Source organism: Gymnogyps californianus, chromosome 27 (genome assembly GCF_018139145.2).
Source record: "Gymnogyps californianus isolate 813 chromosome 27, ASM1813914v2, whole genome shotgun sequence".
Classification (NCBI taxonomy): domain Eukaryota; kingdom Metazoa; phylum Chordata; class Aves; order Accipitriformes; family Cathartidae; genus Gymnogyps; species Gymnogyps californianus.
In genome coordinates this window covers 3,020,096-3,302,683 of record NC_059497.1, presented here as the reverse complement: position 1 = coordinate 3,302,683, position 282,588 = coordinate 3,020,096, and the positions used below count along the sequence as shown (strand labels likewise).

General features: G+C 51.0%; 7 protein-coding genes across 19 annotated transcripts; 3 read left to right on the top strand and 4 right to left on the bottom strand.

Annotated features, from left to right (window-relative positions):
• Positions 1 to 76,331: 76,331 nt before the first annotated feature.
• Positions 76,332 to 130,408, top strand: NFASC (neurofascin). Of its 9 annotated transcripts, XM_050911531.1 has the most exons (28): positions 76,332 to 76,474; positions 79,457 to 79,474; positions 80,398 to 80,503; positions 80,702 to 80,898; positions 81,260 to 81,382; positions 81,600 to 81,770; positions 89,817 to 89,928; positions 90,592 to 90,776; positions 91,185 to 91,316; positions 91,629 to 91,772; positions 92,174 to 92,285; positions 92,384 to 92,550; positions 93,135 to 93,282; positions 93,926 to 94,050; positions 94,970 to 95,005; positions 95,817 to 95,918; positions 96,030 to 96,227; positions 97,227 to 97,297; positions 97,927 to 98,149; positions 103,883 to 104,005; positions 104,652 to 104,825; positions 106,855 to 106,869; positions 113,875 to 114,096; positions 116,377 to 116,493; positions 118,428 to 118,583; positions 123,472 to 123,603; positions 124,187 to 124,256; positions 130,177 to 130,408. In XM_050911531.1, exons 1-28 carry the CDS (start codon positions 76,381 to 76,383, stop codon positions 130,406 to 130,408), a joined length of 3,705 nt encoding a protein of 1,234 aa, XP_050767488.1. In that variant the 5' UTR covers positions 76,332 to 76,380. The 9 variants fall into 9 exon arrangements, with proteins under 9 accessions (XP_050767488.1, XP_050767494.1, XP_050767489.1 ...); XM_050911537.1 differs by lacking the exons at positions 79,457 to 79,474; positions 94,970 to 95,005; positions 113,875 to 114,096; positions 116,377 to 116,493; positions 118,428 to 118,583 and adding exons at positions 84,719 to 84,769; positions 100,267 to 100,382; positions 101,665 to 101,869; positions 127,880 to 127,891; XM_050911532.1 differs by lacking the exons at positions 79,457 to 79,474; positions 113,875 to 114,096; positions 116,377 to 116,493; positions 118,428 to 118,583 and adding exons at positions 84,719 to 84,769; positions 100,267 to 100,382; positions 101,665 to 101,869.
• A 22,715-nt stretch (positions 130,409 to 153,123) lies between these two features.
• Positions 153,124 to 170,047, top strand: CNTN2 (contactin 2). The gene is given in 23 exon segments (XM_050911215.1): positions 153,124 to 153,178; positions 157,771 to 157,915; positions 158,198 to 158,373; positions 158,698 to 158,793; positions 159,120 to 159,329; positions 159,923 to 160,022; positions 160,290 to 160,465; positions 161,168 to 161,304; positions 161,842 to 161,971; positions 162,857 to 163,007; positions 163,290 to 163,342; positions 163,345 to 163,416; positions 163,789 to 163,964; positions 165,244 to 165,364; positions 165,652 to 165,810; positions 165,953 to 166,102; positions 166,852 to 166,922; positions 167,115 to 167,349; positions 167,791 to 167,906; positions 168,282 to 168,468; positions 168,834 to 168,946; positions 169,035 to 169,203; positions 169,938 to 170,047. Coding segments are annotated over 23 exon segments (3,108 nt in total).
• RBBP5 (RB binding protein 5, histone lysine methyltransferase complex subunit) lies at positions 157,443 to 198,793 on the bottom strand. Of its 5 annotated transcripts, none has more exons than XM_050911221.1 (14): positions 198,744 to 198,793; positions 198,534 to 198,559; positions 198,245 to 198,417; positions 197,707 to 197,847; positions 197,050 to 197,212; positions 196,477 to 196,586; positions 196,179 to 196,298; positions 195,734 to 195,887; positions 195,553 to 195,624; positions 194,834 to 194,951; positions 193,960 to 194,029; positions 193,617 to 193,846; positions 193,237 to 193,314; positions 157,443 to 157,708 (listed from the first exon to the last, which is right to left on the bottom strand). In XM_050911221.1, the coding sequence occupies exons 1-14, from the start codon at positions 198,760 to 198,762 to the stop codon at positions 157,701 to 157,703; spliced, it is 1,482 nt and encodes a 493-aa protein (XP_050767178.1). In that variant the 5' UTR covers positions 198,763 to 198,793; the 3' UTR covers positions 157,443 to 157,700. The 5 variants fall into 5 exon arrangements, with proteins under 5 accessions (XP_050767178.1, XP_050767174.1, XP_050767175.1 ...); XM_050911217.1 differs by lacking the exon at positions 157,443 to 157,708 and adding an exon at positions 187,875 to 189,739 and having other exon boundaries at positions 193,120 to 193,314; XM_050911218.1 differs by lacking the exon at positions 157,443 to 157,708 and adding an exon at positions 187,875 to 189,736 and having other exon boundaries at positions 193,120 to 193,314.
• On the bottom strand, positions 185,462 to 186,428 carry TMEM81 (transmembrane protein 81). The gene has a single exon (XM_050911222.1). The coding sequence runs from the start codon at positions 186,248 to 186,250 to the stop codon at positions 185,462 to 185,464; it is 789 nt and encodes a 262-aa protein (XP_050767179.1). The 5' UTR covers positions 186,251 to 186,428.
• Positions 198,794 to 201,667: 2,874 nt separating the features above from the next.
• On the bottom strand, positions 201,668 to 227,595 carry DSTYK (dual serine/threonine and tyrosine protein kinase). Its single transcript, XM_050911334.1, has 13 exons — positions 227,346 to 227,595; positions 219,288 to 219,673; positions 212,458 to 213,121; positions 209,688 to 209,962; positions 209,218 to 209,301; positions 207,865 to 208,041; positions 207,446 to 207,575; positions 207,036 to 207,192; positions 206,165 to 206,297; positions 205,863 to 205,976; positions 205,261 to 205,375; positions 203,999 to 204,133; positions 201,668 to 202,987 (listed from the first exon to the last, which is right to left on the bottom strand). Exons 1-13 carry the CDS (start codon positions 227,593 to 227,595, stop codon positions 202,800 to 202,802), a joined length of 2,808 nt encoding a protein of 935 aa, XP_050767291.1. The 3' UTR covers positions 201,668 to 202,799.
• A 1,195-nt stretch (positions 227,596 to 228,790) lies between these two features.
• Positions 228,791 to 255,601, top strand: TMCC2 (transmembrane and coiled-coil domain family 2). Its single transcript, XM_050911405.1, is given in 6 exon segments — positions 228,791 to 228,958; positions 237,265 to 237,540; positions 237,542 to 237,772; positions 253,108 to 254,042; positions 254,371 to 254,506; positions 255,098 to 255,601. Coding segments are annotated over 6 exon segments (2,058 nt in total). The 3' UTR covers positions 255,410 to 255,601.
• Positions 255,602 to 269,071: 13,470 nt separating this feature from the next.
• On the bottom strand, positions 269,072 to 280,552 carry NUAK2 (NUAK family kinase 2). Its single transcript, XM_050911394.1, has 8 exons — positions 280,402 to 280,552; positions 275,413 to 275,533; positions 273,795 to 273,946; positions 272,125 to 272,190; positions 270,948 to 271,067; positions 270,451 to 270,583; positions 269,974 to 270,374; positions 269,072 to 269,910 (listed from the first exon to the last, which is right to left on the bottom strand). Exons 1-8 carry the CDS (start codon positions 280,528 to 280,530, stop codon positions 269,242 to 269,244), a joined length of 1,791 nt encoding a protein of 596 aa, XP_050767351.1. The 5' UTR covers positions 280,531 to 280,552; the 3' UTR covers positions 269,072 to 269,241.
• Between the last annotated feature and the right edge of the window lie 2,036 nt (positions 280,553 to 282,588).

Below are 282,588 nucleotides of genomic sequence, written 5' to 3'. Positions count from 1 at the left end.
TGACACTGAAACACAGGCAGTGCTCGCTCCTCTGTCCCAACTCTGTCCCCAAACGTGGCCAAACGCTGAAGCATCCAAGGCTCAGAGACAAGCAGGATGGCAGGGGAAGGATAACGCTGCCATCTCTATGGCAATGAGATGCGGGGAGCCTGGCACACACCTCCCTGCCACCCATGGGAGAAGAGCATTAACTGGGGCGTTATCTCTCAGAGCCACTGTCCCTGCTGCCGGCGCTGCCAAGGGATTTAGCTCCGGCAGCCTCCGCTAATCTGGGCGGCTGGAGGGAGGTACGGGGCTCTGCTCTCCCCCTCCTTGCGCCTGGGCTGGAGCAAAAGCATCTTGCTCCGTCCTCAGCGCGGCTGCAAAGCCCCCTGCAAAGGAGGAGTTAACTGCAAAGCGTTTTTACGAGTGCTGGACTGGAGAAATCTCTGGACAGGTAATTGAGGACAGAGCTACTCCACGTGTTTCAAAGCCTCTCTGTTCCATGGCCAGCTGCTCTCCATGGGTGCCACTACCCTAATTGAGAAGGAAACGTTTAGTGGAGTGGATTGATTGGGAGGAAGGAGGGAGGGAGAGAGAAAATGCAGAGAGGACTTGGAACAAATGTACACACAGGAGAAAAAAAGGGCTCTGAAAATGGCGAGCGTGCAATGAGGAGAGCAAGGACTTCGGCTAGTCTAAGGCCCAAGAAATAGATGCAAATGGTTCCTTATGTGGAGGAAAACCAGCTGCCTCATGGTGAAAGCATTGGGCTGGATTCAGCAGATCTTGACTCAGCTTCTGGCTCTGCCACCGACTTCCTGACGTGACTTTGGACAAGGCACTGTTGGAACCAGGTATTTAACAGGTTTTCCCCAAAAGCCGAGTGCAAAATATAGCAGGATCCTAATTGCACTCATTTGTCAGGCATCGCTCTAGCGAAACAGATTCCCAGATGCTCTGGGTAGGAGCCCACGTCCCACTGACTGTGAGGCTGACGCTCTTCTGACAGTCCCCGGTGTTGACAACCTTAGGAAGAGCAGCAGGCAGAATCTGTTTCAAAGAGAGCACAAACTCACAAAAATAGATCCAATTTCTACATCTATATTTAACACTCTGTGTTCTCCTTGGAATGGACTCAGGCTACGGCAATTAACTAATGATGAGGATGATTAAGGATTGCTCTTGCACTTCACATATATAGCATCTCTCCCACTTCTTTTCTGAATAATAATTCCTTTCCTTTGCAATACCAGCAGAGCATTCCCAGGAAACCAAGAGGTAAAAGGCAAGGTAAATTAGAAAGGTGACCCACTAAATGGATCAGGGAAATGAATAAATCTGATGTTTACCTATCCCCAAACCAGGACGAGAAGATCAGTCCCAGCCAGGATTTCCCCACAGCTCTCAGGTGAGAGCGAACAGCTCCAGCACGGGCTGTGCAAGCACAGAAGTGTCTCTAGCTGCTAATGGAGCTTGAATAATAAACATCTGGGACTGCTCGTGGGGATGCATTCAGGCTCCTTCCTCAAGAGAGTGGGGCTTGCTCTGGGCTGTACTGGCTTTACGTGATCTCTTTTCTGGCAGAAAGCACTGATTTCCCATGCAAAGATGCCATTTTATTGCTGTAAGGGTGGCATGGAAGAAAGAAGGAGAAAAATAAAAAATCACCAGAATAAAAATAGATGTGAGATAAATAGGAGGAAGGAATCAGGCTAGCTATCGAAGCCACGCTTCTGCTACCCCGCTTGAAGGGCAGAGGAGTGAGCAGCCATTGCTCGCGTGGTGGCTGGAAAGCATGTGAGTGACCATCATTTCTGCGATCTGCTATTCTGCTAGACCTCCGCCCACCCCAGCCTATTCAGCTTCACTTCAGCAGTGAGAAATATTGTTCGTCTCCCTGAGAGTGAAAACAAACGGAGCATGAAATAAAAAAAAATCAACTAAAATAATTACAGGTTACAACAAATCAATTGGAACTGTGTAAATAGCCTTCAGGCAGGCGTAAGACACAATGTTCGTTGCTTAACATGCTCAGTGCTTGCTCGCTTCCCTGGATGCCTCGGCAGCCACCACGGCTCGGTGATGGGATGGACCGGAGGCGAGGGCTCCCGGACACCGCAAACCGTCATCCCCCCCAGTGCTCTGCCCTCCCATGCTCGGGTGGTGAGCGGGAGCTGGGACAAAAGGACCCAGCAGATCAACCCTGAGTCGTGCAGGCTGGAGGACGTCAGCCCATCGTGACCCCAGGCTCCTGCGGTGGGGAGTGCTCCTTGTGCAGGATCCCAGCCGGGTTTGCACCGCTCCTGCTAAAGCTCTGATGCAAAATCTTCCAGAAAGCAAACGTTGAAACCTGCCATCGCGAGAAGCCAGGGCTGCGGCTTCAGGTTTCACCATGAAGAAGCTGGGGAAGGTTGGGGGAAAGGGTCTGATGTTTGCTCCTGTATAATCCTGGGAAGCAGAGGAGGGGCCCTGGGTGCAGACTTTGGGCAGCAGCCTGCAGGAGACCGGGGTGCTCGAAGGATGCCCTGCCGTGCATTCATGAGTCTCTCGTAGCACAGCCTGTCTTTAGGTATTCAGGCAGCTAATTCTTAGAGACACACTGCTTGAAATGAGAGGGCAAAACCATCATAGTAGTGAAAATTTTATGGCTTGCAAGCCTCATTACAAAACATTTTGAGGAAACAGGACAGGAACAATTTTCTAGGGTGTTCCTTTTGCAACCAGAAACCCTCATGAATATCAGTGCTGCACATTAGCTGTCAGCAGCATCCAGGTGCCCCCCTGCCCTGCTGCACTGCAGCAGCCACGGAGGTGGATCCGATGGGGTTTCTGGTTGAATGTATGGTGCTGTAGACCCGTCCAGGGCAGGTTTCTGGAGCAGGAGCGTGGACAAGGGCACTGTCTGGTCTTCCCCTTGCAGCAACCGCTGCCTGGACTAGTGTGTTGCTGTGGGTCATCCATGGCTTGGTCCCTGCTAAATATCCTGGCAGATGACACACGTAGGGCTTATCAGGACCATCCCAGGTCCATCTCACTCTGCCTTTCACAGGATTGTCCCACCTCCAGTGGCTGCTGGCTGTCACCACCCTGGGGAGCCACCCCTGTGAGATGTGGGGTGGCAGCTCCTCCTTGAGCCCTGGGCCTCCGGTGGGACTGAGCTGCTTGATTCCCCTCAACCCTCTGGGAAACTTGGGGTCCCAGCAGCATTGGGACCCCCTGCCACAGTCCTGCATGTCCCCTGTGGAGGAGCAGCTGGGCACTGCCCCGTGGATGCCCTTGCTGCAGTGGTGGGACCTCCCTGCTCACTCGGTGTCCCCAACACTCTGCAGCTGATCTATGGCCACCGGAGACTCATTCCTGCTGATGGATCTCCTGCAGCTCCTGTGCATGCTTAACCAGATGCTAATTTAATGCTGCAGTCAACTGGCAGCATTAATGAGGATTAATGGGAGCTAATTCTGCAGAGCACTGCTTGTGAGGAGACAGCCCCGCACGTGCAACACTGCTCCGGGGTGTCGGGAAAGATCAGGACCCTTGGATGGGGCCCGTGAGGCTGCCCACCTTCCCTCCGCTCCTGTCTGCACAGGAGGTTCGGGGAGATGCTCCAGTTCAGTCACGAACCATAAGTGTAAGATGCAGGAACTTCATGGCTGGTGATGCTGGAGCACAGGCTGGATGACTGCAACAGCCTCTTTGGGCTGGAGCGTCGTGGGCACCGTATTGGATTTGTTAGGGCAAGGCTGGAACTGAGTAAACGCCAATAATTTTCTGGACAAATCTTGGCTTGAAACTTGCTTGTGAGCAGCTTATGAGTTTCCTGGCCAGATCTTCTTTTAAAAATCAATCGTGGAATAACTTCTGCACCAGCGGCTCAAACAGTGGCTAATGCACGAGCAGCAGACAGATTTTCAGTATGAACTGCCTCGGTGAGCTCTGGATCAGTTATTCCTCCTGTGCCTCTGCTCCCCAGCGGGATGGCTCTTTGAACGCTTGTGGTAGTGAGCTCTGAAGGCACTTTCTGGAAATATCTCTAAAAGTTGCTTTGAATTTGGCTGTTTGCTCAAACACACGTGCCAAGAAATTCGTTAGTAAACTATTAATGGAAAAGAACACAAAGTCTGAGCGCTTGTCAACGAGCTCACAAAGACGACACTTGGCAGTTGGCTGCTTTCAGCACGACTGACGTCCAACACCTGAAAAGTGTTGGAAATTCAACACGCAGCACCTGTGTGAGAGCTGCTCTGCAAATAAAACTGCTGAACGGGAGGGGCTGCTTCCCTTGAGTGCTGCTGCTGCTGAGCCTTTGGTGCCTTGATGCAGTGCTGGTGATGTGCTGGGGGTGGCATGTCCCTCCTCCTGAGTGTGCCATAGCTGATGGCAAAGCCTTGGTGCCAGCTAAGGTGGCCATGGCTGCTAGGAGATATGGCTATAACCAGAAACTCTTGGTGTTACTTGCTCCAGCTCTTGCAGAAGACTGAGGATGGGAGGTGCGGTGGTGATCCTGGGCTGCTCGCTGGGCTTGTGTGATAAGGTAAGGGAGGAAACCTTTTGGGTGGGAGGAAGGGGTGCAGTGCCATTGCCTATGCACAGGCAGGAGCTTTTGGGGAGGAGCAGCTCCCAAAGGGTTTATCTCCCTAGTGACCAGCTTGTGGTGAGTGGCTGGATTTGGGAGGGCACAGCAGCCATCAGGTACTGCTGAAATGGTTTAACCTGCTGAACCCTCCCCAAAATGGAAGGTGCTGACTGGCAGAGTTTGGTGTCATCGGGCCTGGCTTTGAGAGACTCCTAAGGAAAGTGGGGCAATGAGCAGATTATCATCCTGGTGGTTAAAAACAGCTAGTAAATCGATGCCCGCCTGGCAGTCCATTAGCCCAGCTGGGTTTTGGTGTGTGCCTCTGTAGTAGGTAGCCCTGGTTTCCTTGGCTCTGTCTGATCACTTGGTTAGAGCTGGTGGCTGACTGCGTGGGATGTCCTCGGTGGAGAAGGAAAGGACTGTACAGTCAGTTCTAGCTGGGAAATGTCACCCTCAGTGCCTGGAGATGTATATTCCTCCTTTCCTGGAAGGAATAACACAGAGCGGGGAGGGAGGCACTCAACGGGTGACACACAAGTGTTACTGAAGAAGTTGTAAATAATATTCCATGCTTGAATCCATTTGCAGTGCAAGGTGTCGGCTCTGTTGTCTGCGTTCATGCTATATAAATATTTATGGCTCCTAATGCAGAGGTTTGTCACATGTAATGGCGTGCGCTAACGTGATGTTGTCTATAGGTGACAAGCTGCACGGAAGGAAAGCAGCTAATGCTCTCCTCGGCTCCCAGGGAAAGTGCATTAGCAAACATGTAGCTAGAGGACCAGGGAACTGGGTGTGGAAGAGTGATTGCCTCCCCAATGTGATACTTAAAGATAAGAGAAGGGAAGCTCAGAAAATTAGTTTGGCCTTTCTGATGGCTCTAAGATTGGAGCTGATGTGAAATCCTCCCCATGAGCATCCCTCGCTGCAGGACCAGGGCAGCAGCAGTGAGCATGCCTGCCCTGTGAGTGGGAGGGAGATGCCCTGGGGCTGCTGCTCGGAGGCTCTCCACGCTTGTCCCCCAACAGCAGCTCTGGGCCACTGCTGGCTTGGTGGGAGCAGAAAGGTCTTCTGTCCAGAGCTGTTACCATCCAAGCCTGTGGAGGTATGGGGGGAGCTGAGGCTGCTGCACCCTGGTCCATGTTGGCATCTCAGAGGTGGGGGGGAAGGCAAGAGGGGCCAAGGTGGCCCTCCAGCTTTCCTCCTGCACATCGCCTGCACTAGCACTTGCAAGCCTGACCTGAGGGTTGGGGTGACACCCTCCACGGGAAGCACTGGGCTGCAGGTGCCCCTCTGCAATGAGGCTGAACCCCCGGACCACGCGGACATGTGAGCCATCGAAGGTGTTATTGTGCCATGCAATGGGGTGCAGCCCCCCTCACGCGTGCCACTTGTAACCTGCTAATAATAACCCTGTGCCTACTCCTCAACCACACAATTTTTTTTCTCTCTTCTATTGTTCTGTGTATTTCAGCTGCCGGAGGCTTTGAAACAGTCTCCCAGCCTCTCTGATAACATCACCATTGTTCTCCTCACCTACTGCCACTCCTCTGAGTCATTCTGCTATCTCAATGGTCTACTGAGATATCAGACGCAGCTCAGCCAATATCTGGCTGTTTGGTTGTTTTTTTGCATCTGCGATTCATCTTCAGAGAAGTTATGGGGCTGTGGGAAGGGAGGAAGACTAATAGGATTAATCATCTGAATTCATTATGCAAAAACTTGGTGCCCCGCCAGTCTTTCTCTTGAACAAATGGTCAATGCTTTTCTTTAATAGCATTAAGCAAAATTACAAATAACAATGTTGGTTAATCAATCTCAATAGGTTTCTCTGTATAAAGTTTTTTAACTGTCTCCTGGAAAAGACTATAGCAGCTGATGTTTTTCTTTTCCCAGTTTTTGGCATTAACTGGAATTGCTAGAGAGATCCTGGTTATTTTTGTCTCTTCTGAAGTCCTGGGCTGGATGAAGAGAGGCCTGCATACAGACCAAAAAGAAATAAATAAAAGGGACTCTGTAATGTGCTCATCTTAGCACCAAGCTTGTGCAAGCAGTGAGAACCAGGGCTTGGTAGAGCCCTGGAGCTGGGAAAGGCTGTGCACCAAAACCAAAGCTCCCCCAGCGTCCTTGGGCTGAGCTGGGCGGCACGGCCATGGTGGGCAACGGGCATTGCAGGGGCTCAGGCTTGCAGTGAACTAGCAGAGCTGGTGCCCAAGTAAATATAAAATTTTATAAGTAAATATCTATTTTAAATGCAGGCAGGCATATTTTTTTATGCTAGGCAACAATTTGGAGCCAAAGCAAGGCATGCTTTTGTCTTGTTTTTATTTCAGTATTGCTTTCTTGTGTGAGCATATGTATATATGTATTAATAGTGATGGTTTGCATACAGTGTATGGATGTATAAAAAAAAATGCTAACACATGACTATATATATGCATGTATCGTGTGTATAGCTATATACTGCATGCCACTGGGTTGATGCAGGTCTGTTTGACCCATTTGCCCCCCTGTGGATTTGCAGTGTGCCTGCCAGGGGAGTTAGCTTGATCTTTATCAGTAAGCCAGGCTGTGGAACGGGTGCTGCTGGATGTACCTGCGTGTATTGGGTGGTATATGAGTTCAGAGCATGCTCTTGTGCAGGGATTGAACACAGTCTGGTGCCTGTAGTAGCTGCCCTTCCTTCAGGTTATGTGTAAAAGATGGTTAAGCTCCAGCTGGGGTAAAATAGCTGAAATGATAAAAGGAGCAGCCCAAGCTGGCAGGGAAGAGAGATGTGTATGCAACAGGGTCCCAGGGCGGGCTGGGTGCTCCTTGGGTGGCACAGTCTGGGCGAGCACAGGGAGCCAGAAACGTCACAGGAGCAGGCAGTGAAGAAGGCAGAAAACCCAAAAGAGCAAAGGAAGCCCTGCTAACCCGGCCCCTGAGAAAGCTCTCCAGGGTGAGCGTTGGCTGGAATAAGAGATGTGGGAAACTGGGCTCTGAAGTGGCCTTGCATTGCTTGCTTCCTGCAGTCCTGGAGGAAGGACTTGAGTGATAAGCAGGTTTGCTTCAAAGAAATGCCCATTTACCACCTACTTCACATTCTCATGAGAACAACCGAAATGTACCTCTTGGGTCCAAAGTACTAATTATGTTTAAGGTCACTTCTAGCTTATTATGGATTTTTCTGGCTAAGGTATGAATATTCACATCAATATATATAGGTGAGTGTACTGAGCTGGGACATGACTATCCCCAGGCCTGGGTTTTTAAAGACATTTTTGACACCTTTATAATATACCAGGAGGAAATCATCTCAGTGATATATGCAGTGCTGGAAGGGAGAGGGCAAGCCAGCCCACCTGGGTTAGAGACCTACCCTGGGATGTGAGAAACCACACCATCTGCTTCCCTCCACTGACTGTATACAAAGCTGAGCGGAGAAGCTCTGAAGAGGGCTGGCTGCGGGAGAAGGATCCCACCAGCAGAGTCTAAGCGGATGTGCTGGTGGCTTGGAGGGCTTATGGATGACTAATGAACCTGCATGTGGTTGGTCTGGTGCAGGGATGCCTGAAGCCTGGTGTTCCCAGCAGGGATGCGCAAGCACTGGGAGCCTGGTGCATGACTGCAAGGGTACAGCCAACTGCAAAGGACCCGGCAGGCAGAGCCATTTCCATTAGAGAAGCTGAGAAAAGAAATCTAGCACTGAGCTTCCCTTGGTGCACCAGCTTCCTCCTCACCTAATCTAAAATTAACTTCACTGTTCAGCTGCATTTAAGCAAAACCAGTTGCCATGGCCACGCCAGGGGCTCCTAGATATAGCAAACGAGGTAATCAGTTAAAATGAATAGCCACAGAGCTGATGCTTGCTGTAGGTTACATGTGAAGTTCATTCACTTGTTAAACCTAATGGACTGTATTGCCTATGAATTGGAAATGTAAATTCTCTCTTTCGGTGGCTGGAGTTTGAATCAGGCTGGGAAAGCTGGAGGAAAATGTCAAATTAAAAGAGCTAGTGCTGTGGATAATGTGAGCCCATAACTGATCAGAGGGGATTTCTGTGTAGGTTCAAGCCTTAGGTTTGCTGCGAGGCATATAACTGAAAGCTGAGCCCCCTCGCTGCTTCTGAGAGGGACACTGATATTTATAGTACCTTATGCTTGCTTTGCTGGTGCTTATTAGCTCTGCTGTCCTGTTCTGAATAAAATAAGCTATCCAGTCCTGTTGGTTGTTCACATGGCTTTAGAAGAGGCAGGAAAAGAGCCCTGTTTCTATGGCATAGCCTGTGAGCCATCAAGAATCTCAAGACACAATGTGATGTGATAAATCAGCTGTAACAGGCACCTGTCTGTTCGTCACCTCCACGCAGTCAGACCTGGGGGGAGCACAAATGCTCCCCTGGGCTCGAGAATGATGCTGGGCATCATCCGCTGTGGGGATGCCAGGAGTGCTGAGTGCATGAAAAGGCTGCCAGCAAAGTAGGTGGGCTGTTACTATTTTAATAAGCTCAATCCTCAGGAATGGTCCAGACCTCCATTTTGTGTCTCAGATGAAACTTGGCGAGTGTCCTGCTCCAGAAGCTGTAAGCCAGGCCCTGCCTCTGTAAGGATGCAGGGAGCAGAGTCCCTGGCACGGCTTTCTGCAGCCTCAGCATGGCCCTCGGGGGTGACAGCCCCTTGCTGAGTCTGGAGCAAGGGACAGGATGACCTCTGTGGTCCTCCTGCTCTTGCTGCTGCCCGGGCCAGTCAGTGACTGGGGAGGGCTGCCTCAGGGGCTGCCTTGTTGGCTAAAGCAAGTAGTCCCTGGGCTTGAGATTCAAATTCCTGCCATACAAATCCGTCAGTGATACAAACCAGGGATGTTCTGCTCCCTTGATGGATGGGAGGCTGCTGTTGGATGCATGGGGGATAACCCAGGTCTGAATGTCTTGCAAAGGCCTGCGAGCAGCAGGGATGGAAGCATCAAAGCTGACTTTTGATGGGATCCCTGAGTAGATCAAGCCCAGCACAACTCCTTTGCTTACTAATCTGCACAATACAGACAGAAGTGCCCTGTACCTATCTTGCACTCTGTGCTTAGAGTTTGCTGTAAACCTGTCTTGAACCTACGCCATATAGTCTGAGCCCTGGGATTTCTGGAGGTTCACACTTGAATCTCTGTGTGTGCTCATTCTTAGCATCCTGCGCTCCCCAGGATTCCCTCTGAGGAGGCTGCAAACATGCAGGTAGGCACAACATCCTCTGCTTGCTCATGCTGCGTCTCTACTGAAGCATGGAGGAGGCTGAGTCATCTCCTGCCATCCTCCCCCTCACTCGCATGCCCCCTCCCACCTCCTGGAGATGAGTGGTTTGCAGTGCTGGTGAAAAGCTGGTCCAGGCACTGGAGTGGCTTTTGGGAAGTCTGGATTCAGGTCTCTTGCTCTGCTGTGCATTTCCTGTGCAGTGAAGTCACACTTTGCAATGCCTGTTCTAACCTTAAACTAAGGTGTCCATGTCTGCTGTCAGTATGTGACATTTCCAGTGTTGGTGTGTTGTATGTATTAAGTTAATCTCTCACTAATTCAGCTTCAACCAACCTACAAAACAAAACGGGCATTATTTTGTCTACTTTGGGCCTGTAGCAATTGGAAAATTTTACTCTCCTACTAGCCTGGGACTTTTGATGGGCATATAACACATCATTAGCCTTTTTTATTATCTTGAATCAGAACTGTAACAGGCACAGTAGTGATTTTGTGCAGAATGTCTGTATCTGTGTCCATATGGATAATTATGGACCCATATGGACATTATGGACTAGTTCATCACCTGGCATAAATCAGGGCCACCCCATTGTCTAACGTAGTTATAGTGATTTACATCAAGCCAGAATCCACTTCTAAATAAGCTTGTGACATTGAGTAATAAGCCTCATTGCAAATCTAGGAGAAATTAGCTTTGCTGTGACATATGGCACAACCTTCAGGTCCTAATTGTGCTGGCTCATGCATTCATTATATTACCAATTATTTATATGATGAGGCAAGATAGTGTGTTTATCAGTAATTTTCCTTTACCAACAGTTTATGATCGGCCGAGTAGCACCCATTGGAATACTCCGGGCAATTAGCCGCTCTGATGTGTGTGGTGTCATCAGATGTGTCGCATAATAAACAAAGAGAAAGATTTTTATGCGTTCAAAGGGGGCCCTGCTAGAGCTGCCAAGTCAAAAATACATCCTACATGTTGTGACCATAATTGCAGGAGGGTGTGTAATTTGTCATTTCTATGCCTTTGTCTGAGCCATTCTTGCACACAGATAGGAGAAGCACATTAACTACAGCCACAAAACTCTACAGCCTGAGAGTCTCAGATTTGTCTTCTGGTCAACAGGTTTAGAATTTGCTGCAGCAGCCAAAGCCATGGATCGGTCAAGCTCTGTATCTCCCTGCAGCACAAATGAATCGGTACATGGCACACAGGCACTAAGTCTTGCCCCCTCTGGAGAGGGCTTCATCCAGCACTGGGTGTTTGGTGCTGTATGTACCAGGTCTACTGGGCACAAACAGAGGTGCCCCCGTGGTTCCTCAGCTTTTGGGGGTGCCAGCAGGTCCATCACGCTCAGCATGTAAAATCCAGTTGCTCTTCTCTTGTGCAGTAGGTCTGACCTGGGGCCTCGGGGCTCCCTGGAGTGCTTCTGAGATGGGTAATCACCTCTGATGTAGCGAAGGGTCTCACCTAGGTGCCTCCTAGGGAGTTTAAAGGGGTATTATTTATAGATTTCCCTGTCTCCTGTAACTTGTGGAGAAGAAAGCATTGCTGACTGACATTGCTTCTTCCACTGAATCTAACGTATTCATCTGTCAGGATAAATGTGTATCTTCAGGTTCTGGTGAACATGCCGATGTTCCCATGCAAGGGTGTCTGTGCTACCTAGGCAGGGCGAGTGCAGGGAAACACAGACCTGTGTTATCTTGGTGTGCCCAGGGTCCTTGCTTATCTCTTGTGTTCCTTGTAATTTATCTGGTGAGGTGTCAGCTCTCTCCTGTTAGTGCTAATCAGCTGTTTCTGACTGCCCCAGCAAACTTATCAGATAATGGGGGCTGATAGGAGAAGGCAAGGTGGGAAATGAGTAAGTGTGGTATTTGGGAAGATGTTGTAATCCTGAGGCAAGGAGAGCTCTGGCTGCTGCCGCGTGGAGGGACTCGCTGTGCAGCCTGTGCTTGGGTCTTCTGGTGACAAAGGTGCTTTGTATTAAAGTGCTGCTGCCTGCCATGGCAAAGCATCGCTGCTGAAGGATGTAAGAGCTCGGCTCTGCCAGCAGCCAGCCATTAGTTAGATAAGTCACTGCTGCTGCCTCTGTCTCAACACTCACCCTCTTAGTCCTTCTCATCTTGAGGGCACGGCTCTGGGACACCCTCTCTGATCCTCTTGCCTCATACAGCTGCCTTCCCAACCCAGGGACTTGAAGTGTTGGCCATCTCCAAGCCTGGTGAGATAGTGGAGTCTTTAGTAGGGCAAGCAGATAAACTGTCATAGAGGGAAAGGGGAGTCTGTGTAACTGTGCTCAGGCTGCTGACAGCAACTGGGTTCAGCCAGAAAAATGCAAGATGTGCTGTGTTTTGCCCCACCATCTTAAGCAGCCGGTTGCCCCTATAGTGCAATAGCAAGGGGAGAGGTACTGGTTGATCTCCTGTCCAGATGGCAGGGCCCATTTCTTGGCAGCTTGTGCACTTAGAGGGGAGATCAGACCCACCCAGAATACCTCTTCAGCCCCACATTTATTTAGGCAAATTTCCCCTGGATGGTTGCGTGGTTTTCTTCAGTAAGTGGGAGGGAAGGCAGTAAAATGATGGCTGTATGCAGCTGTATCACGCATCGCTGCTTGGATGTCTGCTAGGAGGCATGTATCCCTGGTGAACAAAGCTCTCCTTACCAGGGTTTCAACATTATAGTGGCACTGTGGATTGTAAAACACAAATGCTTTGCACAGAGGAGTTTAATGGTCAGCTTCTGTTCAGTGTGATACTTGGAGGGCAAGACAGGCTTTTCTTTGTACTGGAGAATTGGATGCTTGAATTTTAAAGGAGAAACAGCAAAAAGAAAGACTTTCAGGTTCCTGCTTTTATGTAAATCATTGGGATCCAGAATTGTTAATACAAGGAAAAAGGAACAGGTTTTTTTCTGACTCTGTGGACCTGGGTGAGTCAGTTCACAGGGATTTTCCACTGAAGCTCCTTGTGGTGCCGGGCCATGTCTGGTGTGGGTTGGTGCTGAGCATTGGGTTTGGTCCATCCAACCCATCCGCACCTCCCTCCTCCCTCCCACCACCGCTACCCCGAGCTGCAGGGAGCCACTGCTGCCTTTCAAGGAATCACAGCTCCTGTCCTCTCCCACACAAGACTGAAAATTTAATTAATGCCTGTGAGGCACTCTGGAGGCTGGGCAAAGCTTGCAGCATTTGTGTTTATTCTTTTTGAGTAGGACTGGGTCCAAATGGAGTTTCCTGTCAATGAACTGGGCTTGCTCACAGGCTCTCCTTCTCTGCAGCAGTCCCTTCCTGAGAACTCTGCCTTCCTCACGCACAGCTTCTGCTTGCAAAAGACAGATCCATTCCCATGTCAACACCTGCTAGTGAAAATTGAGTATTTAATAACCTTGTTCTCCTAAGGAGCTCCTCCTCTGGGCCAGGCGGTTCAGCGGGGCAGGACAGGGCATGCCTGCTGAGATGCTCAAAGGCTGCTGTGCTGGCTCCAGCTAAGCAGTGTTTTCAGCTTCCCAAATGTGCCAGACCAGGGAGAAATTAAACCAGCTACCTGGGTAGCAGCCTGCTTGTGATAACAGCCATCTTCCTCCGAGATCTGTCCTGCCAGGAGCACCCGACACTAGAGCTAATTAGACTTTGTCAGGAGGCTCTGAGTTGAGATGCTGAACTGGGTCCCCAATCTGGAGTGCTGCTTTCACCCATGCAGGCTCCAAGCAGCACAGGCACCTGTAGCTGTATTTTCAGATGAAAGCCCAGCACAACGATGTACTGAAATATCACACAGGCACTCAGTTAAAACAGCTCGCAGAGCCTCACCTGGAGTAAAGCAGCTGCACTGTGCCATCCTACAACAGGCAAGAATTTATCCAGCATCTATATATAGTCCCAGCTCTGTAGTTTGTTTCCAGGCTGCATTAGTGAGGAAGACTTTTAAACATAATTGTTTCTTATTTTTGGTTCGTCTTTTTTCTGGCTGTGACACTGAAGTTTAACAGATCACTCCGATCAGCTTTGCTTTCTCTTTGAGTGACTTTGTGCTCATGTGTTTGATAACCTAGGGCAGAGTGCTTGAGTTCTTTGTAGCTCAGACCCAGTGGGCTCTGGGGACTTTGTGCCCGGTGCCTCTGACACTTGTGTGCACCCTTCTGTGGACTGGACCTGTTGGGACTCTGTTTTCAATTTGGTATCATTATTCTGCTCTGGTTTTATAGCTCAATCTGTGTATATGTATACTAAATTTTTTCTTCCCATGATAACTCATTGCAAAGTTTGCCGAGCCTGGGAACGCAGGCTGTTATTCAGAGGGAGGTTAAAGCTGTAGCCCAGGTACTTAGCAGCGAGCAATAACAAAAAGCCTCAGATGCAATTCTGTGGGAAGGCAGCACAGCAGGAGCGAGGGCTGACTCTCCCTGGGCTCCTCTGCTTCCATCAGCAGCCCCTCAGCTCATCAATGGGGCTGGGCACCAGAAGGAATTTTAATTAAAGATTTACTGAAAAGGGGGTCTGGGAGGGATGTGTGGAAGTTGTTATTGTTACACAGGGGCCTCTTTTCCTGCACAGGATAGATAACATTTAAAACACATCAGCATCAGGTTTAGCGGAGTGGGACTGACAATAGACAGCTTGAAGGCCTAACTGCATGTGCCAACGGTGGAATAGTCAGGGGATGTCTGGCTAGAGCTCTGCCTCCCTAAAACCTATGTGTGTCTGCCGATACCGCTGCCTGCCAGTGGGCAGGGGAGGGCAGAGCTCCCTCTGGCGCAGCCCAAGCCGGGGCTGGCAGGCGTTGTTTCCTCCGGCATCGCTGCGCTGCCGTTGCAGCCACGGGTTTGCTGCCTGTGAAGGGGGCATGAGCCCTGCTCCCCCTCCGCATAACCAGCACTGAGAAAAGGAGAGGGGAGTTCAGCTCCTTGCCTCTGCCCCAGGCTGCTGGTGTGACCTGGGGTCTGTGCCTTCAGCTCTTCCCGTACAAATTGGGCTGGATTTAGATGCAAGTCATAACATTAGTTTCGGCTTAGCCTAAAAACTTGAGATACAGGCAGTTGGTTAACTCTGGACTATGCTAAGGGACAGCAGCCTGAGCATCCTGACACTGCAACTGCCCGTGCTGTCCGTGGCAGCTCCCTGGCTCTGAGCACCAGGCTCCTCGTACCCCTGCGGTCTCTTTTTTTTTTACCCTGGCTTGTTGAGACACGCAGGGACGAACTCATTGTTTTAAAAAGTCATTGTGCTTCAGGTCGGGTGGGTTACTTGTAATTAAAGGGGTGTCTGCAAGCTGGCTGGCTGCCTGAGGGGCACTAAGAGCAGATCTCCTAAATCCAGCCTCAGCTCGCTGCTGCCTTTAAACCCCATCAAATGCTGCCTATCAGGGGACGTTTAAGGAAACCTTTTAGTCAATATTGCCTTGAGAAATTCTCTAGTTGAGAGCCTTAATGCCTTATCCACTGTGTGTGGTATAGGCCAACACAGACCGGGAGGCAGAAAGAAATCCTCAAATTCTTTCATCTTCTGGATGAGTAGTGGGGAGGATGAAAACCCAAACTGTGCTGCCAGCTGGAAAAGTAAATGACTTCTCCCTGGGGGAGAGAAGTAAGATTTTGAGTGCTGCTATTCTCCTTAACGTGCTCTGCTTTCCTGGTGAGAAGTGGATTGGCAGCAAGGAGGACCAGGGACCCTGAGCACTTTGTAACTAAAATTTGGATGGCGAGGAGGTGCGCTTGTGAGCGGAGGGTCGATGTGCGTGTCAGCATGTTCATGCTGTGGGCTTTTGTATGCGAGTCTTAATGCACATTCAGTGTACACGAGTACATATTCCTACTACGTGGCCGGGACCCAATGCCTGAAGCATTGCCTAAGAATGGTCTCAAACCCAAGTTGCTGAAAGAGATGACGGTGGGGCTGCTGTGCTGTCTAGCACACCAGGCTTCCTTGCAATATTTTTAGCCCCTGTTTGCTTTTCAGATCTCCTCCCATGAGCAGGTGGGTCCTCCAGCCTGCTTTCAGCCAAACTGCTGTTCTGCCAGAAACACGAGTGCGTGGGCCAAAAGCCCACAGCTGGCAGGAGCAGTGTCCGGAGGATGGAGAGACGATCCTGGGGGCATGCACTTCTTTTATGGGGAAGGAGGGAGAGGAAGGATTTGTCTGGCACTCCTTCCTGGCAATGGATATTCCCCTGGAGGGCTGCCTCGGAGCCCTAGGTGGGAATCCCTTCTTTAGCTGTTGATACGCAGAGCCATGCTGTGCATAAATAAGGGAGAACAAGTTGGCTTCTATTTTTATATAGACCTTTTATCTATCTGTCTTTCTCAACTGCCTTGGTCTTTTGTATTCCCTTTTTCTTCCCTATCCCTCCCCCTCTGCTCTGTCTTTTCTCCTTTCTATGTCTCCCCTTCATTTTTCTTCACTTTGCAGCATCGCACTAATTAAGTCTGCTAATTAGTTCATGTTTGTGCATACAGCAAATGAATATGCCATGCTATATGAGTGCTAAATATTAGACATTATGTTGTCACTTAAATCTCGGGCACAAGAAGCTGTCTATATGAATAGGTGTGAGTGTGTGCGTGATGTACATGAAGGTGTGGGTTGGTGCTGGGTGTGCAGCGTTGCAGCTGTGTGTAGGACCTGCAGTGGCTCTGCAATCCCTGTCCGGGTCAGCAGCATGTTGTGGGTCTGCTCTGGGCAATGTAAGTGAGTTCATTACACGTGGGAGCCTGTAAACTGCATGTATCTTATAAATACCATTAGGTACAAGCTCAGAGCTCATGTCTGAGTGCTGTCCAGGCATGGGTTTGGATGTATGCATGTAGGCACCTGTAGACAGGTCCTGAGAGATCTGGGGTGTGTGGGTGGGTTGGTGGTTGCTACCTTAAAAACCAGAAAAGCAGCAAAAGATTCAGTGTGGGCATTTCCACAATTTGATCAAAGTACCTGGGTCAGATGTATGTGTTTAGGAACAGGAGGCTTCCAACAGCACTTGCTTCCTGACTCAGTGCAAGAATGTGCTCTTAATCCTCGTCGGACAACTGCCTCAGAATCATTTTGTATATGGGACTGAGTATAGAATAAACCGGGTTATTATAAATAATGAGGCAGTTAGTTATGTATGTATGTTCTGTACAACTTGCTCAGCGTCTTTGCCATTGACGTGGGAATAAAGTATCCTCTCCTGCATGAATAGTAATTACCGCTAGCCTGGTCCCTCTCCCCGAGACCCTGTGTGCTCTGCAGCTCCCCGCACCTGCCTGGGGGAGGCATGAATTAATGCCATGCATAGAGCCAGTGGCTGTGACTGCCGGGCAATTTATTAGCAGCAGGAGCCGGGTTAGTCCCTCCCTGGTGTAAATCAGCAGCTTTCCATCAGCTTGGGCAGAGCACAGCTCTCCTCCCCATCTGAGATGTGCCTGTGGGTGCGGCTTTTTCCCCCCAGCCTTTGAAATGACCCTCAGTATTTTGCTCTGGGTTAAGCCCCTGCCTGATGCCGCCGAAGGACTGTGATCTCCTTTAGATTTCCTTCTGCCATTTGCTCACCATGCAAGATTCTTTTCTTTTCAGTAAAGAAACCTGTGCAAACAGGCGCCAAGTCCTCTAAGCAAATGGAGAAGCTGCCACTGTGTAAATCGTGTAGCAGTGGCTAAACCAAAGGGCTGATTCCTTTACCTGCTGCCCGAGTGTGAATCCGCTCACCAAGGGCTGCCACTGAACACAAACACCAAGATGTGAGCATTGCTCTGTACCCAGGGCAAGCTGTCCTCAGCATCCTGGTTGGTCCTAATCCCAATTATTTCTCTAACTGTGGAAACCCAATTATCTGTCTAGCTGCTGGGGTCAGAAGAAGAGGTAGTTAGGGTGATAAAACTTCCATTACCACATCCCCCAGGCTTTGCTCTATTATTTTCTTCCATTATGGCACACTGTCAGAACCTATTGCCTGAGAAAGCGTGTGGCCTGATCATCCCAAATGGTCCCTGCAGGATCAGGGCAGATTAACACTTGGTGAACTGGAGGGCATGTGTAGGGCTTGTTTGGGATGATTGCTTTGGTGGGTCTGTCCATCCAGAAACATCAGCCCCAGCTGATTCTCCATCTCCTGAGTATTGCAGCTTTCCCTGCTGAGCATACTAGGATGGTGAGGGCAAGGGCTGGGCTTTTGGGGGGCACCCTGTGCTCCCCCTTCCCCTCTGGACCCAGGGCTCAGAAGCTCTGCTGCCCATGTGGCTCCTGTTGAAGGCAGCCAAAGACACATGGACAACAGGGAGCTGGACACTGAAATTCCTACTGCTCTGCACTTTAAATGCTGGACAAAAGCCTGGAAGCGTCCTCCTAAACCTCCTCCCTGCACAAACCACCTGGGCAGCCCCATATCATCACTGGCACCGAGCCCCTTGGAGGTCCTTATTTTTGGCTGGTGCCAATTGGCACTGGTATACTGGAGGCAGAGCGGCGTGGTGAGGATCTGGCCTGTCGATCCCATGAATGTGCCCCATCCCGGGCTTACGGGCAGAGAGCAAACAGAGTGAAATTCAGCGAAGTGAGTTAATTTAAAAACTCGGCTGAAGGAGGTTATTTACATTCCCCAACCTGCTGTCTAGCTACCCACTGTCCTGATCAAAAATAAGCGTGGAGCAGCCTCTCTGGGAGTGTGTTCAAGACAAGATCACATCTGTCCCCTGCATTTCTTTTTTGTCTCTCACCAAGCTTCTCCAGATGGCTTCCCCTGAGGAAGGGGGGGAGCCCAGCTTTCCAATTAAGAACCAGGAGAACAGATGACTTGGCAGCACCACTGGAAATTGTTAGGACTTCCTCGCCTCCGAAAAAGCGAGCCCTGGAGCTGGATTGCACACACGGTGCCTGCCCTGTACAGCAGGATGCTCTGCAGAGGTCTAACATGGCCACGCTCATCAATAATGGATGCAAGGGGAAGGGAAAAGCCATGTGCAATGTTTTCAGCAGAGATTTGGAGTGCAGGAGGGAAGGTTGGAGTGCAGGAGTACTGTTACTGATGCACAGGGCTGCAGGAGAGGATTTCTGCATCATCGTATGGAGAGCAAAGTGGAGCCCAGAGAATGACCTGGGCAGGTTGCATGGGCAAGATCCCCAGGGTGAGTGCATGGTTTGAGGGCTTGGGTTTTCACTTTATACACACTGCTTTCCACAGCCTGAAAAAAATGAAAAGCCAGAAGCTGATTGACACCTGAAAAATGAAACATTTCATCTGGAAATTCAAACTTTTATTATTTTGTTTGTTCTAATGAAAAACAGGCTTTTTCTTTTTCCCAAGGAGGGCAAATTCCATGAAAATTTTCATTGAGTTGAAAGTCGAGATGGAAAACTTTAGATGAGCCTTATGGGAAAGTCCCCAGTGAGGTTTCAAAGGAAGCAAGGCAATTTAAAATTGAATCCAACCAGAGCCAGCGGAGAAAACTGAGTTGTAGTGGAAGTGATGTGCCCAGATCTTTGTGCCTTCACGGGGAAGCATGTGGAAGAGACAGCTGCAGAAAGGGAGATGCCTTCCCAGCTCTCCATCCTTTTGGTGCAGGGAGCTGAGAGGAGCTGTGCCGCATCCGACTCTCTCCTCCAGCTCAGGCTGTGAGCTTCCTTCCAGGAGAAACGCTTGTGTCACCAGACATACAAAATGTAAAAGCTGTGGGTGATGTTTGTGAGCACTGAAAGAGTCACTGAGTGGGGAGGAATGTCTTGTGGCCAAGAACATCCTTGTGCTGCAGGGAGCTGGACCCTAGGTTGGGTAATCTACTGTTTTTTTTTCCTTGAAGTCAGTGGGCTGGCAGTGACTTGCACAGCTCAGCCCCCGAGCTGAGAGCCAGGATAAACCCAACCTGATCACCTGCCAGCTTGCATGGTTGCTGGAAAACAAATGCTGCTGCTAACTGCAGATGCTGCTGCTTGGTGCTCACATCCATCCCAGGGTGGCTGGAGGTGTCTTTGGTCCCCCTGGAGCCAGTGGCTGAACTCTTCCCTATCTCTGGTGAAGCCAAGATGTATCCAGATTCAAATTTCCTGACCTGGGATCTCTTGTCAAAAGTCATCGAAATAATCAGAAAGCTGGAGAGTAGCACCAAGGGGGAAAAGGAGCATGGCAGTGAGAACATCAGCTGCCAGGGACTGCTCCTGCGGCAGCTGATGTGGGGCTGTCAGGTACTGTCAGTGTAATTATGGAAAATTGCTGCAGGATAAACATCACTGTGTTTGGAAGAGTAATTGTGCAGCAGCCTCGGGTTCCTTTTGGCGTGTCAGGTAGGCACCAATTTTAGCTCCTCACGCCTTGACAAGCTCAGATGCTCCGAGGGAGTGTGCTCTGTCCTCCCCTCTCTGCCTCCATCTCCAGTGACAGCCTGCGAGTGCATCCCTTCTCTGGCTTGTCCTTTCCTCGGGTGACCATAAAACACCATCCTAGTAAATGAGTGATATCCCAATGGGGCCAGAGTTTCCCTTTTCCTCCAGGGAAGGAGCAGATCAGTCTGCATGATACAAGAAGACCCAAGTCTGAGCCAAAAGCAGCCTTCATTTTGGCAGGAAAATGCAGTCTAGCGATTTTTTCATTTCATATTTTGCTTTTTTCTATACATTCTTGGTAGTAAATTGTGGTAAATAAAGAGCCTCTGTGTAATTGTAAACAACTTGCTGCTGTTTTGAGGACAAAGTCTGGCTAAGGCATTGGGCAGAGCCGCTGGAGACCCAGATTCGATGTATTGAGATGTTCCTTCTGCAACTAGCTCTAAAGTCCAATCTTGCCCCCTCTGGCATGTCCATCTGTAAAGAAGAGACAAATAGGAGTGGAGGAAATGCCACATAAAACAAGGATGTGGTGAGAATAAAATCCAACAAGTGTAAATCAAAAGTAATACCATAAATACAGGATTGCTGGCAGGCTACATGCACCACCGGGTAAGGAGCTGGACAAATTTCCAATGAAGAATGGGTGAAAAAGTTAGATTTGTCTGTGAAGGGTGTGTGTACCTGTGCCCTTGCTGGATCTCGCTCCGCAGCGCAGTGAGGTAGGGGGGCACTTTTGTTCTTGAGACACTGCAAACATATTTGGCTCTGGATGCTATGGGCATTCATAGGGTACCTGGTGTTTGTAGTGTCCAGAGTGACTGAGAAACACTCCCTGCTGCTGGGAGAGACTTAGAGCTGGGTTTAAACTCAGGTTTAGCTCCTGGTCTGCCTGAGACTCAGCATGTGACCACAGCTGAGTTAAGTGGCCCCTGGGCAAACCAGTACCTCCAGGGGAAGGGGAGTAGGGAAGACTTGAAAGAGCACTTAGACTAAGCGGATGGGTGTTTGTGTTTATGTGGAGACAGATAAATAGAAATACAGATGGATAGCCAAGCCATAAAATATCATAGGTAGATAATTACATGGTAGATAGGTGTGCCACAGAAGTATGATTGATAGCTGGATAGAGATGAGTAGATGGAGAAACGGGTGTGAAGAGATGGAAGGAGACTCTTCTTTTGAACGGAGTAATCTCTCGTCTGTGTAACTCATGACAAGAAAAACACTCAAGTCAACACACACCCACGTGTGTATACAGTTGGCAAATTTTGTAAAAACCTGTTAAAACCTCAGAATAACTTTATAAATAAAAACTTTGCTGTCTTGATGTTTAGCACTGAGGAAGAAAACAGGATTTGTGAAACCTACCTCCTTATGCAGCCGTTTACAAGGCAACAGGGACATGCCCAAGGCTTTTGCTTAACACAGTGCGGCTTGGGGATTGCATCGATGTGAGGTTCACCTAGGAAGGAGCCTGTCGCCATCACCCTCTCTGTGCAACCTCCGTTTTTGAGCTTGCATCCCACCGCCTGCAAACTGGTCCTTGCAGCTGAGGGGACAGGGATGGATGGTGCCTCAGCTGAAGGAGCCCTTGCAGTGCCCACCTCCCTGGCAGGTGGGTGCAGGGCTCCGGGGAGAGCGGGGCTCCTGGCACGGAGCTGAGCTGGGGGCTTATTGCTGGGTACAGCTAGAGGAATAACAGGTCTGGTTTATTCTGGCACAGTTAAGAGAAAATGGGCTGAAGAGAAAACTGAGAGTGCAATGTTTATGGACAAAATGCAATAGTACAACAAAAAAAAAAGTGTGATGCTGAGTGCTGTGCTCAGACCTCAGGAGAGGTCTCTTCTCCAGCAGCCAAGCTGCGGGCAGACCCCAGTCTCTTGAATCCTCCCTCAAGCACCAGCCCCAGGGACCCGTGCAGCAGAAGGGTGCCCTCCTGGGAGCAGCCCACCAGTCCCCGGTCCCCCTGAGATACCTGGCCGGTCTCTGGAGGGGGACCCAGGACTCTGCTGCCATCCGAGTGCACGTTGCTGCAAACAGTCCTGTGCTGGAGGGGAACGTGCAGGAGAGGAAGGAGACTCATCCTGGGAACCTGTCTATCGGGGAAACCCTATTATGTGTGCTATTGACAGAGATTAATTTATTGTTAGCGATCTCTCTGATTCCATTAAGGGAAATGCTAAGGCACCTAACAAATTTGCTGACCCGGTTCAGGCTGTTTGCTTGTCAGTCAAACTAATGCACCCTGGCACTTCCCAAGTTAATTTGCTGCCTAGGTTAGCCAGCCTTACAGCTATGACACCTTATAAATCATGTTTCTTAAAAACTAATGTTTGCATACACGTATTAGTAACATCACAAAAAAAATCTGCACACTCTCTGCAGTTCGGAGACTCCAAACGTGATGAGAAGCTTTAACAAAAAGCAAGTTTGAGAGAAGTGTCAGAGCTGTCCCCCTGTGCATCAGGGGACTCCAGCACACATCGCAGCGACAACCTCCGGTTAAATATTTGCACTGCCTGTGCACAGTTGGGGTCATCTCTATAAATTCCTTTAATCTCTTCACCTGTCTCTTTCTTTTATAAGATTGACTAAACATCTAGATCCTGAGCTGTAGCAGAAAGCAAGGAGGTGCCCACACTAAGTCTGTTGGGAGCAATTACTACAGATGAGTTTAGTCTTAATTTGTTGCGGGGGGGCAGGGAGGGGGGGAAGATCAAAAGGAAATTTTTCGTCCGCTGCAGGAAAAGCATATATAATGGCTGTGAACTGGGGGGGAAAGAGCTATTTTGGTGTTCGGATAAATCAGCTTTTTAAAGAGCAGTAACTGACAGAGCTGCAGATTGATCATTATTGCGATGGCAGGGCAGCAGGCTGGAGTAGCTTTGTGAGAGAGCAGTTGGAGGAGCGAGGATGCCAGCAGCTCGGTGTGCGGTTTTACACATTGCTTGCAGCAGCAGAGTTTTACAGCTGGTCCTGTGGCTGCATGGCTGGGCAGCATCGCTTCTGCATGGGCTTTGTACCATGGAAAAAAAATTCTCTGGAGACTGTAAGAGAGAATTTCATCAAAACTCTTTGCTCTCCTCCTCACACTGCTTTCATGTGTGATCTGCATCAAAGCATCCAAGAACTATTTGGAGCTCCACTAACTGTGGAGTGAGTTGTTTCCACCCAAAGCAGGAATCTACAGAGACCTGCTCCTCCTTACTGGCAAGCCCAACATGTCAGCCTCTCCCGGGAAGGGTGCGGGTGCTGCCTGCCGAGCTGGAGCCCACGCTGCCGTCCCCGGCAGAGACCCCTCTGCAGGGCTGCTCACCCCTGGAGAGCCGACGGTCAGCCCCTGTGCCTCTCATCTCCTATTTCTAGGAACAGAAAACTCACGCTCCCCTTCCCTTGCCCTAAGGGGATCCTCTGCTGATCCTGCATGCAGGAGTTGGAGCGGTTTATTTTCTGACTTTCCAGGAGCCTCTTGAACCCCGCGGTCTGGGTGCTGTTTCCTTCCTGGGTGCTGTTTCCTTCCTGGGTGCTGTTTCCTTCCTGGGTGCTGTTTCCTTCCTGGGTGCTGTTTCCTTCCTGGGGCAGCTGCAAGGCTTGTGAGTTGGGGGGTGCCTCAGCAGAAAACTTTGTAGTAAGCATCTCTGTCTGTGTATGTATATAGTGCAATGGAGGTTTAAAAGAATAATACCCTATAAAACATTGGCAGTATAAATTAGTCATTATTAAGATATGCCAATAGGATGAGTATTGGTTTTATATATTTATAATCAATAGGATGATTAGGTTTTATATGTTCAAAAAGACGGAAAAAAATGACTATTGCTATGTAAAGGATGTTATAACTTCCCTCCCCATGCCCCTTTCTGTGCTCAGCCCGAGCCGCTGGTCCCTGTGAGCTCCATGAGTGCCGTCCCCGCGAGGGCTGCACGGGCACAGGGGTGCACGCCGAAAAGAAAAGTGTGGATATTTGTTCCCTGTGGCTCCATCCGAGCAGCAGCAGCACTCCCAGCTCCGGCAGTGGGAAAGCCAGCGCTGCTGGGGCAGAGAGCTTGCACTGGTCTCAAGGATGCATGGGAGCAGGAGCTCTCGCTTCCAGATGACAAGCCTGTGCGGGTGACAAGGGAAGGTGGCATTTAATGACCCCAGTGCCCTACCCCAACTTTTTTCCCTAGTGCCTGAGCTCCCCAGGCTGGCTGAGCTGCCTACCCTTCCACCCCATCCATTACGCCCCACGGCAATGCCATGCAGACACCAGTACCAATTTACTTGATAAATTCTACTGCTTGTTATTTGAGGGATCGGACAAGCCTCGCGCTTTCGGGAGATTAATTTTTGATTTATTGTCGGCTACAATGATTTATTCTGATCCTTCCCCAGGGAAAAGACAGGGCTGTAAATATTTTAAATGCTGTTGGCTGGTGACAAGAAGCATTGCTGGATGGTAACAGGGTGGATGGGGGATTGAAATCATAGCAGCCTTTCTACTAAATTACTTAGAGGCAACTCCAAGTGTCTGCTGGTCTGTTTGAACGGAGGTAGAGGAAGAAGGAAAGAAACTCCGCCACATGTTAAATTGTTATCTTATTAACTGAGACGATGTTCTTGGCTTTCTCCATTTGCCCTCGGTGGTGGTGCTGCTGCTGATTGCAATGAATTGAATTTCAAAGCATGATACGGCCTCGCTAAGATCACGTTGTGCTCCCTAGTGAGAAATAGAGGCAACTAATAGGAACTGCATTTTAAAACAGGCCAAATAACCGAATGGGAACCCCCAGGCACAGGGCCGTTGGAGCCCTTCTGCTTCTGTCCGAGATCTCAAAGTGCTTTACAGCAGGAGGTGAGCATCCCACTGTCCCCGTCTCACTGGTGGGACAACTGCAGGCCAGAAAGGGCAATCCCAAGGTCACTTAATGAACCAGCAGCAGAGCTGGGAGAGGCCCTTGGGTCTCCTGAGATACTGGCCAGCGTCCTGGCCACTGGGTCCCACTGCTTCTCAGGAAAAGGCTCAGGAGTCCCAAAGGGGCTCGGTGTTTTTAACCACTAGGACAACTCTCCATTGCCAAGGAAATGCCCCAAAACTTCCTTACTTCACCCCGGCCTGAGCTGGACTTTGCTCTGACTCCAACTGTTGTGGCAGAAGCCCCCTGATGAAGGGGAGTGTGAGGGATCCCAGGGCGGTCTCAAGCAAAGGGAAGAGCCCATGGTGCTCCCTGCTCCTCCGAACGAGACGTCCCCGGTGGTGCTTTCTTGATGATGTGAGGAATCGGATCAAAGAGAAGCTAGATACAGCTCTTGGGGGAGAGCAAAACCACACAGCACCTCCTGCTAAGCTATGCAAAATATGCAAATAGGTTTCTTTTTTTAAAGATACATTTCATGCCCTTCTCCAAAAATTTGAGACAAGTGAAAGTATTCAGAACTCAGGTTTTCTTCAGGGTCCCTCTTTTTCTCTCCTTGCACACAAGGGTGATGCTCACGCACGTCAGTGCCGACGCTGGTGATGGCAGCCAGTTCCTTGCCGTGCTCTGATACAGGATGAGGTTTGTGTCATGTCTCTCTCAGTATCCCGGCATCCCAAACCAAAACCCTCCCATGACCCGCAGAGATGCATAATCTGTCCGGGGGTACAGCTGGAAATTGGATCGCATCCCTTTCTGTATTTTGAGAGATTTCCCATGGACTATCCTTTCTTCTCTGCCAAAGCCACTGTGCTCAGATCCATCAGCCCTGCTTGTTTGCAGAGCACTAATCAACAGCAGTTTTTTCGGAGCCCAGCTGTGTCGCATGCTTCCCCATAAACTTAATGGTGTGTGAAGAGGAAACACACACAGCGCTCGAGCAGGGCTTGGGGGTAACCTTCTGTTTTCGTGCCCTCAGTTCACTCCGCTGCTAATTCCTTCGCTTGTTTTCTATCGGTGCTTTGAGATCCTCAGCCCTCAAGAAAGGCAACTTTACCTGCGCACCTTCTTTTCCCCCAGCGTATCTGTGCTGCGATGCTGCTGATGGGTGGATACTCAGCTCCGGGATTTTCTTTCTCCTAGGAGGCCCTTCCACCTCTCTTCATTCATGAGCAAAGCCACCCCAAATCTCTTCTGGCTGGGTTGTTCCCAAGCTCCCTTTGCCACCTGCCGGCAAGAGGAGGCTGCCGGCCATCGGTGTGTGACACTTGCACGCATCAAGGTGACAACCATGCAGCAGTGCCACCCGCGCAGCATTTTACCTGCTCACACATCTCTCTGCAAGCAGCCAGCATGATGCCCAGGGTGGGCAGGGACCCCAGCCCCGGTAGCGGCATGCCTGTGGGGTGAGGAGGACACGGTGCCCACCAGCATCCCCACCTCCCAAAAATAATGCTCAAGAGGACGCTGGCCCCAGCCCCTGTTAGCAGAGCTGACATGCGAGGGTGCAGCATCACCCCGGCAGCTCCCAGCCCATCCAGTTCTGGCACCGCAGCGTGGAGAGGGCTCTGTGCCAGCAGCCGGAGCGGTGGCTCCCTTCCTTTGCTTCTCTTTTTTTTTTTCTTTTTTCTTTTTTTTTTTTTGCCTGAACAGCAAATAAAATCCTTTTCCTCCTGCTGCTAAATTGGAAAGAAAGGAAAAAAAAACAAAACAAAACAACACTCCCCTCCCCAACCTAACAATAAGTATCTTGGAGGAAAAAAAGAAAACTGGAGCATTGAAGATAAAAGAATGGCTGTTAAATGAAAATGTTGAGGCAGAAAGGCATTAGACAGCACGAGTAATTGTTAATTTGTACTCAGATTTAGTATGAAAGGGCTTTTATTACTTCAAATATGCATTTATTCTGGTTTTCCATTTGGAGCAGTAACACGCAGATGAGCTTTCAAACCCCCAAGGTATTGGGTAAAATAAAAAATAATAAATAAATCCTTTAATGGATTTTCAAGTCTCTAGTCCCAGCAACCATTTTTTTATTTTTTTGTTACTGTTTAGAGCGATATAGTGTGCAATTACAGCAGCGTGATGGGCGCACCGTTAATTGGCTGAGCTCCTTAGGGAAGGGAAAGCATCGCTGTCGGGGGCCGAGTCCTGGGGTCGCAGGGGGGCTCCCCGTGGGGGGCTCCTGGGCCTTTACTTGTTGTACAGGGAAACCAGAGACCACGCTGAAGAGCTGAGCTCTGCAGTTGCAGAAGCCCACCTTAGGAGACAGCCCCTGCCCTGGTGATCTCGTGCTACACACCCCAAAATTAGAAAAAAACCCCGATTATTTCTGCTCTGTCACAGGTGGGGAGCGTGGGAGTGAAAACCGTAACAACTTTGTGTTGGAGCAACAGGAGCCCCCAGCAATACCGAACCAAACCAGTAACCCCAGATCCCAGCCCGCTGTGACTCCGGGGCCATTGCTTCCCCGTCCACAGGTTTATTTTTGGCTCTGCTGCCCTCCCACCGACTGATGGGTCGAATCCCTGCCTGCGCCAGCGAAGGCAAGTGGGAGCCCTGGGTGCTCCCTGTGCTGTGGCCGAAGCGATGCTGGTGGGTGGCTGGCTGTGACTGAGGCGTCTGCCCCGGGCACCGAGGGCTGAGGTGCAAGGCGAGGGGGCTTTAGGAGAGTTTTCTGCCATGCGTGGATTCCCCCCCCCCGAAATATTCTGGTTTAAATGGGAATCGATTCAGGGAAGTCTGACAGACGAATGCTATAAACAAGATCAAATGAATTTATGACTGTTGTCCCTTCTAGCTTGATAATCAATGAACTGTCGGGGGAAAGATGCTGGAGTTGCAAAGCGCTGGGTCTATATCAGCAAAAGTAAAAGTCACATCAGGCACCGTCGGACGCTTGCAGTTGCTTTTGAGACACGTGTAGGCAGGAAAATTATTTGATTTACTGACTTCACCTGAAGCTAGCTAAATACTGGCACAACCGGCACACCACCTCCTGTTTGCGATCAGTGAGATTTACGCGCGGGTACTGGAACCCACGAGTAGCTGTTTTCCTGTGATATTTGCTTATGCTTTGCATCTTTTGCCAATTACTCGTGTTGCTTTAATACACATGTTCCCCACCTCCGTGTATGGGTAGCATCTCCTCGGTGGACACTCGTGCTGGGAAGCCCTGACCTGCCCGGGCAGGCACTGCTGCTCCCACACTGCCTGGGTTTGTTGCCTGTTGTCTGTGTAGGCTCAGCCGTTGCCACCTCGTTAATGATCTGTGTGTGTCCTGCAGCTTTATGATCTGTTATTCTCTCTGATGAACTCGGTTTTCTTACAAGTTTGTGGCAGAGGCTCCCAGCGGGTGGGTTTTACTGCCTGAATTGCAGGGTTGGGACAGCCTCATCTCGGTTTGGTCCATTAACAAGTAATCACTTTCTCTCCAGCCCAGATTCGGTTTGCGTTTGCTTCTCATCTCGTTTTCTTTAGTTCAGAGTGAGCTTTGAACTGTGTTGTGCAGTGTCGGGAATCCTGAATAAAAAAACCAGCCCGCCCCTCTCCAATCCCGTTGCTGGTTTGGTTTCTCTGAACTGAAGGGGATTCATCTCGTTCAGCCTCACGCAGCCCCGGGATGGGTGAGGGGGCGAGCAGAGGACTTGGTCTTTGGAAGATGCAAGCAGAGACACCTATTCCAGGATGGGCAGCTCTTTAGCACCATAAAGCCCAAGATGTAACGACTGAGGTGCTGGCGCAATGAAAAGCATTAGCACCCCAATCCTTTTCAGAGGTCCTACAAACTCCTTGATGCAAGAAACCCCCTGTTCCTCAGGATCACCCCAAGACACCCCTCACGCTCAGTTGGACCCCCCCATCTTTTAATTCACATTTACACCCACAGTGCTCAGTGTCTGCAGACGGGATACCAGAGTTAATATCCGCGCAGGCGATCAGACAACCAGAACTGTGCCTTCTGGCCTCGAAAGCCCATCAGTTAATCCCAGCCTTCATGCTTGCTCCGCACCGGAGCTTGGGGATCCTGGGAGAACCAGGGCTGCACAAGCTGGGCCCCCCCTCCCGGCCCCTCCGTGAGCATCCTTCCCTGCACCCGGCCAGCAGTAAACATGTCAGATGCACTAAGCTTGCAAGGATCGATTCCCTTCACAGGATCAACAAAGCAATTTACTGTCTAGGTCTTGTTCTGTTGTGAATAATAAGCAGCCATGGAAGCTTGGCCTGTGTAACACCTTGTGCGCTTGAAATTTGGAAACCATCAGGGACTGTAAAGGCAGGGAATGGAAAAACATGGAGGGGGAAAGGAAGGAGGGAAATTACAGGCACTGATTGTCAGCATCGTCTTCTCAGATACATAATCCATTAAGGGCTCTTCAGGTTCTGGAGTGCTGCAGGCAAACAGAGGGCGGTAATTCAGTGGAATGTGAAAGTGCCTCTGCAGCGGGGAAGAGGGCAGTGCGGGCAGTGCCGGCTCTGCCCGCTGGCTGCCTGCCACCTGCAACCAGCTCCGAGAGCACAGGTCACTGCTGGGGCTGTGGGCAGCCTGGGTTGCGCCAGCAGTTGGTCATCATCTTATTTTGTGTGGAACCTCTCTCCTTAAGAGTTTCCTTTTTAAATTAGTCCTCCTTTCCCGCCTGAGGGCACGCACAGCTTTGCAGGGCAGGGGATGCTGCACAGGGCAGGACATCTCCGTCCCTGCAGCTCTGCGGAACAAGGATGAACTCCCAAGGACAGATCTCTTGGGGCCCGCTCCAAAACCATCCTTCTCCATCGGTCCACCTGTGCCTGGAGGGTGCTTAGCTCTGGCCATCTCCCCATGCTTTCTCTCCATGCACAGCCCGGCTTCTGGTCACCGGGAAGTGTGTCATTCTCCACTGGACCCACCATCACCCTGCTAGACCCTCTAGCACTGCCTGTGCCGGTGGGCCCAGTGATGAAAATGCAAGAGCTGTATGAACACAGCATATGTGCTTCAGCAACAACCCGTGCAGAAGGCAGCTTTTGCCTGGTGCACCCAAAGCCTTGCAGATCCCCCCTCCCCAGGGGATACATCCAAAGCCAGGTGCTGGTGCTGCACACACAAGGTCCAGGCATGAAGACGTGTGACCTATGCCTATGGTGTGTGCTCTACCTAAGATCAGATGCAAAATCAGCTGCTGTTTTCACAAGGTCGCATGATTAAGCCAAAACTCGGAGAAGGAGTATGAGGAGGGACCCATGCACGTATCAAACCATGCACGTTCCCAGGGCCAGCCATACGAGCCCTGCCCGAAAGCCACAGGAGACGCACTCAGCTCTCTCTTTGACAGCAGTGTTTTGTCCCTTTTGCTCCCTGGAGTGTTTTCAGCATACCAACATCAGTCCATTAACATTGAACCCAGCCCTCCTTCCCCTTAGCAACAGCATCAATATTTATGATGTGTAGCTAATGCAGTCTACTTACATGATTTCTAGGGTTTCAGGTGGGAATTCTTTGTACAAAAGACCTCTGTTACCTTTCAGTCTAGGATGCTGCTGTTCACCTGCAGAACAAGCATTATGGATCTGCGACCCTTCTTTTACAAGCTATTTCATGCTGGAGACCCAGCCTGCAGCTGCTTCTCAATCACGGATAATTTAAGTGGGAATATAGATACCAGAAACCCACCTAATATTAATTGCTCTGCTTAGGCAGGTTTCTGTAAGTGTCTGAAAAGGATTGAGCCTATTGATTAATTAACCGATAACCTATATACAGGCTTCGGTGCAAACTCTGCAGCTGTGTGCTTGTGTCGCTCTGCTGCCTTCAGTCTCACAAAATGGTGAGCAAGTTGAGCACCCTCAGGGTTGGCTTTATTAGCCTCCTGCCTGAAGAGGCCATCTGAAAGACGGTGGAATGTCTGTACCAGGTCATAACAAAGAGCTTGGAGGTAGATCGGTGGTGATGGAGGGAGACTGATGTTGTGGATAAAAATTTGGTCTTTGACTATTGAATAGGGCTAATGTTACGGGGCTGATGAATGGTAGGTGTTAACAAATCCATCAGGGTTTGAAATGTTGTGGTGAGCAGCCCATGAAGCAGCTCGGAGGAGAGTGCTACCGGTGAGACAGCTCTCAGAGGCAGGGTGCTGGAATCCCTGTGTCCTGGATGGACTGCACCAGCTCCTGAGGGTGTAAGTACATGTAAGGACCTGCTATGTCTTCTCTGGGCTCTTCTCCCCACCCCACAAGTTGACGCCGGGACATGGCAGCTCTGTGCCGCTGGAGTTTCACACATCCTGCTGTTGTTCGGTGAGGCCTTGAGTTTTTTAAAGGGGGTGACTCTGAAAGGGCATTCATCCTCCCTGGCAGCAAAGGCGTTCTGCAGGGGGGATCTTTTTCAGCTCGCTGCCTGGCTAAGAAGGGCTGGGGGAAGTTGGTCTGGTTTTTTTTCTTTTTCATATAAATAGGATATTCAGTAAGAGTGGTGTTTTCAAGTCAAGCAAAAACATTGCTGAGTGTTGATCAAGTCCCACATGCTTTATTTTTGTTCAGACATGGCCATTTAAAGAAGGAAGCCAAATACTTTGTATGACCCAGTGCAATTACCATGCCTCCCTCCCTCCTTCCTTGCTTTTCCTGGAATTAACTGTTTGTGCAGCTTTTAACTTGGGCTTTCCCTCTTGTCCCTTGCTTCTGCTGTCTTCTCTGGACCCTTTAATTCATCTGTGGTTTATACAATCCCAGAGTTTCCCACCGATCCCCAGGAGAGAGATTGCTTTAGGACTGACGTGCGCCAGACGCAGTGCAACCAGCTGGACGTTTCCCCTCTTGGCACTAAAGCCCCACGGAAGGCATTAGGGACAAGGCAGCAGTTATCTGAGCGATGGCCCAAATGCTGAGAAATCCTTTACGGCTCCCAGCCCCAGGACTGGATGTTTCTGTCGGGGCACATCCTTCAGACTCAAAACTCCTCTCTGCTCCGGCGAAGCCGCTGCCCTTTTCTGTCTAGGGCATCTAGCAGCCAAAACCCAGAATGCTAGTTGTTAAAAACAGTTGACTGATGATTATGTTCCCTCTCTTTTAATTAAAAGCCTGGCATTTACAAATCAAAAATATCCACACCGGGATTTTTCCTGCCCTGGTATTTTAAATAATAATTGTTAATTGTTAATTATTAATTATTCATGATTAATGGATGTTTTGCACATCTAAATGTCTTCCTTCCAGACAACCCTGTAAAATCATTTGCTATAATTGTGAGAAATCTGCTAGGCTAGTGATAGCGGTGAAAGTTCTAGGTCCTTCTAGGGCTCCAGTGGAAATGCAGCAGATCTTGACTAATATATGGCCAAACTCGTTACTAGGGAGGGTGCCTTTGGTAGCTAACGGGTTTGCTCTTTGGATGTGCTCAGTTACATCTGCCTGCTGTAGCAGCTACAGGAAGCCCACTTTCTTCCTGCTGTCTGTAGGAGGCTGCCTGGATCACCCCCAGTGACAAAATTGCAAACCGAGGGGCTGCAGCCATCGCCTCCTGCACAGAGCAGTGGTGCGGGATGCCGGAGGTGGGGTCGAAGGCACGCAGTGACAGAAGGGAGAACTTAACCTTTGGAGTTTGAGACCAACATGTCCGAGTTAAGAGCCTAAAGTTCAGCTCTGAAACATTGACCCCAGCTCAAGGACTCGGTAGGTTGAAGTTCAAGAGTGCTTAGCGTGTAACAGTCCTCTTGACTTCACTCTACAAAGAGAACTACAGAGGAGTGGTTTGGTGACAGCCGCCACTGCTTGTCAGTCCCTCCAGCTCTAGGAACACATTGTCTTTGTCAGCTCGTTGGTTTCTTCTAGGTCACCTTTTCCTTCTAGGATTCACAGCCAAGTTTCAAGTTTGCCAAATGTTTGTGCAAACTCAGTAGAAAACAATGATCCAGTTTCACTGGGACTGGCTTCTAACATTTACCTCCACGGCAATTCAAAGCCTCGGGCAAACTGGCTGAGAGGCAGTACGATGCAGACTGCTGCACCTATGGAACGTACTTTCAGCCCAACCGAGCGGGCAAGATATTCTTGTGGGTTGTGTGCATCCTAAAGGCAGTGGTTTTCTTTGCTGCGGCTCACTTTCTGCAGGATTTCTCACCTAGATTTTTGCTCGAGTGGTTGCAAGATGTTCCAGTGCTGCACAACGTTCTGTTTGCTCCTTTCTCCTGTCAGCAAGCGTGCTGGCAGCAGAAATTGGTGTTTTGCTGCAATCTAGTGGTGTAGCACGTGGAACAGGTTCATGGTATTCACTTCAGGCTGAAGATAGGCTCCCAAGCAGGTTTTCCCAGGCTCTAACAGGTAGAGCCTGACTTCTGCAGGAGCTAAGATACTTGTGTGATATGTGCTCTGTACTAACAATTCCTTCATCAAATGAGAGAAAACAAAAGCAATGTACATTATTCTTCATATTAAGCAATAGAGAAGATGGATACTGCACAAGATAGATGATGCAGAAAGCTGTTTCAGGAAGCATAACCTTTTAAATTTGCCATCTGGAGAGTGCTGGAAATCTTTAGGTTTTATGATGGGGCAATGTTACTGACTTCTTGCATAATGAGCAGCTGACTCATTAGAAATCAAGGTGATAAAAGCACAGGCAAGCTGGCCTAGTCTTTTCCAGCTGAGCAAGCTCCTAATCCTCTGGCAGTAAATAAGTAAATGGAGGCACTCGGTGCCCCTCAAGTCAGTAGAAGTGCTTGCAGGGTGTGATGAGAGAGAGATGGAGATGTGCAGAGGAAAGGTAAAGAGTTTGGGTTTTGTAGGGTTTTTTTTCCCCCCTCCTTCACTTCCTCTCAACCCCTCCTTGGGGCCCTGAGGAGCTATAAGGGAATGACATAATTCAGCTTTCCTTTGAAAACATCTTCTTTGTTTTCATCTTCTTCCCATCCCCTCATGCAAAACAGGAGGCTTGAGAGGGCAAGTGCAGGTGAGCACAGGGATGCAATGCAAACCTGCCTGGCCCCAAAAGGTAACGTTCCCAGGGGAAGGCGAGGCAAAATGCTGGGCAAAGCTGCCTGGACTCTTGTATCTGTGACCATGAAATCTGTCTGGAAAGAGCAGTATCAGAGCAAAGCTGTGTTCGCTTTGAGCTGCTTAATATTTCATGGTAAGCTGGTGTTAGACACAACAGTCTCCAGGAATGCCTGGAGCCGTGCAACAGAGACGTCTCAGTGGCCTGGGTGGCTGCCTACCTGCCATCGGCCGCAGCGGGCTTGGCTCTCAGCTGTGCCAGCGCTCGTGTGATCCTCTCCGGGCTGGTAGCACCCCTGGGCCCCCGCAGCAGGCTCCCCACAGCCAGCATCCCACCGAGTGGTTCCCCAGACCAGGTCTGGAGTTGCAAGCCTGGGGCTGCAAACTGTGCAGAGGAATTTGACCCAGGTAGAGAGGGCGTTACTAGAGGCAATTTTTAGGGAAACAACTGTTTTCGGAGGCTGTTTTGCAAAAACTTCTTAGGGCAAGTTCAGTTGGTGTCCCTGCTGGTTCGGGAACAGAAATGTCAGTGTTTTGGTGTGGACCTACCTGATGACACGTCTCAGGATTTCACCCACCTCTGTTTTGGGGTGGCTGCAGCCTGGATTGTCATAACCAGGCAAATAAAGGTCTTTTTTCTGAATCTAAAAGTTGAAGGAAACCTTTCTTGGAATGAAGGCTGGAGCGTGCCTGGCTGACACCAAGTAAATCTCTCCATGGGGTGCAGAGCACTCACCTAGCTGACTGCAATTCTTTTCCTTCGCTTCTGTGCCTGTAATATGCACACAGAGAAAGCTTTACTCCCAGTGCCAAGGAGCTCATCCTCTTTGATGAGCATTTGTAGGGAAATGAAATAGCTGCTCTCCCAGTTTGCTGCAAACCACCTGCAGATTTTCCCAGCCCGCTGAGATTTGCAGGCGAGCACTGGGCGAGATTTACAACAGCCGCGGTACTACGACTGTGTGTAGTGTGGGTTGGGTTTTGCGCATGCTAAAAATAATCGCCCTTAGCAGGAAAATACCGGGTTGCTGTAGCAGCAGATGGCAGCACCGGATAACGAACGGCGGTGCCGGGCTGGGCTGAGCACTGCCCGGGCTGCCGGAGGGCTCCAAGCCTGGCTGGTCAGTCCTGGGCATCCACCACCAACCGCAGCCTTACGGGTGGTTTGGTAGCGGTAGGTGGTTTTTTGCATCCTTCTGCAGTTGCCGAGGTCTGGTATTGCTGGCAAGTGAGATCTGAGGCCTCCGGAGTTGGATGCTCAGGAACTGAAGGATCCCTTCCCCTTGTAAGTTGTTGGCTCCAAAGGAATAGAAGTCTGTGCTGCGTCGCGTGCTTGCGGTGGCTTAGCAAATACAGGATGAGTGTATTTAAATGCCAGTCTGGGTTTTAAATCCTCTACACCAATACTGACTAAAACTGCAGGTGCATTAACAAGGCAAGACACCTCTGCCAGTGCTCCTGTAGCTACAGATGGGAAGGGCCTCGCGTCCTGTGCTTTCAACTAGGGAAGCACGGACTGGCTGCAACAGCGCAATGATTTATGTCCTAGGGGCAAGTGAAGCTGCTGCTCCATTAAAACAAAGTGCCTGGGATGTGCATCCATCACTAGCTTTTCCTGAAAGGCTCAAGTGTCATAGCAGGATGCCCATGAATCCATCTTTCCAAGTGCAAATGCTTTAAGGCTAATCGATACTTTTTTCAAAGAGATTGGTTGGAGGAGAGGAGCTCATCTAATTTCTCCTCATTGCCCATTCCCTGGTTAACCATGTTAATTTGATTGCAGTGGATCTCTAGGGAGAAAGCAAAGGAAGGGACCCTCTATGAGCTCTTGAGTGAGGGCAAATATCCAGAGTGGATCTGGCAAGGAATCGGAGCCAAGGAGGGAGCACACACACCACTGCCGTGTCAGGAGTCAGCCCCTCACCTCCCGTGACTGGGCTCTGCCCTGCAGGAAGGTCTGGCTCAATAACCAATGCACATATGTCTGTCTCTGTTGGGATGGGATGTCCTCCTAGTTCAACCGCATGCTTACTGGGAAACACCAAGCACCTGGGCCTAGCTTCATGCTAATTTTAACGGTTAACTGTCACAAATGTATCTTGCAAGTACAGGGTGCAATTTCTATTGTGCTTCATCTCAAGTTGCCAATGGTTTGCAATAAACTATTTCTCTTGACCGTTTTGATCCTTGCTACACCAGATTTGGCTATCCCTAGGCAGAGACGCAGGCTAGGAGTCATGTCTCAGGTTCATTTCCCCCACATACACATGCTTGAACAATCTCCAAGCGTCAAAGCTCTGCTCGCTATTTCTTCCGGTACATCTCGCGGAGGTAGCTACAGAGAAGAGTAAGCAAATTTTTGTTCATAGCACAAACAGATCAGTGCTGTATGTTGCAAATCAGTGTTTGTGTGATGGAGGTAGGCAGTGTCCTCCTCCAGATGGGATTCTCTGCAAAGAGACTTCCAAAAGCAAGAAGGGATGTTTCAGTTCCTTGCCAGCAGGCTGTTTCGCGACCAACACCACTAACAGGAGAGAAGGGATAGACACTTTCAGGAACAAGAAGTGAATTTTGCAAGGTACTGAGCTGCTCATGAAGTACAGCGTGCCCTTGGATCCCTCTGGAATTAACAGTAATCAGCATCCTGGAGGAGCACTCAACACTGTTTAAGAGGGAGCTCTTGAGTGACTTTACATACTCCTGCCCTAAATCTAGCTGTGCAACGGGATCCCTGCAGAAATGGCAAAGCTTGATGAAGTCTAATGTTTCCAAAGGTGCTGAGCAGCTCCAGGGTAAGGGAGGTAAGCCTGTGCCTCAGTGACATTAATAGTGAAAGGTCCCCAGCTTTAGGCGCCTCGTTTCCTTGTGCTTTGCTGCTGATCCCTCTTTGCTCCCGTGTACGGTTTGGCTTTCACCCCTGTTTTCACCAGCACGCTGGCAGTTGGGGATGGGTGGCTGGAGCTCTGTTCAGCACTGGGTTCTGCTCTGTCTCAGCTATTCTTAATTGATTTATCTTCCTTCATTTATAGCAACTGGGCTGTTGTTGTCCTGCAGCACCTGCTCTCTGAGTCTGGTTTCGTGTTACTGCATCTACTACTCAATAGTAAAATTGCAGTCTACAGCTTCTTTTCCAGATCCCCTGAGGAAGGTTCTTTTCTCTGGTGGTCCAGCAGACCCTGCAGGACACACATTTAACTTCTGACACGTGAATTCTTCGCTGACTTTCATGGGATGGTGACACACGTAAATGCAAATGTATCTTTGGGGCTGAGCCAGGGATCTCAGTACTTTTTGTGATAAACCCCTAAAGGGCTTGAATATATGATGTGCGTCAGCACGTTCAATATATGTTGTCTAGAAGATAGTCTAAATCAATAAGGATCAGTGTGTTGCTTCTAGAGAAAGTATCTATATTAGTTTAAGTTTCACAACCTCAGCAGAATATTTGTAATGTAATAAAATGTATGGCGAGGGAAGCGGCAAATCTCGCTGTGAGTGTTTCCTAGATGGGGGAGGCTTTAATTAAACTGACATTTCTGATAACCAAGCCACCGAAGAGATGGCTGGGCTGTGATGTTGACAGAAGCCTCTGCTGGGTCACTCGGCAGGGGAGAGTGCCCGATTGCAGATAGCCGCCAGCTGACGTCTTACCCACAGCCAAGCTGTGATACTTCTGCTCCTCTTCAGCAACACCCTGCGTGGCAAAGATCCCCCCACGGGCGATCCCGCTGCTCGGGTGGGTGTGTGTGCAGAGAAGTGTGCCTTAACCCAGGGCTCCTCCGCAGCCCTTCATCTGGGTGGCTCCCAGCGCTCAGAAAAGACCTGTCCTTTTCCTGCCCGAAAAATGTTGAGATGGGCTTTAGAGTCTGGGACCCGCGTGGTTTGTAACCCCGGTTTGTGCTTTTAGGGGCTGCGGGAACTTTTGGGGGCCCCTCAGCCGGGAGCGCCGAGCCGGTGCCGGCCGGCAGCGCGCTAAGGGGCTACAGCTGCTAATTAACGGCGCCGCTAATGAATCCCTCCCCCTGCCTTGCACGCCCTCCCCGCCAGACCCTGCCTTCCTCCCGGCCTCCTCCCGGGGCGCGCTCACCCGCCCGCCCGGGAGCGCGCAGTGCGGCGCGGCCGCGCCCGGGAGCGCGCAGTGCGGCGCACCGAGCCCCGGTCTGCGGCGAGCCCCGGCGCTCCCGGATCAGGTAAGCGGGGCGGCGGGGGGTACCGGGCTGCGGGCGGCCCTTGGGGGGGGGATGCTCGGGTCGGTCTGGCCGCGGCAGCCCCGGGGCACGGCTGGGGGGGGCGTGGGTTGGCCCCGCACCCTTATCGCGGGCTTGGGACCCCACTGCCTGTGGGGTTCCCCCCCCCCCCCCCCTTTTTCCCTCCCGGAGCCGCATGCGGGGGGAGCTGGGTACCAGGGTTGGGCATGTGATGGGATTTTTGCTCTTACGTCATGACACCGTGTCTATGCGTGCGATAAAATCCTGATGTGTCAGTCCAGGGGGACGGGGTGCAGGAGGGGAAACGCAGCCCGGGTAGAGACCTTTGTGTGACAGGGCATGTTTCAGTCCCCGAAAGCTCCTGGGGAGGAAGGCTTGCTCTGCGGGGAGGCTGCACCCTGCTGCTTCCCTCTCGTGTTTGGGGGTGGATTCGTGTTCTCCCTCTGAAACATCCTGGGCTGGCAAAATACATCCACCGGCCTCGCCGGCGAGGCCTCTTTGAAACCACCTGGGTTGCGATGCTGCGTTCGATGGAGCTGGGCCTCGCCAGAGAGCAGCGGTTAGTGACTGCCGTATTTTCAATCTGCATGCTCTGGCTGTGCCCGCAGAGCAGCTCGCTGCTATCGATCAGGCTTCTGGAGGTGGGGAAAGTGCTGAATCATTTGTACTCCCAGCTGTACGGGTGGTTCAGCTGCTCCCGATCCCCGGCAAACGCTCAGAAATGGGCTGCGGAGACTGAAGGAAACTCTGCTGCGTGTGCGTGGCCGTGTCTGAGGTGGGAGTCCTGTGGGCCTGGAAGAGGTACTGTTTGGCTTGAGCACAGAGTAGTATCTTCTTCTGTGGCCTTAGTTGCTCCGTGGAGGACAGGGCACAGGGAAGATGCACGCTTGTACCTCGGTGAGGCCTCTGGGCTCGGTACTGTGGGGATGCAGGGGGGGCTTGGGGGGTCGAGGGAGGTTTTCCTTAGAAAATCCCGTCCCTTCTAAAACTGGGAAAGGCTTGTGGGGCTCGCTGCTTGGATGGGTTTTTCTTTTTCCTTTTGAAATACTGTCTTTGAGATTCTTTTTCAAGGTCAGGTCCTTGGAATAACATGTGGGCTATGGAGCACTTCTAAAGCCAAACGGGGATGCTGCTGTCTGCTTTTTGAGAGCGAGGCAGTGTAAAGGGGCAGGGGGACACGTATATTGCAGAAAAACTGGAATACTGAAATGCAGACCAGATGCCTGACTGTTTTAAGATGGATACTGTGGCGCTGTCAGTGTTTCCGGGGTGCTCCTATCAGATGCTGAGGACAAAAGCAAGAATCCAGTGACTTTTATTGCAGATGCCGGCTCCTTTATTGCTGACTGTGTTTCTGTAAAATATCTACCCTTTGGCAGAGAGCTAAATTGATCCTCAGCGTGACTGCTTTGTTTCCAGAAAACTTCTTTGCACGGCCTACCTTGCAAGATAACTGCTCAAATTCAGCATCGCGTTCTTTCTATTTAACGGCTTCAGGCTGGGCCCTTGCTGACTTTCCTTTTTTGTGTAGCTGTAATGCGAGTACAACATAAATAATGCATGGAGGTCTTCTCAGCTGACGGAGGATGGGCTCGAGTTGTTAAATTTGAAAATGGACTTTGTTTACAGGGGTTGAGACCTGGGGACTGGCTTTGTCTTGCTTGAGCTAGAGCTGTATGATAGTGCTGGCTATCATAATAACAAAGCTCCAACATCATCTTCAGCGTCTCGCTGGGGGTTACTGCAGGCCGCAGGGTTTCCCGAGTTGTGTTGCCTTGGCTGTGGCTAGGGATCTGATTTAAACTAAGTCAGTCAATCCAATCATCTCTTCTCCCAGCTAATGATTAAATGGAAAATATCCCAAGCTCTCAAATGGTATTAATTCATAATGAATTATTTGCCTAGCTGTGATCTAATTGTCTTCGTCTTCATGGGTCTTGTGTATAAAATCGATGCCGCTGCTGGCAAAGTGCCACCGCAAAGGCTTTCTGCAGTGCACAAGCATCAAAGATGGTCAAATACCTTTAACAATAACAGCAAGAAAGGAGGTCTCATTCTTCATATCTGCGTCCCTGCCAGCTGCCCGAGACCCTGCGAGGAGGTTACTCGCATGAGACCCCTGTGTGTAGGTCTTAGCATGGTTGTATCCCTTCTGTGAAGAAGGGCACCGAGAGTCTCATGGGCGAGCTGCTGGGTGCAGCCCGTGCATGGTGAGCGGGGAAGGTGTTGAGATCGGGTGTGAAGGGTAACGTGTCCATGTTGTGTGCTGGGGACTGAGTGGGAATAGAAACGAAAAGCTGTCAGTGCAGGCCCAGGCAGCTGTTGGCATTGCCTGCAACGATGAGGAAAGGAAGAATGGACATGGAGGCAAAGGGACCTTTGTTGGTGCTCGGTTCAGGCTCATGGGAAGCAGTAAAGAGATGGCTTTTAAAGTAGTTTAACTTTCCACTGAAATGATTTTTACTTCTGACGCTCTGTTTCAGGCCTGGTCGGGTGACCTAGCGTCCTTGGGAGAAGGCTTGCTGGGTGAATTATTCATAGGTACCAAGTACCTTGCCAGACTTGAAGCCTCTAGCCATTCCTGTCATCTGTTTAACCCCGCTTAGCAGAAATGTGGTAGTTATGGGGTGTCTCTAACAAAATATTGTCTGGATAAATGTCGGTGTTTCTAGAAAAGGAGCCTACCTGGGCAGAGCGAAGGCTTGTACAGGTTACTCAGAGCTTCAGAGTGCATTGGCTCCATCTTGTTCTTGGCGTGCTCTGGTAAGGAGACCACAAGTAAAAGGTTTGCACTTGAGATTGCTTAAGAACTCTGGGGAAATTAAACAGCCAGATTGCCAGGACACTTCTGTGGTTCTGATGTTATCTGCGAGCCTTCGGCAGGAGTTGCTGAATTTCTTCCTTCTCCATACAGAAGTAGTGTCTGTGTGTTGACTTTTATGGGGTTTTAATTTAGTTGTCTGTGCATCATCAGGGTCTCAAATCTCATCAGCACTTAACCTTATACGTAGATAAACCTGAACAGTAAGGCAGAGCTCCTTCATTTGTATTGTTACAGGACTTCAGGGAGATGTGAAATCGCCTGGTTTCTGCACAGTTGTGAAGCTCTGCTTGTTTAGGTGAAATCAGAATGCAGCTGAATAGTGAGGATTTAAATCCATTACAGTTGTTTACATTGAATGTCTCTGAGTCATGTATAGAAAATCAGTTTTTACTTGCATTTGAATAAAAGCAAAACCTGGGAGGAGACTTTTAAAAATCCAAGAAAGAAACCTAAACTCTGGTACTTCCCCTTTGAATCTTTATTGTTCCTTGGGTTTCGTTTGCCCTTACCAAAATATTCCCTTGTATCTTAAAACTGAGCAGGCAGCTGAAACCAAGGATTGTATTCAGTTACAGTTTTTGAAAGGCTCTAGCAAATCTTGTCAGAGAGGTCTAGCTTGTCTCCCTGCCCTGTGGGTAACTCCTTTCAAAAATCATTTTCTTTATTTTAAATGTTGTTGGATGACTTCTGTCTTTTTTTTTTTTTTTTTTTTTTTTTTTTTTCCCTCCTGCTGAAGCAGGTCATACCTTCATTCTTTTACCTTTGCTGTCCAGGATAATTGTTGCATAATTTTAGAGATCCAGCTCAGAATGAATTTGCTTGAAGTTGTTGTTATGCTAAATAATCCCCCTCCCCCCTTTTTTTTTTTAATCCAGATCTGAAAGAAACCGTGCTGTGTTATTATGGATTAAAATAGAGGAGGATTTAGACCTCAGGCCTGCTTATAGGGATCATCATTCTTAGTTAAAGAGATAGGAGGAGAAGGATTAACAACTGAACAGAGATGGTTTTGCTTGGCTAAACCAGGTAGAAGTTCCCAAGGATGCTATGCAGGGACAAGTCTTTGCCTTGCCTCTTAACTCCCCTCAGTTCAGAGTCCTTTGGATCTCATCCCATCCTCTTGCTGCTGGTGATAACCGGGTCCTATTCTTGTCACTGCAGGAATGCAGCTTGGAGAGAACAGCCCAAGGGCACAGGAGAGCAAAGCATCGTGCCCTGGCTGCAGGCAGAGCTGGACAAAAGACAGGGTACAGGCCTTGGGAACAGGGAATGGAGACTTTCCTTCAAAAAGCAGCATCTGGAAATGCTTTGCTAGCATCGCTGCCTCTGCTACTCAGTTAAGCCTAAACTGAGGGCTACTGGCTTCTGAGGCTGCCAGAGAAGCATCAGCACTGGAAAGAGGGTGCTTTGTACAGTCAAGGTTCAATCTAGCACAGTACTGAGCACCTTCCAGTCCCAGTGACTCCAGTGGAATCTGAGAGGGTTTGACAACTTCATATGTGAAGGCCTGTGCAGTCCGGGGTGGACCCACCTCCTGCCAAGCCCTGCTCCAGCGGGCACTGCTGTTCCTTGTCACAGGCAACAAATAATCCCGTGTTCAAAGCATGACAATAGGTATAGCTGATAAATACCTAGCACGGGCTGTCCTAGATGCTGCTTTCCCACCTTTGGAAGCAAACATTGATCCTTACAGATGGCTAGTTAAAGGGAGCATAACCTAGAGTCTTGGTGCAAGGTGAACCCGGAGGTTCATTTGAATTCCTGGCAGGTTTTGTACTGCTTTATGCCTCCTTGACAGTAGATTTTGCTGTCTCCCAGCATGGGGACTGATGGGTTCCTACAGACCTTCTAAGTCACAGCAAGCATGATACTGTCTCACTGTCAGCCTGCATATTATATTCCTCCTGAAATGCCCTGGCACAGATGGGCAGGGCTGGCAATTGCAGTATGAACTGTGAGGTGGATAGGACTCTCCTTGAATCCGCGGAAAATGTGGTGAAATCCCCTTTCTGCTAGGAAATGTTTACTCTTCCTAGTTATCCCATTACCCTCAAGAAGCTCCAAGTTAAAAGAAAATGCAGTGCCTCTAAAATGGAAGAGACCACCTAAGGCACTGACCTGTTGCTCATGTTTTTCATTTGTATTAAGTAGTCGCTCCTTGAGGAAGAAAAGTGGCTTCTGTGTTCTAGGTGTTACTCAGAGAGCAGTGCTCTTGAACAAGCATTCAGGCGCTCTGTTTAATTTGCTCGGTGTCCTGCATATGTTGGGTGCACAAGTAGGACATACACTCCCTGCTTTTTTAAGACTTTTCGTTCCATGGAAGACTCAGGGACGTGGTTTAGTGGTGGACTTGGCAGCGTTAGGTTTACAGTTGGACTCGACGATCTTAAAGATCTTTCCAACCTAAATGATTCTTTGCTTCTATGGCTCTAGGTATATTTATACCGAAGATGCAAACGAAACTGTAGCTGATGGTGTGTGTGAGCCTGAGAGGGTATCCCATCCCCACATGTCAACGAGAAAAGATGCTTAAGGGGTGATTTACTTGGAGTTAGCAAGGAAGAACGAAAATCACCACGGGTCAGGGAATTATAAGGACATGAGTGTCCGTGGGTGGGAGAAAGACCCGACCCGAGCTTCCCGCGGCCCCGTCCCGCGGGGCGCCCCGGCCGCTCTCCAGGGTGCTGAACCGCCGCCCGCCCGGGAGGCCGCGGCCCGGAGGACCCCCGCCCTGGGGGTGGAGGGGGGCTCTCCGGCTCCGCGTTAGTCCCTGCGTTGTTGATCTCCCTGTTGCTCCTTCTGTCCTTGGTAAGGACAAGGATAACAGGCACAGGTTGAAACAGGAGGATGCAAAGGGGGGGGGGGGAATCCCTCCCCCCACCCCCCCAGCATGGCTGTCAAGCAGTAGCATAGGTTACCCAGAAAGGCTGGATGGTCTCCACCCTTGTTGGACGGGTTTTTTAAAGACCCATCTGGATAAAGCCCTGAACAACCTGTGCTGACCTTATAGCTGATCCTGCTTTCAGCTGACGGTTGGACTAGCTGACCTACTGTGGTCCCTTCCAAACAGAATTGTTTTGTGATCCTGTTACCTTAAGGGTTTTCACCAGCAGGAAGCAAAACAATCTACTCCCTCTCTGCATCACTTTGAGAACCTTTTCTCATGGACAAGGATTGACTGCCCATCCTCATATCACTGTGAAGCAGCTTTTATTGGATATTCACAGCAGCTTTTACTGGATATTCACACAGCCTGGGGGCTAGGAGGGAGGGAAAGAAATTACAGCACTCCCTTCTCCCCCAACAAAGTGAAAAGGTGAAGGCCAGCCCTGACTCTTGACTTGCTCCTGGAAGCTTTACACATAGTCTGCTCAGTTAATGAGGAGCTGCCTGTGCTCTGGTGTGTGAGCGGTGGTAAATGTCACTCTTCCTCAAGCAATTTAGATGACTGGTACTTGGAGCCAGCCTGCGTCTTGTTCCACAGGCTCTTAACAGTTCTGCAGTAAGGTATGGTACCACCAGCCGCCTCGTGTTTAATTACACAGCCCTGTTTGTGATAGCTGGGAGAGTTACTAATATCCCTAACAGCACAGCATGGCTCTGCAGTTGATAAAGACACATCTGTATGCTGAGCTGTACCCTTATTGAGTTAAGGGCATAGAAAAAGCTCTCTTTCTTGCTGTCACTTAAATGGTGTCAGGATTCGTGAAATCTTGCTTTCAGATTCCTACCAGACCCAGCAACAAAGACTGCTTGTTGCAAGCTCATTGGCTTCTGTTCGAATCCCTGTGACGTGTTCACAGATGTGTGCAGACAAGTGGCAGGGAGGGGGGAATGAGAGAACTGGGGCTTTGTAGCCATGCACATGTGACAGCATGCATGGGACCCCTGAAGCTCCTCTCAGGCCAGCCCTCCTTTCATGATACATCTGGCATGCCCCAGACCATGTTTTGGCACTGTCGTTTTGAGCAGTCTGTCTGTAGTTGAATTGCAAGTCTTGCAGCATGTCTGGGGACTTAAATCTTGGCTTATTTTTACTTCTCCCACTGCAAATTCAAAAGAGCACAGCTAGGTAGGATTTGATGCCCTTTGCAGTGAAGCTATTTGTATGAGCGTGCACTGAGAACAACCTCTTAAAAACCATATCAAATCAACTTACTTAATAAATTGATAATCCTATTTCCTTTTTCCACTCTATCTAGTAAATTTGGATTCTAATGTAAAATGTCTTAAGGCTGAACTTTCTGTCATAACTAAATGCTCCTTCCCATATGCCCAGAAAAGCTGAAGTTAGGGTTAATTCATACATGTATTAGTTTATACAAAATACATGGGCTGCACTTGTTAGGAGACAAATATGTGTACAATAGAAGTGTCCTTCAAAATATTATGTTGCATGTCACAGCGTGACATCTCTTATTGACAGCTCTGGTATCCAGATGCCAAGGCCCACAGGGTTTTATTTTCCAGCAATATCAGCAGCTGGGTCCACGGCTATGTATTTTTGGTTGACCTCATCTGAATTCTCCTGGCCACGGTGACAGCCGCGAGGCTAATCTGGCTTGAGCCCAGTATAGCAGGCTTCTCTCTACTGTTGTATTTCATGGACTCCGGTTTCCTTGTCTGCCTTGCTACTCTAACCTTCCTCTCCAAATAGACCAACCTTTCTAGAGAGCCTTGGGTTTGGACTGGAGTGGGACTGGTTCCTGCGAGTGCCAGGAGATGAGCTGGGGAGCCTGTGCTTTCTAAATGTTCCTGGCAGGCTTTTTACCCAGGAGATCGCTGTGTTTGCTCAGCTGTAACGCTTCTTCCTTCCCCCTAACTTGCCTTGCAAGACAAACAAATGTGAATTATGTTTATGTCCATAAAATGGCCCTGGTCTATGACGCACGTTAGTATGTTTAAAAGACAACTTTATCACAATTAAGAGAGGAGTTAGGGGCTAGTATAAGAATAAATACATCTCTGATTGCAGAGCTTGGATCAAGTGCTGCAGAAACAGGTTAATTAAATCCAGTGGAGTGACTGGAATTGTCACTTCTGGGGAGGGATGGCACTTTTCTAGAACTGCATAAATGGGAAATTAATGCAGTGACTCTCAGCTCTCTCACTGGCATCCAGTTGTTCCCAAGCACCTCTTATCTTGGGAATTCACTTGCTGCTCTAGATGCTTCCCCAAGAGCAGGTTTATAATGGCAGTTATATAATACACAATAGCACGATCCTTTTGTGGAAATCAAACTCACTGTAACCCTGTGAGGTAGGGTTGGGGTGGGGAGGGAAGGACAGGAGTTCTTGGTTGAAGGGACCAGTCAAAGCAGGAGAGCCTGAGAATGAATTTTAAATAAGTGTATTGCCTCTTAGACGGAGCAAACATATAATTAACAATAAGATAACAGGGTGGCTCTACAAGGCAGCTAATTGCATTTTCAAATGTCAGCTTGTCAGCTCTTATTTAGTCTTCATTCAGTCTGGGCTTTGCTGGAGCAGTGTCTGGTTTTAAATGGCATTTCCCTCTCCTGGCACCACGGAAGGATTGTCTCCTTCCTTGTCCTCAGAAATCTCTGCTAGCCCAGCTCCTGATTTGCTTCACCTTAGACGTGGTCTCACTTGCTAGAACGCGATATTAGTCCACTGGGTTACACTAAAAAAAAATTAAATAAAAAAAAGTCTTTGCAGGGGTAGAAAACATAACACCACAAACAATAAGAGGCTGTCCTGCAGGTTGTAAGAGCTTGCAGTACGTCAGCTGCCTGAGAAAGTCTTGCAGGCACTTTCGTCTTGCTGCAAGTGATAAGATATTATCACGATGTGAGATGTCTGTGCAGCTGCCCTGCGCTCCACACCCTAGCTGGATCTAGGTGCGATCGATGGAGACAGCTCCGTAGGGACTGCTGTTATGTGGGCTTTATGACATAGGCTTCCGTTCGCTGATATCAAGGTGGGAACTGGCAACGTGTGGACAACCAGCAATTCCTCGGATGGGAAGAAAATCGTGTCACACTTGCAAGTTGCTGACTCCGCTGCTGGTAGATGGCTGAAAAGTTCTGTGCTCCACTGCTAGTCCTCTAAGTAACAGCACGTGCTTTTAAAACTACGTTAATTTAAGGTAAATGATGATGAAGTATTTTGAGCTGCTTTGTTGGAGCATTGTCATGCACCAGGATTGAACCAGCCAGGCAGGAACCCTTTGGAGAAAACCTCCTCCAGCAGAATGAGTGGATAAGAAGGAAAGGAGAAACTCTGACGTTCCCTGTAAGTTTTTGGTCTGTGGGTGCAGGATATCGTTCCAGATGTGAGGGTACATTAGCAGCCAAAACTCAGCCTCTGTGGAGAAGGCTGATGTGTGACCGCAGGCAGGAGCTGGGAAAGGAGCATGGGGATATCCCAGCTCCACAATCCCTCCAGGGAGGGTGAGGAGCCACCTCCCCGGCCCCTCGACAGCCTCCCTGTGCCAGGGAGCTAGCTTTGCTGCGTTTCTGGTTTCCATCAGTGGAACGGCTGTAGGAAGCTGTGCAGCAGGTTGCTGTCGTGGGAGGGTGTTTACCCTGCACTGACCAGCACGGCCGTATCATGGGCAGAGATTAGCATCACCCTCCTGTTTGAAGCAGACAGCGCATACACGGTGTCAGCTCCAGCCACGCGTCATAGCAGCATATAGTGAGCAGCAGCGTGTCACTTCCACTCAGCGCAGCCGGGGACAGTGGCCTCGCAGCTGACCAGCGAGTAACACCAGCGAGTAACGCCAGCGCCGGCCCCCCCTGCGCCTGCCTTAGTCTGTGATAAGTAGGGAAATGGCACTAATGAACTTTTCAGCGTCTAATCCCTGACATGCTTAGGCAGGGGTGGTACGACTTGACTTAAGGATGGCTTTGGACTGCCTGCGGTGGCAGAGAGCATCCGCGGAGCTGATGGTACCTACTTAAGGCTTGGAGGCTGGAAAGTGCTTTGCATTAATGTGTGTAGTCACGCCGGGGGTGGCTTGTCGGGGACGAGCGCTGCCCTCCCTGCCCCGCAGCTGGCCGTGGGCATACGAGAGCTGGGCTCCAGACACAGCCTGGCCGAGGGACGAGGTGGATCAACCGGCAGGAGAGCAGCGAAACTTTCGGTTCCTCTTAATCCCTCAAAATCAGACCTCCTCTGTGCGCTGCTCCCCGCTTTATTGCAGTGATAAACTCTGGGCACAGCCTCGGAGCAGCACGACGCAGGAGGGAAGGGGGTTGGTTATAAAGCACCAGTCCCAGCTCCATGCTCAGACCTCCAGGAGAGACTCGAGCTGGCCTCTGGTGTTCTGGAAACCCTCGTAGCTTCTGGCCCTGAGCACGGAGGTCGGGGTCACTGGGTAGTTGTGCCCCTTCCCAACCTCCCAGCCATCCCCAGCAGCGATGCCCCGTGAGACCCATCATCTCCAGCTCGCTGTAGGGGAGGATTTTGCCTGCATGACTCCTGTTGATGGAGCTGCAGGGTGAGAGTGCTGAGCCAACCGCAGGTGCCTGGTTTAACCTTCTTGTGGTCACAGTCTTGAAGATAAAACAACTGAAAAGGGAATTTTTCAAAGTTTTTGCTTTGCTTTCTCCACACTTCAAGGCCTAGTTCCACCCTCTGTTTGTTATTGCAAGATTGTTCCCTAAAATGCAGCTAAAAAGTTATTGAAAATATTCTGTAGGACAAAACCAGAAGTCCTTATTCTAATTCCAGCTCTGCTACCAGGAGGCTGTGACCCTGAACCAGCCATTTAGATACCCTGCCTCAGTTTCCCCTTAGGTAGATAAGGAGGATTGTCCACGTTGCAGGGAGTGGTATGTGTTTTCTCCTCATGTCAACCTTGAGGCCCTGGGTGAGCACCAAATATTTATCCTGTGGGCTGTCGAATACGTTAAATCACTGCCTTTGCCTGGTTCAAGTCAACATATGTCAATCAATTTGCAATAAATCCTGGTTCTCAATCAGAAGAAGCTCTTGCAAAATAAAATAGTGCAGGCAAACAGCAGGGATGTGGTACGTGCACGGCCATGGAAGTTACATGCCAGAAAGCAAAAAAAATGCTTCTCTACAATGGAAACGCAGTTTCTGCCTGATGCTGCCTATTGTCCGGTAAAAAGGGGTTTGTTGAGCTGCGCTGGCGACGCTCCTGGTATTGATTCTGAACAGATGCTGAGATGTGGGAAGGCAGATGGAGCCCCGCAGCGCAATTACCTCCCGCGACGGGGTGGGCAGCATCGGCCAGATGCCACGTGGGGTTGGTGCGAGGGTCCGGGTTCAGCCTGGGCTGCGGCGAGCCTTTCCCCGCGAGCCTGCGGTGGGAGAGGCTGCGGAGGGGGACGTGCCTTGGAGGTAACACAGTCCTGGTCTCGGGCAAGTGAATCTGACACCTGACTAAAATCCTAATTGTCCCGGTGCCGAGGGACCCCGCGCTGCTCGGAGCGATGTGTGCCACCGTCTTTCTATTTCTGAATCGCAATCTGTGACAAATCCATAGTTGTCTTCAGCATTGGGCTCTAGAGGGCAAAAGAAAGTCTTTTGGAGTTGGGTTGCCATCAGTGTGGGCTCGTGGCTAATTATAGCCCTGTGCGGTGGCTGTGGCTCCTGCAGAGAGAGGGAGGGAGCAGCGGGGACCCGAGCCCTCCCGGTATGACAGGGCTTCGTCCTGCTGCTCTGACCACATCCTTGGCATCTCTGTGCACATCTGGGCTGTGGCCAGTGGCTGAAACCCCATTCTCAGGTGCCTTTTGGGTGCAAAGGACCCAGAGGGTCCTGCCCTGCAGCCGGGCATCTGGATGGGAGCCGGGGGGTGTATGTGGGATGTGGTCAGAGGTTTTGTGATGAGTTTCTAAGCTAGAAAAGATGGTTGAAATGAGCATACAGCTACAGCTGGGATCCTGGTAGCAGAGTAGCAATGTTTCAAGAGCAAGTTAAGGATGCACTAAACTGTTAATTGGGACTTCTGGAGGGTTTTTAGAATACAGCCTCAAGTGTTAATCAGGCAGATAAAAGGCATCTTCCTCCTGGAGAGGAGCTGAGGCAGGAGAGGTGATTTGCCTTTAGACATGGATGTGAATTCCTGGATTTCACACTATATTCCTACCCCTTCCTCATATTTCCTTCTCACTCTGAGTTATGGCGGTCTGGAAGCTCGCAAGAGGAAGAGAAGCGATCCTGCGTGACAGCAACACGTCCTGCTGTCTGCATGGGCAACAGCTTGTCTGCAGTCCTGCCTTCCCCCCCCCCCCCCCAAAGAGGGGCAGCAAACGCGACAGCAATACTCAGAAACTGCACCAAGTACAAATACTAGAAGAAACCAATTGCTTTTCCTCTGCGTTTCCTTTGGGACAAAGGCAGAAGAGAAATATGGTTAGTGTATTCTGGCCAGAAACTTTGCAGGATTGTCAAACTCATTCGGTGTGACTGTGCAGGAAGTTTGCAGGGCTGATCAAGCAGAAGGCAGCACTATGTTCACTCTTGCATGCTGCCATTTCAAGGAACAAGAAGTGCATCTTCTTTAATAAATAGCTTTATGCTAAGTTAGAGTTGTTTCCTAGCTGCTGTCCTGGGCGCGTTTAGTCCCTGATAAAGCACCAAGCCTGAGCTGCAAAAGGAGCTCAGGATTTCCCTGCCATCACTGCTGACTTGCGGGCCTCCACCCCATGAAAAAACTCACTCCCTCCTCCCCAGCAGCTAATTATCCCTGAAACATGACCAGTCCTAAAAGCCTCTTCGGGCTTCTCTGGGGGGAAAGAAGAACCAGCTCCAGTGGACTCTTCTTGCTCAGTGTAAGCCTGTAAGCAATCAATGGGATTTCAAGGGTCCTGAAAAGAGAACATGGCTCACCTTCCCTGGAGAGCCTTTATTCATCCTCGTTATTCCCTATCTCCCAGGCCTGCAGCTTGTGCTGTCCCCAACTTAAAGCGATAGAGATATTGGACTGAGTTAATCCCCAGTGACTTCATTCATCTTCAAGCAGGGATGAATTTTTGCTGGCAACCAGCCCTGCTTCTGACCACCTGCCACTGCTTTCTGTGGCATGACTGAGGCCATCGCCTCCTGCCAGGCTTTGCATCTCTTCCTCCGCACCTCTGTAACGCGCGCGTCTGGGCTGTCCATCACTCGGCAGACAGCATCCGCTACGATGGGAAATTTTTCAGACTGCAGTGCTGGCAGTGTCCTGCTGCTGTCTGGAGTCGTGCGGAGAGCAGATCTCTCAGGCTGACTTTTGTACTGTGAGGATGATGGTGCTAATGTGCGCTATGCATCAGTTCGTCTCGTGGGAGTACGCTGTGTTGTAAAGGCCAGGATCGAGGGTTGTCAGCAAAGGTTTGGTGGCTCACTCGCTGGGGTCAGGGTAATGTCCTGGGGCATCACTGGGAGATGCCGCATGTATACTGCAGCCTCCGGCAATCGCAGCCCCATAGAGAGGTGCAGACAGAGCCAAACCCGCTCCGCTCCTGCGCGGGGAAATTAAGATGCTGTGGCCTCACCGGGCTGGGCACAATGGCAAGACCAGACCTAGCAATTCAGGGCGCCTGGCAAGATTTCGTGGCTCTGGGCACTGTTAAGTCTGACATCCTTGCAGGAGGACCAGTTCTGCAATGGTAAGCCCTTAAGGCAGCGTGAAATGAGGAGGGTCTAGGGCGAGCGGCACGGCCGGCCGTGGGAACGCGCCATCGTAGCCAGCCTTTTGCAGCGGCTGCTGTTGCCTCCCCTCCAGACGTGGCCGATCTGCCTCGTCCTCTGCCTCTGCGGACACAGAGCCCGGCTGAGCCGCCCGAGCGGCTGCTCGGCGCGGTGGGAGCGATGCTGGTTTCCACAGCCGTCTGCTCTGGTCGCTGTTTCTCAAGCGTAGCCCTGCATCACGTTTAGTCTCTTTGGTATCGTGATGGTTCAGCTGAGGTTCTTCATTAGGCAGTCTTTGCAGATTAAAAGTAATTCAGTTTTTAAACTCAAATCTTACTTATATCTCTTTAATGTTTGTTCTTCAAGAGGCTGGATCACGTTTTAATTTCACCGGATAGCAGGAAAGCATTGCCTGAATGCAGGGGAAAACAGAGAGAAGTAACTAATCAATTGGTAGGAATGTGGCTTATGGTTTCAAATCCCAAGGCTTGGTCCTGGTCTCGCTGTCCCATTGCATTGGACCCCTTATCCTTCTCCCTGCCAGCCCCACTCTGATTTTCTAGTGGTTTGAAATCTGTTTGGGCTTGCTGGCTTCCCCGTCGGGCATTGCCCAATCTCAATAATCCGGATCAGTAAGGCTGACTCTGTAATTATCTCTGCAGCTCCTCTGGGTTAATGAGAAATACAGACAGCGGAGTTGAACTGAAATCCGTTTGTGGTGGTTACGATGCCCTTTCGTGGGGGAGAAAGGATTTGGGGGGGTTTATGCAGAGTGAGGTGCCTTGTGTTTGTGATTAAATTAGCTGTCACAAATAACCTTCTGATCAGTTGTTTGAGGCTTAAAGTTATTAGAAGAGTAATTGCTACTAACGGGTAAGTTTTGCAGCACTGTGGGGAGGAATTGTGAGCTCTTGTTGGCAGAGATAAGAACATACCCCTTGGCATACAACATCCAGTGAGCATTAATACCAAACACTTGGGAGACAGGAGCCAGAAAACAAGGGCGATGTTGCTGTGTGTGCTCCGAAATATCAGGTTCTGGGTACATCTGAGCTGGGAGGAAGGTGCGTCCTTGGAGGGCACCTTGGGAAGCAGGAGAATTGAAGTGCTTACTCAAAAAGGTGTCATCCGAACTGTCCCCGGGGCCTAGACCTCTTGGCACCGAAGCACCTCCTCCGCTGGAGGATGGCCAAGACCACAAAGACTTCTCTACTCGCACCCGTTTAATCAGGAAAATGGAAATAGCATTTTAATAAGATGGTAATGAAGTTGTGGATCAGATTGGTCGATTCCTCATTTGAAGCTACAAAGGGGAGCTTTGTTTTTTCCTTGGGTTTATCACTTCTGTTCTTGCCTGATTAGTCATAATCTTCTGCTGTCCTTCACTGGGAAACTCCCTGTTTTATTCTCTGCAAAAGTCTATCCTTAAGTTTGTGTACGATCCTCCAGGGAAATCAGGCCACCTATATTTCATTTAGTGACTTCAAACAATTAACCTAACAAAGATTCCTCTCTCTCTCCCCTCCTTCCCCCATCTGTTTCCTAATTACCAGTGGAACTGGGATACATATGCAGACTGTGCCCATTTTTTAATTAAATCACCTCTCTTCAGTGTTTTGTGGTTGCCTCTTTAAAAGCTGTGTCTCGCTACTGGGAAAATAGTAAAATACAGGATGTACCACGAGGGTGAGTGAGCTTGAAAAGGGTCTGAGATTCAGATTTTGGAGATTTTTTTCACATCAGAGCTGGAATGCAGAATCACTTCAGTCCTCATGGATCAGAAAGCGTCTAGTCATCTGGAGGGAAAGGCTGAGTGACCCGGGACCCCGGAGGAGGTCTCACCCCGCTGCTCAGCCTGGAGCAGCTCTGGGATAAGCTGTCTTTGGGCCAGGGAAGCATTTTTGGGAGGAGACCAATCTCCTGTTTCTTTGTTCAAGAAGGAAAAATCCCCGTGTCCCTCTGTCCTTGCACAGGCTGTCCTGTCTGCCCCATCCCGCTTCCTTCGGAGGGCTCCGGGGGTGCCATGGCCAGTGCCGTGCCAGCGAGCTCTCCCTTCCTGCAAGCGCAGTGCTGTTAAAGGCTCTGTGTGATGATGGGGGGGCTGGTGCATCCATACTGGTGTTACTGGGAGAAGTGCCCTGCGATGAGGATTTGGGCATTAGCTCCCATACAGATCCCACTCGGTGCAGGGTTTGCTGGAGCCTTTGGCTCTCGTTGCAGAGCTGCAAACGACCGCGCGCTCTCCAGCTCCAGGACCCTGCTGGCATCGTCGCTCCCTTCTCCCCCCCGCTCTCTGCCCTCCTCCTGCCCACCCTCTGCCCTTTCCCTTGCCCTCTGTCTTACCCTGCCTTGCCCTCCCCTGTGCTCTGAGTCATCTTGTCTGCACCATGGGGGACACGACGAGGAAAACCTGTTCACGTCTGACTGCTCCGGCGCGTGGGAACGAGCCAAGACGCGTCTGCCTCTTCCCCCGCGCTGGGAGTCACCCCGCTTCTCAGCTGTGCCCGGGTACCTCTGCACCCCAGCAGCCACCCTCACGAGCGAGAGGGTTTCTTTCCTGGCAGCTAGAGTCTGGTTGGCAGAAAAGCATTTTAACTGTTAGAGATGCAGTTAATTATACGCAGGGCAGGACAGTTCAGGCTCCGCTGAAACCTGCTGGGAGGTCATTATCCTCTCCTTGGCTCTGAATGCCTTTGGTGTGCTGCGATGCTCCAGGAGTTAAACCCGCAGCTGATGCTGCTGGGCGCTGCATCTCGGGCGTGAGCCTTGCAAGGCTCGGGGAAGGTCCCGCCAGCGGCACCAGCAATGCAGTAAGTGATTCAGCAGAACGGTTGGAGCGAAGAGGGTTTGGGAGGAGGCAGCTGCTTTGCTCGCTTTGCTTGTACTCCGCTGCATTTGAGCCCTGCTTGTGTGTTGTTAGACCGTTGTGGTGGTAGAGGATGGATGCATCGCAGGCTGGTGGGTGTTTGGGGGTGGGGGGAAGGCCACGCACCTCCCGGCACGCAGCAGCTTGAGGTAGGACACCTTGCACCGGGCACAGAGTCTCAAGGACGGTTCGGGAGCAGGCAGGGTTTAAGAGATATTTGAGCTTGGTTTTGCAGTGTGCTTTGTGCTTTCTGCGTTGCAAGACCAGGATCTGGGAGCTCAAAGTGAATTTTCATTTATTTTTTTTTCCCACCCCAGCTGGTGGGAGGGCAGAAAAGCCCATGCTGTCCCAAGCGTGTCCTCTCAAACGCGGGCCAGCTGCCTCCTCGGCTTCTCTTGCTTGAACTGGAGGGGTTCACACTTCTCAGGCTTCATCTTGTGCCTTGCAATAAATAACATTCTCAGCAGAGTCTGTGAAGTCTGTGTTTGGGGCATAGCAGGACTGTGGCTACAGGGCAAAGGGGAAGGGGGCTTTAATTAAATCACTCTCTTGCACTTCAATTTGGTACCAGCAGAGTTGGTACCTGAGCAACCTGAGAGTCGCTCAAATGAGCGTGGTAGATGATGAGGCTCCCTGGGACTCTCCTCACCCTTCTGCACCTCTATTGCCTCAGTTTCCATAGCTGTTAAAATGGAGATGCTGCTGTTGGAGAGGGGAGAAATTGTGCTGAAATATTGGTGAAATAAGAAATCCCTGCCTAGGAAGCCTCCGTCCATGGGCTGGCTCCGGTGTCAGTGAGATCTCTGCTCTGCCTCTGTGGCAGCTTTGCTGCATGATGTGCGAGTCTGTCTCACCGCCGCGGACACCGCTGCCAGCGGGGCTGGAACAAAAGGAAGCTGCATCTGGGAACAAAACCCTGTCGTACTGGCGGCACTGGCACCCAGGACGCGGGGACAGGCCCTGGCTGGCACTCGAGCCCGCTCCCTGCTGGCTCGGGGACCGGCGGGGGACAGAGTGGGTAGTGTCCTGCACCACAGCTCCTGCATTATTCATGAAAGAAAATCCAGCAAGAGCAGGGAGGGAAGGGAGAAGAAAGTCAGAGTTATTAATAACGGCTATTGTGCCTTCTCCCCTTCACCGGCCCGCGGGGATGGGTGGGCTGGAGATAACACAGCCCTGTGTCGGTGAGGCAGGGGGAGGATGGGGAAAGGGTCTTGGGCAGCAGCCCAGTGATTTCTGGGCTCACCCCCGGGCAGGTTGGGTCCGCACCGGGGCCGGGGGATGCTGGCAGAGCCGCGGGGCTCGCAGCTCTCCGAGGGGCTTAGCACATCCTCCCCGGCACACAGAGACACTTTGTGTTTGGGATAGAGGAGCTGGAGAACCTTCACCCAAGCTCTGGAGGGGAAAAACTGTGTCTTAAATGGGAAAGGCAAAGGTAGGCGGCTCTCTGCCTTTGGCGCAACTTGTGAGGAGGTGGCGGTGGAGGTGATTTTCTGTAAAAGCCTTGGATGTTGAGACATTTGCAGTAGGATGGGCAGGAAAGTCTGTTACCCTGTCCTGCTTGAGGGCTGACCGGCGTGTCCCGAGGGCCTCCCAAGGGCACGGCCGGAATCACCTTGGGGGTGAGACCTGCCGGCAGCTCCGTCCGTGTGCGTCTGTCCTGCTGTGGCACGGTGTGCTGAGAATGGCCGCCTGCACCCGGACCCCCCCTTTGCTCTTCAATTGCCTCATTTTGCCATGGCTGGATGCTGCCTGGGGCAAGTTAATTGGGTTTTGATTTCTATTCTCGCAGTGTGTCTTTTGACTTTCTTGCTTTCTGTTCTTCTCCAAGTCAGGCAGGGATGACGTGTACATCTAACCCCTTAATTCCTGCTCTCGGGGCTGCTTGTCACCGAGACGGAGCTGAATAACGCTGCCGCTGTGCCTGGATGGAAACAGCCCGTTCCTCTGCAGGGGGGAGGCGGTGGTGTAAATACCAGCATTCATCAGAAACATATGTAGTTTTTTATTTAATTAGGATGGCTTCTCTTTTAATCCAGAGAGCTTTAGGACAAGATGTAAAAGTGCTATCCTGACTTCTTGGGTTACTAATAAGCTTTTTCTTGCAAAAGGAGTTGGTGGCTCTGCAGTAATCTGAGTGTAAGCTGATTGTAGCCTCCTGCTCCCTTGCACTGTGCTGTGGGTTTGTTTGGATCCAAGCTGGTGTGGGAAGGAGGTTATTCCAGAGCACCTATAGATTGCCCCCCTGGGCAGACATCAAGCAGTGGGAACAGACCACGAACCCCGGCGGGGTCTGCCTGTGCACCCCTGCACTGCGGGCAGCCCCAGGGGGGTGGCAGGAGGCATTAGAGCACCCTGCAGCCTCTGGGCATGAGGAAATGGAGATGATGGAGGTGAACTCCTTGGGGATGTGATTAGTGTCATCTTCCTCCCACAAACTGTGCTGGGCATTTTCATTACTATTTAATGGCAGGCTTTGTCTGTTCTGCTTTGCCCAAACCCTCCTTGCACTGAGACGCTTTGGCTCTTGAGGCCCTAGAAAGCTCCGTGCATGGAGGAGAGTGCAGCCCGCTGGGCTGGCTTCGTGCTTTGGAGGAATGCAAAAGGCATGTACGAGCTGGTGACCTGGAAATCTGCCTCCCTGCTCTCCTCCATCTGTCCAGGTGGACTTGTGAGCTGTGTGGTGCAAGGAGGATGTTGCATCTCCGTTGCCCCCAGCAACAGCCGGCACATCCCAGCACACAAATTCAGCCTTTCCCCCCAGCCCTGCCCGTGCTGCGAGGAGGAAAGCTGCTCTCTGAGCTGCTCCAGGTTTTGACACAGGCCGCATGGTCAGATGGTTTGGGTGTAATTGCAGCCGCGTTGCTCTGGAGATGCTGTGTCGAGTTATATACATCAGTTGTACCTGTCTGTTGCTGTAACTTGATCTGATTAAAATGAAAACCTCTCAAAAGGTTGACTGGGAAACTATCCTAAAAGCCCTGATAGCAACAACTGTGTTCCAGTGTTGCTGGTTTGTTTTCAGAATATGGTCCATCAGACATCTCTTAGGGGAGACTCTCATGGACCCAGAGTTGCCTGCAGGTCAGTCTCCCCTGCATGTAGCTCAAGTCTCAGCCTCTCTCCTGCCCATGAAGCATCTGAATTTAGGAAAGCAGAAACCCAAGTCTCTGGATAAGCTCAGTTTTGCTGCCTTTTGTGTTCCTCCTCCTGTTGCCCTGGCATCTTTCCTTCCATACCCATAATTGTGCGGTACAGTCCCAGTGTTGAAAGGCAGGTCAAAATTATACCCCTCCGGGCTCCACGCTGGGCTGCGGTGGTGGAGATGCAACAAGAGCCATTAGTCACCGTGTAATATCTAGCAGCCGGTTTGCTGGGAAGTGGTGAAAAGGGCGTAATGTGTGGCAAGCTCGCCTGCATCCCAGCAATGACCCGGCAGGATGGTATCAGCATCCCCAAATGGAGCAGGACCAGGCGTGTCTAGAGCCTGATGTGATGAGCTGATTGCACTGCCAGCACTCGGAGTATGGCAAGTACATTTCCATGTGTCTCTGTAGGAAGAATTTGCATAAAACTGTATGGAAAATAATTATCGTCAAATGGCTGAAATGAGGCTGTTGGATGGGTAATAGATTCCCGGGGTGCAGTGGGGACCCTGGGCAGTGCTGGCCCCTCTGCACGCACGCTCCTCCTGCCACGGCTCGAGCAAACCCTCTGCCTGCTCCGGAGGGAAGGGGAGAAGCGGTCCCTGAGCCGCAGGGGTAGCCAGCTGCAATTCCCAGTGGGAAATGCTTATTGAGCCATGGTGGGGTGGGAATGGTAAGGAGGTTTCTGGTTTCTCAACTGTCATGTAATTGTGGCAGAACATGGTCCTTTAATTGAATCAACTTCTTATGTATCCTGACTGGGTATTTTTCTTTTCCATGTCAGTTTATTTACTGCAGTAAGTAACGGGATTTCTCTGCCCCTCGCTGGCTAGACTGCATGTGGGCGCAGGAAAGGGCTAAGATGAAAATAAGCAAGCAAAAGGCTGTGGGTGTCTGGGGGCAGAGGGATGGGGAAAGGGGCGGCTCAGGGCTGCCCCTCTCCCCATAGCATTCCTGCATCCCTGCGAGTCTCTGTCCGCAGCCTGAAGTTGCCTTTTGGTGCAAGATCAGGTTTGGCATTTGGGGTAAAAAAAAAAAAATTAAAAAAAAAAAAAATCCAAATGGGGTCAGAAATCTCTGATGTGAGCAACTCGTGCTGGCTTAGGCTGCAATGGGAGCTGAACTAGGGGAGTAGGAGAGGGCGTCTGAAAGCAGTGATGGGGTGACTGGCCTCTCTGCTGACTGCTCAGAGACTCTCTTTGAGAAGGTTTTTCTTCTAATTAAGAACAACAACAACAAAAAAAGGCACTCAAACTGGTGCTTCAGAACTGACATCACAAGAAAGGGCTCTTTTCCTTTTTTAATATTAAATTAACAGCCTTTTGCCAAGGGGAACGGAGAGGAAAGTCCTCTGCCTGCCTGCTCCCAGGCAGGGCTGGGGGGGAGCACGCTTCACAGGGCTTGTTGTAGCTCTCACTCATTTCTCATGAATAATTTTTGAGCTGGGGAGCGAATTCCCCCCCTTTTTTCGCTCAGGCAGGCGTTTCTGCGCATGAACGCGGGTTGCTATGGCCACGCACAAGTGCTGCGCTCCCGGGGGGTGCGAGCGAGCGGCTGGGGAGAGCGCTGGGGGCTCGCCACCCCCCCAAAAGGGCTCTGACACCCTGCGAGGGTGTCTGCTGCTCCAAACCATCCTGCTCTGATCTTGATGTGTAATTCAGTGACACTCTAAAGCCTAAATGGCTTTCGTGCCTGCCTGCGTGCTCTCGGGCAGGGTTTGATCCTGCAGGCTTCATTCCTCCTTCATGGAAATCCTCATTTTTTTCCAAAACTCAAAGCTCGCCTCTCTTGCGTTCCTCGAGATTTTGATGGTGGAAACCTGTTAGTTGGGGTGGATGAGGGACTGATTTGATTTAATGCCACTGTAATTTAATCCTCTTCTCACAGCTGCAGAGAAAACACTGCAGGCAGGAGAGGCGAGGGCCCCGATTCCTGCCTCCGCCCTGCCTGCACCGGGCAGGGAGGATCCGGCTGCACCTTGCACGGGGGCTGTGGCGTTGGGTTTGCTCGTGTTTCCCGAAACTCTGCAGCTTTCTCAAGCGATGCAAAGCATACAAAGGGTTACAGATGCCTGCAGGTTTTGACCAGCTTTCTGAGCTATGAGCAAGGCTGGGAGGCAGATATTATGGGAATTGTATGCATGCCTGAGCAGGAGGGAGGCTCGGCTGCTTGGCATCCGCTTGTCACATGGTGCCTGTTTGGATGCCAGAGGAAGGATCCTGAGGTTGCCACCCAGAATAGATGCTTGTTCTTAAGCTAATTGCACCCTTTCAGTGATTCTCAAATAATAGAGTGCCAAACTTTCTCTGCTCTGAAAATTCCTGGAAAATGCCTGACACTTTTCATTATGCATTGGAAAGAACGCTTTAAGAGAGCTAACTAGCAAAATAAACAGCTGTTTGTAATTGTAAGATCAGAAAAAGGAGTGGTTTATGAGCAGTGAAAAAACATTTCTAGCTTTATCGAGCTGCTTCAGTGGGCTCGGTTCTGACAGGCTTGTGACTTCCCGAGTTACTTTGGGAAGCGCTTGCCAAATGAGAGCGGGCTGAGGTCCTCAGGGGAACGGGGTTTGGGCATCTTCCCACGTCCAAAACAGTACAGACCCGATTCCTCTGTCCGCGTTTGTAAAAGCAGTGTTTCAATCAAGTTTTTACAAATGCATTTCCTTCTCAGATGGCAATAAACACTCAGGAGCTGCCTTCCCAGCCCTGCCTGCTGTCCGGGCAGCAGTTGCCTTTGCAGCTGCCCACCTCCTCCTGCAGCCAGGCAGCAATGCTCTTCCTCTGACAAGAGCTCCTGGAAAATGCTGTCGCTGCCTTTATATATATATTCAGGCAAGAAAAAACAAGTGGTCCTGCTTGAGACCAAGCCAAAGCTCAGGAACAGAAGCCCCTTGGTACCTCCCGATGGGGATGGTGTCGCTTTACCATTTTGTAGTACCGAGCATGGGCTTGTCTGCAAACGAGCATGAAAATCCCATCCTTAAATTAGAGCATAACTCTTGAGCCAGGAGCCTGGTTGAATTGGGTATAAAGATGCAGCTGAGGGGATACGGGATCAGCCCAGAAGTGATCAGGCTTGTGGCTAGCTCTCCCTTTGTTCATACTGGTTTGAAATAAAGCTGCTCGTGTGATAAGTGCATTGCCTTGAAGTTCAGCTTGTTAGGAGTGAAACTAGCAGCAAGGCTGGAAGGCAAAACTGAACTCTCTCATGCTTGTTATGGCTTAAAAACAATTGAAGCTGGCTCTTCCCCTCTGTTCTTTGAGGGGGTTTAATAAATGAGCTGTGAAAATATCTCTGGGGAGAGATGATTTTTTTTAACGTAGCTATCTTTTAAGCGTATGCTTGCCTTATCAACATTTCTAACAAAGTCTTAAAGTGGAGAAATGTCTAAATGGGTTAGGCTCCTCAGTGCCGTTAGCTCTCAATGGGATTTGAGTGTGCAACTCTCTGGTAGCATGGAAGAAACCAGGCTTAACCTTCAAGCCTGGCAGCGACAAGCAGTGGTACCGGTTCGTACATTATGATACTGGCTCTTGAGGGCAAGCAAGAACCGCAGGCTGGGGACGTTGCAGTCAGCACTGCACTGACTATTGGAAAATTTGGAATCAGTGTATTGCTTCTTTTTTTTTTTTTTTCCCTTTTACAGTGATCCAGCTCCGCATGGTTCTCTGTGTGCAGAGAGAGATTTACTCTATTTTTTAAATCTAAGTTAGTGTGTAGCTTCCTTTGGATTCTGTTCCACTCTTAAAGCCACTACACAAAACCCAAGCTCGCGTCGTTCCTTCAGTGTAAGAATAATGTTGCTTGGAAAACGTCAGCAGTTTGTGCCAGGAAAAAAGGGAAAGAGACTCTTTCAAAAACCACGTGAAAAACATTTACTATTTTCCATATCGCTTTAGCCAACGTGGAACATGCTCTGCATTTCTATATATTATCTTCTGTCCTGGGGGAAGTCAAGGGAAGGAGCTTGGGAACATTTTTTTTGAAAAGCCCTGGGACCGGTCGTGCCCTGAGCCCAGTGCCTGGCTGAGCGCTGGTTCCTCCCGAGCCCTATTCAGGCAGCAGTGCAGGCAGTGCAGGCAGCCTGCCCAGCTGGAGCGTGGCCAGGGTGCCGGGGCCGGCAGCGCGGCTCGGGGATGGGAAGCATTGGGATGCTTTGGCCGAGCGGCGCTGAGCACCAGCCGTCCCGACGCTCCCGCCGCGGCTCCTGCCAGAGGTGATCTCGGGTGTTACTCAGTGGGATCGTTTCTCCTCTCCCCAAGTACTGTCAGGGGGAAAAGCATTTAAGTATTGACTAGAAAACCAAAGCCAGATTTCAGCTCAAACTTTGGCATACAGCAGTCAAGAAAATTGCTGATTCAGCCCTTAGTTGCCAATCCCTTCTTGTTACCCCTTGTTTCTGTCAGCTACAGTATTTTAATGGCTTTTACAAAGATATTTTGCATTTAACATTTGCAGCAGTTCACCACCATGGTGCAGAGCTCGGCTGCGTGAATTTGCGATGAGGTAGGAGACAGTGGAGTAGTTAAATATTGAAGTTTTCCTTTCCTTTGTTTTCTGCTTGTCTTTAAACTCCCTTATTTACCTAGTGAAGTTTTCCCTGCTTCCAGTCCTTGCCAGCGAGAGGAGATTTGTATTTGCAAGGGTTTGTAAGACACGGGTTTCATATCTTCCAGCCTGTGGGATGTTGGAAACAATAATGGTCCTTAGCTCATGCATCCCCTGGCTCAAACTGACCTCCCAACTAAATACTGCTTGTAGTCTCAGGATTGGTCTTGCACAGCCGGAGATCACAAAGCAACGGTTAGCCCTGCAGCTGGTTTATTTTTTTCTCCTATTACTTATATATCATTTATCGCTGACACCTACACTGTTCCTGTGCCCATCTGCGCCTTCTCAGGGCACGAACCGGTTGCTTTTGCCTTCCCATTTTCACAGCTAGTGCCAGAAACGCTGCCGGCTCGGCGTGGGCGTCGCGCCTGGTGCCAGTGACAGCAGATTTGCAGGGCAGCTCGGGAGCAGCGGCGCACGGAGCAGCTCCTCTCCAGCAAAGCTTGCGGGAGAAGCTCTGCGGGAGGATGCTGTGCGCAGCGCCGGGTGCAGCCTTGCTGCCTTTGCCGTCAGTTTGACTCTTTTAAAAGAAATACTAAGCACCAGCCTGGTCTTTCAATATGCATAGACTTCCCCCCCCCCCCCCCTTATTTTTGTTTTTTAAACACAGTAAACAAGTAATCCCTATCCTGCATCCTGTACTCAGTCCTGAAGGTTAAAAGCTGATTTTGTGCCAACTTCATTATGTAGAAGCCAAATGCTTCTACCAATTAACTTATTACTGTTTTGGAGGGGGCTCAAAAGGCAGATGGAGTGACTGTGCCGGCAATATTAATGACCGTGTTGCAAAGGGTGAGAATTTTATGCACAGTAATGTGAAAACTTGCGAAGGCATTGCTGAGAAATACCAGAGAATGGTGTTTCCCTTCTAGTTCCGAGCTCAGGGTAATAAATAACGTGTGATTTCACAGCATCTCTGCTATACCAGGCTAAAACGTGCTGTCTGTCGTCAAAGGCTGTCAATATTTCACGTCGGAGGACAGGCGGTGAGAACGGGGCCACCAAAACGTTACAGGCGGGTGGTGGGAGACACGCAGACCATTCACTTTGGGTCGCCAACTGCTTCTGTTGGGAAATAAGCTACTTTAAAATGTTGTTGGGGGGGTCTGCGGGAGGAAGGGGTAGTGAAGGCGCCCAGCCTGCCCAGGCCGGGGTGGTGGATGCATGGCAGGGGATGCAGCGGGAGCTGTGGGGCTGGCTTGATTTTACCTGCATAATTAATAAAGTCTGTGCATCAAAGTCTCCTGGCCAAATGTCTGTCCCATAAGATGAAAGCACCCTGCCAGGCCATTTTCACTAAACTTGAAGGAATTGAATGTCTCTAGCAGAGGCAAAGGGTTCCCCAGCTGAACTTGAAATGGGCCAACAGGCTGAGGAGTTATTGGCACCGACCCGCTGAAAGCCAGGCAGCGCGGGGAGGGTTTTTCCTTTGGAAAACTGGCTGAAAATGTGGATTTGTGATACTTGGTTTGCACTTCTTGGAAAATCATTACAAGACACGCTTTATGCCTCCAGAATAGTCCAGTAAAAGATAATTTTTTATGAAGATTTGTGAAGCTATGGCAGGTGGGCAGTCATGGAAAATCAGATTTCCCAGCCATGAGCTCAATTATACTGTAGTAATGTGACTTGTTAAGAGAGTGTAGAGGAGAGGTAATGATCTCCTTCCTGCGATTCCCCACGTGTAATTAGGGTCTCAGTGTGCACAGGGCAAGGAAAACCCGTTACGCAGCACTTTTGCAAAAGCAAATCCAGTGCTCCTGAGAGAGGCAGACTTCCAGATAGCCTTGTTGTTTGCATTTTTATATAAGGTTTACAAGAATTGCCCTATCTTTCTTGATCCCTTCCCATTTCTCCAAACTGTTCTGTGCTGTAGTCTCCTCTAAAGGTTGTACGTCAGATGGCTCAGGGATGAAATGTCAGATTCGCTGCTGCTTTGCTCCGTCACTGCTGTCGAAGCGCCTGGGGTTTGAAATTAAATGTCAAAGGCATTTTGCAGAACATGGGAACCAGATGTGCTCCAAGACTGTGTCTGGGAAGAGTGGAGCAGCTCAAATACCTACATTGACTCTTCTTGGGAGATTTATCTCTGGATTTGGGCTGATACCCAGTGTAAGGATGTGGTCCTGGCGAGCTGTGCTCCACGCAGCGGAGGCTGCCTGGTCTAAGGGTGGTGGATGGAGGACATGGTGTCTGGCCGCTGCCCGCACATCATGACTAGCTGTAAGGTGATACAACAGCTTGAGGGCTCTTGGCTCTGGGGAAGAGCTGGAGCCTGTAAATACAGCTCACTTACGGGATTAATCATCAGCAGGCATGTTCCTGCCTTGTCGGTGACACCCGTGTGTTTGATCCAGTTACAGACCGGAGGGAGATGGTGTCTGGGGACCTACGCTGGAGGTGGGGGCGGCTGGGGGGACACTGGTTGATGGGGTTGGGAGCATTGCCGAAAGCAGCCAAAAGGATGGGGGAGACTGTGAAGGAGGAGCAGAGCCTGCGTACCCAGGGAAACACCCGTGGGGCTGCAGCAGTTGGGTCCCCACAGACCTCAGCATCTCTGCTGGGTATGGCCAGCCCGTACCCTGTTGTGCTCCCGCGTGGTGTTCCCACTGGGAACGTGGCATTTCCAGCTTCTTGGAAGGTGCATTCCTGCGCGGGCGGGCGGCTGCACAGTCCCGCTTTGTTCTCCCAGCCCTCTGAGGAGGCGCAGAAGGACTTGCCCTGTGACGCTGCCGATCAGCTCCTCGGAGCTGGTCACAGCCCTCAGTGCCATTTCTGCCTCCTGTTCTCAGGAGCAAAACCCTCCTTGCTCCTCCTGGTAGCTCTTGTCCCAGCTCTTCTTCTGGGCTTACACTACCTCATGAAAATTAAAGCTTTTGTGCTCAAGTCCTTCTTCACCTTTGAATACTGTAATTTCCAGTGGGGAATGTTCAGCACTTGAACAATTGCACCCATTCAGTGCATCCTGAGGGGCACCCACAACTGTGAGCAGGTCTGAAAGAGCTTCAGAGCTGCACGGCTTCAGGACGGCTGCCCTAGAGCGGCTACTTCTACTTTTCAGCCCTAAACCCCAGAAGTATTCACCTTCCTTCTGGTTGTGCTACTGAAACAATTGTATTTCCCTGATGGAGGGAGTGTTCGGCTTAATAAAATCAAGGGTAGTCTGTACTAATGCAATTGTTTTCTTTTCCATCTGCTAAATAAAAAATCTTGGTGAATTGTTTTGAAGGGAAAACCCATGGAATAAACAGTCTCTGTTTGCAGAGGTGCAGGCAGGACCAGGGCTCTCAGGTCCTTCTGCCGCCGTGTTTGCCTGGGGATGCTCCTGTGCTGCTCCGCTGGCTCACCCTTGTCTCCGGGTTCAGTGCTGCCCCTGCCTGGCCACTGAAACCGGGGCATTGGGGACATCGGCTCTGGGCAGGGACACAGTAGCTGTCATCGATGCTGGGGACCACTCTGGGCTGTGGTACGGACCCTGCTGAGGCTGAAAGCAAGCTTTCCTCCTAGTCAAAGGACTCATCAGGGCACTGGGGGTGCTTAGAGGGCAATGGAAGGGTTAATGGCTTTTTCCCAGGCTCTTTAGTGGTCACAAGTGACCAGGACCTCAGTAATGTGAGACAGAAACACAAATACTCCAATTCATTTAGTTACTGAAGTGGCTTCCTAGTGTAGGAGCAGCCAAGAGCCTTTTAACCCCTGGGCACCCGCACGCTGCAGGTCAGGCCCTTTTGCTTCATGAATGTTTTCCCTCTGGCAAAGGGAAAACCCTTCTTGCGGTGTCAGGGCGTGCGCATCTGCGACAACGTGCACCATGTCCCTGGACGCAGCTGAACAAGGCAGCTTGCCCTGCCTGGCACCGCGCGTGGGAGAACGTAGGCAGCTCGCGTGGCACGTACCAAAGAGGGGCTTTGGTGGCACAACTGAGTAAGTCACCATTTAGTTATGACTTGAGGATGTGAGAGTTGCTCTGGGAAAGCCCTTGGCATGGGAAGGGGAGAGGCTGGGCAGGGGCAGGGCAGCTCCCCGAGCTCGCGGGACCCTTCTCCTTGCGGGACCCTTCTCCTTGCGGGACCCTTCTCCTTGCGGACCCTTCTCCTTGCGGGGCCTCTGTGTGACCAAACGCAGGCTCAACGTCTTGCTGACCTTTTGAGCTTTTTAACTGAATGAAAGCACAGAGGGAGGGGACCTTGCCTAGGCAGCGTGTCCCCTGCCATGTCTTGCAGTCTCGTCCGGCCACGGGGATTGACTGCGGCCAGCAGCATCCGTCCGTGGGAGGCTCGGCCAGTCCACAGCTATTGAACTCTCACTGCAGTCTTGTCCGGAGTGTTACTGAAATGTGAGCTGAGACACAGCTCCTGCCTGGGTCACCGTTACTTGCTGTCATGAACAAGAAGCAGCCGCAGGAGGAAATTGCTGCTGAGATAAGTTGCGCCTGATGCTCTTTGCAGGGTGGAGAGCTGGGGGCTGCCTTGCAGAGCCGGGTCTGTGGTGCAAGGCACGGGGGTCAGTGCTGGCTCGCTCCCATGTCCGATGGCTCCTCGGGCGGTGGGAGGTCAGCACTGGGGTGCTCTGCCCGAAGTGGCTCTGCCCGTTGCCACAGCCACCCCCCTGAGCATCTCGAGGCACATCACCAGTGCGGACGTGGTGCAGGTTATGGCCAGTGTACAAGCAGGGAAACAAGGGTTGGTGCCCTTAATGAATTCAAGCCAGCCCATCTCCTGGCCCCGTGCAACGACAGAAGTACATATTCTTGCCTCTCGCTGGGTGTTGCATCCACCGTCTTTACCAGAGAGCCTGCTGCAAACCCCCAGGTCTGCGTGCTCCTCCTCGGGGTCGTGCCCCGCAGAGGGAAGCGGAGCAGACTCGTGTGGGAGCCAGAAGGGAAAAGGCAGCTTTTCCAAAGCGATTGCTGTACGAACTGTCCTACAGCTGCTGTTTATAGCTATTGCTCTGCGTGATTAGCCGTTGGCTAATCACCAGGGGCCAGATGCTGCCGTCCCTGGGAGGGGTGGCTGAGGGACACAGCGGGGGCAGACATTAACCACTCGCAGGCTGGGCGTCCCTCCTTGCTGTTAGCTCTGTCGTGCTTCCCCCGGGCAGCGTGGGATGGAAGGCCTTGGCAAGCAGCTTTGCTGTGAGGGTGGGGGACTGGTACCCTGTTGTCTCCATCTCTCCTGATACTGCTGGGTGGGGGGGTGGGTTGGCAGCGCTGCCGTTGGGGTTGGGTTTGCACATGGTTGCTGCTCCATCAGGAACTGGACAAGATGCCCAGAGTGTTCCTCACAGGCACCACCCGGCAGCCACTTCGGGTCTGGCTGTTGGGACTCCTGCTTCGGTGTAGAAATGGTGATTGAGACGCTCCTGGGCCAGCCCCAGTGTCACCTGCTGCCAGGTGAAGTGCTCACAGGCAGGGTCCCGTGCAGCACTAAAATGGGTGTCATCAGTGTGTCCTGTGCCCTAAAACTGTCCCTTAAAGCTTCTCATTGAGAAACTTTCCCACCTGTATTTTTTCCTTTTTAATCCGTATTTTTCACACCAGTTCCCTTCCTTGTCCCTCTTAAACAACGCAACATCCTAATGAAGTAAATGACTGTGTATTTTTCCAACTAGGTTGCAATATAAGGAGAGCTGTTAAGTTTTTTTTTCCCCAAAATAACAAGTGAAAATGATTGCTTTTTCATCTTAGCTGTAACCCACCTTGTGTTCCTTAAATGTCACGTCATGCCCAAGATGCAGCCCGTGCAGAAACGATGCTCTGGAGCCCCTTTGTCTCTACGAAGGATAACTCCAATGAATCATTTATTTTCTTACTCACTTCTCACTCTTGCTGATGAAAGGAAAAGATGCAGAAACAAGCGGCTCCCCGGGAGGGCGGGAAGCTGATTAGCGGGGCCGGTGTGACCCGGTGCCCCGCGGGTCCCCGGAGTGGCCCCAGCAGCCTGCGGATCAGCTGTCACGGGGCCAATTCCCAGCTGCCGCGGGGGCATGGCACGGGCTTGTGGGTGATGTGCCGGCTGGCGAAGGCCACGTCGTCGTCTTCCATGGAAAGTTTCGTGCTTTTCCTTTTTTTTTTTTTTTTCTTTCTCCTTACTGTGACCAGTTTGTAAAGGTTAAATGGTATTTTCTGATTAAACTGAGTACTCCGGTGATCTCAGCTCATTTCCCACTCATGCCATATCTTTTGTGTGACCTTGGGGTAACACTTAACCTCTCCGGACTAGAGTTCCTCTCTGTAATAGAATGACAGTATTTCCTTACATTACCAGAAGGACAGGATTATAAATTAATTCACGTTTATGTAATGCTGAGATATGACCGTGATAGATTAAGAGTCTGTCCCTGGAGTTACGCGTGCTCTCAGTAGTGATACGCAGCTCTACAAGGGGAATGAATTACCTCCTGAAAGCGTAACCACTGTCTGCACTCAAAAGCTGCAAAATGCAGCCACAGCTCTGAATAGCAGCAAGTGCAATTATCCCCTTCCTCCTGCGTTTTTTAAATATTTCTGAAATCGGAGCCTGGGTGCAGCTGGTCCCGACTCGAGAGTGCTGCAGGAGGAAGGTCGGGTGAGCTCTGGCTGGCTGATAGCTATGGAGACAAGCTAAAGTATAAATCTCCTTACTGCCGGCATCAGCTCTAAAGTTCAGGGGATTGACGGATTCGTTCCCACTTCCCACGTGTTGCCCTATGCGGAGTCGGAGGGATGCTGCCGCGGCTCCTCCTGGCATGTGCTGGTGGGTGACTTTAGGAAGCCATCCTTGTGCCTGGTGGTATCACGGCGCTTTCTCTCAATGTTTGTTTGTTTGCTCGGTTCTTTTAAAATGCAGACAGCCTGCAGGGCTCGGGATTGAAAATTCACCCACGTGCGAGGCAGGAGAGTTACAGGGAGTGAAAGGAAAATGCAGCATATGGCAAAAATCCCGTGGAGGAGTGAGACAAGAAAGCAGGGGCTGTGAGAAATGGCCTGTGCGTGCGTTCCTTAAAGACGCGTTTCTTAAAGATGTACTGAAAACGTAATGGGAGGAGTACACGCGCAGTTATCCCGAACAAATGGGTCTGCCTGGAGTTTTTACGGAGGATTGGCAGTGATGGTGTCGATAGTGCCCGTCTCTGCAAACCTCTGCTGCTGCTGCAGGTTGTGTTTTGAGAAATGTCCTTTGTTCAGAGGACAGGAGCAAAGATGTGTTTGGGGATTCCTTTGGGGTTACAGTGGGTATAGAAAATGATCGTCGATAGACACTGGGCCATCAATAATCTTAGCCTAGGACCTGTTTCCCATGACAAGCCTGACTTCTTGCCTGTGATTAGAGGGTACATCTGAAGTGTTAGTTGCTGAAAGGACAGGAATGATTATTTTTTTTTAAGGGGGAGCAGACGAAATGCAAATGAATTTGCTGGTGTTTGCTCTGACAGTTGTTTCGCAGAACAATTGTGAAAGCCGTACCCAACCTCAGGAACAGACACAAAGCGCTTCTCTCTCCTCCAAACGGAGGCAAGCGGGAAGCGCTGCCCTCCCCACGCGCTGCTGGCTGTCTCCAGGAAAGGGCACAGTCTATCCCTCGGGATGGAAATGCCAAATGATCATGTCTTGCCTTTGTGATCATTTCTTTGCTTCTTCACGATCGCTTTCTTTCCTTCTTTCCACTGACTTCTGCGCTATAATGCAACGTTTCCTTTGAATGGCTTCTTATGCTTGTTGCAGGGATGCGGCTGTACGTACATCATTTACTGGTGGGGAAAGGAAAAGGTGTGTGGATGTGTCTGTCCATATTACACAGGTTTCATGGTGGGTCCCGGCTCCCTGCATGATTCCTGATGGGGATTCACCCGCGTGAAGCAGTTTCTCTGATGGGGTGTCTGGGTTGGCTGGCACCCACGTGGTGGCTTTTACCTGGTGTGACAGAAGGTCCCGTCACTGCTAAACAAAAGAAGGGGTGTAGATTTATGGCCGGGAAGCCAGCAACCTGGAAACCCATCTGATGTGTTACGTATGGGGGGGAAGGCCATGGAGAACCTGAACGGAGCAGGAGCAAAATGAAGCCTTTAGTCACTGTTAGGGAATCACATACATATATTCTCTCTAAATCAATGTTTTTCATTATGTGAAACCAAAAGGGTTTTCTCTTTGTGGAAACATTGCTCTGTGCTATTCAATCAGTATTAATTAAGCGGCTGAAATGCATTAAATGGTGCTGTAGGAATCTTCTTGGGAACACTAGCTGCTCGAGTTTTACTGTTCCTCTTACAACCGTAAATAAGGATAAATGCCTAATTGCTACTGAAAGCGTCCTGCTGGACCTAATGAGCTGATTAAAAACAATCCTTCATTGTGGAATTATTTAATTTTATTTAACTTCAACCAGAGAGTCCCCTTGCTTACTGTTTCTGTGTCTGCTCTACAGCCCCCCGTCTGCCTTGGAGAGTTCATGCCCACGGTCGTTTTGCAGGAGTGGGGCTACAGGGAAGGGATTTGTTTCCATAGTTATTCCGGAAGGTCTCATTTCATTAAGCTGTTGAGAAGACAATGAATTTCAGCCCTTCCCCAGTTTTATTTGTGCAGCCGGGGGAAGTCCTCGGGCTCCGCTCAGCGTGCCCAGCTTCCCCAGGGCAGGGTGAAGGGCAGCGGGGCTGGGGCAGGACATCCCGTGTCTTGCGGTTTGCAAGGATGTGGTTTTGGGAATTATGACAAAGAGCCAAGTTTTGGCCAAATCAGCCTAGGGGGGGATCAGGGTCCCAGCTTCTGCTGCCCTTGGCCTGGAGCGGGTTCTCGCTGATAGTTGCATCTCAGCAGCAAGAGGAGATATTTTCGTATATCATTTGCCCTGCAGTGCTGCGAAGCCGTGGAGCTCTGAAGGGGGAGCCCGGAGCCCGGCTGGAGAAGCAGCGAGCGGATTACGTGGTGTGTGGTTCATGTTCCGCTAATGAGCGGAGCATGTCGGCAGCCTCGTCCGGCTGCTTTCTGCTGGCGGAGGGAGCCTGCGATGGGCAAACTCTCCTCTCCCGCCTCTCCTGGCCATGCCAATCGAAGCCAGCAGGAAACTTGTTGGTGCCGAGCAGATGGGAGCTCTGGCTCGCTGGCGTGGGGGGAAGCAGGGATGCTCCGGGGCTGGGATGTGAGGATTCGCTAGTGCAGCTCTCCACCATCTGTGGAAAGGAGAAATTTCCTCCATCTCAAGGCAGGGAGGAAGTCACATACATGTTAAATTGACACGTACGTGGAGAAATAGAGATTCAAAGTTTCTTCTGTGTGGCTGTGAAGGTTTGCAGCTCTGCCAGGCTGGTACGCAGCCCGCTGTGCTGCCTTGGCATCCCCGAGGAGCTGTGAAGCGAGGAGGCAGTGCCTGCAGAGAAATGCTTCTCTAGTGGTACCATCCACAGCACTCCTGATGCCGGAGCAGGGCTCTTAAGAGATGGAGAAGGACCTGAAGGAATTTTAAAAGCTGATTTTTTTTCCCTTTCGCTGCAGATTTTGAATAGCCTACAGACAAAGTGCTTGGATATGTTTTCTGTTTTAATTATTGGTATGTGAGTGGTGTCTTTACATAAGGAGAAACTTGAGAGTGTGAAACTTGCAGCAGAGCAGGGCGATGACCCTGTAACAGCATATGGGCCAGGTATAGTTTCAGTAGCATCCCATTCACCACATGGCTGTTCGGATAATCGAGGCACATTCGCCTGGTGGGTGCTGTGATCATCAGCACCTCTTGGGAGAGGGTGTCGTGGGGGGCTTGTCCTTGCTGGCGGGGGCACGTGGGGCTCCCTGGGGCCAGGCTGGGCTCTGCCAGGCCACACAAGCATCCAACACCCCTTGACTCTTCGTACCTCCTCTCGACTCTTCGTACCTCCTCTTGACTCCACCAGCCCTTGGGGCAGTTGCTTACCTGCTGCGCTATCATTTGAAAATCCAGATTCGTTTGGAAAACACTTGGCAATGCCGCAAAATCACTCTCTGTCCTTAAAATAGAACAGAAAACCCACAATGCCAGGATACGGTCCTCTGCCTGTGTGTTTTGTAACGCAGGATGTCCTATGCACAGCAAGATGTTTCTTTCTGGAAACTTCTTTTTCTTTCAAGCTGATTTGTCCTGACTGCTGCACAAGAATAAAAACTGTGGCTAATTTTTCTGTAGAAAGCACAAATCTCTTTCCAAACCCTCCGGTTCCCATCCTGGTCACCCAGCCCTCAGCTGGGGCAGGCACTGCTGCCATTGAGTCCCAGCATCTGTATTTTCAGCCCTGGGTAATCGTCCCATCGTGGGTGTCTCCATCATCCCAGGGTGTCCGTCCCTTTTTTGTCTTTCTTGCATTTAATTTTTTCCCTTCAGTGCCTGTTCAGAGAGAGGAGGGAGGCTCTGAACTCAGCAGAGTTAAGGTGCACATCCACCTCTTGCTTTCAGATGCGCCCCATGCTGTGTGGATATTTGGTTGGATTTTGCCAAGAGGAGCAGTCTCTAGTTTTAAAGGTCCTGTCCTGGGGTTACTTATGCTTTTGTCCAGAGAAAAATGTATTTACAAAAGTATCTGATGCATCTGGAGGGAGGTCTGGGCCAAGGTCTGGGATGTATTTCTCAACCCAGACCAACAGTTTGTGAGAACTGATGTTGCAGTAGGTCATGGGGGAAATGGAAAGCACCAACAAGTCTGGAAAACATTTCTGAACTCTGGATAAGTATTTGGGGAAAAAGGCATCTGAGTCCCTCTCATTCCTGTCTTGCCTGTAGCTGGAGGAAAGTGGAGCAGGGATGTGGCTTTTGTTGGTGCTCGGGTGCAGGCTCAACGCTGGATGAGAAATGCATTTAAGCAGTTAAATTCCTATTTGACGGCATCACAGTCTTGCAACGATTTGTGAGAGATTTTGCTCTGTGTTGTGTTTTTACTGAACATTACGGGCCCAGATTTCAGATCAGTTTTGGGTCCAGCCAGCTCAGAGGCTTCCTGAGCATCCCCAGACTCAACCCTCCCGCCTCCACGGCTCTGGCCATCCCATTAGGCGGCTGCAGATATGAGGCTGAAGGGGTTGTGCCGCTCTTTGGGCAGGAGTCAGATCTTTTCTGTGTTGCACAACGGGGCCAGGAGCAATGATTAAGAAATGCTAAGTTTGGGAAGAAGAGGTCTCATCTGCCCCTTTGCATGGGCCATTTCGGATTGAGTCAGTCTGAGAAGCAGATGAAGACATCAGACAGCTTCACGACCGTTAGCATCCCCAGATAAGCACATTCATGCCCTTACCGCAGCTCCAGCCCTCTGTGCTGGGGAGATGTCCCTGTCCCCAGGCGAGGAGCAGCCCTGACAATGTGGGCTGTGTTCTGCGCGGCCGGGGGCTCGCGGCACTGCCTGTCCCCAGGACCCACCTACACGCGCCGGCACGGCGGCAGATTGTTCCTGGTGCATGGCGACTCGCACCCACATCAGCTCCGAGACAAAGGGGCCCTGGAGGCACCCGGCGTTTGCTCTTCTAAAGGCGGGGATGCGTTTTGTGTGTGCTCTCTCATGGGTTTTATTACTTGCTCTTGATCGGTGCCTCTCCGCGTGGACGTGCGGTCGTCCATGCCGTCTTCCCTGGCCGGTCCACCGGCACTGGAAGCGCCTGGGTCGTTCCCGCGTAGCTCTGCCCATGGTTTCAGTCCAGAGCTGCCGTGTCCTTGCTGCTCCCTTTTGCAGCTCAAAAGTTCTCTGCAAATTTATCTCTTCCTGATAGGCGCAGCCCTTACTTTTACAGTCCCAGTGCACGTGATGACGGGTAGGATGTACTCTTTTGCATCAATTAGATGTATAGATGCCTCCTGTGTATACTGTATCTATCAGTGTTTGGGCTCAGCCCTTTCCGTATTCCCATTTAATGCAAAATGCATGTGTGTACAAATATCTCCCAAGCAGCTGTGCCAGGAACATGCTCCTTCGTGTCACGGCCATTTCTTTCACGCTAACTAGTACCCAGTCTAAAGAAAACAACATATTCTTTGCTTTTTCAGGCTCCAAGCAGCATGTAGAAATGTGCGCTATTTAAGTGCCTGCTGTCTTGCACCTTCCCTCCCATACTACATCTGTGAATGAAGAGGGGTTTAAAGCATTTCGTGATAGTGATGCGAAGCATCGGTATGTGAGCACAGTAAGGACTCTAGAAATCTTAGCCTTGCTAAATCTCTGGTTGCAGTATTGGCTGATTCAGTTCATAAGTCAGACTTGTGCTTAGTAACAGAAAGGCATAAAACCAGCTGATCCATTACTCATTTTAAGCTGTAACTGGAGAAATGAACCGCTTTAAAAAGGAAGGCTACAGATCAAAATGATATCTTTCCTTAGACAGAAAGCTAAAGAAGTAATTTGAAAAGCTTTGTTCAGCATGACCTGATCACAGGACTGCAGAAGTCCTGGACATGACTTTAATTACTGGCCCAGTCCTATAATTATTCTGTCCTTCAACTATTTTTATTGCAACAGCTGGATTGGAAAATCCTTAGAATGAGCAAAAAAGATCAAAGCAACACTCCTCTCCAAGCCCCTTCACAACCTATAATCTGTCATCTGGTGTAACTGGGACACACTGGGACGGCGAGTTCCTTTAGGCTTCAGCCCAAGAGCGAGGACCCGGAGACCCCGATCACACCCGAGCAGGGCAGCGAGGAGGGCTGGACGGAGCAACCATTAAGCACATCTTGTTCCCCATAAGGGTAACGGGGAACAGTGTTGTTAAAAGTTGTCTTGTGCTGGGTTTGAGCTTGTCTGGGGTTCAGGAGAGCTTCCCGGGCTGTGTGTCAGGGCTGTTTATTTTCTGTGACATCTGCTCCTTGCTGGCTCCTAGCAGCGTTCCCTGCGGTACCCGGAGCCCCCGGCAGCCCTGTGCTCGCTGGGTTTTGTCTGTTGTGCTGGGTCCCCCCTCCTTCCCGCAATTGCTTTGTACCGGGCTCAGGAACAGCTGAAGGGGTAGCAGCATCCAAAGCTGCAGCCGGGGCTCTATATTTCATGGAGACGGGCTCTCCTTGCTTGCCAAATGGCCTCTCTGCGCTGCTCCCCTGCCTGGCGACATCCCACCTCGGCGAAAACCTGTGCGAGGGCCAGGGAGGAGCGGCGCAGAGCAAGGCTGGGGATTTTCCACTGTTTGCTGCCCTGGCGTTATTTTTGTTCTTTGCCGAGAGAGCTGTCTGAACGGCTGATGCCCTTTTTAGAACTCTCTTACAGAGAGTTGTAACTCAGCTGTGATGCAACCTCTGTGCCACAGCGGCCTTTCTAAGGGGGCTTTTATTGCACAGACGGGATAATTTATCCTCCTTTTTGCTCTTTTTTAATCTGTATTTAGTCTATGGGTTTATTAACAGCAAAATAAAAGGTATGTGTATGGAAAATGCAAAGGATAACCTGACGGTCCCCAGGAGGTTTGGATGGGTGCCTTTGGGAGCCCGGCAGCGTGCTGCACATCTGGCACCAGGCACTGTCCGGGGAGGGAAGCAGCTGGAGCCCAGTTGGAAACGGGCTTGTTTAGAGACTGGTTGGGAAAGGTCCCGCCATGCCCCAATTCCTGCTAGAGCTGTGCCGGGTCGGTGACAGGCTCTTTGGTACACCAGGGGGTCTCCGGAGCCGGCTCCCTGCTATTGCTGGGCTGCGCATGGAGGCACAGCTCATCCCGGTGCCCCGCCGGAGGGAGCGGATGTTTGCTAGGTATTTCTTGTTCATAAAATACAACTATTATTATTTTTTTTTAAACAGCAAATCATCCCTTTTATTTTATCCCATGGGGGACTGTTCGCTGCTTTTGTATTCAGTTGCTCTGAGTAACTTTCTGTCGGCCCCAGGGGAGAACACGGTCCTTCTCCTTCCATCCGAGAGGTCTCTCACAGGATTATTTGGGCTCAAACCCTGAAGGCTGATTTTCTGCCAGCAGAACAACCCAGGGGCTGGGAGGACAGTGACCGCAGGCTTGTACCTGGGTCACCAGAGCCTGGAAACTATTTCTGGCACTATTCACACCCCCGTCCCTCCGCACAAATATTTTTGGATTGGAAACACTCTCTCTCCACAGTTGCCAAAGGGAAGATGACAGAAATGGAGCTGTAAATGGCTCGGTGACCGCTGGGTTTGTGTTCGTTTTGCAGCTGAGGATCCGTCTGCGCGTGCCGCTGGTCTGCTCGCCTCGGGGGACGCGACTGAGGTCCTAACACTGCCCAGGCATCCAAAATGGTCATGCAAAGACACCACCTCACCTGCGCAGGAATAGCATTTGCTCTCTACCTTCATCACCTCGTCAGCGCCATCGAAGTCCCTCTGGATTGTAAGTTACCGTTTACCCCTCTAAAAGCTCCTGCTGAAATGGTTGAGGAGGTAGAGTGAAGATGTGCACGGCCCAGGCGGCTTTCCTGGTCCAGCCTAACGTTTTCTTTACTCTTGTTTGTTTGGGGCTATTTTTCTTTTTAAACTACATGCCCTCCAGAAAGTCACCTAAATCACTCTCTGATTTAGTCAATCTATCCCAAAAGCTGAGCAGAGGACTTGAAACCACATAGCAAAATGGAACAGAGCATCTGTGCCAAGCTGGCAAGTCTTCAGCCTGTTGATTTAAGCGGAGCATCCCAGGACTTCTGGTGTTCCTGCAGAGCACGGGCAGGCTTTGGGATGCTCTTTTGTGGAAGATGTGAGCTCGTTGCTAGTTTTATCTGGCAGATGCTGCCACAAGCTGACACCTAGGTCCTTGAGGGCAGCAGAGACCCGGGCAGGTCCTGCAGAGCAATGTGATTTTTCTCTCTCTCTGTTGGGACTTTTTGGTTAATTAAGAGATGGGAGTTATGTTTTATTCAGAAGCACAAGAGCTGGGGCACATGGAGCGAGGAGGAAGGGGGACACGGGCTGATGTTTCTGCTGAATGGGCATCTTCAGGCCGGCGCATGGGAAATGCATGGCTTGTTTGAATGCACTTGAGGCAGGGGTTTGTACTGAAAGCTGCTCAGCCACTGTTCTGGAAACCAGTTTCATAATTTCTTTGTGTCCCAGCTTCCTCCTGTAGTGGCTGTTAATAATGATCAGCCTGTCACTGCAGGGAATCTCTTCCGACAGTGCAATGCACAGAAATCCTCCAGCGAGCAGTGCATTAGTAGAAAAAGCACAGCTTTTTGCTGGGGTCTAAATTCAGGCTGAAGTGCCAGGGTTGCTCTTGATAGGAGAAATTTCTGCCCCGTGGGTTGCCGCTCTGTGGAGTCCTGGGTGTGCGGGCCGCAGCCGTGGTACCTCAGCTGGTCCCTGACTCTGGGCAGCAAAATGGGAAGGAAAAATTTGAGGCAGTGGCTTTTGGCTGAAATTTGGAAATGACTGAAGAGAATGAGTGGGAAAGCTCTGATTTGCGGAGGGGAATAAATACTTGTGTTACTTGAAAGCATAGGGAGGGGGTCCCAGACTCGAGTCCCTGCTCTGCTCCATTCCCGATGATTGTGGATGAAAATACCTGTTCCCCTGGAGTCAGCGCTGTAACACGCACAGGGCACTCTTGTTCCCAGCAATGGGGATTTTATTTGATGCACACAGCTCAGCGGTTCCTTCAGGTCTGGCTTTATTAGCATCTATAATATTCCAGAAATGCAGGCAGCCGGCATGGAAGTAGGGGCCAGTGCAGCTTGGGAAAACTGAACGGGTCTGCAAACAGCCGCCTTCTGCCATTTCTTGTGCTTTGCATCAGGAAGGAGTAATTTTGCTACTTAAATGTAATGTGACCTTAGAAAAGTAAGAGAAATGCTGACAGCTGGTGGAGAAATGCTTGAGGCAGCCTGCAGCAGCTCACCATTTCTCAGCAGCTCACTGTTCCTCTAGCCTCCTCCTCCTCCTCCCTGCTGCACAGCACTGAGCTGCAGGAGAGCATCATCCCCTCCAGTGCTGGTGGGAAACTGGGATCGTAACTAAAAGCAACCTTTTGTAATCCTTTCCTGAATGGGTCCCTTGCACAACAGATACTTGTAAATAATGTGCACGGAGGCAGTTGCACACAGCAGTGCCAAGAGCAGGCGGGTGAGGAGCATCTCCCAGCCCCGGGAGAAGATTAGGGATCCTGCTGACGCCTGTCCCTGCCAGCCACTCTTCCCAACCTCCCTTAGCTCTTTTGGACACATCAGCTTCGTTTTACTTCCATCCCGACCTTCAGAGCCATCAGGGGTTTGTTTTCAGCTCCTGTTTAAGCCACCTGGTGATCCGGGCTCCCTTACCCACTGCTCGTCTGCGAGCCTGAGCTACTGAAAGCATCGCCTGCGCTCGAACGGCTGCAGGTTTGACCAGGTGGTGCGTAAAGAGCCCCAGCTGCTCCGGCGTTGTGCAGGGGCTGATAAACGTGCAAATCACAGGCTCTGGGAGTGCACGAGCTCTGTCCCCCATGTACCGCTAGCTGTGAAAGTCCTCCCTGCTCCACAGAGATCAGCTCCTTCATCCAGTGCTCTGCCTGGTCCCCACCGGCAGGAGGGGGCTGGGAAACCCCCCGGGGGTCAAGATGCTGGTGGGCACCCAGCTGCCCTTGCTGACACACCTCAGGAGTCGGAGATCTCCCCAGGGAGGCGTTTTGCTCCCCGGAACTTATGTTTTAAGGGCAGAAGCAGCTTGGGAGAGGACAGATGCGTGGGCAAAGTCTCAGGGTCCCCTCACGGCAGAGGGGATGGCCCTCACTCACCCCGTGTCAGGGGGAGCTGCACTATTTGCTCTTTCTTTTAAGCTTGCTTAGGTGCTTTTTCCCTGCCCCAACCCTAACAAGTTTTCTTTGGATAAAATCCTGCCTGCCCCTCTCCTGGGGACAGGATATATATATCTCTCCCTATATTACAGACACCTCTGAGTTTGAGCATCACCTAAAAAGCTAGCTAAGGGTTTATCAGGCATGTGTTAGCCTCTGACTCGGGGGGATGAAACCGGGGGGGCTCAGGGTAAGCCTGGCCATGGGGAAGGGGGGAATGTTGCTAACTCCTGCAGGCAACTCGCTGGACCATGAGGCCACCAATGCCCGCAGGAGGGTGGTGCGAGTATGCCTGTGCCCTCTTTTGGCCCCAAAAACCCCTGCTGCAGAGGCAGCTGACAGCTAACAGGACCGTTCAGCAGCAGCTTCTCCCACGTGGACAGTAAGTAGGTAGATTAGAACATGCTTGAATCATAAAATGATTTGTGTGTAGTATTTGCAAGCCCTACAATAACTATACATGTTTATGTTTGTGTACATGATGTATACAGGTTTATTCTTCAATTAACCTTTTTTCTTTTTTTCATTGTGCTTGCACTTTGGGAATAACAGCAAATATTCAGAGTGAATGTAAGTGTTCCCCTCGCCCTCTGTGTGTACGTGTCCGTCTCCTCTGCATGGCCGAAACAGGGCACGAGGGGTCTGTACCGAGCAGGGGGTGGCACCGAGCAGGGGGCCGGTGGTGGCTGTGGCTTGGCACATGGTGTACGTGGGTGCATTGCCCGCTCCTGCAGCAGGGCTGGCCAGGGTCGGGACAAGCCGCTTCTCCTGCACAGCCAGGCATGGCTGGGAGAGAGACGGGAGGTGCTGGAGCAGCTTGGGAGGCGTGCTTAGGCTCTGCTGCTTTCCCCGGAGCAGGTCTAGCAACCAGACAGTGTCTTTGCAATGCAAATATTGTTTCTGTGGAGGCTTGTTATCGCTACCGCCACACGTCAGAGGGGAGCAGGCTCCTCTGCCTTGCACGAGCACATGTGGCAAGCTCAGCTCCACGTACTGACATGTTTGCAGCATCGCTAGCTCAGCCCTTCTGAACACCAGTGCTGCGCTCCTTCGGGGTAAACCTGGGAGGTTTTGAGCCTCTTTCTTGCACTGTAAACATCTTGCAGTGGCTCTGTGGCTCCCTGTCCCAGCTGCAGCCCCTGTCTTTGAGGTGCACAGCCAGGATGCCTCTCCATCTGATTCAAACAACCTGCGGTAGCAGGAAGATGTAACTGTGAAATTTCTTAATGAGACCAAGATACCAAGTGAGAAACAGAGGCTTCTTTGTACCGAAAGGGAGTCTGAACAGTGCCAATGGTCCGAGAGGTGATGAGTAGCACACCCCCACAAATGCTCGTGGTAATTTCCTCAGGTGTTGAAGGGCTTTAAACCACAAATTGCACATCCAGCCTGGGGAAGAAGCTGAAATCCCATCAGGATCTGCTGCAGGATGGCAGAGAGGGGATTCACCCTCTTTGCACAACCCTCCTCACGGTTTTTCGTTTGCTTTGCAGTGCCTCAGCCCCCCACAATCACCAAGCAGTCCGTGAAGGACTATATCGTTGACCCAAGGGATGACATCTTCATTGAATGTGAAGCCAAAGGGAACCCCGTTCCCACGTAAGTGCATCTACAGCCCTTGTTACGCTGAAGCTCTACTGTTCATTAGAGCTGGCTCTGGAGGAGCTCCCCTCGGTCGAGCTGTGCCATTTACACCATCAGCTAATCCAGCTGTTGGCTTGCACAGCACAGGTAAGGATCTCACCGGGTAAATATGGTCCATGGTTACAAAACCGACCTCTTCCCCCATGCTTGCAGTTTTTCCTGGACGCGGAACGGGAAGTTCTTCAACGTGGCGAAGGACCCCAAGGTGTCCATGCGGCGGCGGTCAGGGACGCTGGTCATCGACTTCCACAGCGGGGGACGGCCGGAGGACTACGAGGGCGAGTACCAGTGCTTCGCCCGGAACGACTACGGCACTGCTCTCTCCAGCAAAATCCACCTCCAGGTTTCTAGTGAGTAACGGCAGTGGCGCAGAGCAAGCAGCCAGCTGCCCCGAGGAGAGCAGGGACTATTTGCATCGTATGAGATTTTGTAGAAGAGGCATGGAGAATATCCAGTGCTCAAACATCTCAGCCTGCTTCATCTGTTACCTGTGTTGGGATGTATCCAGCCACAGGACCAAGATGAAGGCATGGGGGTTATGGCTGTAGCTAACAGGGAAATACTCAGTATAGATTTAAGGGAGTCTTGCACACGTAGAAATGAAGTTTGCATTGAGGCTGTTCCATTGAAACCAGGCCAGGTCCAGCGGGAAGAGATCTGCAAAGTTACTACCCTCCCTTCCTCACGCGGTGTCTGTAATTCCGATGGCAGAGTCTCCCCTGTGGCCCAAGGAGAAGGTGGACGTGATAGAGGTGGATGAAGGCGCTCCACTCAGTCTGCAGTGCAACCCGCCGCCTGGCCTGCCCTCTCCCGTCATCTTCTGGATGAGCAGCTGTGAGTTGGGGGAACCCCCTTCCCACCTTGAACCCTGCGGGCAGCCTTTCCATCGCCTGCAGTGTTTATTTAAAATAACTACGTTTAGGGTCGTTACTGCTCGTTCAGAGCTTGGAGGCACCTATCCGTGGCTTGGGTCCGGGGTTTGCTTTTCTCCTTTATGCAGCCACCCGCGGGAGGATCTGGCTCGCTCTGAATTGCCTGTTCTCCCCTGCAGCCATGGAACCCATCCACCAGGACAAGCGCGTCTCCCAGGGCCAGAACGGCGACCTGTACTTCTCCAACGTCATGCTGCAGGATGCCCAGACCGACTACAGCTGCAACGCGCGCTTCCACTTCACCCACACCATTCAGCAGAAAAACCCCTACACCCTCAAGGTGAAAACCAGTAAGTGTCACGGTGATCGCTCAGGGTGGGTCTTCCCTGGCCTCTCTCGGGCAGGGTTTTCCTTCCGACACCTTGTTTCTGTCCTTGACAGCACTGAGACCTACCAGGGAGAAGAGTGGCTTCCTTCATTTTGTTTAGGATAGTACAAGAACCAGTTTGGATGAGGAATGATAGTCCTTGGACAGCTAACCTGGCAGGGAGGGGTGGCTGGTTTCCCTCCAGCATCTCAGAGCTTTACAGCTTCGTGGGTTGAGGGCTGCAGAGGTGGCTTGGTGCAGGTATCGCTAAGTCCGTGTGTCTGGGATAAACTGGAAAGCATTTCAACACAGATGAGGCATTCCCTCCGCATTTAGGGAAATGTATAATGTCAAGTGATCTTTCCCTAGTTTGAAAAGCTGGAAATAGCCTTGGTTTGCTCCAGGCTTAGGTTTATGTGCTGGTGCTGCACGGGGGGACTGAGCGTGTGTCAGCCTTGCACAGCTCAGGATTTACCTGCTGACCAGGAACTGCTGTTCAGCTCCTTTGCTCTGGGACGTGCTGACAGGAGGGCTTGAGCCTTTGGGGTCTGAGCGTGTACATGTGGGACATGCTCAGGATGGCCAGCAATCTCAGTTTCACCATGGTGAAGAGCATCGTCTCGGGGGACAGGAGGAGCACATGCGTGGCTCTCTCCAGGCATGTGAAGAGCCTTGCCATGGGCAGGTCCAGCCACCAGCAGTCTCTTTGCTAGAAACGAGACTGCTTGAAGGAAGGCAAGTTCCCGATGCTAACACATTTCATGGCAGCTGGCTGGTGGGGACACCGGCAGAGGGGACATGAGCTGAGCGCTGCAAGATGTGAAGCTTTGGAGTTGCTGCAGGTCCTGCAGAGCATGGGCTCTCTTTTGGGGGGTGCGTGTGCAGAGCACCGGCACAATCAGCAATCGACACAGAAAACAGCATCTGTGGGCCCCAGTCATCAGGCAGGAGGCATCTCCCATTCCCAGTAAGATCCGACTGGGAGGAAGGGGTAGTGTGTGCTGGCAGATGCAAGGCTGTGTTTTGGGGAGCCGGCTCTTGTCCAAAGCAGGCACGAGGCACTCCTGAATCCCAGCGTTAGGAGCTTAATTTGATCTCGCAGCAGCTTAAATTAGAAGTAACGCTATTAAAGCGACCTGAAAGCAATGTGGGAAGCAGACGGGGCCTGGAGTGTTTTGCACCTTTATTGTAACAGCTTCTCCTCTGTGCAAAGCATGAGTGAAGAATCAGCAATATAAATACTATAAACAGGCTCTTTGCTAATGGTGAGGAATGTGTGCAAGTAATTCGTTCTGAATAGTATTTGTCTGTTTACAGAGCTGGCCAGACAATGCCAGTGTTTACCTGTTAGGCAAGGACTGAGTCCTAAATTAGTGTGAGCTGGAGAAATTCTGGCAAACAAAGATCTGTGGTCATTTGAGCCTCCAAAGGCTCCAGCCTGACATATTTGTCAGGCTCTAGAAAAAATACGGAACAAATCCTGGAAGATTTCTGTGCAGACAGATACAAGCTCCCCCTCCTACTACGCTCAGATGCCACCACAGCGTTTTGCTCCCAGGCTATGTAGAATTGGCTTCCAATTATACTGGACCGTGTCTTTAAGTTTTCCTTTGGGAACCTCTGCTGTATTATCAGATGCAAACGCCACCCCACGAGCCCCCCCAAGGCCCTTGTAATTTGAAGAACTGAGGCTCTAATTTCTCATCTGTTATGATACAAAAAATTCTTTATACGTAGAGTGTTCAAAGGAGACGAGCTTGTATTTGTCTCAAGCCGTTCAATCATCTCAGCCTTAAGCCATGAGCATTGGCTGTCCTTAAAAAAAAGTTCACCAGCTGCTGAAAAATCATTGCATGGGATTGCCATGCCCTTGGATACAAGAAGAGAAAAATGCAAAGGCTTGGGGGAGCGATACACCCGTGCCTTTCCCTGCAGAGAGTTTCTCTGGTGTATCCAGGTTCAGGTAGCTCTCAGGCATCTGCTGGGCTCTCTTAACCCCCTTGCACAGAGACACGGTGTGTGGCTGATGACTTAAGGCTCAGGGCAACAGCTATATGGTAGCCACCATAGCCTCTCGCATCTCCTGTTGGGCAGATGATACCGTTAACACGGCTGTGCCGCATCCTGGAGGAAACCAGGGCGTTCTCAGACACCAAACCAGTATTTCGGGTAACGGTGTGAGCTGCGGAGGGCAGCTCCTCCAGCAGCCACGGGCCGGGACGGTGGTGCATCCCCCGCCTCCTCGCAGAGCGCGGGAGGCAATTAGCTTGCTTCTTCAAGTATAGGTGATGGCTGGCGGTGGTTGTCAATAAACGAGAGCAGCATGTTATTGAAGAGCTGCTATTTTGCATGTCGCACAATCTACTTTAATTACCTTGTAATTAAAAGGGATTTTACAGCAGATTATGCTTTTAGAGCCTAATTATTATTATTATTATTTTTATTTGTTCATCTTCACCATGCCTTTCTGCATCGTTACGCTGCTGCCTAGCTGTGTCCAACCTATGCTTTATGCTGGGAAAAAGTAGCCGGAATATGTTTCCCTCGTAGTTAAGAAACTGAGAGAAAAAGCATTTTTCTTCTCCAAATTGAACGGAACTTTTTTTTCAAAGATACAACTGTCTTTATACCAAAAAGAAAAACACTTCAAGGAAATGTTTAGGATACAATTTTCATACATTTATTTGTCCTTCCATCTCGTAGGAGGAAAACAGCCCTCTTTTCCTCTCCTTTATTGCTGTGTTATGTTGTTTGTCCTGGAAGGCAGCTGTGCTCAGAGTGCTTTTGTATCCCTGCTGTTGCCTGTCCGCATTGCTCTTGTGTTTCGGGAAGTTATTTTGTTTTCTGTCCCCCCCCGTCCCCCCGACACCGCCTGTCCCCCCCGCCCGCTTCGTGGCACTCGGTACGCTCATGGTCTTTTGTTTATTGCAGAGAAACCCCATAACGAAACGTCTTTACGAAATCACACTGACATGTACAGTGGTGAGTCAACGCTGGCTTCTGGAGACCTTCACGATTTAACCCCCTTCTGCCTAACCTGACTTATCTCCCGTGCTAACCGGGCAGCGAGCCGCCGCGTTCGCAGCGTCGTCTGCCCCTTCATCTGTGCCCACGCACCCCTCTGTGTGCCCGTGTCCCCGTGCGCCGGGTTATGGCCTCAACTTTGCAAAAACGGGTGGGACGAAACGAGCCGAACGGCGACAAAATCCCCTCAAGGTTTTGACATCTTAAAATTATCCAGTTTTAAGCTAATTAACTGGATATGCGGAGCCCAGCTTGAGACGCATTTGGATTAATAAAATCTGGCCCACGTGAAAAAGTCTGCGTGGCTGAGCAAGCCCAGCTTGCTTCCTCGCTGAAGAAGTGGCTTGTCCTCAGCAAAGGCTCATGATTTAAAGATAAGACCCAACATCCCTCTTCCCTCTGTCTTCAGAAAGAGCATCTATTGTATTTGCAGCTAAACACAGGCAGTGACTGGGAGAAAAAAAAAAAAGAGAAAAAAAAAAAGGAGTATTTGGTTTTCTTAAAAGCTGGGTGCTTTGTTTCTTTGTGGTGAGGTTGTACATGTGTTGGATGCTTTCACGAGGCTCTTGCCCTTTGTCTGGGCGGGGAGATTACCTCCGGAGCCTGCGTTTGCTGGGAGAAGCCCATCCCAAACTCATAAATTATGCTTCAGACACAAAACCGCGCAGCTCCCCGGGGCACAATCGCTGCCCTGAGAATGGATTGGAAGTGTCACGGGTGTGATGGGATAATGCGGGCAGAGTTGGGCAGCAGCAGGGGTTTGGAAAGAAGCGGGGAAATGGGGCTGTTTGCAGGCGATGCTGAGAGCACAGGCACTACCAGGGATGTGAATGCCTCGCCAAAGACCACCACGGAGTCTGATTGCCCCAAGGCCAGGCGCTGTCGCGGGCAGGATTTGCTTTCTGCCCCTCTTGCTGCTTACGGGGACCAGGGTTGCATGGCAGCGGGATGGGGACAACCCCAGCCATGCCCTGTGCCGGTCCCCAGCCGTGCCAGTGAAATCCTGCTCAGCCGTTGTCTCATGCTCTTCTACCCAGAGCCACAGGTTTGTTCGTGCCCTGTACAATCCAGGGCACGTTTTCTTCTTCCACGGGGACTTTCGGGGACAAGGAGTGCTTTTGCCAGCTAAAAGCAGAAAGAGTTGGTGTGTGAGAAGAGGAGGATGTGCCAGGCGAGGGCACTGGGTTCGGTGTCCCCAGCGGGCAGCCTGGGCATCCCTTCCCTGCCGAGGGAACCGGGGTGTTGGCATCTCACCGGCAGCCAGGAGTGGGAAGTTTCTGAGGATGCTGGAGAGCTGGGGAAGGCTCAGCAGAGGAACCAGCCTTGGAGAAAGTGCTGGTGGCAGCAAATGGGCTGGGCGTAGTCTGAAAACATCTGTAGAAATGGCTGTGAAAGGGGATTGCCAGCAAAATTAGCTTCAATGGGAACTGCATAAACTGCATCATGCCTCAATGAGGCGAGCAAGAGGAGATGCCTTTCTTGCAGGCATGCAGGGCCAGGGACCAAAGAGAAATCCAGTGGCGAGCTCTCCTGTATATATATCTTGCACATCAGCAGAATAAACGATGTTTGCATTTCAAAGAGAATGCCTTCACGCTAGCTGGACACTGTTTCTGCGTTTGCAGCCCTCGCCCGTTCAGGAGGGAAAGTCACCGTGGTGGTCGTGGGCTTCTTGATCTCCCGCTGCACGTCTTTGTTCAGGGAAAAGGGATGCTTAATAGTCAGTCGGTTAGGAAAATGAGATCTTATCTGCACAGTCTCACAGATTTCTCCAGATTTCTATTCATAGGTGCATAGGATAAACTGCCTGCTATTTGCATTATATGGGCTATTTGCACTTAACATCCCCTGGAACATTTTATGGGTCTAGTAGATTCAAATCACCCACTCACGCCCCAGTGCAAATCTGAGCTCCAACCCAGCAATTTCTTAATAGTTAATGAACTGGTGAAAAAATTCTTACCCTTGGCCCTTTTTCTTTTTGCTGACCCCGTGTTTCTCCCTGGAATGACCTGTCTGGCCATCCCGGCCACTGGAACCAGCTGCAGTAAAGCAAGGAGTCTTAGGGGTGGGGAGTGGGGAAGAGGGACATCAGTCTCCCAAGTATTTTAGACGTTTGGGAGACTTGGGGCTCTCGGACCCTCTACGTTGGGGTGCTGGTCCCTGCGGTACGGGCTCAGCTCCAGAGCCAGCTGGCAAAGGGCTCTGCGGAGCTTGCAGGGCAGCTCGATGGGACAGGCGGCACGGGCACGGGCTGGCGGTGCACGGCGAAGCAGCGGGAGGCTGCGAGTCCCCTTCCCTGCCGGTCTGCGATGGATGTGCCCGAGCTCATCTCGGGGACATGGGACCTGCTGGCGCGGACGTGGGGCACGAGCGGTTTGTGGGACGCTTGTCTCAAACTGCACTCGAGGGCCAGGCTAATCACAGGAGATGCAACCGAGCCCTTCTCCCCACGGCTCGTAGCGGGTGCAATGATTTCCTTGCTGCAAAGCTTAATTGCCTAGGCAAACTGTCTGCAGTTATGAAGGAAAAATGATCTAAAAGGATTAATTGAATATTTTATTAGCAGAAGTTTCTCACCTTTTTTTAAAATGGAAATGAAAGTCTGTTTTGCTCTTTTTTCTTTTTTTTTTCTTTTGGCAAACCTGCAGTATGTTTTAAAGCTGGCTAGCTGTGCAGGAGGCGAACAGATGGGATGTGTCTGGATGTGCATATTCCTATTATCGCCTTTCAGTAGAAATGCGAGTTGATGTACAATTTTTAAATGCCGTCGGGTCAGGACTGTGGGGAGGGGGCAGTTGGCCGCTCCAGGGTGAGAAGTGGCCATTTCTGGGATACCCTGTTCACAGCTGAACGGGTCCAGTTTCATAGAGGCGGGGACAACAGCAGCAATGTATCGGAAGCAGAGCCTATTTTTGAGCAGAAATAAATAGCCATGGGATTTATTTTTCCAGTTCTGTTCCATCCAAACAGATGAGACGTTGCTATTTGCCTGACAGCTTCCAGCTGTAGCTGCCGCAAGTTCAGAGCTGGAGCAGTACCTCTGCCTGAGAGAATTTCTGGCCACTCCCTATCATAAACAGCAAAATATTTATTAGTAGTGTTGTACTAAGGCAAAAAGCTTATCAGCTATGCAGTGTTGTTGTTAGGTTTATGAAACAAGTGGCTAGGATACTAATTTTTCTCCCTTATTTTTAATTTTCATCATTAATATATGGCTCGTAAAATTTGGCTTGCACTGCTGCTCATCTCTTCTAGTTATGCCCCGGGCTCCTGAACAAATGGGTTCATCGTGGGAGTGAAGCTTACAGCCTGGTCAAACAGGCTGCAGACTGTTAGCTAATAAATGCCAATATTGACTTTTAAAATAATATCCCACTCTCCTAATCACATGAGAAGCGAGAAGTTCACGAGTCTGGCCAGAGGTATGGGAGCTGTTGATAAATGCTGACTTTAAATCCAGCTGCTGGCTCTGTCATCCCCCCGCAGAGCCCCGGCAGGGGCTGGTTGTTTTAACCAAGAAAAAGATCCTCTCCAGAAGCAGGGAAGCAAACAGCAGCGTGTGCCTGCCCAGGGAACTGGCCCTTCAGGATAAGGTCAAGATTTGCCTGCCCTGGTAATCCATTAATCAAATAATTGACTAACCCGCTGACGAGCACGTGTGGACCGGTAACCTGTGGGTGCGTGGGAGCGGTGGGATGCGTGTGTGTGGCTGTGCTCCGGCAGATGCGGAGTCATTTCAAAGGCACGGTGTAACTCCTGGGGTGGGTTTTTTTTTTTTCCTTGTGAGCCTAGTCCCGGGCTTTCCCTAAGGCAGGCTGACGAGAACTCCATGAACAGCCCCTGCCCTCTCTCCCCTCCTTCTTCCCAGCCCTTTTCCCCTACCAGAGCTCAGGTGGAGGCTTCCCAAATAGACATGGGCATCCCCAAAAGCCCCGCGGCGCTGGGCACGTCTGGCTGCCTCCTGCTCGCTGAGCGAAGGAAGCTTTCAGGGCAGCAGGAGAGGGCTTGGTCTGCACCCCAAGATCCTGCTCCTGCACCGGGGTGGGCTCGCCCCACGGATCGCTTCAGTATTCGTACTGACCCTGTGCCAACCCTGGCCATTCTGTCCCCTTTCCTAATCTCATAACCTCCATCTCTGCTACTGCTGCTTTCAAGCCCATCTCATCCTGTTTTGTCCTCACTGATCTAGATCTAGTTTAATAATTTCACTTATTAATGGAATAAATTCCATTAATAATTAATTTTTTTTCCCCTACAAAAAGACCTTTGCTGTGGGTTATCTGTAGAGAGTTGTCTTGTGTCTTCCCCTGGTTTTTTCCTGTTAAACTTTCCTGTCCGGTCCTGAAATTTGTCATTTTGGTTGCTAAGTCGTTCCTTTCCAAAGGGCACCGTCCTTCCAGGCCCTGCAGCTCCTAGTAAGAGTGGGAAACCTCCTTGGTGCTGCTAGAGCCCCAGACAGTGCCGGGATCCTCCGTATTTTGGAGATCTCTGTGGCAAAGCAGCTCAGTTGTCCGAGTGAACCTTCCTGTGCCCATTTGTTCTTTTTGTCCTTCATTACATGTTCTGTCCATCAGTATTTCCAAGTCTCATCTGATTTCAGCCCATTTCTTTGTGCTAGAGGCAGGGGTGGGCAGGAAAGGTGCTGCCTCGGCAGGAGCTGATGGTGCAGGGACTTTCCTAATGCACCATCCCCGCGGCTCAGCTCCCTCTGCCCATCCTCTGCTGCTTCTTTACCTCTCTGCCTGCCAAGCATCCTCTCTCTACCCTTTTTTTTTTTTTTTTTTTTTTTTAACTTTAAAAATTACCTTGAGCTCTTCTCTACTTTCCAGGTACATTTCTGGGTGAGTTCAGTATCCCAGCCTTGGCTGGGAACTTGAGAGCTTCCCCCCGAAAACACCGTGTATTTCTGGCACTGTACGTGCCCTCCCCATTGCTGCGGCAAAGGAGAGTTTAAAAGCACTTTTGTTTTGTTTGTTTGTTTTTTCTCTCCTGCTGATTTCAGCCCGAGGGATTACAGAAACAACTCCCAGCTTCATGTATCCCTACGGGACCTCAAGCAGTCAGATGGTGCTCAGAGGGGTGGACCTCTTGCTGGAGTGCATTGCTTCAGGAGTGTACGTACCGCTTCCCGGCTGGCAGAGATGGGGAGAGGGTGGTCCCCAGCAGTCCCCAGTGGGATGGCCTGGGACCAGGAGGTTGAATCACCAGTGGAAATACCTCTGGCTAGGAAAAGGGATCGTTCCCTTCCTTTTAACTGCTATTAACAATACTCTCATAACCTACCTGAAGCATAAGAGCATGGAGCAAACAGGAGAGCTGAGTTTTGCAGCACTGTTCAGAGACACAGGTATCTTCAGATACTTGCTGTCCAAGGATAATTCCTCACTGGTTTGTCCCTACAGCTATTTGCAAATCTCACCACACTGTATAAACTGCAGGTGAGGACCTTTGTGGTCCATGTGCCTGCAGAAGCATCCTGGGCTCGGGGTCAGACTTTGGCAGCGCTCCCGGGGCGTGCTGCCTGGAGCTGCCTGCACACGCTGCCAGACCAGCGCTCTGCATCCCCAAGCACGAGGCATGAGATGGACCCCGCTCCTGATCAGCTGGTGATGCTCAGGGTCCTGGTTTAGGGGCTGTGGTAGGAAGGAAGGTGGCCCAGCAGTTGGATCAGTCCTTCTCCCTGGGTGTGAGTGGTTCCGAGTGCGAGATTATCAACTGTTTTCTTAGGAGAAATTTTATTGTCTTGCAAAAGCATTTATCTCCTCCCCTCTCCTTAGACCAGCACCAGACATCATGTGGTACAAGAAAGGAGGAGAGCTCCCAGCAGGCAAAACCAAGCTGGAAAACTTTAACAAGGCTCTTCGTATCTCCAACGTCTCCGAGGAAGACTCCGGGGAGTATTTCTGCTTGGCATCGAACAAGATGGGCAGCATCCGCCACACGATCTCGGTGAGAGTGAAGGGTACGTCATCTTTACCTTGCCGTCTTTTTTACCTTCGCAACGAGAAGCTTAGGGGACGTGCATGGGAGGGGATACTCTGATTTGTTGAAGGGGGCAGCGGGGGCTGCGGGGCTGACTCTGTGCTGTATCCAGCCATACTTGCTTCTTGTCCAAACCGACCCAAAAGCAATGTGAGATGTGATCTCAGCTGGTGTAACTCAGCAGAGCTTCACTGGTATAAATGGTTGCGTTTTTGTGTGGCTAAAGAGGGGGGGAAGAGGACTCTCCACCCTCACTGCACCCAGGGAAGCCCACTCAAGAGGATGGTGTTTTCATTGTCTCAGTTCAGCAGGGAGCAGCGGAGAGAGGATTTTGGATGAGGTAGTACTGCTGCTGCGTTTGTAACTGGTGCTTTGGTGTATTTTAAAGCTGCTCCGTACTGGCTGGACGAACCCCAAAACCTCATTCTGGCCCCTGGCGAGGACGGCAGGCTGGTGTGTCGAGCCAACGGGAACCCCAAGCCTGCCATACAGTGGCTGGTGAACGGCGAGCCTATAGAAGGTGAGCAAGGGAGAGTCTGCGCCTCCTTTACAAAAAAACCTAGCCAAGGATCTCGTGACTGACCACGAGAGCCAGAGCTGCTGTCGGGGTGCCAGGCACCCCACTGAGCGGCGTGCGTGGGCTCTGGCATTGCAGTACATAAACCACCTGCTTGTCTGAGACAAGGCCAGTTGAACCGTGTCTTTGTAGGCTGGGGAGGTCGCGTACCATTGTGTGGTTTTATCTCGGCTGAGACAGAAAGATGCGTGAAAATATTGAGTCTTGTGAATTTTAATTTAAAATTTAATTTAAAGAGCGCTCTCTGCTTTGAAGCTTCTCCCCCCAACCCGAGCCGAGAGGTGGCTGGAGACACCATCGTATTTCGAGATACCCAGATTGGCAGCAGTGCCGTGTACCAATGCAACGCGTCCAACGAGCATGGCTACCTTCTTGCCAACGCCTTTGTCAGCGTCCTGGGTAAGTACTTACAGAAGATGAACACCCTATACTCAAGTTTTCCCTGCAAGAGTTCTCTGTTTGCTTTCCTCTTTGTTGTTAGCTACTCTGAGGCTAATGCACAAAGGTACGTGACCTCTGCGACTGGGCTTTGGAGCAGAAGTCCATTGCCATGGACCTGCAAAGCCACGCAAGGGTGAGCAAGTCCTGTTGGCACTAAGATGTTAGCTGATTCATGTAGCAAGGCTAGAAAGGGAAGGAGAGGTGAGAGGGAATGGAGGAGTTCTACTGAGTCTTGAAAGTGCCAACAAGGAAGAGTGAACAAAAGAAAAGGGAAGGGTGGATGAAAAGACTGGAAAGGGAGCGGCAGAAACCAGACACTGGTTTCTTTTCTCTCTCAATGGCTGTGATTTTTGCTGTAGATGTGCCTCCACGGATACTGGCCCCCCGCAATCAGCTCATCAAGGTCATTCAAAACAACAGGACCCGGCTCGACTGCCCCTTCTTTGGCTCGCCGATCCCCACCCTGAGATGGTAAGAGCTGCAGCACGTCCCCTGCCAGTCCGGAGGGGTGGGAAGGGGAGGTTTCCTGCTCTTTCTTCCCTTACAATAGCACTTTGTGGTGTTGTGAGGTTTAAGAATGGCCAGGGGAACACGCTGGATGGAGGAAACTACAAGGCGCACGAGAACGGGAGCTTGGAGATGAACATGGCTCGGAAGGAGGACCAGGGCATCTACACTTGCGTCGCTACCAACATCCTGGGTAAAGCGGAGGCCCAGGTTCGCCTGGAGGTCAAAGGTAGGGGCACGAAGGGCTCTGGGTCAAAACGGTCTCTTGGATCATCTGAAACTTGCAGCAGAAATAATAATTTAGGTTAAGGGAGGGTTGATTGTGTGCTCCAGCAGTCTGTCAGCAGGACAGGCACTGCATAACTTGGAGCTGGAATCCAGAAAATGGTAGAGATTCCCTTTTAATGTCGGAAAAAAACAAGGCTGTGGATATACTGAAGCTGTAGAAGGGCTTGGTGGGATATTGAGCTGTGAGGTGCCATAGGCAATGCAAAAAGAAACACACCGTGTTCCTCAGGGTTAACTGGCAATAAAACATTTTCTGAATCAAGTTTCCACTGGGGCTTTCCCTCTTCAGCAAAACTGATTGCTGACTCAGAAAACTGGGTATTTTTTTAAAGGGTCAGCATGAATTAATGGCTTGTTAAATTAATTTATTTGCAAGCTTTTATATCAGAGACAGTTCACTATAGCAAGCTGGACAAACACTTGACGTGCATGCTCGTCCTTTCCAAGTAACATCGCTCTTCATTGAGTTCCTGAGCTAAGACCCAGCAGTTTGGTGCCCAACGCTTTCTTTCTGACTTTGTGCAGACCCAACCAGGATTGTGAGAGGACCAGAAGATCAAGTGGTGAAGAGGGGCTCCATGCCTCGCCTCCACTGCCGTATAAAGCACGACCCTACGCTGAAACTCACAGTCACCTGGCTGAAAGATGATGCACCCCTGTACATTGGAAACAGGTCTGTGTTTAAGAGTTTCATGGGTCTTCTCTCCCAGGATTGTCGGACTTTTTACAGAACGTTTCAGGAGTCACCAGGGATAACATGAATAAACATCACTTTCCCATCTAGGCAACATTTGCTGTTCTTGATACTTTTAATGTTACTAGCTCCTTCCAACAGATACTGCCTAGCAATTAAAATTGACTTATCAGTAAATCAAGACTTTGACTGTAAGTTTTATTTACAGATATTTTAGGACATCTTGTTTTATCAAGGTGGTGGGTGGGTTAATAACAAGCTACTTCAAAATTAATATTTATCTGCTGTGAGTGGTACAGCTGTAATTTCCTTTCCATAGCTGACTCTCTTCTCGTGAAGTGAGATCGGATCACAGGACACGAGCCAGTCAGAGGTCAGACTGTTTTCCTAAAAGTGTAATTATTCCAGATATATACCAGAGCACATTCACTGATTCCTTAGGAAATGAGGTTTCCAAGAATAACTCAACACATCCTTAGCGGATAAAATCTTCAGACCAGAGACGTACTCCTGTTCCGTTTGGGCTTTTATATGTATTTTATCAGAGAACAGTTAGACCTCAATCCTGCTGCCTTAATGTGCTTAGGCACAGTTGCGTGATTATTGTTTTCATCCCTTTAAGGATGAAGAAAGAAGATGATGGTCTGACAATATATGGCGTGGCTGAAAAGGACCAAGGGGATTACACCTGCATAGCTAGCACAGAGCTGGACAAGGACTCAGCTAAAGCGTACCTCACCGTGCTAGGTAAAGCTGTCCTCCCACTGCACTGACACAGAGCTTACTGCTTTCTTTTTAATACAACAGACTGACTTCAAGGTCAGACTGAAAGGGTGATCTGTGATCACAGAATTGTCCTCTGAAGCAGAGATGCTCAGGAAGATGCTGGCAGAGCAATTGTTCCCTTGCTGCAGGACTCGGCAAGGACATGCTGCCTAATCTCAGACTCAGACAACGGCATTGAATTTGAGTCGAAGAAAACTTGCATTTGAGACAAAAAAAAAAAAAAAGAGTAGTTATTACATACAGCTAAAAATATCCAAATGTGGACGTTGAAGCTCTGTGAGAACACTCCTAAATTTGCAAGTGAATTTATCTGAATGTCAGGGTGCTGAGCAACACTGGAAACCCGGGGGTGAGTGAGGCACGCCTAGCCTCGCGGGTCCCCTTTTCAATATAGGGAGTGACAAACCTAAGCCCATTCCCCGTACCCATTTATGTATACTGCGAGATCTACTTGCAAAACACAGATTTATCAATCCCTGCTCCTGGCCGCCTCAGATCTTGCTGACGTGCTGCGCTCACGGGAGTGCTCCAACATAGCCCTGCAGTGCCCTACAAAAGTCAGAGTGCAATATGAATCCCGTATCCCTAAGAATTTGACTGGGCTTGATTTATTTCCCTTCCTTTTCCCCTAATAGCTAATTAACTCTATAGCAGGCTGATGTTTCCCCTTTGCTGTGTACTAGAAGGATGAATAAAGGTGTGCAGAGTGTGCCTGGAGGTCTCTGGGGGAAGGACATACCTACTCTGGTCCCCAGGCAGGATCGGATCCTTCTGAAATCTGTAACTGTGTGTGCAACTTTATATTTGCCAGGTGCTCCTTTGGCCACCCAAGCTTAATGACTAAACTAACACCGTTAACAACCAATGTCTTACCTTGCAGCCATCCCTGCTAACCGTTTGAGAGACTTACCGAAAGGTAATCATCACTAATTCATTGGGTTTATTTTATTTTGTAAACTGATTTTGTTTTGCCTTGCCAATAACGCCAACAGAAAATCTAGGTGTAGCGGCTGAAAAAGCTGGGAGCTGATGCTTCCAAGTCCTGTCCCAGTTGTCCTTGAAAACCCATCCAGATGGCCGCGGGTAGAAAGGTCCTGTGCCATATCATTTCGTGTCCCACAGTGCCAATTCCTGAGTGCAAGAATCACTTTACCCATACCTGGAAATGGTGAGCCCTGATGGGAGGGGAAAAAAAAAAAAAAAATCACGTTGAATCCCTTGACCTTTACCTGGAAAGAAGTTATTACTGTTACTGTTATTGCATGAGCTGGTTCTGTGCGACCGTGAGGGTTGTGATCGGATAAAGAAACCAGAATTGTGCCCAGAGCATTTCTAACAAGTATGTATTTTCATTGAGGCCTTGTGTCCTTTCTATCCTATTTGTTTGCATTTATTTTTTGGACAGCTGCGTGTAGTTTGTTGTAAGATCATATATCCCCCTGCTAAGCCACTGTATCGTGCTTCCACCACCAGATAACATCAGTTGTGCAGGGAGCGGGTAGGGTTTCAAGGCAAGGCACAATCAGTACATGAGGACATTTGTATTTGAAAAATTGCACTGGGCCACCAAGAGCTGCAGGACGTGAATCGTGCCACAGAGCACGTGTCCTCCCACGGGTCTGGGCTAAGACGGCCAGGGCTTCCCCTCCCGGGAGAAGCAATGGGAACTGGGACTCCCAGCTCCTGGGACAATCCCAGCCTAATTTGTCTCGTTACTCGGCCAACAGAACGACCCGACCGGCCCCGTGACTTGGAGCTGACAGACCTGGCCGAGAGGAGCGTGCGGCTTACGTGGATTCCCGGCGATGACAATAACAGCCCCATCACAGGTCAGCCGCCGGACCCTCTGCCCTGGATCCCTCTCGCTTTCTTCCGCACGGTGGAGGGAGAACTTCCTTGTGAGTGGGCCCCTAACCCCACCTCTCCATCCTCTCCCCCAGACTACATCGTCCAGTTTGAGGAGGACCGGTTCCAACCTGGCATGTGGCATAACCACTCCAGATACCCCGGGAGCGTCAACTCGGCCGTCCTGAGCCTCTCTCCTTACGTCAACTACCAGTTTCGGGTGATTGCGGTGAACGATGTGGGCAGCAGCCTGCCCAGCGTGCCCTCCGAACGATACCAGACCAACGGGGCACGTGAGTACCGTCCGCCCAGTCCCTCTTGCCACGGTGACTTGACATTGTTCTTAGCATCTGGCCACCGCCCTCCGTGTAGACTCTTCCCTCGTGGGGTATGATCGCAGCTCCTGTAACAGAAACAGATTTACACAGGTGAGGGAATGAGCTGGTCCATGCAGTCATGTGCTGGGGTGTAATTTTATATATCACATCCTCAAGCCCATGACTGATACTCTGCAGAGCAGCAAAACTCAAACGGAAAGATGTATGCAAAGGTCACTCCAGCAGAATCTGTTGAAGCAACGCCCGGTTTCACCTTACAGAGAAGATTTCTAATGAAAGTCTGTCATCCTTTCTGACCATAGGAAGCTCAGAAGTCTCTGGGAAAATTAGACTCAAGTGTAAACTGGCCACAAGCAAAAGGCATTTTGTTCCAAAATTGCTAATTCATTGTCCACTGCTAGAGCTGGCCAGGAGCCCAGGTCGATGCAGGAGTAAAGTGTGCTCCAGTCCACGACCAAGACTCGGGTCTTCAGTTTGTGTGCCCAGTGCTTTGTACGTTGTAGAATACTTGGGAAAATTCATATGAGGAATTCACAAGCAGCTTAGTATTCTGCTACATTTCTTAATTTAACCATTGCAGAGATACTTCTGCAATATCTACTGGCATCTAGTGTTGGCTTTCGACATTACTCTTCTTGTTTCAGATTTCAAAAGTGTCAGACTCGGCTCCTGGGGTTGCTTCACAATGGCTGTCTTTCAAAGATTTAGGACATTTTGGGGCCGGGGGGTGGGGTGGGGGGCGGAAAAAAGGCTCCTAAATAAATGGCCTGGTTTTCAAGAGTGCTGAGAGTCTCATGTTCCATTAACCTGAATGGGAACTTCTGGAAAAATCAGGCCATTAACTTCTGTCTTGGAAGTACTTTTGGCTTGCACAGTAGAGGGTTTTTAACCACTCGGATGGTCATTTTTCAACATTATAAACTGCTTTTTTTTTTTTTTCAATGTGAATTTCAGGTCCTGAAATTAACCCAACAGGAGTTCAAGGTGCAGGGACCCAAAAAAACAACATGGAGATAACCTGGACGGTGAGTTCTTCTTTGATGCTTGACAGCCACCCAGCATCTTACCATTACGGTCACAGATGCTGAGATATAGAGAACTCAGCATCTCTAACATGTGTGATGTACCACACAGAATACCATAACCTTAATGATCGTAAAGGAAATAAAAAGCAGAAGATGCACGTACAAGAGAGGCCATTGTTAGTGCCTAGAAGAAGGTTTGTGATAAAAACAATAATTTACAACTACGTAAGCTGAAGAAAAGATGCTGGGTCACAGATACAGGTTAGGGAGGATGCTCAGAGCGTCTGATTCCTCAAGCAGCATATAGGGCTTACAGACCAGCTCTTGCTTTTCTTCATGGACCAGCAGGTGTCATCCACAAATAAGCCAGCATCTGTAAGGAGGATAGAAATTGCAGTGGGAGTGTGGCTGGAATATAAGGATATGGTTCTTGGTCGTGCCTTGGGTCTGGAGGGCAAGGACTAGGTACGTCTCTCTCTGGGAACAAAAGTATTGACCTCCTCTGAGATTCGCTGATGGAGCATGAAATAAGAACCAGCTGCTGAACACAACTTTTTGGAGCTCCATGGCAGAGAAATACCGTTGCTCTTTCTCCTTCTCACTTTCTTTTTCTGTTTTGGTCCATTAAGCCTCTGAATGCAACTCAAGCTTATGGGCCCAACCTCAGGTATATCGTGAGATGGAGGCGAAGGGACCCCCGAGGGAGCTGGTACAATGAGACAGTGAAGACACCGAGGCATGTCGTCTGGAACACACCCATCTACGTACCCTATGAGATCAAAGTGCAGGCAGAGAATGACTTCGGTAGAGCACCGGAGCCTGACACCGTCATCGGCTATTCAGGGGAAGATTGTGAGTACTTTCTCAGCCAGAGATTTAAGTGTTTCAGGGCAGGATCCCACCCAAGGTCAGTGGGCTGGCACCTGTGCCCAGAACATGTTCATAGCACTGCTTGATTTGGCACAAAAATCCAGTTCCAGGCATTGGAAGAAAGAGGCTTGGCCATTGGATTCTGTTCTGGGCTCTGCCTGCAGCTGCCTGCGTGACCCAAGTCACTTAGCCTCTCCCTTGCCCTCTATAATACCCAGGTAACACTTTGAGTGTGGAAGACAGTAAGATTTCACTTAAGATGAGCTCTGGCTGTATTCCAATAAAGCCGCATTAAATTTTTTGCCCCTGACATCTGTGGAGCGCTGAGTTCATCTCAGATGAGAGGTGCTACAAATGGCCAAAATGGCTTTTGGCTCATCCTGGACTGGATTCTTGTGCCTCTCTGATACGGCCCCAGCTTGGGCTCCTGTTTGCAACACACCATTGGCTCAGCTTATCTTTCTTTAAAACTCTCCACCTGGTCACGCAGAACAGCGGCCAGCTTGTTTAACACTCTTTTCACCTCCTTTCTGGGCTACTGGTATCACCTTCTGTGCCTGTAGCATCCAAGACTCTGAACTACGATTATCCTTATCCTGTTAGGATAACGTGGTTTGCTGCCAACAGCTTTATTTTTAGAGAAATATATATTAGTTCCTTGCATTGCAGCATCGGTGGGGGTCCCTGGCTGTGTGACTGTAGGATTACCAAGAAGTAAGGTAGCTAAGCCAGCTAACCATCCATGACTCGAGGCTTGAAGTCAAGGGGGCACAAAGAGGGCACAGCAATTTCAAGCAAATCTGCAATCTTGGTGCTGAGATAGCACACAACGCATCCTCCGGCTGGGCATCTTCTCCCAGAGGAGACAGGGCAATGGGAAGGAAAATGGGCAGAAACGGTGGGAATCAGGGGAAGAGCTGAGCACTGGAAGCAAAGCTGGACCTAGCTGAGAGGCTGTGACTGGACAAGTTCCACAAGCACCTGACTGCACCGTCGTCCCTGCATTACCCGTCTGTGCGCTACCAGGGTTTGGTTTTTTTTTTTCTAGTTTCAGTTGAAAACTTGTGCAATAATTTTGAGTTTTGGGAGGATCTGAATAAGCCTGCACACGTGTGCTTTATATGGAGGTAAACCAGGGAGACCAAAGCTGTCATATCACACCCCAGACACAAATGTGTTCCTGTGCCTGTATCCCGAGGGGTGGGACAAGTTAAAAAAACAAACAAACAAACAAAAAACCTAGTCCCTGTCATGTCTGAATTGCTTCACAAATAACTGCAGATTTCTACATACAAGCAGGTGACCTGTAAAAGAGGAGGCAAAAAACCCAGCCGGATCAAGAGCAGGTTCTGGCCAAATTCAGGTTGACGGATGTGGAAAATAACAGGTAGTTTTGTAACTTGTGGGTCTAACAGTGGCCAGCCAGTTGCAGCAGGAGGGGGCTGGATTTGCCCGCAGCAGAGGCACGCTGTGCTACCCTTCACTCGGAGAGGGAGGTGAGCCAGACCCCTTCCTTGCTGCGAACGTGATCTCTTGCAGCAGCGTGTAGGAAGCCCTGCTATTAACTGGATCACGAATATTCTCGTGATGGCTGGCTGAGTGAAATATGGGCGGTTTTCTTCCCCCTTCCTGTGGAAGCACTGCTAAAAAAACAATAGTCAGCTCTTAAAGCGTGCGCATGTCAGGGAGAAAGCGAGGGGAGCAGAGGTAAGTGATGCTATTCTGTGTATTTGCAGGGTCGTAGGGTCTGCTCACCCCAAATCAGGGCAGCCAGGAAGCTGAGAGTTAGCCTGTTGCTCCTGGTTTATGTTATCAAGTTTGGAAATCCTCAGAAACTGAATTTAAGGAGGGGAAAAAAGGAGATGATTATCCCCATGAAAGCGCTGCCAGCAGGCAGGCCGGCCAGACGGGGTGCCAGCAGATGGCAGAGCCGGCGCGCAGGGCTGCTGCTCGCCTGGTTTGCAGTAGCCCAGCAATGCTGCGATGGGAAAACCATGGCAAGGACGAGGGGGGCAGAGGGGTGTCCGTCCGTCTGTCTGACGTCCAGGGTACCGCTGGGTACCTAACGTACACTCTGCTTTATATCCCTGAACGCTCAGATCCCAAGGCTGCGCCTACGGATGTTAGGATAAGAGTTTTAAACAGCACTGCCGTTGCTCTGACCTGGACCCGAGTGCACCTGGACACCATCCAGGGACAGCTCAAGGAGTACAGAGTGAGCAAAACCAAATCTCTTTGGCACTGACTATTAATACAGCTAACCTTCTCACAAGCCAAGGTGGCCCCGGTGATGGAGCTGCCTGCGATGGGGATGACAGAAAACTCTCCTCCGGCCATCACGACCCTTTTGCCAGGGCTGGGTGCAGACCACAGGGGCTGAGCTCTGCTCTGGAGCAGCACCAGAAATGAAGGGCCTTGGTTTGGTCTTCGTGGTGCCTGGACGGGGCTGGGGATGTCTCCCGTTGCTCCCCCAGGGCTTGGTGCTGGGCTGGCCTTTCCCAGTGCCTGCCCACAGGATCTGGGGTGCTCAGACAAAGCAAGCTGGGCTGCCCTTGTGCACCCAGGGAGGGACTCGGGGTGGTCCTACCCAAGCAGCAAGGTGTCTCCTGGCTCTAGAGCTGCCCAGAACCACGGGCTGGTTGGCTCTGGGGGGAAGGAACTCAGGTACAAACAGGCTAGTTTTTGTGTCATCCCCAAAGTACCTACATTGTCTTTTAATGAACACCAACCCCTGCAAAGCCTAAACCCAGCGGTTCGTACTAACTGGCAACTAAAGACAGCATGGATCCTGTTGTGTTTTGTTTTGTTTTTCTTTTAATGTTGAATATTTACTGCTAAGGTGAAATACTAGTGTTTATGTACAGAAGACAGACCCTGTTCAAAACAAGCAAACGTCCGGACAGAGCCCCTTCTATCGGAGTTTAAGACATTACCAAAAGCACGTGTCCTGCAAACAGTTACAGCTTTTCAAATCCAATAATCCGCTGGGCATAAAGCAAGCTCCCTGGGTACTGCTTTCAGTTTTTTCTGCCTCTGCTCTGTCATTCTTGTCTATTTTCTGAATGAATCTTATTTCTGCATGAAATAAGATTTACAGTCGGGGCTTTGAATGGGAGACTTTCCAAGTTCAGACTTTCCTTTGTGCCTGGACGCGTCCCACCTTTCCTTGTACACCGCAACGGTACTACTCCGGGTAGAAAGGGAGAGTCACTTGATGCCTAGCACTTGGGAACCAGAAACAGCTCTTTGTAGTCTGAGCTTAGTGGTTTTGCTCTGTGACCTTTGGTGAGCACTTAACCCCATGCTCAGCCTCTTCCTCGGGTAACACCACTGACCTGCCTCGCTGGGGGGACGTGGAGCTTCATTAATTGCTCTAAAAGGCTTCTGCAGCTGGGAGCTGCTCTTTGGAAGGGCAAAGTTTTGCTATGCTTTGTTAATGAAAAAAACAATTGCACTTAAATGGGAAAAGCTTCACTTGCCATGCATGTTTCTTGAAGGCCTATTTCTGGAGAGACAGTAGTTTGCTGAAGAACCTGTGGGTCTCCAAAAAACGGCAGTATGTGAGTTTTCCTGGAGACCGAAACCGGGGCATAGTGTCCCGGCTGTTTCCTTACAGCAACTACAAGCTTGAGATGGTTGTAACCAACGGGAGAGGAGATGGGCCACGCAGTGAAGTTAAGGAGTTCCCCACACCAGAAGGAGGTACGTTCCCGGGGGGGTTGTGCAGGCACCCATCCCTGGGGCGCGTGCTGGGAGAGGTTTGGGTGGTGCAGCTCTGCAGAGCGGACCGGGAGCTGCACCGCTCTGCGGCAGAGCCGCGATGCTGCTGGGGAGATGCGCTAGGGACAATTTTTAGCTGAGCCTGGGCAGCATCTTCTGGGCAGCATCACCGTCACACGGCACTGCTGTATGCCTTCGTCACAGCGGGGTCGGTGACATCTCTGCAGCTACACCTAGAGCTAACTACTGGCAGTGTCTCATCAATCTAAAAATCGCCATCAGGTACTTTGAACACATCAGCAAGGAGCTCTTAGGCTGAACAAGAGAAATGTTTGCAAAGCCTCTTCAGAGGCACAGCACCGTGCCCTTGATTTGCTGCCTGACCTGCAAATGTCACCGCACCTCCCCGTGCTGCGGGTCGGTGAAATGGGAGTGAATACATTCATCTTGCTCAGTAAAAGGCAGTAAAATCTCTGTAAGACCCAAGTACTTTTGTTCTGAAAGGATGCCACTAGTACCCCTGTCAGGCTTTTAAGGCAGGAGCACCTCATTCTTCTGTTTAAAGAGCTTATGTCAAGGATGAACTTGAGATTTTAATTTTCTTGCTGTCACAGGAGCTATTTATAGACACACCAATAACTTTTTGTTGGAGCTGCACTTTCAGTGGCTGGCAATGAATCTTCCTATAGCACAGATGTTTTTGGCACACTATGTTACAAAAACGCAAGAGGAGAAAACAGTAGAGGCTGACAGCAAATCCTGTCTCAACTAACACAAAATACTATGGGGTCTTCCTCTTTCTCTTCGTCCTATTCCTGCTGCACAAGAACAGCATCTCTCAGTCCTGTCGCTTTCTTCCTTAACATTTTCTTGGATGCTGTCACCATTTTCTAAGGATTTGCCATTGATCAGCCGTAATTAAGCTTGTTTAAAAAGAAAGGCCTCTGTTCCAGTAGGGTGGTTTTGCAATCAGGTGCATTTTGATCGAGCTGCTTACCTGTGTGCTAGAGGCACGGAGCATTTGGGGTAGCTATATGCATTTTGGGGTAGCTATATGCATTTTGGGGTAGGTATATGCATCCGTGGGTGGCATTGATTGAAACAATTATAGCGGATGATACTCTTGTCATATGTAAACTGTTGATTTTTTTTTTCCCCCTATACCACTAAGCTGTTTTATTGGCTATATATTGACGTCTAGGAGACTGAATGATATTCTGCAAAACTTCTGTTTAAAAAAAAAAAAAAATCACTAATCTCTCAGATCAGAGAGCCAAGTTCTTTCCCCAGTTAAGATACTGCAATTATGAGTAAACCAGGAGAATAATTTAATTCAAGAATGTATAATGATTTCCTTCCTTTGCTAGCTTTGAATAAGCAGTCATAAAAGCAGCCGTTCCTCAGGGTAAGGACCACTGTATACGTGCACCAGCTCCCTGTTACAGATCTCTAGACATTAATAATACAAAGATGCTTTGCAATAAGAGAAGCTGCTATACTATTTTTCACCGTTCCAACAGATAAATAGATGAGATGTAAATGTTGGGCTGGGTGGGGGCTGTAAACAAGACCAGTAAAGTATGTGTGCAACATACAGAAATGGGACTCAAACTGCGTCACAGCTCCGCTTCACGGCTGTAGCATCTTTTGCGGGTGCCTCACCGAGCTATGCGCTGGAGGGCAGCGGTACCCAGCGAGCACAGAGCAGCACAGGCACGGTGCTGCCGGGGCTGGGGTTGCATGCAGAGCTGCTCTGGTTTCTGCTCCCTACACACACGCTGCTGAAAACCCTGGGCTGGCGCATGGTTTCTGGCACAGATTCTTGTTCAATAGGTTTCTGACCTTTAGTGTGTGTGTGCGTGTTACCTGCGTGTGTGTGTTTCAGTGTCTTGAGTGTATCAGTCAGCCTGCGATGTATACAGTATTGTAAGGTATGTTATCTTGTATGTTTTTTTCTTCTTTCCCTCTCCTTCCTGGCCCCATCCTCCTCCCAAGTGCCCAGCTCCCCCAGGTATTTAAGAATCCGACAGCCAAATCTGGAAAGCATCAATCTGGAGTGGGATCACCCAGAGCATCCCAATGGAGTCCTCACAGGATACAACCTTAGATATCAAGCCTGTACGTTCCACATGTTATCTTCTTAGTGCTAATAATTAAGTCATTAAATATTTTCCTTGCTGCTAATTACCTCCTCACCTAGCACAGAAAGCTCTCTGTAAGGAACTGGAGGCTTTCATCATAAGATGAGACACGCTGGTGTGGGAGAGGAGTCCTGGAGCAGTGCTGGGCAGCTGCAGTTAACCAGGGAGGGTGGCGGGTGCTCAGCAGTTCTCCAGACTCGACCATTGAAAGGAAATAAGTTTGATCTCTGATTTAGAAAGACCTTTAAGCACAGTCTGAGTAGTTCATGCACTCACTCAAACACAAGCTCCCGGCTGTAGAAGAGATGCTGCCCGGAGTGCAGCACGCTCTGCAGAGCCCAGCACGATGCCTGGGGCAGTACAGCCTTCGCTGAGACCCTGGCACTTGTGCTGTGCCTTTCCTTGACCACCTATACAACCCTGAATGTCCCCACTAGCAGGTCCCCCAGCCAGTAAGTCACCAACGGCCCGAGACGAAGCGTATTTAACAGCAGCTATAGCTCTGAGCACATGTGGCCCCACACCGACTGCCAGTCGGTCCTGGGGGCAAGGTGACGAGACAGACAGCACAGCGTATTTCTGAAACAAGGCTGAAGCCACCATGACCTGCCTTTCCTCCCCAGTTAACGGATCCAAAACGGGCCGAACCCTGGTAGAGAACTTCTCTCCCAATCAGACAAGGTTCACCCTGCAGAGGACAGACCCCATCTCGCGCTATCGCTTCTTCCTGCGCGCACGGACCCAGGTGGGAGAAGGAGAAACCATAGTGGAGGAGTCGCCAGCCTTGCTGAACGAAGGTATGCGCAGCAGCAACAGCTTCTGGCTTTGCTGCGGGGTTAGGGGGGTGATGGTACGTGTATGAGCCAAAAACTGCAGGTCAGAGAATCAGGTGGTCCACGGAGCAACCAGTACAAGACAGTAACTGGTGCACAGCTACTTTCTACTGCAGAGATAGACAGATGACTGACCAGGACCAAATACTGCAGCAGAAAAGCTACAGAGGTGACTGGCAGGGACTGTGCTGTGCTCTTGGGAACCATCTTGCTGCCCCCCAACAATTAGCGTTCCTCATGTGCCCTGGAGCAGGAGGGCATCTTGCTCTTCTCTTGCTAAAGGTGAAGCTCTAATTTGCCCCTCTGCAGTCTCCGTATGAGCTAAATAAGGTGCAGAGGTGGGTGATCTTTACATGGCTCGAAGGGGGTGCAGCAGCTGCATCCTCCAGGCAGTGAACCCCAGGCAGGGGCTACAGTGCCACTTCCCTGTCACCCCATAACCAGCAGCTGACCTGACCCTCCAAAGTGAAGCCCCAACTCCCAGATTCATAATAAGATAAAATGCCCATTGTGGGACATTCATCAAACTAAGTGAAAGTTCAGGAGCCCTGAGGGAACTCAGGGAGACAAAAGCTGGCTCTTTCCTTTCTTTAGCATTTGCTAAAAGACCTATGATTCGGTTAGCGCTCTGATTTAATGGGGTTTTTGTCTCCATCTCCCCCTCCCCAACTAATGGCTCTGAGTAGGAAAAGTAATCCCTACTGATGACCCAGTGGAAATGAAATGCTTCCTGACACCTCTTAGGTGGGCTCCAGCATCGCTAATTGACGTGACAGGATGGGAGATGGGGCTGCATATGCTATGGGAAAAAAAAATCAGCTAAGTTACACCCTGGCAAACACGAGAGGGGGCATGTCATTGCTTTAAAAAGGAGCTTTGCTGAACAAACTGTTAGAGCACAGGGATCGGATTGAAGTTATCGATGCTGATAGTCAATAGTTCTAGTTGTTTCGTATACATTCGCTTTACTGGGTTTGTTTCTATACACTGGTAACAGCGACTGTTAGCAGAGCACAGCTAAATAATAGCCATAACCAACCGCTGTTGTATATTGCTTAACTGATTTGAATCAGGAACTAGCAGGTACAGCGTACGCCAGCGTGACAAGGTAAGGTTCCCTGCCCACGGGGCTGGGGATGCGGACGGGTGATGGCACCCAGTGCTCCCCAGCTGCCCTGCCAAAGGGACGAGCTGCTGCCACTTAGCAAAAGGACAAAGCGTTGGCTGTTAAGCAGCAAGAAAAATCAAAGTAGTTTACAGTCTGAAGTTACAGAAATATGGCAAAGTTTGACCTCAAAACATGAGACCCTGAGGTACAACACGACATAGGCGAGTTCTGTTAATGACAGGCACGTAAGTACGATTAGCAGCTCTAAACGCCCACTTTGATATGAAGGTACCTGCTGTAAAGCTACGTGAAAGATGAGTTTGGAATCCAAAAAGAAAAGCAGATTAAGAAAATTAAACCCATTAATGCATTCAGAGGTTGTTTTCTGCTTGCCAGACTCATTCACCTGAGCAGCTTAAATAAAATACATCTCTCTGATGTTCTGCGCCAAGGGCTCCAACCCACACAAGGCAGGACGAGCACTGATGTTACAATTACACTAGAAAAACTAAGGAGAAGTTCAGAGTGTCAAAACCGGTCCTTGCTGGGATTAGATATAAGCACCTGCTTAAGCACTTTGCTTAATCAACACCACTGGCATCTCTGCTGCAGAGCTGGTGTGTGTTTAACCGGTAATCTCCATCTCCAAAGGGACGTCCCTGCTCGCTCTGCCCTGTGCAAGTGGCTCTGATGCACAGGAGGGTGACGGGTTGTAGCTAATGCATTTATTTCCTCTCTCTCAAGTCTCTGGTGACTGTGTGCAAGTGGTCCCGAGCCTCTCGTTGGTCTGTTCTGGTTGTTTTATATATTCCTCTGTTTTCTCTTCCTTTCTCTTCTATGCTCTCCTCGTATTTCCCTCTCTATCCTTGGCGCTGCCCTCTGAAGCCACGCCAACCCCAGGTACCGTACCAGCTGGAGGAGGTAACAGGCATGGGGCAAGGCTCACTCCACGAGCGCTCGCGTGTGCTGGCAATTAAGCATGCACTCCATTAACCCTTTCAATGGGAAGGTGAAGTGTCAGGAGTCTAAATTGGGCATATGAAACGACGGCAGGTAAAAACGAAGCCCCACAGGCAGAAGGGACAAGGGCAGGCTCCACGGGGGGGTCTGCAAAGATCAAAATATCTCTGAGCGGGGCTTAACAGCCTCCCAGATGCCTAATGATAGCTAAACTCACCAGACACTGCAGCTGCCACAGACTGTACAAGCAAAAACAAGAGTCGAGTTGCTCCATTAAAGAGGTTTTTAATCCCAGCTCTGCACAAGCCCGCTCCCTTTTTAAACCTCAACATCCCTGCCCTGCAAAATACAGAATATTTACCAGCCAGCCCTGCCTCAGTGGTGCCCGTCCTCCACCCGTGCTCTGCCCTGCGATATTTAAGCTGCATTTTTACACCCGGGAGCCTGCGCTATTGCTGCTGGAGCAGCTGCCTCCCTTGGCCAGGCAGGTCTGTGTTGCAGCCTACGGGCACCACGAGCCACACACCTCTCCGTGGGTTCTTGTAGGGCTGCCAGGGCTTTCGTACAGGAGAATCCTTTTGTTTCCAGGTGCCCATTGAAAGGGTTAAGGACAATGTTTGTGCCACAGCTGTGCATGTCTGCATGCGAGGCTATCGCTGGCTTTGCCCTCGATTGCGAATTTCTACAGCAGCGTTGAAGCAGAGAGAAACCTTTTCTTGTAACGGGGAGGGGGGGGCAGCATCTCTACCTGCTTTCAAGGAAACCCAAATCCTCAGTTACCCAGTGTCAACCCTGCAAAGTCTAAAGCATAAGCATAACTTCTGGTTGCCCAAAGAAGGACGCCCACCTCTTACAAAAGCTGCAGACATGACTTTCCCCCCCCCCTTTCGCCTTTGAGCCAATATTTCCGCAGCGGGGACAGCCCTGTGACCGAGCTCAGCTGGGGGCTAGCGGCAGCGCTAGGGAGTGCAGCCAGCCAAAACGCACCCCGGATGCTGCGGAAAAGCTTTTGGTCTGGAGCAATAGCACTCGTTTGCCCTGCACCCAGGGCTCTGTAAGAGGTCGTGCTTTGCCTTTGCTGGACACGGCCCTGGGGCTGCCGGGGCTCCCCAAGGAGGAACAGCTTCTTAGGGAAGACTCTTCCCAAGTGATACAAGTGCAGGACCTGCTCTCTGCACCTGTAGGTTTTGCTTTCCTACCTCATAGATGTTTCTCCTCCTTTTATTTTGTTGCAGTGATATCTCTCAACCCAATATTATTTTGCGGTTTTTTTTTTTCCTTTCTGAATAGATGCCAATCTTTTTCTTACTATATTTTTCTCTTCCTGAAAAAGAAAAAGGGGGTAACAGATTGGTCTGCTTTGGGTGGTGGGAAACTGAAAACAGACGTAACTTTTTGGCTTAGAGGATCTCTATCCTCCAAGTCCGGGAGGGCTGTTTTGCTGCTATAGCTCGTACTTCAGCCAGGGTTTAGCTTATCCACAAGAATCCAGATTTTTCTTTGTGGATCAGGATCACCTTCTAAAGTACTTTTCTACTTGCCGTGGATATTGCTGAACTTTGAAAACACAACGTGATCTCTTTATCCATCCAGCATCATATCATTTCAGGCATAATTTCTTACACCACTGGAAGCTAGATGAATTATTTGCTATTTAAAGGATAATTCTACAAGAACAGAGCCCACCGCTCCCCGACCCCTCTATTTTTTACCTTCTGCTAGGAGAAGCAGTAAAGAGAAAAGATATGCTGGAGCTGAAAGAAGTCTAAGGGTCAGTAACTGGAGTAGTCGGTCATTGAGTGCTAACTCAGCCGCATTCATAGCTTCCTCACCATGCTAGGCTTCAGCAAGAGAAATCAAGGCAGTGTAAGCCGTAGCAAGATCCAGCACACATCTTTGTCTTGCTCTTGAGCTGGATGTCATTTCTGGTTAGGACACGGGGCGGGGCGGGAGCTGTTACACAAATTCGAGTGGTGTTTGTCCTGAGAGGCTGTTTCTCTTCCTAACAAGTACGGGGTTCGAGTGAAATACTGTTTGACCTTTCTCGGAAGATTCATCTCCGCTCAGTGACCTAGATTTTGTAGATTTTTATGGATTCACAGTGAAAGTTGTCTTAAATTGCAGTGAAACGCTCTTTGCCATGGGCTGCTGGCACTAAAAAAAATAAAAAGGTTTTATTTTTTTCAGGGGTAACCTTACATATACAGGGTCGTAGCTGTTTTGTATGTGTATGAGAAACTGGACCAGCTTGATGAAATTAAAGTGCAGGGACTTTCCCTTAGGAAAGGCTTTACCTTTCCTAAGCCAGACCTGGACAAAGGGAAAGGTGATAGGGGAAAAGAGAGGACATCTAAAAAAAGGCTCTCATTTATGCTATGAATGAGAAAAAATCAAAACTGGATCCTATACTACCCATGTGCATGGAAAAACTTCATCAGGGACCATAAAGAGTATTGGTCTTAGACTTTAAGGAAAAAAAACATTGACTTTTCTCTGTTCCCTTCTTGTCTCTCCATAATTAGGAATCGGAGGAGAAAGATGCTATTGTTCATTTTAGAAACAGACAGCAGTAGAAACAGAGAACTGCTGACCCCTCTCTTTTAGAGACTGCTCAATTGCTCCTTTCTATTCTTGAATTTCTTATAGCTATCATCAGATTTGGAACACTTTATGGTAAAGACTTTACAATTTCCTTCTGTTGTTAAAAACTGGGAGAGGGTGAGAAGAAAAAAAAAATCTCTGAAAATGTATTTGGCTAATCATCAAAATTCATGAAAAATTAATCAAATTTCTCCAAGCCTAATTATTTTGTAGACACACCCAAGGGAAAGCTGTTACTACAGCCTAACAACACATTAAAAGCACCTTTAAATAATTAAAGAGCAGTATGGATGTGTATTGTTTCCTGTATTTTGCAAAAAAAAAAAATGCAACTACTCCCTGAACTGCGACACTACTCAGAGCAGGACTCGAGTCCCTCCTTGAAGAGGCTCCCTCTTTAAATATCCCCCTTTTGCTTTTATGATTCTTCCTCTCAGTTTTTTTCTAATCTGAGCCTCACACAGTTTTTGTGTAAGGTTTGGGCTCCTTTTTACTGGTTCATTCATGGTCATAGGAGCCAAGCTGCAGCAAAGAGCACAGCCATCCTGCTGCAAACATCTCTCATTACTTAGCCTATTAATTGCTACAGCCAGACTGCTGTATCCCCTGTCCATTATAACAGCGTATCTCCTCCCCACCGTGCCCCTCGGTCTCCATTACCTGAAAGGATAATGCATCTTGCAGACAGAAAAAGCAATCTCTGCCTTGCAAAGATGGGGCCTATTAATGAGCTGAACGGTCGTTCAGATGTTTCCAGGAAGATGGGCTAGGCTACGGTGGGAGCAAGAGGATGGGAACTGCTGTTGCTGGCTTTTACTCTGGGTTTCCTGGGTGTGCTGGGGCAATTTCAAACCTGCTTGAAACACTGGTTTTCAGGGTGCTGCTCTGTCCTGCAATTGGGAAAGTGGCAGCCCCTTCTCTGCACCGCCTCCTGCTTTCAGGGAGGGGGGGAATTTTTTTTCCCCATCACACAAATGCCAAAAGCTCCGTCCTGTAGCTAAACTTGAGGCAACTGTTGTCAAAGCCCTTGCGTGAACCTCACATTGGGAACACAGAAAAATAAATTCAGCTACTCTGCAAAGCTTAGAAACGTTATACCTGATGAAATATTGCAACCACATTTTTAGAAGGATGTGTGCAATTTCTACCTTTTCAAAATGAGCCGTTCTGGAAATGCCAGCCTGGCCCTCCATCTCCCCTGTCCCCTGCTTTTGCTGCCAGGAGCAGCGATCTGTCACTCCTTAATTAGCCCCGACATGGTGGGCAGCAAGGAGGGGACCCCAGGTACCCCAGAGAAGGGCCACGGCCGCATGCAGGCTGTCCCTGCTGCTCCCCCATGGTGGGGTCCCCTTTTCTGCAGGGGACGCTGGAGCACTCTGATCTCTGTCAAAGCCCGCCTTTATCTCCCCCCAGACTGACATCAGCTCTCATTAGGGGATGGATTTCAAAGCCTAGAAAATGCCCCTTATCTTCTCTCCCCCAAATCTCCCAGCTGAGCTTTTCTCCTGTGTACGTTTCATATTTAAACACAAATGAGGCTGTAGCTTTGAATCCCGGGGCAGCTTAGGACTAAATCCCCCCAGGGCTGCGGGAGCCCTGGCCGGGCTGGCCGGCCGCAGTGCCACCTTCCCACCGCCCGGTCCCATCCTGCAGCACAGTGCTGCCCATAGACACTCTCCCCATCCTCCCCTCTCTGAACTATTGCTTTCCAAACTCACCCGATCCCACTTTTTAGCTGTTCCTAGCCCTGCCAGGATCATTTTTATCCCCAGTGCCAACACCCCCTCCTCAATTTCACACAGGGACCCGCTCGGGAGCAAGCCTGCATTATCCTGATGCAATGGGATAGCCCTGCTCTCGGGGATCGCTTCCACTAAGGAGTGCTGGAGCAGTGTGGGCAAATCCTGCCTGGCATCACTGTCAGCCAGAGCTGAGCAGCAGAGCTCAGACCGATGCTGAATCGCTTCGGTCAATGCAGCATCCAGGAGGGTCTTGGCACTGCAGCTTCACCTGCGTGCGTGTGTACCTGCATGTAATACATAAAGATGATGATACCCTACATGAAGGATAGCAAAGCTTTGACTTATCCCAGATAATCTCTTCCTATCTAGGGTCTAGAGGAGCATTAAAGCTGAATCTCTCCTTCTGCTAAAGCCATTACAGCAGTACTAGGTGATGCAGACAGTCCTCAAAGGTGCTGTGCAGGAAAGGCACGATGCAGAGATGTGTAACAGGCCTGGGAGCTGGGGGGGTTGTACTAGGTTTTCCACCAGCTCCTGCCTTTCAGCAAGTTACTTTGTGCCTTGTTGGGTCCTATTTTCCTTAGAGGGGAGCCAGGGATTCACAGGGGAAATGCTGAGACTGCATTAGCTAATAACTAGCATCTACGGCGCTGTTTGATTGTGTACATTGCAAACCTATTGAGGAGCTGCAGCTTAATCGGGTTAATGGTGACATTAACCTAGTGACACTAATCTCTTAACCTTCCAAAAAAACCCCGCTATGAATCAGCAAAGATGTATGTTAATACTTCTCAACCCAAGAAAGCCTTTTGTAAGTAAGTTACAGCCTCAGGACACAGCAAAGCCTGTGTAACCCAGCAACTGGGGGAAAGAAATGCCGAACAGCAAAACCCCTAACAAACACACACCCCTATTGCCGTGGCTGGGTGAGGTCGGAGAGCGCTTTGCTACACAACAAAACACCCGAGGACAAAGCCGTGCCATTTCCCACCCAGGCTGGGTCCCCTCCCTGTCACCACCATCTCTCGCCTGTGGCCGGCCATCCCCGCTGCCCCCCCCCGAGCCCCTCGCCTGGCCGTGGGACAGCGATGGGCTCTGCAAGGCAGGTGCTTTATTTCGGTGGCTGCACTGCTGCATGCGGCTGGCTGCGATGCTGCGGTGGTACCGCCGCGGAGAGCACGCGCCGCTCTCTGGGCACACCTTGGGGTGGGCTGGTGTTTTCGGGACGTGCCGGTAACTGTGGTTTTATTGCAGCTGCGGTCGGTAGGGAGACGGACTGAGTGACCTACTGCTCTTCTCTGCTTTTGGATCTCTGGGAGGGCTGAGGTTTTAGGGGTTGGCCCTCCTTGGGGATGGGCTTGGTGAAAAAGAAAGCCCTGGCTTGGTTCTGGGACACCTTTTAAAGTACTTTCCTAGAGCTATTCTTGTTTGCAGGTGATATTTAAAATAGCCGGTTTCATTTGCCAAACGGGGGATTTGTAATCCCTTGATCTACAGTAAGAGTAAGTAAATATAATTTAATGCAAGCATCACAGGGTAAATCCCTGCTCGTTTACCTTAGGTGGTTTAAGCAGCATTTCAGCTGCATTTTCTGCTGGCAGGTTTTCAGGCCCAAGCCAATGCGCTCCCCCCCTCTGATGGTGCTCAGGACCCTCTCAACCACACTGCAGGGTGTGTGCGTAAAGTGCACGTTTACCCCTTTGCTCTGGAAATACAGCACAGGCGAGATGCGGATGGGGGCTATTTAGAAAACAAATTGCTCAGACTTTCCCCCTGGACAGCTTGGGGTGTGCCAACCCCTTTGTCCTAATTTAAATGTAAATTGTGAGGGGCAGTGATGGCAAAGTACCATCCATCACTCACGGAGGAGCTAAAATCCACATTAATGCTAAAGCCGCTCCATCACCAGACTGCAGCATTAGTACAGAGAGGAGCCAGGAAGGAAACAGCTGAGAAGCTGCAGGCTGAATCGGCAGCGCAAAAATGCTGGAGGTGTAGTCCAGGGGCTGCTGAATTAATGTAATTGTGGCTTGCCTGGCCCACGACAAATGGGATTATTATGTTTTCTTAAGAGATAAATCCTGTTTCTTATTTCAGGGAGCCCTGAGTGCTCTCAGCGCAGTTCTGCGTGGGGGATCAATGGGGCGAGGACAGCTTGCGTCCCCCAAACACGCCTCGCTTTCCTCCTTCCACGTCCTCCGTGCGATTTAAGCCCAGGGTGGTGGGGGGCAGCAGCGGCAGAGCAAAGGCAAAAGAGAAGCAGGTCTTTCGGCCCTGGGAAAGGGATCAAACCGCGGGTGCAGGCGGTGGGTGCGCAGGAGCAGCTTGCCGGGGGCAGCCCCCCGCTTGCTGCCCCTCTTCGCCCCCAGCATCGCTCCCTGCCCCTCGGCCGGGCGCATGGCTGTCCCCGCACGTGGAGGGGGACGGGAAAAGTGGTTCAGCCTCGTGTTTCCCCGTGCTGTTTGCTGCCTCCCTCCCCAGTCCCCCACCTCTGCTGCTCTGCTTTCTCTCGTGTGCCTGCACATCCAGCCGTCGGGGATGGCAAGTGCAAGCCCCGAGGAGACATCACCTCGTCTAAAAAGCCAGTGTTTCCCTCTCCCAGCTGCAACTGGGTCGCCTCCAACTACAATCGGTCTAACCAGTACTACAACAACCCCAACTACCACCACCACCGACACAACTACCACAACTACCGACACAACTACCACAACTACCGACACAACTACCACCACAACTACCACCACCACTACAGCCGCCACCACCGCCGCAAGCACTACAACAGCTACAGAGAGGGCTCCGGCAGCCACCACAAAGCAGGAGTTGGGTACTGCGCTTTCCTTTTCCTCTAACGCCTCTAACCCTACCGGGACCTTCCCCGCATCTTGCTCAGAGCGAGGATTAATAATGGGCACAGGCAAAATTTAGGACATCCCACGCTCTGGGAACGGCTTTGCGAGGAGCCAGAGGTGGCACAGGCTCAGGAATCGAGGTGCACAAGTGGCTCCCGGCAATTTGGGGGTCTCTGTGCCACCCTCCTGGTCTCAGTCTCAGAGTTAACACAGCCCTCCCCGGGGTGTCGCAATGCTCAGTTAGCATCAGTGTTTGGGAAGGAGTGGAAGACCCTACGAAAGCTCTCAAAAGTATTATCTTGTATCTTATTGCCTTTAAAAAGGGGTTCTGTTACTATTATAGAAGATGTCACTTCAAATTTAGCACATCAACTGTTAGCTAAGAGACCTGTCATCATTTATACCAGTCTTTTGGTTTATGCTACTGCTCTTTGCGATGTAACCTAGGCCTAGCCCACAGGAGAGCTGGGGAAGTGTTTAAGTTACAACATGCAGGTGTATGCCAGGTATTTATCAGGTCAAGCTAAACTTCTCATGCGATCAGCTAGAATGGGATGATCAAACTCTACTATATGTGTTTTACTGATAGATACAGAGAGATGTATCTCGCCGAGCCTTGTTTTTAAAACACTACTATAATGGTATCTACAGTTCATAAATAATTATGGATAGTTATATTCAGGTTATTCAAAAATAAATCAAGCTAGTAGCAAAAGGGAACACAATCAAAAGAATTCAGTTACATAGCTGGATAGGATACACTCAGAAACGCAAGTGCAAAAGCTGCAGAAAGCTTTGTTAACTGTTCATAAAGAAGGAAAGGAGATAGTAGTAATAGTGAATATCAAAGTTGACACCCATTTAACTCAAGGAATTTGATTAAAGCAGTTCAGACCCCTTTCTTTATATTCTTGCATAAGATTAGCTCAGGATGGTTAAAAAAAAACCACCACCAAAAACATATGCTGGGAGGACCAGCCTCCACCTGGTACTCCGCAGTAAAATAGATTTGCAACTCAGCAGCAGCTTTCAAGCTCCGCACTAATTTGCTTGTTAAAGATGCAGACCTGAACTAAGAAATGCGAATTTGTGTTCCAGCTTGTGGCACCACACACCTCCCCAGCCAGAGGAGCCTTAGGCTGTGCAAAGCTGCTCGCTGCAAGTCAAGGGAAAGCATGCAGGGAGCTGCACTGCCAAAACAAAATCAGCTTAAAAACTGGTGCAAGAAATACAGATGCAGCTTCATCGCTATATGTGAGGCCCTCGTAATGAAGCAAGTTTGCTACCACAACACAGTCCTTATTAAGTGACTACGTGGGAAAACGTTGCTAATTGAAAATAGGCAATTAAGTGGTGAGGCACACAGTGCCACAGGGCAGGGAGAGGAGATGGGAGGAAAATAGGAGCTGCAAGAGGAACCGCACGTGTCCCGAACCACCCCGGGGACACGAGGGAAGAGGCTGAGCCGTAATGCGGGCAGACAGGGCAACCGTGTGGCAGCACAGGTCGTATTTGTACGAGGGATTCTAGGTCACGTCCCCGACCCCACAGCGCCAGGTCCTGGCAATTTCCTAAAAGTTGCATAGCTGGCCTCGTCCCAGGGACTGCAATTAATCTGTATTTTGTCAAACCAAACCCTGAGCTACACCCTGAAGTAAATAATAATAGTAATAAAACCAAGGTGTAACTTATCTGACGTCACTTAAACACACACTAAACTAGTGGATTAGCTCTACTTCACTAGAAATGAAGTTCATCCACTCTCCAAAGCAACGTCGACAATCCTTAACTTCAAAATCAGAAACGAGTGACTTCATTGCCCCACTGGCTGTCTCTAGACCCAGTAACATCACAATATTCTCTCCCAGTCTTTCCTTCTCGGTTGTGGCAGTCAGTCCGTGTGCATTCATGCACGTCTCCTGCATCCGTGTGGGCACAAGTTTAGTCAGGAGATTTCCCTGCTGACCGAAATCCTCAGGGACGTGCCACAGAAGTCTTCAGACTCCAAAGATAAGCTGAGTGCAGTTGGACTTAAACACCAATATACAATGAGCTTCTGCTACCAAACTTCCCCCAAAAGTTTAAAGTTAAGGATCTTGAAAGGAACAAATACATCCTTAGGCACGCTTGTAGGTTAAGATCAAAGCGTTAACTTCAGGAATGATTTTGTAAGGTTTTACCAACACCAGATGCTAGATGAGGTCTCGTTCGTGTATAATCCAAAATACTAACTCCTGTTCTAACCTGTCCACCAGCCACCAATGGATCGTCCATATGGGACATAAGAGCTATGGCTAATAGTAACTGGGCAAACATCACCTGGAGCCACAATTACTCTGCAGGAACTGACTTTGTGGTTAAGTATATCACCAGTAAGCATCAGATCGCGTGGGGACTCTACAGGGTGGTGATGCCGTTAGAGATTCTGCCAGCTCCCACGGTTGCAACCTATTACTCGGTCTTAATTACTGTGTGTGGAATGATGCTCGATGGCCATGTGAAGGATGGGAGAGGAAAAGGCAGGTCATGGTCATGGTCATGGCTGTTTAGAGTGCACCAGAGCTAATCCTGGTGATTCACAAGTGGTTCCCCCTCCTTGCACTGGCTGCCGCGAGATGTTTATGAAACATAGATGAGCAAGGCTGTTCATTTGTGAACTGTTCCTTGAGCTGGGCTGTATGCGGTCACAATGTAAAGAGCCTTAAAAATATATACATATATGAAAGGGGACACAACTTTAAGGGAAAACAAATGAAATCTACGTAAATTGGAGAGCAGTTTTAAATGCCTTTGAAGACGGGCTTCTTGAACCTGGAGTTGGCAGAATCATCTATGATCCCAAACCTCCTGTTGTATCGGATATCATTGTCTCTTAAAATTGTAAGGCTACATACTTAGTCTGGAAACTCAAAGCCAGTATCTCTGGTTTTAGTACTTGTTTAGAAAGATGTTTACATGTTGTTGGTTGGTTGGGGTTTTTTTTTATAGATAGGCAGTGACGACTACTGCTTATCTCTGACTTTATTTCCCAGCCATTTCAGCCCTCACATCATCTGGTATGCCAGTCTTGCATTTAAAATAAACCAAATAGGCGTAATCATTGACAGCAAACCACTTTTGGTCATTTACAACATGGCTTAAGAGATCACCTTGATTTCTCCTTGAAACAATTTCTAATGCGCAGCCAGTGCCTGGTCTCGCTCTGCAGCCTGCAGGGCTTCGGTAGGCAGCGCTGGGCTCGCTCAGCCTTCCCCTTTTTAACTGGTTTCCATAATTCAGGATACGCATCAGCTTTCCAAGCCCTAAACGCCAAGTATCCCAGCTCCCAAACCACCCGCCGCCAGCCCTGCTTCTTCCCCCATCACTGGGAAGCACAAAGCGCAGGCGATGCCTTTCCAAAGCCCACGTGCTAAGACCCTTATCAGGATCTGGCCGAGACGGAGGAAATCTCGGAGATTTCAGCCCTTCCCAAATAGCCACGGCTCTCCTCCCTTTCTCGTGGCGTTTGAAGCAAGCAGCACGCTTCTGGCCTCAAAGCCACCTTTCTCCTTCCCCGCAGCACTGCTGAACTGGGAGGTGCACACCTCCAGAGCCACAAATCAAAACCCCACTGCAGGCTTTCTTAGAATTCAATGTTTTAAAGCTCAGCATTAAGCTCATCAGCAAATGATTCCCGGCGCAGCGCAGAGAACAGGTCATCCTTGGATAGAGCCTGGGAGCAACCAGCCCACGAGCATCCCTGCTTGAGCTGAGGGGCTAAACTCCTCTCGCCCCCAAAAGCAGCAATCTGCCAGCTGGGGCGAGCAGTCTCACAGCGTGTTTCATGCAACGTCCAGCTCATTCAGAGCCTCCTTAACCTACCAGCAAAACTGGTGCACAGGTACTGCTCCCAAAAGCACAAGAATTGGCTCCTTTACTGAGTCCTGTAGCACCTTCATCCAGCTGAGCGGGACCAGGCAAATTTCAGAGCTTTTGTGGTAAATACCCAAATATCCAGACCTGAGGCTGGGCAGATAAAGGACCTATCAGGTCTTAAAAGTAGGGAGAGATCTGAATAGCTACCAGTATTTTTTCCAGTATGGCAAGCAGGGATGCAGCAAAACCCCCACCATATTCCTGCATCACCGATTTTCTTCTATTCTCAGTGAGTAATAATCACGAAGCCGTTAATAGCTCCTTGGACCATCAAGCTGTATTATTTCTGCTCAGCGGCTAGGGATAGCATAATGCATTGCCTGCAGTGTCAACACGGTAATCTCTCTGAGCCTCCTGCAGCTGGGTTTGATGTGCGGTTTCTGTTTCTCAGGTAACAAGACAGAGAAATCTATCCCTGTTAAAGCTCAGACCCCTTCCTCTGTGCAGCTGGCGAATCTGACGCCGGGAATGATGTACAAGCTGTGGGTGTTCCCCATATGGTCTAGCCCCAGCGAACACTCGTACATAACCTTTACCACCAGCTCAGGTGAGACGGGCTTCAGCCCCGCCGCGGGGCGCGTTTCCGAGGCATGTCACATCCATCACCGCCGACGTCATTCGCGTGGTGGCGGGAGGTGGTTTGACCATGACTGCATGGAACAAACCTTCATCCACCCCCGCCCTGGCAGACCTCCTCCCACCCCATCTCTGCCTTTATTAAAGAGCCACCCCCAGCATCGCCGGGGGGTTGCTCCACATTGCACGGAGGAGCAGAGCCCCAGGAGGGGACGGGGATCCCTTTGAAGGAAGGGGTCTTTAAGGAGGGTGGAGAACACGCTCATGTTGGCATGCGGCTCTGCTCGAGGCCCCGCCACTGTGTGTTTGCACTTCCACACGCGCGTTGCTACTGGTGGTGATGGTGATTGCTTTGGCCCCCGGAGAGCGTGCACGCGTCCGGCCCCAGGTTATGGCAGAGGGGCAGGCGGGGAGATACTGGTGACGGGATGCAGATGAGAGGCAGGAGCGGGAGGGGGAACATTGTGTTTGCAGAAGACCTCGGTCAGAGTCACGTGTGGCATATACCTAGGGCTTTCCATCCTCCAGGTATGTTTCCTCTGGCAACTTCGCATTTAATTGCACAAGCAATTTTCCAGGCTTAGCACCTGAGTGATTTTTACAGCTTTCTAATTATGGGCTTCCTACCTTGCCCACTGAATGCCAGAGAAATACCCTTATTGACTTCTAGAGGCACTGAATCGGGCTTTATGCATTTATAAAACTTCACCATTCACACTCGATGAGTTTCAGTAAATCAAAACAGCCGTAACTTCCTTTGTATTCACCCGGGGGTTTTGCCGTAGGAATCTGTGCACAGCGCCTGTCAAAGCACGGGTCTAAACACTTAGCTGAAAAACCAAGGAGCGAGCAACACTGGAGCAGCCCACACTGACAGATGTAGTAGGTAGAGACTGTGATTTTCAAAGAATTGAAATTATTTTGCTCAGACCCAGCCGTGTAATGGAAAGCTCAAGCACTTACCAGTCTCTTTGCTGAGAAGTGCAAAAGGAAAATGTAATTCACAGCAAGGGAGTGCTGCAGGGGGAGGCGGGGAGCAGCCGCTCTCCCCACATCCCCTATGCACATCTTATTTGGTGTCCAAAACTCTGGCAAGCCATAACGCCGCCGAGTAATTCTCTGACATGCTAAGATGACACAGGGCCAGACGGCAACTGCTGGTATTTCTGCATGTCCAATGCTGCCCAACACTGAGAAATAACCAGCGAGCGCTGACCTTGGCTCTGTCCTGCCTCTGCCCCGCGCTGAGGTCTGAAGTGCCTCCTCAAACTGCTCCATCACCCTGTGATGGGTCAAATCCACAGCACAGCAGCCCCTGGAACATGCTCAGCTTTGCAGAGAGCTGCGTTTTTAAAAAGGATTTCTTTTCACTGGGGTTTTTCCCCCCATCGCTCTGCTGCTGTACGTGCCGCACGGCGCGGCTGCCTTGCCTCGGGAGTTTTCACAGCTTTGCTTTGGCAGGACTTGGCTCGCAGACAGGCAAACTGTCTGCGGGTTTCAAGTCCCTGGGCTCCCAGCCTGTTCCTACATTGCAGAGGCTGATTCTGACCCCAGACAACAAAATAGCTGATTTTCCAACTCGGACTCTCTCCATAACAGCTCCAGCTGCAATGTTGCATCCCCAATTTTGTTTCCGCTTCTGGACCTCCCCTGACTCAGAAATCACCACCAGCTCCGCAGCCCCCACCCGTACCACGCAACGTGTCTTTCTGGATAACTATTTCCCAACCCGGACCCGTCTCTTTTCTTTCTCGCCTGCTTTTCACCCACTTTGGGATCCGGGGGGAGAGGGGGCAGCCCTCTGCACAACAGACAGCAAGGGGCAGGGAATCGTTAGAAAGGGGGGAGAAAAAAAAAGCAATATCCTTGGCTGATTGATGCTGGCAGCCTCAGCATATCTATTTTCTGTAATTGAGGGGTTCCTACTGATACTATCGTTGAGAGTAAAGGATGGGGCCACCTTTGTCCCTGTGATAGAGGCCGATTGGTGACCTGAGCCCTATCACTGTGGGATGCACAGAGCTATCGCCGTCCCTGCATGCATAAATGCTGCAGATCCATTTCTTTGCTGGCTGGATACTGCTGACACCGGCCCCCGCTGACAGTCATATGCCATCAGGAATGCTTTTGACAAAACAGCACTGTTCGTTTTTTTTGTGGGTTTTGTTTTTTAATGTTTTGCAGTATTCTAAAGGTTTCTTCAGTTTGAGGGTAGATAAATAAGAAGTAGTCCACCCACACTGTGGCTGCAGGACACTGCCCTCTGACTTTGCTTCTGATTAAGTGACAGCTCAATAACCCAACCGAGTTCCTTCCAGTAGTAAAGGACACTTTGAAACTACAAACATAGCTTAATACAAAGAGGTCTTCTAAATTTAAAAGAAAAAATTTAAAAAAATTCCCCAGCCTGTACAAACACTGGGAAGAGGATCATGCAAGGCTGGAGCTAGTGAGACTTTACATACCCAACGGTCTGCTTTACAAAGACAGACAAAAATTTGGCTGATCTGTTGGTGGAACACAGTGAGCTTTGCTATTGGCGTATAAACTATGACTGTTAGGTAACATGTTTTCTGCCACAAGATTATAATTAATTTAAAAAAAAAAGTCACTGCAGTTGCATTTCAAATCAATACCTGTTCGATTACACAGCTGCTTTCCACTATTTCCCCTTGACGTTGGCCTTACGTTAAAGCAAATCAAAACATCCTCTCTGACAGCCATGTACTTAATGTTCTCTTTCTCAACGCTGCAATGACAGTCACTCGTTTACTCTAAATACAAGATTGCTGTGACTACAATTTTGTCGTCATGTGTTGCTTTTTTGGGAAGGATGGCAATTTACCTCTACCTTGGCAATAGGCAGTGCCACGATCCTACTGCAAGATCCCCTGGTGACTCGGTACTCAAAATCCTCCCTCCCTGTAAAACTCAGCCCCAAACCGCATGGCGGCACGAACCCACCTCTCAGGCTGCTCTGGCATTTCGTACTTTGAAGACCCCCTTATTTCTCCCTTAGCGTGGGTTTCTGTAGAAATCCCATCCCATCAGGACTGCTAATACAATCTTTTTCCATTTCAAAGCTCTCCAGTAAAGCGTTCTTCCCCTTTCCTCCCCAAGCACTCAGCTAATTGAATCCAGTTCTCAGCTCCACTCTGTATAATCTCATTCTCTCCATTATAAAAAGTGCATCTTTGAGAACTACGTAGCTCAGGTTGTACTAAAGGTAAATATTAAATGTGGCAGCATTAGAGGGTAAAGCAGCAAAAGGGAGCCAAGGCAGGTACTTCCACCCGGCTTCCCCAGGAGGTTAGGGCCGCTCACAAACAGAGCGTTCAGGGTCCAACATAATTTCTTTAGCAAATGGTACTCTTTCTTGTCGTTCTCTTCTTTTATCCGAATTTCCTTGTCACAGTTTGGCTGCAATTACCTACTGACAACAAGGCTTAGATTTCATCCTGAGGAAAGCACCTCTTCTCTTGGGTTCAATTTTGATGCAATAAGTACACACTTACAGCCCCGAAATGCTGTGGGTTAGGAAAGTTTACCAATTCAAACCATTTTAAAAAGTTGTTGTCTCTCTTACAAGAGCCTTTCATTCAGAATACGTTAATGGTGGGCTCTCTTTTATGCTTTCTCTGTAAGCACCATCTTGTTTTTTGTCACATGGGCACCACAAAAGGATGCTCGCTTCACTGTCCTGCCCATTTCAGGTAAACCCCTGCTAAATCCTAATTCAATCCCATCCAGCTCAGATCTCCCGCGCTCCTGCCAGGAATACCTATGTCTGTTTGCACTGTAGTCTGGTTAAATTTAGCCCCCCTGCTGTGCTGAAGGTTATTTTCTCCTCTGCTCTGTCTTGCTGAATACGAAGCGCATGTCAATGAGAGCCAGAAAATGGCAGCTTGTTGCTATTTATAGGACACAGATTTGTCTGTCTGACCGTGTATGGGAGCTGCAAACAAGAAGTCAGAGTACGTGAGGGAGGACACGGCAGTTAGGAGCCGGAGCGTTGTTTGGGGAACAAGACACCTCCTTGCTTGGTATTAATCATAATAATATTCAATAGCCTTGTGAGGGTGCTGGAAGCAGTGGTATAAAGAGCTTGCCTGAGGAGAAAAGACTTTCCAGTGCTATCAGACCACCTCGCAACTATCTGGGACCCAGCTGTCACTCCTCGAAGAGCTGTTCCCACCGCTGCATCCCCACCCGTGCATTGGCCAAGTCTTGGTGGGCTTCCACAAGCCCCCCCTCAGCCCTGGAGAGCCCCCATGGCCACCCAAAGGCAGCAGGACCCCGGCAGCGGCGGCAGCAGAGCCACTGCCCATCGCCTCTGCGGCTTGGGCAAGGCTGCCTCGCAGGATCCGGGTTTCTCCCCAGCTCGAGGCCGCTAATGAGCCCTTCAGGGCTCGGGATCCAGCAGTGCTGCTCAGCTTCAGTAGGACACCAGGGACTGGATCCGCTTGGGCACGTTTCTTTCAGACCTTCTCGCTTCCAGGGCAGTTTTCAGACACAGTAAATGAAAGATCAAATCTGTTACCCAGCTTCTTTTTGCCATTATTTGCAATGCACCTTTCTCACTGGTCTGTGCTAGGTTTTACTTTGTGTTGTGACCCTTCACTGTTTGTAGCTCCTGCTAAAATGTTGAGTTGACCTACCACCACAAAAGAAAAAAAAAAAAAAGCCACAGATCCCTGTGCTACAGTCTCAGATAACCTGGTCAATACACGCATAGACACACAAATGCAGCGCTAAAGATAATTTCTAAACTGGTGACTGTGTCTTACTATTCATCTGCTTCCCTCTGTGGTCTGGTCTGTCCCTTATAGCTTTTTTTTTCCTTTCAATTTTCCTCCCAGCTTATACCAAGAATCACGTGGACATCGCCACGCAGGGCTGGTTCATCGGGCTGATGTGTGCCATAGCTCTCCTGGTCCTTATTCTGTTGATTGTCTGCTTCATTAAGAGGAGCAGAGGCGGGAAATACCCAGGTAAGAGCGCTGCATGGCAGTCGTTTGCGCTCATGGTTTAAACATCTCCAGGCTTCTGGGGGCTAATCAAATTATATTGCTCTCAGATAGATGCTTGTGATTACAAGGGCTTTTCTTTCTCTGTAGTGGGAACACTATTATTAGTGGGAAGCATTTCAGTTAATTAAAGGTCGGGTGAGGGCTCTGTGCTGTGCAGGCTTCAGGCTGAGGAGCTGGACACTCCTGCTATGCATAACCCAACCTCTACTCTGCAAATTTGCTCGTCCTCATCTAGAAAGAGATCTTTTCAGGCAAAAATCTCATTAAAATTTTTGCAAAGCAAAGATAAGGCTTAAGAAAATTCACCAATTAATACATCCTCTCTGGCTATCTGGAGCGCCTGCACCCCGGTGCCACCACAGCAGCACCCTTTGCAAGCCCTCCCAGGTGCGGGTTTTTTTACCAAGTCGATGAAAAGCTGTACTTCACCCTGCAGGGATTTCACAAAGACAGCCTCAACGCCAGCTGCTGTTACTGTCTCATAAAGCTTTTATCTTCCTTACTGCTTTTTAAACGTGAATGTTGGGGATGTGCTTGTTTACAGTACGAGACAATAAAGATGAGCATCTAAATCCCGAAGACAAGAACGTAGAAGACGGGTCCTTTGACTACAGGTACGCTTCCATTGGCATGTGTACCCACGCGACCACTTCTCCCCATCAGCCCCACTCCCAGCCATCACAGACCTCACCGTGCTACCCCTCCACATAACCGCAGCACCGCGGTGCCACACAGCTTCATAAATTATTTCTCCCACCTTCCTCCTCCTGCCTCCTTCCCTCTGCAAGTCCTCTACCAAAGGAAACACTTCCTGCCTAAAACCTGGAAGAGTAACCAGGCTGCGAGGATGCTGCTAAGGTCTCCTCCTTTCCCTGCCTCAGCCTGGGAGGATCAGTCCAGGCAGAGAGCTGGGACTCTGGCATCGCATACCCGGGCCACAGCTCTCGTCAGGTGCAGATCAACTTTAATGACACTCCTAACACATACCAAAAAAAAAAAAAAAAAAAAAAAAAAAAAAGAAAAAATTAAACTCTGAAGCAGCCTGAGGATATTTCAGGTATATCGCCCTGTAGCTCAGCCTCTCTCCTATCCAGAAGAGAGTATCCAGGGGAGAAATGCCCAAAGTTATGTTTGGATCAGCCCTGAAGGCATGCAAGAGTACTGAGTTGGGGGTCTGCCTGCATTCCAATCAAGGCTTTTCTGTAAGGTCCCCAGGCAAACCCTACAGAAACACCCTTTGAGGGCTGCAGCACAGCCTAGCAGTGGTTCTGCTAAACCTGCTCCGATTTCCCCCCACCTCCACTCAGCTGCTTTCAGGCAAAATGGCATCCTTTGAAGAGCAGCAGCACCCATTTTTACTCCAGGAAAACTCCCAGGATGTTTCAGAAAGGGGCAAGTGCTCTCCGAAGCCTGCTCACGTGCAATGCAGCATTCACGGCTCTGCTGCTGTTAATGGTTACCCCCAAGGAGCAGGAAACCTGAGATGTCAGGTCTCGTTGGATTGCCCACACTTGACAGATGATGGGGATGTATTACAGCACACCCAGCTCACCCTCTGAGCACCTACAGTGGGCTTCGCTTTTCTTTAAAGAATTAAAATGCACCTTTCCCTCTCAGCTGGATCCAAAGCCCAATTAGACTAGCCAGAATTTTTCTCCTGACTTCAAAATGGGGGTTAATTAAACCCCATGTCATTACCAATACTCCTAGCATTACAAATTGAGGTAGCAAAGATAGCAAGAATTTATTTACGATTCAGTAAGGGATGTAACAAGACACACGTGTTCCGCCAAAGACTTTAGAGGAAGCAAAATGAATATATCTGCCTGCATACAATACATAAATGGAAGTAGAACAACTGCAGCCCTCAATACGATCACATTTATATTGTTAGTAGCATGGTAACTCTATTTCAGTAGCGACTCTTTTTCTCCAAAGGATGTCGTAAGCCCAAAGCTCTCCAGTCTTCTGATAGTACGATACAGAATACAAATACACCCCCAGCAGGAACCAGAATAAGCAACGTGTCGTAGGAAAAGGTTGCCATTCTTTATTGCCCTAAACAACACCTGGGGGCAACACCTTCCTCACCTCCCTGTGAGATCTGGTTATCTAGTTATCTGGTTATCTAGTGGTGGCAAGCCACGCCGGGGCAATTACATTAAGTCCACATACAAATCGCAGTCTGGGGACGTTCCCTTTGGATTCCTGGCCAGGACACAGAGAACAGCAGAGAAGAAATTTGCTCAGCCTGGTCCTGTTGCAGGCTTTGCCCCGGATCAAACGCATCTCTTCCCAGGCATGATTTTACAAGTGCAGGCAGTGCTCCTTGTACAGATACAAGCCATAACCGTAACCGCATACTACACAGCTAGTGTCCATACTTAGACCAAAACAAGTCCCCTTAATGCTCTGAGTCACAATAGGGATCCTCTTGGTTCCCAAATTTGTGGGGTGGTGTAAATACCATGTAGCAAGCCTGAAACATCTCGTCACCCAGGATCTACCCACACACAACCCTGCAGGCTCAGCTCCATCACCTGGATCTCAGACAAGGTCTCCACAGCCGAGCTTCTGGCAGTACGCACCGATTTCAGAGATCTGCTTCTCAAGAGTCCGTTGCGGTGGTTGCAGTCAAGATCTCCTCACCCCCATCACTCCTAAGGCAATTGCATTGCCAGGGACCACTTGCCTTGCATTGAAGGAAAACCAAGCTCTTGGCATGGCTGGCAGCATTGCGATAGTCAGCAATGCTGCATCTACTGCCCAAGCACCATCCAAGGAGCATTGCCTTCCAGGCAATGGGAAGGAATGGGTTAAATCCTTCATCTTACTACACAGCAGCTTCTGCTTAGCTGAAGCTCAAACTTCTATTGACAGCCCCATTCCCAAAAGTTTGCAAGCTAAAGGCAGAGCTCAGTAGAAGGGCAACAACCAAGCTCAAGATGCTCCTGCATTTTCAATCACACTGTCCCATGGACTAAATGGGAAAAAAAACCCAATCAAACAAGAACAACAACAAAAGCCCAACAACCCATAAACTTTGTCCCCTCCTTCTCAGGGACAACAGGTTTCCTGGGAAAAGTAATAGGAGGCTTCCCTCAAGGAGGCAGAAAGGAAGGTGAACCTGAAGGATTGATATGAAACGCTGTTGGCTGATTAAGATTCAAAATGATTGCAATGTTAGGCTCGAGGAGGGTAGCAATTAGTATTTCAAGCAAGGACAGGAATGGAGCTGACATGAGTTCTTCATTGGTTTCCCTCCCCACCTCCACATAGCATGTCTGATATGCTCTCATCATATCTCACGTCCTTAATGCCCTGTGCATGCAACTTTCAAATCTCTGCAGCCTATAATTAAGAGATACTGTCACATCTTTCTGTTCCACTAACAGAATAATGGTTTCCCTGAGCAGAGGCTAAGCTGAGAAGCTTATTTTCAAAGCAGGAGACCATTATCCTTGGACAATGTTCTGTGCCAGTGACTGTGCCTCATTATACCAAATGTTTAAGCTGCACGTGGGGGAGTCGGCTGGAAACCCCGGCCGCTGGGAAGGGAAAGTTGAGTGGTTTTAGCTTCTGGGCTCCAGTTCAGATTCAGGATAGCGTCCTGTGGCACAGGTTACACGCTGCAGGCAGTGCCAGCTTGCCCCGAATGGACCATCTCAGCAGACATCAAGACAGGAGGACACAGAGCCGTCCTCTGAGCCTAGCGAGGGGAGGAGAGGTCTGGCGAAGCAGCCTGGGGAGGTGTAGGCTTGTCAATAGATAACATGGTACTGGTGCGTGACTGTATCACGGAAACCCAGCAGAAGGCTGGAGGGGAAACCGAGCGACCCGTTCACTTGGCCCTCGTCCTGCTGCACGTCTGTCCCCAGCAGCGACCGCTGTTCCCTACAGCCGCTCGCTCATGGACTTCAACCACAAGCCCTTTCCGAACAGCCTGACGGCAAACAGCCCGCTTCCCACCTGCACCACCCGCTGCTGCTCTGTATTAGCTTTCCCGGGGAAGCCAATGGGGCTCATCCAGCTCTGAACAATTATACTGGCTCCATTTGGTATAACGAGGCAATTAGCTCCATGAGGAATGCAGACATTTCTTTTTGGTTTTTAGCACTGCCCCTGTAAATGCAGACCTCATCATATCTCTCTCTGATCAGGCTCTTTCTGCTTCTCTCTGTTTTATTCCCATTCTTTCTTCTCCTTTTCACCTGGTCTATCCACATGGACCATGAAGGTCTCTTGAAAGGTAGGACCACGTGCTGCCAGAAGTCCGGCACATTTAGCTTTTTTTATTTTCCTTCCTTCTAGCTATTTATTTCTTTATAGCTGAAACTATACCTTCCCCTCCCTATTCCCATGTACCTGCCTCCACCTAACACATTAAACAAGATCCCTCTAACTCCTGCTGGCATCGAGGGTACCCCCATGTCCAGCGAGCTGCATCTTGCTTGGAAATGCTGTGTGGGCTGGGGGCACCCCCGAGCGCCAGCCAGGCCCCCCCCCAGCCCCACGCTCGAGCAGCTGATCCCTCCTGGTGTAGCGGGACCGGCCAAGGGTTGGACCTGGGGACGATGCCCTCGGTGCATTCAGCGCCCTGATGCCGGACACCCAGGGGATGGTGGCAAGGGACACGAGGCAAAAAAAAAAAATGCTAGATCCTAAACAATCTGCCCACTCTTTGTCTCAGTCCTGAAAATCCTCCCTCCGGCTCAAGCCTCACCCTCTTCTCCATGATTTATGCAACTCAGGACAAGGTTTCCCAAATGGTTTTCAGCTGGGTGCTCTGGTTCTCTAATGCACACATCAGCAAACCCCATAGAAATCCATTTTAACAGGGTTATATTGCATCAAGATGCTGATGAATATCTGCTTCGCCCTCCTAATGCACTAACAGGATAAATAGCACTAGAGAGAGGTAAAACCAGGGGACAGGTTCGGGAAATGCATTGCTGGGGTGTTTGGTGCTGCAAACCCCCTGTGAGGGAAAATCTGGCTCTAGATTCAGCTTTAACTGAACCCCAAACCTTGGGAAAGGATATTGCAAATAAAGGGATCTGGGTTTTGCCACTCTCTACTTGGCATTTATTGGACTTTCTAACTGGCAGTCCTGCTTGCAGACTGAATTCTCTTCCTCCTCCCCCCAGAAAGAAGCTGCTTTCAAAGCTAACAAGTTATTTTTTATTGTGATGCCAAGTTAACACAAGGCCTCAAATATTGGTTTTGTATTATCGCTTAATTCACAAAGTGCTGATATAAGGAACTACGTTAGAAAGCTGCGCGTTGTACTGTGGGATACCAATCCCTCTCCCACTGTAGAGAGCTGATGCCATTAATTAAATGGCATGAGAGAGATTTAATGCCTTCCCCAGCTGAAGAGCATTTTGCTCCCTGGCCCCAGCAAAGTGTTTCTTGTGCCTTTGCGGGAGGCAAACACCTTTGTGTGGACACCGACTATCAAGGGCTGCAATCAAAGCCCAGTACTTTTACCGATTTTAAGAAAAATAAAGGACCAGAGTAGAGTGCCACGCTGGGGAGCGAGTCTGATGAGTCCCAAGCTAAAACAACAACAATAAAGAGACAGGAATGGAGGTGGGAGGACAAATGTTTAAGGTACCTGTGTGATACCTTTAGGAATATTACAGAATTTGCATGTTGGACATAAGATCAAACATGAACTAAGGACTAGTTGATATGAAAATTAATCTTTATACACAGCAATCCATTCTCATCCTCCACACAACGTTATCTGTATTTATGAGATACCAGCCCTTGCCCTCCAGAGAGAAAACAGCTTTTCCCTGTTTTTTTGTTAAAAGGGTTTCCTTAAAGGGTTGGTTTTTATCTGTGGGTCAGACTATTTATTTTTCAGTGACCTGGCTTAATCTTTCTAGTGAAAAAGAGAAAAGGATAAAGAATGGAGTAAATAAGCTTAGACGCTCAGAAATAAGCTTGGAAAGGTAAATTCCCATGAGTTTGGGAAGCTGCACAGAACTTGGCATCCTATACGTGCCCCCTCGCAGTGCTTTGAGAGTGCTCCCCATTGCATGTAGCTATCTAAACAGCCGAGTGTGGTTTTTGCAAGGAAATCTGGAAACAAACCTCACTAAACCAGGTTACACCAAGGTTGGCTAAAATGCTAAGAGAAAGAAAGAATATAAGCAATGACAAGGAAAGGATATTTATAACGTACATCCAGTTGGACTGATCTAAGCATCGTATGTAATATAGGTTAAAAAAATAATAATTGCATTCTAAAAAGAAAAAGCCTGAAGGTTGGGCTTGCAGAAATACTGACCACAGCACCAATTGCACAGGCAGCTGTGGGCCTCCTGCGCGGAGGCTGTCTCCCCACCTTCACGTACGTGTCAGACGCACCATGACTTGCTGTCTGCGGTCAGAGCACCCCGCGTTTGTGGTCTCTGGTCAGTATATTTGCACACTGGATTTATTTTTGAATATCCAGACCTTGGGTGAAGGTTGTAAGCCCCGTTTCTCAACCCTTACTGTGTCTGTCTGTCTTCTGCTACCCAGCGATGAAGACAACAAACCCCTGCCAAACAGCCAGACCTCCTTGGACGGCACGATAAAGCAGCAGGAGAGTGACGATAGCTTGGTGGACTATGGAGAGGGGGGCGAAGGGCAGTTTAACGAGGACGGCTCCTTTATCGGCCAGTACACGGTGAAGAAGGACAAAGAGGAGACCGAAGGCAACGAGAGCTCGGAAGCCACCTCCCCAGTCAATGCTATCTACTCGTTGGCATAGCGCAATGCACTGAAACCACAAACAGCCTGAGGTGTTTGTAGTGGATGGGGGTTAAATAACAGCCGCCGCCGCCACTACCTCCAACAGAAACGTGTGAATGAAACCAACCAACAATGATTAAAAAAAAGAAAAAAAAAAAAGAAAAAAAATCCAAGCAAACAGGCAGACCAGGTGGCTGCCGATGCCATCTTATCCTTAGCAAACAAGCGAATGGCAAGGACTCCCGGGGCGCGGATGGGTTGTAGCTGTAGCTGAAATCTGGGCTGAGCCAGAGGGGCAGGAGGAGGAGCGGGATGCTCGACCTGCACCCCAGCTTCGGGGCTGGCCCCAGCACCCAGAGCCAGCCCGGCAGGGGCCACGCGATGGGCTCGGCCGCCGAGGCCCTTTTTGTTCTTTTGGGAGGGAGTTAAAAAATTCTTTTTAATCTTTACAGGAAGGTTCCAGATAAGAGGGGGAGGGTGGGGAAAAAAGAAAAAGAAAAAAAAAAAAAAAAAGGAGTTTGGGGAGGGAAGAGTCACCCCTTTTGGGGGCCTGGGCAGAGCAGCAAGAGCAGCATAAATGCATGAAAGGAGGAAAGCGGTGGATCTCTGGGTAACGACACCACGGCACTGTATTACTGAGATGTCCATCCTCACGGCAGCACCTTGCCCATAGCCTCTCCCAAACTAGTCAGCGCCGCAACCTCCTTCCCGAAAGATCAAGCAGCACCTATGCAGGGAAGAGCAGGTTCCCACCGCATCCCTTGGCACCGTAACTCGCATTGGCGCTGAGGCTCCGCAGTCCGTCCCCCCTGCAAAGCCCATGGGGAGGTCACCCGCCATCCCCGCGGGGCTCCGGAGCATCCTCAGAGGACAAGAGGTTGCAGAAGAGCTTGTGGGATTTGTGGAAGGACAGTCAGGTGCCGCTAACCCTCCAAGCCCAGGATAACAGCATTGCTTGCCTGGGTAATTGCAGGCAAGCCATTTTGGTTTAGTCTTTGCTTTGTAAGAATTTGGGGGGGAAACTGCCCCCAGACCATGCCTGCTTTCTTTTAAAGGCAACTCCATAAATCTTATGTAGCAAAGAGGGAGTGGAAGCAGGACCAGTATTAACATAGGATGAGGGGACCAGAAATCACTTATTTAAAAAAAAAAAAAAAAAGAAAATCAAAGCCACCTGGTCAGGACGAGAAGCACCCACCAGGATCGGGTGGAGGATCCCCTGCTATCGCCCTGCACCGCAGCTCCCGATCAGCAGCTCGAACGGTTCAGGGATGCACATCCCTCGGGAGACAGGGAGGAAGGCACACGGTGGGAGCGCAGGACCTGAGGTCCACATCTTCCCCAGGCACTGGGGATGAGCCAGATCGACAGTGTTTTCCACTAGACTCCCCTCCTCATTTCTGACAGTGGCCTTTCCCCCCCTCCATCAATCAGCCTGAGCGAGACCCTTCCATGAGCGAGCGCCTGCACCGTGGGACTCCCCTCCGCTGTCTTATTTACATATCAAGACAACACGCGATTTAAGTTAACCCGTTAACACGCTGTAACAAAGCGTCTCTGATAGGAGTGCTCCTTCACATGCCTTATACAGCTTCGAACTTCCCATGAAGTTTAATAAACTGATACTATTCCCCCACCGCTTACGCGCCCCTAACACGATGGTCTTCGATCCGCCAGACCAGTAGGAGTAGGATGCCTGGGCAGCTCTCCCAGCGGAGACAGCATGGATCATTGTAGAAGGTAGAGTTTTATAACAGACCGTACTTAGCGGCCAATGCCATGTGTATTCTCCCACTTCCTGCACTTTTGAAACCAAAGGTACCTTTGCTGAGAGAGATCGGATTTCTTCAGACCGTTTCACAGACGGGGGAACGATGTTAGGATGGATTTTCCTTTCATTTCTTTTTCTAAGGAGGATGTTTTTGTTCAGCATAATGGATTAAATGCAATAGGATTAATGCAATTATTCTTTTAGCTTTCAAGCTGGTTTGCTATGAAGACATATTGCTAACAAGAATACTTCTACTAATATGGATTGTTGAGATGGACTTTGCCACATTCTTTAAGCTGCTAATGGCACAACTATCCTGCGCTTCGGGGAAGAGCCCAGACCCGGTCAGCACCCACACAGCACCTACTGCTGGATCACACAGAGAAAACAGGAGACAGCTGGATGCAAACCAAACAGCAAAGGAGTTACACGCACCATATAAGCCAAGGAGGGTTTAGGCTAGTGTTAACAGGCAGAGCCCCCTCCTAGAGCTGGGGGAGCTCCTGCTGCCCCAGGGCAGCGCAGGGCTGTCCCCTCTCCACCGCACAGGAACCCATCCAGGGTCCTCCATCATGTCATCTTACAGAGTAGGAGCCATACATCTTGCTCTGTTACCATCAGTGTAAATGCATTCATGCAACAAGCCTATTTCTACTGCTGCCACCCGCCACCGATCCAGTTTAAGGAGAGCATCTCCCAGCCTGTTCCCAGGACATGCATTCGGTTTTTAAGCAAATACAAGGCCAAATGTAATGCAGCCCTTGGTCACAGGGATAATCGCTTCCCAAGCCTATGGCTGTCCTTATAACGTTGAGTTTATGTAACTTCTTGCCCAAGCACCAGTGGAAATGAGGAGAGAAAGAAACTACAGCCTTGGCTGCGGAAAAGCCTCTGCCGCCTGAGCTGGGCATCTTCATCCACACCCAGCACACCAGATCCTCGCTGCTTTGTGGACCAACCGCTAACGGGGACCACAAGACCCTTGGCTACCACACAACACCTCCAAACCTCGAGAAAGTTGGTCAGGCATTACTGGAAGCAGGGCGGTCTGTGTCATGTATCTGTATTACGTGCCATTTATATTAAAGCCTGTATTTCTGTCCTCTCATTAACCACCATTTTACTGAGCAAACCTCTTAGCATCCATTTGGAAATGGAGAAGCGTTTCACCCTGTAGCTTTGCAGTGTGTGCCCCGCGGCGTGCCTCAGCAAGCGGGGAGGGAAGACGCTGGACTCAGCCCAGCCAGTCCTGTCCTTGCCCCAGAAAGTCTCGCAAAAACATTTAGAGTCCTACCATCACATTACTTTAAGTAACCAGAAAAGGAAGGAGATGTCTGCAGAGGACCCAGTGGACAAATGGCTCGGTGCAAGTTACTTGTAGCTTTGTATTAGACTGGTGTAAAAATTACTCCAAAATTATAAGGTACAGTAAAAATTTCAACATTTCTTTGAAACTTCCCCTGGAGTTTTGGAGCCCAAAGAAAATTCTCACTAAGCTCAAAACTCATCCTGAGCTTAACATTTTTTACTCCCTTTAATAAAGATTCAGTAGATGTTTGCACGTGCAGTTACCGCGTCACAGGGAGCAAAGCCCTCGCTCGCTCCGACCACCAAAAGCACCGCAGCTCTGACAGGGTGACCCCACGCCGCCCCGAAACGCATTCACCCCCCAGAAACAGCCAGGGCCAGGCTGCACCCCACAGGCATCGTGGCCACGCTTCTGCCGAGTGAGTGTCCTTTGAGCACTAGGAGATGGATGGAGACCCCGCACGAGGACCGGTGCTGCTGAGGGGTCTTGCCCACCCGTCTCCGCCTGTTTGGGTGTCTGCCTGTCCCCGGTGTCACCCCACGGGAGCTGCTTTGCTTCTCCATCCCCAGCTGTCCCTCTCTGGAGGGGACAGGCCAGTCACCTCATCTCCCGCTACCTATAGCGGAACCCCCAGAATTAGCAGAGATGCTCGGGAGGGCCCTGCATCAGCCACCCTCTGCTCGAAGGGCAGGACCCCCTCCTAAGGGGTCGGTCTCCATCACAGGGGCGACCATCCCTCTCTAGGATCCGCACAGCCTCTCTGGAGCAGGGCATACCTTCACCTTTTCTTTTCCAGAAGATACATCTTCACAAAGGGTTTAAATTAGGGGCCAACGCTTAATAAATAAATAAGAAGAGAAAGAAGAGCCAGACCCAAAATCAAGTGCTCTCAGAAGCTGGGGAAAAAGCAGTTTGGGTCCAACTCCCAACTTGCAAATTTGAGCCTGTTTCTAAAACGGTCTGAGCCAAAACCTCATCGGTGTTCTGGAGATGGATCCAGACTCTGCCGGCTGCATCCGAGCCCAGGGACACAGCCTGCCCCTCCCTGACACGCAGCCTTTTGCTACCTGGAGCCCTGCACGTGTACGACAGCTGATACGAACCACAGGAGCGCAAGTGCAGGGTACAAGAGGACCCTTGCTGTGTTTACATGACCTTGAGGCTGCTCCTGTTCTCCCTGAAGTGATGTTGCAGTAGGAGACAGAAAAGCAGCGTCGGGGGGGAGGGGGGAAATAATCGAGTTTTGGTACAAGCCCTGAAATCCTGCTCACAGAAAGCCCAACTGTCTGTCCTGTCTGGACACCAGGTCATGACATCCCCACAACACACCCCCTGCCAGCATTGCCTTCTCGCAGATGACAGACCCCGCGTCCACGTGTTACCGTCACTTCTGACCCGAGAGATCGGCCTGTCGAGGAGGAGCCGCAGCTCCCGCCGCCATCGCGCCGGGGGAGCAGGACGGGTGCGAGGGCAGAGCCGCACAGCATCCTCCATCACCGGAGCTGCGCCCCTTGCCGTGCCTTACCTGGCACGCAGCACTCGCTCCATCCACGCCACCGGCTGTCCTGGCAAGTCCCGACGCCTCGCCTCGGTGCACAGGTCCCAGCAGAGCTGCGAGTTCAACCTGCAATGTAACGTCCGTCGTACCAGGCTTAATTGTGTACTAGCAGCAAACGATTTCAGTTAAGCAATAAACAAACCTTGTAAAATAAAAAAAAAAAAAAAAGACCACATTCTATTTCTTGCACTAAGACCTGTTTTATTAACGAGAATAACGATGCTTTTCTGGTCCTAACAAAATAACCCGCCGCATCAGTAGCTCCCCCTTGCCCAGCAGCGCCTGTCTCTCCATGTCCTTCGCAAGTGGGCATTGGGCTTTGGTTGTCAAACGCAGTCTAAACCCCGTGTCAAACCCACAGAACAGACTCCTTCCTTCGCAGTACAGAGTTTTAAATGTTTGTTCCTCCTGCCCACATCAGAAAGAAAGTATTGGACTGTTTTGTTTTTCTTTAATTTGTAAATATATCGCCATCCATCCATCCTCTCTGTAAAACCTCCTGGTTGTTCTAAAGTATTCTATGTATTTATTTGCCTTTTTTTTTTTAAGCAAAAACCACCACCTTTGCGTTAACCCACTTGTTCCAATGAGAAATGTATAGCTGAAGCTGTAAAATTAACAGTTTACAGCAAGAAGATTTATGGACTACAGAAAAAATGTTTAATATAAGGACTTATAAACCGACTGCATGAGAGATGAAAGAAGGCCAAAATACTCAGATATCATTTTTTGAATCACTGTAAAAAGAAAAGACTGGATTTTTTTGTATAGAGAACACTAAACATATAATAAAACATTGTTCAAAACTCATGCTAAGCCTGCAATTTTTTCCATCAGCTTTCAAAAGGTAAAAGCCGGCGCCGCTGCCGCCGCTCACCCACAGCCAGCACCGGCTGAGCACTCATCAAACACGTGGCCCTTCCCAGCCTGCAAAACCGTGCTGGTCCCCAACATCCCCCAGCTTCGCAGCCTGCCCCAGCACCACCCCAGCACCACCCGCCCTTCCCAGGGAGGCAAGGCGGCTCAAAAGGATGTTCCCCTGAAACCATCCGAAGGGGAAGCATTGCCCAGCCTGAACACCACTGCGGGGATGCAGCGCGTCCTTCCAGCAAGTCAGTGCTTCTGCTGAAGAGTATCTGACCAAGTGGTTTAAAAACCTCAGCGTCTCCTTTGCTACCCTGCTAGACAGTTTTGTTAGTCCTTGGTTTATCTAGGCAAAGCAACACAAGCCCTGGGCCAAGACTGGCAGCGATAAGACACCGTGGATGCTTTGTTTTCAGAAGCATCTCCCAACAGCCAGGTGCAGAGCTCAGCACAGCGCAGGACCGCACTGAGATGTGAAAGCAGCAGCCAGGGTGGTGGGACTGGAGAAAACCCTCCAGCACAGCCCTCCACCCACCAGCTTGCCTCAGCACGGCCGTTCTGCGGGCTCAGGGCAGAGGGGACGGTTCCCAAAGGCCGTGCAAGCTCAATGCAGCAGCTCCTGCTGCAACACAGCATGAGAGGTTCACATGAGGTTGCAAAAAGGGACTGGGGAGCAGCAGGACTTCACTCCTGTTGCACCCGAGCAGGCTGCGGGATGACCTGGCACAGGCAGGGCAGCTCTCCCCACAAGTATTTTTACAGCCCCCCTGCTCTGGGAGCGCTGACATCTCCCCCCCCCATCCAGGAGATCTGCTCAGCCACATTAAACAGTGGGAGATGCTTTGTTCATTAAAACCTGGTAGAGGCTGAAACATGGGAGCAGCTCAAAGTGCCGGGACAAGGCCATCAGAAGTATCCCGGGTGAATGGGATGAGAGCGGCTGCGCAGGCGGGGAGGCGCAGCGCTGGCACGTCTCGCTGCACATCGCCCTTCGAGGCGAGGAGCCCGGCCAGTGCAACGCTGCTGCCTGACAGACGGGTGGGCTGGCAGCGGGCTGGCAGCAGCCAGGGCAGGCAGCACCACGCAGGGCAGCCAACACAGGGAGGAGAGCCCGTTCTCCAAGAGGACGGAGCACACAACTGGGATTTCATCCGATGCCCTGTCTGATGTCTGTCTGTCCCAGTGAGCACCGTGAAAGCCAGGGAGTTTAACTTCTCTCGTAGCTGTCAACAGGGTTTTAAATAATTGCACGTGGCTGCCAGCCCACGAGAAGCATTAGGGGAACCACGCAAAAAGCAGCAATACCTGCTCCCGATGACCTGGGCAGGAGCGCCTCACTCCTCGCAAAGCCCTCACTGACCATCTCGGAGGCCAACGAGGCCTCGGTGCAGGCAACGGTATCCTTTCCAGGTGGGGAAACTGAGGCACAAAGGAGCAATGGCTGCCCAGTTACCTGGACATACTCGTGACACTAGCTTGGCATGTTTGAGATGCGCTGTGCTGGCAAACAGCAGCTCTGCATCCTTGCCCATGCCGGCTGCAGCACGAACACCCTTCGGAAGCACACGATACAAGCCGGAGAAAGAAGCCTCCGTGGCCCAGCAAACAAACATATGGGAGCGCCAGGGTTTAACCCAGCTCCCCCCTCCCCAGCACATCCCGGCAGACGAGCGGTGAGTGATGCCTCCCCCCGGGGCCAATCCTGCACTCCCCAGCCTTTCCTGCCCCCGAGGCCCTGAAGTGCTCTTAACAGAGGCTCCCTGGTGCAAAGCCGTGACGAGAATGGGCTGAAGGAAGGGGGAAAAACAGCAGAGCCTGTTTGGCTAATGAAGATGTAATTGCTGCGGCCCTCGCTAATAGGATGAAAGTATTAGTGCTTCCTACTCCAGTGCTGCAACGGGGGCTTTATCCGCCCCCTCCCCATCACTTACTTGAACAGCAGTGAGAAAAAAAAAAGTGCCTTTTGCCCAGTGTAGGAGAGCTCCCCAGCGCAGACTGGGGCAACGGAGCACCAGCCACCCTCGGTCCCTGCCCCACCGAAGGATGAAGAAGTAATTGCACTTGGCCCTTGATGCAGAAATTCAAGCTAGCTGGAACCCAGGGACCCCTCCAATACCTCAAAGCCACCATTTCCCACTGCCCACGGCCACGGCAACCGGCGGGGCCCAAGGTCTCAGCCTCGCAAAGGGCTGCGCAGGCGGCTGCTTCCATCATTCCCATAGGACACAGGGCATTCTTATCATCCAGGAGTGAGCGACGACGGACCCATCCTCATCCTCGCGATCGATACGGGGGAGACACGCACGCATTAGCACTCATCCCTTTTTATGGCATGATAATGACACCCATATCTTCCCTGACCTCTGCCCACTCGGTGGGGCAGCAGGACTGGATCGATGCCGACAGACTGCCTCCAATTACCCTCCTCTTCCTCAGAGAGGCAGCTCCAGCCTATTGCCCATTACTGTAGCTAAGAACCATCCGCTGTCGGCACTGGGAATATCCAAGGGAGCCCTTACAGAGCTGCTTCCTCCCCCAGCTGCTATCGCTGCGGTCTCGGTACATGTCTACACTAGGACTAACACCCAAGAGGTCACCGATGCCCTTGTCACCTGCAGAGAGGCGCTCGGAGAGCTGCTGATAGCAGAGAGACAGATGAGAGGGAGTAGAGGGCAGGTCCCCCTCCCTCCACCGAGGACAGGGCTCATCACCTCTCTGGGGATTCCCTCCATTAGTCCTTTTGCTGGGGGTCAGGATCCAGCCCTGTTCTTCCTTTCTGTCCCGCAAAAGCACATGCTGTCCCAGGCAAGGTCTGTGGGAAGGGCTGTGGCTGGTTTCTCCCAGTGTTACCCCAAAATGGCAGTGGGGAGCAGAGAAGGGGCAAGCTGGGGAAGGGAGATGGGACAAGCAACGTGTTCCACTCCATCACAGGCACTCTCCTGACTGCACCCATTTGCTGGAGGAGTCTGGACCGCTGGAGCTCTGCCAATCAATAGAGATACTAATGCCTTAATTACTCCTCTGTAATTGGAGGCCATTAACCTGTGGACAGCCCCAGCGCCCATTGATCTCCTTACATCATTAACAGGTCTGGGCTGGAGCTGGGAGGGATGGAGAGTGCAGGGTGGTCCCTGCCACGCTCCCAAATCCTCCGCTTCCCACCTCGCTGCGCGCAGTCTGGCAGCAACCTGCCCACCAGCAAAACCCCACACCGTGGGGGCCCTTCGCACCTCGGCTCGCTCAGCGGCGATGGGATCGGCGGCATCTCTTTCCCCCAAACCTCAGTGCCTGCAGGGTATCGTGGAGGAGGTACTGGAGCGTCCCTGTCACATCTCATAGCAACACGCCACCCGGACAGACCTCCCCCCAGCAGTCAGAAGACAGCAAAGATCTCGTGGCTGCAGATATTCACCGGGAAGAGCTCTGGGTGCAGCCTCATGGGGGGCACAGCTACTGTTTGCAGAGCGCTGCCAACGCAGGCGAGCCCAGCCCGAAGCCCCTCCGACCACAGCAACAGCCAAAGGTGGCTCCAGCACACCCAAAAACCCAAAGCTGACCCCGTGTGTGTCCCCCCCCACCTCCCAGCCAAACGCCAGGCAGCACGCAGAGCCACCCGCTTGGCCACACTCTGCTAACCCTGCTGCGAGGAAACCCCGTCCGCCCCGGCGCAGCGCAGGTCAGGTCCCACCTACGACAGCCACGCTCAGCTCGATGGAGCTTCCCAAAATTTTGCTATAAAGCAGTCTCCCCAGCATGCATACAAGCCTGGTTACATGTGTATATATACACAGATATACATACATATATTTAGGCACAGGGGTGTGCATATACACAGAAACATGCACACGCTGCACAGGGGTGGGTATCCCTGCCGAGACACCCCCCCGGCTGGGGCTAATCCCTCTTCTGCTTCCACCCCACAGACACGGGCTCAGACCCCCCCCCAGTTCCCCCAGCTCCCCCGCCGGGCCTACACCTGCTCCGGCCCCAGGGACGGGGCGAGCCGGCGGCAATCGGTGCGGACGAGGGGTTTCTGCTGGGGACTGGTGGGAGCAGCAGCCAGGGAGGCTGAGGAAGGGCATGAATTATGCATGATGCTGCAAGTCGCTCTGCCTCCCTGACTGGTCCTTGGACTGTGGCAAGTGAGGTAAAGGCAAAGGAAAAAAAAATACCCTCTCCAGGGACCGAGTGGTGGTTGGCAGCGAGCGAGGGAGCGCGCACGCAAGGAGGGAGGAGAGGGAGGAGCACATCCTAATGCAGAGATGCTGCAGTGGCTTTGGGCACACACATCCACACTCGGGCAGGCACCAGCCAAGCACTGCCTCGCAGCTCAGCCTCCGGCAGCAGCGGGGCCCCGCGGGCCCCCGCCTCATGCACAAGCATCCACCTCGCACAAAGGTAAGTGCCTTCTCCCTTCTTCCTCCATCCGAGAGGGAGGAAGGAGGCTCCGGGTTTCAGGGCACCATTCCCCATCGCAGCCAACTTGCAAGCGTGCTCGGCTTTGCTCCGGCGAGAGGGAACCTGCCAGATCCTGCTCGCCTCCGGCAGGGACGGGCAGACGAGAGCAGGGGGTTGGTTTGGGCATTTCTCAGCGAGCGATGGCTTCGCAGGCGATGCAGGCTCTGCCTGCGCTGGAGAGGAGCCGGGGGTGGAGTTGGGAGGAAGCGGGGGCTACGGCTGTGTCACTTGTGGCAGGGGCTGAGCGGCCGAGGTCGACAGGGCTGTCAGCAGAAATGTCTCTTAGGGAGTAAGTCCGGGAATATTTTTTTTATTATTATTACTGTTATGCTTTTCCTGGTGCATTCTGGCTGGGGGCACTTTGAGAGCCCACTCGTGGGGTCAGGCATGTTGAATGCCATGCCTGGGAGGGGCGGGGGGGCTCGCACAGCTTTTGCTGCACAAAACTACTTCAGCATCTCCAGCATGGGCTGGCAGAGCCGAGAGCAGCCCAAGAGACCCGAGTCTCCTCTCCAGGGAGGGAGGACAAGGAAGACTGTGGTGTCCCAAGTCCCCTCCCTATGCACCCCTCAGTGAGGGCAGATCCTGGGTGAGCGGTGGGAGATGGGGCTGCTCCGGGCACACAGGGCTATTGCTGTGTCTGAGGCTGGTCGGGGTTTTGCAGCATGTTGGGGAAGCTCAGGGCAGTGGGGAGCCAGAGGGGCTCAGTGCAAAGCCATGGACAAGAACTTGCCTGCCCCGGGGTATGGGGAGGCACCGGCAGGCAGGGCACCGCTTTGCTCTTTCCCACTCGCAGCGGGACGGATGCTGGGACGGGGGAGCAGCCGGCGGCAGGGCAGGCTGGGGTGTGCTTTGCAGGGCTCCAGTCCCATGTCTTAAAACTTCCCAAGCTCCCTCCTCCCTTTGCATCTCACCCATGCTGACCCACTGACTCCCCCCGGCTTGCACCACTCCCACGAGCCTCAGCGTTATTTTTCTGGCTGGACTGGGGAGTATTCATAAGAGATTGTCATCTCTCTAAGGAAACACTAGTTGCTTTGAGGATGGGAGGCAGCAGCCTCTATATCCGAGAGCTGGGAGCAACCCAAGCCCTCCCCAGCAGCAACCCCAGCCCAAGGCTTTAGCCAGACCCCAAGAATGGCTCTTGCTCCTCCGAGGCCACCTCCAGGCACATCCACAACAAGCTCCGAGGGTACAAGGCTGAAGCACGGGCTCTTGCATGAGATTTAGGAGCTGGTTTGCATCCACAGATGAACCTCTCAAGGCCATATGTTTGGTACCGAGCACACCCGACAGCACCACCACCAAACCCAAAAGCCACTCGCTTTGCTAATACAGGAAAGCGGCAGGTCCCAAACTTTCTAGAAATAACTGTACTTTCCAGGGGTAGATTAGAATTACCCAAGACTAAAGAAAACAGAAAAGGAGAGGGTCATGTCAAGCCGAGCCACACGCTCTCCCTGGAGCACGAGTAGATTGAGACAAAGGGATGCTAATGCTCTTCTCCATCACCTGATCAATTACTATCAAACAGAGCAACCACGACTTTTGTCACTCAAAATACCCGCAGAGAATTTAATGGCCTGTGTTATTGTTTTCTCTGCAGATTTACCACAAGCAAATCATAAAAGGCAGAAACCCCAACCATGTCATTAGGGAGGCATTTCCCATGCACACACCAGACGCACCTAAACGCGGTGCACGGAGGGTCTGGCCGATGGAGCCGGGAGTCCACGTGGAGACTGAGCTCACGTGCGTTAAAGCACGGCCCAGCTGTTCAGCCACCCTGCATGCTTTGTATATATCCCAAGTCCAAATTATCCATGAAAAGTCATCGACCCCGATGAGAGGCGGACATCTCCCCATGTTTCTCAGCGCCTCCTCCCTTCAGCAACCCCTGCAAGCCCCAAGGTCTCCCACAGCACTTTGTCTACTTGCAATGACCGCGCCACCATCCCAATCTTTGAGATTTTTCCTTGAAGGTGCTGGGCACAAAGCAAACCCATGCAGTCACCTGGAACATATCACATCCCGAGGGAGCCTCCCGACAGCTCCCCAGCTGAGAAGCGCAGTGCTCCCTGCTCAGCGGAGCAGAGCTGTGGGAGCCAGCGAGCCCCGGGCTCAGCGGCCGTAGGGCTGGCTCCCAGCACCGGGCTTGCCCACGCCGGCCAGCCCGGAGCACTGCCCTTCTGCTCCAAACAGGGATGGGTTTTGCTCTGTCTCACAGGGCTTGGCTTAACACAGCACTACCTGTAGTTATCCTACACAGCTGGAGGCACATCTCTCTCCTTCCTAAATCAGTGTGATGCACTATCAGCCCTGCTTTCCAGGGATGAGGAACCACTGCTGCCCAGGAAGATTTTTGGGATGGGCTGATGGTAACCCGGTAAGCCCAGGGCTCTGCAGCAATGGGACCACATCGCTGCACACATCCCCTTCGCGCCAGGTTAGCTTGCAGTGTTGCCATATAAACAAATATGCCACGCAGGAAACGCCAGCATTGACCAGGGGCTTTCAGAGATGCTGTTAAAGTGCAGATGCGCAGAAAGAGGTAAGAGAGGCTTCCTTAGAGAGTCCTTTAAGAGTCAAAAAACATAGAGGAAAGGGAAGAAATATTATTAAAATCTGCTGTGATGGGCTGTATCAGGCTCTTCCTAGACACTTTCTGTCTTTTCCTGACACTAAATGTCTTTGGGTGCTTGCAGAGCTGTAGAGAAGGAATATATCTCGGCAGACTCAGAAACAAAGTCAGCTCTCAAGCTATACAAAAGCTGTTTCCTTGAACCCGAACTGTTTTCTTCTCGATGACAAACGCTCTCGGTCCCATTGCCACAACACAGTTGTAGGGTCCAGGATCTCACCAGAGGGATGTTTAACATGACCACGAGGGAGATGTCCCAAGACCGCAGGGAGCACGAGAGGTATTCCTACCCATAGCCGGTTGTGAAATACTGAACCCAGCCCCCAACAGCAGCCTAGGTCCTAAATTATTACATGTATTATTTATTGTACAGCCTATACAGCTGTCAGTCCTGCACCAGAGCACCATGAAACAGGGAGCCTACACTGGAGAAAGGAAGAGGGATATATGTTTTGCGCTGGTTCTTGCTTGTTTTTATAAAGAAGAGAGCAGCTTGGCGCTATTTGGAGACTGAATACTAAAACCACTTTAACAAAGACAGGCGAAAAGGTTGGACACAGGGATGATGCCTTCCAAGGAGCAAAATAAATATGACACCTTTGCAGGGCATACCCTAACCTTCTCCTAGGAGGGAGAGGATTTTAGCAGCACTTCACCAAGGTCCCCTGTGCCTAGGGATATGGCATCCCCTCAGCATCCCAGTGCCCATCACCCCCCCAGCATGGCCAGCACAAGCACCCAGCGGTGCAGCAGGGCCAAGGTGAGGGCTGAGGAGCTCTGCAGGGCTGGGGCAGATGCCCGGAGCTGTGCACGGACCCCCCCGCCGCACCGGGAAGGCTCTTGCTGCTGCCATGACCTTACCCAGCGACACAAGCAGGGCAGCCAGCACCAGTACTGGTGTGACGGGCTGTTAGGGCTTCCCCATCTAACACATCACCTTCCTGGAGCTGCATTAGCCAGAAGGTTTCCCCAAGCTCCGGACTTGTTTTTCCTCACTACAGCCTCTCCTCGGGACCGGCTCCTGCCAAGTGATTTCCCAGGCAGGGGAGGGGACAGAGCCAGGCTCCAGCACAGGTAGGGAGCTATTTATACCGGTGCCACATCAAAGAGTTTCTGCTGCTGACGCCACGGGAGCACTAATAGCAGAAAGTGGGTGGGTTTGCGAGGCTGGCAGTGCTGTGGATGTCCCAGGGTTTAGGCAGAGCTCCCCACGGCTGAGCTGTGCATGCTCAAAGTGTGGTGCTGCACTGCAAGAGGAAAGGAAAACCTGCAATGTGGAGTTTTATTTTGGAGTTTTATTTTGGGGAGACGATAGGAGCCTGTGCAGCCAGACCTCAATTCCCTTCCTGTCCCTTCTGCCAGCATTCTGCCTGACACTCAGCATCCCCTCCCATGCAACCCCAGATTAATAACCTGCATTTCCTAGGCAAAGAGGTTGCAAGGTTGTGCTCAGCTATGCTTAGAGAGCAGTTTGGAATACAGTGAATTTGCAGGGGAGCGTCTGTAAGAAGGGCCCAACATTTGGAACTTTAGCAACCGTAATCAGGGCATTAACGAGGATTTCGGGCAGACACCATCTCTCAAACACTCATATGCTAAACTGGAATCACTTGTGGCCTTGTTTTCAAAGGCTTTAAGCATCCTTCCAGCTGCTATCGACTCAGGCTATCGATTGAAATACAAGTCTTCAGGGAGAGCTTAGGAGCTGCATGCTGGCAGCCTCGGTCAAACACTACGCTCGTGCCCAGCCTGTGAGGCAGCAGGCAGCTCGTGAGGGAATCCTCTCCTGAGCAAAGCTTCCTCCATCCCTTCTGCCCCCAGGGCCCGGAGCCTGTGTGGGAAGGTCTCCTGGCTGTTTCTGTTGGTCTCCTTTGCTTTCTAACGCACCATGCTGGTCCCCAAGGCATTTCCTCGGGGCTGAGCTGCTGCTGCAGCCACCCCAGCAGCGCTGCCCGTGAACCCCGAGGTCTCGCCTGGAGGTGGCACGAGCCTGGTCCGGCTGCGGGGAAGCCTCCAGGTCCCACTGAGCACTGCAGCTCCAAAACCCTGGGGATTTACCAAGGGCTTATTGCAGCAGAGCGGAGGATCACGCAGCTCAGGCTGGGTTCCCACCACCCTAAGGCACTAAGGTGATTGCAGCCAGAGATAGGATCCGGCCGGTTCAGGGGAAAAAAAATAAAAAAGAAAAAAAGCAAAAACACTAACTGCAAAGCTCAGATCTAAAATTGAAACTGCCCAACACAACAGAAGAGCAGTAAAGGCCCACTCATAACATCACCTGTTTTATTACAATTAGATTTTACCACTACAGCAACTCCAGTCCCAAACCCAGTGCTGCGCACACCCTCAGCCCGTGTCTCCGGACTGAACGCAGATCCCGGCTTTGTCTCCTGCACAAAGAGGCGCTGAGCTGGGCACAAGCGCAGGGGTTTGCCTGTCCGGAGGGTGGAACTTGCTGGCTGGGGGCTGAACCAAAAGAAAACTCCCACTGAGACCCTCTCGCAATGAGGTGCCGTGACCCACGATGTACATGAATGCACCAACCAATTATTAGGAAAAAGCACTTAAAAGACACAGAGAAAACAGAGCGCTTGAAGACCATGCCTTAATGCAGCTGTCCTGCTGGGATCGCATCAGAGAGCCCTGCCTGCTCCTTGCACCAGGATGAGAAGGACTAGACAGGCCTGCGTCCCCAGGTGAAGCTAAACCTCTCCCTGCCATTAGCAGGGGTTGCTCTTAGGCATCAGGACTGCCCTGTCTGTGGCATGCTGCACGCCTGTCCCTGTAACGCCCCGTATAATGCACTCGGAGAAGTACAGCGGCTCTTCTCCCAGCAAGAGGCTCCAGCTCCCAGCACTCGGCTCAAACACGGGTCCACTTAAAAGTGATGCAAAAGGCACGAGCGTGGGAGCCTCGGTCCCCTCCTGGCAGTGCAGGGCTCTCCCCAGTCACACCAGTGATGCATTTACTGAAGCCAGGTTTCCTGTGTCCCACAGGCAGGGCTTTCCCTCCCCTTGCAGAGATTTTTCTCTCGTCTTTTCCAGGATGTTGGATAATCTGGGCTGCCCCCTCTCACTAGACCCCTCCGCCGCTCTGAGCCGCTCTCCTCCCTTCATCCGCCTCGGGAGGAAAGAGCAGGAGCCACTGATCAAATATTGATCCTTATCAAGCCAGTTCCGTTACAATTAAATTAATCAGTGATTGATAAGACACAGCAGCGCAGGCAAGGGGCTGGTGCAGGCTGAGAGCACCCACACATCCCCCCCCCCCCAGTTGGTCTCTCAGCCCTGGGAAGGGATGCCCAGAGCTCTCCTCCCCCAGGCAGGCAGCGTGCAGCCTCCTGCACACCAAGGCACCGGGGTATTAGATACACCCAGCAGCGCTGGAGTCACTACTGACCATTCACTAGTGCTGCGTTACCCCGTGCACCCGTATCTGTGCACGGACAAGCCCACGCGTGGGTACCCCACGTGTTGAGGTGTACACGTGCCAGCCAGCTGATTCACCCCTGCAGACTGCCCAGCCACGGGTGGTTTAGGCACCACCGCACACACACGGGGCTCTGCCCCTCCACCCATGTCACACACCAAATCCTACAGCCTGCTGCACTCGCCGAAAAAATTAATTAGGGCCCCCGCACACACAACTCGGGCCCCGGCCCTACAAGGTCTGCTCTGCACAGGGAGCGGGAATGGGATGGCTCCGGATGCTCCGTGTCAAAGGGAGAAGCACTTTAGTTTCCATGGATATGGTGATTCAGAATTACTCCAGATGTAAATTGGTTTGCAGTGCACTGCAAGGAGGCCCACAGCCTTCCTGCCCAGCCCTGCCAGGCAGCACAGCACTGAGCCCGTTCAACAGAAAGCAACGGGACCAGAGCCAGATCCAAACCAAGCAAAACCCCACCCCAAATAAAGTCCCACCCTTGAGTTTCAGAGGTGCCCCAGCAAATGCAGCTAACTTTTCTTCCAGCAGCAAGCAAAGCAGGTTTGCAGGGTGCATTATCCCTGGACTGGTATTTCGCTGCTTGACTTCATTTCTAAAAGTACAATCTACTTCAGCCAACGGCTCCCAGAGGCAGGCAGGATGCTGGAAGCTCTTGCTAGGGAAGGGACAGCAATGCAAAGGCCATACTGGGGGTTAAGACGACAGCACAGCCAGGGCAGGGCACCCCAAACTGGCAGCAGTCACCGAGCTCGCAGCACAAACCAGTCAGGGCTACAGACCACACAGGGAACCAGAGCAAACATGCAGTGCCAGCACCTAGCGATACCAGCCCTGGGGGAGCTCAGGCCACCCTTCCCAGCCACACTAATGGGTAAATCCCCGCACCCACCTCCTCCTGACAGGGTCCTGCCATGCTGTAGCTCCCTACTCTTCTCCTCCGGGTGCTTGAATGCCCTCAAATTAAACCTTTGCCTCTCCTCTTTGCCCCCTTACCTCTCTCCATCATGCCCTCAGGTCTCTGCACTGAGCTAGGAGGGCAGAGCCCAGCCCTGCCTGCAATTATACTAACGAGGGCTGGTTGTAATTGCTCACACTTGGGGCACGGGGCTAGGGCGGAGGCACCAGCTCTGGGGGCTCCTGGTCAGCCTGACCTCTGAAAGCCCCTTGCTCCCTGCTTGGTGGCCCTGCTCCTGTCCCAGGGCTCAGACCCTCTGCCACGGACTGTCTCCCTTGTCCCCGAGCCGGGCTGCTGAACATCACAGCCACGGCACCGCACCTCCCCTGCCTGCTGCCTGCACGGCCCAGGTGCAAAAGCAGCAAGCAAGGGCAGGCATGCCAGGCAGACAGACAGACGGACAGCCTGACAACACCTGCTTTAAACCGCCCCACCTGGGCAGGAGCTCCCCGTCCACAGGTGCCCCCTTCACCCAGCACCGCAGCAAAGCCCTCCCGCAGGCAGGACGTGCTGTGCTGGGCACTGCAGCGCGCAGAGCGTGTCCCCCGCTTTGTGCGAACGCCTCAGCCCATCGGGCAATAACAAATGCATCCAGACAGCAGAGCCCTGGCTGCGGGCGGCATCGCCATGGCCCGGCAGGGAGCTGCCGGCAGGGAAGGAGGCCGGGCTGTGAGCACCATCTGCTCCCACAGCCTGGGGCTGGAGGCTCTGAGCCTCCTGCACCAGCCTCAGCTCCTCCTGTGCAAGCACAGCCGGGGGGAGAGCTCTCCTCCTCCAGGTCTGTCCCCTCCCTCTGTCCCACTGCCCGGCTCCTCAGGGCGATGTCGGGGTGCAGACAGGGAGCACCGAGCCCAGGGCAGGTGAATGCACCCATTGCACAGTCCCTGCAGCGGTGACAGCAGCCACCCTGTGGGCTCTGCCCTGGGTGAGGGTGACGGGGGGGGGTGTGACGGGGACATCAGGGTGTAGCTGATGGCCAGGAGCCTCCCCAGGGAGAGCAGCTCATGCTGCTCCTCTCCCTCAGCTTGCACAGCAGAGGAGAAGACCTGTGCAGAGGCAGAGCCTTTGGCACTTTTCTAACATGCCAAGAGCGATCCAAACCCACCTGGGCAGGAGAGAGGGCACACAGGACCCCCCAGCTATTGCTAGAAGTGTTTCTGGGACACATCTCTGCTGCCGCTGGGGACAGGCATCAAAGCGAGCAAGCAGTGCCCACAGCACTCCTCTACATCAGGTCCTGACCCGCCCCAGGGAGCAGGGTTCCCCCAGTAACTGCAGACAGGGTTTGGTGTCTGTTATGGGATGACTGGTGAGCCTAGGGAGGGCTGAACTCCACCACGAGGCTCTGAAACCCTCTGAGGGTGCTTTTGGTCCTCATTTGGACCTTGGAAACTTCACTGCTTAGGATGGTTTTTGGGTGGCCCAGGATTTCTGCAGCAGCAGCTGCTGCAGGTCCTGGAGCCACCAACAGATCTGAACCCGAAACAGGCTCAGGAAAGGCTGAATCCAGAGTTTGCATCTAAATCAACCTCTCCTGAGCAGGCAGTTTTCACAGGAGGACAGATACATTACAATAAAACCATTTGCAGCTCATTGAAACATGCTGTTCTGGAGACGGACAAAATGTACCTAACCTTGAAAAGGTTTTGCAAGCCAAAATCCAGCAAAGATCAAAAGCATGCCCTTTCCAGCCTTAGCGATGATCCTTAATAAAAGGGACACTCACAGCACAGGACAAATTCCTGCATCACCCACCCTCAGGAGCAATCCTTCCCTGGGGAATGCTGCAGCAGAAGGAGCTGCCCCATTTACACACAAATGCTCGTCTCACCACCTAACCACAGGAGATTGAATTACACTCATTTATCCTGGTAATAGATAGCACTTTGCCTGTGCTGGCCATGTCATCTCTTGTTAAAGCCCATCTCCTACCAAAAGCCACTTCTGGCCCCCCCCACGCCCAGAGTCCTGCTGGAGTTGCCTCCTCCAAAGGATGCTGCTCCACAGTCAGAACTGGAGCTGTGGGTGCTGGACCAGGCAGCATCTCCTCTCCCAGAGGCTCAGGAGGACTCAGAATCTCTCTGTAGCTCTTTAACTCTGCCTCCACGGTGATGGATCGCTCCCAGGTCCCAGAGGCTCCAGAGGAAAGGGCTAATGCATGTGTTTTTGAGTATGCCCATGCCTCCCTTGCTACTGGAAGTATTAATGACAGCATCCATTAGCAGGGATGACAGATCCCCTTTCAGTACAACAGAAGGCTCTCGAGTGACTGTCAAAATACCCTATGAAAAGGGGAAAGAACAGGTCCCCGTGGGCTCTCTTCTAATTAAGGACAGAGAACAGGTCTAAATATCAGATGCAAAGCGCACGCCCACGCTTTGGAGAAGTTGAGAGTCAGATGCAGGATCCACGGCTCAGGGTCGTGGCTTTAAGATGCCCCCCAGGGTCCCAGCGCAGCCCCAGGTGCGATCTCGCAGCGTCAGGCCCTCGGGCACAATTTGATCACAGCACTTAGGCGATAAGGCAGTCAGGAACACACAAAACAGTATCCGAGAGGATTATTTCATCCAGTCTCTAATTGTGAACAAATACAGCATCAGCACTTGCAGAAATTCCTCTGTTACTCTCTTACATGTTCGTTTGATGTGGACCGTACCCGGAGCTCTCCCTGGCTATCACGTTCCTAATTTTTTTACAAAGGAGTTAAAGCACGGGCTGGGCTGAGGCTGGATTCAAAAGAGCAAAACAGCAGCATGTCCCCGTGCCCCCTCGGCGAGAGCCTCCCCACGCCCCACCTCAGCCTGCAGAGCAGCAGCACCGCACGTCTCGCCTTTGGAAAGGGCCCCGAGTGTTTCAGGAGCGAACACATGTCTGTGTGCGTGAGGGGGATCCTGGAGAAATGGAGGGATGGACACAAGGGAGTGAGAAGAGAAAAAGACGTGACCATTAGGGATCAGAGCAGATGGGGAGGTTGGGGTGGAAAGAGGGAAGCTGCAGAGCTGGAGCCAGCAGCAGAACCGGGGATCAAAGCTGTAGTTTACATCATAAATAATGAATGGACAAGTAATTAAATAATTCAAATCAACTTAATATTTACAAGATATCAGCTTTGCTTGGCCGCAGGGAAGGAAGCCGAAGGGGGACGCTGGTAGAAGTATTCCCACAGAAGGGCATCGCAGCTCACCCTCCTCTCCCTCCTGACCAGATCTCAGCTCAGCCCTTGGGACCGCTGCTTGTTTAGGCGAAAGCACCCAGGAGAGGCAGGACGCAATTTGCTCTCGCTTAAATGCAGCATCTCCATTTCATACAGCAGAAAGTGTAAAGTGCTGATAAAACCAGAAAGGTGGCAGAGGGGCAGGAGCAGCCCGGAGGAGCCTCCAGCCCCCAGGAGGGCGGACGGCCAACAGCACACTCCCCAACCTCCTCACGCTGCCTGCTCCTTATTAAAAATAACAAAATCCAACTTTCCCACACTCTTTCCTATTTGTTTTAAATGTGAGAAGAAAAATGAATAGAAGAGAGCGAAGCTGCAGCCGGGCAGCGCCTTCACGGGCAGCTCCCGGGGCGCAGGCAGAGGACTCTCAGCCTCAGAAAATGGGGCTGGCAGCGATGGAGCAAGACTCTCTTACTTTAATTTGCTGCCGCTGAGTGTAGGAACAGCTTCGATGCTCGCTGCCTTTCACAAACCCTGGGCATTGGAACACGCTGGTGAAGAAACCAAACTGCAGAGACTTGGAAGAGTCAACGTATTAATTAGTGCAGTGCTGGCATTGCCTGCAAGCCCACATCGCAGCGCTGCCTGCAAAACAGATCGAGCTAAAAGCTGGTCCTTGTCCCGAAGTGCTTACGACGTGAGCACAAGACACATGAGAGAGAGCAGGCAGAGGGTGAAGGCAGGGGAACAATGAAGCAGTGTTAGCTGAAAGGCCGTGGGTTCAGGACACCATTTGGGGCATGATTCTCGTTGACATCAAGTGATTTCATGTGACTGACTCACTTCAGGGCTGCTGGAACAAACTGCGTGGAGCAGCTTTCGCCTAAATGCATCTCACGCCCTTCTCCACTTTGTCCCCGAATCGCCTGTCCGCAACGCAGCTCGGCCCTCTCCCGCTGGGTGCTGCCTTTTCTTTACGGCGGGGGTCCCTCCTGCCCCGGCCGTGCGGTACAATTAAGCACCAGCCTTATTTAGGGGCCTGTCATATAAAAAACATTTAACCAGGGCATGAGCTAGCTGAGGGCAGGCAGGCTGGGCTCTGCTCCCAGCGCCGGACCGGCAGGCTGGGATCCAGCCCTCTGATCCAAGCAAGATAAAAATGGAGGAGGATTTGGGATGGGGTCTCCTCCCTTTCAAGTGTTGGTAGCAAAATCTTCTCTTTTGGGTGAGGACACAGAGGCCAGGTGGCTTTTCCGTCCAGCCAGGAGGCAGGACGTGAAGCAAACACGGGACTATCACTGTTTGCTCAGGCGCGTTTCAAGCGCTGCTATTAATGAGCGGGGCACCGGATTTTTTTAAAGCAGCAATGCACAGGGGGCTGCATCCCATGGGACAGAAAGCTAATCCCTGCTCGGAGGAGCTTAGGAGCAGCACTGCCTGCTCGGGCAGACAGATGGGCAGGGAGAGGAGTGGAAGTGGCACCAGCTGGAGCAGAGGGATAAGCAGCACTCGCAGCCCACGAGGAGCCCGGCTCTTGGCAGCGCCTTCAGCAGCAGCTCGCTGGGGTGTGCGTTTGGGAGAGCGGCAGGGAACACGAGGCTCTGCGGGCTGTGGGGCTCCTCGAGGCGTTATTTCAAAAGTGTTTGTTAAGAAAGAGGGGAAAAAAACCCAGCCCAGCATCCCCGCTGGAGTCACAAGGAAAGAGGTGCGTGTGCTGAAGCTGGTCCGGCGGTGGGTTTAGCCAGGAGAGCGCAGGGACCAGGGGCTGCACAAACAGCTCGGTGTTTTGTTCGTTTTTTTTTCTTTTGGAGATCTTGGAAGACAGGAGTCTGCAGAGGGGACTGGAAATCACTGCTCCACCTACTGTGTCTCACAGCATCAGGAAATGCCTTGGCGCTCCATTGTCTCTTGATTAACTGTTCAAATGCATTAAACTTAAGAAGAAAAGCAGGAAATGAGCCAGCCCTGCGCAGCCGCTTTGTGCCGCTCGCTTTCCGCGCTGCCCTGCAAGCGAGAGCTCGCTGCACGGATGCTCTGCAAGCTGGGGTGCAGTGCCCAGTGACGAGCTGGGTCCCCCCAGCCTCTCCAGAACAAGAGACTCGGGCTGGCACGGCACCCAGAAGCAGTCGCTCCCTGCCTGAAGAGTTTCAATTAAAGATGCCTTTTTCACAAAATAACAAGAACAAATTATTCCTTCCTCCTTCCCCCCTACTAATATCCTGTGTGCTTCTGGCTTTGCGTTTTTTAATAAAAAATGCTAGGAAGGAAGCATTATTTTTGGAGGGGAGAAGAAGAATAGCAGAGAGTAAGAGAGGAGGAACAATTTCCCAACCAGATCTGTCATGGCAGAAAGAAAAAGACCTCGTTCAAACCCCTGTGTGTTCCTCACCGGGCAGCTGGATGTTTGCTCCCGAGTGACTCTCACCCCGGGCCCGTGGCCAGCGGGGACGCGCAGCTGGACGCCAGACCCTTGAGCAGAGCCACAGAAATGCTGCAGATAACTCCTCTTGTCTCTTGCAGGGCTGCTGTCCCCACTCATCCGCAGAGGCTCAGCCGTAACCCGGCCGGAGGCGCAGGATGGGAGGCGCCGCTGGATTTGTCCGCACATCCCTAGCTGTCGTCACCTTTCTGGGTAAGAGCAGCCCCTCGCCTCTCCGACCCGGAGGTTTCCATGGGAGAGCCGAGAGGGGCTGTCGGAGGTGCCAAGCGGGACATCGCTCGGGGCATGCAACGTACCTGTTGCATTGCTCACCCGGGACGCATGTCTCCATGCCGCACCTCTCCATGCTCTGCAGCTGCAGCCCTGCTGAAGCCCAATTCTCCCAGGCAGTTTATGCAGCCAGGGGACGTGTCTGTGCTATGCCCAACTTCCCTTTGTACCGCTCAAGAATGAGCACAGGAACGGTTGACACACAAGTCTCCCCCTTTCTAAATTCAAATTTAGGTGAAATGCAGGAGATGCGGATCCTCAGGCAAAGCCTCGGCAGGACCAGGGCCCCTCCGCAGCCCGGGCTGCCCAGGCTTGTCCTGGCCTCGGCACAAGGAGGAATTTCCTCCTGCCAGCAGGACTCGCTCATGGCGAAGCCACTTCGCCTCCCAGTTTTTCTAGAGATGCCTTTTTGGCCATACCCTGGCTGCAAAGATTCCCCCAGTCATCGGGGACCATTTTTGGATCTCTGGGAGTCTCAGGCTGCACTCTGAAGGTCCCTTTTCAGCAGGGAGACATTTCATTTCAGACAACTGAGAATTAGATAATGTCTTCAAGCTAATTCATCATCCCAGGCAGAGACTGCTCGCCTGTCCTTATAAATATCTAATTACCTTTTAATGTTCTCTGGATCCCCGAGGAGGCAGAGGGAGGGGTGGCTGCCCTAGATTGGGAGGCAATTAGCCTGTTTGGAAATTGGTCTGACCCAAATCTGGTAGAGGCAGCAAGACGGAGTCGGGCTTTCCCATTAACCAGCTGAGTTCGTGCAACTTGCTCCCCGTCCAAGCTGAGCCCACAAAAAATGACTGCTGAAAAGCCTGCGAGGGTTATTTTCTCTTGACCTTTGGCTGATGATGCAATGGATCTCAGGAGCCAGCTGGGACTGGACAAATCCTCACTGGGAACACAAGCGAGGGACCAGGGACAGAAAAATGCCAGCTATAGATGAGGCTCAAGGCAACACTCCAGAGTGGGTGAAGACCCAAAGCCTCCAGGTCTGGGCTGTCAGCTCCAGCCCTGGGAAGCTGGGTTGGCAATGTCAACCCTCCCTCGGCCGTATCACCAAAAGGATGACTTCCCAGCGATACGTAAAGGTTTAAAGCTTATGAAGTGCACAGAGATGACTCTCTAATGAACAAGACTGTCAGGAAAGTCTAAAAATCTCTCTGGCCTTTCTTCATTCAGTAAAAGCCATGGAAAATCTTGAAATCTAAGGCTAGCCAAAGCACTGTCCCTTTGTTCCTCAGAAAGCTTCTCGTTAAAAATAACCCTCTGTTCCTCAGAGAGCTGCTCTTTAAAAATAACCACTTTGATTTTGTGCACATGTGTGTGTTCAGTTTTCCTATAAAACCAATTAATTGCCCAGCTCCCTCATGTGCCAAGGCTTCAGGCTGTGGTCAGTGCTCCGGAGCTATGGCTATGCTGCCTGTGCTCAATAAAAGGATTGCTGCTGATGTCCTCATAAACTGGAATACATCTTGGAAAACGTTCAACTGAGACATTTATAATTTCCTGGTCTCCAAAGCTAGTGCAGGGCTCAGCGCAAAGGGAAAGCATTCAGCCTCCTGGACACCCGGGCTTTCCAGGTCTGACTTTCAGCATATTCCAAATACTAATAATAATGCAAAACCACCCTGCCAGAAATGAGCCAGCGCCGCTGCACAGGGGAGGACTGGCAGTCACCTCCTGCTCACTGCAGTGGCAAAGGAGATAAGGTTTGAGTTTTGTCTATTCCAGCAATATCTGGTATAAAGTTTGGGATTTTTTTATACGCACAGAGACTGCTACGTCCTTGGTGGTGTATTTCATGATACAGTATTTTTCTCTCCCAAACAGTAGCACAAGTCACTGCTGGAGTGCTACGTGAAATCTTCAAGCGTTTCTGCAGCTGTTTTTCCGAATCTTAATTTTCAGATGTTCCACTTTCACCTACTCCTGTTTATTTTGGTGTTAATATTTATTTTTCCTAATAATAGAATGTTGTTCTGGAGAGGCATAGCAGCGTATTTACCATAATTTCTGCTCTCCTAGCTGGATTTTAACACAGAAAGCAGTGCTGCATAAGGCATGCCCAATTCTGAGCAGGTCACTCTGCTTCTTGCAAATTTGGCTTGCAGGCTTGAAGACCTTTATTTTGTGTTTGTCTTCTCCCCGCTATCCAAATGATAGAGCCCAAGGAAGGTACCTGTTTCGGTAACATTAAAAATGAGAGTTCTGGGGTGACAGAAGTAGCCCAGACGATCAGTCTTAGAGGTACTGAGATTTACCACTCTGCTTTGCTCTCAATTCTTAGTTCTAACCATATCCCGATCTTGTAACTATTTAATTATTACTTTAATCTAACCGTTGTTTTGCTTAATCAGTGAGATCCAGACATTTCACCCCCAACACCAACCAGACACCTTGGAACTGTAGATAAAAACCCAGCCGAACTTCTGGCATTGATTACATTTGAGAAAATCAATGCCTGACAGTTGTAGTCCATAACCTTGGCAGAGGAAAAGGGACAGCAGCAAATAGCAACGGGGTGCAGACTCTGGGTGGAATCAGAAGGGATGATTAGCGTAATTTGGCTTGATTGGGAAAGAGCATCCCATGAGAAAAGGCATGCATGTGAGTGTTAATAATATATATTTTATTTGTTAAATAAATAGAAATTATTTACCATATGCTACCTATTATTCTCAAAACATAAAGCTGTTAAACCTTAATCCATTCATTACTATCTATCAGAAAACAATTAATACACTACTTCCTTATTAATTCCACATTAACTCACGATTATTTTACCTGCTGGTCAGCAGAATTATTTCCAGCTGAGACTTGCTCAGCACAGCCATTGCTGACCCAACTGAGAGAAGATTTCCAGCTTACACAAGCTTCTCCTTTGTGAATATAACTTTTCTAGAAGGAAAATGGCACCTACACTGATTTGGAGGGAATATAACCCTCAAAACGCTGCTTTTCTCTTGTTCCAAAGTGTTGGACACAGGCTTACAGTCCCTCTTCCCTGTGTGAGCTGAGGGCCCACCAGGCTCCTGCCTGCACGCAGCTCCCTTGCAGCAGCACATCCCCGCTGCCGGAGCCGAGGGCCCGGGTAATTGCCTGGTGCTCGGACACAAGGAGCAGCCGACAGCTGCTCCGAACCCACGGAGGCAATTAGTGGAGCCCCTCTCCCGTCTCACCCTCATCTCCGCATGCAAGAGCAGCCGGAACATGAGATGAACCCCAGGAGCTACAGGTAAAGGGCTGCTTCCCCCGAGCCCAGGAGAGCTGAGCTGGCCATTCCCTGCTGGAAGTTACTCTTGCATAAAACATCACACTTACTGGAGTCACTTAATTTAACTAGTGACCATGCTGTGTACTGTAGGGAAGGAAACAGATTGCTGGTTGGCATGGCAGTTTTAAGACAGTTATTAATTCAATTACAAAGCATGGCAGGATCCTGGGGCTAGCTAAGCATCTCTGAGCTTATCACTGCAGAGGCAGAGGGGGACCGTGCTGGGAGCACGCTGCCTTGAGGTGGCTCCATCCCTGCTAAGGGACAGGCATTTCTCAGGGTGCCAGGGAGAGAACAGACTTGCTGGCGATCATTATCCCACTAGCCGCTTCTGCAGTTAAGAGATTTCCAGGCAGCTTCTGCTTTGTTCTTACTTATTTGCACTGCCATTTCCATAAAGCCTGTGTGGAAGGGGTCTGCTAGCATTTGCCATTTATCCGAGACCCAGAGTAACTCACTGCGGACAGCTGACACTTCCCAGTGAAACGTCATCACCACGCCAAAGGGTGGCCCAGACACGGCGTAGGAGAAGGCAGGCAGGTTCTCACGTTCCTCTTGTGCCTATGCCTGAGCCATACTCAGGACAGCAAGATCAGAATCAAACCCGTGTCTGAACACTACAAAGGAAGCTTCAAGCTCTTCCCATCAGCTGAACAGCAGAACTGATACCTGCAGCACTGGTTTGCACACCAGCAAGCAGCAGGTTTGAGTCATCAGGAGCCGATGATGTTGTGGACGCAGGGACGGAGGGGAGCCAGGCGTGTGCAGGGAGGCAGTGGCAGAGCTGCGAAGATCCAGGTTCTCCTCTCTCCTCCCGTGTCCTGGAGAGGACTTGGGAGGAACCAACCAGCCCAAGTTCGTACAGACAGAGGAGGAACCAGCACGTCCTCACTGCCAGGGACTAGGAGGGCATCGAGGGGTTCCCAGCTCCGGTCTTGTCTGTGCATGGCTTTCCAAGAGGCGTGTGTCAGTACTCCTTCATCTGCACGTCTTTAAGCATGTCTGGTCCCTCTGGCACAGCAGAGATGGCGCGAGATGCTCAGTGGGAAATGTACGCTCTCTGCCCAAAGCCATGGTTGGGGCTGGGCTGGGCTGACAGATGGGTTGTGATTTTCACGTTGCTCCTTCTTTTATTCTAGATGCAGTTCTGACGCTGCCAGGGACACCCTACAAAACTAAAAATGAGAATTTTTAGAAAACGCTAAATTGAGCTGAGCAGGTTTTCCCTCTTTCGCAGTTTGGTGCCAAGCACAGAGTAGCACAAGGAACTACGGGCCAGTGTTTGAAGAGCAGCCCGTCCACACCCTCTTCCCTGAAGGCTCAACAGAAGAGAAAGTCACGCTGGCTTGCCGAGCAAGAGCCAGTCCTCCTGTGACCTACAGGTGAGCTCGCCTGCTCTCTCTCTGTACCAGGACTGGGGCACAACCATCAACAATTTTGCTTTCTGTTCTCCACTTTATATAAAGAACATCACTACCATGGGAATCAGCCTCCTCGTCCACACGTGATGTGCCATCCCTCCCAGGTCACAGACCAGATATAAATCTAACTCAAATCCCAACACACCACAGCTGGAAAAACAAACAAGCACAGCCTCCTCCGAGGCACCACGAGTGTTGGAATGAGTATTTACCCCTCTCACTCTTTACACTTGCTCTTGGCAGGTGGAAGATGAATGGCACAGAGATAAAGATGGAGCCAGATTCCCGTTACAGGCTGGTTGCAGGTGACCTAGTGATAAGCAACCCAGTGAAAGCCAAGGATGCTGGCTCCTACCAATGCGTGGCATCTAATTCCAGGGGCACAGTGGTCAGCAGGGAAGCCTCCCTCCGCTTTGGCTGTAAGTTTGTCTCCACAAGGTAAATGAAATGCAGCCACAGTTATGCTGGGGGTAAATTGAGTCCCCCCTGCTCGCATTAATAAAGGTTGGAGAGAAGCCCTCCTGTGCGTGGTACCCAACATCATCACTGGGAGAAATCCCCTGGCGCTTTCCATTAACGTGGAGGTGTGGTAGAAATTTGATGCACTACAGAGAAAGTAATATTTTTGGATCTCCCTCTGTACAACCACTGAAAAGACCAGCCTGTGGAGGGGGAGATAAAAATACAGTAATTCCTCCAGCTGTTTTTTTCGTCCACGGACAGGTTTCACTGTGCTTGTTTAGTTTTGCAGGAATTCTCCGCAGAAGAGCGAGACCCCGTGAAGATTACAGAAGGCTGGGGAGTGATGTTCGCCTGCAGCCCTCCTCCCCATTACCCAGGTAAGGGTTTGCATTTCAGCATCACCACTAGCAGGGATTAGCAGCACTGCTCGTGCCAGGTAGAGAGATGCTACAGAGCAAGGGATTCCCAGACATGTGAATTACTCCTTGCTCTTCTTTGGGAATTTTAGGGAAGCAAATTTGTTTTTAATTCAAATTCTGTAAAGCAACAAAACAGAGGTAGGACTTAGCACATGGAGAAAACAAATACCATCCAAGGACCAACTTCAGCTTAGACTGGTCTAGAAGACAGCCTGCTGGGTTTAGTCCCACCTGAGAGGACACAGGCAACTTGTGCAGTTTGTTCCTTTTTCTTTTCCCCACAGGCTTATCCTATCGATGGCTCCTGAATGAGTTTCCCAATTTCATCCCAGCCGATGCAAGGCGTTTCGTCTCTCAGACCACAGGAAACCTTTACATTGCCAAGACAGAGGCTTCCGACCTGGGGAACTATTCGTGCTTTGCCACCAGCCACATCGACTTCATCACCAAGAGTGTTTTCAGCAAGTTCTCCCGGCTCAGCCTCGCTGCAGAGGGTCAGTGCTCTTGGATTATCATACGGGGACTGGGCAAAATGCAAAATTAACAAGCGATCGCAAAGCACTCGGGCTCCACAGAACACCAGCAGTGCACAAATCACCCACCCGTCTCTCAGGGCAGCTTAAGAGCTTACAAAAATATTGATGGGCTGGAACCCGGGGGAAGCAGCCCTCTCTCCAGGCTTCGCTGCTTGTGCAGCTACAAACCCCATCAGTGGGGTTTCTCTGTTTGTAAAAGAGACCTGGCACAAGGTGCAGCCTGTGCAGGCTCACATATCCCTGAAACTACTCTCCTCTGCCTTTGGTGACCTTGCAGAGGTGCAGCTAAGGATACTTCTTGGGCAGGGCAAAGGGAGTAAGCAGGTAGGAAAGTAAGGAGAAATAGTCCCGAGATGTTGTAAAGAGATTTTTAGAGACTTTAGTAAGAACCGTTTTAAAAAGAAAATGAAACTTAGCCTCTGTTGCCTTATCCAAACACACAAAGGTTTTGGAAAGTAGTGTAACCTTGCAGGTACCTCTGCCCTTTAAGACTTCACATGTGCCATTTTAAAGTCATCCAGAACTCCTCAACAGTGCTTTCCTTTTAACAGATGCCAGGCAGTATGCACCCAGCATAAAAGCCAGGTTTCCTGCAGACACCTACGCTCTGGCTGGGCAGATGGTGACTTTGGAGTGTTTTGCCTTTGGAAAGTGAGTGCAGCGTCTGCATCGCTCAGGCTCAGGACGGGGAGGGTATCGCAGAACCTGCAACTTCCACAACCCCTCTCTTCAACGGGTCTACTGCAGACCAGAGATGGAGGGGGAATGGAAAGAGGGAGGCTAAAGCCATCTGTCCTGCTGGCCAAGGCCCAGCTGGGATGGGACCTGGGTGGCTAAGTGGGGATTGAGCTACACTACACTGTAGTGCAGCCTGAGGTACCCAAGAGCTGCCCCTTCACCAGATTTACTTTTACACAGCCCTGTTCCTCGAATAAAGTGGAGGAAGCTGGATGGCTCGCAGTCCTCCAAGTGGATCGGCAGCGAGCCCCTCTTGCAGATCCAGGATGTTGGCTTTGAGGATGAAGGCACTTATGAGTGTGAGGCTGAAAACATCAAAGGGAGAGACACCTACCAGGGCCGCATCATCATTCAAGGTAACACATTTAAACACGTGCCTTTCCAGAGCACAGCAAGATGCCCCAGGCAATGGACTGAGCCTTTGGGACTGAAACCACCACCTCTGATCCTGCCTCCTATCAGCCCTAATTAAACCTATTGCAAAGCCCTAACAAAGACCTGCAGAGATCACTGATACCTTTCCTCAGTGGATACATTTAGGCTATGGCAAGTAGAGAGATGTCCTAACTTGCTCTAAAATAATTCTAGCAAAAATGAGGTAACCAGGGAAGGAAGCATAGTGGTAAAAATCAAACTTGGCTCTCAACCAAGATCCTCTCCAAGCCTGGGGTACTTCCATAAGGATTAATGCTTGGAGCTATTAATCAGATCTAGTCAAGTTACAAAACTTAACCTGGTTATCTTAGTCTGAATCCAGTCTTTCCTGAAGTTCAGGAATGACTGCATTTACTCTTAAGAAAAGAAACCATAACGTTCTTCCTCAGATCTGGATTCTGCCATAATTTTGTGCAGTCCACATGCACAGCTGCAGCCAGACCCATAGAGGACTCAGCCTTGCATCGCTGCACAAAAGGCGAAGGCTGTTACTACGGTGAAACACGCTGTGATAAATAAATCTGCCAGCAGAGATGACACAATGAGCATCCTTCTGCCTGCCTGGCACAACAAACCTCTCATCTCATCTTCTTGGCTCTGCCACCTCTCTTGCTCCTTTGCAGCTCAGCCGGAGTGGCTGAAGGTGATCACAGACACGGAAGCCGACATCGGGTCCAACCTGCGCTGGAGCTGCGCGGCTGCTGGCAAACCCAGGCCCGCAGTCCGATGGCTTCGGGACGGGCAGCCGCTGACCTCCCAGGTACCACCGGCGCAGGTCTGACAGCGAGAGCAGCTCGGCCAGTGCACACCAGAATTTGCAGTACTGAACCTGCTACTCCAGACTTAGACCCTCTACTGCCTCGCTGCAAATGCATCTCAACCCCCTTTTATCACCCCGCATCCCTATTCCATGTGCCCCCATGAGGCTGCAAAGCAATGCCACAGTCCTTACCGACAGCAAGTTCCTTCTCCCGTCACTGCCATCCCAGCCATTGCTTCATGCAACCACAGGAACTCATAGCCAGTTACCAAGGCAGATAAATAGCACCTTGTACCTGTCTCTGTACGACCTGCACGTTGCTGCTCAGGCACTCAGAAGTCTCAGCAAACAGAGCACAGTGATGTGGGGTAGTGACTGGACAGACGGAAAAAAACGTCCTGTGTTTTCTCCCATGGAAAACCAGGCTGGCTTCAAACTGGCATAAGAGTCTGTAATGAAACTCAACCCTGAACACACGAGGCTTGAGTTCCATTTTTGTTTTTCTCATCTAATGGGTTCATCCTCTTGTTTGCACAGAACCGCATCGAAGTGAGCGGTGGAGAGCTGAGATTTTCCAAGCTAGTCCTGGAGGACTCTGGCATGTATCAGTGTGTGGCTGAGAACAAGCATGGCACAGTATATGCAAGTGCTGAATTAACAGTGCAAGGTAATTTCTCATTTCCCAGTGCTCTGGGTTTCAATGGGACACTGAAGCATTAGATCTCTTCCTAATATCCTATGCTTGCAATCATAGAGTAAGATAAGAGCAGACAAAAACTGCTTCACTCACCATTGAAATATGGTTGCTGGTTCAACAAGACACTCTACAACCCTTTAAAATTTAAATTTTGTGTAAATTCAGTAATGCTGAAAGAGAACAAGGACATCTGTTTAGCTACAGAAAGTGTACAGGACAGACAGCAGCAGCACTACAAGCTCTCTTCCACTACACAGCCCTCCTCTTTTTTGGAGGAAAGAGGTCAAAGAAAAGAGTTCAGTATCCATTCACCCTGCTTTGATGGATGGTAGCTGGAACTGGACTGATGCCAAACTTGTTCCACATTAGTCTAAAAGCTTATCTCCTCGTGGTCAGTAGATGCCAGAGATAAATTAAAGGCCCTAAGCATCAACTGTTCAATATTAACACACTGCAATGCATGAGGGCAACAGATAAAACCCAATTCTATCTCTGCAATTCCAGGTCGAGTTTTAGGCAAGCTGGATGTCTGCATTGGTGACTTTGGTCAGGATATTGAAGAGAATATCCTCTACATTTTCAAAAGCAGCTGTTCTTGTGTCTCTCAAAGACCTTGCACTTGTTAGGGTCATATCATCGCTAAGTACAACACGTGTCACATAACACCTGCCTCGGCAGGCGTTAGAAACCACCCGGCAGCAGAGGAATCACTCCTTCATCTTGCTCACCAGATATTGCTATGCTTCTGTTACCAAGTCATCTAACAACAAATCAATACCTAGTTACGTGGCAGTTAAAATGCTCACATAGCAGGGTTTTCTAATCATTCCTTAATCCTCTTTTTTTCCCCTGTAGCTTTAGCACCAGATTTTAGACTAAACCCAGTGAAGCGACTGATACCTGCAGCCCGAAGTGGGAAGGTCATCATCCCATGCCAACCAAGAGCAGCACCAAAAGCCACTGTGCTCTGGACCAAAGGGACTGAACTTCTGATCAACAGTAGCAGGTAGCAGCACAGAGTCAGCTTCTACCTAGAAACCATAGCTAAAATCACTTTTTTTTTCTTGCCAGAAGACTGGACTTGATGACCCAAGTGTGCTGCTACATCCCTGAACATAAGCACTTTGTTATTCCTCTAGTTTCTTCTTTAGAAAACTCCAACATAATATTTTGCAGTCCTGTCTTTATCACCAATTTCTCTAAAATCAGCAAGTGCTGGAAATTGCCAGGTGTACAGGGTGAACAGACGTTTTAACCTTCCTCTTGTATGGTTCTTTTTCCTTTCCAGGGTGACTATTACCACAGATGGCACCTTGATCCTCCAGAACATCAGCAAATCTGATGAGGAAAGTATACCTGCTTTGCTGAGAATTTCATGGGCAAAGCCAACAGTACTGGAATCCTCTCTGTTCGAGGTAGAGATGTTTGCCTTGATTTGGGGTCAAATGAGCAAGAAACATCTAAGAATGCCATGATGTGATATTTCTCCTCTCCTTGTACTCCCAAAAATCAATGCAATACTCAGGGAATCAAAGACATTTCAGCCTGTGGAGCAGCAAACCTTCTGCCTGACCCACCAAATCATACCTACCAACAACTGGTCCTTGAGAAAAGCATTTCCATTTTCTAACCACTGTGATCCCTCATCTTCCTCCTGTGAAACTACAGCTGTTAGAGAGGGATGACAAGTTGGAAAGTGTTGGTTGGTTTGGATGCTCTGCAGCATTCATGTATAGCTGCAAAGGTCCATGTACCAGATAACAGCCCTCCCTGCTCTTTCTCCGCAGATGCCACCAAAATCACATTGGCACCATCTAGTGCTGATATCAATGTAGGTGAAAACCTTACTCTACAATGTCACGCATCCCACGATCCAACTATGGACCTAACCTTCACCTGGTCACTGGATGATTTCCCCATTGACTTTGACAAGTCTGAGGGGCACTACCGGCGAGCCAGTGTGGTGAGTAGAAAGGGCAATTATGTACCATCAAAAAGGACAGAAAATTAATACCAGCCTCTTTGTTTGCATGTTTGTGGTGGGTTGACCCTGGCTGGACACCAGGTGCCCACCAAAGCTGCTCTATTGCTCCCCTCCTCAGCTGGACAGGGGAGAGAAAATATAATGAAAGGCTCGTGGGTTGAGATAAGGGCAGGGAGAGATCACTCGCCAGTTACCATCATGGGCAAAACAGACTTGACTTGGGGAAATTAGTTTAATTTATTACCAATCAAATCAGAGTAGGATAATGAGAAATAAAACCTAAATCTTAAAGCACATTACCCGCTCCCCTCCCTTCTTCCCAGGCTCAACCTTACTCCCGATTTCTCTACCTCCTCCCCCCGAGCGGCGCAGGGGGACGGGGAATGGGGGTTGCGGTCAGTTCATCACACGTTGTTTCTGCCGCTCCTTCCTCCTCAGGGGGAGGGCTCCTCACACTCTTCCCCTGCTCCAGCGTGGGGTCCCTCCCACGGCAGACAGTCCTCCACGAACTTCTCCAATGTGAGTCCTTCCCACGGGCTGCAGTTCTTCCCGAACTGCTCCAGTGTGGGTCCCTTCCACAGGGTGCAGTCCCTCAGGAACAGACTGCTCCAGCATGGGTCCCCCGCGGGGTCACAAGCCCTGCCAGCAAACCTGCTCCAGCCTGGGCTCCTCTCTCCATGGGGCCACAGCTCCTGCCAGGAGCCTGCTCCAGCGCGGGCTTCCCACGGGTCACAGCCTCCTTTGGGCATCCCCCTGCTCCGGCGTGGGGTCCTCCAGGGCTGCAGGTGGAGATCTGCTCCACCGTGGACCTCCATGGGCTGCCGGGGACAGCCTGCCTCACCATGGTCTTCACCATAGGCTACAGGGGAATCTCTGCTCCGGCGCCTGCAGCACCTCCTCCCCCTCCTTCTCCACTGACCTTGGTGTCTGCAGAGTTGTTCCTCTCACGTATTCTCACTCCTCTCTCCGGCTGCAATCGTGCAGGTTTTTTTTTCCCCTTCTTAAATCTGTTATCCCAGAGGTGCTACCACCGTCGCTGACGGGCTCGGCCTTGGCCAGCGGCGGGTCCATCTTGGAGCCGGCTGGCATTGGCTCTATCGGACATGGAGGAAGCTTCTACAGCTTCTCACAGAAGCCACCCCTGTAGCCCCCCCACTACCAAAACCTTGCCATGCAAACCCAACACAATGTTGAATGCTGGATTGTGATCAGGTGTGTTCAAATGCTCTCCCCACTGTCTTTTCTCTTCCCCACGCAGAAGGAAGCTATTGGGGACCTCAGCATCTTCAACACCCAGCTAAAGCACTCGGGGCGGTACACATGTACAGCCCAGACAGTTGTGGACAGTGCTTCGGAGTCAGCCACGCTGACTGTCAGAGGTAATTTCTCTGTCCTAAGGTCCCCTGCTCCTTACAAACCTGAAATAATGGCATAGTCCTTGCAAGGGATCAGCTTGCTCTTCCCTTGCAACCACCTCACCATCTAATATTTGAACTGGATGGGATAGGCTTATGAGCTTTTCTGGAGGCCAAAATTAGAGCTGAGGCTTCCTAGCTTCCAGAAAAGAAAGTCCTGATTTTAATTTATGACTTGCACAATATAAAGAGCAATAAGCCTCCAAATCTTTCATCTTAGTAACATGTCTGTCTGTCTCCCATCATCCCAGGACCTCCAGGCCCTCCCGGGGGTGTGGTGGTGAGAGACATCAGTGACACCACCGTCCAGCTGAGCTGGAGCCGTGGCTTTGATAACCACAGCCCCATTGCCAGGTACATCATCGAGGCGCGGACCCTCCTCTCCAGCAAATGGAAGCAAATGCGTACCAGTAAGTGTCTTGAGGGCAGCGGCGGTGGCATGGCCCGTGCTGGCTGCGGGGCACCAGCTCGCTGACAAGTTCTTGCTCTGTGCTCGTACGCCGGCTGCCACTCGCTCTATTTGTTCTCCTCTCGTGTTATTGGATTATATAGATCCTGTAAATATTGAAGGCAACGCAGAGACAGCCCAGGTGGTGAACCTCATTCCTTGGATGGATTATGAGTTTCGGGTCCTAGCGAGTAACATTCTTGGAGTTGGGGAGCCAAGTTTACCCTCCAGCAAAATCCGTACCAAAGAAGCAGGTATGTGCAGATACGCTCAGAGGTAGAAAGGGGAATCAGAGGTACCTGTCCCTACATGCTGGAGAGGGAAGGCTGGCTTGTAGCATGCCTTGGTCCCAAACAACTAGTCATCTCCTTGAGTGCTCCTAGAGGTGATGCCATCACAAAATTTTCTGCTTTTTTGCCCATTTACACATCAAAGACAAAGCAGTACTAGAGCTGGCAGCTAACTTCACCAGCGTTAGATACAATATATTAAACCATTATAAATCCTAGCTTCAAATCCTGTACCTGCTGGGCAGTAATGCTTAGGAAGGGGAAAGAGCCCTATTATATCACAGAGCACAACTCTGCAAAGACGAGGTAAATTTCCCAGCAAATGGCTGTGAATGTTCATTCTATCTTCTGCTGCTTGAACGTGCAAGCAGAAGGGCTGTAAGAACAGCAGGAGAACTGCTCTCAATATACCAAATGCATATTAACTCCTTTCTAATAAAAGCTCTCCTCCATATCCCTGCTTTTGAGCTTCATTCTTGTCCCCTTGGAGACATGCTGCCTCCAAATAAGCTTGTCAGGCACTAGCCAGTATTCTAGACCTGATTTTTACAAATATCTGAAATACTCACGGCTGAAAATATAGAGACAAGCACTTTCATACAAGCTGTCAAAGCCTGGCTACTCCCAGATCGCGCAGTGTCTGTGCTCATTTTCATCACTGTTGTTTCCTTAACCCAACCTGTGCTGTCTGCTTTTGTTTGGGGACCCGACAGCACCTACTGTGGCACCATCTGGGCTCAGCGGAGGCGGAGGGGCTCCCAACGAGCTGATCATCAACTGGACGGTAAGTCAGCGGCACGGCACCAGCCGTGGATGCTGGGAGAGGGCCAAGGGGAGGAGCACGTGCCATTTCTTTTGGGAAATCAGTGCTGCAATCATAATGTTGATACGTGGTTGAGCCAAACACTGTGCTTAGTCCAAAGTCTTGCTCGTTTGAATGGACCAAAGCTCCTCTCTCTTTCCACCCCCCTCACAGCCGACACTGCGGGACTATCAGAACGGAGATGGCTTTGGCTACATCTTGTCGTTTCGCAAGAAAGGCACCCAGGGGTGGCTGACAGCAAGGGTGCCGCACGCAGAATCGCTGCACTACGTCTACCGCAACGAGAGCATTGGTCCCTACACGCCCTTCGAAGTGAAGATCAAAGCGTACAACAGGAAAGGAGAGGGACCAGAGAGCCTCACTGCCATCGTGTACTCTGCAGAAGAAGGTAAAGAGGGACTGCAGAGACTCTGAATTCACCGTGCTTTGTCCAACCAACCAACGTGTCCTCAACCAGCTCCCTACAGAGCTGTATCTGTCTGGGAGCTCAAAGATAGGAGAGGTTTCTTTTACTCAAAGAACAGCTGACAGTGATTTCAGCATAACATTTATCTTCTACTTCAGATACACAGATAGATGTTTCCCTAAGCCCAGCCGTGACTGTACACCCAGAGCTTCAGAGCAGACACAGATCCTCGCAGCACACAGCTGTGGCCCTGCTTGTCCTACTAAGGCCCTAAATCCCTTCCCCTTGCTTTGCTCCGTACACATAATACCGGCTGTCTGGCTGCACAGTAATGGTGTGCAGGAGAGCCCTTAGTTTCAGTATGGCGATTATGCTGCCCAGAGCTAGGAAAAGGATTTTATTCCCTTTTGTTGTCTTTTTCAGAACCAAAAGTGGCTCCTTTCAGAGTTACGGCCAAGGCTGTTCTGTCCTCAGAAATGGATGTGTCCTGGGAGCCCGTTGAGCAGGGAGACATGACTGGAGTGCTTTTGGGCTACGAGGTATGAGAGCCATGGGAATGAGAGACACTGAAACTGAGATCGGAGAGCCCAGTGAAGAAAATACCCCCACAGGCTAAGTGAGGTGAAAGGAAACAGCATTTTGTTTCCAAAGATGGAGGATAATTAATGGACAGCACGAGGCTCTAATGGGGCCAGTACTACTGCTCACAGGAGAGATTAGAGAGAGAGAAACATCCTTTTTTTTTTTCTGCTTGCCTTTCCACACAGGATGGAACCTTATTCCCAGGCACATACTAAGCAAAATGCACAGAAACAAATACCAAAGGGCCTCCAGCACTGGCTGTGGATGGACTGAGTCTGGTATTTGCAGATGCCTCTATCCTTACTAAACCCATCATATCCTTTTCTATTCAGATCCGGTACTGGAAGGATGGTGATAAAGAGGAGGCAGCTGACAGAGTGAGAACAGCGGGGCTGGTCACATCGGCTCATGTAACAGGCCTAAACCCCAACACGAAATACCACGTGTCAGTCAGAGCTTACAACCGGGCTGGAACCGGCCCCCCGAGTCCCTCCACCAACGTCACGACAACGAAACCACGTGAGTGAGCCCTGACCACCTCCATTTTGCACATTGTACTCCCCGGGGCTGCTGCTTCCTCCAGAGGATCCCCCATGATCAGCTAACTGATTAGCTTTTTTATCTTGGTGCTCTAACGCCATTTTAAGTAGTCCATAAAACAGTTCCCTGAATTTCCTCAGATCAGTCTTGTGGTCTGTGTATCACTTATCTGAGAAGATCTGTGCTCAGAGTAACGTTTGCTGGGATACCTCCCTTAAACCAACCACAGTGCTGCCATCAGCCCCGTTGACTAGTCGTAGAGTCTCAGGAGACGGTTGTAACCAGCACAACCTTCTCATCGGTCCCTGACTTACTGAATCTCTGTCTTCTTTTGTATCTCTTAGCACCAAAGCGGCCACCTGGCAACATCTCTTGGACTTTTTCTGGGTCTACAGTCAGCATCAAGTGGGACCCAGTAGTGGCGAAGGCAGATGAGTCTGCAGTTACGGGGTACAAGGTACAGGCAGCATGTAGCTGGCCTTCTCTTATAGGTGACCCTAAGGAAATCACAGTGAACATAAACTCAAACTTGCCTCTTCCAACAGATGCTTTACAGGCAGGATTCCCACTCTGCTCCCACACTATTCCTGGCCAGCAAGAGCCGGATCGACATCCCCGTCCCTGAAGACTTCACTCACGCCTTTGTACAGATCAGGGTGACGGGCCCTGGGGGAGATGGAATCCCAGCAGAAGTTCACATCCTCCGAAACAGTGGTATGTATGCTCCTCTGACTATACACACTCCATGCACACACACTCGTTTACAGCATGCTTCACAGACCACTGGAAAGCGAGCTCAGAGAGAGGAGTTAATCTGCAGGACTACTTGCCTGTCATTCGCTACCACTGTTCTTTGATAAGTAATGACTTAGTCATACCTCCTCCCCTACCCGGCCATAGCACAGCATAACAACAATAAATGCTATTATGTTTTAAAATCCCACTCTCCTTTCCAGCAACATGGGGGAAGTCCTACCCCAGTGTTTTAGGTTGAGACTCTGGAATTGGTTTTGGCTCCCTCGTGCCGTTCACTCAAAGGATCTTCTGACGTATTCCTCTCCAGCCGTCCATCAGCTAACCTCTCCTCAGACTCTGAGTAACCTTTCAGCCTAGTCTGAACCCAGCTTTATTATTTGCAGCTAAAGCCCTCGAGGCCCCACGCAAGCCCAGCTTACATTCACTAAGAGTGAAATCCTGACTCTGTTTGTGGGGCCCCGACCCCAACTCCAGCAGGTTCCCTTGATTTGGGGGGTAAGTACTCAGGGCCCACCTCCAAATTCTTGTTTCAAATACAAGTGTTCCTGGGAGCTTCACCAGTGACAACCACAACACAAGCACACAGAACCCCAGAACTAACATTTTACCAACCCTCCCAACTCTTTCCTCAAGACATCCGATTGTGTCTGTGCAACAAGACAGTTGCTCCTTCCTCATTCCCTTTCTTTCAGGGACAAGTATGATGGTGGAAGATTCTGTGACGAGGCCAGTGCCACATGCTGTCATTATCACAACTAACTCTCTAGTAATGGTGGCCCTGATCAGCTACCTAGAGCTCTGACGATGGCCAGCGCAGCGGAGGACTCCCGGACACGCTTCCTCCCAAGCCAGTGGGGAACTACTTAATGCTTGGCTGCTGCAACTTCAAGTTTGTACCACAGCAGCACTACGGAGAAAGGATGTGACAACATTGTTTTAAGGGAGGAAGAAAGAAACAGCTTTTTTTTGTTGTTTTGGAAGAATATAAGCTTTCATACAAGAAATGGGTCTTTAACAGATTAAAAATTTTTTAAAGAAACGAGTAAAACGAAGAATTCTACATGAATTCTGACAGCCAACTGCCCCCCACACTGTATCCAGTAGGTTTGCTGCCTTACGAAGCCATGTACTAAAATAACCAGACTGCTAAATTTGACTTTTTTTCTTTTAAATATGTAGAGTGAATTTTGGGGGGTGTAAGGGGAGGATGGGGACTGAGGATTTCACAGTGATCAGCATGTACCATACCAATCCCAGTCACAGCCATCTCTAACAAATTATGGGACAGGATTTCTGCCCCCCCCCCCCCCCCCCCCCCCCCCCCCTAATATGAGCCAAATTCTGCAGCAACCAGCCCAAGGAGATAAAGCCACAAGAGAGATTGATCTCTGCCCCATCCTGAAGATGGGTGAACACAGAGTTTAGATTGTGAAAAGCTTTTTTACGACACTGGTGTTAACTTGCAACCCCAGCCTATTGTTTGTATCAACTGTTATGCTGTGAGGTGCAATGTTCAATGTTATCCATATCCCACGTGCTTTTGGGGTGTTTTTGTTATACTGTTTGCTTCTTTCCTTTTTGTTTGGGGAGGAGAAGGGGTAAGCGAAAAGGAGATACTTTTCTAGCATTCACTGATTTGGAGAGGCAGTTCTGCCTAATAATGGAGATGTCAACATATCCAATTTCAATAGAGAGAGGGTCTTAAAGGAGGAAGAAAAAGGAATATTACATAATTTAACCAAGAACTGGAGACTCAAGGAAGCCATCACTGGGGCAACAAGGAAAATCTGGACTCAAGTCAGATTCATCACCCTACACAAAGGGTTCCGTCCAGCCAAAATACCAGTCTCAACTTGGGACAGCAAGATTGAGATCCAACCAATAAGTCAGTCTGGTTTTCAGGTCCAAGGCTCATACAGCTAACATAAATGGGAGGGCTGATACCCCAAAGAAGTACAGGGATGTTGAGGTGCACCATTAACTAAAATGGATGGGAATAGATGTTGCATATTAAAATCTCTCTGTCTCCCAGTAAAGCAACTGACCAAAGTTAACGAGAAGCTGATTTCCATTGTTTGCTGGTTAGATCCCAAGCACGCTTTTAGGGACCTTTACCTGCCTGTACTTCCTCCTTCCCAGCAGACAATACTGCTGGCCTGAGCAATCTCAGTTCCGGAATTACCTGACAAAGGGCTACACTCGCAGGACTGTGCGATGGCAAGGGAATGACAAGCAGTTTCTACACTAGATGCCAATTCCTTGCCCTTCCTAATCATTTTAAAACTACTGTGTCCTAGGCTTAGTGAGCATGAGAGACTACATGCATAAATCCCTGGCCTCCCAAAGTTATGCCTATTGTATATATCCATAGTATCCCAATTATCCCACAATTTTTTTAGCATCTGGCCTACCCTGGAAGCAAGAAGGTAAATGCACCAGTAGGTTCACACCATGCGATGCAAACAGCAAGGCTCTGGGCTGAGGAAGAAGGGCTCCTACGTGTTTAGCAAACAAGACAAATGTTTTAAGAAACAGGCAAAGAAAAATAAACTTAATGAAAGAGTCTAAACATTTAGAGCACAGCTGCAGCAAAAAGAAAGGGTACCTCACTGTTTCCATTACAAATAACACCTGGGATAAAGTGGAAAAAAGACGACAACAGCTCCCACTGATACATGGCAGGCTGAGGCAGGCAGCAAAGGCAGGGAGCCATCACCCCCGGAGCCTGTCCTGAGCTTCCTCCAGGTCCCTCTGCAGCTCTCCATGAATTACCCCCTCGGTCCCTCGAGCAGGCTGAAACACTTCTTTCGAAGGACAACAGCTAAATATAAATTATATTTTTGTATGATTTATGTTCTTGAAGATTTTAAAATATTTTTATTGATGTTTGGAAGCTTTGTTTGGCAAAATATTTTATGTTGTTAATTGAGCATTTTTGTTATCACCTCCATCTTGCTGGGCCTTCAACCTTTCTCCCACAAAAGATGGGATGAAAGGAAAATTAGGAATTCAGTGTTAGCTCAAAAGCAAAGGAAATTAGGGCTTGGGCAACAGTTACCTGATTGATATGCAGAACTAGCAGTAGCCATAATGACAATATTTAGGAGGCATAAACTAACTGGACCTATGGAGCTTCAGACCAATGCTGGATGATGCCCACTGCAGCCCTGCAGAAGCATGGGCCCGATTGAGGAGAGGAGCAAACAAAAGCAGAAAGGTTAAATGACGTGCCCAAAGAGCCTTCACCGAATGGAGATGCAGACGCTGGAGGCACCCCAGGTCTGATCCTGTCGAGTTAGCCAGCACGCTGCAGGGGGGGACCAGAACAGAAATCCCTCACACTGAAGAAGTCTGCTGCACTCCTCGGGAAGAATCGCTGAGCAGGAGGGAGCTGCTTCGGTGCACAGCCTAGCCGCAGTCATGAAGTTCATACTGGTTTCAGGCACAGACTCTGCGTGAGGCCAGCTGCGCTCGCCCCATCGTGCATCACCAGCCCCATCCAGGGCAGCCGAAACGCCTGCTCTCCCAAGGGGCTGCCATGCCTGCAAGCCCACGGACACAGCTAATTCCCTTCAAGAGCTGCACACTAGACACCTCCAGGGCTGAAGAATGTGCTTTGATGGACCCCATGTTGGATGAATTCTCACAAGCAAGCAAAGTGAAGCAAGGTACTCGGGGAAAATTCAAGGGCTGAGGTTCAGCATCAGTCTAGGTCTGATCACGCAGGCTATGCAATGTCTCTCGCAGAAACTTGGTCTCAACAGATGCTTCCAAATGTGTCTGGCAACACTGGCGGCTCTGTCTGTTTTATTGAACTTCACAGTATTGGAAAGCAAGATGCTTTATAGCATGATGAAAACAGTATCTAAATGCTGCAATGACACTGGGTTTTAAATAGCAGCCACCTGCAACATTTCCCTGGGAAGATTAATACATTTTCCGTACATTTCTTTGTTAAACTAGATCACAGGCACAGTTTATATAAGAAGTGAAAAACTACACGAGTTGGATTTCAAATGTTCCAGTTTGCTGGAACTGCTCTGCATTGCAAATGGGCTGAATATATTCTAATTTGTAAAACTGATGGTCTAGTATTTTCTAAAGCCTCAAATGACAAGTAGATCCCCTTGAAAGTTAAATGTCTTCAATCTGAATTCAAGCTACGCCTCTTTTTTGAGAGGGTAAATCATCAGTACATACAGTTTCATCAGTATGCATTTTAAACCAAAACACTGCTGAGCTTTCGCAACATTTTAAGGATTACACATAGAAGCAAAGAGGTATGACCTAGTGATAACCACAATGGCCTTACAATCACTTGCTCTAATCCCAGCTCTGACACTGACTCCATCTATGGCTCCAAGCAATTATTTCACCACTCGCTGCCTCAGTTTCCCTTCCTGAAAAGTGAGGCACAAGCAAGTCATTGTGTATTTGCAAGTTCTTTGCAGTTTGAAAGTATCTGTGTATTCACACTGCTGTCAAAGGCGTGACTGCAGCTCACGTAGGGTATCAGAGCTGACTCCAACCACCTAGCTCGGGCACCAAGAGCAGCGTACCCGCAGCAGCACAGGCTTCAGCAAGGCTGATCAGTCACTGTCCGAGTCCTTTGTGCCAAACCTGTCCTTGTACCTGTGCTGTCTCTGCTACCTAGTCCTTACCTAACTTGGCCAGCCACAGTTCAGCTGACATCAATGTTTCCTGAGCACCAACAAACTCTGGAAAACACACGTGGTAAACAGGCAGTCTCTCCCCCACAGATTTTTTTTGACATTTTGGGGGAATTTGTTGATACTCCAAAGCTGCAGAGCAGAAAAGATAGTGGCACGTTATGAAACACTACAGGTAAGCACGGGGAAACACCTCGCGACAGGGCACGTTGGGGAAGGAGCGGGACAGAAAAGATTTTCCACTTGCAACACTGGTAGATGAGAAAGGCCAAGTTCAGGCCCAGACGGTTACAGGCTAAACCCCGCTCCAGACAAGACAGCTCAGTTTTTGTACATAGACACAAGCCATGTTAAGATAAAGACTGCCTTGTCTTAGGCAATCCGTTCCGCCATTTTATTTATCAGGAGGTTAGGTGACCCACAGAAAAGGATTTGCACATGCAAATGCAGCATTTGTACCTAGTTAAACTTTATCCAGGCTATAAAAAAAACTACATATAAAGCCTAGCCAGAGCCACCAACAGGAGAAAAAGATGTGGAAGAAGCCTACTGCAAAGCCGGTTAGAGCTTCCTAAAATGCAGCACGGGTTAAAAGGAAAGGTGTTCAGAGCCAGGGGAGAAAACTTAGATTTCAACATCTTAAGAAAGTTTACTGGCTTTACACTATCGCATTAAGTTGCAAATCAATTTCCTGTCTCATTAAGAATCCCCTACATTTAATTGCTCTGAGCATTTGCTTTAGAGATTAACTTACAGGGATGAATTAAGTGCCATGGGTTTTGTTCTCAGCACTGTAATGGCTCGCTAAGGAAAGTCATCTAATTTCACAGGGTCCATCTTACTTGTCAGTAGTAAAAACCAACCTCACAAGGGTGCTGTAAGGAGCATGCAACAAGGGTGAAATGTTTTGAGACTCCCAAATAAGAGGAGCTTTACAGTTCTGATTTATTCATATTTAACATAAAATAATCTTCTACCTGATACTATTGAACTTGCAGACTGAAGATTGCGCTTCTGGTTTTAGGTTGCCCAGGCTAAATTCAGCATTCAGATATATGAGTTTGAATCAGGAACAGCTCACATTTGCAGCAGGACAGATTAAGTGGTGTGCCCTGAATGGGAGACACTCATATTTTTGCCCAAGGAATCAGCTGGATAACGCAGGCATCGCATTCAGCTAATGCCTGGGGGGGTCTAAATCCCATCTGCTCTATACCTGCAAAGCTATCCCCCATCCACAGAAACCGTCTGCTGTGAATATTTTAATCCAGATTCACTACACACAAACAGGGCAGTTTTCTTCTCAGTAACTTTGTTGTATGTTATTTTTTTAAGAAAACCAAATGGGAAACATTGTAAGCATACTGTACTTACTGTAATTATGGTTATTTATTGGCTACAGTAGCACGCAGTTCATAAATAAAGACCTTCAGAGACTTGAGACAACTACTGGAGTCTGGAGTACTTCTGTCCAGCTTTAAATGCAATTAGTACCTTGCTTGCTCAGGAGTCCCCCTGGCCCAGAACTATATTTTTCCTGACTGCCAACTGCACGTACTAGTACAAACAACAAGCCCAGTGAGACCCCATCCACACGGAGCTGGACCCCTCAGCAAAAGTTAAGTCAATTAAGATATAGTAAACTCAAATTCTATCCCATGACAGCGATAACTAGCCAAAAGAAGAGAGACTGTCCATGGAGCAAGGAACTGCGGGCGTTGAGGATCTGGTTAGAGAAGTTAATATAATGTGCTCTCTCTGGCTGGTATTCCAATGGCTAGAAAGTAATGCTAGAAAACTCAAAGTAAAAAATTTCATGCACCTTATTAGCAGAAAGGGTAACTGATTGTTGGAATAGCTTGCCAAAAAGCTTCATCATCAATCACAGCCTTTAAACCAAGACTGGAAATCTTCCAGGAAAGATAGCCACTAGATCAGCCACAAGCTAGCAGGCTTGCAAAGGTTCACTTACATTATAGAAAATAATTTCCTTCATTGCAGGAAGCGCTGCATGAAATCACCTCATCCATGTTATGTCAGATTAATTCATCACAGTCATTCCTTCTGGCCTTAAAAAAAAAATCTACTGGCTTCCTTCTACCTTTCGGGAGGATGTCAAGAGATCAGCTCGAGCTGATCATGGTACATGGTACAGGCCTGAGGGTCTCCACTGGAGTTAGGCTGAAGCCAGCTGCAGTCATGCTGGAGAGCGGAGAGATGAGGAATTGGGCTCAGCAGCACCAGGTCGTGGAGAGTCTCACCCAAACTCTTTCCCTCGGCCCATCCTGCATGCATTCACTTTCATGTAGCCCCTAAAAGAAACACCATGCTTGACCATGGGATGCACAGGGGGACTCGGGCACTGGCTGCAGCAAGGTGTGCTCCCAAGACCCCCTAAGGATGGAGGGAAGGACGGAGGGAAGGACGGAGGGAAGCAGCCGCTCCTCCTCTTCCCAGAAGCTACAGCCACCCACAGCTTGAGGTGCCAAGTGTAGCTGGTTGCCATATAACACTGCCCAGCCCCTGGCTCTGGGTGCCGAGAGCAAAGCAGACGGGACAAAGGGCCCGAAGGAGGCTGTGCTCAGCTGTGCTCAGGCCCCGGGCAGGCTCCTGCCCCTCTGCCCCGTGCTCTGCAGAGCTGCAGGCTCATCACCGGGGCCATAATTAGCTCAGGGGCTAGCTGCAAAGGGGCTTTGTAAAGGTGAGGGCAGCATCATTAAAGAAACCAGCAGGGAGCGGCCAAGACTGAGATGAATCCCTCCCCAGTTCATCTCCCGCAAGGGCACTCCTGCTTTCTCAAGAGCCATCATTAAATGCCGCTGCACACGATATAAATCAAGGAGACAAATGTATCGTCACCGACAAACAGGCGGGTCCTCCTGGAAACCCAAGCACAGCCCTGCGGAGAGAGCACGCCGGCAAGCCGTGCCGCACGGACACTGGACGAAGGATGCTGTGAGGCATCGCTTGTGCCCATCCGTCCCAGAGAGCCAGTGCCAGCTGACCACTATAACCTCACGAGAGCTCAGCTGCATTTAAGAACAAAAAACAGTTTATCTAGGAGTGTCTGTGTGTTTCCAGCAAAGGCTCCTATGCAGGTTTCAGGCATTAGGGCTGCAGCCACTATGAGTACAGCCCGTGCTGCGATATTTTGGCAGGCCTGGCCCCAAGAGAGGTATTTTTCTACACGTAAATATCAAGGGAAATAGGTAACTTTCTGTGAGACCTAAAGCATTTCCGCATAAGGTTCAAATTTGTATGAGTTGTTTGGGGTTTTTCCTGGAGGCGGAGGGTGGCTGACTTGGTTTACTGCTCCTTTCTTTCAAGTCACAGAAAAAGACAGTTCAAGCAAATCCCTTAAAATTGGTATCAAAACACTTCAAGAATTAAAAGGAATCTACCCCAGAGCTAATGGTTTGTGTTCCGCCTGAGAAAACATCCTCCTCGTTACTTCCCCACAGGCATTTTAAAGGATTTCTTGTTTCTAAGTCTTACATTGTTGGGTCTCAGGTTCCCATGCTGCTCGCTGAGTCCCCAGCCTGGAAAGCAATTTGTTAATTGCTTTCTAAACAATTGTCACTTTACTTGCAAATACCAAAAGGGCGAGCAAAGGATTTACACCGATCCAGTGCTCCTCTCATAGAACAGACGTAGAGAGACCAATAAAAGTAGACCTTCCTTGGAAATGAAAAAGCATCAGGAAGAAACAGGCAGTTTCCACAAAGAGCCTGAACACCAGTTTAGACAAACAAGCCTGGGATTGGTGACAGGGGTTAATGAAAGACCCCTCTACCTCGGAAAGATAAACATGAGCAGCTTTTTTAAATGTAAGGGACACAGAAAAGGCAAGGGACGGACGGATACTGGTTGGAATGACCTCAGAAGCCTGGGACAGACGGGCAGAGAGAAGTCAGACTAGGCTTGTAGCATCAGCAGAGCCTGCTTCATTCCTGGGAAACTGATACAGAAAGCTCCAAGAAAGAGGAAAAGCTTTAAAATTATCTTCTCTCCTGTTAGGACCAAATCAAGGTACAAGTAAATTACCTCTGTGAGTAAATCTTTAAAGCCAACGTATGTAAGAGATGGTTCTTACCACTCTGAAGATGCTTCATACTCAGTGTTTTCATAAAATCCCTACTCAAAAAATAAGCACTTGATCTTTTTACCTCTGTGGACAACAGGTCACAAAGCAAATCAATGCTTATATTGTCAGGGACACGGAGGGACAGCATCTTAAAAGCTTTGTGCAAATCTATGCTACAGCTGGTTTTGTTTAATAATATCCTCCTATTATTTGCTTCTGTCTTATGATTTTGGGGGTTTACTACCTACCATGAAAGCCAGATTTTCAAAAGAACTCAGCATATAACGCTTGAAAACTCCTAAAACTTTATTTTACTGCCTAAAAAGAATTTGTCCCTTATTGGCACCCAGTAAATGTTCAATAATATTGATTTATTGACCCCCACCAAAGCCAAAGACAAAACTTTTGCTAAAGAAGAAGAAACCTCAAAACAGGCAAAGCAAAGGGTGATGTTATTTTATATGCTGCTAAGTAATTCTGGTCTAAAGGTTCTGATTAAATTAAATCATGGCATCAAATTAACTATCATCAGAACTAAGCACAAAAAACCCTTATTATGGTCTACCTCTGAGTCAGCAGACACTAATTTAGAGTTAACTAAAACACTCCTGCTTAGGATTAGTTCTGCAATAGTGAATTTGCTTTTCTATATTCAGCCTAAGATGATGTATGAACTAAATCCACAGTACTCAGCGTGCTTCTGCAAAATACGCTGCTTTGTACACGAGTTCCACAGGTCTAAGTCGGCATCACCAGAGATAGGCAACAAATGAACATATTTGTGCAGTATTCTGTAGCAGAAATGACTGCCAAAAAGCTGCGGTTTCCTGGAAAAAATGCAGGGAGGAACACAGGCAAAAGATCAATAGCTACTCAATGTATCTGTGCTGGGAGAAAGCCAGCAAAAGGAAAGGGGAGAGTGAACTCTGAATTTCCCCAGTTTTCAAAAGGATCATTCCGTGGACTTGGAAAACGTTCGTTGGCAAAGTCGCGCCTAGCACAGTGAGGAAGAGATCCGACGCTGTCCTTGGGAAGGGAGGTGCATTACACAGCCAGTAGTTATGCATTCACATGCGTTTCTTAGCCATAAGCAAAGTATTTCACTCTTTACTTCCTAAAAACCTCTATGGGAGGTATGCCAATGTCCGTCCTGCCATCCGCCTGAGCACTACCGATGGGGACTGCACTGCTGGTCCATTCACCAGCCCCGCTGCTGCTTCCACAGAACCAGATTCACTGCTATTTTGTAAAATGCTCTGAAATACCTAACTAGGAGAGATGTTTTACAAAACCAAGGGTCATTAAGAAAATTACCGCATTTCTAGTTATTTCCTTTATCCTGTGTGAGGCTTAGGGAATGCCTGCAGTAAACGAGATACTGAATAAATGAGCCAAAGGGAGAGGAAAAGCAGTACGTGAGAAGCAGCAGCGAGTGGGAAAGGGGGGAACAAGAATACAACACCCTGAGAGCTGCACTGTTCCATATATCCCCGCAGATCGCTGAACTGCTGCAGGCAACTGCAGGAAGTAAAAGAATTAACACAGATCAACGTGCAGAGGATGGAAGAGTCAGACCGCCCCATCTCCGTGCAAAACAAGCATATGGGGTTTGTTTTCCTCTTTGCTGCCATTCAAGTTCCAACAGTTAAGGCAATCTAGTTATTCAATTTAGATAAGCTTCAGTAGCTAACAGCAATTTAAACAGCTGCCTGTGCCTCACCATTCTGTTATTACCTCCTTCTTTCCAAGTGCTAATGCCATTAGCAAATTGACTTCCTCCCTCAAACAATCTGTCTGGCTTTAGCATGTACAATACTAATTGCTTCCTAATACTTAGGACCATCAGCAGGCAGCAGAAGTTTGTACCACAAAAAAACCCTCCAGCTGGGAACTGGTAGCACGCAGGGTTTGCGTGCAGTGCCTGCCATCCTCTCCTCCAGGTGAGGCAGACAAACTGGCCAAGTGTGAGAAAAAGAAGTTTAGGCACCATATTACCAATTCAGAGCAGAAAGAGACACTTCTTTTTCTGCAATTCAGCCAGTTATGTGGGGAAGAACAGGCACAGTGACTAAGGAAACGTGCATATTACAGGAAGAGACAGAAAGAAATGTAGGGATGGGGAGAGTATGCTGTTTCGAAGGGTCCTTGCTTCAGCTGCTTTCACTGACATCCCTGTACTTCCGACCTCCCCTGTTCCCTTTTTGTGACCTTTCTTTCCCTCAGCTCAGACTGCTCTCCCTTCCTTCCCCTCCATCCCCCAGCAGACCTGCTACGGTAAATATCAGCCAACATACTTTAGATTGCTACAAAACTCAAAAAGCATACAAGGAAAGTGCCATTTCGAACACCAACTATGCCAATAAGAGGCCCAGTCCCATTCTTTCTGACAGCTGGAGCCGCACTGTCCATCACAGCCCTCCATCTTAAAATAAGCATTAAAAAAAAAAATATTCATCTTTCCTGCTCCAGGCGTCTGGCTCCCCTCGAAAAAAAAAGGGAGGACATAATAAAAAGATGAAGGACCCCTTTGGCTCCCACTCTGACCTCCTCAGCTAAGCAGTGAGAAAATGGATTGTCCTGGACCTTTCATGTAATCTTTCTGCATTTCTAAAACACAGCTGCCCACAGGATGCAAGCTCCTGCATTTACATTACAAAGAGCAGAGAGGCTCTTCCAGATGGGACAGCTTCTCTTTGTTGATTTTAACCATTAGCTCCCAAACCAAGCATATGTCTGTTCCCGCTATTCAGAGAGTTCTTCAGCACAGAGGGGATCCCACAGCCTGCCCCAAACGCAACCGGAGGAGGTCTCATCCCATGCAGCAAAATGGACAGGAGAGCAGGCAGCAGCACACAGCTTCCTCTCTCCTGTGATGGGTCTCTCTCATTTACAAAGTTCAATTGCCCATTTCTTCATGTTCAGTAGGCAAAAAAAGCTCTGTAAATCAGGTGTGTGGAAAGTGCCTATTTCAGTTTTCATTAGCTATTTGTATTTTTGCTTATATCTATTAAAAAGGGTGGCTGCTCTTGGCACATGCTGGGATGTATGCTATAGGCACCTGCCACAGACACCCGTGGACAGGAGAGATCTGGACCAGCTGAATGCAGGCAGGCAGGCAGCAGGCTCCCGAGGAGGCTGAAACATGGGTGCATGCTGCACCCATGGTGCTGATGCTGCTGCTTCTTACAGGCTGTGGAAAGAGGAGAATTTCCTGGAGATGAGAAGAGTTTCGCAGGAGAGAAATCTAGGGCTTATTGCGTGCAGAGTTCGCTCACTGTGGTGTTAAATCTGGGCAAAAGGCTGAGTCACCGTGCTTCACCCTGCTTAGAAGAGGCTCACTGTGGTTTTAGTCAAGTTGATTAGAAGTAGGTTTTAAGATAAAAGAAGTCAGACAACCTAATGCAGGTATCAACAGGGCAACCAATAACAGTAAACCAATGCAAAACATGGAGTTTACTGTAACTTTTTTTCATACTGATCTTACAAGCACACTTGAGATACAGAGACGTGATTTCATTTCCCATCTCTGCAGCAGAATGAGGAAGCGATTAAGAGCCCTACCTATATGGATCTCTTTCCCCAATTTGGGGAGATACTGCTGAGCCTCTGAGCAGTTAATTCTGTAGTAGAGCTACCGGCTTCGGGGACAGGGGAGCTCTTTGGCAAGGCAAAGGAATTCTGCATTAAGAAAACATGAGATTAGTAAGTATGAATGGACTATTTTGCAATCCGCTCCCCTTCTAATCAGGTCAATGGAAAAGATCTCCAGAGCCAGCTCACAGGAGGTCCTAGAAATACTCCAGAGCACAGGGGAACAGATTACACTGGAAGTGCACAGACAGAAGTCTGCCCATGAGCCTCCCTGAATATCTGAAGCTGGAACCCAGACAGACTTCAGAGCAAGGAACGAGCAATGCCGCAAGGAAGAGAACTGCAGCAAATCGGGTTTAAATCTCTGCCTAGATGGGTATGTACAATGCGTTGCTCACGGTAACGAAATGTCTCCTAGAAAGCAGCAATAGCATAGCGTGCAAAGCACAAGGTCAGCCAACGTCTCTCGAAACTGGATTTCTAATCAGCTGCATGCACTAACCTTAAAACAGGCTGATCTAGCTCCTGCCTAGCACTGGTTCTTTGGTTTGGCCATTCAGACAATAACAAAAATACAGCCCTCAGCATGCCAAAGCACAGAGCCAGCCCCTCTCGCTGGGCTGGGGAGGGACCTGTTTGGTTTCTCCACAGGGCTTTCTTTCATTCCTTGCTGCCACAGGATTGCAACAGCGATAATGAATCTAATTACCCATTCCCTGCACCCTGTGCCACAGGAAAAGAAGAGTTAAACTATAAGGTATCTCATCCTATTTTGCCTCCATACCTTCCGAAAATCTTTTTCAGGCACCTCAGCCTTACATCATCAGGTTTGCTAAACCAGACTTAATGTTCCCTGTTCTCATTATATTTCTCTTTCAGGCATTAGCCTTCGTTCATCAAGATGAGCTGAGTTTCAGCAGCTGTTACTCCATCCCTGCAGCTCTCTCCAGTGTCTCTGGGAGCTTGGTAAGGCCACATCTCAGGCTGTTTACAGCAGTAGCAAGGAGAGCTTAAGGCAAGAGAGAAATCCTGCCATTGCTTATGGTTGGAGGATGCTTAGAGAGATGACTCATGCTCAGCCAGGGAGGATAGCCCCAAAGATATCTAACAGCTTGTGGTTGTTTGTTTTTAGGCAGAAAGCGAAAGCAGTAAAGGCGAAAGAAGAAAAGCAGGCATTTCTCCATCCCGTGTGGGACAGTGGCCTGGGCTTTACCGTCACCAGCATTCAGCCAGGTGAGAATTCAGGGCCTGATGCAGAAGCAGAATCAGCCCGTGGCTAGGAAGGTCCCAGCGCAGATCTCCAGACTACTTATGAACGACTTCCCCACCTAATATGAGTTAAGCGATTCCAGTTTCTGTGGCATAAGCGCAGAGGAATGCAGAAGATTTCAAGAACTCCTGGAAAGCAGATGCCACCAATACAGACCAATTTCCAGGGAACAAGAAATGCCTCACAGGTCAGGAGGCCAGGAGGAGGGCTGCAAGCAACGCAAACAGGACCAGCAACTCCCTAAGTGCCTTTGGGTTGGTGAAAATAGCACCCCAAGAGAGAAAGGGCTGCAGCACAGGGGTGAACTCTGCCTGCAGAGTGCAGCAAGTGGGGACAGAAATAAAGCCAGCAAGAACAAACCACCAAGCACAGGCCATAGACGTGTGCCCACCACCACACATCGCTGCCAGCTCAAAACAGCTTACGATTCCTCACCACGCGTGTCATTACAGGAGCTACACAAGCCTGCTGCAGGAAAAGGCTGCTGCAGGGTGTCTAAGCGACCCAGCTTGAGTGTCAGCAAAACCAAGGAGATGCAGTGAAAGCCCAGAGGGCAGAGCAGGGGATAACGGGAACAGATGGAGGCTGGCATGCGAAAGGAGCGAGTGGTACTTGAAGAAGCAACACAAGAACTGGCTGCTGAAGGACAGGGCCTTGAGAATCGCAGAAGAACAAAGCGGATTGACGACAGATGAGGACACTCTCAGCAAGCTGAAGACTGGGAAATACTGGAATAAGGCTCAGAGAAAGCAGCATGTGCTCCTAGCCAAGGAACAGAAACAGAGAAAAGCATTGCAGAGCCAGAGGGAACAGCCGAGCGAAGACAAAGCCAGCACTGAGCACAGGAGGAACTTCAGTGTTGTGGAGCTGAGTCAGAGGAAACTGATGAAGAACAGAAGTAAGAAGATCTTGTCCAACTGGATCACCATTCAGGAGCTTCTGACCCACAGGACCAGATCGCCAGACGGAAGAAGGACACACAGTCCCTTGCTGTCTGCCACAACTGTGTAGCAACCCTCCCGTCCCTTCCCAGAGGGTCGCCCCAGGCATCAGGAAGGGACAGCGCATCTTCCCGAAGGCATCTTCTGTCACGGCAGAATGGTTCCCCCCAACATTTCCAAACTTCTGTTGGTTATTGTGCCCATTAAAGCCTCCCGCAGAAGCAGGGAACTCAGTAGAACTACAAACTGGGAATTCAAGCCTGATGACAGGCTTGCTTCTCCACGCAAATACAGCTAGACAACCCCAGGGGCCACAGATCATTGTCCTGATATACTTATTACCTACTTCACTGTACGTGAAGATTTGGCTCGCTACATTTCAGTCTGATTTTTTTGTATAGGATTCTCTGCAAATAAGGCATTTACCTCCATATCCAACTCTTTCTATATTAAAGCATTTTTTTGTTGTTCTGCTAAAAAGAAAAAATAGTAGTATGCTTCAATGTTTTAATATTAGTCATATCATTATTTTCCCCAGAATTGGGTGTGCTATGCATTCCTGTACTTTAGTTCACAGAAAAAAAAAAAAAGGAAACAAACTTAGGAAATATAGTTGTTTACTGTAAAATAAGAGACAGAAAGTAGAAAGAGAAGGCACTTAATAGGTCCCTCTGTGGATTCTGCTACCAAGGGGGAAACAATACTCCCTACAGAGTTGCTGCATGTTTTATACTTAATAATCACCAGGAAAAATGAAAGATCCACAAGCCCACTGAACTCTTCCCTTCCTCCCCCTTTAAAGATTTTAGGAATGAGCTCAGCTCTGAGTCATGATTAAAAACACCCAGTTATGTTCCTAAGCAGCGGCGCTCAAATTGAAGATTTGCTTCTGCTACCCAGTGCTCCCTGCTTCGCTATTCTACACTACAAAGGAAACAGGGCAAGCTCCAAGCTACCGCTTGAAGATACTTTACAGTTTTTCCAGGCTCTAGTGGAAGGAAATAAATCTCTCTAGAGGAAGCAGGCAGTGGTGGTCCACCCCTCGTCTCCCCACTGCCCCACAGCTGAGACCGGACCACTTGGATCTGATGGAAAGGACACCAGACAGCCAGGAAACCTGGTTTGTAAGCCCACCTCGAAAGCGTCCTTACTTCTTTGCACCTCTTGCTGGAGAAACACCATCTACCAAACAGCGATCTGTGTCAGCTCACATCACCACAGAGTTCTCGGCAAAGCAGAAGAAATTTGAGGAAATAAGACAGGAACAAGGATCGCAAGTTATTAGTTAAATAAAAAACCCCCAAACACCTAGAGGTAAAATAAAGGCTCATTAGAGGAGCACAGCAAGGTAGTTAGCAGTGAGCAGTTTTCTGCAGCTCAGTGTCCTCTAACTCCCATCTGGACCATTCTGGATCAGGCTTTCACACAATGTGGAGGCAAACTGCCTTGCCCCATCTGGAGCTACTGTCTGCACTGCTCCATTAAGACTCAAGCTTTGGTTCTACAGTCCTGTACTAACTTAGCAGACTCTGAAGCTTAAGAAAATATTTGGTAATAAACTGTGTCAGCCAGAAAAAAAAAATTACAAACATTGCCATGAAATACTGCATCAATACTAATAAAGAGACAGAGACAAGAAATTGCATTAAATCTCAGTTCATTACTCTGCAGCTCTCCTTCTCAAAATCTTCTGCAAGAAGTAGAGAGCCATGCTCACCAAGACACCCGCTATCACTCCACTTCCAACTCCTACCAAGCATTCATAAAACAATTCTCCTTGCCAAAAGTGCTGCTGCTCCTGCACTTCTTCATGAGTGCTGTTTTCTGTGTTTCCTTCCTCCTTGTTTGCTGCTAACTTCTGTTCCCAAGTCAAGGATTTTTGAAAGTTCAGATCCACTAAGTCATTTTGGATCACTCTGACCCCAAAGTAGATCCTCTTGATGACTCTGAATGTCTTCAACATCTGCACGTCACATCGGTAAGTCCCTGCATCAGACTCCCTGGTAGGGGAAAATCTGATGACAGAATCGGGGTTTTTGAAAGGTTTGAACAGTATATCATTTGTGGTGACAAGGCCTTGAGCAAGCCTCCACGTATAGCTATAGGCTCGGCTACCAAAGCCGATTGCGTCCGAGGTCAGGCAGCTGAACTGGAAGGGTTTGCCCACAGGGACGGTGAAGTGGAGTAAGCCACAAACCCAGCTGGTCAGGCAGTCGGACCTGTGCAAGGTACAATTCCTCCTCTCTCCGGCGGGAGTGATCTCGCACATCTCCTCCAGTTTGAAGCCCAGCCCACACGTGACGCTGCAGGATGTGGCGTTGACCACAATTTTCGCTACAACTGATTTCAGCTCTGCTGGGATGGCAACTTTGTCAAAGGAAACTACCAATGGCAGATAGAAGGCATAAGGTAGTATCCCAACGATGTGGCTGTTCCCCAAGGTCTTCATATCGGGGATATCAATCAGACATGCTACTTTCTAAAGCCACACAAATTCAGTAGTCAAAAAACCACAAAATCATTCTTTGTACATCTTCAAACTTAGCATTTCTGAAATCCCACCAGCGACATCTTCAAGACCTAATCCCTCCATTAGGAAAAATCCTCCAACAAGACAGGCTTGAAGTACAACACTGCTAAAGAAGATGCAACACATTACTGTCGGCCAGAATGTGAATAGTGAATTCCAGTTCTTGTAACAAGGCAACACTACATACCAGCAAATGGGATCTATTTGATAATCTAAAAAAGATTAAGTCCTCCCTTCTCTGTAAGATTTTACATACCACTTTAGATGAATTTCCACTGTAAAAAAGTACTGTTCCAGTTTAATTTTCCGACCAAACTAAAAAGCAACATAGGTAATCATTACTGGAACCCTTAAAATAATGCTGTTGAGCATAAGGAAGTCATCATTCCTTATGCAGCACCTGCACAGTTCTGTCTTATATACGCGTATCCCAAAAGTACTCCCCAAATTACCAAGATCACGAGAACACGATTTCAACCTCTAGATAGTCTGATGGCACTGACATCCAAGGGAAGCTGAACAGTATTTTATCACTGATGATATCCATCTCTACGCAGGGCTCAGTGAAGTTGCTCACATCTCCGTGCGGCCGCGTTCCTGGGGGAGCGGTGCCGATGTCATAGTCCGGCTGCCCAGGTCAGAATGCAGCCCCAAACCTTCTGAGGGAGAACGAACTCCTCCCCTAAGTCTGAAGCCAAAGTGAGTCCTCTGAGATGAGGACTCAGCATAAAAGTATCGTATTAGGCTCCTGACATCCACTATCAGACTCAGAAGGGATTCAACAGCACTGGCCTCACGGCATCACTCAGAGGAGCTGCGAGCCTCAGCCCCGTGCTCTGTGTCATGTACAGCCACCGACTCTGACGAGAGATCTGAGCCAAAAATCTCCACCTTCAACTGATGCATCTGTAAAACAGAAACCACTCATATGCTGCCATTGCAGCAAAATGCTTGAAGAGGAGACATCCCAGTGTAATCTACCTAGTGCTCAAGCGTCCCAAAAGAATAATGCACTACTAAAAAAGTTCTGCATGAAAAAAATTGAAGTTACTTCCTTTTGATGGAGTAATTGAACTATGGTTAAGGCAGTTCAATAATCAGTGTCTCCTTACCAGCAATTGTATTATAAATTGCAGAAAGGATTTGGATTGCCATGTTCTTCAACAGCTCTGCTAATGAATATCCACAGTTCTCTTCCTAACAATCCTTAATTTATTAAAATGAAGACTTCTGAAGATCTAATATATGTATTTTCCATATTCAAATTCCCTGGAGGGGCACTCTACACCCAGCACGCTTTGTGTTCAGCTCCCCCTTCGCATGTCTGTCTCAGAGTGCCTAGGCTGCACGCAGGTATACAGGGCTTTCATTAAACTACAGATTTACTCCTCTCTCTTGAAAAGAGATCATCGACCAAGTGCCACACTAAAAAAACAACCAACCAAATAACAACACACCAGCTGTGGTGCAGGCACAATATGTTTGTGTTTGCAGCAGAGCTGTATTGTAGGATTCCTAAACATTGTCACAACATAAGCACGGAAGTATGGAAAAGCCAAGACTTACCCATTGACTTTAGGAAATAAAACATACCTCTTTATTTACAAACACAAAAACTAACATCACTGCTATATACTACCATCAAGCCAGTATCTGACAAATATTGTACAAAACTACAGATACCAAAAAATAAAATAAAAGATGGAAGAAAATAAACCAAGGACATATACACTGTACAGAGAAGTTTTAACAGAAATGAAGGCTGGAGTCTGTGGCAAATCATATGCTTTAAAACAATCTAAAGAACCATTGCCTGTGCATCTTTTAAAGCTTGTGGGGTCAGCCACACCACGTACGGGTGGATTTGACGTAACAGCGTTCCAGGAAAGATGTGAGTCATCCTACAAGCAGAAAGAACAAAGGAAACTAATACTGTACGCATGGGAATGAATTTGATTAAATGAAGCAGGCCACTGTACCAAAGCCGGAAATGAGAATACCAGTTTTAAAAAACCTTCTGATTTAAAACGTCTCCTCTCTTCCCATGCTTGTATCTCATGCAACTACAGCATACTTCCGACTGCAAATTAATAAATCTCTTTATGACTCCTCGTCTTGGTTTTTAATGTCTGCAGGATACTTTGAAAATTTAAATACGTAGTGATAATCTCAGTAATTACATCTGGGGGAAAACTGAAAGTAATTGCATAGGAACTATAAAAGTCTATAAAACAAGAGGCATTAGGAATGAAAACTTTCTTTTAACAGGTCTAGTACAGAGAGGTGTCAGGCTGTAGGTATTGGATAGAGAAAGCGTCTCTTCCCATTCCCACAAGGAAAATATTACAACCGTCTTTAAGGAATAAAAGGTTAAAGCATGGCTGGGAATGAGCTGTTAGCCTTCATCTTTCTTCCATTCTTGATCCAGAAGTGGGGAAAAAAAAAACCCTGAAAAACTACTGTTTCAGTTCAGAGAAATATTGGTTCTGTTTTTTCTCTAACTGCCAGTACCTACCAGCTAAGGAGGAAACCAGTTGTTTCTGGTAGGGCACCTCACAGGAAAGAGACAGAATAAAAACACTTGCAAGGACAGAAAGACCTGCCGACACAGCTTTTCATATCACAGGCTAGAAGAAAGCACATAAATTGAGTATTTTATCTGGAGCTACTTTCACTTGTTCCTTCTCCCGTAAGCAGAGTCATCCTTCATATCTAAAATATTCACAATATGAAGATTCATTCTTTGCAGACTTCAGAGGGTGTCTTGATTCTTCACCTTAGATCTCTATCCACTTGAGATGAAATCAAACCTGGCACATAATCAGCAGCAGTGTTTCACTAAGCATGTCAGCATAGAAGACCGCACTGAGCTAACAGAAAAGCTGATAAGGTAATGCAGCTGGCATAGAAGGACTTACAACTCACTGAAATGAAAATTAACAGCAAAGAAAGGGAAGTTTGCAGGATACACAGTCATACAGCATCAGGAATAAAAATACACACTTTGGGTATTCTTCAATCCAGGAACAAAAGAAAAAATATTTAAAAGACAATGGCTGATAAGCTCTGGAGTGGCAGAGTGTTAGGTACCAGCTCGCTTTAGAAATAGTTATACGTCAACACAAAGGCAGTCCAGTTAGTCTCTTTGCAAATCGCATGACCTGAGAGTCAGCATCTTACACTGTTCGATGAAGAGGCAGTTAAGGAGGAATGAAGGCCGTTTCCTCTTCCATATTCATTTCTTACAAAAGTCACTCCCTGAATCCATGAACAATCAGTCTGCTGTATTAGTCAGTCCACTCTGACCGAGCATTTCATCTCTTTTCCACATTACGGTGTCAATATAGGAAAGAATACAGGAAGATAAAGAAGAGTATCTTCATAACAATTCTGAGATTGCACCACCTGCTAAAGAGATCAAAGACAGGTGAAAAATAAGTAACCAGACCCAAACAGATGTTACCAGAAACCAGAGACCACCAAATATGGTAGCATTTCCAGAAAAAAAATGAGAGAAAACGAGATTTTCTAGATAAAGCCATTCTTTTCAGAATGAGATATAATCAACAAGATACTATCTATGACAAATTAAGATCTCCAGTATTTCTGCACTTGTATTTGAGATCACGTGCACAGGCATGGACAAGGTGGCTAAGGAACTGTGAGCTTTTACTCCACAAAGTTGCAAGCAAACTTACCTGGTGTAAAATTTTTTGATTCATCAATCCCAAAATCTCAGAGCAAAAGCACAACTGAAAACAACAAGTTCCACCTAAGTTTGAGTTAAACCAGATTGCCGTAAGATTTTATTCTAAAACTATAAAACAGATCAAGCTTCTCAGTTTGTTGATACTGAAATCTGACTTTGACACAGCAACTTTAAGAATAAGACATTTACTGCCAGACTGCAGAGCACAGTGACACAGACGCACGTGTACCAGGCTCCAAGTCCCAGCCATGCAGCTTGCAGAAAGACGCTGTACTATGGCATATCAGCAAACAGTTTCCAGAGGAGAAATGCTTGTTGTGTGACAGTTTTAGCGACTGATTAGTTACTTCAGAAAGCAACAGCACAAGGAACTAGCAGAATTAACAGCTTCATGCACAAGAGACAGAAAAGGCAGTCTGGCTTCAGGATCCCAGGCAGGTGTGGCCGTTTGAATTTGGAAGTGTGTATTTGCACGTGGTGGAACACCAGCAACCCCAAGAAAAAACTGGCTGCCCAAAATAGGAACTGTAAGTGCAAGCCGTAAAGAGAACAAAGGAAGACAGACATGAACTTCATGGACTAGAGGACTACTGTGAGTTTTGAAACATCCAAGTGACAGTTTCTTTCGGTGGACAATCTGTTCTTCTCATACCATGACTCTCACAGACACTTCCAACACTGGCTACTGGGATCTACCGCATGGACCTTTTAGATCCTAAGTCAACAGTATTGTAGAAGGGAGCACAACAACAGGTCCTAATGAGAGACAGAAGTCCATCGTAGCACTATGATTTGCCTATAGCTCAATCAAGCTACAGAATACCATCATGGAAAAATACTTTAAAGTGCTTACAGGCAACAGAGACTAAAAGTAAATTTTAGAAAGCTCTACCACCTCCAATAGATGGGCAAAGTAAGTAGGGAACTTGGGTCTAAACCTATTTGTTCGTGAGAAAAGAAAATTTCCATTTTGCAGTGTCCAAAAACTAAAGCTAACTGTAGTGGCGCAGGTATGCACATCCCAAGCTCAGCAGCAGTAAAATTCCACTGTTGTCTTTTATAGCAAGTCAGACTATATTATAACAACTGCATGGGAGCATTACAAGCAAAACCACGCAAAAATCCTCCCAAATACGGCTCTGCAAGGATGTGTAAAAAAACAACAAAGGAGTCTGTCTAGAATGTTGCTTCATTTGAAACATGTTAGAGGAAACGGGAGTATTATTTTCCCAGCTCTCAGAACAGACCGACACAATAGTGAACACAAGCTGCAAGAAAGCACACTGAGATCTGTCTACAAATGTAGATCAAGCAAACTAGTACAAGTTGATAACAAAGTTACATAAACATATCTTGAAAAAATTGAACAAAAATACTTGCTATTAAAACTACTTCTCTGAAAACAGACTGCTTATACAGCTACTTAAACATGGAAAAGTCAAAATATCCAGCATTGTTTTTTTGAAGCAAACGATGACTGAAATTCGTTTTGGAAGCCACATTGTTAAGTTTCCAGTGCACGATCCTTTCTCATTTATATCCTTTTACATATGGTCATGTTAATTAGCAGCATGATAAGAGAAAGCAACCAACAGGCCTGCTGATGAAACTAACAGTTATACTCATTTGGTCTTCAAAGCGGTCTTGTCCATCCAGCATGGTACAACAGAGTGGTCAGGATGTGTAACAGATGCCAGCAAAGACACCTGAGGATCCACACAATCCAGATAATTCCTTACTGTCATACTTTACAACATACTGGATGCCCCCTAATGACTTGAGAAGTCAAAAGAGAGTCACCCTGTCCGCTAAATCTGACACTAGAAGCTGATCAGTACCTCTCAGGCTACAAACAAGGTCTAAGGATATTCTCGGCTGTTTAATTTCTGGATTTTGCAAGGCGCAGTGCAAAAGGATTAAATGGAAGCCCAGAAAACATCCACCACGTTTTTCCATGGATAGACTAAGTTTCTTTTGACCCATTCCCTTTTTCTGCAAATAGCAATTATCAGTACTAGTACAAGCAACACAACAGGAGCTGAGCAGGAAGGACAATGAGCAAGGTGGGTAGCATAGGACCAGCAGTGAGGGAAGGAAGAGGGGGGGAAATAAAATCACTTCTGTACAGTTTAAAATCCACAGCAGCAGCTGCTGAGTTCAAGGAAATGCAAAATTTGATATACCAATTCCATTGTGTCTTTGAAACCGTTTATATATCAACCCTCAGTTCTTCATTACAATCTAAAAAAAAATGAGTCCACCCCACTTAATCCAAACATGTGCCTTCTTTACTGCGCTTGAATGAACTTTTCCCAACTAAGAAGCTGAAATAGCAAACGAGACAGATGGGAAACACTCAGTCTCTCTGAGACTAAGTCTGGGCCCCAACAAAGGTGACTGCAACAGTCCTGTTTTAGTACACAACCAACAAAATATGACAAAAAAAAAAAAAAGAGGGGGGAGAAAAGTCCACCAAAACCTATCCTCATTTACAGCAACTGTACTTTCTGGAATTTAATGAAGGCTGCTGCATAGCTAGGAATAGAAAATTCAGCTCCTGAATTTTATGTCAGGGTTCGTTTATCAAACGGACCATTATTGATGCTCCATTTCCTAGTTCTGCTTACAGAACTTTTCCATTCTTCATCACTCTGCCTAGTATTGACGGCACAAAACATCAGTTTGAGCTTCAGAATCCTTCTCTATTTACATTTTTCCCCCTCAAAATCGACCCACCAAAACCAAACATTATTACTGTTTATGTAAGAGCTGATAGAAGTTATCAAAAAGATTAAAGTTATCAAAACATTTTTTGCTTTTGAAAGGGTGCTCAATCTCTACTAAAAACCCTACATGCTCTTTATATGCAGTGACACGGGCATGGATATCAGTTTTATTACAAATATTGAACGCACTTCCACTTAAAAAAATGTAAAATTTTGCCTATCCTTGACAGCAGCTAAACATTTAGTGAGCAAGTGCCATTTGGGAAGATAAAACGCTATGACTATATTAAGTCAGGGTCTGTACAAAGCAAGGCCACCAAGCAAGCCAACGACGCTCACGCTGGGTTCCTTACCTGTCAAAGGCTGTCCCAGCTCCGCCTGCACTTTACCCTTCGCTGCTCCTTCCAGAGGTAAAGCACCTCTGTCCCCTTTGTAGAGTTTCGGTTTAAATGGAGAATCTTTGTCTTTACCTTTTGATCCTTTAGGCCTGCCTGCTTGCTTCTTCTTGGATTTACCATCTCCCTTCACACCCAGCAGCGGATGGACTTCTGTGGAGAGACAACGTGTTACCAAAGTGAATTATCCCTACGATGCTTATATCAGCACATACAGCCCTTGGTGTTAGATACAAACAGCATTAAAAATTTACAGTTTCAGGATGCCTTTACTCATTCCGAGCGAATGTGCAGAGTTGGTGGCTATTAATAACTGTTTTAAGAAGTGACTTCAAAGGAAGAAGAAAATTAAGGAGCGACCTTCTGAACTTCTGATCTTCAGACAAAGCTAAGGCAAAACTAAAAACCATCTCAGATGCAGAATAGGCACTAAAACAATGGCAGTTTCTACGCACCATCATTAGGTACTCCTTGTAGTTCAATGTTGGTGGTTTTGGGCTTCTTCTTTGGTGCCTGAGGTCCATCAGAGGAAGACTGCCTCTTCTTCTCAGAACCTATGGCCTCATCAGTTAACGAACTCTGAACCGCGTCTGGTGGAGGTCCATAGGGGTTTTCTTCCGGATCTTCAACTTCAGGAGCAATGGGTAAGTAAAGCAGAGCCTTGGAGTCCTCCAGTTCTTCATCGCTGTGAAGGAAAAAAAATTGCTTTCATTTCAACTAGGGGTTATTATAGCACATTAGACAGGGAATATTAGTGATACATTTTGTATTCATACTTTAAACAAAATATTCTTTCACCTGCTACAGAAGGCAGCAATGGGATCCACACTAGTTACATCCACTTCTTCATCTTCCGCAGCATCAGCACCTGAGAACCAGGGAAAAAAGACAAATTAAAGACAGTAAGGAAAAGACCAAATTACTTAGAAAGAAATGGGACTGACTGTGCTTAAATGTCTAAGCATGCAGAAGGCAGAATGAAAGCAGAAAACAAACCTAAAGTACTTCCTCTTAAATCCACCAGGCTTTTATTTTATTGTTCTATGTTCTAATACAGACCTATTGCTACAAAACACCAGTAATAAAGCTAGATAAAAGATTTAAAATCTTCTACATGTTTTGTTGTTTTCACTAAACCAGCGCTAAATCTGATGAAATTTATTTTAATGCTTAATTCCCACAAGCCAATGTTACACTTGAATATTAGAAACTGCTAAACAACAATTAATCTAAATATCAGAAGCGCTGCAAAGCCTGGTAATGAGGAGAGCTCTGCGGTATGCTGGGAATAATCCCTATTTCTTTCCACAGTTTAACCGTAGCCTTTCCCAGTACACAATTTTTTGGCACCACCAAGCGGCCAGGTTGCGCTGCTATTGATTCAGATTCAGCACTGCTTCTGTTGAGAGGAAGCCTGTACAACGATACATGTCTATTTGCTACCGCTTTCTGCTTAAACATGTATTGGAGAGGGGAGGCATTTCGAAAAAAATGTTGCATGTCAATTGGCAGGAATCATATTCGTTGTGTTAGTTCATGCATCTTCATTTATCCACTCGTGTTTTGTCATTTAACACCCATGTATGCTACCGTGACTAGTTTTAATTTTTACTACGGTCATGTAGTCAGACTACAAACTATTTGCTACACAGAAACATGGTTTATGCAGTACCTGTCTGTTCTGGTTCACTCTTATCCTCATCTTCAATGTCAAACTCTGATTCTCTCTCTTCATATTCTACATTTTCATCCAGCTCTTTGAAGTCAGGTGCAAAGGCACTCCAGTTTTCCTAAACCACAAATTCGAAACGATTTTTACCTTATGCAAAGGAACAGCAGCCGTAGTGAGGACTCATGCAATTACAATCTCATTCTGCATTAAAATCCCCCAAGCCACACACAAGATCACCAAAAAAAAAAAACCAAAACAAAACCAGAGGAAAAAAATCAAGCCTCATTTAGGTCCGCAGTCACACGCCGTATTAGGAACTGCACGAGTTCCTACTGAAATACAACATTGTAATATTCCTTAAATATTGCAATGTACGTCATAAAACAAAGCTGTATGTTCACATTTAGCCACTCCAGTTTTGACTCGCTCACTCAGATTTCCTGTACTTAAACACCACATTCAGAAGGACACCATTCCCACATAAAACGTCCCTGTGATGATATTTAAGACTTAAGGCAAAGCTTAACTAGTTCAGCAACTGAAGTGTAAGTACCCTCCGCACTTTCAACAAGATGGCAAACATATGTCAAGTTAGGCAGGTGAACCTAAAAAGCTTGTTGAACGGGGATTTAATAAAGGATTTCAACATGCAACCATTCAGTCTGCTAGGATGGAGACCACTGGGGAATCCTCTTAAGGAAATGATCTAAAACGCTTACCACTTGATTCTGAGCCCATATTGACACAACACCACTTGAAATAGAAGCTATGATCGGTCGGACAGGATGCCACTAGATTTATTTGAAAGAGAAAAAAAGATGAGCTTAGTTGGTAAATGGAATTAAGAAAGCTTAGTTTTCAAAATAACAAGAAACGAGTAATAGCAGACAGTTTTCTTACTGCTACATCCAAGAGCAGCTCTCCTCTGGTCCCGTGGAGGATTTTCACTAGGTTTCCAATACTCTTCTCCCAAATGTACAGGGCATGCTGTCGCGCTGAACCTGCCACTATATATTCACCATCACCAGAGAAACAGCACTTCTTCCACGGTGTCCTGCGTGCAAAGACAGCATCACAAGTTAAACAGTTAAAGAGCAGCACAGTATGGAGGATGGAAGACTGCAGAGTGGCCTCGTTCTTCAGACTGAGATCTTACATACTGCCATCCACAAATAATATTTAAACTTCAAATCAAATTGTGACAGACAGGTTTCAAATGAAAACATCTGTCCGTTACGCTGAATAAGATGCTGAACTACCCTTCATCCAGAGACTCCCCTGAGTGCCGAGCACACAAACCTCACCTTTTCAAGTGAGGCTGACCTGCCATTCTGCTGCCTCTTACCTGTTCACTAAATCCTGCAGCTTCTGCATCGGTTCAGGCTCCCCATCTCGTCCACAAGTTAGAATTTCACGGCCGTCGTACACCCTGATTATCCGGTCAGCTGTGTTTATTAAAAAGCAGCTGTAGGAAGGAGGGCACAGAACATGCACTGCATTAGAAGACTAAAAAAATAAAAAGAATCAGAATATGTTCCATGAAAGAATTGTGAGGGTTTTTAAGACCTTGTATGCTCTGTCAATCTACCCTATACTTTTCAATTCATCTTTAAAGATACCACTTGATAGGTGAAGTAACTCACCTTCCTTTCCGAGCAAATTCAATCGATTTAATAGCTGTGGTGTTGCTGGTTCCAGTTGTCACTCTGAAGGAAGCAACAAGATCCTGAGTGTCTGTTTTTAAGACCAAGATCTGAAGATTAAGGAGACAGAAGGCAATCAGCATCTTCATTATAACTTGCTCCCCTTTTGGCACCTTTCACATCAGCTACTAACCCTGACAACAGAAGCCTCAGCAATCTACACAGGAATAGTTGGGATTCTGCAACTGTAGTTCTACTACAGTTTCTGCGACCATTCTGCGACATAAACATTGGTTTATTTACACTGGAAAAGGATCCAACAAATATGGTCAAAGACAACAGCAACACAAAGACCTAACTCGGGCAAAGATTACAGTCTGGAGATGTTCGAAGATAAAGTGTGATGCTTTATTCACAAGATCATATCAACGCAATATCAATTATCCAAGAGACATTCAGGAAGCCTTATTTGTATATTAAAACAAAGAACGCAACACAGAAACGCTAAGTATCTTGATAAAGACAGGAAGTAATCTAAGCTATTGCATCCAGTGCCGCCTGCTGAAGTCTCACCTTCCCCTTGGCATTGCCCGTATAAATGTATTCCCCTCGCCTGTCAAAGGAGGCCACAACATTGAGATCAGAATCATCATCCACAGGCAGGACAACATGTTTGGAGTCTGACAGCGTTAGCATCACCGGTGCCGACTTCATGGGACAAACCAAAACTCTGTTTCTGCAAAGCAGAAGAAGAAAATTTAGTAGTTTCTTCTCTGGAAAAGAATTTCCACGCTTAGAAGCAGAAAAAAATCTCAGTCTATATCAAGAAATACAGAATACCTCTGTATTTTTATTATCTTATTTCATCTTTGTTACTTTAATTGCAAAATGACGTTAAGCTGCTGTCTACTTTCATTTCCTTTCTTTCTCTGGAAGCTTCTCCAAGTTTATGCAGTAACTTGTAAACTCAATGAGATATTTCCACACACATTTCCAAGAATCATTCTCTTGTTTACTCTCCTCCTGTCCTGATATTTTCATAATAAAAAGAGCCACAACAAATCCATTTAGGGTCCTAATCACAAGACGATACACCAAAATAATCTATTAGATTTGGAAAAAATCACTTTGCAAACTGCAGTAAAAAATTTTTAATAATCATTAGCTCTAACAAAATGAGATCAGTTCTACCAAAATGAGAGCATTCAACCCTTTTTTCACAGGACTTACTGGTCTCGAGGGTGGTACTGAACTTTCAAGATAGGCGAAGGAAATCGAAATCTCTGGTCGCAGTCTCCAGAGAGCACATCCCACTGCGACACAATGTTATCGGTCGAAGCACTCACCAGTTTGTGGCCATCTCGACTCCAGCTACAGTAACGAGAGGCAGTTCAAGTAAAAGTTACTCCTTAAATGCATAAAACGTACACCCACAGTTTAAAATTATCAGATATAAATCTGTTAGTGTGAAAAGTAACCTAACATCCAGAAACTTAATGGGTATAACACATTTCCAAACTCTTTTAAAGGAAACTATCCTAAAATGGAACTGAGTATCCCGCAACGGGCTGGCATGTCAGCTATCAAGACCCCCAGGTGTTAAGCGCTGTCAGGGTACTGGAGCCCCTGATGCTCAGCAAACACAGGCACGCACAAATTCCAACAAAAATGAGAACGGCCTTTCGCACCGGGTGCTTAAGCTACGAGCTCAATTACGACGAAACACCGAATTCGGTTGTTCTGAGAACAAACCCTAGCCTTTTCTCACCACAGCGAGCAGACGGGGTGAATGTGAGCGCTTATGATCTTGGCGATGCCCCTGGTCAGGAAGTCCCAGATGACGATGCGCCCGTCGTTGCAGCCCACGGCGAGCAGCGTGCCCCAGCGGTTGAAGGTGCAGGTCAGGGCCATGCTGATGCAGTCCAGCGTGCCATCGGCCTCCTGAGGGGAGAGGGCAGCGGAGGGGACCCGTCAGGCCGCCGCCGCCCTGGCCGCCGAGCCGCTCGCAGCAGCCGGCGGGACGAGGGGCAGCCCCGCGGGGTGGGGAGGACGTTTACCTCGGGGTAGTTCTGGCCGAAGGACTCTGCAACGAAACGCAAAGACAGCGCTTGAGTGAGGCGCGGCCGCTGCCCCCGCCACCCGCTCCGGCTGACCGCGCTGCGCCGCTCCCCGCCGGTGGGGCGGCGGCTCGACGCCCGCCTACTAGACGGGCCCCGACCCCGGCCCGGCCGCCCCCGCCCCGCCCGGCCCCCGCGCCCCGGACCCACCGAGCAGCTCCAGGTTCATCGCGGCCGCCGTCCCGCTCCCTCCGTCCGCGTCGCTGAAGGACCCCGCTGGGGGCCTGCGCTGCGCCGCCCCGGCGTTCGCCTGACGAACCCCGGCTCCCCTCCTCCTCCAGCCCCGCGGCCCACCGCCACCCTCACAGCCCGGCCTCGACCCGACCCCCGCCCGCCGGGCCCAGCGCTGCCCCCTCCCCACGCGGCGGAGGGGCTCGGGAGCGCGGCGGGACTCAGGCAGCGCGGAGGGCAGCCCGGCGCCTGCGCGCGGAGGGTTCCGGGCGGGCCCCGCGGCCGCACGCCCGAGGTTCCGGGGCGCGGCGGGCGGCGGTCCCGCGGCGGCGGAAGAAGCACCGACAGCGGCGGGCAGCGGCCGTTCACAGCAGCTTTATTGTGCAGCGCCCGGTAGGCGAAGGCTGAACTCACGGTCGCGTCTCTTACAACACACGGAGTGCAGGGGGACGGGGGTTGGGGTTAGTACCGCGCGGGTCGGATACAAAAAAATAACAACAACAATAATAATAATAAAATACAACGGTTGAGCTCGGTCGTTCCGGTTATTGCACTTTCTCGTACGCGCTCGGTAAGCTTGTTACATTTTCCTATAACGCCGTAACACACACGAGGCCTGGCCCCCGGCGGGGCCGCGCTCCCCCCCCCCGGCCACGCACGCGAAGCTGCTGGAAGAACATTTAGTGCTATTTTATTTTTAAGCCCCGAGGGAGGTTGAAGCAGATGAAGGGCCGCTTTCTCCTGAAAAGGATAGTTCTGCTTTAGGGGGAAAAAAAAAAAAAAAGAAAAAAGTTACTTTTGTAACTTATTTAAGCTAAAATTAGCGGGGCCAGGGAAGGCGGGGGGCTCCTCTCCCCTTCCCCAAGTACCGCACCAGTGCGGCGCAGGCTCCCATGGGTGGGATGGGGGAGAGCCCAGCCAACCCCCCTACAGGTAAACACCACACCTGCTTTTCAGTCCCAAAACATGGCATTTAGTGTAAGTAACAATCCTCTGAATTAAGCTAAGTACCTGGGGCTTCAAGACACCCAGTAAGTGCCCCGCAGACCTCTGCTCTGGCAGCGAGACGCAGCAAAAGCCGCATCACTCTGCCAGGCTGCCGCAGCCCTCCAGACCATTCCTCACCCCGTATGGTACGAGTGCATTTTCTCCCAGCTCGTCCCATTAAGTGTAGCGTGAAGGAAAGGCTTAAAACAGCTGGGGGGTCTGCAGCGCAGAGGCAAGTTCCTAGCACCTCTCAGGCTGTACTTGAACCTTGCAATGACCTAGTGACTCTTCTGGCAGAGCCACCTCAGCATGTAAACCTCACACCAGTGACCTTTGTAAACAAAGCTTTTTTTTTTTTTTTTCCAAAAATCATTTTAGGCCTGATCTCCACTTTAGGCTTACAGGAATGGAGAGGGGAGGTTTAATTCCTCCTCACTGGTCACAGAAGTCAGCCTCAGCCTCTGGGATTTAGCTTGTTCTGAGTGGCAATGATCACATTATTGGAACAGCATGTCGCTGGTTTGTGACAGCAGAAGCCAGTCCACTACCTGGTTACATGTGGTACATTGTACGATGCACGAGTTAAGTACCCTTTTACAACATAAGATTAAAACATACCGTAACAAACATCTTCAGTAGATTGAGGCGATAAAGGTAGCCCTACCTGGGAGAAGAGTACCTGCTCAGTCTCACTGCACCAGGCTCAGAGGTGTTTGACTTCAGTACCACTTCCAATTTACAGTCTGTGGAATCTTTTAACAAAGTAATTATTCACCTTGTTTTCCTTGCTCTAATGGGGGGAGAAGATAAACAGGGTGTGTGAAATCTCTCAAAACAAGTTCAGTCAGGCAGACTTTATACCCAATGGAAAAAAAAAAAATGCAGAGAAGTAGCTGTACTGAGTTTGGGAAAACCTGCAGATCTACAATGCCGCACATGCAAAAAGACAAACCAAATGGAAACCAGACATCAAGGTAGCTACAAACAACAATAAAAATGCATCAGATAAGTGTCTGGAGATGGCTACACAGGAAAAGCTATACAAGACATTTCTGGAATTGCATATACAGAGATTTCAATTTTATTCATACATTTATTATTTACACAAGCTACCTCTATTAATTGCCAGAGACTGACCTTGACTCTCCTAGTTTTAAATAAGGTTACTAACCACCACACACAGTAGAACGGAGTTAATACTGTTAGTGTCATCGGTGGCATGAGTGTGCACCAAGGCAGTGAAACGCCTAATGATTCTACTTTGGAAAAGTATTCATTCTTCTGCGCATGTGGTTCTTGGTTGCTGCACTTTGAGCTGGAGCAGCTGGCGAGGCTGTATCTGTACAGAACCATACTGTTAATGCCATCACAGACCAGAAAAATGCCCACATGTGCAGGTAAGTAAAACAGTCTTTTTTTTATATAAAAAAAGCATTAATTCTGTTTATTGCACAAAGAAAGGAAGATTTAAACTAAACTAATACTGCAGGGTTATGTATCCCTTTCCTTTGTTCAAGCTGTTTAACAGGCAGACTATCGGTTGTAATTTTGCTGTATACTAGCCAATAAATTCTAGCAACAAGGTGCAGTAATTCCACATGCCTACACTACTTTGGACACAACATGCTAGCTTTCCTGGGAAACAAAGCCATTGCATGCCCATCCTCTGCAGCTGGGAGGAACAGTAAACCCAGGGAGAACTTGCCAACTCAGTATTTCCTCATGTAGTAAACAAGGTGCATTTTCTATTTCAGCCTCCACCCTGTAAGTATGTTACATTAAGATCAACCAATCTTGCCCCAGAAATGCAAAAGGCAAGGGGCAAGGATACTATTTTCAGAAGCAGCCCTCTTGGGAAGGGCGGCGGGACCACCCCAGCCCACACCTTCCTTGCGAAGGCTTCCCTCCCCCCCATTTTTTATTCTTTTCAATACAGCCAAATTAGAGATCCCAGAGTGAAACGATCAGATGAACGGACCCAGCCACAACACACAGCTACTGAAGAAGAATGAATGACCTATTTTCACTCGAGTATGCTCTCACCAAGCATGTGACTTTAAAAAAGCTGAAGAAACCTTATTTTTAAAAAAATATGTCTGTCATAGTTAGCACAATTTAAAACTGTCATTGCCTTTACAACTAATTCAAAAACCAAATTTAATTAAAATGAATTGGCATTTTCCCCATGGACAGTCATTAGTTGTAATGACTTTGTTTCGGTATTACAATATGTAATCTCTGAGCAGTCTTCCATTTTACCAGAAGACTGTAAAAGAAAGGTCAGGTTTCTTCAGACATTCAAATAACTATTATGAAGCAAAATTACCAGAAAAAGAGCTTGTTTACGGAAGTAAGAGGTGAAGGGTACATAAGAGATAAATAGCTTATAACTTGGGGTATTTGCACTGCAGTGGAACAGTAGATAAACCCCCTTAGGTAAAACATGGAAGCTTTGCTCCTGTCAATGTAAACATTTTGAGTGTTGCAAGAAGCTAATACAGATAGATGCTCTTAGCTTCTGAACGCTTTCTAGCCTAGAGCCTCTGCTTTCTCTTTCCTCTCCAACCGCACTGTAATTGGTGCCAATCGATAAGTGATTGGGATAGTTACGTGTGGACCGAAGGCCGCCTAGGACCATCAGTTAATGGAAAGAGTTTTTACTTTACTGAGTAAAGACTGTCGTGATCAACTCCTGGCAACACAGACGCTACCTGAAACACACAAGATGCTTTTCTTTGATTGGTGTTTGTGTGGGATTGGCAAAAAATCCCTTTTAGTTCAAGGGCGTGGATTTTCTTTCTTGTTTGCACAACTCCATAATAAAAGCTGCAGCGGGGTAACTAGCATCAATGGGGTGTACCAGGGCAGATTTCGCTGGCCGCTATTCAAGATGGAACATCCCCAAGGTCTCACCTCTATGAGCAATCTTCTGGTTGCTATTACCTGTCCCACTCATGTTAGCCACAAAGAGCTACATCTGAAGAAGCCATCTGCAGAGTTAGGGGTTCAGAATTCTCCCACGATTAAAAATTCTTCTGTGCTTCCTTTTCAAGTAGAGTCATCCAACCCTTTATTTGGGTGCTCAGAGCTTGACTTGCAGAGCCTGTCCATGATCCCCTGCAGCATAGGTTGAACAATCCCCAAGAGAGGGCGCTGGGAGGAGTCTCCATCCCAGCAGGCTTCCATCAGCTGCCAGCATTCCTCATCAAACACCGGAAGACGCTCCGGGCGAACTCCTGGAAAATGGAGGGGGACCTGGTTACCGTCAGTACACCTCAAATCGGAGAGCAGCTTTGTCTGATGCTCATTGCTTTGGTGCAGGCTGAAGTGACCAAAGTGGACGGCCTGGGGTCTAATGCTCTTGATAAAGGCGTACATTTCAGCACTGCTGCTGAGACATCGTTGGGAACATTGCTGAAGTCACTCAGGAGACCATGCACACTTCCAGAGGATGGCCAACACATTCAGTTTCACTGGAGCCTCCTCTTTGCAGCTATTTGGGAGCAAAATTAATACCCTCCCCTCTAAGAAAAAAAGTCCCCCCCACCCCACCTGCTCGTAATGGTGCCTTTGGGAGCAAGTTCAACATGAGAACAAGCAGTGAGTGCAGCCTTCTGACCAAATACAAGACTCACTCATCTGAGTTAATCTTTTTCACATGAGAAGGGGAGAGATTATACGGACAGGAACTAAGGACACAAAGTAGTAAAGCATTCTGATACCATGACGCAGCACGAAGGATTAAGCTACCACAAAACATAGTACTACACTAAACCTACACAAGCATAAGAGTAAGTTTACATTTTGGGGAACAACTATTGCAGCATGTTTTACTCAACACCCCGCTTCCTTAGCATGCTGCATATTAAGCATTTGAATGTACAGATCACCATGGCCTCGAGAAATTGCAAGGGATTAAACATTCTTTAGGGGATCATGCCTGGCTGGTTCTGGGGTCTGGTTTACATCATAAGTGTTGTACTACTTCGCATGGTTGAAGCGGTGTGCTAGCACAGTTCCTATGACACTATGGCAAAGAGGTGGTTAACTGAAAGCCTTTTTTTATCCCTGCTAATTTTAGTTAGACTTTCAGTAGATAAGTGTTACTCTTTAGCCTGTCAATGAAGCAATACAACTCGTATTTTTACCTTTCAGTTACAAGAGGATAAAAATAGATTTCCTCATCTCCTCAAATTTTACTCAAGCATAAAGTATCAACCAATAGAGTTCAAATAAGCCATTTATACCTCTTCTAACATTGTTCCAAAGATGATCTTTGCTTGCACATCTCTCGAAAGCCTCTGGTAACTTCACATGTCCCGAACAAATGTACCAAAACAGAATGCCAAATGCGTAAACATCCACTGAGTTATCGTACTTTCCTGTGACAAAAATACATTTGATCAGCAGGGCAAACATCATCTTCATCCCTGGAAACTGAGCAGTCTGAGAACTAATTTCAGTGTTCCAGTTCCTCAAATTAAAACCACAACTTCATTGCCAGAAGGCAAGACTTGCGTGAAGCCTAGTAACACATCAGGAGTCATTGCCAAAGGTGGAGGGATAAAAGTTAAGACCTTCCAATTCTCAGAGGATTTATACACTTAACCTGTACCAGCAGCTCCCAAGCTGAGGTTCACGGACCACTGCAGGTGCTCAGTGTATTTCAGACTTAAACACCAATATTTGTAAGACTATCAGCTCAGTTTGGCTCTGCTGCTAGTCCAGGAGTCTGACGGAGCTAACATCAGCCTCTCAGTCCAGAGTTTCGCAATTACTCATTTATAGCAAGTTCACCCACTGAACAGGAAAAGATTGAGCACACTAAGTGCGTAAGGGCTAAGCCAAGGCTCACCTCTAAGGTCAAGGTCTAGCCTGCTAGTCATGAGTATTTCACTGTTAGTAGTAAGAATCACCTGAGTAAGATTTTCTAAATTAAACACAAATAGGGTTGCTTCAATTTGATTGCAATCTTGTCAAAGCAGGGACAGCATATCAGAATCCTTTTGGTCTATCTGAGAAGTGTGGTATGGACCTCTAAGCACTACTGTAAGATGCTTGCTCAGGAAAAAAGCTTAGAGGGAGTGCCTGCCAGAAGCACAATGCATAGTGAATTTGAACACACTCCACATGTTAGTAACAGCTTGGAAATTCTTTACAGGGGATCATTTCTGAAGTATTTGCCTATGAAAGCCAAATATTTCCAGCTTCCTAATAACTAATAATTTCACTTTCCAATTGCAAAAGTATTAATCACTTCAGCAAAGCTTATGAATCCCACAGTTCTCTTTCAAGTAAGCAAAGATTTAAGACTGGCACTTAAAATACAGGAAAAATACATAGCATGCATTGTAAGCAGGCAGTCTTCTGTTTTTTGGTTTTGTTTTGTGTTTAGGTTTTTTTATTTATTGTTTTTCCCTCATAAGCAAGCTGAGATATTAATTCAAAGTAATGCCCTTCAAAATTCAAGCCAGAGCAGGACAGTAGTGGATTCAATCAACGAGCATACCTGTAAAGAGCTCAGGAGCCATATGAATGGGTGTGCCTACAATACTGCCAGACATCATGGCTTCTGGTTTGCAGAACCCCAAGTCAGTGATTTTGGCTCGATTCTTTTTGTCAAGCTGTAGAAGAATTCATACACAGGCAGCTGGTAACCATACTTCTCAGTTTTAGTATTGCTTTTTAATATTACGGTTTTAAACTACGTTTACATTTGAAGGGTTGGGCATTTGTTCTTAAGTAAGCTTCTCTGATTACTTGGCTGCTCTTGGACATTTACCCAGTTAAGGTCAGTAACAAGACATGCCTTCACTTGCCTTCTACATAAAGGGTGTGGTTGGGATTTAACAGAACCAGGAACTGGAAGTCCTACTTGTAGCTCAAGCTCTCTACCTTCAAGAGAAGTCACTCTACAGCTCCCTTTCCCCTAGGCTTTCTGCCTGAAAATGAGTTAGGGAAACCTCACTGCAAGGCTAGTTGTGGCTAACAATACAAGTTAAAAGATCCTGTATGAAGAAAGCTATTACTTCCCTTATATTATGCTTCTCCCTCCCACTAAAAGCACCTCATAAGACTTCAGGATTAGCCAGATACAAAAGCTTTCCTTACCAAGACATTTTTAAGTTTGATATCCCGGTGCACAAGTCCCTGACTGTGAAGATAACGGATTCCTTCAACTACATCCAAGGCAATCTGTAATCGTGTTTCTAATTCTAGCCCAGCCTGAAGAATAAACAAACACAGATTTAATTCCTCAAGTGGAAGTTACTTTTGCTTACTCTTATTTGCCTAAACCACTGAAAACTAAGCAATTTAGCTTTGTTTTACAGATTAATAGATACTTAGGTGTGGATTTTTTTAATGTATATATAAAAAATGTATATACACGTACACACATGGATTGTTGTTACCTTTAGTCCTGTATAGAGGTCTCTGTGCAACCGTTCCATTATCAGTAAGACGGCAATGCTGGAGCCTCCTCCATAGCCATAATCTATCACAGAACCATGGAGATGTACGAGCCGCTCATGTGTCTGCAGAGACCTAGAGAAAGTTCAGCACAGAAAGCTGGTCATTTTTATACCTTTCCCTCCACCCCAGGCCAAGCCTCACCTGGTAAAGAAAAATGCCCAATAGCTGCAGCTTTAGTACAATAGTAAGATACACCTATACCACGTGCCGTACAGTAAAAATTCACAGCACCCCACAGTTCTGAGGACCGTAACAACATACAGCTGTCTGATCCAATTAAACTCAAGAAAGCCCATTAAAGGTTATAGTACCAAAGAAATACTGTATTATTTCAGCTGTCTGTACTGCAGCACCTGCCTGCAGCTGTTTACTGAAAACGAGCTCAGTTTTCTGCAGTGTAGACCCATCATTTTCTTTTGTGATTTCAGAGAGGACAAAGACAGATTAGGAAAGGAGGGATGATTCAACACCAAAAATGAGTGGAGAAGAGCTGTTTGCTCTCATACTCTATTAATTCTAATTTACTCTGCAAAATAGCAAGCATTTGAATAGTGTAGACACCAGAGAATCAGATTAAGACAGGAAGGAGCACGTCTGCCTTCCATTCTGTGCCTGTTACATTTTTGCAGTGGCAACGACAAGCTGTCTTGCCTTTGCTAAAAATGACAGCGTAGCATTTCATGAGGTCAAGTCACTGATTGCAGAGTAGAACTATAGCAAGCGAGGTTCTGCCTATGCAAATAGCATTTGTTTCCAGCAGTGAAGTTAAGGAGATCCGTGTGGAATGAGAAAAGCACTTATGATACACACCTCATATAGTGAAACTCAAGTGCAAGGTCATTCCAGTGCTTCTCATCTGGAGGAACAACAGATTTCAGCGCACATGGGAAATGCCCTCCCCAGCTGTCACACAGATAGACCACGCCATACTGTCCTCGGCCCAGCTCACGGCCCAACTTGGGTTTGCCTGTAAGGCACAACATCCATTTAGTCAGACATTAAAACATGTTTATTTCTTCCCCTACACTATCAGGCTGGCAGCCCAGAGCTTTTCACGGCCAGCAGCTGCACAATTCAAGGTACTCGGTATGTGTCAGATGGAGGCTCACTGAAGCAGCTGAGTGAAAAGCAAAACACCCCTCCTACTCCTTTACACCCACCGACTGCTTCAGCAGGAGGGAGCAGAAGGTAATACAGAGAACATCAAGCACAATGCTCACCATGTAACAGCACATCCTGGAGGGACCTGCTCTCCAGCGAGAGTCGTGCTAGCCGAGGAGCGTGATCCTTCCGCACCTTCAGCCACAGGTCTTCTGTTTTCTCCAGCCTGCCAGAATGGCCATCTTCTAACTATAAGAGATATCACATATACACTGTGATCCTGCCTGGCTTGAAGCCCTAGCGTAATGAGGTTGAGGGTCCTTGCACGACTGAGTGGAGATCCTACTTAAAGCATGCCCAGTTTAAAAATAGGACCTTGTATTAGGGCACTCGCATCAGCTCTGCCACCTCTGCCTACAGAATGGCAGCATTAACTGCACAAGCTGCTCTTTTAGCTATCTCCGCAATTAAAAATCCTCTTTCCATAAGCAGCAATGTACAAAACAAGACTGCTTTCTTAACAGCTCCACACGCTCACCTGTCGCAGAGAAGCTGCAAAAGCCTCATGGGAACTGTTTAGCCTGGTCCGGAACTGGCTGCAAATGCTCTTGGCTAACTTGGATGCACTGAGGCTCTCGATAGCATCCTGAGCAACTTTCCTCTTCCAGTCACTGGTGATGGCAGGTGGGCTGACCCATGTAATCCGCTGGATTATCTAGTAAAACAGGAATCAGAATTAAGGCACTAGCACAAAAAAAAAGCAAAGGGTCAGTCGATTTACTCAGACTGCTTAGATGACTGTGCATTATTGCAAGGTATCTGCACTTAGAATTGGGCTACATAATTACCTTACAGTAACTACTAACAATTTAGAGGTATTGATGACAATATTGTTGTACATGCACACTAAATAAGAGATTTGATTTTTCTGAATATCTGCTCAGTTCATTCCTACAAGCCAACCATCCTTTCACATCTGACCAAGAACATACATAGCTAGACAGCCACCACTCAGAAAACCACACAGTTGTGGTGCAGCTTGTAGGCTGAAAGAACAGGCAGCATAAGCAGTAACCCAGAAACTCAGGAAGAGAGATGTTCCTAAACTGGTGAAAGCTACAACAAAGCAGCTTTCTGCTGGACGGACACAGTGTCAAGGTACGGAAATGCTAGGTGTCGGTACGCACCACTTCCCTTAAACTGCTGGGTGATTAAGATGCCCTGCCCCACCCTCTATTAGAAGCCACAGAAATCCAGCCGCTGCACACCCAGTCTGGATCCTTCTCCCAGGCTGAAGGAGGACTCTGAAGGTTTGCTGCCCCTCAGTCTGCACTGCACCTATTTGGGAAAAACTCATATTCCTCTCACCCATCCATACACGGAATCTCAAGAGAGAGAAGGCAGTAAAGGTCATCAACAGCTCAGAGCAGGCACTTCAGGAAGATGAATGCTTTAACAGACAGAAATTTAAAACAAAAGCCTGAGGAAACCTGGGCTGCTCTGGAGGGAGAAGAGTGAATTGACCTGAATCCAGATACATTGCAAAACAAACAAAAAAAAAACCCACGAGGAACCCCCAAACCCAAATAAACCACCAGTTACCCAAAACATAAACAGCAAGAGTTTCAAAATGCTGATCATCATTCCTTTGCTGTTTCAGAACAGAAAGAAAACACTAAAGACGTATTTGCTTTAAATTAAATATTAGCATCCCCAGGAATAAACTATACACACAGCCTTAGCACTGAGTGGGGAAGCAACAGCTTTCCAATGCATGTGCCCAGAGTCAAAATTCAGAGAGCAGCTGTGAGTATTCACATTATTCTTTGCTCCAAAAACATTTCACTATACAGTGACACGTACTAGAAATAAATGATAAAGATGCCCATACCTGTTTGATCTGTTCCCACAGCATCCTGGTTACGGTTGAGCCAGAGTGGAAAGTGACTTCAACATGATAGGCTGCATTTAGTATCTGGAAAGCAGGGGAAACATGAAAGTATGGGAACTTTGCAAGCTATAGGCACTATACAATTTGCTAGACCTTCTGAAAATGAAAACATGGACACTATATGGGATACTCCATGATTCACTTGGTTCAATTCATTTATTGTATTAAGCTCATAGGCGTTTCTAGGCTGTAATCTGATTACTATATACAGATTTAGGAAAGGTGAGTACTAGGCCTTTAAGTGACTGTTCCCCAGTTTTAGCACCTCCCTTAATGATACCAGACCCACACATGCTCCAGAGCTGTGTTCCTCTAATTTCACTGAGCATCTCAGTCTCCTACCACTCTTGTTGCATCAGGATAAAGACAATCATTAAGAATATTCTAGACAGCCATTTAAGCCACCATACCTGTTTGAGATAATTGCTTGTGATGTGTACAGAAACATCCTTTGACTTCTCCAAACTCCTTGCAGGATGTACTGAAACCTCCCAAGACTCCTCCAGGCTCTTCAGACATCTCTCCAGAGTCCCTACAAAGCTCTCTCGCAGATAGTCCACTGAACTAATTAACTTGTTGGCAACTGCTTGGTTTAATCGAGAAATAATCAGTTCCTGAATTTGCTTAATACAACACTTTATGTCCTTGGAACTAACAGGTTCCCCATTCTCAGGAATTATGATATCTGCACAAAAGAAAAGAAAGAGTCATCTTTTGTATTCAACGTATCAGTGTTGCAACAATGGCTACTGAGAGCCGCTTTGAGTGTTTTGCAAAGGAGCTACAGCACAGCCCCAGTCCAGCCAGCTTCTGCTCCAAACGCTCTTTTGCTATTTTGCCCCTTCAGAGGTTCATTACTTTAGACCCAGATGATATAAACTGAAGCCAACAGTGTTTCTAAGTCATACAAAACAAACTCATGAGCAACAGAAGAACACATATACTGACTATTGCAAAGGATTACATTTTTGCCGGTCTGCATGTCTAATGCTACAATGCCAGTTTTACATGAGGTCCCAAACCAATCCTACAGATCTTGAGTAACTTGGTATTCTGCGATAGAAAGTATGAAAGCATTAGAGTAGCTCCAGGAATGCACACCTGATTACTCCAGATTCAGGGAAGCTAAAAATCACATCTGACCAAGGGGGAAAATATTCTGATGTTTGCTTCCATTCACTGGTGTTCAGTCACAGGATACTCAACTCTAACACCTGATAGACTCTATACAAGCATTCTGTAGCTACTACAGGTTTACAGTGGTACAGTGATGACAAGTCAACTATCATCTCAAAAATTAAAGGGCAGAAGCACAAAGCTATCTTTCTAGAGAAGTACGGATCAGGAAATTCTTCCAGGCCATGCTGCAATCCATAAGCACTGCTGGATGTTGAATGTTACGAAGAAAGTGATATAACAGCCACACCACTTACATGAAATGTTTTTCCTGGTACCTTGAAAAGGTTGATTACCACTTGGTATTTTTAAACAAACACTGAGCAATCACTGCTTACGCACTGTAACCACTCTCAGCAATACTACATTACTACCAGGAGCGGAAGACCTTGTCTCTGGATTTTGGCCAACAACAGTCTAGCCTACTTAAAACAAATCCAGTGATCAGCAGATGGCATTAGCTCCTCAAAACAACACCTTCCTTCTTTTAGGATACTACTTCAAATACTGATAGCCAACAAGATGCTACACTCTAAGTGACATTTGTTGTGCAAATAAACATATACACATATTTACTGCAGGTGTTTTATCTTGTGCTGCCCCTAAACACACTCTGCACATACAGAATCCTGAACTCAGGCACCGCAGTGCTCCAGCTCTTTACAGAGTGGGACAGACAGAATACAGGAATTATTATTACCTGTCCAGATAATGGAGCAATAGCAGCCCTAAGCAGGTAGAATTAACACACTCACTATACTGTTAGCATATGCTAGTTTGTTGGGGGTTTTTGCAGCATGCAAATAGGTTATGTTGCAATTAAAACAAGCTCTTTATGAGGACTATATTTTGTATGGGCACTACAAAGCAAACATTTCAAGAAACAGGAAAGATTTTATCCATTTCCCACCTGCAGAAGCAAAAAGATTCAGATCCTAACCTGCAGGATTAAACATAATCCATCATTTCTCCTCTTCGTCCCAGGAGATAACACTCCAGTTTGAAATTGGGAGGAAGTCAGTGAAGACAAACAAAATTATCTAGAGTTTTGGCCTCTCTCATGCCTCAGAAGAGCACTCAATTCACAAAAAATAATTTCTTCTAAACCAATAGCCTAGAGTTATTTCTGATTTTATTTTAAAGAGAAAAATCTCTCCCCATCAGCCCAGTAAACTGCATTTCCTTAGAACAGAAATGACTGTTACGGTAAACCTCTACTTAGCAATCAGAGAAGAGAGCTGTGGAGTATCAACCTACAAATCTTCACTTTGATGTTCATGACAGACCACGTATTCCTGCAGACAAAATTTGGATAGCCTCTCACCCTTCGCAGTTTACACATCACTCTGTATGCTTCCAGCTTATGTGTTCCTGGAAGTTCTGGTACTAGAAGATGTAGTGAAAATTCTCTCATTTCCCAAAAACACACACTAAATGCCAAGCGTAGGCCTTAGAGCACAATGTGTTGTGTTGATTTTTAAAAGGAAAACCTTACCTACCCAGAAGGATTTCATTTTAGGAGGGCCTATACCCAAAAGTCTTGTGCAAACCTCTCAGACAAAGAAATCAAGCAGAAAGTACAAATCAAGCCTTCACCACTAAAACTCAAACAGCTTTTTTTCTTAGGACAGATTTATTCCCAAGTCTCAACACATCCACTGAGGCAAAGCTGAGAGAGTTATCTTCTTCTTCAGCAGAACAGGGAATTAAAGCAAAGTAGTAAAATACCCTAACCCAGAACTGTGCAGCAAGCTCTGGGGGAAAAAAGTCTGATTTATAAGAAAGCAAGACTTAATACGTTCAGGCCTCTTGTTTAAGGACAGTGCTTTTTACCCAGGAGATACTACAGAAAAATCCTTTGTGTATTAGTTCTGAATTTTCTTGCAAAGTCCCTTGTCTAGACTGCCATTTAACCATCCCTTAGCAGACAACAAATATTACTCCACCGCTCTCCTTTAAAGCCCCTAACCTCTTCATTCCCATTACTCTCCTGCCAGTAGTTACCTTTGAATTCCATATTAGCAGCATCCTCCAAAAGCTCCTCTTTCATATTGCTAAGAGTCTCTATGATCATGTCCTTCATCTCCTCTTGTTTGCGGTTGGCAATGTTCATCAGAGACTCATAGAGCTCGTTCTCCTTCTTGCGGGTATACTCCAGCCTCTTGGGGGTGATTTGCAGGTCTCGCTGCATGTCGAAAGCCTGATTGATGAAGATGTTCAGGCAGCGGCAGTGCACCTCATTTAAACTGGTAGCTGCTTCCACGAGATGCTTCTGAAGCACCTGCCTGGAAAAAGTGCTTAGGAGACGGAGCTTCTCAAACTGTTCCACCAGCATGCTTTGGGCATCGGCATCAGGACCAGGTGCCCCACAGCTGCAGTGGTTGGTACTCAGGTACTCCAAGTCCATCAGCTGGCAGTGAAGGGAGGACTTTTCGTTATCAGTTTTTTTGGGAGAGATCAGGTCAACCCCCGACTCTGGCACTTTGAAGAAGAAAATGGGCAAAGAGAATTTCTCTTTGATTTCGCGCAGTTCATTCTCATCTGATGAAGAAAGTTCAGCCTCGCTGATGGCAAAGATGACAACAGGCAAGACTTGGTTCACGTACTCTCCCAAGGTGGCTTCAGCAGACTGGAATCCACGACATGGTGCTACCACAACGTCCACTTCCTAGCAAGTGAGGAAGTAAAAAGTGAGGTTTGTACAGATCCTTTTAAGAACTGATAGATGCAAATATGCACTGTAATTCATTCACAAAGTGCAAAACCAGAAGCATTCAAACCCTTTAGAACAGTTATGGAGTCTCACATACAGCATCATGCTTTAGTATATAGCCTATCTGCAAGGCTGATGACAGCCCTCTCGCAGGGGTGCAGCCAGACATGAATTAGTGCCCATTGACTCCAAAACTCTTATTTTGTAACAAGTGCCTTTGAGTTTTAGCCTAGTTCAGAACAAAACTGAGAACAAGTTTCCCAGGTAAGCGCTATTGCAGAACAGCTGTCATTCTTTAGCTTATAGCTGCCCCATTTTGCAGCAACCTCTCCCACTGATGTTTACCAGATCCGCAGCTCTTTGAGGAGATATCCATGCTGTCAGTTTTTAGTGTAGCTTCCAATGGTAGAAAGCACTACATTAGCCACTACTACCAAGACAAAGGCAGCACAATAACCGATTCCAAAGAGTTCACAGCCAAAGGACAGACAAGGAGGAACAGACGGTTGTGACAAACTTAGTTATGACTTTCTTCAAATCCAACCAAAAGCCAAGAGATGTATTTTATTTACTTATTTTCTTACTGCACAGAGTTTCACTGCTTTGGTCATATGCTCCTGCTGACATCACTTCTTACTAACCCTATTAAAAAGGGCCAGTTCTGAAACCTGCTTCCTTCCCTTCCAAGGAAGGGGATGAGATTCACCTTTGCATATGCAAGAACAGTGGTAGAATTGCATATATCACTCTACTAAAATAAGGAAAGAAAATGTCAAAGGCTTTGAACTGAAGAGAGAATTTAAGTGCTATCTTCCCGACTCATAACAGGGGGCAATAATTAAGAATTCTGCAATCATTTTTCTCCACCAGAAAAACGAAAGACTTGACCACACCTCCCGACTGCTCTTAGAGCTAAGAGCAAGTCATTACTGCCACAGCACTCCCCGGCGCTGAACTCAAACCTGTCTGATGCACAGGAGGTTGAGCAGAATGGGATGTGCAGTGCTGCAATATTCACCAGGATGGATGACTCACACCAGCGACTGTAAACAAAGGAGGAAGCCAGTGCTGTCTCTAGGAGACAGGGAGAAAACCAACACAACCGAACACAGCATGAGCAACTGGTCCTTCTGTTTCCATAGAGGCCTCTCAGGCTTTTCCAAAGAACATTAGCAACATTTCTTGCCCACCCTTTTTTTTTTTTTCTTTTAAATATCCTACAGAAGTTTAAGCACTGTCTATGCAGCTTCATACTATTGGGGATCAAGTCTTCCTATATGGGGAATACCTATGACTCACACTGGATTCCTAAGATTTTTAAGCTGGTTCTCACAAGGTCACACCGCTATAAACACACTTGAACACTTCTGACAGAGCTGTAAGCATGAAATTGCTGTCAAGTAACTTCATTCCTATTTTCCTTAACTAAAAGGCCCTTTTTAAAATATCAAAGCCTCCCACTTAGCAATCTGAACATCAGGTATGCAAATATCAGAGTTACAGCTCTTCCACTTAAAATACAACACAGAGGTGCTGTCAACAGCAATACAAAAAAGACAGTTTAAAGAGGATACCATGCAGATGCACTATGTACTCATCTATGGATTCAGACTTGCAATGCCAGGATGACCACTGCATCCCATATCCCAGAACAAAAATTAAAATCAAGGATCAAGTAGGTCTTGACCTACAATAAGACAAGTGGAGTCTCACTAAATGCATTCAGGGACCACTGAAGTGTGCCATTTTACTAAGTCAACAGATAATTCCTCATTTCCAAATCAGTTAAAAGCATTTATTTGCTACTTCCCAAGAGGACCCTGTCCTATTTTGCTAGGCTTCGGGCAGTTTAATCACTGTTTGCTTAGTTAACTGAGGTGCTGAAAAGCTAACCCAATTTAGTCAGATTTTTACCCAAACTCCTACCAAGCAGATTATGATTGAAGGCCCAGCTCAGTCTTTCTAAGCCAATTTGAATACTCTGCCTTCCAAGAATAGTCTGTGAATCACTGAAGTCTGACACTTACTGCATTTATTACATATGTGAGCTAATTTCATTGCCTCCCTATTAATCTGAGGTACATATATACCCCTAGAGTCTACTTAGAACTTTTTTTTTTTCCACACACACTCCCCTCCAATTTTGCTGAAACCTTGCCAGTTTATTCTGTTTCCATGGGGATCTGAGTCAGAAGTTCAGTAACTCTTAATCTAGAGAGAATCCCAGGTAAGAAAACTGAACTACACCTCTGGTCTCCAGCAAACACTGCTGTCCTTTACAGAACGTAATTGCTTTGATTTTGTGCAATGACTCTGAACCCCACTTCATCAGGGAATTTCGTTTTACCTTTCCTGGAAGGACCAGCCCAACAAAGCCTGAGAGATGCACACACTCACGAAACAGCCTGAGAAGCAATGATCTTTTTCTGACCATGAACTCTTCCTCTGTAAAAGATATATCACTAAGTGAGCAAAACTAGAAATAGAGAACAGGTTTCACATGGGTAGAAGAATAATGTCATGGTGCTGGCATTTTCAGTATCTTCTACCCTCAGTTATGCCAGCATAAAGGGACAGATGAAGACGAATTCAGGTATTTGATGCTGGTACGTGGCAGGAGCACCTCAGCATACCCCAAAGTAAACTGATGCTACGTGGAAGGAAGAGTGTCTCAGCCAATATGAAAGCTTTTCAGTTTTCTGTATTAACACCACAATCAAACACATTAAAAATACTCTCAAGAATGAGATCAGGGCATATTCTTCCAAGTTTTAAGCAGGATGTACATTAAAATAACCACCCAATAGGTGCTTAACCACATTCTTTGCTACTTGTAGCAATTACTAATTCATATGACTTGAATCACTGCTATAGTACCTGAAGAAATGCAACAATAAACCCAAACCAATTCTTCTGTTAGAGCTCATAGAACCAGCTTGTATTTCTTCATTCATTTTCCAGCTTTGTCAGAGCAGCTGAAAATTTTTCTTTCCCTACAAGCCCTGGCTAAACCTTTTCAGCCCGAGACTCGAAGTTGCATGAAGCACAAAGCAAGACAAAGGCATGAAAAAGGAAGCTTTCAGCCCTGTTAACCTCTTCCCATTCAGCTGTACCATCCAGACAAAAAACGACGCTTCAGAGAAGTCCGTTTCGGCTTCCAGGCACAACTGATAAGATTTAGGGAAAGAGCCAACTGTTTATTCCCACTATAAATCTAATAATCTGTCTGGCTAGATGGATTATTCCCCATGACCTAGATACATTCCTGTGCACAGTGATCCCCAAGGAATAGAGCAGCTTTGCCAAAATTTTTCCTCCCCTGATATTTTACGTTTAAAATAACTAAGTTCACATACCTATTAGTGCAAGGTAGTGTTCTCACAGCAGCCGACCCATGCAAATGAAATTTTTGGCTCCTTCCTCCCCACCCCCTTTTCTGTGAAACAAGTTTTGATTAAGACATCCTTCAGTAACACAGAAAAGCAAGCATGGTCCCATCCTGGATATCAGACTAAAGAAAAACAACTCAGGGTGCTCCACTGGCAGTTCAATATTTAAAAGTGGTATATTCTACACTTGGATTGAGTTTATCTCCAGGTAAAAAAAGTAGTTTAGTTAATATTTGGATACTGTTAACTTACAAATAACCTAGCCTTTCTTTACTGGAGTAATGGCTAATGAGTTTGGATTTAGCAAACAAGTATCTGTACCAAGAAGCATGATTCAGCATTAAGTGCCTGCACAAAACAGCAGCATGTAATCTAGGTGCCCAAGCCAGCCTGTGCAATTAAGTCTCTTGGTAAGAGATGCTTAGGCCTGAAAAGCTGCACAGCATTCTCCAGGTCCTGAAGTCACTGACAGCTCCTTCGATGGCAGGCTACTGGTAGGTAAGTGTCCTCACTATGCGGAATGAATGTGATTTCAAACAGAAATCCACAAAGAAATTCTCATTTCCGATAACTGTTCAAGTCCACAATAAGGACCCGCAAATGTTTCTTCAAACACTAGTAAGGTGTCTGAATATCTAGACTGTAAGGTGTCTGAATATCTAGACTGTAAGGTTATCATGAAACACAGTACTACTTATAAGCACTCTGCTGTTGGGAAAACACACACAGATGAAAATACAGGGATTCTAGGTAACAGGTGGGGTAAAATTCAGATTGATTTCCCTCCCCCTCTGCCAAAAGGTGCTGAGCTCCTCCAAATTACTTGGTTCCTGGGCAAATCTAAATCCTTAAGATCTGTACTGAATATCATGTTATCATCAAGCATGCAACTGTCATTAGACTCCTAGATTTGTTTCACAAGTTAGGAAGAAGCAGAAGTTCCTTCAGAGTAGTTCTGCAGACATGCAACTTTGGATAGTGTCCAAAAAACCTCATCCATTATTGCTCCAGATATATATTCCACTAGTTACAGAAGTAGTCTCCATGACTAGCAGATATTTACTTAAAAAACTTTGTTGTCTTGGTGTATACTGAGCAGAGCTGGAGAACGCACATTAGCTGGAAGGGTAGAAAAAACCACGGGTCCCTCAACAGGAGGTCAGACTCCTGTAATTCAACAGGAAGCTATCCCTAGCCCAATTACCTGCTAAAATGAATTATGTTCTCCTATCAGCCTTAAAAAAATTTTGTTCTTCCTTTAGCCCCTCGAATTCATGTAAGGAATCCTTTGAATTTATCTGAAGCTAGCTGTGATTCACCCTCCCTCTCCTTCTATTGGAAGAGCTTTTCATTTCACCAACCCTTTTCAAATTAATCTGACTAGCTGTTTTCATCTAAGTGTCCTAAATATAACCAAAGCCAGACAGAGAGATCTTTGTCACTCACATGAGAAATCTGAAAGAGGGTTGTAAACTGCAGTGTGTCTAAACTGGCCCATATAAAAATGTAACCAAGTAAAATAAATGTAAAGCTAAATACTCTTTTATGCATAGCAAGGCAGGATTTTACAAGCAGAAGATCCAGAACAGGCATTTACTTTGCAGCACCAGCAGCTGATCTGGTGCTCTTCGGGAAAGCAGTGGATGCCTCACATGCAGTTTATACAAACATGGCACTTCTGTTCTCTTTCAGTGGGTACTGGAAGCCACAAACACACTACAACATAGCATTGACTCAGCTGATCTCACTAGGATAGGCTGAAATTTAGCTACAGACTGGATTTGTAAAGCATATTTCAAAGTGATGAAGATAGAGTGGGTCTTCATTTTCTGCCTATTTACAATCATGTCTCGATTCATATGTCCAGAAAAAAATTACCTTGCTATTTTACTGTTCAACTATGAAGCTCATACTCTAACTCTGTGACAACAGATCATATTCTTTGCACTTAAGCAATTTAAGAATTAATTATCTATTCCACAAATTCAACTGCCAAACACAATGCTCCAGAAGTATTATACTGCAATAACAAAGGCTCGACATAAGATATGAAATGCAATGAAAGCTTATGGAAGCTATAAAAAGCTATGAAATACAACCCTCACCTTTAACAATATTTGCTAAACACCAAACTGCAACATTGGCAGGACAGGAACACGTTTTACAGACAATTAAAAGGAAAGTCACAAAGAAAGATACTAACAACATTAGAAACAGCACTGAGAAGAGAGTCCCACCTTGTTCTTAACATCTTCAATTTCCATTGACACCACAGAAATGTAAAAAGCCACCCTCTCAAATGAAGTCAGGTCATTTTATCAGCTGTTGGAATCAAGAAGCTTTTTTCTGACAACAAGCTCCTCAGGACAGAGATTAAAAAGTACATGTCCTTGTACAACAGCTTCTAGCTACTATCAGACAGCAAAGCTAACTCTGAGCGACCTTAAAACTGGAGTAAAATTCTAGAAGACACTTGGAGTTACATGTGAGTAAGCTTGGCTTCTGAGATGGATGGAAACATTAGAGGAATAATAATGCTAAGAGTCAACATTGAAACAAAAGCACACAAGCATAGACAGTGATGTCCAATTAAAATCCTAACACCAGATTTCCAGCTTCTCTTTAATTAAAAAAATTCCTATGCTTGAGAGTTTACACCATTAGCTTCATTAAGGACTATAAATGTTACATCTTAAGTTCACTACAACAATGGCACATGGACACCTAGTTACCTTTAGTAGTGAGTATGGCAGCATGACCTCCAGCTCCGCTATCCGGTGAGCAGGATCTTCACTGTCCCCATGAATTTCTAAGTCCTCCTCTGGTATCGTGTCCCAGTGCCCTCGGTGGGCTGCCATCATATGGACCAGTTCATACTGCTCAGGCAGCGCTAGGCTAATCCGTGTTTGTGTCCCATGTGTGAAACGGATCCGTCGCCTCTTACAATTCTCCTCATTGCTGATTTTAGTGGTAGGGAGCAGCTTCTCACCCAGCAGTATGTTGAGTAACTGGCATTTGGCATTACAGTTCTGGCCAAGAATGAGAAGGCAAGGGTGCCAGCTCACAGTCCGCTGGAGATGCTCTTCCTCATGGCGAGGGAAGGAAATGAAATTCTGCCCTAAAATTGAGGACAAACTGCATTAGAACAGGTTGGCTGAACAATAAGTCTCGTATCTCTAAGCCAGCTGAATGCAAAAGTTCAGACATCACTGCCCCACAGCCCGCCAAGAAACCCACATAGCACCAGGAATTTGCTTATGTATCCTGAAACTAGTGTCAGCAATTCAGTGTTTCTACTGCACCAACACAGAGGTCCACAGTAGGTTGATTCTCACAAAGCCATTAAGACAATTTGTTACTGTTCTCCCCACCTATTTCACTGGAAAGTGTTTACACAGAGCTCTCTTCAGCAGGTTCGTGGAAGACTAAGGGTAAGCCCTAAAAGTCAAGAGGAAACAGTTGTCAAGGTTGAAACAAAGAAAGAGCTAATTTTGCCTTGGGTTGGAACAGTGTTTCACCTTGCTCCAGAGTTCAAGGAGGCCCAATGGGTTACTAAGGCTAAAACTTCCCAAGTTTTGATGGCTTGGCTATACAGAACATTCCTGTCACATATCAGAAATAAATGCAATCAACTATGAATTGGTGACAGTTCCACCCACACACTTAAAAATGTCAAATACTTTGCATCTACTAAATCCCAAGAGCATTACTGCACAAGCTTGTTGACCAGAGTCGAGGATCATTGACATCAAAGCACCAAAGCCTCCTTTCTAGCCTCAAGGAAAGGCATTCTTGCAAAATTGCTTCTCTACATGAAACAGATGACAAGACCAAGTTTGCTCAGACATGGTAGCAGAACTAAGAGCCTCTGCCAGCAATTCCCTATGACAGAAATACAATCACAGCATCTAAAGAAACTGTCACGCTTTCACCAGCCTGGGTAGAGATGAGCCCAAGGGAAGACACTCTTTGCTAGCACCCAGAAGGTTCCTAGTGCAGTCTAAAACACAGTAAGAAACTGCTTCACCCCTTGGATCGCACTAACAGTACACATCTTTCCTAATCTGTATAGTTGAACTAAACAGGCACAGTTTGCCAGATATTCTTATTAATTTTAAGAACAACATTTAAGCTGCAAAAGGAAATTACTCAACACCTGTATCTTCTTCAGATGTAATCACTCTCCTTACCCATCTTCCATCTGAAGCATCAGTTGTACCATCCCACTAACCAGGCCCTTTGAATTCTTAGTCCACGATGCTGCAACTCCTTGCATTTGCCTTACTACATTAATTCAGTCTCAGTACTGAATTTAGCTTCTGTATTCTTCTACAAGTCCTAAATACAGCTTTTCCCACGCTCAGTCATCCAAGCTGAAGTCTAAGAAGCTTTGTGTTACCTTATGCATAGCAACAGAATAATTCTGGTAGTACAAAAAAATGGATACAAACAAATTCCCCATCTGCTGCACTTCAGCACAATCCCCGCAAGTACAAACCAGCTAGTGTTCCACCACAGCCAGAGAGCTAGCCCATGTTCCCAGATCTGAAGGCAGATGGCACCCAAGAATGAAATGGCAAATGGAGACACCAGCCCCCAAAAAACTTGCCAGATCTGAAAGCTATAAACCAGTGCGATTGCCCTGCTATCAGGCAAACTGACAAGAACGACAGTTTAAAGATAGACTCAAATACAATACAGCAGCAAAGCACCAGCAGGGATTTTGTAGGGGAAGGTCCTGTTTCAGCAGGGCTATTAAAATTCTTTTAATGAGTCATGTTCTGGCATCCAAAATTGTTTCAGCATCTCAAGCCCCAAGAAAAGACGATACTCTCATATACCAAGATATTCCTCAACACTACCAACCAAATTAAAGATAACATACAACAGCTATTCTAGTCCTCATTCTGATAGCATTCCATTCCCCTATTTTAATTAAAATCATCCAAATTGGGAGCAACACCATGTGTAGTTGGTTGTGTCTTAGACCCAGTTTAAGGATTCTTTAACATCTTGCCTAACATTTACCTTTCCTTCAAATCTGCAGTCTGGAAATAGGACTGCTGGAGGAGTTCTCTCCATCAGAGGAGTCCTTCCATCCCTCACAACACTAAGGGGAAACCCTCTCTGTGCCTCAACAAGCCCCTCTCCTGCACCTCTGCCCCACACAGCCCCAGATGCTGACCCTCATAAACCAACAGTTTGGAAAAGGTTAAGGGAGACATCACTTCTTGAAGTGTGACTCTTCATAACTGTTTCTTAAACAAGCCTTTCAAGACCCACAACCATAGCAGAGTGGCCACATCAAGTGACTGAAGGGCAGAATCTGGCTAGCAGCTCACAAAAGATAAAAATCAGCAAAACCCCACAAATAGCACATTTAAGCCTTTATCTACAAGATAAAGAATTTCTTTGATCTGGTTACAGCTATTGAAAATTCAACTGGAATTCAGGCTCGCTCTTCAGCTACCAAGCATGAAAAAAGCAATTCAGAAGGGGCCGTACAGGCCGTGAAGCCTTCTCTGCACAGGCTTTTGAAAAGAAAAGAAGAGGCAGATTGCACCCTCTCCTCATTCTGGGTGGCCTCTGTATTTACGGGTACTTAATGCCAGCACAAAATGATTGAAATACAGCGGCTTAGCTGAAATTACTGAAGCACGGAATGGATATATAAATACTACATCTTTAAAACACCTTTCATCTTTTCATGCACACAATCTCCCTGTGATCAGCATTTATTCAACAAGTTTACTATGAGCGGTATCAGTAACAAAGCATTATGTTTAACATTATGTCACACTACGATATTCCAAGTATGTGAAGTACAAACCTGGAACCAGCACCAAAAGTAAGATTCAGCTGTATCACAACTAACCTAGTACACCATCAAGGCACCCAAGTCATGGCAGTGGTTTCAACCCTGCGTATATCTGTCACTGGGTATCTTACAGTAACCTCAAGGTCTCAAACCTGAAGCAAGCTGCACAGCAATGGAGCTCATATTGCTTGTATTCTGCTCTGCAGAAAGTATATTACTATTTCTGCACATCAGAACAAGACACGGGTAAAAACACTCATACAGTACTTAATAGGTGATGCCACTAATCTGAACATGAAGAATTCAAGTTGGGAGGAATATGACCTCCTGTGGTACCTAACAAAAAGTAGATTTAGAACTTGCTTACTGAAGATATGTAGCAATATTCCCATCTCCATGTGAGCAGCTCCTGTTTGTGACAGGACTTTTGACAAAGATTTTAGCTGGTGCTACATACTGTATCCAAATACTGTATCATTTGGAGACATGTGATAAACACTTCAAAAAAAATGGCTGCAGGGGGAGTCCTTAAGCGCGTGCATCCTGTTAAGCTCCTTTTGATGAAAGGAGGCCTGTCCAAGAACAAGGACAGCTCTCACCAAGACTCATCTCAAAATTCAGTCAAACACTTGGCAGAAGAATCATAGGTTGAATTTATGGAATCTACAGAAGCCCTAAGCATTTACTCATCCCCTTTTCAAGGAAGGCCAACTACACTGCCGGTCTCATTTGTCTTTCTATTCTATTTTCATTAATACATGCGGACAACAGTGCCTAAATAAGGCCAGACCCTCACGCTCCTTATTGCAAATACTGATATCTTTCATGGGAATCCTTACATTTCTGTGGTGCTGGCTATGACTTGCAGCATGCTTTGACCACTACAAGACTTATGATTAACACAGTTACATAAACCAAGTTTTAGTTCCACTCCACCACACATCTATCAGCACAGTGGTGTTATTTCCAGAAGAACACGGGCAACTAATCAACGTACCAACATAGGCAGTTCCTACGGGAGCAGCTGTTATAACGTTAGCAGCTCCCATGGTCTGCAGAACCAAGCTCATCTTCTGCTTAACTTGAAGCTTGTTAGCAAGTGCCTCCTCCCATCTACCTGAGGAGTTGTTTCACAAGTACCCTCCCGACCACCTCTCCACACACTATCTAGTCTTAAAACCCATCTTCTTATGTTGACATACCTAACAGCACAATAGGAGTCCTAACCTTTTGAGGATCACAGCGATACAGGCAGAGCAGTCACATTTTAACCAGGATATATACCCTCAGTCAATATAGAATCAGGATGAAAACCCTTCCAAACCCTCCAGTTAATACATTCACCCCTTACGAAATACATTTATGTATGGAGTCATTAGGCTACCAAGCCTAGGGCTTTCCCCTCTGCACACACTCATTAAGATAACACCACAGCTGCTGACCAAAACTCTGGAGATGCTGTGGATATCTGTACAAGAGGTACAGCTCAGTTTACAGAAATTTCTGAAATAAGGCAAAAGAAATATTAAAAAAACCCTCACTTTCCTAGGTCAAAGAGTTCAAATTATTTCAAGCACAGAATGAAGAAAACAACTATAATTAGTAGAAAGCAGGGTTGCTGGTTTTTTTCTTAGTATGTTTACATATTTTAGCAAAATCTGCTACTGAGTCCCTAATTAAGATGATCTTTTTACAGAAAGTCAGTACAAAACACAGTAGCTAACAGCACCAGGAATAAAAAGCTGTCAGACCTGCACAGGCTAAAACTACAGGATTGTCATAGTACTTGAACAAATCATTCTTAAAAGCCTATTCATGACAAAGCAGACCTAGAGAACAGACAATATTTTGTTGAATGCTTCAGAAATGCAGACAGTACAAACAACACTTCCTCCCTCTCCTCAAACAGTAGCTGTAAGGCAATTGTTTTTTCTGTTGAATTTATTTTGCTTCTCTTACTATGAGGAGTAAGTCCTGGTACTAAGGCCACAGAGGGAACATTTGGTCAATGACAATCCTTTACTGACGAATATTGCCTGTCATCGTCCTAAGCAGAGAGGGGTGGGATGTAAAAGCAAGTACACATTTGCTCCTTCAAGTACCCAACCCTGACTGACACAGCTTACCTGAAAGGTCGGTGGCTACTACTCAGCTTAGCAGACACTTAGGTCTAGTTTTGAGCAGAGTAACCCAGGCTGTGCTTTAGGTTGTTTGAGTTGTGTTGATTCAAAGGGCAGCTACCTTTCTATGTTGTTACACTAGCTTCACAGGTGTCTCAAAAGCAAACCCCTTCACATTTGTTTTGTTTCCAAGGCATCTAAATTTACTTTCACAGTTTATTTTTCCCACTTCAACCATAGGCAGTAAGTGTCCTGGCCATTTCACTTCCCAGTTCCTTTGTATTTCACAAAACATTAGCGTTCACGCCTTAACACACTGCAGAGCACTGCAAAAGTCTGCAGAACTGTTCGGTCAAAATTCCTCTTACTTTTGACCCACTTGTAGGGCAGATTCTAGGAAAAAGTGGTTCTGAAGTCAGTGAGAACTATGCTCCTTAAACCCTCTGACACTTAAAATAATCTCGCCATGTTAGTCAGGGGAAAAAAGCTTTATTACCAGCCACTAAGTTTCAGAGAGTACTGGAAATGTACAATGCAATTAAAATTGTACAGAAACAAGAAGCTCTGTCCAAAGGTGGTTATTCAGGCACAAAGGTAATAAGCAATACCAAGGCTATGGGTTTCAGGCAAAGGCTTGTGTCTTCCCATATCTTAAAAAAATAATAATCATTGGTTCACAGTTATTTTGCAGTTGACTCATTTCAGAAAACTGCCAGCCTCCATTATTTTACCAAGTCCCGCTCTTCATCCTCTCCTTTCCTCTTTCCACACTCCCTCAAGACTGCCACCATGACTTCCCACCTTCGAACAGGGAGCAGGTTTATTATCTTGACCTGCGCCCCACCGGGAACATGTCACCACTTCACCAGTTTGAAAACTACTGATTCAAGTTTTATTTTTAAGAAAGTAAATGTTATACAACCTCTGCAGTCTGAAATCCTGAACCAAAAGTCTACACTGTTATTACTGTTTGCATGAACAAGCTCTAAAGCAGTCAGCCTTTCCTTGAAGCCCTGATACTTAAGGGCCAGTTAGTAACACATTCAGCAGTAAAGTCAAACTGGGTCAAGGTAGGTATTTGAAAAAAAGAACGTTATAAACGCTCTGTATTAGAAACAACAGGCAGGATATCTGGTGAAATCTGTATCCTACACCAGGAATATTTAATTAATGATGCATCCACACCTACAAAGCCCTAGAAGCAGACTTGCAAAGATGCAATTGCTATTTGACTAGCAATGTTTTACAAGAAGTAACCAAACAGAAGAGCAACTCCAGTGGAGCGCTACCATTCAAACAGCATTGAGACCCACAGAAAACGAGTGAAAGCAACAAGTTCCAACTCCTTGGAAGTCACAGAAAGATGTAAACAAACATTTTTATGGAACTATTCACTTCTATCCTGACAGTTTACATGGATGTGGTGGGTTGACCTTGGCTGGACACCAGGCACCCACCAAGCTGCTCTTTCACTCCCCTCCTCAGCAGGCAGGGGTGGGGGGAGAAAATAAGATGGAAAAAAACCTTGTGGGTCAAGACAAAGGCAGTTTAATAAAGCAAAAGCAAAGGCCGCACGCAGAAGCAAAGGAAAACAAAAGATTTATTCTCTACTTCCCATCAGCAGGCGATGTCCAGCCACTTCCCAGGAGGTAGGGCTTCAGTACGTGTAACGGTTGCTCCAGAAGACAAAAGTCGTAATAACAAATGCCCCCACACACACACCTCCTTTCTCCTAGCTTTTATTGCTGAGCAGACGTCATATGGTATGGAATATTGCTTCGGTCAGTTTGGGCCAGCTGTCCTGGCTACGTCCCCTCCCAAAATCTTGCCCAGCCCCAGGCTGCTGGTGAGGGGGGAATGTTGGAGAGACAGCCTTGATGCTGTGCGAGCACTGCTCGGCAGTAGCCAAAACCCTGGTGTGTTATCCACACCGTTCTAGCTGCCAGTACAGAGCACAGCACAGCGACGGCTGCTATGGGGAAAACGAACTCCATCTCAGCCAGACCCAATACAGTGGAACACTACTTTTTTTTTTTTTTTTTTAACACAGACTGACAGGAGAGCTCAACAACACTTCAATTTTCAAATCAGAATGGTAAGCATAAGACAAGCATGGACAAGTAGCCAACAGAGATGACTCATGAGCCGTTTGGAAACGAATAAAGAAGATCTTTATAAATATTTCATGTCACGCTAAACTGTTCTCACAAGACAGTCTTATGGAAAGATGAAGTTCCGCACATGGCAGGAGGGCTCCCACCAGCAGCAATGTTTGTCAACAGTGACAGATGAGGATAAAGCTGATGAATGAAGCTCGGCACTATTCCCACGGACCTCCACAACAAACACGCTGCGAGGCACACCAACCCCACAAGCCACCCACTCTCGTGCTGCATCTTCCTAACCCATAAGGGGGGCTGGGAGCTGCAGGGGGGGTTAGGAAGATGGCAGAAGGGGCAGAGGGGCCCATCTCCCCAACAGCCCCCACCCCCGGCCTGCTCGCTTCACCCCACAAAGCCTTTCACACACCCAAGGCACCCCAGCTCTCCACATGCACCCCACCTCACAGCCCATCTAACCCCCCCATTACAGACCCTACAGCCCCCCAGCAGCACCCACTCCCTCAGCTGCACCCTTCACTCCCCACAGCCCACCCACCGCCTCCCACCTGCACCCCAACCCTCACAAGCACCCAGCCCACCCCGTCGCTGCCCACACCTCACCCCACAGGCCCCCTCACCCCCAGAGCCCCCGTTTATCCCAACAGCCCGCCTCCATTTCCCTCCACACCCTAAACACAGGCCTCCCCGCCCGCCGCAGGCCCTGCCCGACTTCCCCCGTCCCTCTCTCACCGCCGGGCGCGGGGCCGTCCCGGGGGGCCCCGTCCCCAGCCCCGGCGAGGAGGCCCTCGCCAGCCGCCGCCGAGGCGAAGGAGTGCCCCTGGGAGTACTTGACGTCGCGGAAGAACTTCTTGGTCTCGCGCAGGTTGTGCTGAAGCCGCGCCAGGTGCCGGTTGTAGTGGCCGAAGGAGCGGCACAGTTCGCGGATCACCCCGCCGCCCCCGCCGGGACCCCGCCACGAAAGGGCCCCTTCGCCCTCCATGTCCTCCGGGTCCGTTCCGCTATCCCCTCCCCACCGCGGGGGACACTCGGCCCCTGCCAGGCTGCCGCTCCCGGCCTCTCCGCCCTCCCGGAGGGAACGGCGCACCCCCGGCGGCCGGGCTTTCCTCGTCTCTCCCCCCCCCACCCCTCCCGCCTCCCCTACCCCCGCCGCCGCCTTCCTCCTCAGGGGCAGCGCCTCAGCAAGCCGCGCTGCGTGCTGCGCGGAACCTTTATCGGGGCGCCGCGGGGCAAAGGGGGAGGAGGCCGGGCGGACCCCGGGAGCGAGGCATGCCGGGAGCTGTAGTTCACCCCCGCAAGGAGTCTGCGCGCCGCGCCGGGGGCGCCGGGAGCTGTAGTCCCGCGGCGCCGCGGCGCCTCCTGGGAACTGTAGTCCCGTGAGGCCGCCGGGGCTGCCGGGGGAGGCCCGGTGCGCAGGGCCGCCCTCCCGCGGCTGCCAACCCCTCTCCGGGGCCTCCGCCCACCCCCCCGGTCAGCCTGGGGGGCAGGCGGGGGGGCCGGCAGGGAGGCGCGGGGCGGTGGGGGGGTCGGGAGCAGCAGGCGGGTGACAGCGGCCGGCGGAGCCCTCGCCCGGAGCCACGCCCGCACTGAGGCAAAGCGGCGGCGGAGCCTCGGCCCCGACGGGACGGCCCCGCTGCCCGGTCAGCACCGCCGGGCCCGGGGAGCTGCGGCGGGCTCCAGCGCGGGGAGCGAGTTAAAAATTAAAAAAAAATGAATTACAATAAAAAAAATATATTTTAAAAGGGGAAACAAAAGGCAAAGCAGCGTCCCGGGGGCAGGGCAGCGGCGCGCCGGGGTGCCGCTCCGTCTCCGGGCTACGCGGACCGGCTCGGCCGGGGGCGGCGGGCCCGGCAGCACCGCGCGCCGCGACAGCTCCGCGCCGCCGCCGCCAATCGCCGCCGTCGGCCCCGCCCACCTCCCGCCGCCATTGGCCGGCGCGGCCGCCACTCAGGCCCCGGTGGCGGCGGCGGCGGCGGCGGCGGGGGATGCCGATGCCGGTGCCGGCGGGCGCGGAGCCGCCGCGGCGCGGAGCCGCCGCCCGGCCCGGGCACGGCGGGGCAGGCGCGGGCGGGGCGGGGGCGCGCAGCCCGCGGGCCCCGCAGCGGCCGCCCGGGCGCCGCCCGCCGCCGCCGCCGCGGCCGTAGGCGCCCCCTCCTCCCGGGGCACGGCGCACCGGTATGAAGCGGTGCCGGTCGGACGAGCTGCGGCAGCCCGAGGAGGACCCCGGCGCCGCGGGGGAGCCGCCCGGCCCCGCCGCCATGGAGGCCAAACCCGGGGAGGCGGCGGCGGCGGCCCCCGAGGCGGGCGCTGTCCCGCCGCCGCGCACCAAGCCCCCCGACCTGAAGGTGAGCCGCGGTGGCACCGGCAGGCGGGTACCGGTGGGTTGGCAATGGGGCGAGCATCCCGGTGGGATCACTGGAGGAGTGAGGACCCCTTAGGGTCAACAGTGGGGTTACGAACCAGGCAAGCACCCTATGGCATTACCGTTGGGGTTAGCGGTGTGGTGAGCACCCAGCGGGGTTACTGGTGGGATGTACGCTTTGGTGGGGCACCACCATCCCCACACCCTGGTCCCGCTCTGCTACAGGTGTGACCTTGGAGCATGTGGGATGGTCCCGGGATGAGGATGGTCCCGGATGAGGATGGTCCCGGATGAGGATGGTCCCGGGATGGGGATGGTCCTATGATGGGGATGGTCCCGGGATGAGGATGGTCCTGCGATGAAGAGGTCCCAGGTTGGGATGCTCCCAGATTGGGGATGTTCCTGCACTGGGGATGCTCCCAGGGGAGGGTATGCCCCTGGGGTGTGGGTGCCCCCACAGTGGGCACCTCCCAGGGTCGAGATGCCTCGTGGCAGGCTTGCACGAGCACGCAGAGGGCTGGGCACCGCCGAGGCCCTGGCCCTGCTGCAGCCTGGCTACCAAGAGCAGCAATAATAATAGGGCAGCGGTGGGAGAGGCGGGAGGACCCTGGTGACACCACCCCCCTTGGCAAGGGGGCTGCGGGCACGAGGGTCGCACCGCGGGGCAGGTCTGGAGCGGGCTGCCATCACCCGAGCAGGCTTTTTTTGGGGGTAACAGGGCTGTCCCCCTGCGGAGGGGCTGAGCAGACCCCAGTAAATAACTGCCAGAGTCACCCCAGCGCTGAGCGTAGAGGAGATGCTCAGGGGACCGCCAGCCGCGCTGATAGGATTAGTGCTGCAGCAGCCGGGAAGTGACGGTGTATAAATGGCCCCGAGGCTGCTCCTCCTGTGCCTTCGGGCTGTGTCCGGTTAATGAGGAAAACAAGTTACGCGGCACTGCAGCGCTGCGGGAGGGAAGGGAGCCGGTCCCCGGCGGCAGGGTGCGGGCAGAGATGCGGGCAGGCAGGCTGGGGCGGTCCCGGGTGAAATTGGGCAGAAATTTCCCATGGGTTTGAAAGCGGAGCAGCTCTGAGCCCCGGCTGTTCAACAGAGTCCCGCTGGCGTGGATGCGGTGAGGTTTTATGTTGCAGAGATGAATTCCCTGCTTGTAACTTTGGTGTTTTCAGGTGCTGCAGCACGTTGTGGCCGCAGGCAGAGCGTGCTGATGGCAGTGCTGTCAAAGGCGGTCGTGCCGCGGTGGTACGGAGGTGCCGCTTCCACTCTTTGGTTTCAAAAAGACCTGGACAAAAGTGGAATATGTCCCTGGTCACCCAGGGGTAGCCTGGCATCCAGGATGGACACCCTTGTTGTGGAGCACCCCAGCCTGCCACTTGGCCTAGAAGGTCTTACCGGCATGGTCAAGGTCACGTGGGAGCTGGGAAGCACAGCCAGCACTGCTAGGCTGCTGCCATGCCTGCATGCATCCCTTCCAGAAAGGCAGCCAGGAAATAAAAACCGCTGTTCCCATAGGACAACTCGGCTGCTTTAAGCACAAGAAGCCCCGTGGCTGCAGGACGCTGCTTGCTGGGACACGTGGTGCCTTTTCCTCGATGTCCGAGCAGCAGCTCCTGCTCCTGAGGCCGTTTTGGCTTTGCTGACGGGATGTACAGCTGCTGCTGCTGCCCTAAAAACAGCCGGAGGGGAGAGTCCCGTGCCAGGGGAAGACAGATCCATGGGGATGTGGTGCTCAGGGCCACGCAAGGCTTGGTGGGGTGGGACACCCTTACCTCGAGGAGGCTTGACTTGGCTTGGCCAAGGTGGTGCTTCTCATCCGCATCATCCCCTAGCCCCTCTCCATCCCACCCAGGGCCCTTTCCACCTGCACAGTGAGTCAGAAAGGGATGGGAGCGTGAGGCAAAAGGAGCCGCAGCTTCCGATGGGGATGGCCACCAGGCCAAGCGTTCCTTGGTCAGCGTGTCCAGCTCTGAGCTGGAGCTCAACCTGGTCTGCAGCCCGGTCCAGCTCGCAGCAACAGCAGTGGCCAAATGCCCATTGATTTTATCGATGCAAGTATGATACCCTAATGCAGGTTTGCTTCGCGATGCTCACCTTTAACACATTTGTAGCTCAGCAATTAATTGCCCGCATGGAGTGAATCCTCAAACTTGCTTCGCCAGGCAGAACGCATGAAAAATTGCGTCTCGGTGCTGCCCACAGCTTCCGCAGCAGAGCTGGGCGCTCCGCCTGGCCCCGCCACAGACACCACCGATTCAGCCACTTCGCCTCCTGTTGCTACAATTAGTGGCATCATTAATATAATCTTAAAAGCTGTCCTGCCCCAAACCCCCTCTGGAGCGGCACTGCATTCGCCGCAGTGGGGTGGGTTCAAACAAGCCGGTCCTCGGCCCCTCTGCTGTCCCCAGGCTGGCACCGTGCCACACACCGAGACCCACAGATTCATCTCCCCGTGGACAGCGAACAAGCATCAGATGTAAACTTTTGTTTGCTGCCAGCCGAAGATGGATTTGAGCTGGCAACCTGGAAACAACAGGCTGCCTTGTGTCATCTCCATCCCCTAACCCCGGCAGATCCGTGGCAGCTCTCCGTTCCCCAGCCCCGACTCCAGCTCCTTTGCCGAGAGCGAGGGCTCCATTAGGGGAAAAGAGAAAAAAAAAATAAGTTCTGGCAAGGAGCAAAACAGATGCATGACACACAGTTCTGCTCAAAATATGTTGGGTGGCAGGGATTTCTGCACTCTGCAGCAGAGTGACTGGATCCATACAAAACACTGCAGAAGGAGACATCCAGCCTCTCGCAGCTGCCGGGGTGTCCCACCACCAAGGCGTTCACTGCTTGGTCCCATTCCCACTTTCCCTGAGCATCTCAGAGCTGGGTTTTCCCTGGGTCTTTCTCTCTCTCTGTTTTCCCAAATGGGCCGATCTGGCCAAGGGCTGAAAGTTGAAGCCTGACATCGTTTCCATCTCCAGTTTCATGATCTTGGTCTTCATGGCTCCCGCCTTTCTCTCCTTTGAACCCGAAAGCCGAGATCAGCTGGAGTCCAGAGGCACGGGCCTAAGCTCTTCCCTCTTCCCAGGGCCTGATCCAAACCCCACATCCATGGACAAAAAGCTTCCCCTGGGCTTTCTGGAGCTGGGGAGCCTCTCCTGGGGAGGAGGGAGATGAAGGACAAGGGGAGGTCCCACCACGGGACGTGCAGATCCCAGCACAGGTCCTGCCCTGAGCAATGGGGTTGGGACGGGGGTGGCCGGAGGGGATGGGGTGAAGCATTAACTTCCCATTTCCTCATAGCAGGTCAAACCCACTCAGCTAGTTTAATTTTTTCAAAGGTCTCTCACTACAAGGGGATGGGTCTGGGGGTGGAGACCCCCTGGGGCGGTTCAGAGCCCCCCCCATGGCTGTGCCTGTGCAGGCTGCTTGCTGCAGGGAGGATGCAGAGGATTCCTCCTCTCCGTAGAGGATTCCTCCTCTCCGTAAAGGTCTCCAGCCCCTATTCTAAACCCTCAGGTACATTTATATTTAATCCCTCGCACGAACAATTTTCCAGGCATATTTTGGTCTTGAAAGGACAACGCCAAGGTGAGCTGGCTCCCCTGCGGTTAGCGGGATGGAGCTGTTGTCAAGCAGCTCGAGCAGGAGCAGCGCGGTCCCTGGAGCGGCCGCATCCATCATCTCCCCGGGGGCATCGCTCATCAAAAGCTCACGGGCTGCTGGCAGGGACCCCGGCGTGTCCCTGCTCTCACTGCTGTGGAGCTGCACGCCGGGACCCCCTGGCCCCCCGGGGAGAGGAGAGCATCCTCCCGGGCAGGGTGCAGCCAGAAGGACAGTGTCTTTCCCCGGGGTTTGTGCCAGGCGCGGTGGAGGGGCGAGAGCTGAGGCCGGGGCACGCTGCTCTCCTGGGACCTGTGCGATGCTTCCCAGCAGACACACGCTCATGTTGGTGTGGGCCACTCGGCTGAGGCCAAGCGCTCTGTGCCCAGCTGCCTACGGTCCCAGCCCCGCCAGATCTGACCCCCCAGGGTCCCCATCCTCGCTTCCCACCGAATTTCAGCTCTCAGCATCCCCGCAGTCAATTCAGGAGACGCAGAGGTGACAGCCGTGGGAGAAGCGGTCGGGGGCTGCCACTCGCTGCATTATTCCCACGGGAGCACATCTGGTTCCTCTTGGCACCGGCAGCAGAGATCTTGCCCTGCAAATGCCAGCCGAGGTTGGGAGCTCGCGGGGGTCCACAGCCCCCCGGGCAGTCAGTGCCGGCCCCGCAGATGTTATTCCGGAGAGAGTTTAAGGAGCTGCGTGTCACTATAGCGTTTTAGTAGTGCATTAAACAACATGACTAATGTTTGTCACATGTTTGTTCTCTCATCCTGTCCCCGGGAGGAGAAGCGTGTGTGGGGGAGGGCTTTATTTTCCATTTTAGAACATCTATACGTTTTCCTTGGCGTTTGTGGCAGCGGGAGGAGCGGCGGAACGGAGGCTCGGGATGCTGGTGTGAGATAGGGCTGCGAGGGGCAACTGGGCTGGCTGCCACCCTCGGGGGACAACTCTGCCCCCGGCCCCCAGCCTGGCTGCCGGCAGTGGGGTGTGGGGTGGTGGTAGGACCCCCTTGCTGGTGACCCATAGGAGGATCAGCCGGAGAAAGCAGCAAGAAGACTAGAAACCCCGTGCGGGAGCGAGCCGGACCTCCCACGGTCCTGCTGCTGTTTGTGGGGCTGCGAGCTGCTCAGTGGCATGGCCTTCCCCGTCCCTCCTTGCTGGGGGAATGGCTCCCCTCGTGCCTTAAAATACGAAGTGCTGTGGGATGGGATGGGATGGGATGGGATGGGATGGGATGGGATGGGATGGAGGGATGGGACGAGATGGGATGGGATGGGATGGGATGGGATGGGATGGATGGGATGGGACAGTCTTCCACTGTGTCTGTGCAATGCCTCCAAGGGGCTGCAGAGTCTTGGCTGGAGCCTCGGGGCGGGCCAGGGATATAAGTAATTAATAATAATAATAATAATTGAGCCGGATTCGCAGCATGTGGCTGTGCTGTAAGGTCATGGCAACAAGATCCCCTCCTTGCGTGTCTGAAAGCCAAGTAAGAGGTTCGGATGTTGGGGCGGAGCTGGAAAACCATTTAGTGAGAAACTGGGAGGTTTCAGGCTGCGTGGGCATTTGGCAGCAGCAGGAACACCGGCCCTGGAGAGCCCGGCACGGCCCGAGCGGGAGGCGGGGATGCACATCCCTGCCACAGCGGGCAAGGGCAGCGCCTGGCTCTCCCTTGGGACATTGCCAAAGAGCCGTGTCCCAGACAAAACAGTCATCCAAGTCACTGTTTTCCTGCAAGATATGTTGGTTTGGGTTTAAATGTTTTTTTTTCAGCTCTTGGCCAGGCGTGGCTTGTCCCTGCGGTGTCCCCGCAGGGCCAGGACTCTGCTCTCAGCGCAGGCAGGGCAGTGGGATGGGTACAAGGGAGGGTCGTGCAGCCTTGGCTTCTCACATTTTAGCGATTACTTTCCATCAGTGGATAAAGACGTAAGAAGGAGGCAGCGGGTGTGACCGTGGTCAGCCCGGAGCTGTGCTCAGCCAAACCGTGTGCCTTGGGCTTGACCCCGCCGCAGCCGGCAAGAACTGATCCGCTTACGGGGGACGTGAAGCAGGAGCCGCTCCTTTGAAGTCCGTGGAAAGAAGTCCCCGCTGCCGAGCAGGAGACCCTGGCTGCCTTAATGAAAAAGACAAAAGAAATAAAGATATTTTTGTATTAATCTTAGTGTTTTACAGCTGTCTACACTGAGAAATTGATCTCTGTATCCACTGCATCAGTTATTAAGCAACGGCTGTTCCAAAATAGCCTGTGCAGACGCTCTGTTCTGAGCCACAAGTAGTTTCGTGCCAGAAAAATGCCTCTGCTTTGGACGTGTGGTAATATCCGGGAGTAACATAAAAAACCAGAGTTTTTACATCAGCAAATTCCCTGCAATAACCATTGCAGAATGGCTTGTTCATGGTGACCACTCCTGACAACTTTTTAATGTAGACAAGCCTTTAGCTTGACAAGCCATCGATCCGGTGGGTTCAAGCCCAGAACAGCAGGGCTGGGATTCCTCTTTTTGCTTCCCTCCCCCTTTTTTGCATGCAGATCCCTTACCGTCCCGCCGGGAGCCCTACCTGCAGAGCCCATGAAAGGTTCTTTCAGGAAAACTTGGAAAGGGCCTGAGGAGAGTTTCTTTTAAAAGGTGAATTTCTATCAGATCGAGCTGTTGGGCCAAGAACCCCCTGAGGGCGGCTGGCTTCCACCTCCACGCTGGTGCTGGAAAAACATCCTCTCCTTTATTGCTAGCTTCGCTTTTATTTTGTTTTCATTACCCTCAAGGAAGGGAGTTGGTCATTTCTTTTCACTTGGACTTTCTAAAGGGCTAACTGTGCATCCGAGGGTATGCCATACCCTTGATGGTAGAAATCTGTGGGTTTATAGTTATTACTTATCTAATGCTGTCTCTGTTTCCATAGAGACTCTATAAATAGAATAAAATTTAAATCACTATTTCCTGAAGTAGCAATTTGGCACCGTAGATTTATTATATATTTCCTAGGAAAAACCAAAAGAATAGAAATTTTCATTATGAATGGATAACAGAAGGATTAAAGGGTTTGCCTACAGCGTTTAGTGACACAGGATCTAATTGCTGATTCCCGGTCAATATTACAGGTGTGATGGGAATTAGGCCCTTATGGATTTGGACCTTGTGGTTTTAATGTCTGGGATTTTTAGGAGAAGGAGTCCTTTCTGTATGGCCATGAAATGCTCCACAGTCTGCAGCCTCTGGAGGTCGTGTCTCAAACATCACTGCTTTTCTAAAAGCCGGGGCTTTTGCCAAGTGTCCGCTGGGGCTATAAGTAGCTCCCAGTTCTGTGCCCGCTTCACACTGGTTTTCAAGCATGAATTGATGGCAGCGCTGCAGTTATGGGAACCAGCATCCCTGGGGAGAGTCCCAGCCACAGTAAATCAGTGGTGAAATGCCCCTGAACGTCAGCAGGGTCAGGACTGGCGTCCTCAAAGGTGGGGTGCTCGGCTTAACTCCAAAATCGAGACAGAGAGCAACGGGGCAGACTCGTGCCTTGTGATCTGCTGGGTTCCCGGTAGCTGAGGCTGCTTCAGGAGGCGAGAGGATCTTTTGATGTCCCAAGATCGTTCACTTGCTGCCTGGGAGCTGCGACAGACCAGGAATCTGGGATCTACTGAGCCCTTTGCAGATGCTGGAAGTTGCTGCCCACGCCGCTGCTGCCATTCAGCCACACACAGGGGACCGCGGAGGGCACCCAGCCAAAATCTCCCGTGGATGCAAATCTGGGCGTTCCAGTGACTGCGGGGAAACCGCTCTGGGCTGACCCCGCTGTAATCAAGAGCACGATCTGTTCCGCCATCCATATTGCATGACTTCGCCGCAGCTAGCGTCCACCCGGATTCCCAGGAGCTGTCACGAGAAAAGCCGTGTGCTCTGTGGGAATGTGAGTCTCAGCCCACTGGGAAAGGAAGACCCGGGGGTACCCGGAGGAGTGGCATGCCCCCATCTCCTGCTGGAAACCAGTTGCTGCCCAACGAGGACTGGATTTGGTGGCACTGGGCCACAAGCTGCGGTTTCACCCCCCTAAGTGAGGCCAGCCTGGTCCATGCTGTGCTCAGAGGCCATGGAAAATCCCCTGGGGAAAAGCCCTCCCGATCCTTCCTGGAGCACATTTTGGAGAGCAGGTGGCTCTCGGCAGCGCATCGGTGGCCAAGGCTCCACGGCTGGGAGTAGCAGTGGCTTGTCTAGCTGGGGAAAAGGCTGCTCCATCCCTGCCGCCCGCAGAGTTGGGGTCTCTGCGCAGCACTTGGCGTTGGCTGCAGCAGGCACCCTCCTCCCTCCATTGCTGTGAAGGGTCTTTCTGCTCCTCTTGCTACTTTTAGGGGTAGCCAGCGCTCATCAGAGACCTCCCTCCGGCGTGGGGAATGCTGTCGGAGCTGCATACCTGAGCCATCCCGAGCCACCGTGCTCAGCCCTGCATGCCATCAAATGGCCGCTAATGTTTAATACTTTTCCACGGGTATAAAGTGCAGTGCTGGCAGCAGGGTTTGTTCCCTTTCGCAGATCCCTTTGGGCTGGTGTGGGGTCCCCGGAGCCCTCCAGAAGCATTTGAAGCCCTCGAGCTTCATGTTTTGGTTCGGTGCCTGCATGGGCACTGTCTGTCAGACCTGTGTATGCTGAAGCGGGGCGATGCCATCCCTTCCTGACAGTAACTGGGGTTGTTTTCTCTCCTCTCCTGCAGAAAATCCAGCAGCTGTCCGAAGGGTCCATGTTTGGCCATGGCCTGAAGCACCTTTTCCACAGCCGCCGGCGGTCACGGGAGCGGGAGCACCAGAACTCGCAGGACTCACTGCCGCCGCACTACGGCATGTCCGACCACGACTCCCCCGATGAGAAGGAGCGGTCCCCGGAGATGCACCGCGTCTCCTATGCCATGTCCCTGCACGACCTGCCGGCGCGTCCCACCGCCTTCAACCGGGTGCTGCAGCAGATCCGCTCTCGCCCCTCCATCAAGCGTCGGCACCAGCCTGCACAGCGGCAGCCGGCGGGCCAAGAGCAGCTCGCTGGAGCCCCAGAAGGGGAGCCCCCACCTCGTCCGCAAGGCCCCCCAGGACAGCAGCCTCACCGCCATCCTGCATCAGCACCAGGGCCGCCCCAGGTCCTCCTCCACCACCGACACTGCCATCCTCCTGGCCGAGAGCGGGGCCGTCTACCTGCTCACCGAGGACACCGAGTGCCTGGCCGATAAGGTAGGGCTGCGCTGTGGGGACATCCCTGGGTGGCTGGGGGGCACGAGCCCATGCTGGGGGGCCAGGGTGGGACTGGGTGTGGAGCACCCCAAAATGCTGTCGGGAGGAGACTGTGCCTCGGGGCAGCGCTGGTGGCACCGGGTGTGCGGGACGGTGGGCGGCAGCCCCTGCTCGGGAGTGAGTCGGGTCCGGAGGCTGCTGAGGTTGATGCTCCTCTTGCGGGGAAGTGAAGGCAGGGACATGCCCTGATCCGATTCCCAGAGCAGGATTTGAGGGAAAAAGAAAGGGACTCGGCAAGAGCTCTGTGCCAGTGGGGTGGGACCCCCAGCGTGGGGTCGGAGGGGATCCTGGGCAGCCCAGTGCCGGGCGTCTACAAGGGTTCGGCCAGGCAGCTGCAAACTGGTCCCGTCCAAAGTGATTTTTAAACCGCCCTGTGCAGAGCGAATAGAGCGGATGGTATTTCCATCTAGCGTTTAGCCCCGTTAATTATGAAACAGCTGAGATTAGCGCAGCGGCACAGCATGCTGAGGACACGGTGCGAGCGGTGAGAGTGCTTCGGGTGCTGGTGGGATTCTCCTTGTCAGCTTCTCTCCTTGGCCTTTGGAGCTTGGGGAGTGTCATGCTCTCAAACCACTCTGTGCAGCCTGAGGGCTAGATGCATCCTCTTTTTTTTTTAATTTACCTGAAAATGCCAGCAGTGAATTGCAAAGCGCTAGGGCTTGAGGTGAGGAGATGGCCAGGCAGGCTCCAGCACCCCGCGGGGGCTCTTGGGTGGGTGGCTGGGTGGCTTTTACAGGAATAGCTGTGTCATAGGGTGGCAGTGGCTGGGCAGAGCTGCTGGGGTGGGACAGCAGCAGGGGTGTCAGGTCCATGCGCTCCCCCTGAGCAGTGGGACCCAGCGGGCGCAGGGGCTGGGGGTGATGGTTCCCACACGCCCCCCCACCCAGCTGCTCCTCTCTCCTTGGCACCAAGTCCCTGAGAGGGAAATCTGACCTGGAGACTTCTGTTGCCCTCTGAGCTAATGGAAAGAGGATCAACCAGATGATACTTTTTCTTTCTGTTTTCGCTCGGCTGTTTCAGCGCTGAGCTGCAGCTGACGCTCGCAGCTTGCAGTGGGTGCCAGCTCTGCTCCCCTGCCACAGCCGTGCAGGGACAGGGCCACCGCCGGGACATGGGAATCTGGTCCCAGAGGATAAACACGTCATTGTATCAGCAGCTTTGCAAAAAACTGCTGCCCAGGTCCTCCTCTCCCCCCTTTACTGTGTGCAAATCAAGGCACCTCAACCCTTTCCTGGCAGTCCCCGCTCCTCCTCGCTGGCATGCCGCACCCAGACCAAGTGCCCGAGCAGGGCCAGGAGCCATTCAGTTTGTTATTTTGAGCATCTGCAGCCAAAATTTCTTCCATCTGGCCTGTGACATTGGCCTTGCAAGGAGCCCGGTCCTGCTGAGCCCTCTGGGGTTACGGCTGAAGCTTCGAGCCAAAGCGGTTTGCACTGGGACAGAAGCACCCAGAGGGAGGCAAGAGTCCGTGTCTGCTCACGGAGCAGCACAAAGAGCACAGAAAGGGGATGAATAATTAACTGCATATGACACAAAGAATAATAAGAAGAGAGGCGATACTGGGCCTTTGTGAGGCAGTGGAAAAATAACCTATTTAGAGAAACAAGAGCTATGTGATATTCTCATGCCGTATTATTTTTCCGTAGCCCTCAGGAAACCCAGCCTCCTGCCCACAGCAAACCGGCTCCTCTTCCGCAGGGACGGCTGGTGCTGCCGTGCCCTGGGCTCGAGCACGGCTCCGCCAGACCCCGGCAGGCGGGTTTGCGCTGGGGCTTTGGGCCAGCAATCGCTTCACATCGCCTCTGCCTTGTCCTGCTGGGGTCAGACACCTCCTCCCCATTTCACCTTCAGTTTGGAAGCTGCTGCCCCAGGGGTGCGCAAGGCTCCTGTGAAAGAGGCATTTTTCCCCCAGAAATTTCATGCTGAATTTTCCATCTGTTGTGTAAGGGCCTGAGCACACACTGGATTAATCCCTCATGGGATCGCTCAGCCCCAGCAAGTGCTTTTTGAACAGCTATTGATTTTTTTTCTTTTTTTTTTTCTTAGTTCAGTTCCTGCAGTTTTCCCTTCCTTACCTTCACCTGCACCGGTTCCTCACCCTGCGGCCCCCGCCGGCGCTGGGCCACCCTCCACCCTGCTGGGGCCAGGCACACATGATTCCTCCCCCCTGCACCCCCTAAGTCCCCCCAAGAGGCAGCTGCCGGGGTGCTGCGGCGGCGGGGAGCAGACAAGGCGGCTGGAGGAGGCGAGTGGGACTACGGCACAGTCTGGGCATTCTGCGCCGGGCGCCGGTTCTGGCTGGGGCTCACGGTGTAATCGGAGAGATGCCTCGCGTGCCCCTGCGCTGCCCGCACGCTGCCTGCACCTGCAGCTGCCCTGTGCCCCGGCAGAGCTGCCTGTCCTGGGGAGCATCGCCAAGTGGTAACCCCCAACTGGGGCTGGGGGGCCAGCAAAGGGCTGTCACCTGCACCACACACTGGGGACAAGGCTTTGCTTTGCAGGGTGATGCCCACCTGGAGCGCATGTGTTCGTGGCTTCCCCCCCCCGCAGCCTTCCGCACCGCGCTCTGCCCACCTTGTGCGTGCAAAGAGCAGCTCCCGATGAGGGTGGGATGACTCGGACGTCCCCTGCTTCCCACTGGCAATTGCATGCAGCTTGGGACCAAGGTTTTGTACGTTGACTCTGCTCCAAGAACCGCAGCCGGTCAATGTGTGCCCGTGGGGTACGTGCTCTCTGGTTTGCAGTAACACGGATCTCTGCTTGCTGGCGAGCTGGGGGAGCCACTTCTCCGGGGCTGCAGGTACCAATGGCCGGGTGCACCACTGGATTTCAAGCAGTGAAATGGCTTTCAGGAGTCCCATGGCTCGCTTGCTTAGCCAAAGCGAGGTGGCATATTTGGGGCGTACATTGGTGTTGATGTGTCCGAGGGAGCACGTGGCCGGTGTCGGTGTTTCACATGAGGACGTGCCAGCTTGCGGACGCGGTGGCACGTGTGACGGCAGTGGTGGCAGCGGCACGGTTAGGGCAGGGGGAGGCTGCGGGCAGGGACCGCGCATGGCGATGGGAACGTGCTGGAGAGCTTTCTCCTTATCTCACTAATCTCCTCCTGGTGACCCGCCAGCGCCTTGTGAGAGGCGGGCAGATGGGCATTACTGGCTGGGACGGCCACCGAGGCCCCGGCTCCGGCAGCAGCGGCTGTGGGGTCTCCCCACAGACCCCGATCCCCCACGGCGGTGGGGACAGCCAAGCACCGGTGCTGGCGGGGCAGAGCATCCCGGGGGACCCTCGTCCCCATCCCCGTTGGGGTGGCCGGAGCTGGACCGGGGCGGCCGCGGGGTTTTGTGCCTGGTGCTGCCGGGGAGCTGCGCAGACGCCTGCGGGGACTGCGGCATGGTTCACGTCCAGGTGAGCCCCCCGCGTTGCGCCGGGGCCACGGGGCCCCTCCGAGACCCCACAACCCACCCCGAGCAGCGGCGGGGGGCGAGCGGCAAGGAGCCCGTGCGACCGGGCTGGATCCGGGACCGGTGGCCGTTAGAGGGCAGCGTTACCGCACCGGCGTGCACGGGTGTCTGTCCGTCTGTCTGTCTGTCTGTGCACACCCCCAGCCGGCTTCTCCCCGGCATCCCAGAGGGATCCGCTCACAAGTGTCACGAGTGCAAGTGCTCAGCCCTGGCCGGCAGCATGGCTCGGACCCGCGGAGCATCCCCCGAGGGGTGCGAGGGGCCGGACCCTGGCCGGGCTCCGTGCCCGTCTGCCCTCGCTGTCCCTCGGCAAGTGACAGCACCAGCTGCCACCGCTGCCCGCGGCCACCCTGTGCCCGTCCCGCAGCCGCCTTGGCCCCCCCGGTGCAGATGCTTCTCCCGTGAGACACCGGAGAGGAACGGGGGGGAGCAAGGGGGCTTCGTGTCACGTCTCGGCTTTGGGCTTGTGGGCCAGGCCGGCTGCTGAGCGGCTGCGAGCCGCGCTTATTTATGGGCTCGTAGCCCGAGTGTGCCGTTTCCCTGCTCCCGTCTCCTCCCTCCGGTCTCCTGCCGCCTGCCCAGTCTCTGTGGGAGGTGGTCCGCAGTGTCCTGGGGCTCTGCCTTGCAGGGGGGACCTGTCCTTACATCCCCACCATCCTGCTGCCTCAAGGGCACCAGCCCTCCGAACACAGGGCAAGATTCATCCCGCTAAATTTAGATGCTTGCCGGGTCAGCGGCTATATCAGGACGAGACGGATTATAGTCAGCAGGGAGAAACCCGCAGTTCCTGAGCATCCACCCCCGGGGCGGCTGTGGCCCATGGGCATGGAGGGGTTTGGGCGAGCGGTGGCTGGGAGGCTGCGGGACGGCTCAGCCCTCACCCCCGGCAGCTTGGGGCCGTCAGGCAAAGTTCTTCTCCCCTACCCAGGCATCTGTTGTCTGGCTGCGGCACGTCCAGCTCAGTCCTGGCTCCCTCCGGCCCCGCTGGCATCCGACCGCCTTCGGTTTCAGGGCGGGGATGTGGCTTCTCGCCTCCTACGGCTCCGGTTACCCAGAACTGGGCTCAGTTGACAACTGGGACGGGGACGGGGACAGGGATGGGGACTCTGCGCAGCCCAGCCGGGACCCCCCAGGGCTGGCACGGCATGTTGGGGTGCTGAGCAGCCCCAGCCCGACTCCAGCTCGGAGGGGAGATGCCCGAGGGCCAGGGACTTGCTGGTAGGAAGCCGGGTTTGCTCCATGGCACTTCTTGAGTATCCTTTCTCCCTGCAGCGGGTTGAGGACGTGGTGGTGGCAAGGGAGGTCAGCCGGGCGCACTGGGGTGGCTCAGATGGTGGGGTGCTGGTGAACGCTTTGCTGCCCCTAAAACTCACTTTCGATGGGAATTTTGTGGCACTGGGGTCAGCAATCCTAAAACCAGAAGCTTGAAGCTGAGCTCCTGAGCAGGTAGCCTGCTTTCTGGAGGTGCTGAGCACCTAAGGATCCCCGAGGAGCTGGCAGGAGCTAAGGGGACGCAGGACCTTCGAGTCTCACTGCTTTGGTTGCTGTCCCCACATGTCTAACCCAGGCAGGGGTTTCCCCTTGCTCCCTGCCTCAGTTTCCCCAGCTGGGAAGCAGGGCCAACATTTCCATGCATTGGGTGAAGTCTCTTGCAACTCTTTAGGAGGATTTGCTAATGGAGGCAAAGCACATCCTCCCCTCCCACCCAAACTCTGGGCGAGTTCTGGTGCTAAAATCCCAGAGGAAGGAGCTAAAATAGGCCAGTGGTGACTGCAAAAGTGAATAGAGGGAACAGTGGTGTAAAGCTGCCCTCCCTGCAGCCCCATGGCCCCATGGCTGGGCATCCCCTCGGCATCCGGGCAGGGTCCCGAGGGGGTACCGGTGTGTGGAGACCCTACAAGTGCCAAGGGTTTTGGGGGGGAACTGCTGACATCAGCTGCAAACTGAGCGCCTGCCGGGCATCATGAAACTGGAGGTGCGAGAGTCCTCGTGCCCAGGTCGGCTCCCACCTCTCTGCCTCCATCTCCCCAAGTGTCGCAGGGGAATGCGAGTCTCTGAGCAAAGGGTGGTGCTGGGAACTCATTCCCTCACTCCCGTCGGGATGGTGCTTTGAGGAGCACTTTGGGAAAAGCAGATAATAGCTGTGAAGACAAAGATACCCGAGATTGCTGCTTAATTAATTCAGGAGAAGAAGAATATCAGACTTTCGTACTGATTCACCCCCTAGCAAAAGACATCGTGTTCCTCAGCCTTCGTTGACATATGGCTGTTGTTTCCAGCCCACCAGCAGCTCCCGCTCCCCGACAGGCAGGCGCCGCGAACGCCGTCTTCCCGCCTGCCCCCGGGGGATTTGGGTCGAGCGGGCGGTTGGTGTGCGGGGTGGATGCTCAGGGCGGACAGGGCAGGATTGGGGCAGCAAGGGTTTCATGCCCATGCCGCGATCTCTCCTGCCCATCCCCTGCCACCGCAGGCAGGCGGCTGAGTTGTAGCTGAGAGCAGGATTTGGCTCCTGAGTCAGGATGAGCAAAGCCGGGTCCTGCCTTGTGACTCCTTGCCTCCCTGCGGCTGCGGCTCTGCCTCTCCCTGCCTTCCCCCTCAAACTCTTCATACAAAAGCCGCCGAAAATCCCCCCGGCTGCACAAAGCGCCCTGTTAGAGGTGTCGAAACCCAGCTGCAGCATGGGCTGGGGGTGCTGCTGGTGGTTTTAATGCTGTGTCACTCAGCAAGTGACACAGCAGCACCATTGCTGGAGCTCCCGGGGTTACTCCTCCAGTAAAAACAACAGCGGGAATTTTTCCAAAGATTCTCCAAGCGTAGGCAGGGCCCTAAATAGCTTCACCCATGAGGGATGGTCATTGAATCATCTCTGCAGAGGTGTCCCTCCTGGTGACCTGCAAGCCCAGGGCACAAGGGACAGTCCCAAACCCAGAGGATGTGGCATTGAATTAGGAAACGCTGGGGTCTGCATGGTATGGATGGGCACAGAGGCACAGGGACTCCCCGAGCCCAGGGCGGGCAGCAGGGATGGATCCCGGGATCTGCCCGTCTGCACCCACGCAGCCACCTTCTACGCGGGGCTCTTCGCCGGGTGCTGTGCAGGAGCACGCTCCCCGCCTGCTGCCACTGAGAGCCCTGTGGGATGGTGGCACCATCCCAACTCAGACTGGGGACCGGGAAACTGCAGCAGCTCGTTTGTTTATTCCCTGCATGGTTCGGAAGGCAGCCCGGCCAGGCAGCGCTTGGCGGTGCTGTTTGTTCTCCCAGCACAGTTGGAGGAGCGGGACCGGCCCCTGTGGCACCCAGCCTGTTCCCGCTCCCCCGGGCTCCCTCCCTGCTCGCCAGCCTGTGCTGCTTGTTCTTGGCTGCCTCAGAGCCTCGTAGTACCTCTTCTGCAAACGCACGTCGTACGATCCTCTGCCCCTTCGACTCCTTAACTGCAGCCATGACAGAAGGAGAGGATCCAGCTGCCTTGCGGAGCACCGGCCAGGCGCTTTGCAGGAATGACCAGGGCATCCTCATGCCGGAACCGCATCCTCCCGACTCCTGTCCTGGGAAAAGGATATTGCTCTTAAATTCTCTGCTGGGTGTCTTTGTAAGTACCCTCCTCTGCTCTCCTTCCTGCTCCTAGGCACCGGCAAGGCAAGGACTCGGGATGTCCAGGAATAAGGGGTGAGGAGCGAGGTGGTACCTGCAGGCAAAGGTCAGGCTGCTGCTGGGTTCTGTGTGGCCTACTGCTTGCAAGGGTTGAGGTCTTAGCCAAGAAGTCACTTGCTTTGGACACCAAAAGCACTCGGGAATGTGAGGTTAAGGAGCGGTGGACTTTGCATCAGCATCCTGGCTCCCGATAATCTGTACACAGCTTTCCCAGCCCGGTCGAGGACACTCTAGTGCAGCTCGGCTGGTCTTCCTCCTTTTTTTCGTACCTGCTTCTCTGCGCTGAGCTCAGGCCCTGTCTCTTCCAGCTAAGCCCAGCCCCAGCTGCTGCCCGTGCCAGCCAGCGAAGGCAGAGCCCGAGTCCAAAATTTGCTGTGTGTTTGTGTTGCATCACTAGGTGACCTGTCTCTTGGTTGAGATGCTCGGACCGGGACTTTGTAAGCATTCAGGGCCAGATTCTGCACCACTCAGCACTGGCACACACCAAATGTGCTGTGATTTTGTGTCTATCCAGGGATTTCCTTTGCATGGGAGCTGGGGTTTATTTATTTTAAAATTTGCCTCTTACAGGCAGGCCTGAAAAACATAGCTGCCGCTTTCTAAGCAGCGGACTAAATCTCCTAAAGCAGAGCTGGTGCTAAGGATGAAGGGGAGTCCGCCACCAACCTCTCGGGTAATTTCCTTGCAAAACCCCCGCTTTTCCTGTGCTGGCGGGGTTTTTGCATCGTGTGGACGGGAGGCTGTGCCGTCGGGAGAGGAGATGCTGCACCACTGCTCCACCTCGCTTTGCTGGGGCATTAATAGGCGACGTTCTTGCTTCTGCAATTATTTGCTAACCCTAACCTTCCCCTTGCACTGGAGAGCTGAGAACAGGCAGTTTCCTAAGAATCAAGCTGCCTGAGGTCCCCAAGAAATAAAAAAAATGCTCTCCAGGTGTCATTGCAGCAGGCTGCCTGCAAAGTCTCATCCTGAGCACCCTGGCATTTATCAAATCCTCACTTCTTCAGCCTCCTCCGGGGAAATCTGTGTGTGCTTCCCCGAGGCCAGGGACAGCCTGGCAGGTCAGGCAGGGTTTGCAGGGGGCTGTGAGCTGGCAGGAGGTGTGGGGGGCTCGGGGAGGGGGGGGGGCCATTACAGTTAACCACAGGCTGGGAGGACCGAGTCGCAGCACAGAAGCAGGGCTGTGCCTAGCAGCCCCAAAAAGCGCTTCCCTCCGCTGCCTGCAGCACGGCTGCGAGCGGCCGGCGGGGAGCAGATGGGCTTCGGGGCTGGCCCTGGCGCTTTGAATGAGGGAAATGGAAAGCAGAGCTCGGAGCAGGGAGGGTGTTTTCCAGAGTGTCTCATGCAGCTGGGGGTTTTTCCTGCCCCGCTGAGGCGACGGAAGAGTGATGGGAAGTGACCTCTGGCTCCTGTGCTAAAACGAGAAGTGATACTATGAGAGATGTTAAACCAAAGATGAATGTCCCTCGGTAATCTGCCCTGTGTCATGCCCAGAGGCATCCACGGCCCGGGGCTTGGCCAGGCTGCAAAATCCACCCTCGCTGGGACAGCTCGGTGGGATCGGAGGGACGGACGAGGAGCGGCACCTGCCCGCGGGAGACACACTGCTCCTACCCACGCCGGCAAGGAGCCGTGTGTGCTGCCAGCACCGGTCCCCGTGGGCAGCATTGCGGCGTTGCCCACAGGGTCTGGCTGTACCCCACGTCTCTGGAGCATCGGTGAGGCACTGGGAGGAAACTCTGCGCCTTCCTCGCCCTTCCCCAGCGCGGCTGAGCACCATATGGTAGGCACAGCTGGTTTCTGCTCCTGGTGGGTTTAACTTACCGGGGAATCTGCTCTTCTCTGTGCCTTTCGGTATGGGTGGTACCACAGCCCGCTGCCAGTGCCTGCGAACAGCGGGCGGGTGTGCAGGGAAGGGGCTCAGCGCTGGCATGCACAAAGGTTGCTCACGCAAACTTGCGGCCAGATGGGGAGGGGAGGCTTTTGCCTATGAGAGCCTGTCCTCCTGAGAGGACAGACCGAGAAACAGGGGGGCTGCCGATGGCTCCGTGTGTAGAAGCCCCTCCCTTAAGGGTTACATGGCCTGCGGGGATGCCCAGGTCAGCGCAGGGCTGGAGTGCGGGGACCAGCCGGGTCCCTCCAGCGCTGCTTCCCCACCGCGGGGCCAACAGCCAAGACCGGTTTTGGAAGACAGCGCTGGTGAGCTGTGCTGCCGCGTGGTTGATTCAGCCTGTCCCTTGCTCCCAAGCACCATCTCATATAAACACCTGCCAGGCACGGCGGCACGGCTGGGGATGCCCTGGGCAGGGTGCCGTGCACAGTGCCGGTGCCGGAGCGGCGGGAACTTGGGCTAGAAGGGGCCAAGGATTTTAGTTATTGGTGTTGAACTGTGCTTTGGCAGCTTCATGTCACGGATCAGTCCATGACAGACTGCTCCAGCTCTGCCTCCTCCCCGCTCCCGGCACCCAGTGATGCACGGAGAGCTATGAGCACGGGCACCGGTGCCAGTCCAGGAGGGTCTGGCAGTGCCGGGCTAAAGGTGATTCAAGGAAATGCCTTCCTGGCTCAGAGCAGCCCAAGTGAAGGCTGCTGCTTCTGTGCCCGTGTCCTCCTGTCACACTGGTCAGCTTATCTGCAGCCGCCTGTGTTCCCGTGGCCCGGCAGCACAGGCAGCCCGCGGCAGCCCCTGCCCCAGACCTGTCAGAGCCGATGTCGCCTGGAAGGGAAGTGTTCCCGCAGGGATGCTTTGCTGATGTTGCAAGAGCGGTGTCTGTGGCGAGGTTTAGGGGAGCTCACGTTTGCAAGATACAGAGGGACCGACACCTGGGGATGGTGATTTTGTGGAGCTGTCGAACCAAACCTTTCAAATCCATCCATGCCAGGTCAGGTGGATTTTTGTGCTGCCTGCCCCAGCTGCTAAACCCAGGCAGGGCCAGCTCCAGCGCGGGCAGCGCTGGCTGGGCTGTGCTGGCTGTGCACTGCAGGGCGGCTCAGAGGTGCGGTGTTGCACCCAGAGCCTCTCCGCTGCGGCAGATTACACTTCCAGGGTACAGATGGACGTAGGGACAGCCCAAGAGACGATGGGAAGCGTGAGGCTGAGCGGTGCTCGGCTTGTCTCGGCTGTGGGAGCAGCACGGTCTTCCCCATTAAACATGCATCTAGGTCACAATCAGCTCATCGGTCCGGCCTGTACAATTCAATGTGTGGCTGAAAATACTTCCTAAGCTGTTGTTGTCTTGTTGCTTTTTTTTGAGAAATAACTAAAGCAGAGAGCTGCAAATGAACCTTTCTCATTTAGCCCGTTGTCTGCGGCTGCACAGATGCTCTGATCTGCGGCCACAGTTGGTTTGAGGTTTCAAACAGCCCCAGCATCAGCAGGGCACATTGAGGGCTTTGGTCTGGCACAGCATAAGGCTATGGGCTTGAATTCTGCTTCCCTCAATCGCTCTTATCCAGGCCTGATCCTGCAGCGCTGGCTGCATCGACCCTGCTCTGTGCAGCCCCACGGGTTTGGGCTGAGTCAAACGCACAAGCTCTGGGTCTCCTTTCTCGCCCAGGACTTTCACTTTGGCCCCTCACCAGCTCCACTGGCCCCAGCATAAATGCAGCGCCTGGGGGGTGACTCCAGACTGCCACCGGCTTCTGCAGAACCAGAGCCTGCTGTTGTCCCTGCTTGCTTTTCGGATGTCCCATTTAATATCTTTTTAATTGCACGTAAAGTCTCAAACACTTGTATCTGGTCAGTCGGCTGGATGTGTTTTCTGTGCATTGCGTGTTCTCCCGTGGCAGAATCGGGTCGGTGCAACCTTCCCCATCGCTCTCCGTGGTGTGAACAGGCCGGATCCGGGTCCATCCCAGTGCACGGCATGGGCCAAGACACCACCTGATCCTGGCACAAGTGGCTGGTTCCCAGCTTTTAGCTCCCTCAGGCTGCCCAGCTCCTTGCTTGGTGACTGTATTTTTCCCGTGCGTTGGTCCCACCCAGCGTTTTGCTTTATGCATGCCTCCCCCTGCCTCTCCCGGGCTTTATGTCCTGGTATGTGACACAGCAGATGACAGCAGCCCGTTCCGACCCCCTGCGTCAGGGCACAGGCAGCGTATGGGGCTGGAGGCGTGTGAATATCCCGCCACAGGGATGAGGGGGGTTTTGCATTACAGCCCTGAAAGCTCTAGTCGCTGAGAGCTGTAAACAGCTCTGGCAGATTTCCTGAGTCGGCAATCCCGCTGCAGCCATCGGCTCAGTCCCTGCGCGTTCGGGAAGGGCCAGGGGACGCGGGGCCAGCGCTGACGGGGGTCTGCAGGAGGGCTCTCCTCCTCCCTCCCTGCTGCTCCCCTAAAACTTTGCTGCCGTCAGCTGCCACTTTCCCCCAGCCAGGCACCCTGCCATGGCAGCCAGCGCTGCCTGCGCATCGCTGCCGGGCTCCGGGACGCTGCGGGGACACAGCCGAGCAGCCCACGCCGACTAGCCCTGGGGGACCCGAGCCCTGCCTGTGATGGAGGTAGGTCCCGCAGTTGTTGGGGTTAGAATAAGACGGCGGGAAGGATGGCGATGGGCAGAGAGACCCGCAGGGGCTTTCGGTACCTCCGTTTCTGGTGCTCGGTGAATGAAACCCACCAGCTCGATCCGTGCCGGCGCAGCAAAGACAGGGTGGGAAGCTCTACTGCGAGCTGAAACCCTTAACGTGCCTCCCCACATTATGTAAGAAAAATTATTCTTCAGGCTGGTAAATTAGCGGAGGCAGCTGCTGCCAGCCTGTTGTGTTCATCCAGGGACGGTGCGGGAGCAGGCAGGGCAGGCAGGGCATGGAGGGGGACACAGGGCTGCCTGCTTCGGTCTCTGCTGCAGGCTTGAAAGGAGGGTGGGAAGTGTGAGTCAGGGCTCCTGCTTCTATTTTCAATGACTGGGGTGGGTAACGTGGTCTGGTGGGAATAGCAGCTCTGCTCTGGGAGGCACGGGGCTGCGAACGCACGTGGGGACGGGGACGGGACTGGGGACACCCAGAGTGTCCCCTGTAACGCTGGGCTAATTGCAATCACCAACTCACAGGACAGATGCTGTCCTGAATTGCACTGATAAAGTGCTCTGGGGAAGAGGGGCCACAGAAGCACCCACATTTAATGACTGCCCCAAAATCAACCTCCCCACATCCACTGCCCACCTGCATTTCTCTGCCGGCCGTGGCCTCTCCCTCGTGGCTTTCCACAGCCACCAAGGGCCCGGGGCATGGTGACACCCATGCTGCGGATCTGCCGGATCAGTGCAGCAGCTCCTCGGGTCTGCCCTGCATGCCAGCATCCCTCGACAGCTCGGTGGTACTTATTTTTTCCATGCTTGAAGGCACATATGGTCCTTCCCACAGCCCTTTCATCCCTGTGTTGTATTTCAGCTGGGAACCACAGTCGCACTTCGTAGCGAAAGTCCTCGCTCGGGGTCAATGCAGCAGGAGCCACAGCGTTAGCTCATCTGCTGCACATCCTAGTAGGCTATAGGGTATGGAAAACAGAAGAGTTCAGGGCATGAGTAAGTGTCTTGAGAGTTTTGTTCTGAACTTTGCAATAAATGCGCAATTTCTTAAGAATGGGTTTAAATCCCTCCCAGTCGTGGGTGTGCTGGGAGACCCGCAGCCTCGCGCTGGGGACACGGCCACGAGCGAGCTGCTGGGCCCCGAGCTCCTCACCTGCCGCCTGGGCTTTCTTCCATCAAACCTGCAGCAGCAAATAAACTAGCATTGCATAATTGTGCCCGGCCGTGGCCCTCTAAGTACTGTTTGCTCAGCTTATTAGCTTGAGCCTTTTGCATATCTCAGCTCTCCTGGGTTGAACTCTGTTGATAAGAATAATTCTTCTTCCTGCGTCCAGCATTCCTCCTGCATCCCACATCAGCCCCTGCTCTCCCCTCCGAGCTTGCCTGGAAAACAAGCGCTGGAAAAGAGCACTTTCATTTTGATGTGCCTACCAGAACGTTTTCTGCATGTAGGGAAAGTGTGGCTTTTACTAATCCCCCCGTTAAATCCACTGCGCAGTCATTTAGGCTTGCTGGGATTTAGCAGGCACTGTCTGCTAATACTGCAGAGATTGGTATTGTCTTTTTTTGCTTGTTGTTTTCAAAGCAATAACCTGATGTGGCTTTCCTATGATGTGTCTGAGAGAGCAGAGCTTTCGGTGGGGCTTGGGGAAAGGATTTCACCCCAGCCACGTCAGCATGGATGGGCAGCGTCGGATCCATGCCGTTCACCATCCATCCTGCCCTCCCTTCCCCCTGTGCTCCCAAATATACTCCCACGAATAAATCCAAAAGATTGGCTTTGCAGGGGCAAAGGTTTGGGTGATTCCCAAATCTTTCCCTCTTTGAAAACAAAGTTTGAGCAACTTCTCCCTTTCACTGGCCCAGTTGGGGTTTCCCATTTCGGCATCTCCGGGGCTGCCTTTTCCTTTGCCACGGCCGGTTTGTCCCTTACTGTACAGAGAATTGCACATCTGGGCAAAAAGTCTGTTTCCTGCTGCTTCTAATTTCCACCCCTCGATAAGAAACCAAAGCAAATCCCTTCGTGGGGCAGCTGGAGGGCCCAGCCCAGCCGAACGACTAAGAATAGCCTGGCAGCGGGATCTGAAAACTCTGCAGGTTTGTTGGGTGTTATTTTTTTTTAAAAAAGAGCAGCTCCAGCCGGACTGAAGCTGGCTCCCAGCTCTGCCCCACGTCCGCCTGCGGGCTGGGGGCTGCTGGGTTCTCCCCTTTTGCTCTCATCCTCCAGCCCCTGCCCCAGATTGCTTTAGCACTGCTGCAATGGAGAGAAAAGAAAAGTCTTGGGGAGGGGGCCGGGGGATGCTCCCACCGAGCTTGTGGTTGTCTGCTTTTGCCTCCCAAGGAGGCTGAGACCCCCACATGCAGCACCAACACCCCCGGGCTCCCGGCAGGACAGCAGCACCGGGGAAGGAGGAGATGCAAGTAAATAACAGGAGGGCAGTGTTTGCCCCTGCTTTTCCGAGCCCCACGTGGGACCTGCTGCAGACGGGAACGTTTATAAGCAGCATCTTGAGAACATTCCTCCCTCCCGCGCAAGGCATTTCCTGGTGATAACACACTCCTAAGTAATGATCTCGCAGCATTATCCCTATTAAAGGGTCATTCGGGGAAAGTGTGATGGAAATTAGAAATTATTCAGGTCTGCCAACAGTATTTAACTTTCAAGCAGCTCTTAATTAGAAGCCAGGAGCCATTTATACAACCACTGAGATTTGCATAAGAATCTGCATATAAAACCCAGCAACTGGAAAGATTTAGTGATTTTTTTTCAAGTGGCAAAGCAGCGTGCTCGGGTTGGAGAGCGCGAGGCAGGACCCTGGGTTGCAGTCCAGGCTCTGCCAGTGATTTTAAGTGTGGCCTCAGGCAAGTGATATCCTCTCCCAAAGCTCCAATTTTTCCATCTGTGAAACGGAAATCAGCATGTGTCCGAACTTTCTAGGTGGCAGCTTGTGTTTGCAAGAGGAGTCTGGCATTGCCAGGTGAAAAACCTTGGAAAAGAAAGCAAAAGAGTCCCCGGACGGCAGCTCTCTGGGGATCAGGAGCTGCTTGTGAGTCACCCACAAATTGGGGTTACGGCAGAGTTTCTCTTCAGCTGAAAAACTCCTGTGTGCATCTAGGCTAAAAGCCAAAGTCTGAAAATGAGACTAAAATACCTCTGGGTTGCTCAATCCCCGCTCTCACTGCTGGTTTGGTGGGAGATTTGATGATGGGTTCCAGTTTTAGCTCCTTGCTCCTTTTCCCTGGCTGGCGCTGGGTGTCCAGCAGCCCAGAAACGTGGGTGCCCGTCTCTGCACAGAGCAGGGTGGAAAGTCAGAGTCGAGCTCCCGGCGGCGGACGCTCCTTGCTGAAAGCCACTGGCCAAAACCAGCCCTGAAACCCTAATTATTTTGTTGCTGCACCCTCTAACTGGCTCATTCCTGGATGCCAGCGGTAGTGGTATGGCTGGGAAATGCTTAACCAGCCGGAAAAAAAACAACTTCTCGCTATTGCTCTGGTTAACTATTCTCCTGCCCAGCTCTTGCCTCCCTCTCCCTCCTCTGCCCCCCCGCCCCATTCCTCTCCTGCCCCCTCCCTGGGGGCTACCTGGGCAGCAGCTCCCTCCTTTGAGCATCGCCCTCCTCTCTCTTTGCTCGCAGCTGGACAAGGGGGACGTCACCGCGCTCAGCCTGCCCTCCACCGCCGGGCACGGCGACGCCGACGGCACCGTCTGCCTGGACGTCCCCGATGGCACCCCTGACCCTCACAGGACGAAAGCCGCCATCGAGCACCTGCACCAGAAGATCCTCAAGATCACCGAGCAGATCAAGATCGAGCAGGAGGCTCGGGATGACAACGTGGCCGAGTACCTGAAGCTGGCCAACAACGCGGACAAGCAGCAAGCCTCCCGCATCAAGCAGGTTTTCGAGAAGAAGAACCAGAAGTCGGCGCAGACCATCGCGCAGCTGCACAAGAAGCTGGAGCACTACCACAAGAAGCTGAAGGAGATCGAGCAGAACGGCCCTTCCCGGCAGCCCAAGGATGTCTTCCGGGACATGCACCAGGGTCTCAAGGACGTGGGTGCCAACGTTCGCTCCAGCATCAGCGGCTTCGGCGGCGGCGTGGTGGAGGGCGTCAAGGGAGGGCTCTCGGGTCTGTCCCAGGCCACCCACACCGCTGTGGTCTCCAAGCCCCGGGAGTTCGCCAGCCTCATCCGGAACAAGTTCGGCAGCGCAGACAACATCGCCCACCTGAAGGACACGCTGGATGATGGGCACCCGGAGGAGGCTTCACGGGCTCTCAGCGGCAGTGCCACCCTGGTCTCCAGCCCCAAGTACGGCAGCGACGATGAGTGCTCCAGTGCCACCTCCGGCTCGGCTGGTGGCAGCAACTCAGGGGCAGGACCCGGCGGCTTGGGGAGCCCCAAGTCCAACACGCTGGACAGCCACCACAATAACTTCGACACCATCCTGGAGGAGCTCCGGGAGATCAAAGACAGCCAGTCGCACCTGGAGGACTCCATGGAGGACCTGAAGGCCCAGCTGCAGCGGGATTACACCTACATGACGCAGTGCTTGCAAGAGGAGCGGTACAGGTAGGGACGGGTGGGTGCCAGGGTGGCAGCACATGTCACCCAGGGTGGCTCTTTGGGGACCACAAGGCCACCATCCTGGGCTTGTCCGGCTAAGCCCTGCATGCCAGGGATGTGGGGAGCTGCAGTCCCCGCTGCCCTCCTCACTGCCAGACCCGCCGGCAGCACCGCTCCCATGGAGGACCATGCAATGGTTTCCCTTCGGCAGCTACAGCCAGGAGCGGGGTGGGTCGGAGGGGCCAGGCGGTTTCCCCAGTGTCAGGGGAAGGAGGGCAGGGGGTTCTGCGGGGAGATCCGCCTGCCCCAGCACCCCTCCACTCCCCGTGCGCAGGTACGAGCGCCTGGAGGAGCAGCTGAACGACCTCACCGAGCTGCACCAGAACGAAATGACCAACCTGAAGCAGGAGCTGGCCAGCATGGAGGAGAAGGTGGCCTACCAGTCCTACGAGAGGGCACGGGACATCCAGGTAGGGGAGTGTGAGGGCTCAGCCCCTCACAGCACCCTCCATCCACAGGGTGAGGGAGGGACCCTGGGCTGGGAAAGAGGGTGGGCAAAGGGGATCCCTTTCTCTAGCACCCTCCAGATGAGGTCCGTCTTCACTGTGATGCTGTCACAGCAAGAAGCAGGTAACTAAGCCATGTCCCCAAAATCCCTGTCTCTGCCCCAGCAAGTCCCCACTGTGCTAAAGTCCCCGGGTGCTCAAGGCAGGGCAAGGCTGCGGGTGGATGGCTGCACTGCTGGGCTATTAGAAGCCATCTGTGGGCCAACACATAGTCCCCACTGTCCCAGTTTGGGTCATCTCCCCTGCTGCAGTAGGTACTCCCAGCACCGAGACCTTTCCTGGCACAGGCAGAGCGGGACGAGGTGTGCCTTGCACATCGCACGGGCCAAGGGTTTGCAGCGGGAAACCTTTCCAGCCGAGGCGGTCACCCATCTGAGCTGTGCAAGTAAAACTTTGCAGCAGCAAGGTCTGAGAGCACGGGGCACGTACCGAAAGCCCTCGCAGGGCATCCCTTGGAGCCACTGGCCAGCCCTGATGTGCTGTCCTCCCTCGCAGGAAGCGGTGGAGTCCTGCCTGACGCGGGTGACCAAGCTGGAGCTGCAGCAGCAGCAGCAGCAAGTGGTGCAGCTGGAAGGGGTGGAGAACGCCAACGCCCGGGCGCTGCTGGGCAAGTTCATCAACGTCATCCTGGCCCTGATGGCCGTGCTGCTCGTCTTCGTCTCCACCATCGCCAACTTCATCACCCCGCTCATGAAGACCCGCATGCGCATCCTCAGCACCGCCCTGCTCGTCCTCTTCCTCTTCTTCCTCTGGAAGCACTGGGACTCCATCAGCTACTTTCTGGAGCACGTCCTGCTCCCCAGCTGATCCGCAGCCCGGCTGCTGCGGCCCCGAGGGCTTTCCATTTCCCACAGAGGAGAGGGCCAGGAGGACGGTGGTCCAAAGCCTTCGGGTTGTTTCTTCACATGCTCAGTTCGGTTGCTTTCCCGGCCCTCCATCCTCGCTGCAGCCAGCGGCAATCGCTCAGAGCGCAGCATGTCAGAGCCGGGATCCATTGGTCCTCTGGGATGTTTGGGGAGGGCGGGATGGGGAACAAGGAGTTTTGGAAGAAACTGGTAATTTATGGGGCACTGGGTTTTTCTAGGGTTTTTGGGTTGTTTTTTAAATGTCATTCTGTTCTGAAAGTCCTGTGGGAAGGAGGTCTTCTGCAGAGGTCTTGTGTTGGTGGGAAGGATTGAGCTGGACCAAACCCGGCTCCGGGAGAACTTTCTGCAGAGAGAAGAGAGGGGTTAGTTGGGGCTGGGTTTTCCCTTTCATCCTTGCAGACCAAGATGGCAAAAAGCTCAGTCCCGGGATGGAGCGAAAGCAAAGCATGTGGCGAAGGAGAAAGCGGGTCCAAGGCAAATGCAGCAGGACATGCACGTCCCACCAGCCTCTCCCAACCCCACTACAGCCCAGCCAGGACAGAGCAGGGCTGTGACATTGTCCCTGTGTCCCCACGGGGGCCCAGGCAGACGCAGGGGACCCGATGCCGGAGACAGCACCGGCACAATTGAGATCCCCTCCACTGGTTTCCCTTCATTTATTTATTTCCCCCTCCTTCATCTTTAGTTGATCTGATCTCTTCAGGGACACCTGGACTTTCCAGCATCACGTCTCTGAGTTTTACGGCCTCTGCACCGTGTCGTGTGTGTGTGTGTGCGCGTGCGGTTTTTTTAATTTAATTCAAGACTCTGTTTCCATTTGTGAATCAAAGCTGGTAGAGCGGGGGGAGGCGAGCAGCTGCCTTGCCAGCCTCCCCGGCCCTACACAAGAGCACAGCATGCTGTCTCGGATGTTTCTTAAATTATTTCATACATATATATTTATGTAATATATCTATACACACACATATATATAAATATATATATAAAAGTATATGCACAGTCAGATCCTCCTCTGGTGCAAATGGGTGCCACTCCACCAACTTCGGAGGCCCTGAACCAGTTTGCCTCAGCTGAGAATTTGGCCCTTAGCATTTTCTGTGGCACTTCCCAGCCCGATGCGCAGGGCTGGTGTGGGGCACGGGGTGCTCGGGAGTGCAGCAGAAGGGGCAGAGGCAGTTCCAGCGTGCGGAGGGGATGGTGAGTGTCCTCTCCCACCTCCTCCATGCTCCCGGGGCCAAGCCCTCCTGTGGGCCCACATCAGGCTCCCTGCATCCCCTCGGCACTTGAGCATCACCCCTCACACTGGCACAGCTCCCAGCGCGTCCCAGCAGCCAGGGCTTGGTGCAGGAGCTCCGCATGGGGCAGTGGGTGCCTGCAGGAGCCCAGCATTCTGCCAAAGGAACCGGCAACACAAGGGTGAGGGGCTGCAAGGAGGAGGGCTGGGGGGCACTGGGTTGGAGACCCCAGCTTGTACCCTGGGGCCGCAGCCGAGAGCTCCAAGCAGGAGCCCTGACCCCAGGGCACTGGGTCTGATGCATCGGCAAGGAGAGAAGTGGTGGAAAAGACCGAGGACGGAGAAGAGCCATAGCTTGTGGAGGGTGACCACAGCAAGAGGTGGCCCCACTGTCCTTGCGGAGACCTGGCAGCAGGGCCAGCAGGTACCAGATGCATCCCAGCCCGTCGGTTTGCACCGAAGTTAAACCACGCACGCTGCAAGCGAGCTCAGCGTGGGGGAGCGGCGGGGGGAGGCAGCTGGGAGATAAGCCCGCACTGTTTCTGAAGCGCAGCAGCAGGCTGGGTTTCAGCTGCTTTGACCTGGAAAGATGGCAAATGGATCTGAACTGGCTGCTGAGCAGGCATGAGCAGGGAGAAGCAAGGCAGCAGGCGGCGGGGCTTTGAGGGGGCCTAGTAGCACCTCTGACTGGTGATGGCTTGGGGGCACGTGGATGGACCCCGCTCCCAGGCATCCATTGTCCTTACTGGAAAGGGCATCTAGGAGGTGGCGTGGGTTTAGTATGAGAGACAAGGCAGCTGAGCCCCAGTGGCAGGACAATGTAGGAGCAGGGGCTGTGCCCAGGTGGGACGGGCAGACAGGGACAGTACAGACCTTTGTGGAGGCTCCCTGAAGCCTGGCCCGTTGCTGCAGGTGACACCCACGGCACATCCTCTCTGGAGTAAATGGTCACGTCTCCGTGAACTTCATTTGAGCAATATGGGCTTGCCCAGAGCTGCACTGATTTTTGGGCACGGGGTGGGGAACCTGCCACATCTTCAGGTTCAGCAGAGCTCCCTGCCCTGCCGCATCCCGACAAGGTGCGTGCTGCACGGGCTGCGTCAGCCCCAGGTCAGCTTTTACACCATTAAATACCTGGAAGAACAAGACAGTGAGTAATTAAATTTCGAAGCCTGAGCTCCCTAAACCCAGCTCCCTTCGGCTGCTTGGCCCTGCCCGACCCCACACCCTGAGAGCCCGGGGTGGGGGGGCAGCTGCCCCACCGCTGCGAGCCCCATGCCCGCAGGGAGGAGGGAAGAGGATGGGGAAAAGCCTCTTTCCTGCCGGTTCATCGGCGTCCGACCGGGCAGAGGGGTGCAGGGCAGAGGGGTGCGGCGCTGCGGACCCGCGGCCGCAGGGGGGCCCCCGGCCTCCGCCGCAGAGGGACCGGCGGTTGAGCGGCGGCCCGGGAGCCGCCCCCGAGCATCCTCCTTAAATGCCGTGTAGGGGCAGGGTGAGGTCCCTCACCCCAATTAGCGCCTTAACTCCTTCCTGCCTGCAGCGCCGCATCGCCCCATCTCCCCTGCCCTGGGGGTCTGGAGCAGCGAGGAGGGGCTGGGGGGGATGCCCAGGGCGCGGAGGGGGAGGGCTGGTGTCCCTGAGCTTGCAGAAAAGGGGGGGGATTTCGGCTGGAGACAGCGAGCACCTTGTCTCAGGAGGCTGCAGGCTCCCTTTGCAGTGGGAGGTGGGTGCAATAGAGTGTCCAAGCACAGAGAAGGTGTGTGCCACAGCTCAGCACCAGCAATCGCTGTGTCCTCTGCAAAGTGGAGGAGGTGTTGGGGTAGGAGCACCATACATGAGCCCCGCCACCTCCCCTCGCTCAGGAGAGCGCTGCGAAGCTGGGCAGCCCCCTGCAGCAGAAGCAGGGCTGCAGCTGGCGGAGGGCAGAGGAGCAGCCTGTGACACTTTGGGGCATTCACGTCAAAATGCTCATGTCCTGGCACCGGCCAGCCCCCACGACCTCCTTGGCAGCAGCTGGAGGAGGCCCCGGTGCTGGGGCAGTGAGCAGAGCTCCTCCAGCCTGCTGGGCGACTGCCATCCCAGCGGGAATTTCGGGACCTCTGATACCTCCTGTTCCCGGACCTGCCTGTCCCCCCTGCCCAGCTGCTTGGGCTGGTCCCCACTTCCAGTCCATCCTGCCCTGGGGAGCCGCAGAGCCTGTGGGCTGGGTCATTCCAGCCAGCCAGGGCGACATCCCCGCTGCCCCTCTGGCATCCAGCATCCTCCTGCTTCCCAGGCCTGGGCACCCGGCCGAGTCCCTCTCTCGTGGGCGAGCAGCTGGCAGACGGGGCCTGCCGGCATCTTCCCATGCCCAGCAAGGGGGAGACGGGAGCCAGAAAATCCTGCGCAGGGAGCCAGGGAGCTGCTGGTGACATTCGTGCTAGTCGCAGGGACAATTCCCGCGTGGCATGTGCAGCCCGGGGCTCCCTGAGGACTCGCATTCTCCCAGCAGGCACCAGCACAGCGGGGCCAGGGGGGTTCATAACGGCCCCCTTTGTGCGGGTGGCGGGAGGAGAGGTGAAGTTTGACGTCAGCCCGGGAGGAATTCCTTAATGCCATTCAGGCCTCCCTCGCCCGCGTTGCTAATTGCATTTTATGTAATAGCTGCAGCTGGGCTCCCAGTCCGCTATTGAGAGCGGGATAAGACAGAGTGACAGGGGCGGCGGGGGCCCGGGCAGTGCCGGTGGCTGCGAGGCATGCCGAGCCAGGGATGCCGGGCACGGGGACCCTCATGGTTGCTCACCCTGGGGCCCCGGGGTGCAGCCACCTCTTCCCCAGCGTGGGGAGCAGCTCGCACCCACTGCGAGCCATGTTGCGTGGGGCTGGCACGGGTGCATGCAGAGGCTGGTGCCCACTGCACGCAGGGAGGACAGACATTGGGAGCTCAGCAGGAAAAGCCAGAGATGGGTGGGAAGGTTTCTGCAGGAGCAAGGGGCACTAACGCTGCAGCCGAGCCGGTGGGGTGGCACCTCTCCGGCTGGCACAGCCGGAGGAGTGCTTCCCTCTGCAGGGTTTGCCTCTGCTCCCAGTTTAGGGCTGGTTTGCAGCGTTGCAACTGCACCATCGGTGCCACCCAAAGGCACCCTGGGGTGCCTGGGCCTCGTGGCATGGGGCGAGGGGTGGACAGGCAGCGCTGGCCCCCTTCTCCTGCCTCATGTGTGTGATCGCCTGTCACCGCAGCGAGCTTGGAAGAAGTAATAATAATAAATTGTTTTGGTATCTGAGGGGTAATTGCACTTAATGGAGACAAACGAGGCATTGATTTATGTCACTAGCGTTACGCCATCGAGTTTCCAGCTGCACGAGCCTCGGATGATAAAATAATGTATTTGCTGCCCTCTGCTCTGCTGGTGGATCTCCCAAAATAACCCCACAGCATCCTCATTGCTCCGGGGACCTCCCTGCATGCCCGAGAAGAGGAGCACCAAGAGCTGGAGGCTGCTTCCTCATGTAGGGACCCAGAGGTGCTCACCTCCTTATTGGGGTGCTGTTGGCATTGCCTCACCCCTGTTTCACCCTGGCTCACTCCACTGCAAACCCTGGCATGGAGACCCTCACCTGGGCACCCACCGGGATGGCCAACCCAGGCACACTGTGCGGGTGCAACTCAGAGGGGGAGTTTTCCCAAGGAGGAGGAGGAGGAGGAGGAGGAGGAGGAGGAGGAAGGGGGTTTGGGGGGGGATGTTGGCAATCATGAATGGTAAAGACGGCGGGACCCCAGGCATCCCCTCCCCCCCACCGGCGTGGCCAAGCTTAGGCCGTAAAAAGAAAGAGCTGGTACCAAGGATAACATGCTTCACATTCCTGCGCTGTCTCCGGGGGAATTTCGACTGATCTACATGAAAAATACTCGCTGCCCCCGAGGTCAAAGTGTCTGGAGGAAAAATTTCCGAGCGGAAAAGCTTAAAGCGGTGCAGAGCCACAGCAGGCGGCTGGCTCTGGGGCACTCGGGTCTCACCTGCTGTGAGTGGTGGTGGCCAGTGCCTGTGCCACTGTGATCAGTGCCAAGGCCACCATGGCTAGCGCCTGCACCACCACGGCCAGTGCCTGTGCTACTGTGACCAGTGCCCATGCCACCATCACCAGTGCCTGCACCACTGTGGCTAGCGGCTGTGCTACTGTGGGCAGTGCCCATGCCACCGTGACCAGTGCCAATGCCACCGTGGCCCTCGCCAGAGCGCGGCAGGGCGCAGGAGGCTGCTGCCGCCACCCATGAGCCCGTCCTGCCTCCCTCATCCCCATCGGGGCCGGGGGGTGTCTGCCTGCCCCCATGTGCAGCTTCCCTTTTCTTTCTTGCAGCCAGGGAAAGGTGGGGAGGGAGCCACTGCTGGGAGCTGAAAATGCCCCGTGCAGCCCCTTTCCTCCGAGCCACTGCAGCTAAAACCACGGCTTGCGAGTCCAACCTCCTGCCGTGAGCTCCTGCAGCCGCTCGGGGAGGGCAGGCCCTGGCCAGAGACAGAGACAGAGACAGGGACAGGGACAGGTAGGTCGGCACGGGTGGTCTCAGATGCCGCCTGCCTGCACCGTACCAGTGATGTGGTTTGGGGAACCGCCTGCTTTCCAGACCACTGCCATATGGCCTCACGCTCTTGGCCAACTCAGGCACTTCGGCTGCCCCCGGAGGCATGCGGAACCCTCCCAGGAATTGCTCTCGGCAAGCTCAGCGCCCAGCAGGGAACACCATCACCCCGTGGGCTGCGACTTTCTCCCTCTCCAGGACTGCTGCCGGTGGTGGGAGGACTGGGGCACCTATGCACATCATCTGCAGCCATCAGAGGCACATCGGTCACACCGTGGAGCAGCTTCTGGTGACACTGGGCTTTGGAAAGGCCAATGCCTGTGGATGCTGGCTGCTAGACACGTGCCGTCCCTCTGCCACAGGCTGGTCCCAGGCCCTGCAGCAGCACAGGGGCTGTCAGCCCCCGAGCCCGAGCTCCCTGCCCTGTGCACCCACGCTCGGGCACATGGGGTGAACAGCAGCACCTCAAGCTTGTATGAACCCGGCAGCCCGCAGCTCAGCTGCACGGGAAGGGAGAGCAGGGGGAAAGCCCCAAGCTTACCCCCTGAACCACGCTGAGCAGAGCCCCGGCGGATCTGGCTGCTGCTATACTCATGGCCAATCTAATAATTTAATTGCACATTTAAAAATAAATACTCGTCTGGGGTTGGGGGAAAGAAAGGCTTATGGAAGAAAATGAAGAGGAATTTAATTAAGGGCAGTGCTGGGAATGTGTCTACCACAATAAAGATAAGGAGGATCAATTGCTTCTTCCTAGGATCAAAGGGAAGGGCTGGAGGGGGGAAGCGGGGCTGTCGGGCGGCTACAAAGCGCAGGGGAAGGAGGGGAAGGCAGGGAGAGAAAGGCACACAAGAGAAAGCAGGACAAAGACAGCTAGATAAGATTAGAAAAATAATTGATTGCGTAGCTCCCCAAGGGCTGCCTGGACTTGCAGGTCGATCGTAGCATGGCAGAGGCTGGGGGGGTCGATGCTGTCTCCCCGGCTGCCCACCGTCCCTGGCTGCCTCCTGCCCGGCAAGAGCCACCGGGGAGGAGCAGAGGGAAGGGGCTGCACCGTCCCTCCCGTTCAAACTGCCTTATCTCAAGGTACCCATCCAGCCGGGCACCAGCCGGGCATCCCTCAGCTGAGACCATGGCTTGGTTGTGCCCATGCCCAGTCACCCTCGCGGGGCTGAGCGGGGCTGCGCAGGTCCCAACGTAAATCAAATGAACGCTCGGTGCCCCACGTCAGGCACCAAATGGCCAAAGGCATTAGCCAAAGGCTCAGGGTCCTGCTACCCCCCCAGGCCTCCTGGAGGGTCTGTGATGGCTCTGCTGTGCCCGTGGGCTGGTGCCCTCCCGGCTACCAAGAGCAGGGTGCTGCGGGCAGATGCAGGCATAGCACAGAGGTGTGGGGCTGCACCGTGGGCAGCTCCCCGGCTACAGACACCCTCATCCCGGCCCTTCGGCTGCTCGTGGAGCACGGCAGGTTTGCGCAAGCCGCTGGCTGTCATCCCTCAGGCAGTGCGGGTCCCCAGGGTGGCCAGTCTGGGGCGAAGCCCTGACAGCACAGTGACTCAGGTGGCCCCGCGGGACACCAAGGTTTGCAACACCTTCTCTCACTGCCGCGTCACCGTGACGGCATCTCCGCAGTGCCCAGGCCAGCACCCCTCCAGCCGGGCAGGGCTCCGCTGAGGCCGGTGCACTGGGGGAAAGCCAGAGCCTGAGCAAGGCTGCACCCCAACACCACGACCCTCCTGGCTGGGTCTGCATGGCGGTGGGCACAGGGCTGCTGTTAGCCAGCACGGGGCAAGCAGGAGGCTCCAAAACACCTCTGCCAGGAACCATTTCTGCATTGGCTCAGAGCCTCTATCCCCCAGCCCAGTGCCATGAGGGAGCTTGTCCCGTGTCTCACACGGGAAGGGAGTGAGGGACCGCTGGGAGCTGCAGGGGAGGGTGATTTTCCCAGTGTGTCTGGTTGCCTCTGAATGCAAAGAAGTACCCAGACGGGTTTCTTGAAAGGGCTGGACCTGGCGGGTCCCGAATTCGGGAGACTGGTACCCAGCCAACCAAGGCAGTCCTGACAATCCAGTGAGGCAACACTTTGCATCTTTAGGCACCCAAGTAACTGTGTGACTCCAGTTTCTTCAGGTGTAAAATGGGAACGCCAATACCCATCTACCCACAAGACCTACCACGGAGTTGCCAGGAGGCCTGCTTCTTGCTCGTGGTGTTTGCATAGGTTGGGACATCATTGCCATGTCAGGCGCAGGTTTGCATCCCGGCTGGGAACTTCCTGCAGCGGCACTGCCCTGCGTGTGAGCGGCGCTGAGCCCCAGCCCGCCCAGCTACTGCCTCCGGAAAAATGGGCTCCTTTCTTGCCTCACCTGCTTTTGCAAGAAGCCGAGCCCGCACCCGGAGAAAGCGGTTCAGCCGGCTCCGGTGGGGAGGGCCAAGCTGGCAGCCTGGCAAGGAGACAGCATCTGGGTGTGCCACGTCCCTGCAGAGCCCGATCGCAGCCCTGCTCTCGCCGGGCGATAGCAGCCGGCAGCCCCCGGCGCAGGCAGCCGGTGACGGTGCGCCCGGCCGGGCGGTCAAGCCAGCGCAGCTGGTTCACCGTGTCTCCGTGGGATCCCTGCCAGCTTTGTGCCTCCCGTGCCTGCTTTGCGCATATATGAAGTACTTGAGAAGCGTATGGGGTTTTATTGCCATATGGCAGCTCCCCGTGCAGCCGTGCCCGGCCCCCCCAGGGGCTCGGCAAGAGACGGGCTGTGCTGGGCAGGATGCTCAGGCAAACGGCTGTCCAGTGAGAGTATTTGTGGGTCCCACGATGCGAGTGTGGCTTTCGCATCCCGTCAGCTCATGGCAGGCACAATGGGGTGGATGGCCCTGCAAATGACAGGCAGGACAGGAGATGGCCGGACAGTCCCCCGGCTGTAAACTGCGCTCCAGCAGTGCCGGCAGAGCACGGCACCCTCTCCCCAAACCCCTCTGCCCCTCTGCCCTGTCCTGCTGCAGAGAGGACCACAGACCCAGCGCTGCACACCCCAGGACTGCGGAGCTGCTGGTCTGGATAGATGGGCAGAGTCGTCCTGCTCGGAGAAATCCCGCGGGCTTCCTCCTCCGGCAGAGACCCAGCAGCCCGAGCAGCAGCCGCAGCTTCGGGAGGGCACGGGGGCTTCAGGGTGGTTACCAGCACTCGGTTATCTGGGTCCCCAGCAGGGTCCGGGATTACATTTTTAGGTCTCAGGCTCAGATGTGATGCAGCCATTCCTCATGCTCCAGGGAAACAGGATCAAAGTTTCCGGGTGCCGCTTTCTCCCCTTTTTCGTCCGCTCCAGGCTGCAGCAAAGTGCCATTGAAGATGGGAGGACTTTCATGTGGGGATTTCTCTTCTTCAGATCTTCAAAGAAATCCAGCAATCAAACAGGTAGTTGTGGAGGCACCTTCAAAAAAAAAAGCCCTACTTTGAAAGCATCACACGCAACAGAAACGTCTAAACTTTGTTGTGTTAATTGTTCTGGCACTCAAAGTTACGACAAAATGTCTTAGAAATATTGTTGGCTCTGGGCCCACGATGCATCAGACAGACACAAAAATGCTCAAGCAGAAAAACGAGGAAAAGAAAACCAACAACAGGAGATTTCTACAGGAAGGAACGGTGACGAGGCTCAGTCACGGCTGTCGGAGGGATGACAGCCGGTGGGCTGTGGGATAGGAAAACCCCAGAGCACCTGAGGCATCTGCCTGCATTTCCTGCCGCTCCGTGCCCTGGGCATCGTTAGGAGCTGGCTGCTAATGAGAGCAGGCTGTGGCCCTGCCACCATCTCCTTTCCGCTGACATGAGAACAGTTCTTGCAAGTGCCAGCGGAGATGCCAGCTGCACCCCTGTGCTGCTTGCCGCTGCTTTCTCCACGGTTATGTGCAAGTGGCTTTTGCTGCAGGCTGTCCCTGGGGGTCACAGACATCCCCCTCCCGGGAAGGCACATAGCTCCCTTCCCACGCCGCATCCCCCCCGAGCCTGCTCTGCCTGCCCCGCTCCGAGACCCAAATATGGGCTCGGCGCATCCGGGCTCCCCGGCACAAGCCCGGACAGGAGTGCGGTGCCGCAAGGTGACTCAGGGCCCCGGCAGCTCCCCGGGGCCAGGGGAGCGCTGACAGCTCCCCTCTGCCGGGAAACCCAGCCCAGCCCGGGCACGACCTGCTGGGAGTGGCAGCGGAGCCGTTCGCTTCCACTCCTCCAGCCAGCTCGCCGCTGCCCCGGCCCCAAAATACCCTTTTCTCCCCTTTTTCAGGGCACACAGGCACTGGGGCTGCTTGTGGATGTCGCACAGGGACGTGGCTCCCGAAACAGCCCCCAGATGAGTGGGGGTTATAGGTCTGGGCTGGTGCATGGTGCAGCACGCCTCGGTGCAAGTGACCCACCAAGCTACAGCTATGCCATCCACCCCAACCCACCCCACCCCCCCAAAAAATCCCTGGAAGTGCCCAATTTCATGCCTGAAAATCCTCATACCTGCCCTCTGGCAATGTCAGCAGCACCAGTCCCTGGGGTGCAGCCCGTGGGGACGTACCAGCTTCCCCCAGTAAGAAGCCAGCACCCTGAGCACCAGCAGAAGGGGGTCCAGGCTGTCCCTCAGCAGCCACGGTGCTTGCTGCGGGCCAGCTTCACCTGGATAACCCCTCAGGACAGTGACAAGAGAAGCTTGCACCAGTTGGTACAAATCCACAGGGCAACATGCTGTGCTCCAAGCACTCCAGCATTACCTCATCATCCCGGACAATTTATCTTTGGGTGTTTCTCCCCATTTCCCTCTCCCCCAAGCCAGGCGGCAGGAGCACAGCTTCGCTCCCACACGCCGAGGCAGCGTTGCCTGCGCTGGCAGCAAACGCAACAGGTCGGCTGAAGTCATCCCCAAAAAATGGCATTTTCTCAGCAAAATGCCGCTGAGGTCATTTGCACCCGCTTCAAACACCCACGGGGGGGACAGGGCTGCGCTAAGCAGCTCCCGGGAGCTTGGGAGGCTGGAGGGAAGCAGAGGGTTTGTGAATCCTCGGGATGAAAGGGCTGAATAAAAGAGAGCCATTAATAACAGTCGTGGCCTGAAAGGGGGGCTCAGCCCCCGGCTGTGGGGGGCAGCCACTGTACAGGGGCAGAGGCAGTAGAAATCAGGGCTGGGATGAAAGGAGCGTTTCCAAGGGCTGGCGGGGGAATGCCAGGAGCATGGGCACAGCGTGGGGAGGGGGGCACCAGCAGGGACAGGGGACGGTCACCGCAGCCCCCTCCCACTGCCTCCAAGGTGCCTTCGGGCTCAGACTGCCTCCTTCACCCGCTTATCCAGCCCTGGGAGTCTCTGACAGCATTTCTCACCCTGGCACATCGCTGTGGCCCAGGACAGCGTGGGCAGGGGCTCCGCTCGCCACCGCAGCCCCAGGGAGCTGCCACAAGCCAGGGCTGGGCTGAGCTGCCCAAGACGCTGCTCCTAAACCAGTGCAAACAGCAGCTGACACCAGCCGGGACACGGGTGATGGGGTGGTCAGCGTGTGCCTCGCACCCACATGGTGCTCACCCAGAGCTGCCGCAGCTCAGCCCAGCTCCGAAGCCAGCACGCAAGAACATTTTCTTGCAAATCATTAATGAAACAGGACTGCAGCACCCCGGGATGCTCCAGAAACCAAACCCACAGATGCTTTCCAAAAAGGAGGCTCTGTCCCTCAGTGGCTGTTAAAAATTCAGCCCAACCTGACCTCCGCCTTAGGATGATCCATGCCCTGGACCCATGGGTGCTGCAGCCCCCAGCTCGCCCCATCCTGCCTTGGCAGCCCACAGGGCACCAGGACTTTGCCCTGGTTAAGCTGGGTGCCCTTGGAGCAGCTTTAAGCGCTCCAGCATTTCTTAATGGCACAGGAAGCATGCGGGGAATGCGTGGCGGGGGGCAGAGCGTGCGTGGCCCCCCACAGCTTCGGCCGCGTGGGACGAGGGGCAGCATTCCTGGCAGGCAACCCTGCCGCCCTGCCCCTGCAGCTCAGCCTCTCCGCGGTGGGGCAAAGGAGACCTGAAATGTCTCTTATTAACCCAACTGGAAATGGGAAATCATTACAGTGCTTTATAGAGCAATAAAACTGGTTTGAATGCCGCAGCAGGAGAAGAGGATAAAGGAAGCTGGGGGAAAGGGCCAGAGAGGAGACAGCCCCGTGGTACATGCCACGGCCGAGCTCCGGCTGCTGGGGCTCAGTCTCGCTCGGTCCTTCCTCCAGCAGAGGCACCTGCAGGCACTGCGAGAGGAGACGGCAGCTGCCCAGGAGGCAGCTCCTGCCGCCAAGACCTGCAGATATTTCACAAATCTAAACCCACGCACCACCAGCGTTGTGAAAGCGCGGTTTGGGAGCAGAGCTAGGACAGCAGGGCTGCCCGCAGTGGGGAGGGGGCAACGGGTCCATCATCCTCAGCAGCCATCCACCTCCATGGCAGCTTCCCCGCAAACTTTGGGCTCTGCTTGTTAGCTCCCCTCTGGGTCAGGGGCACAGCACCGGCAGCATCACTGCACCAGTGCCATGGTACCCTGACAGCAGATCCTGCCTCCAGCCAGCCCCCTCCTCGCTGGGTCATGCCGCAGCAGCTGCTCAGCCTTAAAAACTACAGCTGGTCACCCTCCCCGTGGGTGCTGAGCCCCCACATAATGGATATGCCAAGTTGCAGCTCAGCACCGTGCAGCGCTGAGGGGAAAGGCACCAGTTTAAGCCCACACAGCAGCCTCGGTGCTGGAGAAGGGGCACATGCTGGAGCCCTGGATGGGCCAAGCACATGCTGCATGGAGAAGTTACACCCTGCAGGACATGTGTCTGGAGCTAACCCATGCTCACCTGTACTGGAGCGAGATCCAGCACCATGCACAGCCCCATTCTGCTGGGAGCAGCACAGGAGCAAGCAGACACCAGCCTGGGATAGGCAGCTCAAGGCAGCAGCACCCCATCACACCTCCCTGCGCCCCCCCCATTGCAGTGGCACAGCAATCAAGATAACAACTCAGATCTACCATTAGCTTTTAATTTAACAGTTTTCTCAAGACCACTTTGTAGGAACAAGGGGAAAACACACACACCCTGGAGAAGGGAAAGGGCCAGCAAACACGTGGCAATAGTGCAACGGAGCTTTGATGTGCTGCACATGAGACAATGGCACAGACACCTCCACCCCTCCATGAAAAACATCTGGGACGCCCTTATGGAGCCGGACACATCCCGTGCTGCTGAAGTTTTACATCAACTCAGACAAAGGCAATAAATAAAGAAGTAGTGCCTCACCAAAGGCACTTTTTTTTTTTTCCTCCTCCTTTCAATATTAAAAAAAAAAAAAAAAAAAAAAAAAAAAAAAAAAAAAAAAAAGATGTTGGCATCAGAGCGTGTTCTGAGACTGGGGTGTTGGCCAGATCCAGTTGGGTTTCTCAGCACAGGAAAGGGAAGAGCTGGGGCCTGGGCGGCTTGGACCCTGTTGCCAGCACGTCCCGAGAGCCCAGCCCGCAGGCAGCAGCCAGGGCAGCACCTTTCAGCCCCTCGCCAGCACCCTGTTAAATCTCCAGCTTGTCTGAGGTATATCACCTGCCCCATCCGTTATCTTGTGCAGCCAAAAAAACAGTGCAAAGGAAAAAAAAAAATCCCCCCAAGCCCTTGGTTTCCCCTCCCCGATGAGATGAGCCTGTTTGCAAGGGGAGGACGGCAGCGAGGAGCCTCCAGGACCCCCCAGCCCCTCCATGGGGGCGTGGCTGGATCCCTCGGGGCTTTGGTCCACTTAATGTCCTGGCCCTGGGGCATCCCCCCCACCAATGCCCCACAGCCACCACGGCTCCCTCCCCGCCTGCACCCGCGCTCCTCCCCGAGGGGCACGAGGCTGCAAAATAAATATGTGGGACACGGCTCGGCAGCACCAGCAGCCCCGGGGCAGGGAGGGCTTGGCCCCCTCCCCAACACGCACCACCCCGGGGAGCCCTGCCGGGAGGTGCCCTCAGCTCAACTTCATGCTGATGGCCACGGCACGCCGGTAGACCTCGGTGACATTGTCGCAGCCCACCAGGGACAAGCTGCTCTCTCCCAGGGGGCTCCGGCAATGGGTCACAGTCCAGCGGCGCAGCCTGCGCCCTTCCTCCATCTCCTCCTCCTCTTCCAGCCGGAGGAGGCTGTCAGCAGAGACACATCCCCGCATGCCCCCGCTGCCGTGGGGGACACGGGCGGGCAGGTCGAGCTGGTCAAAGGACTCCGTGGAGAGGATGCTGTCCTCACTTACGGCGCTGGACGGGCGGGCACGGGGCGCCTGGGGCAGGGGCACCTCGCTGAAGCCCCCGAAACCCTGCCCGGGGGGACTCTCTGGCTCGGTGCTGCTAGAGGAGTACTTGCCGTTGTGCTTGAGGATGCCTTTCCGGCGGGCAGGGAGACCCTGGGGGTCCTGCTCCGGGGAGGGGCTGTCCACAAACACGCTCCCATCGAGGTCCAAGCTCCCTGCATCCAGGACATCCCCGGACTCGCAGCACTCCAGGGACGAGTAATACCCTGACTCCCTCGTCGAGGGCTTTTTCAGTATTCCCTTCTTAGGCACAGCCGTGGGCACTGGTCCAACGCCCGTGCTGCAAGGCAGCATCCCGGAGGACAGGATCCGGGTGAGGCCCGCAGCGGCCTCCTCGCCATCCTCACCCCTTGCCTCTCCCACGGGTGCTGCCGGCGGGGGGCCGGGGCCAGGCACCTTCTGTTCGCAGGAGTTTCTCTTCTTCAGGATGCCCTTGGGCCGCTTGAGGATGGACTTAGAGGGGTTCTCTGGGGCCAGGGCCACCTCCTGCAGCGCATGGGAGACGTCGTTCTCCTTCTTGGACTTCTTGAGGGAGCGTTGCCGCTCCAGGGCCACGCCGGGGATGTGCTGCTTCAAGAAGCATCGCACCTTGGAGCTGTTCTCCAGGAGGGGCCGGGAGGAGCGGCGAAGCCACTCTGCCACCGTGGCCAGGGGGGACTCGCTCTCCCGCAGTAGCTCTTGCTCCCCGAGGGGCACTTTGTAGCCCCAGTTCACCCACCAGTGCGTGGCGATATCCTCGATGGTGGCGCGGCGCTCCGGGTTCACCATCAGCATCCACCGGATCAGCCCGCAGGCATCTGAGGAAGAGGCAGGTCAGGCACTGAAGGGAACACGCGGACGGGGGGGACGCACGGGTGGTGGGGGTCTGCCTACCTGACAGCTTTGTGGGCTCCCGGTAGTCCCCACTCGTGATCTGCTTGACCAGAGTCTTGTAGTCGTGGCCATCGAAGGGCATCGTGCCATGGACCAGGATGTAGAGGAGGACGCCCAGGGACCAGCTGTCCACCTGCCAGAGGGACAGACAAGCCTGGAGGGGGGCAGCAGGACCGGGCTGCCCTGGCCCCCAACCCCGGCTGGGGGACCCCCCCACCAGAGCCTCAGCAGCAGCTCCCGGGATGGCAGCAGCCACAGGAGAGGACAGAGCGTGGGGCAGGGCCAGCTCCAGCCACCTGCATCCCACCACGTCCACCCCACTGCAGCTGCCACACACCAACCGTGCGGCGCTTGGTCTTACGGGACCTGTTACCCCAAATCACACAGGCAGGGCTCTGCCCACAACGCTCTGCTGGGAAAACACCCACCGCTTTCCCTGAGCCCAAGCAAAAAGGCAGCAAGACATTCCCCCACACAGGGGCTGAGGCACAACCTACCTCTGGGCCCTTGTACGGCCTCCCGTTGATGATTTCGGGGGATGCGTAGAGAGGGCTGCCGCAGTAAGTCTGCAGAAGTTTGTCCTGCTGGTAAACGTTGGACAGGCCAAAGTCTGCAATCTAGGGAGACATTTATAGCCGTTATCAAGCAGCAAAGTTCCCCTTCGCAGGTGGAGCAGCATTGCCACCTGAAACTCTCCAGCTGCGAGCTTGGCCGAAACCAGGGCTGCCCTTGGCACCCTGGTCCTGGGTGCCCTCAGTCTCCTCAGGGAGCCGCAGCAGCCTGGCTTTCCACCCCCAAGGCTGCTCCTGCCCCTCTCCCGCTCCCAGAAAGCTCATCCCAGCCACCGCAGCAGCTGCCCTGCGGCTCTGCCCCTCCAGCCCCATCACCGGCACGCTGAGAGCAGAGGCAGCTGCAAAGGTGTGGTTAGAGGGAGAGCTGCCGGGCTCTCCTCCAGCTCATTCACAGCCACACAAGGCTGCCTCAGTCCCTATCTGCTCCACCTAGCACACAGGCATTCATTATCCTCATTACGCCCGTCACCTCTCAGTGAGCAGAAGGTACAGTCCCTGCTTGCGAGCTCCCAATTGCAAAATTACAGAGATAAAGCCCCGCAGCCTGTTTATCACCGACCGCACCGATTCCCGGCTGCGGCCATGCCCTTCCTGGGCGGCTGCAGTGCTCCCGGCCGAGGCAAAAAGCATCGCCTGGGGCCAGCAGCGCCAGGAGCTGCCCCACGCCTCCCTCCACCAGCCTGACCGGCACGTACGGGGACCAGGACTTTCACTGAGAGAGCCCTTTCTTATCCAGCCGGTCGTGCTTTGACCTCAGTGTTCAGACTTTGCCCTCTTATCAGCAGTCAGATATACATTATGGCTTTAAGAGGCAGCCCTGCGGCTCTGCCTCTGCAGCCTCTCCCGCTCAGCTGCCAGGCACAGATAGCAGACGGCAGGAACAGGCGCCCTCCTGGCTCCCCATCTCCCGGGCAAACAGCAGCACAGGCCGATGCCAGCGGTTCCAGAGCTGACAGATGCTGCCCAGAGCTACGGAGAACCATGTGCCCTGGGGGGACCGGGGTGTTGTGGCCACCCCCGGTCCATCCACGCTGGGCAGCATCCCTTAGACCCCTTTGCTGGGTGACACCCAAAGCGTGGCCAGGCTCTGCCAGCCTCTCACCTTGATGTTCCCGTTTATATCAAGAAGGATGTTCTCCAGCTTCAGGTCCCTGTGAACGATCCCATTCTGCAGGAGGGAAGGGAGAGCCGGGTTTAGTTTACAGCGTGTTTATTCTGCAGGAGGGAAGGGAAAGGCAAGCAACGCGGGGAGGTCACTGCCGTTCACCGGCACAGCGGCACGCAAACAGGACACGGTGACGGCAGAGGAGCAGTAAATAACCCTGGGTGCACTGATGAGGACGGGCTGTAAACCACGTCCTGACGTGGGTGCTACCAGCTCCCCGTGTTGCTTGGGAGCACGAGCAGGGCAGCACCCCGCACCAGCACCCCGTGCCAGGTGCCATGCTGGGCTCCTGCGCCCTTCCCAGCCACGCACCCATGAGAGCGGCTGGTGCCAGCTCCCACCAGGGCACAGTGGGCACAACTCCATGCTTTGCCAGGACCTGATGCTGCCCAGCTAAGCAAGATTGTCCTGGTTTTGGCTGGGATAGAGTTAATTTTCTTCCTAGTAGCTGGTATAGTGCAGTGTTTTGGATTTAGTATGAGAATAATGCTGATAACACACTGATGGCTTTAGTTGTTGCTAAGTAGTGTTAATGCTAAGTCAAGGATTTTTCAGCTTCTCATGCCCAGCCAGCGAGCAGGCTGGAGGGGCACAAGGAGTTGGGAGGGGACACAGCCGGGACAGCTGACCCCAACTGCCCAAAGGGATATTCCATACCATATGATGTCATGCCCAGTATATAAACTGGGGGGAGTTGGCCAGGAGGGGCGGACCGCTGCTTGGGAACTGACGGGGCATCGGTCGGCGAGTGGTGAGCAATTGCGTTGTGCATCACTTGTTTTGTATATTCTAATTCTTTTACCATTATTATTGTCATTTTATTATTATTACTATTTTCTTCCTTTCTGTCCTATTAAACTGTCTTTATCTCAACCCACAAGTTTTACTTTTTTTCAATTCTCTCCCCCATCCCACTGGGTGAGGGGAGTGAGCGAGCGGCTGCGTGGTGCTGAGCTGCCGCCTGGGGTCAAACCACGACAGAGACCCCAATTTGCTTTGGGTTCAGGAGGTGCCCTGCAACCCCCCCCTTCCTGCCAAGGGCACATGGGTACCCAGGACCAAGACATGACCAGGTATGGCCTTAGAGCATCCTCCAGGGAGACCACAGGCTCAAGGGTCCTTCCAGGGCAGGCACGGCTCATCCCACAGCCCCGGACAGGGCCCTATAGCTTTACATCCCTTTCAGGGGACAAGACGGGTGACCCAGGGCTTGGCTTTCAGCCCCAGCAGACAGCTCTGGGCATCTCCCTCTGGGTGGGTGGGATGGGAGTTGATAACTCCCCAGCAGGGTTAGTCAGCCCCACACCGCAGCAGCGGAAAGCCAAGGCAAGGACTTTCCAAAAGCTGCTTGGGCACTGCCTCCGGGCAAGCCCGAGGGCTGCCGCACCCTTCAGATAAGAGGCAGGATTAACCCCTCTCCGGGAAAGGCCAATAGCCACGAGCTCCCCTCACCTCCCAGCCCAGGCTGAGCTTCCCCATCAGGCACTGGATCCCTACCCAGCCCCGGCTGCTGCACCTCTGCTCGGAGCCAGCCCTGCCGAGCACACAGGAGCCGACCCCTCCACTCTCCCCCCGGGAAGGCGGTGGGAAGCGTGGTGCCGACCCACCTTGTGGCAGTAGTAGACGGCCGACACGACTTGCCGGAAGAAGTGGCGTGCCTCCTGCTCCGTCAGCCGCTGCCGCTCACTGATGTAGTCGTACAGGTCCCCCTTGCTGGCGTACTCCATCACGATGACGATCTTGCTGCTGTTCTCAAACACTGCGCAGAGACGGGAAGCCACAGGGCGTTAAGGAGGGATGCTCGGAGCTAAGGGGCTTCTCGTTAGCACAAGCCTTTTAATGAGCAGGTGGAGCCCTGACCAACTCTAACACACTGCCCGCCCCATTGCCTGTGCCCTCAGTCTGTTTTGCAAAACAGAAGGTGTCGGGGTTTCTGCAGGTACCTGCAGGTCGGAGGCGGGCAGCCAGAGCTGCCACCCGCATCCCACAGTGCCACCGGGGCTGCTGGCCAAGCAGCCTCTGCAGCCACAGAGCACAGGAGAAAGGGCTCTGCTCTGCCAGAAGGTCACTAAGACACATGGTTCTTTGCTAGATAGAGCCCTGCCAAGGGGGAAGGTGACAGAGCTACCGGCTGGCATGGCCGGGTGGCCTTTCTGCATGTTCCCATTGCTCCCAACAAGGCTCCGGCTCAAGCCAAGAGACGGAGCATTTTCTTCCTGTTTGCAGAAAGCTACCTCAATATTTTTGAATTCCAGCAGTCAGCGTGACTCAGTCCTTGCAAACACAACGTATGAACTGCCAATCCACTTGCTTTTGTTTAGAGAACAAAAGGACTCTGGATACCTCACATACGCCACAGAGGCGGTGATAACACGGGCACGGCCACACGCCGGCACAGCACAACAAACCCCGGCAGAGCCAGCCCCGAGGAAGAGCACGGGGCACGCTGGGTTTGCAGCCAAAGGACTCAGAGTTTAAGCAAAGACTGATCCAGCTGGAGATTTGCTCTAAGTCTGGCTGTAGCTAGAACCTGAGACATTCCCCTTCGGTTGGTGTTGCCCTGACACCCTGGGAGCAAAGCCCAGCCCTGGCCGTAAAGTCAAGCCCAGCAGCACCAGGAGCTCTCCCAGCTCCCTGCGGTTTGGTTTTCCTATGCCCCAGGGGAGGGAATGAGAAGGACTCCAGTACTGAGATTAGCTCCTGCCTCTGGCTGAGCACAGAGCCACAGAGATTCCCACCACTCCGGCACTTGCCACTGCTGGGGCAAGCATCCAGCACCACCAGAGCCACACAGAGCACTGGGCTTTGCGGGGACCCTGGTCACCAGCTCCCCCCCCAGCACAGCCTCTCCCCAGCAGCAGCACCGAGGCTTCCAGCCTCAAAAGGTCCCGTAAACTTTTGGAGCCGGCTTCCCTCTCCGGGCGGGAGGGGATGGGACGGGAAGCGGCTATTTCTGGAGCAGGTATTTCCCCTCGCCGCTGCTCCGCACGCAGGCGGGGGAGTGCGGTGGGGAAACCACAGCCCGGCAGCATCTGCTCTCCCTGCCGGCGCTGAGTCACCAGCGCGGCACAGGCAACGGCAAACAGCTTCTGCTCTGAACGAGCAGAGGGAGGAGAGCAGTGAGTGCTAACCCCACTGCTGCAGAGCCTGCCCGGTACCCAGCCCCACGGGGGAGGCTCCGCTCAGGGATGCTGCTGGAAAAGGGGAGGGAAGAGGAGGGCTCACCTTCGTGGACAGCGATGATGTGGGGGTGGTTGAGGGAGGACATGATCTCAATCTCTCTCCGGATATGGACAAGGTCCTGCTCATCCTTGATTTTGTCTTTCCGGATTGACTTGATAGCCACCTGCGGATGAGCACACGCACAGAGGGTCACCCGGCTGTCGGGGCCAGGAGCATTGTGGCTTCCAAAGCCTGTTGCAGAGCAGAAACCCACCCCCCTCTTTCAGGAAGGGGCTCACAAGCAAGAGATCAATGGCCCAGCTTCTCCACCCAAGCGTGCTGTATCTGAGAGCCATGCTACATGGCTCCGTTGAAGCAACTCCAATAAAAGTGAACTTTATCAATTAGGTTCTTATACTTTCCAAGTCCTGTTGCTGTGCACAAGGGAGAAGCTCCCCCCGCCTCCCCACAAGGGAAACCTGCTGCCAGCTCCTACCAGAGGAGCCCCCCAAGCCTCCTCTCGCAGGTAGCGCAGCCCTGCTCCTCGTTTATGTGCCGTGCCATGCCTTACAGGAATTGTGTCCCAGGCTACAGCGGCCGCTGGACCGCAGCCAGCCAAAGGAATGTGACCTGCACACATGACTTGGAAGATAACAACAACAACGTCTTCTTGGGGTCATGAAAACGAAAAAAAAAAAACAAAACAGGTTTCGCTTTCCTTGCAAATACTTATTTCAGGAGCTCATTACGTAGAGGTAAGAGAAAGTTTGGTATTAAAGAGTAGATCCCTCCTAGGCACAGGACTGTGCTCCAGCTGGCCGGGAGACCCAGCGCCGACAATGCGAGCCACTTCCCAGGCTTTCGCTTGGGTTTTCAAGTTATCCTCTACAAGGAAATTGAAAGGGGAGGAGAAAGAAGAGTAAGTGCTGGAGAATAGATGCCTTCTAATCCTCTTTCAAAGGGGCTGGGGAGAGACAATGTGCTCCTAGGGTTGAATTTACAACTGAATCCAGCAGAACCTCTTTTTTTCTATCAGACAAGAATGTGGAACAGCATTAATCCTGTAAAAGGACCCCCGCACCGGTCTCCCAGCAACGGGGAGAGGGGCCATGGACACCCGCAGGCCCCAGCTGCCAGCACAGGAGCGATGCTCATGCCTGTGCTGTGCAGGGACCCTCCTCTGTCCTTGGCTGTGCGGGATGGATGCTCGGCCTCGTCTCCCTCTGATTTAGGGGAGTCGGAAACCTCGCTCCTCGAGACCTAGCCCACCAAGCAGCAAAAGGCTCAGAGCAAGTTTGCAACTCTTGCTAAGCGAGGCCCGTTGCATCCACAGCAAGTCACCAGATGCTAAAGCAGCGAGATCTCAGCTGCCACGTCAGTGTCTTCATGGGAGAAGAACATGCCACTTTTAAGGGCTCAGATGGGCAAGTGAGAGATGGCCAATGGAGTCCCTTTGGCCACAGAGCATCTCTGCTGCACTGGGCCACTTCAGGCCAGCACTGGCCAGGGCAGGGGTTGCCTCCTGTGCGCTGGAGAAGCATTGTGCCTGCACCAGCCCCAAGGGTTGAAGCAACCAAGCAGAATGGACTCTGGCCAAGGGAAGTTCAATAACCCAGGCCCAAGTTTCTGTACAAAACAATCCTGAAGGTGCTTAATAGCTTCTTGAAAGCCAGGTATTCTTTTCCCTGACCTTTGTGCTAGGTTAACAGGTTAAAGTTTAACAATTTTTTGCTCCAGCCCCTGACTACCTGACCCCCACTAGAATGCGGGCAAAGCCTTTATGCAGCAAATCAGCCTGCTCCTGCCCTCCCAAATTGCTGTTGACTCACTCTATTCATCTCCCCGCTAAAGCTCGACAACCAGCCCAACAGCCTCAGCATTTCGGGGTGCATGCAGCACATTTGCTTCCTAATCAAGATGCTCACGCACATACACTGCTGAGCCAGGGCTCAGGGCAAGATCCACTGTCCATAAAAGACAAAGCGGCTCCAGGTTGCCAGCACGGGAAGCCTGAGGAGATGCCACTGGCTGTATTCAGTAGAGTGCTGGAGAACGCCCTCGCCTATGAGCCCAGCAGTTAGTGACCTCCAAGGCAGGCAGGAGTCATGGCTGCAGCAGCGAGTAGGTTTAGGGTGCTGTTAGAGCCCCAGGGCTTTCCTTGCTGAGCGCTGCCCGCAGGCAGGCCAGCTGCCGGCGTAACGGTCGGGCACAACGCACAGCGAAGGTATGGCACTGTTAGGGTCCACATCTCATACAACAGAGACCAAACCAGCCACGCAGGGTGGGATGATTTATCTGCCTGTCAAGCCCTGCCGGGGAGGCTAATCCCTTGGCCATCCCATCCTTCCCCAGGGGTGCCAAGAAGCAGCTTTGTTCCGAAACATTCCCTACCTAAGAGGGCTGACAGAAGAGGATCTCCCCTTGAGACAGAAAAGGCTGTACCCGGCCACCCCGGAGATGGGGACCAGCAGCTTCAGGGACAGACGCTGCCCCAGCCTACACGCTGCCTCCACCATCAATGCTATGAGCAGACTCTCCTGCAGGAAACAGCCCCAAGAAGTCCCGATGCAGGAGCCTAGAGAACTTGAGAGTACTTTCCAAGTCAAAAAGGCTTTTAATTAAAAGTTTTTTGGGGGCAGAACAGGTATTTTCAGCAGCTGCTGAAAGATGCATTAAGCTACAACCCCAGGCAGCACTTTAGAAGTTGTTCCAGATTGCAAGTGCAGCATTTCGTGCTCCATGAAATATAGATTACAACCCACTACGGAAGAGACCGGAGTTCACCCCTTACTGGAAATCAAAAGAGGCTTTGCTGCTTTGGAATATTCCCGGTGCTGCTTTCCCCTTGACACCACGCAAGCCCACAAATACGTTTCTGACACCGCAAGCGAGTCCCACAGGAGGTCCCGCTTTCTATTTGACTTGGCTGCAGGCCAGGGCTTGGGAACCAGGCTGGGAGAAACACCAGGCTGGAAGAAAAAAAGGCCAGACGCTGCCATGCAAACAGGTGCAGGAGCCAGTTCGCACCACCACGGCACACGTTCCTGAATCTTCAAACCAAAAGATGCAGGGAAAAAAGAAAAGAAAAAAGGGAAAGGAAAAAGAACCAGCAACTCTCTCGCCACCTTCTTGATATTTCAGGGACACAACAATTTTCCAAGGACTGGGAAGGGCACTCGGCAGAAGTACCCACCAAAAGGCATAAGCATCATTTCACCTAAAGGATTTCTAACCAGAAAATAAGGGTTTTTTTTCAAACAAAGAATGTTCATGGAAGTCCCCAAAAATCCTTCAGCTGCAGGAGCCTGGTCTTCCCTGCAGTGTACCAACTGATGAGACACACGTTGCTCTGAGCTAAGTCCAGGTAGGCTGGTTAAAATTCAGAGGAAAAAGAAAGCTAGGCAGTAAAACGAGATGGTTCAATATTCAGTGCATCTGACAGAGGCAGTTTCTGATTAGCCAGAGGCAAAAACCATGCGTGGAGCAGCTTTACAGCCTCAGCTGGTAATATCGGATCTGCACAGCCCAGGAGGGGCAACCGGCGGAGGCAGCAGTACCTGCTCTCACACCTCGGTGTTTAGGAAGTGAAAGCCACTTAGAGAAGGAGCAAATAACAACCCAGCTCAGGATAAGCCTGAAGATTAAACAGGTCCGGAAATGCTGAGTGCTACAAGAAAGAATTTGTGGGAAGAGGAGAGATTTGTGGTTAAGCCTCCTGTTTCTACACGGCCAGCTGGCTGAGGTACTAGTTAGTCGAGCCTTTGACTATCTCAGGCATTTATTGAGGAGTCATTGGCCTGTGTATTTAATTTGCATGATAATAGACAGATGCTGCTAGACAAACGAGTCCCTGTCCTAAGGGGCTTCCACAGACAGGTAAGTTTTCTGGCAGTTCAGAGATTCTCTGCACAAGCTTTGTTAGGTACAGAGAGGGAAAGCCAAGCCTTCTCGCCCATCCCGAGGGGAGGGATCCTTCCAGGTCTGTGGGTGGAAGCTGCATTTCAAGGCCCTGATTATGCAGCAAAACAGCAGCTTCTTCAGAATCAGATAGGCTAAATGGAAATGGCAGATCTGACTTAATTAAGAGCTGTCGCGTTACACAAGGAAACCTCTCAGATTTACAGTTGTTTTCCTTGACGTGCCTCTGTGGCACGTTAATGATCCAGATCTCACACCCCGCTCTTCTGCTCAGCCCTCAGAGCCTTGCCGGGCCAGTCTCGCCGCTCGCAGGTGGACCCTCATTGCCCACCCATGGTCTCAAGATGGGCTGGCGTGCAAGTGCCTTTCTTGGGTCCCATCCCACACCGCAGGGTCCTTAGGACTGAACAGGGGCAGGGAAATCACGTTCAAGTTTGCCCTTTGAACCCTTGCAGATTCCTAAAGCACAGGGCTGCCAGGACAGCAGCACCCCTGCTTTCCTAGGGGTGCAGGTCCCCCACCTCTCCCTGCACACTTCCAGCACGCTGGATCGCTGTGCTCTGGGTTGAGCCGTGCATTGCACAGAGCCACTTGCTTCAGAGGGGCTGAGGTGTCGAGTGAGTGGGTCACGATTTCAATCATCAGACACTCCGGGCTCAGGGGGGCTCGGCTTTGCTTGCGTGCCGCACACCGCTGCCAAGAGCCAAGAGGCAAAACCAACCAAGAACCAGGGCAAGAGGAAGGGAAAAATCCTTCAGACTCAAGTGCAATGTTTGCTCTTCACTGCCGGATATCTGCAGGCTCCTTTCACCAGGAAGCCCGACGCGGTCAAGTGGGCCAGGGGAGCTGCAACCCCCCGGGGGGTACGAGGCCCTCCGGGCTACCCCCGGTACCGCTGCCCCCGCCTGCGGCACGGGCCCGGGGACGGCAGCACCGCAGCCTCCCCCCACGCTGCGCCGGGAGCGGGCTGCGCCTTCCCGGTTTACCGGCTCTCCCGGTGCCGGCGAGGATGCACCGGGGCGGGGTGGGGGGATGCAGAGGGACCGTGCTGCTCAGAGCAGGGGGATGCTCTGGGGCCCCGCACCGGCTCACGGTGAGGATGCACCGGCGACGGGGAGGGGGGGCGATCCTTACCAGCTTGCCGGAGCGCTCCCGGGCTTTCTTCACCTTCCCGTAGGTGCCCTTCCCCAGCGTCTCCAGGAACTCGTAGCGGTGCTTGAGGTTGTGCTTGTGGTGGTGCCGCTTCACCGCCTGCTTCTTCATCAGCGGCCGCGGAGACTTGATAAGCCCCTCGGCCAGCGAGGCGGCCAGCGCTGCCCCCGGGCCCGGTCCCGGTCCCGGTCCCGGTCCCACCGCCCGCTCCATGCCGCGCTCCGGCTCCGGCCCCAGCTCTGTCGCTCCCGGCTCGGCTCGGCTCGGCTCGGCCCGGCTCGGCTCGGCTCGGATCAGCTCGGCCCGGCCCGGCCGCTAAATGCGGCGGCCCCGCCGGCCGCGCCCCCCCGCGCCCATTGGCCGCCCGGCAGCGGCCGCCCCGCCCAGGAGCCGGTGCGAGGGGGGGGCGGGAGGGGGGGAGCGGCGGGGAGACCCCACGGGCGGGGGGGGACACCCACGGGCCGGGTAGGGTGCGAAGGGGAGAGCGCAGACCGCGGGGATAAGGGGGAGGCCCGGACCAGGGTGCAGGGGGGCACCCACAAGCTGGGTGCAAAGGGAGGGTGTGCGGGGGGGGGGGCAGAGGCAACCCAGGGACAAGGGAGAGAGGCAGGGTAAAAAGGGCCACAGGGGTAGCAGGGGGTGTAAAGGGGTGTCCCGCAGACTGGGCGGGGGGGGGAGTTGAGGACTTTCCAGCAGATGATGCAGGGAGAGATTGGCACCCAAACGCTGCGAAGAGGCGCAGGACCAGAGCGCTGGGAGGATGCAGAGCAAAGCGCCCGGGTGTCTCACACCGGGGGGGGGGGGGGGGGGGGGGAGATGCGGGACAGAGGGAGACAGACGTACAGCCGGCCAAGACACACACACACGCAGACGTGGTTTGCTGCAAGGAGCCACAATGCACCCAGGACTCTCAGAAAAAAATAGGCACTGAGGGCAAAATCAGAGAGAGGAGAGGCCTGGGCAAGCGCAGCCTGTCCACGCTCGCCACAGGACTATGATTTGCCCTGCTGGATGCACGGCCTGGGAGGGAGCAGCGTGCTCCATGACCAGAGCTGGGGGGGGGGCAAACGTCTGCAGGCTGCTCAGGCGCTCCCACACAAATGCTTTTTATGGACATTTCTGGTTAACTCTGCAGCACCTTCCCGTGTGGTCTTTTTGCCCCTGTGGTAAATCTTTGTTTTGAGATATTAAAAGAATGCAATTATTTCCCAAAGCAGCCAAAACAAAAGCTCTTGCCCAGCTCTGGCATGTGTGAGGACACACCGTATTGATTGAAGAAAGAGATAACTACAGCATTACTCATCCCCACACTCAGACCTGGATTTTCCCACCACTTCCAGCAGCTCAGGGCAGCCTGGCAGGGTGAGGCAGAGCAGGGGCCCGTGAGCATCTGCAAGGGATGATTTAATCCAGTACCGGCCCCTCTCTGCGGGCTTTGCGTCCCTGAGCACAGAGGTGGCATAGGCTGGAGCGGTGTAATGGCCCAGCACCCGCTCTCAGCGTATCATGGCCATGCCATGTCTCTATGTCAGGATGAGATCCAGGCAGGCATCGCAGTCCCCTGGCTGGTCTTGCAATCTGGGTATCGGAGGACTGAGATTATAAAACGACCTGTTGAGGACATTCACTCTGCAGGGTAGCTGTAACAGGCACTGGGGTCCAGGTCATGGAGACAGCCGTGCACCCAACTTCTGCTCATCCGTGGCTGTGATCTGTCTCGGTGTTGCAAGGCCTGCATATTAAATACCATTTCGATACAGGTAGGACACAGGTATCTTGTACTGCCAGTCTCCCTGATTTTTATTGCCCGTGGCCATGTGGCACCTCCGTTCCTCACAAGATGTCAGGGATGAACAACTTCTTGCAGCTTCAGACTGGTCCTGCGTCCTTTTCACCCTCAAACCTCCCTCCAGCCTGAACACACTGTGGGCAAATCTCTCTCCTCATTTTAAAATCAGTCATCTCCCACCAGTATGGGGGGGGTGATTGTCCAAAGAAGATACTGTGCTGAAGCAGAGTTCCAATAATGAATTATTTACTATGCAGTAACAGGAGCTGCATTTCAATCTGCAAGTGGCCAGCAGGGCCCATAGGGAAGATAAACAAGGCATAGATGAGATTAACTAAACTGCTGTAATTTCAATGTCAAAGTAAACAGATAGGATCCTG

Coding starts and splice junctions, on each gene's coding strand:
- NFASC (XM_050911531.1), top strand. CDS start 76,381: ATGGTCATGCAAAGACACCACCTCACCTGCGCAGGAATAGCATTTGCT. Junction 90,777..91,184: donor GATCTCGGTGAGAGTGAAGG/GTACGTCATCTT, acceptor TGTATTTTAAAG/CTGCTCCGTACTGGCTGGAC. Junction 124,257..130,176: donor GACGGGTCCTTTGACTACAG/GTACGCTTCCAT, acceptor TCTGCTACCCAG/CGATGAAGACAACAAACCCC.
- TMEM81 (XM_050911222.1), bottom strand. CDS start 186,250: ATGAAGACCTTGGGGAACAGCCACATCGTTGGGATACTACCTTATGCC.
- RBBP5 (XM_050911216.1), bottom strand. Junction 197,213..197,706: donor CAGTACCACCCTCGAGACCA/GTAAGTCCTGTG, acceptor TCTGCTTTGCAG/AAACAGAGTTTTGGTTTGTC. Junction 196,299..196,476: donor GAATTTGCTCGGAAAGGAAG/GTGAGTTACTTC, acceptor TCCTTCCTACAG/CTGCTTTTTAATAAACACAG.
- DSTYK (XM_050911334.1), bottom strand. CDS start 227,595: ATGGAGGGCGAAGGGGCCCTTTCGTGGCGGGGTCCCGGCGGGGGCGGC. Junction 207,193..207,445: donor CCAGGATGTGCTGTTACATG/GTGAGCATTGTG, acceptor TGTGCCTTACAG/GCAAACCCAAGTTGGGCCGT. Junction 205,376..205,862: donor TCAAACTTAAAAATGTCTTG/GTAAGGAAAGCT, acceptor ATTCTTCTACAG/CTTGACAAAAAGAATCGAGC.
- NUAK2 (XM_050911394.1), bottom strand. CDS start 280,530: ATGAAGAAGCAGGCGGTGAAGCGGCACCACCACAAGCACAACCTCAAG. Junction 275,534..280,401: donor GGGAGCGCTCCGGCAAGCTG/GTAAGGATCGCC, acceptor GCTCATCCGCAG/GTGGCTATCAAGTCAATCCG. Junction 272,191..273,794: donor CCGTCTACTACTGCCACAAG/GTGGGTCGGCAC, acceptor TCCCTCCTGCAG/AATGGGATCGTTCACAGGGA.